At 46.7% G+C, this 287,499-nt stretch overlaps 8 protein-coding genes across 11 annotated transcripts; 2 read left to right on the forward strand and 6 right to left on the reverse strand.

The window, feature by feature from the left end:
• Positions 1-74,186: 74,186 nt before the first annotated feature.
• LOC119457595 (protein hunchback) lies at positions 74,187-130,906 on the forward strand. Its single transcript, XM_037719208.2, has 3 exons — positions 74,187-74,328; positions 125,923-126,891; positions 128,505-130,906. The coding sequence occupies exons 2-3, from the start codon at positions 125,928-125,930 to the stop codon at positions 129,254-129,256; spliced, it is 1,716 nt and encodes a 571-aa protein (XP_037575136.1). The 5' UTR covers positions 74,187-74,328; positions 125,923-125,927; the 3' UTR covers positions 129,257-130,906.
• Positions 130,907-144,936: 14,030 nt separating this feature from the next.
• Positions 144,937-160,800, reverse strand: LOC125946838 (uncharacterized). The gene is made up of 11 exons (XM_049670925.1): positions 160,593-160,800; positions 157,847-158,082; positions 157,151-157,327; positions 154,567-154,679; positions 152,668-152,726; positions 152,532-152,583; positions 150,583-150,650; positions 148,861-148,958; positions 147,377-147,591; positions 146,533-146,609; positions 144,937-145,656 (listed from the first exon to the last, which is right to left on the reverse strand). The coding sequence occupies exons 1-9, from the start codon at positions 160,798-160,800 to the stop codon at positions 147,475-147,477; spliced, it is 1,128 nt and encodes a 375-aa protein (XP_049526882.1). The 3' UTR covers positions 144,937-145,656; positions 146,533-146,609; positions 147,377-147,474.
• LOC119457596 (neprilysin-2) lies at positions 157,947-175,278 on the reverse strand. The gene is made up of 7 exons (XM_037719212.2): positions 174,208-175,278; positions 172,598-172,657; positions 167,785-167,978; positions 166,102-166,284; positions 163,281-163,364; positions 161,338-161,452; positions 157,947-158,082 (listed from the first exon to the last, which is right to left on the reverse strand). Exons 1-6 carry the CDS (start codon positions 174,431-174,433, stop codon positions 161,348-161,350), a joined length of 852 nt encoding a protein of 283 aa, XP_037575140.2. The 5' UTR covers positions 174,434-175,278; the 3' UTR covers positions 157,947-158,082; positions 161,338-161,347.
• A 116-nt stretch (positions 175,279-175,394) lies between these two features.
• Positions 175,395-192,053, reverse strand: LOC119458595 (uncharacterized). 4 transcript variants are annotated; one of them, XM_049670268.1, is made up of 8 exons: positions 190,816-192,053; positions 186,162-190,387; positions 184,272-184,399; positions 183,241-183,270; positions 183,109-183,153; positions 182,512-182,529; positions 182,354-182,431; positions 175,395-177,785 (listed from the first exon to the last, which is right to left on the reverse strand). In XM_049670268.1, exons 2-8 carry the CDS (start codon positions 186,572-186,574, stop codon positions 177,691-177,693), a joined length of 807 nt encoding a protein of 268 aa, XP_049526225.1. In that variant the 5' UTR covers positions 186,575-190,387; positions 190,816-192,053; the 3' UTR covers positions 175,395-177,690. The 4 variants fall into 4 exon arrangements, with proteins under 4 accessions (XP_049526225.1, XP_049526226.1, XP_049526227.1 ...); XM_049670269.1 differs by lacking the exon at positions 182,512-182,529 and having other exon boundaries at positions 177,717-177,785; positions 182,354-182,465; XM_049670270.1 differs by lacking the exons at positions 182,512-182,529; positions 183,109-183,153; positions 183,241-183,270 and having other exon boundaries at positions 177,717-177,785; positions 182,354-182,465.
• A 144-nt stretch (positions 192,054-192,197) lies between these two features.
• LOC119457598 (polyadenylate-binding protein 4-like) lies at positions 192,198-197,918 on the reverse strand. Its single transcript, XM_037719214.2, has 4 exons — positions 197,450-197,918; positions 195,361-196,859; positions 194,853-195,140; positions 192,198-192,630 (listed from the first exon to the last, which is right to left on the reverse strand). The coding sequence occupies exons 1-4, from the start codon at positions 197,640-197,642 to the stop codon at positions 192,562-192,564; spliced, it is 2,049 nt and encodes a 682-aa protein (XP_037575142.1). The 5' UTR covers positions 197,643-197,918; the 3' UTR covers positions 192,198-192,561.
• A 442-nt stretch (positions 197,919-198,360) lies between these two features.
• LOC119457599 (serine palmitoyltransferase 2) lies at positions 198,361-225,249 on the reverse strand. The gene is made up of 10 exons (XM_037719216.2): positions 225,040-225,249; positions 219,136-219,312; positions 216,741-216,895; positions 214,363-214,508; positions 211,168-211,386; positions 209,893-209,998; positions 206,943-207,162; positions 205,031-205,293; positions 203,311-203,440; positions 198,361-199,219 (listed from the first exon to the last, which is right to left on the reverse strand). The coding sequence occupies exons 1-10, from the start codon at positions 225,139-225,141 to the stop codon at positions 199,133-199,135; spliced, it is 1,605 nt and encodes a 534-aa protein (XP_037575144.1). The 5' UTR covers positions 225,142-225,249; the 3' UTR covers positions 198,361-199,132.
• An 11,792-nt stretch (positions 225,250-237,041) lies between these two features.
• On the reverse strand, positions 237,042-246,789 carry LOC119457600 (interferon regulatory factor 2-binding protein-like A). The gene is given in 3 exon segments (XM_037719217.2): positions 237,042-237,885; positions 245,716-246,175; positions 246,177-246,789. Coding segments are annotated over 3 exon segments (1,332 nt in total). The 5' UTR covers positions 246,342-246,789; the 3' UTR covers positions 237,042-237,178.
• Positions 246,790-258,643: 11,854 nt separating this feature from the next.
• Positions 258,644-285,453, forward strand: LOC119458597 (tetratricopeptide repeat protein 8-like). The gene is made up of 8 exons (XM_049670926.1): positions 258,644-258,708; positions 262,371-262,581; positions 267,993-268,175; positions 269,026-269,175; positions 269,678-269,848; positions 274,490-274,600; positions 274,667-274,806; positions 285,228-285,453. The coding sequence occupies exons 1-8, from the start codon at positions 258,680-258,682 to the stop codon at positions 285,451-285,453; spliced, it is 1,221 nt and encodes a 406-aa protein (XP_049526883.1). The 5' UTR covers positions 258,644-258,679.
• Positions 285,454-287,499: the final 2,046 nt, after the last annotated feature.

A 287,499-nucleotide genomic window follows, 5' to 3' on the forward strand; every position in this document is an offset into this window, starting at 1 on the left:
TGTGTGTGTGAGGGGGTCATTGAACGAAATGCTCAATGTTCGCGAAAACTGTACTCTGGTTCACACTGAAACACGTGTGCTTTATGGCATGTTAGTAGGTCTATTCGAACAGGGGGGCATACGCCTTCAACTTGGTGCGGAGAAGAAAAAGAGCAACGTCAACTTAGAACCTTTTCGTTTTCCCTACATTCCCTATAGACTACGCGCAAAACCGTGTACCCGTACAGTACTACCACCGCAAATCTATAGCACTTTGTTTCCCCTAACTACTGTTGCTGCAGGACTGCTTCACCTCTTTTGCTGTTTTGCTAACGGCAAACAATATCCCATGCACTGGACTATCCTTGATCCCAAAACATTAAAGAGAAAAAAAAAATACTTCGACCGTATTATCAAATTACCCTTTGCAAAAAAATAAAAAAGAAAGAAAACAGACACATTTACCGTGACAGGAGTGTACAAATAAGCCAGGAAAAGAACCCACGAACGAAACACGAGCGACGGCGCTGCCTTGAGGCATTATGACGTCATGAACATCGACGGCTCGGACCTTGTTCATTATTTTTGTGGTAAAAGAACCACTGCGTTATATTCTAAAAGGGCAAACTTCACCGACTGACATACGAGTATATACTTCGATATAAAAAAAAAGCCCTTCTAGCGGCTTTTCTTGATCAGGGCCCTCAATACACCGAATGTTGGAATCAAGTTCGATTTGGTTTGATATCCGTGACGGCACGAAATTCAAGAAACGAAACTTGGACCTTCATCACCTCTTCTAATGATCAACCTAGTTGGCGAAATTAACACAAAAAATAGAGTTATGAAACAATGCTTTATCGGTGTACATTAGTTTAACTTCTCTGTAGCTTTCCTTAAAAGGCAACTGAAACACTTTTCAAGAAAAAGTGAACTTTCACCAAATTATTATAGTTTTTCATCCCCTGAATACGAAAATCCTAGTTTAACAGGCCAGGAGTCACCGCTATCCGCTTTAATTTAGCAAAAACAAGCCGCAGGGTCTCCGGGAGACTCCGCGGGTCGGTTAACGGGCTCTGATGGCGTGACGATCGTGACGTCAACTTAGGTATCGGCGAGGTGCGTGATTCGAATAGAGCGATCACGTGACCCCCTGTATTGACGTCATCCTCGCGCCCGCTCTTTCGCCGCTACGCCCGGCGAGCGAGGGGGGCGGAGCTTCAACGAAAATTTAAACGCGGTGATTGCAGCGCTGCTATACGCGCATAATCGAGAAAATGACTGCAGGAGTTGGAACTATACTGTGTCAGCTTTCCAAACCACCCTAAATCTTCCAATTCTAAAACCTTTTCAGCTTCCATTGAAGTCGTGACAGCTGGTCTAAACATTGCTTCAAAGAAGCCATGGCATGCTACAGTAGGATACAACTTTAAAAAAAAAAAAGAAAAAAGAAAACAGCAGTTGGCAACAAAGGCACTCGGACCACGCGTAGTTGTGTTACTCCGCCAGCCAATCACAGAAGCATACAAAAACGTCGTCATGTGACCTTTTCAAAAGGGCGTCGTACTTAATACGACTGTAGTTTTTTTTTTTTTTTCTTTTTTTTTTTTTTAAGCGTACCCTCAGAGCCATTACAGCATTATAGAGGGGAGTGGTTGTGGTCGTACTTGTTTGTACGTTCCACTAAAACGAGTGAAAACATGTAAAATTATCACTGATAATTTTTATTTTGTGGTTACCGCCTCAATTAAGTAACAGGGAAAGTTTGAAGAACGAACTATTCGCAGCCTCGCGGAGGAACAGTGGCTGGCGGTTATGAGGGCGTGGGCGGAGCTTCACTGCACACTTGAGTTGTATCCGGGCGCGCGTTCTAGTGTTTGGTTGCGGTTGTGGGCAGTTTGAAATCATTTGTACGCGTGCAAGAAAAGCGCTCCGCCAGCAAGGCTGTCGTGGTATACACCCGGGCTTCGAGTCGCGACTCCTTTGTGTGCTGTGCGCATGCGAATGTTATACTCGGTTTCATACAGTTAAGTACGCGCGATAATTTATACTTTTCACCGTCCCGGCACACTCGTCGCAGTTGACAAAACTCGGATAACGTGTGACCACCTGAATGCAAGCGTCAAAATAGAACGCAATATAAAGAACGAGTGGGGCGCACCGAAGCTTTCTCATGAAGGTTCGTGCACAAGGGCCGCGGCATTCGACGGTTTACTTCAGGTAATACGATGGCGATAAAAAAAAAAAAAAAAAAAGCTATGCGAGAGCTCAAACGCGTTTAATTTATGACCACTCGTCCCCCCCCCCCCCCTTTTTTTTTTGTTTTTGTTTGTAGCAGTGGCCGAATATTATGTATGCATGTGCCATATGCTCATTTTCGACAGAATGCCGCCACACTATACATGTTCAGTGGGCTCGCTTATATGCGTCATCCTTCGTAAGGTAGCTAGCTGCGCACTCATATTTAATACGCATAAAAAAAAAGCTAAAAAAAAAAACAGCTCCGCACTGGTAATCCTGTGTTGCGTTGCCAGTTTGGCGGAGAGGACGATATTTGTTCTTATTGCATAAGTATTCTTTGCGAAAGTATGAATCTCTTCTCAAACTGGCTGTTTATAGAGGACTACATGATAGCTGGTGCCTCATATTGCATTGTTCTATTCATCGTCCGCTATTGTTAGTTCCTTGTCATTGCATGAGTTCTTAGTCGCCATAGGAAATTACTTTCAAAATATTTAATTTGCTTACCCTGTATTCATTTTCTTTGCTTGTGTTCGCTAGCATAGCTATAAGTTAAGTGCTTCAATCAAACAAACAAACAAACAAACAAACAAACAAACAAACAAACAAACAAATAAATAAATAAATAAATAAATAAATAAATAAATAAATAAATAAATAAATAAATAAATAAATAAATAAATTAATGACGGTCCTGTAGTGAAATATTTCAACCGAATATGCTTCGTTACTACTCACGGCTTGGCCACAAGTTTACATAAAGCAAGTGTGGAATTATCAATGTAATGGAATTATTCTCTGTCAACCTGCAGCGCGTAATTTCATACAAATATAAAGTACGCCAGTACAGCGTATAAAAAGATGCATAAACGACATGGCATCGGCGGGTAGTGCATGCGCTGGAACATGTCGTGTATTATACACTGCGACTTAGGAGCTTTTGAAAGCGCGCCGTTTCGGGCGGTGCGCTCACGACAGGGGAACCGTACACAGTGCACACCGACGCGTACGAATGTAGCTGCAACAGAAAATGGAGCCTGTTCATAAAGCGCGCGCGTAACTTCCGCGCAAAAAGAAAAAAAGAAAAGAAAAATCAAAAGCGCGCGCTGTCACGTGATGGCGCTAGTCCAATAGAAAGGAAGAGGCACGTAGTTTCAGGCGCCGGAAAGAGCGAACAAGAGTACCAGGAGAACCAGACTAGAGTGACCCAGAGTAATAGGTCACTCTAACCAGACGAGACGGTCATTTGGTTTGTCCGGTGAACGAGAGAGAGGGCGGCAAAATTCAAAGGATGGCGCCACTGATGTTCATAGAGAAACTTTTACACGCACGAGACTGGTGCTGCCACCTAGTTTCAATCTTAAAAACCACTTGAAGTAAGTAAATGAAAATGCCAGAAGATGGCGCCACCAACATTGTCGCGCATCTGCAAGAGATGTTGAGAGCATTGGCTGAAAAAAAAATAATAATAAATAAAATCATGGATGACATTGATAGAACCGGACGCGTAGGTAGAGAGAGAAAGGGGAAAAAAAGCGCGAAGGCAGGGAGCTCAATCAGAGGATATCACCGGTTGGCTACCCTGTAACGGGGAAGGGGGAATGCCTGCGAAAGATTAGAGAAAAAGAAGAAAAAAGAACGAGTTGCATTGCGTTACAGTGTAATTGCGTTGCTCTGGCTTTGTTATCCCAACAGTGTTGATATTTGTGATGCACGTCGGAGCCGAGGAGCAGCCGGCAACATCTCCCTTATGAGCATTTAACAATAATAAAGAAAAATGACAGTGCGGAAGTGACAATGTAAGAGCGTCTGCGAAGGCGTTACCTAGTCACACATAGTGTCAACAACGTTCCACTAATGCAACATGCACACACGCATCGCAAACTGCACAATGAAGAGATCGAAGTTTTATTCAGGCAAAAAAAAAAAAAAAATCAAGGCGAGATATGCAATATGTTAGACTGCGATGCATGTATATACTGGATGCCCCACGTAACTTGAGCCAAAATTGAAAAAAAAAATATGTAAGTGCCAAGTAGCTGGACACAACTAAGATAATGTTGTTAGCCGTCGCTTGGAGCAAGTCATGCTATTTTTCTTTTCTATTACGCCTAATTACATAATTAGGTAGTATTATTTATTCAACTGCACAAATATCACATTGAGAGCAATAATTGTGGACCATCCTGAAAAATTCTCCTCCCCTAGATGTAAAAGTGTTGCGAAGTTTCTACAGTGGATAACGTAGCTTAGAGTATCGAAATATTAAAAAATTTAAATGCATCACGATGCATTTAATGCATGATGCGAGCTTGTTGGGACGTGCACCCTTCTCGTTTCAAACGCGATGCTCTCAACATCACCGTCATCATCAGGCATAACGGTGACAAAGCTCGATTCTTCCTGTTTCGCGATACTTGCTGCCAACGCAAAATCAAACGGGACACACATACACACATGGGAGAGGGGTGGAGGGAGAGGGGTGGCGGGTATTTTAATAAAGCTTGCCCTGAGCACATACGTTTTATGGGATGCACACGCACATTTAATAACGATGATTTACCCTTAGAAAGACAAGTCGCACGTAATTTTAGATCGCAGCGATTTTTTAGCGACTTTTATTGTTGCTGATTCCATGAGCTTCAAGAACTTTTCCTAATAATAAGAACCCCCTGTAGTATATGGTAGAATTGGCTAGTGCTGCCACAAAATGGTGGCACAGATGCTACCACAATTTGCTTCCTGTATGTTCTTTCTTTCTTTTTTGTTTGTTTACCTTTTCGCGAACGGAATCTATCTTTCTCGTGAAAATTGACGCAACATTCGTAAGATCGTAAAACAAGCTCAAGTCGTAAATTTTACGAAATAATTCGGAAGAGTTCGCCGGTGTGCACTGCCCTTCGTTCGAAATAAGGGTTCGACAGGAAAATAATTTCCAGTCATTCGATAAGAACGACTCGCTCTTAGACAGCGCAGCCTATGTACGAATTTGCAACATTTTTTTTTTTTTTTGGTGGGGGGGGGGGGGGGGGGGGGGGGGCAGTCTCCCAATGTTTGCATCCCTTGCAAACAATTGTGTGGTGCTGTGATATCACACTTCTCTCCATCGCCGAACACGACAACGTACGTACTATGTGCATCTGTCGACAAGCTGTTTCCCGTGTTCCATTACTGTCATTTCCACGGTGCTCCAGATTCAATGTAGTTGTTTATCATTTACGAGCTCCTCAGTTGTCCGGAAGCCTAATTCTGAATGGTGTTACATGTATTTGTCAGTGTATATTGCCACCTGTAGGTAGTGGGTCGAGAGCAAGAGTGGGTCGAGCCCAAGAGAACAATGAAGACCGCGCGCTCCTTCTCTGCTTGGAGCCAGCCCCGATTCGAAATCAGGCAAGCGCGGCAGGCAACGTGCGGGACCGCCTTCGTTCCAGCAGCGGCGTTCGATTCCTACGTTCCTGCGTTTGATCCCTGTAATAGCATCTCCTGCTTTGGGGGCTTGGGTCAAGTATCGGGTGGTATTTTCTTTGTTCACCTTGATCTTACGTTACTCTTTTTATTTCCGTTTGAAGAATTCTTATGTGTTTTTGAGTTACTCAGCCTTGCTTCATGTCTGTCTCATCACCTGGCCTCGGGGCTTCCCCGTGGTCAGCCTCGGTGGCTCCCCAGGAGCTACCGCTTGAGTTTTTTCTCCGCAGTGGAACCGGCAACGTTCCCGTGGCCATGGTGCCTACCGACGGGGGTATAATTAACATGAAAAACCCGAAGACGATTCAGGTGGAGTTGCAGAAGGCGTCAACTCACTACCGACAGATCACTGAGGTCCGCCAGTTCGGCAAGGGAGGTATTTTATGTTGCTCGCCAGACCACAACTGTGCCAAGGAACTGCTCAATTGCCCAACATTCGCTTCACATCCGGTGAGATGTTTCGTCCCACCACATCTTGCATGCTCTAGAGGCATTGTACGAGGTGTAGACGTCAGTTTAACCCCTGAAGAGATTTTAGAGATGTTTTCGGTGGCTGGTGTCATCTCCGTTTACCGGTGTAGCCGAGTGATTGATAATAAGAAGACTCCAACTGAGTCAGTGATAATCACATGTGCTGGTACATTGCGACCGACAGAAATCAAGGTCTGGCCCCTTATATATAAGGTTGAAGATCTAGCTCCACACATTCTACAATGCGCCAACTGTTGGCGATTCGGTCACAACGTGAGGGGCTGCAGATCTGCGCCACGTTGCCGTAATTGCGGTGACAACCACAATTTCACTGATTGTTCATCCGAAGAAGAGAAATGCTGTCTCTGTAGTGGTGGTCACCCCGCTAACTACTCGAACTGTCCTGCGAGAACACAGGAACTTCAAATCCTGGAAGTAATTGAAAGGAGACGTTGCTCACGCCGTGATGCTGTTGCTGAGGTCCAGGGAAGATCTAAGGGATATGCAGGAGTGACAGCCCGTCAACAAATGGTTGCAGACTCGACCCTTTCCGATGCTATTGCGATAGCTGTCGAAAAAGCGCTCTCAAAGGCTATGGAACGACTAACATCAAACCTATCGGAGACTCTAGCTCATGTGATGACATCACAAATGATTCAGCTTTTCAGTTCTGTAACGAGCCCTAACACTAGCTCGCAGATTCCTACAAATCCCATTACATCGAACGCTGGGCACCTAATAGATCCCTCGCCAGTCATTGCAGAAAGCACTAAAAATGCAAGACCATCAACTTCAACTCAGCAGACCGACAACGGATGCTTCTCTGGATCAGTGTCGGAAAACAACCAGGACGTAGAAATGGATCTTCCGACGCTTAAACGCACAAGATCACCTAATGATAATTCATCCACCTCTGTCCCGCACTCCAAAACCAAAAAAAATTGTTAAAGATAACATTTCTAAATCCGACGCTAACCCCAATTCTTCAAATTCTATCCATAAATCAAAACCCGCAAAACACGGTAAAGACAGTCTTTCGAAGAAAGATTTTTTAAAAGACAGTCTACTAGAGCAAGTGATTTCTACAGTAGGCATTAATTCATCATAGGTGTTTTAAAGGTATTACAGTGGAACTGCCGTTCCATTATTTCTGCAGCCACAGATTTAGTATATTTTTGTTCTCAATTTTCTCCCGACATTATTCTTTTGCAGGAGACTTGGCTATCACATGGCCAAGATTTCCACATAAGAAACTACCGTTTATTTCGATTGGACCGTCCATCCAGAGGTGGAGGACTCGCTTTCCTGATAACAAATAAAATATGCCACAAAGCAACAATATCATATCAGTATATGTCTACGGAGTGCGAGATACTAGCAATAGATGTAACTATTCCTGGTTGTTCTCCGTTTTCTTTAGTTAATACATATTTTCCTGCAGGTGTTCAAGATATTCGATACCTTAATAACGTTGTCAAATCTTGTAGGAAAGAAATTGTGATAGCGGGAGACTTTAATTCACACCATGTGGCTTGGGGTTTCCGAACAGACTCATGTGGAAAAAGATTATCGGACTGGGCAATTAATCAAAATTTGTGTTGCTTAAACACGAAAACAGTTACGTTTATTCAAGGCCGTTATAAATCAGCATTGGATCTAACATTTGCCAGCGCGGGGATGTGCGTGACTTCCTGGTCTACAGTCGACTCTGCCTCAAACAGTGACCATCTACCCATTAGATTTGATATTCTGTGCCCTCTTACTTGTTTAGAGTCTCCGGCGCGAATTTTTGTCAATTACCAGAAATTTCAGAGTGTATTAAAAGCGACCCTCAACTGCCAGATAACGGTGCCGGATGACATCAAAGCCATGAGTCTTTGCGCGGTATTAAAAAGTTCATATAAAAGATCTCAGTTCAATATTAACAAAGATAAACGTACTCACTCTCCTTGGTGGAATTCGGAGTGCACGCGGGATTATAGAAGACGAAAAGCCGCTTGGAAAAAACTACTTTACAATCAGTCTCCGAGTAACTGGAGTGATTATAAGTTTGCAGCTGCCACATTCAAAAGAACTGTATCGAATGCCAAAGACGAATATGATAAAAAACATCATGAATTCCTCTCTAAGCCTAACAACAAAAAGCACTGTTCAGATTCCTTCGGTATAGAAAGTTCATACCGACATCAGCGAATACTACATCGATAATTCTTTCACCACGTGAGACAGCTGCTTCATTAGAATTCATAGGAAAGGGATTAGCTCAACGCTTAACATCACGTTTGCCGAATCGACAATTAAGACCTCCCATCGCGGATGACTTTGTGGAAGTCACAGTGTCGGAGCTTTCCAATATCGTTAGATCTTTGCCTGCCTCAGCACCAGGTCCTGATGGCATTTCCAATGCCATGTTAAAAATTTTGTTTGCAATGACTCCTGAGGAACTTCTAAACACCGTGAATTATTCTCTAAAAAATGCTTGGATTCCTCAAGAATGGAGGACAGCCAAAATAATTCCGCTACTTAAAAAACAAGGAGCTGGCTACAATCTTGACAATATTCGACCTATTTCTCTTACCTCAAATATGGTAAAACTTATTGAAAGAGTTCTATATGATCGCATGATCGATCATATATCTAAAAATTCGTTACTGAGCCCAAGTCAAATAGGTTTCCGTCCTGGTCTCTCTATTTGGTGTGCGCATGTAGACTTGGAAAGCCGTATCCAACTTGCTAGAAATAGAAAAGAATTGAGTGCTTTAGTGACTCTTGACGTGGCGAAAGCTTATGACAGTGTCGAATACCCACTGCTACTGGACAGATTACAGTCCTACAATTTTCCGAGATATATAACGACATGGATTTTTGCATTTTTAAGAAATAGAAAATTTTATTGTTTTCAAAACGGCGTTTCTTCAACAAAATTCGATCAGACAAGAGGGGTGCCCCAGGGGGCTGTTCTGTCTCCTGTCCTATTTAACCTTTTGATGAGTTCAGTTCCACTGAGCCGGGAAGTTCATCTCTATGTCTATGCAGACGACATCGCATTTTTCGCGACAGCAAGAGACATCAATTCCCTTTATCTGTCCTTGCAAACATACCTCAGTATGCTAGAGACGTGGCTTCACACTCTTCACCTGTCTTTAAACGTAAACAAAAGTGCAGTCCTTGTCTTTCCGCTTTCCGGGCCGATACATTTATCTTTAGTATGTGATCAGAGAATAATTCCACAAGTAGAGTCGCTTAAGTACCTGGGTATCACATATGATGAAAAACTTAGCTGGCGTTCTCACATAGAAAATATTGCAACGAAAGGGACACGAGCTGTAGGTTTATTACGTAGAATCAGTAACCGGCGATCTGGTATGCGAAGTGACACATTAATTATGATCTACCGTATGTATGTACGACCGATTATAGAATTTGGATGTGTTTTGTTTTCCGGAGGTGCAAAATATAAAATAAGACCACTTGCTCTTTTAGAGAGAGAAGCTCTTCGAATATGTTTAGGCCTGCCTAAATTCGTTGCTAATAACGTGTTATACCAGGAAGCGCGCTTACCTTCTCTTCACACGAGATTCTGCATGCTTACGGTTCAAACCTACTTAAGGGCTTATGAGTCGCCTCTTAGACGTACAGAATATATATTTATTAGTGAACCAAATTCATTTTTTGAGATCACGTGGCCTCGGTTACATACCCCACAGGTTGTATTTGTGCAGGAACAATTAGCACCTTTAAATGTTCACATTAGGGAAATCATTCCGTTAGATAGCTCCAAATTGTCCTTTAAAATAGAATTTGCGGATATTTTCCCCAATAACGCAAAACTGCTGCCACCAACATATTTGAATGCCCTTTTGCAAGATTATTTGGCCCATTTCCCAATAAATGTAATAGCGACTGATGCTTCCTCGTGTGAAGAGAAGGCAGGCGTGGGAATATACTCACCATCCCTCGATTGGTCTTTTTCACTTCGCCTGCCAGATTACACACCAGTTTTTCAGGCCGAACTTCTGGCAATAATTCTTGCATTGAGAAAGTTACCGCTATATGTTACAAAAGTTATTATTGTCACAGATTCACTTTCTGTATGCAGCGCGCTTAACGCATCTACAAATTTGACAGCTTTAAACACGTTTTATACATTAGCTCCTCCCCACTTAAAGTTAGTTCATTTAGTATGGGTACCAGGCCACCGAGACATCCAACTTAATGAAATAGCTGATTCTTTAGCACGAACTTCTTTAAAGGGTCCGGCGATATCTGTGCTGCCGGCAACTGCGTATATCACTGCAGCCAGATATAGGCAGTTTGCTTTGACTGAAGACAAGAAAAGCCTCGCACTAGCAAAATCAACAGACTTTATACATCTAAATTATTCTTGGAATCGACAGTGGTGTCCCAACCGGCAATTCGAAGTAACACTGACAAGACTGCGTTGCCGTATTCCACAACTAAATTTTTACTTGCACAGATGTGGTCTGGCGGCATCACCATTATGCTACCTCTGCAATGAACCAGAATCTATTGATCACTTTTTACTATCCTGTCGGCGGTTTTCTAATCATCGACAACGATGTTTAGAAATCCCACTTCGTAATCTAGGACTGCCGTTAAGCAGTTCAGTTTTACTCTCACTTGGAGCCACGGTGTTAGGATATGGCCACGGGAATGTTTGCCGAGCCATTTATAACTTTTTATGTGACACAAAAAGATTGCCTTATTAATATTTTCCCATTGTTACGCGATTGCTTTATTTATCCTTCAATAAATTATAGCTTTAGCAAATTCAAAAAGTAAAGTCATAAAACCACAATTATGTTATTATTATTATTATTATTATTCAAAATCTACGTATTTCCTTTGCTGTATTTAATTTATTATTAAATTCATATTACTATTCCTATTCAGGCAAGGCTGACTAACTTAGTAAACACTACTAAATTCTTTTATTATTGCTTTATTTCTCATTTTGAATTACTCATTTATTTTTATTCTTATACTTATGTATTTATAAATTAATTTATTTCAAATTTCTATCATAATACCACCCGGTTCGTGGCCTATCCCCCTCAGTGGGTTGTGCCAAGTATTGAGGCATCATCATCATCATCATCATCAGCCCCGACGGTCGCGTCTTCCAAGAGCAAGCTGCTCTACGTTTATTAAACCTTCAGGACTACTTCTCGAGGCTCGTGTCAAACTGGCGGAGGTGCTGGGTAAGCGTCTTCACGGATGTTGCAGACCCCTCCAAGGATCCACGCTACGAATCCAGTTCCTATCGACACTCCCGTGCATCGGGCCAGCCGCAGGATCTGGGAACTGTCTCCAGAAGTCATCAACGCTACAGTTCCCACCACATCAACCGGTATGACCAGCGCTTCCCTTCAAACCGCCCCAACCGGTACGGGAAGCACGATGTCGAACCGGTACGCACTTGAGTCCCCACGGATCCCGAAGACGTTTCATGGCACGTGTTCGAAGACGTCGAAGACTGGATGGTCGACTTCGAGCGCGTGGCCTCCGTGAACGAATGGAACGAAACGGAAAAACTCAGACACGTCTACTTCTACCTGGAGGATGGCGCGCGTACGTGGTTTCAGAACCGCGAGGAGCAACTGACGTCGTAGCGCGAGTTTTGTCGGCAGCTCTTGGAGACCTACACCAGTGCTGATCGCCACGAACGAGCGGAACGAGCGATTCAGGCCCGCGTCCAGTTGCCAAACGAAACTGTGACCACGTACGTCGAAGACATGACGCGCCTCTTCCGACGAGCGGATCCAAGGATGACGGAGGAGAAGAAGTTACGTCATCTGATGCGCGGGGTCAAGGAGCAACTCTTCGCTGGCCTCGTACGGAGCCCTCCGAAGACGGTCGCGGAGTTCTTGTCCGAGGCCATGACCATGGAAAAGATGCTTCTGCATCGCTCGAACCTATATGAGCGGCAAGCGAACAGCATGTCTACTGCTGACATTTTCGCGGCCATAGGAAGCAACGGTTTCGACAAAGTCGGCATGGACATTCTCGGACCGTTTCCTCTCTCGGCCGACGGCAACAAATGGGTGATCGTCGCGACTGATTATTTAACACGCTATGCTGAGACGCAGGCGATCCCACGAGCCACGGCCTCAGAGGTAGCGCAGTTCTTCATGCGCCACATCATCTTGCGTCACGGTGCTCCCTCCACTGTAATAACAGACAGAGGGACAGCATTCACAGCGCAGCTTATGGACGAAGTTTTTGAATTGAGCAACACCAGGCATCGCAAGACGACCGCGTACCATCCGCAGACCAACGGACTTACAGAGCGACTGAATAAGACGGTCACAGACATGCTCGCAATGTACATCGACGTTCAACACAAAACATGGGATCGGATCTTGCCTTACGTGACCTTCGCGTATAACACCGCCGTGCAAGAGACGACGCGCTTCACGCCTTTTCGCCTTCTCTACAGTCGCGAAGTCCAGACGATGCTGGACGCTATGCTGCCGTGTCAAGACGCTGACCTATTGACAACTGACGCCGAGGAATTTGCAGAGCGTGCTGAGGAAGCTCGGCAGCTCGCGCTGCTGCATATCGGCCAGCAGCAGCAGCAGCAGCAGGCAGACGCACGACGCTACAACATCCGCCACAGGGACGTGTCCTACAACCCCGGGGACCAAGTTTGGGTGTGGACCCCCGTTTGCCGTCGTGGCCTCTGTGAAAAGCTGCTGAGCCGGTATTGCGGTCCGTATAAAGTGCTCCGCCGCGTCAGTGATGTAAACTATACGAAGTTGTTCCGGACACAACATCGCAGACACGGGGTAGGACACAAAGACAACCGACCTCAGACATAGTTCATGTTGTGCGCATGAAGCCGTACATTGCGCGTCCGTAACTTTTGTTTGTTTTCGTGTTTTTTTTTTCTCATTCCCTTCTTTGTTTCTACTTTTCCTTTATCTTTGGGAGCTTGCTTCTTCGTTCATTGACTGTGCCGGCGTGACGGCTACATTTTTTTTTTTTTTTGTACTTTCGCTTTGCCTGCCTTCTTCTTCTTTGTCTTCTACGCCTATTTTTTTTTAGCATCGAGGCGATGCTTTTGTTCGGAAGGGGGGGATATTGCCACCTGTAGGTAGTGGGTCGAGGGCAAGAGTGGGTCGAGCCCAAGACAAAGACCGCGCGCTCCTTCTCTGCTCGGAGCCAGCCCCGACGGTCGCGTCTTCCAAGAGCAAGCTGCTCTAGGTTTATTAAACCTTCAGGACTACTTCTCGAGGCTCGTGACAATATGATTCGTTTTCTACCAAGTGAATGGTGCGCGATCTTCGTATTTCATGTTGCTTCAGAAATGAGAAAATGAATATTCGACTCGATATTAGGGGGTCCTATTCTCGAGTATTCGTATTCAATTCGATTCGATTAAGAAGTTTCACTAATTGGACACCCCTACTTTTCTTGCAATCTAGAAGCGTAACTTGCGCATACAGCTCAGCTTAACTTTTCTCTTTACCGGTGATGTTCATAGCATATCCTCCTAAGACCCCTTGTACAATATGTTGCACATTGCCTTAAAAAAAAATGTTTTTTTTTTTTCGAAATTCACTCAGAAGTGATTACGCAAGATATTCGTTCCGGGTATGAAGTATAGTGCGTGTGTGACTGTAAGGAAGTGGTTTACGCACATTCTTGTCATCCGCTTTCGAGAAATTGGACACTCGATTGATCTAGACCTCTGTGTCGTCCCAGACGGCCGAAAGCAACGGTGAGGTGTGTTTCGAAATCACTGAGATTGCGTGAAAATACTGGACGCGACAGCAGCATGGCATTGTACTTCACGGTAGTTCCATATTCATCTCTGCGTTTAAGCAATGAAATGCAGTTTTTACCATATAGCAAACATGAGGAGATGATTGAGATATCACGTACATGGAGACGCAGCTCGTGGCATCTAAAGGTGGTATTCAAATTTTAAAAAAACGTTTTTCAAATTAATAACGCAACAGTGGACAATAAAAACCGCCTTGAAGGGCGATTACGTCCCATAGCTGTGTTCGGGTCTCACGAGGATTGTTCTCCAACGTGCCTAATTGTTGGACTCTGTGATTCGGGCTCACACGCGATGGACCCCAGGTTCCGAAAAAAAAAAAAAAGAAACAAAGTTCCTCAGAGGCTGTTGACTCGAACACGCGAGCGGATGCACTAATCCGGTCTCGCTGCAGTGCGCATGCGCCCAGGCTGCCAAGCAGATTAGTGAGAGCGCGCACGCATACGCGAGGGGGGGGGGGGGGGGGGGGGGGGGAGGTTTCCCAAATGGGCACTTTTGTGCATGCGCCCACTCTCTCTCCCCGACACAATGGACACTCGAAAATTGTTGACCGGCCGGCAGGCCGGATGCGCAACCCTTTCAGTCCCAGCGTGGCTTGAAGCAGCCGTCCACGACCTACATAGAGCAGCTTGGTCGTTCCCTTTTTGGCATGACGCAGATGGGGACGCAGGGAGCGCGCGTCCGCTGCTGACCAGTCGGCGCCATTTTATCCCGTTAACGCCAAGTTCTTTTGTCTGCTGCAGATTCGTGGGACTGCCACCACCCCCCGAAGCGAGGTTTCGCTTTATCGCTCCACTCGAAATGGATCGAGAGAGGAGGAGCTCAAACGAAAATGTCGACAGGATATCTGAGGGGTATACGTACGTATGTCCCTATTCTACGGCGTCAAATGAGACACCAGGCGTGGAATCGGCAAACCCCGCTGGCCCCGGCAAGGCGGGTGCGAAAAATGCGCGAAACCCGGCGGCCACCCACCCTGCACAGCTGCTTTTCCGATACGTTGGACAATTTGCGCGGACGTATTTTCGAACCGCTTCTGATGAGTATACGATTCTTTCTTAAATCATTAACGGAGAAGCGCATGGCGGGATACAGCGACAGGACCTTATAAGAGGGTGTATGCGAAATTCTGAATATAACCTATTTTTATCTCCCTTTATTTCTCTATGTGTGCTCTTCTTTATCTTTCTGTCTTCCTTACCCTTCCCCCGCGTATAGCGTAGCCAACCGGACTCTTGACTGGTTAACATTCCTGCCTTCCTTATATATATATATATATATATATATATATATATATATATATATATATATATATATCGTTTGACTCATACAAGATGGCGGACTGTCGCCCTTGATGTGGAAATAAAGCGGGAGCGCACGAGATGGTGTCGCTATCCCATCCACAATCTCTTCCTTAATTACCACATCCTCGCTATTTGTAAGCCAACCCTCGCCTCCTTCGCGCAGTGCGCGGGAGGTCGGCCATATTTTGTAGGGAAACCAAATAGTAGGGAAAAGCCTACTTCCACTATTTGGTATATTCCCTATTGCTCACACACAAAGAATGTTTACCGATCTCACCGAAACAGGACACAGGGCTGGGCAAAGATGTGCTTTGAAGTTGTAACAGGATACAGGTACTTGATACTTAGCCCACAAATATTCGAGTTACTAGCTGATTGAGTTCATTAGTTCATTACGTTCAGCTGATTAATTGCATCCGATACTATACACGCCTTCGACAAAGTACTGAAAAGCCATTCCGCAACAGCCTATATGAGGCTAACCAGTAACTTATACGTTACAGCGAGGGAAGATACAAAGGAAAGGGTGCTCAACCTGTAGGCATAAGATCGAGGAACAGTCTGGGGATGCGACTGACAGGAACTTATCCACATTGAAATTAATGTGTAGCGTGTAAAAAATTGCCCAATAACTATAGATATTTAGAATGTCGCGCAGAAGCCACTGTTATGGTTAATTGCATTTGCTAATATTGTTATAACAAGGAACTATTATTGCAGCGCTACTTTTGCTATTCTTACAGCAGAAACAGCACAGAAACAATATAGCTACCATGTCGAAGTACCAATTGAGAGGCAGGAGGAGAAGAGAAAGAGAGAAGGCAGGGATGTTAACCACGAATGCGTCTGGTTGGCTACCCTACTTTGGGGGACGAGAAATTAAGACGGAATAGAAAGACGAGATAGAGATATAGCCGATGGGGTAGGGACGTCGTGGTGAGCTCACGAACGCAGGCAGGGGACCTGAGCAAGTCAAAGGCGTTCACATATATATAGGCTATTCGTAAATGCGAATGGCCAATGATCGAGGTAGTTGTCCTGCCCAAGGCGTTGAGAGTTAAAGATCTCACCACACGGGAAATGTGAATGAACCATGAGGTGGAGAAAAGTTAAAGGCAGCTGTAATCATATAGCCGATACACAGATACCGCGGCCCGCGAGATCACACCTTCGCCGCTGTGACCTCGGAGGCCACGCACAGACGCTATATAGAACGAAAGCGGGCAATAGGTTTTCTTGTACACCTCACGGTGACCGCTAATTGTGGCGGTCGGCAGCCATGTTGTTCTGAATCGATCACGGTATCCAGATCATTTCAGATGCCGGACTGCCGGCCAAATTCGTTGCAGCTCCCGGGAAAAAAAAAAAAAAATCTCGCAATAAACGTCTCTTTAGGACACGTGATTTCATACAGCTCGTCGGCGCGCGGGGAAGTGTGCGACGGGCGGTGATCGCAGTGACCGTCGGTTGGATGGGTATCTCGCCATTATGGGACGCATTGAACTGCCGGCTTATTTAGCACGGAAGTGACCCGCAACTTAGCGCCAGTGAGTGCAATCGTATTTTACGTATATTAGCGCAATAACTCACGGCAAACAACTTGTACATAGAGTGTCGTCTCGTAGTTATATAAAACACACATGCTTGTTAGTGGAACAGCAGGTGATATTCAACGGAATAATTGATATTCCTAAATTCATTATGTTTGGCCTACCCATTCTTTGACCATGCATGCCAATTCGTGTATGCATGCCAATTCCATTGTGTATACGCCTTTGGGCATGTGTTCATTCATGGCCAATACACCTCATTGGGCATCTGTCACGTGTTACAGCGGGTATAAAAGCCTCACGTGTATGTTTCGCTTCACATAGATTCTAACTTGTGCGCTGGGTCTGCATGGTTACACATTGAATTAATCGCGCGTAGCCGAATTTTCAAATGTATTTATTTACTTATTTATTAACTACTGCAGGCCTTGAGAAGGCCCAAGCAGGAGGGGTATAAGTTACATACAACATAAAATACGGAATGCGACAAAAACTAAAGTACAGTACAGAATATTGCAAGTAGAAAGCAGCGTTGCATGTACAAGCAATACGCAATAGATTCAATGCAGAAGCAAATATATATATATATATATATATATATATATATATATATATATATATATATATATAATATAGGGTGTGCCAGCTAATGTTAGCCAAACTGTTACACGAAACAAAGGATTAAAGAACCATGTTGCAAGATACGATTTTAGGACCTACGGTTTCGGTCGCCAGACCTCTGACGATCGAATACAGCAGATGCGTATGCGTATATGTTATAATTGTATCTTGCACCGCAGTTCTTGAGCGCCCATTAGGCGTCACTTGTAACCGAGCGAACGAGCACAGCGAAAGATGCGAGCGAACGCGGCGCGCAGGGGGGGGGGGGGGGGGGGGGGATGAAAAAAGCGACGAGAGCGAGGAGGCGCGACGAGCAAAGCGGAGAGGAGGGTGCAGTGGAGTCATGAGGCGGAAAGGGTGAGAAGAAAAGCGTAGTGCGGCGACGATAACTACGAGATGGCGCCAGGGGCCGTATTCTAGCTGAAACGTTCGCCTAGGCGAAATCAGCGTGCGCGCTGATTGGCTGGTTGAGCAAAAGTGAATGACGTCGGGCTCAACCACCCAATCAGCTCATCCGATTTTGCTAAAACAGCCAATCGGCGCACGCCTGAAAGCGAAAAAAGAAATTTCGCCTAGGGGAACGTTTCAGAATACGGCCCCAGAGTAGCTCGCGTCGTCTGGGAGGTTTGTCGGCGGCGGCTTCTGTGAATCGCGCCCACGCGTCACCCACGCGCTGCCTCTCGCGAATCTCCAGATTATATCGAGGCAGTCGAGTCACACTTAGCTCCGTTTGGACCGTGCCGCACGAGACGGATTGTCCGCGCCTGCCAATTAAACACACGTATTGAGCCGTGCTCAAATTTCGCATCAGGGAGTATTGTAATCGTCGGTGAATTTTTTTTAAATCTTTATTTTCGTCGAACAGTTTGGTTAACGTTAGCTGGGATACACGTAGATTCCAGCACGCTCGTTGGATCTGCCATAACCTTTTCAGAAAAGACAAACCTTTACCGCTGTTTTCAACTATGCAATGTTTTCACCGCGCCCCAGGACGGTATCTGTCTTGTGTCCTGATAACCTTAAGATAAAATTGAGAAGACCGCAATTCTTACACGGTGGATGAACTGGGCAACACGAAAGAGGCCTGAACCGCGAGGAGTGTGAGTTGGCCACTTTGCACGGTGATGGTACACGCTTCTGGCGATGCATCACGGTGGTGGTGAAGTACCAGTTCACGCAGTTTCTCACCCAGTCAACGGGTGACAGTCTACGCTTGCACAGTGATGCGAAGAAATGCCTGTGCGTTTTCTTTGTATATATGCACGAATTATGCGTCGCGACGTCGGCACAAAATATGTTACTTTTGCTATTATAGGACATTCAGCTTGGTACATTTACTTCTCATCTCGCTGAGGGGGGCATAATCCATCAGTAGTTACTGGGTTACAGCGAGCACGCAGACGTGAACAGCCGCGTTGGTGGCGCCGTCTTGTGGCGCAGAATTTGAACAGAGAAGATACAGCATGGCCTCCAAGATTGCGTGCGCTGGTGGCAGCGCACGCAATCCCAAGGCCACGAATACAGAGCTATAACTATTAAAAAAATTTAATTATGGGGTTTTACGTGCCAAAACCAGTTCTGATTATGAGGCACGCCGTAATCGGAGACTCCGGAAATTTGGACCACCTGGGGTTCTTTATCATGCACCTAAGTACACGGGTGTTTTCGCATTTCGCCCCTATCGAAATGCGGCCGCCGTGGCCGGGATTCGATCTTACCCCTAAAGTGTTGGCCACGAGACAAGCCAAGCACCCTTTATATACCTATAAGGGTGTTAAAATGTTTTTCGTGTATGACGTGTACAAGCATTGTTACTGCTGTTCGCCTCTATTGTAACCCGGCATTCCCTGAAGAGTAATACGTAAATGTACAAGCCTCGTCCTATGTGTCCGCGACCTTACGGCGGCGTATAGAACGAGGCAAGTACGGCCGGCATCTGTCGCGTGACAAGAGTCTAGCGGGGTCACCCGAAAGGGGGAGCCACGGGGTCAAGCAGCGGTGCGTGCCACCCCTAGACCAGGGAACGGTGTCGGGTCCAGCTGCCTTCGGCCGAGACGGAAAAGCAAAAACGGAGCCTCCGCCAAGGCAGCCACCTGTCGTTTTCTTTTTCTTTTTTCTTTTTCTTTTTTTTTTTTTTTTTTTTTTTGACGGAACGAAAACGGGGGAACCGTGTTTATAGCGCAGCAAAGCGTGTATTGTACAAGAGTGCAAAGTTGGCCTATAGTTGGTTGAGCGACATTCCGGGCAACAGGACAGCAGAAAGGTGAAAAAAAAAAAAAGTATTTCAGTGGTCCTTTTGCTGCGTTCTTTTTCCCGGAAGCATGTACTACTCTTTTATTGTTTTTGTTGTTGTTTATTAGCTACGAAAATATCGTAAGTTTGGCTACTAATGAGCCCGCTATCCCAAAATCGTAGCTAACAAAATACACGTATTTAAAAGCTATACGAGAGAACAGTCAGGCGCTGAGTTGGCATGCGAGCTTTCTATTACGGCCTTCCTTGATAGTTGTATCAGTATAGGCACATCGTATCAGTGGGCAGGTGTCAGTCATATATCTACTAAATATTACTTTTTGTTTTTACAGTTAAGACGGAACTGTAAAGGGAGCACTTCACGTCAAGTGTCAACAGTATCCCATTGCCAAAGAAATGATGATTAGCAGTTTGCACTTGATTGTATCGAATAATACGTGTGAGGTCAGGTGTACCTCTTTGCATCGAATCATACTTTTCATCATTATGCTGCTAGCCGTCATCACAGTAATCAAATAAAGTAGAGTAGTTTGAAAAAAAAAAACACAAGAAAACGTTGTGCAGAGTTTTTGCCTTGGTCTATATGTCCCTTAATTAAGTGAGGGCAAGCCAGGCCACGAATGTAGACGCCACCTACCGAGCCAAAAAAGAAAGCCAGAAAAACAGGTAGAGTAACATTGCACTTAAAACGTTTCCCTCTCGAAAAAAATAAGCGCACCTGCGAACTGTGCCACCATCAAGTCGCTTCTCATATTTGTTCTGTTGTGCAATTTTTTTTTTTTTTTTTTTTTTTACCAGTTGGATGTTTACCGCGACAGCAGTTAATCGCTTGGAGCTGGGTTGACAATGTCTGACTGACCGTCCATCCGTGCTGATCTGAAGCGAGGGAAGCCCGTCGGAGCTTGCGCCAATCCCCTTTCCATCCCTCTCCCTCCCCGCGACACACCAAACGACACTGATTGGTCGCGCGCATCACGTGATCCGGCGCCGGCGCAGCTTTCCCTGCACCTGCTATTTCTTTCTTGTCCCTGACTCATGCCCGCATATCCAATGCGGGTATGCGCCACACGTGAGTTTTTGCGTGACTACAACGCCACCGAAATTTGCGAGCCAATACAAGCTTCGCTTGAAAAGAGGAAGACTTTGACCGACACTGGCACTTCATATTGCTGACACTTCGGACAACAATCCAAACCATGTGCGCAGCAGACGTGCTCATACAGATGGCACGGCATTTTGACCCACAAGTTGGGGCCAATGAACACGCGTCTTTTCTGCGTGATCAAACAATAAGTCGAGACGTAATACCTACATAACATACGATATAGTCGGTACATAGGTTCACGTAAACCCCCACAGACCCGGCTAAGATATCAGCACGTTACATTCAGCGGTGTCATAATAAAGGTGGCACACACGAACGTCGGGCAAACGAGCGGAGGGTGGCCGATAAAAGCGTTTAAAACGAAAGTTTGCCTAGCTCCGTCACCGAGGTTAGAACCCGTGTCACTGCAGCGATGTGCGCTCGGTCGCCGGGCGCCTCATCCAATGCGATATCGCGCTACGATAACGCTTGGGAATTTTTGCAATAGCATGCGCTCCACACAGACTCCGATAGCGGTGGCATCTGTGCACGTGTTTCGAAAGCCACAGCAGCGACTGCTGTATGAATGCTGTATGTATATATGCTGCGTGAATGACGACGCGTGAATCGCATAGAAGCTGATGTTGAAAAGATGGCGGCGGATTCGTGTGCATGCAGTTTTCCGTCGTTATGGTCGTGAAATGAGCGTCGACGGCGCAAACAAGGCGTACGTGACAGTGACGATGATGAGCTTCGTCACGGCGAAAAACGAGGTCGCAACGACAGCTTCACAGTTACTATTTTTATTTTTTAAACCTAGTAGCTCACACTATTCACAGAAGCCAAATTTCCAATGCTTATAAGCACTGAACATGTACGGCACAAAGTTATTTTTTTCGCGCAAGTCTCGTTGATGGCAATGTGTGATTTTGTATGCGACACTCGTTGTTGAAGTTGGGGCCTCCTAGACAAATAATCTCCCCCTGGCATTTTTTGTCGTTCCAGCAAAATGAGATTGACTGTGTGAAGGTTATGTTCGCAATCCAGATCCTGCCTTGAGGGCGGTAACACTCATTTTATGAGAATACGATGAGCGCATTTAAAACATGTGTATACACCAGACATCCACGGACTTCATTGCAGATGAAAACTTCTAGAAAGAGACATTTAACTTTTAGTGGGATAGACCTTTTTTTTTCCTTCTTTTTTTAAGCATTACCTAATTTTAAGCATTACCTTTTTTAAGCAATCCTACATCATCAAACAAGCGAAAGCCGTTTAGCCGTGGCCAGTAAACGGCGACAATATCTTCTGTTTATTTTTATCTCAACAAAAAAGAAAAAGAAGTACGAATGACAAAAATCGTCTAGCCTCCGTGAAAGGTCAAGGGAAGAGTTAACCGGAAAGGTTTCAACAAAACTGTGTTTCGACGCGTGATCGCGCAACAAAAGAGTGTCGAAGAGTCACGCAAAGATGCACAGGTCGCACGCCGGGGGTTATGCGTAGGTTACATAAGCTGGCTTTCACCGTGCAAAATGTTACGTGGGATTCCGGCATTCACGAGGCTCACACAAGAGACCTACGTGAAATACGTCGACTATTTTTGGGGGTGGCCTCAAAGAGGGCCAGCCGGGCTTACTCATGCGCGATTCCGCGAGTATCGCTATAAAACCCATTCGAAGAAGAAGGACGCGCGCACCCAGAAACTCCGGCGCGCGCACAAAAAATAAAAAAAAATAAATAAGAGCCGGCTTTTTCACTGACCACTGCTTTTCGTCGACGGCAGCTGGAAAGGGGTTCCCCACTGACCATCCGCGCTTTTGTGTTCGCGTGGACAATCGTCTGACACTTCGCCTGCAGCAGCAGCAGCGGCGGCCGTGAAGAAGCGTGCTGCTTGAAATGTCGCATGTTTCGGCATACATCGCGTACGCCGAGGTCGAAGAAGCAGCAGTTTGAGCGACTTTGCGACGATGCATTCGCCAGGACAAAGCTCCGTGATAACTATAGTATAAGAGATCTTGTAAAAAGGTGCGTGGGGGGTCTGGACAAGGACGGGATTAAACATAGCTAATAGATCACGATTTAAACTGTAGCACGAACATGATAGAGCATACAAACTAAGACGTGGTGGAAAACTGTACTGCTAAGCAAGGCTATGGACAAGGACGTGATGAACTGAGACACTAAACGAGCGTACAGCACTTTTTTTTTTCTTCTTCGTTTTTCTTTTCGTTAAATGTATGTAAGGAGACGCTGACACCTCCTATAGAAGCATCGACTACTCCACTACTTCGACGTGTGATAAAAAGAGTAAAACCCGGAGAGTTCCCGCGGACAGTTCAGAACTAGCGATACATATAAGCAGCAAGTTCGCAATTCAAGTTTGCAGGCTATAGGGCACAAGCCCAAACGCAGTCCATCATGTGTGTTTAGTGTCTCAATTCATCGCGTCCTTTTCTTTATGTAGTCCTAAGTCCTGGTTCGCGGCACCGTGTTCCACCGTACCTCAGAATTAACTGACCCGCTTTAAAGTACAACAGATTATTGTAACTTTATCAAACGTCAAGAGTTGGCCAGTTCTTCGTTCTTTTGCAAGAATTCCAGAATCCCGGACAATTTTACCCTGTCTATAAACTCGACATTGCACCCTACGTGTACGTCCACAACTTGCTCGTACAGAATGGGACCATTCAAATGACGAATAATCAAAGACTTATTCTCAAAGGGAAGACGCGTATACATGTAGAATAAGTAGAAGGCGCGGTTTAAGTTATCCAACTCAAACAATGCGAGCTTTTATTTATTTCCATGCCAACGAAAGAAAGTAACTCGCGCGTGCCTGCCCCAGAGGGAGGCCCATGAGCTTGCTTGGTCCAAACTCTGTCACTTATACCCGCAAGCACGGCCCGGAAATGGGGAAAGAATCCCGCTTGTTGTATGAAGCACTATGCGGTACTCCAGCACTGCAAGTTTCTTTTCTTTTCGTTCCGTGTCCCGTGCATCGCTTCTTTTTTTCTCCAACGCACGAAGCCCCGAGTTACATAGAAGAAATTTTCTTCTTTTTTTTTTCTTTTTAAAGCGAGAACTGACCGGTGGAGCGAAGTGGACACTGGCCGGTAAAAAGTCGGGCCCTGCGGGGTGCCCCACGCGCGGACGGGAAACTTTCTCCTTCTAGAAGGAAGGCGAAAGGATTTGACCGTGGGAGCGGCTACAAAACTTTCCCCTTCCTGACCGTTTACTGTCTCTCTCCAAAGGAAGCCGTTTTTTACCCCTAGCAGGCAGCTTTCACTTTCTTCGCACTGAAGCTTTCCTATAGACACGCCTCGAGATTTATACACTTTACTTTTATTATTTCCGCTCTGTTTCTTTTTTGCTCTTACTGCACAGTTCTGTAGGTCAGCAGGACCAACAGACCGGCGACTGGGGAGTGGCCTTCTCCTTTTTTTGCCTCCCTCTATTTTTTTTTTAATTTCTCGTTCCGAATGGTCAAGCTGCCGCGACGTCCTTCTTCTGAATGTCTCCCGCGGAGTGCGATTGTTGACCACTGCTCGAGAGAGCTAGTGGTCCCCGGTGGCTCTCTCTCGGACTTTAACTTTGCAAGCAGTCAGAGTGCACGGACAGTATATACGGAGGAAACGCCAAAATACGACGCCGAAAGAAAATTTCTAAAGCTGTGTATAACAGGCAAAACAGGGGCCTCGAGATATATATACCATCTGTCCTCGGTGTTTGCGAGAAACGCTGTTCTTGTTTAGAGACAATTTGGAAGTACAGCGTTTATACGACGCAGGTGGGCATGTTTTCGCCGGGAAGAACACCCTTGTTCAACCTAAAGGCGTGGCGCTCTAACACGACAGACACGGCCAACCGGAACCAGAATCTATCGCACACGCCATGCGCCGCCGAGCCGAACTCGTCTTGCACGAAGTGTTTCTCAAGGTTGTTGTTTGCGCCTGCATACTATGCACCATTTCAAGCAATCAACACAGCAACCAAGCGTGGTGCTCTGAAGAGAACCTGCACGGTAAAAAATTGTTCCACTCTTAAGGGTGTTTGGTTTGCACATATTCTTACACCGTGGTTTGCACCTTGGATAACACCCTTAACCTTAAGAGAAAGCTTTAGCTTGGGCGAAGAAGAGGGTTTCTCTTGAGTATGAGAAAATTGACGGCGTACACCCGTCTCTGGGTGTAAAGCTATATACTGTAAACTATAGTAAAGTTTAGGAACGCTATACATTAGAGTTATTAAATGCAGCTGTGGACTACAGTCCAGAAACAGATGGTAAGCTAACCGCGTTGCTAGGTGCATTTCCACGTGGCATTGAGGCGTGGCTAAAGCTTGGGGCATACTTATAACCTTTTACGCTATTGGAATGTGATTAATACATGGGCTCTTGTAAAGAACCTACGGGATCGTTTCGCGAAGATCAGCGCTCTCCCCGAAGAAGTCAAAGTAGAAGAACTGAAGCTTTCCTCCGCATTAGATCAGCTGCATATGTTACAATCACCCACTCGCAGGAACCGTAATTGTCGGACACTAGTTTACACGGACGCACTCAGCGCGAGCGGTTATATAAAGGCGCTGCTTGCGCAACAAGTTGTGACCGCGGGACGCTCTGTGTGACGTGATACATGTCCTTCGAGAGTAAGAGGTGTCATGACAGCGTGCGCCGCTCCATCTCTGAGGCCATGCGTGGTATGTTTCCGTACCTGACACACGGTGTGTGACGACGTGGTGCATCGAGAGGCTGTATCATAGTGCCCACACAGTTTTATATTGTTCACCCGTACATTCTTTAGTTCTTTAATTTCCTTTCTCGCATGTTTCATACCCTTGTTCCTCTTCCCCAGTATACAGTGAACCAACCGCAGACATCCTTGCATTTCCATTACGTTCATCTCTCTCGGAGGGCTGGGGAAGGCCGTGTCATCGGGGTGAGAGAGTGTCATATCGCTGGACGAGTGTGTACAAAGGTCACGTGTTGCCCCTTTCCGCAGAGGTTTCGACCAGGCGTTCACATCACGTCACAACAGACCAGATGGCAATGCGGCGATGCCGAGGGGTCTCCGGTTGGAAATGATACTGCTGCTGTTTTCACCTATATAGAATAAGTTTCCTGCGTTAGTTTCTGTGTTGCGCAAGTGTGCGCTTTGAAGGAAAAAAAATAGGACGCTTAAGCTTCACCTTTAAGAGTGGAACACGATGGCTTTATCGGGCCCCGCTCGCATAACAAGCTCTCTTTTTTTTGAGTAGGCTTCACTGCAACACACAACGTGGGAAAGTCAGCTTACAAAGACCAAGTTTACACCGATCCCCTTAAAGACAGCTTCACTTTTAAACAAAAATGTATTACTGGGAAGACAGTTTTCCAGGTGCAATGTAAGCCGTCTTATATCAAAATATGAAGGCCCTAGGACCTTTTTTATTCTTTTATCAATTGTTGCTTTTGCCCCGAGGCGCGCACCTGTCCTAAAACGCATTAGGCAGGCTGTCCCAGTTTGACCTTCAAGCTCAGTTTGGCTGAGCTTGAAGGTCAGATTTACGGAACCAGACGTTTTCTGGGTGTGTACCTGGAGTAGTAGAGCTACCGCTCTAAAATAAAAGCTAACTGCGGGTACGCCTTTCCGCCAGTCGCCACGTAAGGAACAGTCATTGCTGTTGACAAGCGCTAGCTCTGCACGCATGGTTGTTGTTGCTAAAAACCTGTAAATGTGCGAGGAGAATAAAACAAAAGCCTCATAACTGCTGCTGGACGTTGCTCTCATACCTCACACTATACGGAACAGCGGTACAGTAACAGTATAGCAATTATTAACCACGTCATTGACCACACAACGAGAAAATTGACGTTGTGTGGTCAGTGACGAGATTTATACTATACGATTTTTCAGGCTACGCGCTTTTACGTGAAATCCTTCGCTGCATCAGCTGTACAATAATGATCACATTCAAGCGCCTTATACCTCTGTCACATGGACAGCCTTAACCGTGGTTAAGCTAACTAGCCTTAACCGTCGTTAAGCTGTCTTCTAAAGTAGTCGGGTACAACTTTAGAAGACAGGAGAGGCCCCGCCCAGTTGACCAAAGTGCAGCAGCCAATTCCTCCGAAATAGTCCCGCTTAAAAAATTGTGACTGCTTCTAAAACGCGTATTTGTCGGTATAAATAAGATTTGTGTATCGTTACGAGTGGTTTGGTAAAACTATCATGATGGAAATGCTACAGCACATGGCGGATCGCGAAAGAAAAATAACTCCGTGTCTTCTAAAACGCGGTGCGTCGTCTGCTACGGAGCAAGATCGACGGCACCGGGCGTTTAATTATAAAGCAGTCGCTGGCTTAATAGCATAAGATTCATAATGTCAGGAGCCGCGATCCTGTGGTCGGTGCTTGGACGACGACGACGGCGTGGCTTTAAATCCTGACGTTGAGTCCTGAAGCCGCGGCTCTGTTGTGGACGTTTAGCTGGTACGTGGTCTTCTCCGCAGCGTGTTCGATGGAATGCGTGTGTGACGCCTCGCCCTCCCAGTGTAGTCCCTACTCTTCATTTTCGGGCTGGAGCGAACTGCCGCGGACACGTTGTTCTTGCTTCGCGGTCCGGCGACACGCACTGTCTTTGAGTGGTGCTTCTGACTCGGCCGTTCGCCAGCTCTTTCTCGCAAGGATGGAACTCCCTCGGGCGCGGACGGCTCGCCGCTGCCGGTGAAAGAGAAGCCAAAGCCGCTCACCACAGCCGCACTGGCCTCCAGGCTGCCGTTGTCCAGGTCTGCAGAGCCGAAACGGTCCCCGAGCAGCGTAGCGGTGATGTTTGGGGTGTTGGCGATGTCGTCATCGCCAACACCGGCATCGTGCGCTTCTTTCGCTGTGACACTTGCTTCTCTGAGAATGTAAGTGAGAGCTACCAGCGCTGCCACAGCGAATGTGATCACGACGGCTGTCATCTGCACGAACCACAGTGTGGGCCAATGTTGGCTGTTGGCGCCAGTGACCGGGGAGTTCCTCGAGCGCCTGCGGAGCCTCGAGAAAGAGCGGCCCTCGCCCCGCCGCTGCACCATGGACCGCGAGCAACTTCCACGCAGCTGCGTTTTCGATTTCGACCATCCTTGGCGTCGCCCTCCCTGGAACGCGACCTCGGACTGAGAGCCCGACGCCTGGTCGCTCCAGAGGGAGCCGCGGGCTTCGGGCTGGGTGAGGGGGACCTCGTCCTCTTCGTCTCCGCCGAACGTGATGCGTTCACCGCCCGAGAAGTGGATCTTCGACTTGTGCATGATGGTCAAGTTGGCCTTGTCTTCAGAACCAGGGAAAATCCGCACCCGCAGAGCTCGCCGCACGACCGACCGCTCCTCTGGAGGGCCACGAAGTTACGAGGAGATTATATATGCAATGGATATAATAACAAGGTAAGGCGCACAACGCTACAGCAATGGTTCAGAAGAGCGCGTGCACACCAGAAAGCCACGCCGTCGTCGTCGTCATCGTCCAAGCACCGACCACAGGATCGCCGCTCGGGACAATATATATACTTTTTGTGTGTCCGCACAAGCTTATTTTTTTATGTGTTAGGCTTATTTTTTTAATTATTATTATTTTTTTTTCGCGGTTGCGAACCTGCAATCTCGTGAGTTCGCGCACGATCGCGCGCGGTATTCCGTGCCAGTTTTCATTTTCATTTTGAGGGAGAAAATCAAACAGGTAACGGCGGAAGACTAGAGGAAGAGCATTCAGCGTGTGATGGACTTGGAGGCAAAGTTCAGACTTGACACGTCTGGGAGTGAGCACATTCAACCCATCATCATCCAGCTGGGTGAAGATGGCACTGAAGAAAGCGACTCCGACTGCGAGCTGTCTGGCATTGCATGAGCCACTCGACGAAGCATAAAGGCTTCTTATTAACGAAAGAACAGCCCTTATTAGGGCTACCAAAAATTTGCCGGTGGGTTCGCAACAGCCAACCATCCATTCCGTGACCTCTCAGATAAATAAGCAGTTCCATTTATGGCATATTCCTTATAATAGAAGCTCAATTCTGATAAGCAACGTCCTGCACACATCGTGCTCGATTTAAGAAGTGGCATAGAAACACATTTAAATGCTGGCATATCTGAATTGAAACACCATTGTTAACCCTGATTATCGTTGGCGGGCTCAAAATGCTCATTCGGGCAGCCACCGTCGAGTTTGACGCGCCCCATAGTGAAATAGCAGTAGTAAGAGCACGCTTTATGGCTCTGTTAGCAGTCTGCACTGGAAATCACAGTCAGGTCATAGCCAGTGCTGGTGAAATAGCAGTAGACAACACGAAACTGACAGCCATTGTTAGCAGCTTGCACGCCAAAGCACATTCATGTCGTTGCATTGTTTATTTTGTTATCTGGCTCTCACAAGCAATGCAAATAAGAGAACAAATATAAAACATCATTAGCTTAGTGAGGTCCAAAATTCTCATTCAGGCAGCCACCGTCGAGTTTGACGCGCCCAATAGTGAAATAGCAGTAGTCGGAGCACGCTTTATGGCTCCGTTAGCAGTCTGCACTAAAAATTGAAATGTTGTCACAGCCAATTTTTTTATTTATTAATCTGACTAGGGCAAGTAATGCGAATGCAAGCACACTTATTAACGTGATTAACTTTGCTAGCATTTTTTGTGATATTTACGTACCGGAAAATACTCAGCAAAGTTGAACGTTTTTTAGTGAGTCACTTTGTTCATTACAAGCAGTAGGCAAAGTGACGGACAGATTCAGACAGTGATATTGGTGAAGTAATAAATGGTGAAAGTTGCAAAAGCTCTCACAGCACTGCTTTGCAGGACTCCATTCACTAGAAAACTGCGTTTGTAACGATGAAAGCGTCAAGACAGGAAATGATACCCCACTGCACAATGTTATATATGTGTACCACCACATGTGACGGGCAGCAAAACCATCTGTTTTATAAGCCTGAATGCAACAACATAGCAAGGTGCTGTTTCACAATATGGCACCTTTTCATGTGCACTTCTGGCAAGCTGCCGTATGCACTGATGTATAAACACATTAACAGGGGTAATAGACGAAGTAACTGCATGTGCAAGCCACGTGATGCTTTTAACATTTTGTATCTGTCAATGTTTCTGTTGTCACAGCTGATAGAACTTTCTTTGATGCAAGTTGGTTAATCACGTTGCGGCAACAGCACAAGAAGCAAGGTCAGAATAGTAGGAGAAAACAAAGCAAGGTGACAGACTGAGTAGGCAATGTAGACGAGAGAGAAAGGCTTTAATGACATCGAAGAGGCCAGCCCTGCTATTCACAGGACTTGGTGCTTTGAATGAGACGAGTTAATGAAATTGTAAAGAAAGACGTGGCTGCAGCATGCTTACAAGAACAAACGCAAAAATAAAATGACAGAAATAGGAATAAATGCATACACGTACGGAAGAACTTACATATTCACACACATGAACACAAACGCGAGCGCGAAAACTAAGATCTCGAATACAAAAAAGGGGAAAATAACAAATATACACAAACACGCAAGAAAACACGCACACACATATTTAACGCAGACGCGAGTAGAACTATTAGGAGTCAGTTCCCAAGCAGTTGTGCCTACGTTGTCGTACTTTTTTTTTTAATGTACATATTGGCTCTGTTGCCTTCACTGTCATAGGAATTCTTTAGTAGGGACATATCACGACAAAGCGCAAAGCTGTGTTGTGGGAAAGCAAGTCGAGCGCTGGAAGCACAACTTAGCGATTGTGTCACAGCAGGCATTCTACAGCTGGCGCGTGCAGTGAGCGAAGAGTTCTAAGCCACACAGCGATGCGAATTCATGCCATGGCAAGCTCCCTTGTAACGGCACCAGTGTATCAGTCATAATTTTATATTAGCACTGAGGCTGACTTTAAGGAAACAAACACTGCTCCCAAACGCCTGACCGTTAACAATCCAATGACATTCGCTCAAGCAGCGCGTGTTAGTCACTGATTCTTAGCATTGGTGGAAAGCAATCAATCGACGGTGCTCCGCAACACGCGAACGACGCTGCTAGACGCTCGGCTATCTTATCACACTGCTTCCAACGATCGGTCGTTTGCACGCTGAGCTGGCAGCAACGATTATTGGCGTTGGAGGTTGCTTTCACAAATCTTTTCTGTTTAGAAACTCGCAGGTTGGTTTCATCCGCGCACGGTTTCATCGGCGCTCGTAAGTTCACAATAATATTTCCGGCATGACAGACCACCACAAACAACTCGAATTCACTCTGACGAAGGGAGTCGCACAGAGCTGACGCGACTCTGCCCAGTTCGAAGCAAGGGCGGCCATGTTGGGCATGTTCTCCGTCGGCGGGGTCACCGGCCATCCGGCTCATGACGTCACCTAAAGTGCGCGCCTATTGGTGGAGGCTCGTGTGCATCCGCCTTTGAGGGGCAAATGCCGTTGCCTTCTAAAGTTGTATCCGACTACTGGTACGGCTAACCGCGGTTACCGCTAGCTAAATGGCAGACGTAACCATAGTTAGTCGTCTAACCACGGTTATCAGAAACCGAGCTTAATAACATCGGTTTCTCTTCGCAAACCGAGAGCTAGACAATACGGCAGGCGCCAAAGCAGTTGTGAGCGCAGCAGCGTCGTCCGAACTGCCGAGCCGAAAGCACATTAATGGACCAGATGCGACTAAGCGGGCGCTATTTCGCGTTTGAAAAGATCCAGCGGCACAAAAAAAAAAAAAGAAAGAAAAAAAAACTAGAAAATCAGCCTTATAAACAAAAGCAAAACAGTCAATCGACGCAATCACAAACCAATGGATTATCTCGGCTGTTCAACTGACTTTAACAAACCAGGGTTGAAAGACTGACCTACAATTCCACCTAGTGGTGAAGAACAGAGGGTTTATGTAAAATTTCACGCTCTTATTCGTTGAACAAATAATTAATTGTAGGCCAAATTTACAACTTAAAAATGTTATTTTATTATAGGTACGTAAACTTGTACAAAATTTTCCTCGTGTGATTACCATATGATCATGTTCCTTTGCCTAACTGCGAGCCCTCGTAGCAACAGCAAACCGCGCTTAAACGTAAACAAATTCGTACTCCCTTATTACGAACGTTTATATCGTTTTCGAGCCCGCGTCGGACCAACTGAGGCGATGGCCAGCATCCCTTCCTCTCTTCCAGCCGATCAAAGGCCGTCCTCCGTACCGCCTGGGATCGAGCGCTCGCAACCGAAGCCTACCGACAGAGCCCCGCGGGGTTTGGTGACCACGGCCCCGAGAGGACCGCCCCTGCCCTGCCAAGAGGCCGTCGGCCAGGGCTGCGGAGGCACTGAAGACGAACTAACAACTCCTTAGCTCAACGCCATCCACTTGGCAGCAACCTCGGCTTTCATCTTACGACACCCACGCCCGGCCGTTCGATCATACAACGGGCGTCGAAATACGTGGGCCCGACGCCCAGACGCACGAACAGTGTCTGAGCGTATGTGCGGTCACTTCGCACGCACCCTCCAGCCCGGCCGCGCACAAAAGAGCCAGAGACGCTCCGCGTCTCGAGGAACAAACAGCCACGCAAAAAGGGTTGCAGCCCAGATGATCGCACAGTTCGGTGCAGTGCAATTGGTATACCTGCTGAGAGTGGAGCTGGAAATCGGGGCCGGTTCCTCGTCGCTGGACGGCTATATATATGCAATCTGAAACGCGAATCTGGTCCCTGGTGAGCTCACCCATACTTCAGAAAATCAATCAATCAATCAATCAATCAGTCAATCAATCAATCAGTTTGTTCCAGTTCCTACAAAACTAAGGGCAGCGTGAAGCTAGAGTAGCGTATACAGCAACTCTATATGAAGCAGGCTCTCAGCGCCACTTGACGGTACGTATAGGTGGTTCTTTAAAACGAATCGTTGGTGACGGAAATATACTGCTTGTGAAAAACAAAACACGAAAGGATCACCTCGCGACGTCATAGACGAACACATATTTCATTTACTTATATATCTCTAATTTAACTTTATTTTCATGTCTTATTGTTTTCATTATATTTTTTTCGCGCTTGATTTATTGGAACGTCTGAAAGAACGTCTGAAAGCCTTACCTCAGATTCAGCGTTGCAGTTGCACGGCGCCCACTGACCACTTGATGATACGCTAACAACACTGAGTAATCGAAGCCCCTTAAAAAAAAAAAGTTAGGAGGCTTTAATTACGAGCAAGTGCCTCCGGTCATACGAGGAATTAGCCCGTGTATGTAGACATCGCTGCGCGTCGGTTCACGTGCAGCAAAAGTTTGCTCGCTGCGCATGCGTCGTTTCCTTCTCGTCCGCATTGGCGCTCCTGTCAACTCTTTGTGCTACTCCTGTCAACATTGCGCTGCTAGCGGACAATAAAAAAGATTTACAGATACTTGCGAATATTTGTGGCAACGCAGCGACAAATCAAAGCCCTTAAGTTTAGCAGAGAGAAATTAGGGATTATGATCTTTAATGAAGAGACGAGTAACTACGTGGTGTCAATTCAACAGCAACTCATACCTATAGTCGAGCAATATAAGTAGTTCGGCGTACACATAAAAGAAGGAAATAATTACTCAAGCAACCACCAAGATCATCTGAAAATAAATGGGAAGCGGAATGCAGGAATAATGAAACACAGAGCGCTGTGGGACCACAATAAGTATGAGGTGGTGCGTGGAATCTGGAAATGAGTAATGGTGCCAGCGCTAACGTTCGCAAATGCCATTCTATGGCATTTGCGGATATCTTGTCGGGGTTTGAAGTTAACCAAAGATCAGTAGGCCGGTTGGCTTTGGGAGCCCACGGTAATACCACAAATGAGGCAGTGCAGGCCATGGCATGGGTTGGGCCTCTTTTGAAGTCAGAGAAGCACAGAGCAAAATCAGTTTTGAAGAAAGGCTCAGGAACATGGATGGAAATTAATGGGCGGCTAAAGTGCGCAAGTATCTCTACATGAAAAGCGTGGACGCAGAATGGAGGAAGAGGTCAAGGAAGTTGGCAACCAAGTACAGGATAATTCCAACTGGAAATAGACAACCAGGAGTCATCAGAAAGAAAGTGAGAGAAATAGAGACAGTGGATTGGATGCAAAGAATGGAAACAAAAAGGACCATGGATATTTACAAGATCGAAAAGAAAGAAATTAGAAGGGAAAATCTGTACGATAACACAAAGGGCAGTGCCTTGCTATTTGAGGCTCGAGCCGGTAGCCTAAGGACCAAAACATACCGGAGCAAATATTCGGAACTAGATGAGGCATGTGTATGCTGCAGTAAAGATCCCGAGACCAATCAGCAAATCCTAATGAAATGCGACAGCATCCACCTAGCGAGAACCGCAGGTAACGTGCAACTCCCAGAAGCGCTTGGGTTTAAAGTGGAAGGAAACATCAACCGATCAGCCGTAGAGATAAGCAAGAGACGATTAGAGTACTGGTGGAAAAAAAAAAAGCAAGGAAGAGATCGATACGACCTGATCTCTTAAAATCACAGGTAGCAGTACAAGGTAAATTTTGGAAAAAGAAAAGAAAAAGATTAATGGAGAGGTACGTATACAAAAATGCTGGATGAAGAACATGTATAGTATACGTGATTAAATCAGGCAGGCTAGGTGACTATTTGTCGCCGCCCCGTTTCAAAGGGGATGCCATTAAATCATCAAATCATCGTCGTCATCAGCCCGCTCCACAATTCGTCTGCTCGCTTCGTCAGCAACGCAGGCGCGCCCGCTTCTGTATACCGCGCTGCAGCCAACAGACGAAACTCAAGGGTGCGCTGCCGGACTCTCTCGGCGCGCGCTTGAGCGCGCAGAATGGTCCGATTATACGCAACTTCGCAGGGGTCTTCTCCAATGCGCCACCTCTCGGCACGACCCCCCCCCCCCCCCCCTCCCTTTTCCGGTAACTCGCAAACACAGAGGCCCCCTTTTCCGCTCGGATTCTTGGTCGCCGCCGAGAGACAGCGGGGGCGACGTATATAACGCGCACACTTCGAAGAACTCTTTCCGAACGAACGCGCCCCCGAAAGCGCGAACAATCTCTCTATATCGACATCTCTTGCCAGAGGCAAAGGTCTGTCTTTCCGGAAAGCCAATATGCGGGGCGCGCGAGGGGGGGAGGCAACCCTTTCGAGATGGCGAGTGTGAGCCCGTTCTCACATCTCTCCTCAGTGCACCCCCAGGGTGTTTAAGGTTGACTGCGCTGCATAGATTAGGAAGAAGCAAGCGAACAACGGCTCTGCCGGTCGGACGGCGCTATATTGCGGTTGACGAAGGAAGCCGACGAAGGGGGGACACCTATATACCGTTATCGACTCTTCGCAGGACCTGTCCGCTATATGGAGACTCGCTGCGCATTTGATTGCATGCGCGAAACACACAAAGCACAACTCGCCTCCACTCGAGGACGCCGTTTTGATTGTCGTGTCTTTCCGCAGCGGCAAAACCACTCGGCCACAGTAAGGAAGCCGGAACTTTCTAGCTGCGCGTGGTGCACACAAACTGTCGTTGCTGCCCAGTTTGATATATTTCAGTGAATGTTGAAAACTCGATATAACGCGCTCCACGCAGGGTTCGGCAAGACCCTGCATATTTGGTTGCTGCATGTTTCTTGCCGTACAAGGTGGCGCACGACTGCGCGTGTTGCGTTGATAGTTAGCTTTCCACCGGATCAGTATCTTGCGGAGAAAAGATTAACCACTGAGAAGAGATAACATATTCAATACAGGGAGAAGATGTACGCATAAGGGTTTACACTTTCTGAGAAACACTTTGCTCACGAAAGAATGGTAACATCTAGTGAGTCCTGCGCTAATACCACGATTTCACTCTGCTACTGTGGCAGAGTTACCTATAAGCTCCATTGTTCTGTATCGCTGTGGCAGGCACGGTGACACACTTCGCGTGTCTCCGTGCCTGCCAGAGCGCAACACAACGAAGAAGCTGTATGCACCAACTAGGCCCTTTTCCAGCTCTGCTTGCTTTAATTCCCTATAAGCACTGTGTTGCAGTGGTTGCCTTGCCACTGCGGCATGCAATATGGGCAATGTTCATTCTGACAGCCTTGCTGGAACCGCACATGGCAATCAATTCGACGAAGTCAATTGAAGTATAACATTTTCGAGGAAAGGCACTGCAACTGTCGTGTCTACTTTCGCGCGGCGTATACACGGCGTTTGGTGTGGTATACGATGCGAACCTTCGAAACGGGCTCATTTGCAAAACTGATCCATCTTGGGAGTTCAGCGAGCTTTAATAGGCAAGACCAAGCATGTCTTTCCTGAACCGGGCTCAGCGTACGTCTAACCTAACCTAACCTAACCTAGCCTAACCTAACCTAATCTAACCTAACTTATAACCTATGACATACTGTACTTTAAGTGCCAACTTCAATCATTAGACTTGTCAGTGTGTTCAGTGTGCAATGTTGCTGATTACTTGCAGCATGTTTTACGTGACTGCGGTCGTTACTCATCAAAAAATCTTTCATTTTTATTTAATTTATTATTAGAGAAAAAAGCGGAGAGGTTGCCCTTAAGGACGATGTCTGAAAACTGCGCTGCATTTGTACTGCAAATCTAGCTCGAAAGTATCCAGGACATTCTTGGCACGTAGAGTATATTATACTGGTTGTGCACTGCGTCCAACGGAAGCACTTCTGTAATATAATTGCGAACTGCGGGCCCTACTGACACTTTATGAACAGGGTTGAGTGTATGTGCTATGTCTGTGGTTACACGTGCTGTTTGTGCGTATGTCTCATCGCTGCGTATACGTACATCATATCTCTCACACGACGCCCGGAGTAACATTCTATAGGCCAGTCAGCGAGGCAAACATCTCTAGCTTTCATTAATGGGGCCCTGACCAGGTTTGGCCATCGTAAACAGACAAGTACGGTACGCATATATGATGTCTCTGACGAGCGTGTCCGCGAAACGTCCCATCGCTACCCGGTGCGGAAACAGACAACATTTCAAATGAAAGCCCGTGCACGTGCGTACTTCCTCTCGAGGGAGCCGCACTTCCTGTCGGAGAATCAAGGTCACGCGCATAAACGCTGGCGAATCAATCCGACTCGGAGAATCAGGATCGCACGCATAAACGCCGCTAGTCAAGCTCACTGCTTGCAACGCCACCGAATATTGCACGTGACTTGGGTAAATCATCCAATGAGGAACGCGCAAAACCGCCACAGGAAGACCGCCAAAAACAGGAAGAGAAGACGGAAGAAGAAAAATGGGAGGCCTGGCTCGTGACGTAAGCTTTACGCAGTCTCTCAGATCGGCTATGGGAGAAGACAGTCAAGGAATGGCGCTTGCGGACGGTAGTAGAAGCAGAAGGAGAGTGTGTGTACGCTGGCAAAGAAGCTCGCCTCCTGGCAACATGGTAAAGCGAGGTTTCAATTTCTCATGTCTCCTCTAACAATGAACCAATTTGAAGGATTCTTGCTGTATACCATATATAAATGTGTAAGGGCCACACCCGTGTAAGGGTCGCGGCCCCAACTGGTTAGGTTCAGTCCCATGTTATAAGGGCCACACCTCGTCAAAAATTGTGAGAAAGAAAGTGCGGCCCTTACACGAGTCTATACGGTAATGTTCCCTAGGTTGCATCTAAAAGTTCCAAAGTATAAACAAAATTTTCGATGGGGTCTGGCGAGAAGCCCTCTAAACAAAGCGTATCTCTCTGTCTCCCCCGTCTATCTATCTATCTATCTATCTATCTATCTATCTATCTATCTATCTATCTATCTATCGATCGATCGATCGATCGATCGATCGATCTCTGCCACATGCCGAAATACAAACTGCCCGTTTTGTTCCTTATTGTGAGTGCGAATGATTTGTCACGAATCAAACTAAGGGACATTTAAATGTCAGAGAGAACCCTGGGGTCCCTCAGCACGCTGCCCCCTAGCGGGTACACTTTCCTGTGGTATGAAGAGGTTTCAGACGGGTCCTTCATATGCGCACTATTTGATTTTCGATACCACGCGTAAACACACCACACAGCTAGTCATATATACTACATCATCATCATCAGCAGCAGCAGCAGCAGCAGCAGCAGCAGCAGCAGCAGCAGCAGCAGCAGCAGCAGCAGCAGCAGCAGCAGCAGCAGCAGCAGCAGCCTATAGCTATGTCCCCTGCAGGACAAAGGCCTCGCCCAGCGATCTCCAATTACCCCTGTTTTGCGCTAGCTGATTCCAATATATATATATATATATATATATATATATATATATATATATATATATAACAGTCAGGCGAGCAATTTGGTCACTCGCGCTGTGCCGCATTACATACAGACTATAACGTATCCTTTGTGATGGAGACTTCGCTCAGTGATCGTGCACGTATCGCTCGCATGCAGAGAACAAGCAGCCCTGTGCTGGCTGTCACAGAACAGGGACGAGCCGTGTCCGCATTTGCATCTAATGAGCGGCGCGTGTCGCGTGTTTGCCGCTTCCCCGCACAACGCGACAAGGAAGCCAGGCGCGGGCCGGTCGTCATCCGCGGTGGCCAAGTAATAAGGCGCGCCCGCTGACACGAACCGACGTGCAGCATCTTACTAATCAACAGACCGAGTCCCACAAAAAAGAAAAAAAAAGAAAACGGAAAAATGCAGCCAGTTTCACGAAGTGAAATCTGTCGAAACAGTGGAGCTGTGGTCGTTCTGTTTCTGCGATTACCGCGTATGTTGCTTTTCATAGCGATGGACGCCGCGTACACCATGGCCGCGTCCATCGTGCGAAGAGCGCGCGGCGCAAACACCTGCTATTATAACCCGGCGCCTCTCCTCCTTCTCCCCGGCGCGCGCTCCCATTGGTCGGCTCCTCTCCTCCCGGCGACCGGGTCACGTGACCTCTCCGGCTCTGCTCCTGCGTGACGGAGCCGTCATCGACGGCGCACGCTCGACTAAAACAGCTCCGCTGTTTAAAAAAAAAAAAAAGATTGCGTGCATTGCAAGCTTAGCTCCAGTTGGTCGGCAGCTGCTAATACATGGCGGCCTACAGCAAACATGAAGCTCTTATAAAATCGTGCTTCAAACGTGGCTCCTTATACATTAATGAACTTGCGATCTGTGACAACATTGAAAGCAAGTACGAAAGTTAAGTGTACCATCAGCGTGAGCTGAAATGCGATCCAAGAAATAATTGATCAGAATGCCTATTACGCGCAAATACGTGGAAGTGCGACGTGTGCATGCTCTGTCCGTGCTTCTAAGCATGGAGCAGTCCCAAGTGTATACGTTTTGGAGACTGAATTAGGCCGCTCTTACAAATGCAGGTCAAAAGGGAAACGGTACAACGCATTGGAGTATAGTTTCGGAATATAGTTCGCGTTTCAATTCGCGCTGATAGTAGGTAAATGGAGAACGGACGACCTGTCCATATAGTCGTTCAAGATTCGTTTCTTGCGAGCTATGCTGACGTCATAGCACGGGTGAATTTCTTTACCATGGAAGCTATGTACAATGCCGTAACACGTTATTCACAGGGAAATGAAAGTCTTCGTTAAAACGTAACTTTTATTAATTTCTCTTATTCCGCCTTAAGGGGCCCGTGGGGATTACATAAACAACCGGCCAACCAGTTTTCAGCACGGCTTTCGACGCGGCTTCGGTAATGTAAGCCGGCTAACATAATTTAATAACATAAAACGCAAACAAGGCTTCGCTTTGAAAAGGCATCATTTTGGGGAACAGTGAAGATGTTACTATGGTCAGTGTTTTGTTATTTTACGACGTTGAACAATCATTGGAATGAGAAAAATGAAAGTGATTCCTAAATATGTCATCTCTATAGTTCTGTGCAATTCCCTCGTCACCGTCGCAAAGGAAACAAAGAGTAAACCTGTAAAGCAGTGTCAGTTAATTTTATCTCCACTCCTACAATAAGTGCGCGTCTTATGAACAATATTTAAGAATAATAATAATAATTGATAAGGGCGACGGTGACAAAAGTATAACGACGAGAAAAGTAGTAAAATCACAACTTGCCGACTGAGTTCATCAGACATTTCTATGCACAAGCATGGATGCAACTGCAAGTGCGCGCCTGATTCCCCCTCCTCAGATGGGGATGATTCGGCTGTCGGTATTTGTGTATACTGTCTATTCGATCTCCATTAGTGTCCCCAAGGGTAGTATTGCATCCGGGCCAATCATACGCCTGCCGACGAGTTCTTTGTTGGTTCCCAGACAAATGAACGCATGAATGAAAAAAAAGAAGTATGTACCGCTGGGTGGCGGGTGGTACGGGGTGGGGCGGGTGATTATGAATAAAAAATATGCCCCCTTCCGGGGGTACGTCCCTATACTAAGCATTCGTGCAGGTCTAAGAGAGAACGAGAGAGAGAGAAAAAAAAGAAACGGAGTGTAGGCACGAACAGGATAACGTAAGAGGAAGACAGGATGTGGGCACAAAACCGCATCCGCTTTGCAAAGGGTGGCGGTGCTGACGCAGGTGTGACCGTTAAGATAACAACAACAACAAGAAAAGGTTATACTTGTTACACGCCATGAGCAGAAAAGGGGGGCCGAATTCAAACAGAAAAGCTTAACGCCTGTACCTATGCGTAGTCTATGTAGCCCTCACACAATCAGAGTTCCTTTTTTTTCTTTCCCCCACTTTTGGTCGTTGCCTAAGTCGATACAGTATTCGTCGCCGACTGGCCGGTTAATCCTCGAGGGTAGGTGCGGGGCACCCGCCGGAAAGGGAAAGAGAAATGAAGGAAAAAAAAAATACGAAAGGAGGTCCGGCACGATGTAGTGAGTGTGAAGGGAGCGAACAGGGGGAAAAGAAAAGGTTCCCGAACTAAAAATGGCGCCCCGCTCCGAAGCTGCGGCACACCGTTGCCAGCACAGATAGCGCGCCGGTCAGCGTCGCCGCTAGAGCGGCTTGCTGTCGCTACTTGTTTACGTCTGCTGTGCGGCTGCTCAAGTGGGGCCTGTACCGTTCGGAGCGATTTCGCACTTTTTTTTTCTTTTTTTTTTTTATGTGCGTCCGTGCCCGGCACCCTTTTCTTCTGGGCCCGCAGCCCCCGCCTGCATGGCGGTAGGGTACACACTCCGGCTGGGCCGCGTGCCTCATTCATGGCCTATCCATCAAAGCATCGCTCACGCCTCCGCTCTGTGCGCAGACAACAGCGGCGCATTCGCGAGCAGACGCAGGCGCGCGGCCATTAAAGCTGGCCGCTGCGCGCGACCTCTGTACGCTTCTTTTTTTTCTGTATGCTTCTTTGGCCTTTAGACACGACATATTCACCGCGTATAGGTGTTTGGTCACTCGATCGGCGTTGTCTCCGCCAACTGCAACAAAATTTTAGACAACGTAAAAATTGCCAGTTTAAGATAGCGTATATATAGAGGAGCCTTCGTGCAGATTTTGATGTTTGAAATACGAACGGAAACGTCACGATAAGCTCGAAAAATTGCTGTTTTTACTTTCGAAACTGAAAAAAAAAAAAGAAAAGGAACACCCAACCTTGAGTTCCGTTCAATCGATATTGCGAGCACTACATGCAATGTTCGGCCCATTTAGCCACACAGACCCGACGATTCTCCACGTTGACAGCAATTGAGTCATCGCAGGCACATGTGTCAAGGCCTAGATTATGACGCACTAATGAGTAGTTTAGTAGGCATCTATGAGCGCTCCTGCACCGACTGAACAGTCTTGTGTCGCCACCGCATGGTCAGGCGGTGACTGGAGCAACTTGCGAGGAGTCTGCTGTCATAGATCTTCCGAAATCGTCCCTCGCCACTGTGATAGCTGCAAGTTACTTGGCATTAAACCAGATGGCGTATGCAGAGGCATACCGCAAGGCATTTCCATCTGCTCCAGCACTCTTGCACTATTGTCTGTACTGAACGTGTATATGCGAACTATACAGGGTGTTGGCGTTCCAGTTACTTTCTTAATAAAACGTTGTTTCATGCATTGAAGCACAAAAGTACATGAAACGCCAACGCATTTCTTTCCAAAGTTCGGTAATTAATATCTCGAAACTGGCGTCATCCTGAGAATTCGTTCCAAGTGGATCCGCCTTGCGAACTCCACGGCAACAATTAATTTGTAAATTGAAATATGGGCCATACAGAGAATAGTTAACAACTTAATTAGTGAATTTTTGTTAATTACGAATTCATTTTGCAGGTAATGTCCACCTCTTCGAGTAGACCAGTTCATGAACAAGAATTGTGCTATCTGCCACAGGCAACCTCTAAAAGTTTTTGAAAATGTTCGCTGAGACACCCCGTATATATAGCTGTGTACCCGATAACCACGGTATAAAGCCAAAAACGCCCCAGCGTGACGAATATATAACGATAATATCGTCAACTGTGACCACTCCTGACCCTGCTTCAAAACGAGCGCCAAACGGCAGCCATCGTAGCTGATATCCCGTCAACTAACCACTCATCCCGTGGGCTCACAAAGCGAAGACGGGAGGGGGCGCCTAAGTTCAATTGCCGGTTGCGGAATTCGTCGCTTGTCAAGAAAGGAACACTTTTTTTTTTCTTCTAGTGGCCGTTACGTTACTCAAAAGACAGTTTTAGGAGCCGATATTTGAGACTCTGGTGATTGCTAGACGCTGACTTTAATTCCTCCTCCGTTTTCGATTGACGTGACAGGGTGCCATGGAAAGAAATCATAGAACACATTTTGTTATAACATGTCGCAGTAAGTGTCCAGAGGTTAGTGAGGGCGTATGGTTATCCCAGCTGCCCGAGGATGGTCTGGTCTGCTTCGGGTCATTTAAGCTATAGCTCTATATGCCGTTGGGCGAACTTCCGACAATAAGAAAACGCTTTTCATTTTCACCTTGCATCCTATAAACAAGTTTTATTTACGAAGCCGATATAGGCGACGTTCATGGGAGCATCATCGTATGAGTCTATATATGAAACATGAAAGAACGACGTACGAGAGAGAGGCTATTTGAGCACCAATGGTCAGAACACATCCTCAAGCATCGTAAAACGGTTTGTGCGTGCACACCAAAAGCACCGTAAAGCATGACGTACTGTGCACACTGAACACTTGAACATCTTTATGGGTGTATAAAGGGTGCTTGGTTACGAAAACATTTCGTGTCTCTTTCTTTCGCTACCACATCCCCCTCCCCACGTTTAGGGTAGCAAACTGGACAAAGTCTGGTTAACCTCCCTGCCTTTCCTTCCTCCTCTCTCTCTCTTTTGTACAAGCTCGATGACGCTCGTCTGCTGATTCGTCGCCACCTACTCAAGGAGCACCCAGACCAGCGCGTCACAAATGGAACGTTCCCGCCCCGTGTTCGCGGTCGAGGCTTGCCTCGTCGCGCTAGAGCACAACTACTCAAGCTATAAGGGTTGGCTGTGTGAACGTGTGCGAACGTTTATACCGACAAGGACGTGTGGCCAGTCCATCGTGTATACGTCTTGCGGTTGCTGCGAGACACGTCAGCGCCTGATATTGGAGTGTCCCGCTTTCAATGCGCAGCGCCCGTGGCTAGTAAGTGACTAACATATCCTTGGCCTGCGGTGCATATGACACTCGACGTTCACGTTTGTAGCTTATTTCTGTTTTCAAATGACAAGACCTTAGACACTATTTCTTCTGTTTTAACATTCTTTAGTAGCGTGACCTACTACGTGCGACGTGCACTGTGTGTGTTCTGCTTTATTCTTTGAGATTTGTCATCTCGCTCTTTCTTTCCTATTTCCTCCCCTTCTTCCTATCTTCCATTTCTATGTTTCTGTCTCCTCCTTTCTGAAAAGTAGGCAGGCGTTGAGCCCCTTCCGGTGGCAGTTGCCAGCCTGCTCCTCGCTTTCCCTTTCCTGTAAAGTGTATATATGTTTTTTCAAACCAAATAATAATAACTGTCTCATATGGCTAATCCCCTCACGTATAGTGCATAAGATTTAATCGTTGCTGCAAAAATACCGACATTTAGTACCAAGTAAAAATGATTATAGCTGCGACAGAGGACACGAAAACCAGCTGCATTGAATAAACTTCTGTAGCTGTCAAAATGTCATTTTATATGCAATGAGATTTGCACCAGATGGCCAAAATTAATATGCAGTTTTAAAATACGCCTTTTCTCATCCCCGAATTTGAGAACTCACTGTCCTGTGCAATATTTTTTTTATAGCCGCGTTTGTCCAGCGTATAGCCGCGGGACAAACGAACCTCCTTAAGGGTGCAAAATGTTTCAGAGCGAACGAACCTCGTGATTAGGCAACCAAAAATTACCGCGGTATGTATAGGTCCGGTGTTATTACTGGCCCCCGCACTTTGAAGCGCCTTGTCAGCATCAGATATAGTTGTTAGTGGCGGTTACATGTCGTCGAGTTCGGTGGGTGTTAGGTGTCTGCGCTCCGGTCTGATTTCACCCGTGCAGAGGGAGTGGGGAGGCGCAGCAGAGGAGAATAAAAACAAAGTGCTTGTCTGTTCTTGCACCCTGTGGCACTCCGACACCTCGCATCGTAATATATGTGTCGTTTCATGTCGCTTTTTGCTTGACACTGAATGTGTAAAGTTGCATAGGTGTACGTGATCACGATCTTTCAGCGCAAAAAAAAAACTGGACAAAATCGAAAAAGAAGAAATGATCACAGTTTTTCGTTTTAAATGCGTAATCATTTCTATGGTTACCCAACGAGAAAACTGTCCGAGCGTCCGTCCGTACTTCGCGTAAGACGATCGCTTTCAAGATAGAGCCAGCTGTGGAAGAATACGACGACGAACGCGCTAGCAGTGGCACGAGCGCGTATCCGTGACCACGTGACGTGTGCAATCAGGCACGCACTAGGCACACCTTCAGTGCGCCATAACTGTGGAGCAGCCGAGGCTTCGGATCGGAACGTGATCAGCACAGCTGGCGCCGCCATCTGCATGTAATCTGCTTGCCTCATCAGTTCACGTTGCGCCGCCTTCCGCAGCCGTTCGGGTCACCGCAGCGCTGTCGCATTTACCGTAATGGCGCCAACACGACCGCTGAGCAGTGCTATATAGGATTACCAGCAGTGTTGAGTGCGAGTACTCAACACCACGTCGTTATATACGAAATGCTTACGGGTCATTCAGATAACTCCCTGAGGAGATTCTACGCAATTTTTTTCGTCTATAGTTGTTCCGCTGTCAGGTAACGATCGTATTCCAGCTCTCCCTCTTCTCACTACCTGCGTATTGCTGTACTTTCGCAGTGTTTCATAGCACAGCGCTGTGCATAGTTTCGTCGTAGCGTCGTCGTTGCGTACTATATAGTGCCCACCGGCTCCGCCAGAACAAGTGGTTCAGGTGTGTTGCGAAAGCTGACGTGTAGTTCTCGCGTTGCGTGTAGTACACGATATATATAGCCTGACTTCAACTTTCCACGAAGAGTTGCGATAATTGTCTCGCTTCGTAAGGCCGTACGAAGCGTCACTCCGATGACGTCGGTTTCCGGCTCCGTGCTCTGCCACGCGGCCGTCTCTTCGCGTCCTTCGTACAAACTCGCGGTCCTCCCTCGCCTTTGGCCGCTCGCGGGACACTTGTTACGAGACCTTCAGTGGCTTGTTGGGGCCGTCTCCGGATACTTCCAGCGTTATATATATATATATATATATATATATATATATATATATATATATAGAGAGAGAGAGAGAGAGAGAGAGAGAGAGAGAGAGGGAACTCCACTTATTCCCGGCCGGCCATCGGCGATCCCTGGATCCTAAAATCAGGACGGCCGAGGAGGAGGACATTTCGAGTACCCCTTTTTTCCCAGCAGAAGAGGGGGGGGGGGGGGGGGGCATAAAGCCGAGGTCACACGATTATCCCGGGGGCCATCGACGCCGCAAGCAAGAAACGAGCACGGCGGCCCACTGAGTCACGCGCCCCTGTGCTCGCGACGAGGGCCGACAGACGGCCTAGCTCCCCCGACCGTGAGCCCCCCCCCCCCCCCCCCCTCCTCGGTTCCAATCGTGCTGACCGTCGCAAACACGCGAGCGGTCAACCAGTGCAAGCGGTGGCCCACACGCGCCGCGCGTCGCCTTTAAAATGGGACCAGCAGCGATCCCCGCAAGCGATGGCTACTGTCTACGGGGGTGCGGGAGGTGGGGGGGGGGGGACGCCACTGAGCCAAAGGCTGGCTCCGAGTTCACTTAGAGCGGCGTCCCCAGATGTATGGTCCCGGAGATTGGCTCGGATGCCGAGGCGCGACGGGAAAGGGGTCGCCACTGCCGCCGCCGTTGCAAAGGCGGCAAGCTGACCAACGGTCAGCCACAAATCATGTCTTGGCTCTCTCTCTCTCCCTTACTGCCCAACGCGCGCATACGTGGTCGCGGTGACGATGCCAAATATAGAGACTGGCTTTCTCACAGCGGGAAAGCAGCGCCACGCTATCCCCCAGGAACAAAGGGTGTATACTCCTCCGTGGCTGCCGCTGCGGCATGGCTCGTCCGGAACAGCCTCCTCCGCTCCAGACCCTTTTTGCAGGTTTGTGCTGTGCGAGAGGGCATTAAACGGCAACCCCGCATTTCAGATGGATGAACGAACCCCCCGCACGCAAGTTCTCAGTCGGTCGGTTGGTTGGTTCTCCTCTTTGAGTGGCTATAGTTCTCAATCCGTGTCACACGCTCGGCCTCGTCATTCGCGAAGGAAATAGAAACAAAATGTCCCTAACTGCTCCTCGCTTCAACGTTCTTTGTATATACTTTTGATTCAATGTTATCCGAGCAGATTTTAACATCGTGGGAAATGCGCTGTGAAGTAAACGATTTTGGTGAATTTCCCTTAAACGTTACCTTCGTAGCTAAGCAAAACTTACATGAAGGATCCCTATCATCGCGTTTGTGGGGAGATTCTCGTCGGCTGGTGTGAAAATTACAGACCGTAAGGCGCGGGACGGCCCGGACTCTGGTGCACGCTGACTCGGAACGCCCAATTAGGTCCCAGCCCAGTGGTCAGAAAATGGTCTGGCTTCGCCGGAAGATTAAACTTTGACTATTTGTGGTCTCGGGCCACAGCTGAGTCTGAAAGTTCATGTTCCCACAGTGGCGCCCAACGTGAGGCCTGTAGAAAACTAACGATACGCGAAGAAACCAGACAGAGAGCATCAGTCAGCGAAATGAGCCAAAGTGTGTCGCAGTTGATTAGTCAAAGTGTGTCGCAGTTGATTTAGCCATAGTGTGTCGCAGGAGAAGATGGAATAACAGTCGATTTAATCAAAGATGGAGGAGATATGCTTGAAAAGCTTGCGGCCCTTTATACGCATTGCCTCAAGACTTCAAGTGTACCAGAGAGTTGGAAGAACGACAACATTATACTAGTCCACTATAATTAAGCCTGACGTTAAAGAATTGAAGAATTATAAGCCTATTATAGCTTGCTTTCAGTATTGTATAAAACATTCACCAAGATAATTTCCAATAGAATCGGGGCAATCTTGACTTCAATCAACCAAGAGAACAGGCTGGCATTAGGAAGAGCTATTCTACAACAAAACACATCCATGTCATCAATCAGGCAATCGAGAAATCTGCGAAGTACAATCAATCTCTCTATATGGCTTTCATAGATCATGAAAGCATTTGACTCAGTAGGGATACCAGCAGTCATAGAGGCACTGCGTAAACAACGAGTACAGGAGGCATATGTGAATATCTTCAGAAATATCTACAATGATTCCACAGCTACATTTGTTCTGCACAAGAAAAGTAGAAAGTTACCTATGAAGAAAGGGGTCAGGCAAGGAGGCACAATCTCTCCAATGGTATTCACTGCATGCGTAGAAGTATACAAGCTCTTAGACTGCGAAGGATTAGGAGCAAGTATCCGCGGAGAGACATCTCACCAACATACGGTTTGCAGATTACATTGTCCTGTTCAGCAACACTGGGGATTAATTGCAACAAACGATTGAGGACTTTAACCGAGAAAGTGTAAGAGTATATATGGTTGAAGATAATACGCAGAAGACAACGATAATGTTCAATACCCTTGCAAGAGAACAAGAATTCACGATCGCCAGTCAGTCTCTAGATTCTTACAGGATTAAGTTTACCTCGTTCAATTATTCACAGGAGACCCTGATCCTGAGATGGTAATTTACAGAAAAATAAAAATGTGTTATAGAGCGAATACGGCGGGCATTACCAAATCATGCCAGGCAGATTACCGCCTATATCCTTGAAAAGAAAAGCGTACAATCATTGCATTCTACTCGTACTAACATAAAGGTAATAGATTTGGAGGTCAGCAATGAAAATCCGGAAAAGTTAAGGACCGCGCAACGATGGATGGAGCGAAAAAAACGTCGCAGTTTCGCACGGAAGGCGAAGCAACGATTGCGATAGCAAATTAGTAGACAGCTATACGAATGTAAGGATAGTAGTTTTATCGGCCATGTAAACTTGCAAACATTCGCTTACTAACTAAATTAACAAGCACGGTGTCACGTGCGCACAGGTAAACATGAACACATCTCTCTCGATGACCGCGGAAACTTGCTGTCAAAACGCTGGAGCGAGGAAGCGTGGCAGTAGCAGCGAGCGAACTGACCTTCGTGCTGTCTCTCGCTTCAACGCGAACTAAACGTCGAAAGCACTGCACATATACGAAGCTACCGGCACTCGGCGCACTTTGTCCACATCGCAGACACTCTGAAGATGAGGCCCGCGCGGGCGCGCACTTTGTCCACATCGCAGATCGCCTTCAAGATACGGCGACCGCGCGGCCGCGCCGTAAGCAGCAGCCGCCGGTGTATAACGCCCCCCCCCCCTCCCCTCGTGCCTCGCGCGGGACAAAAGACAGCGCGCTTCCGCCCCTTCCGCCCCGCCTTCCTCACTCTTGCGCGCGAGATTGAGCCGCGATCGTCGGCTGAACCTCGCAAGCCTTCGCTCGCACATACAGCGTACGGCGCGCGGCGACGATGCTATTGTGTGTGGACTTTATACGGAACATCACGGCGACGGCGACGGCAGAAATATGCCTGGAGTGTCCATATAATTGCTACCACAATAAAATGTTGGGCGCAACATTAGAAGACATCGGTGCGGATTAGAGAGCAAACGGGGGTACGCGTAGCCGATATCATATAGTTGACATTACGATTGACCTTCGTGCTGTCTTTCGCTGAGCTGAGCAGGGCTGAGCAGGGCATGTAATGCGTAAGGCAGATACCCGGTGGTCTACTACAGATACAGAATGTATGCCAAAGGAATGAAAACGCAGTCGAGGACGGTATAGAGAACTGCGTGGTGTGATGAAATTTGCCAGCGTACATATATAGGACGGAGCTGGCGCAAGACACGCAGGCGTAATTGGAGATTTCTCGCCGGGGCCCTCATCCCGTAGTGGACACGTACAGGTTGATGATGGTGGTTAGGGCGGTAATGATGGTGAGGACGATAATGATGGCATAGAAAAAAAAAGACAGGTCCTCCGCTTGATCAATTATGAACGGGTAAGCGTATACATGAAAGTAACGTTCTTTTTATACGCTTCCTTCGACGATCAAAAGCTCGCTCTTCACGCCGGTTTGAGGCTTTTAAAGAGAGATCAGGGGACGTTGTGTTTTTTGCGATAATAGCAGTACGACTGCGCTGCATGATGAGTCGCGCACTGCTCGCCAGAGGCCCCCCTAATGCTACTGTACAGTCTCAGAGGGCAGAGTAGAAGGGCTCTAAATTAGGCTTGCAAACTGTTTTGAAACAATTCGGGTGGTTTTCAAAAGCATGCATGCCACATAAGCCACCATCCTGTTCTCTATAAGATGTGTAATTTGCTAAATGTTTGAGCAGATCTAGGGCAAAAGTTTTTGCGACAATACTCGGAGTCCTTTTCTCCGTATATAGTCAGAGGTATATACTCACACCAGAGAATAACACTCGATAAGTTTTGGGTTAGTCGTGGACAAAATTACTGATAACGCACTTAGCGGTAAAGTGGACGCATCGAAGTGCTCATGTACGTGTACGATGCATCGGTATCTGATGGGCACAACCAAGCTGAAAATGCTGCTAAGAGCGCGAAGAAAATTCGATAGGCTGACGGCGAAAGCGTTTTTTTTTTCTAATATGGAAATATTAAGTACATTCTTCGCCGATACTCGGCTTCTATATAAAAGACATACGTTTCTAAAACAATGCAACTGCTCCTAAATAAAGTGTAAGCGTAAACTAAATGTAAGTGTAAAAAAATTGGGAGTAGTTCAAACGTTACGTTGGCCGTCAATGTCTACATACTCATAAAAGCATGAAAGTCAGAAATCAAGCAGTTTATACGCCAGTGTACTCCTTTAGGAGTCGCTTTCAGCCTGTCAAACAACGTACTCGTTGATGCCACGGTCAATGCGATTCCAGCAATCCGCTGTTAGCAGACTGTGCCGATCGAAAGAGCCGACTATATCCGCCAAATGTTTCATACGAAAGCTTCGCAAGGACATTGCTGTGGCCAATTTCCAGGCATTGTTCAGCGTAGGAAATACGCGTAATGTAAGTGTATACCACGCAAAAACATGGTAACAAGTTCAGAAGTGAAAAGTCCAGCGCCTTCAAGCTTGTCGATCTCAAGCGAAATTTAGCGCCACGCTTGACGGCACAAATGGCCGAGAGAGCCAGGGTCCCACCGGTGGCGCCCTCTAGAATGTTCCCGAGCAGCCATTCGCCGGTTACGCTTGGGCGATCAAAGTGCTCCTTGCATCAGCCACGCAGACGTAACACAAATGCTGCCGATCTCAGAAGACCTACCACTATATTATTGATGAACCTGCGCGGGGCGTCAAGGACGCAAGGTTATCGCACGACGCCATTTTCTTCATAGCACGCTCGATATATCCTGCACTTAATGCTGTAGCAATCACTCTATGCGAGGCTCAAATGCGAAAGGATGGAAACTTGTGCACAGAAAGGTGAACGCATACAGCCAGTAATTACTGCGCCAAATAGCATGGTATTTACTTATCTTTCTTAAAGTATAACATAACGTCAGAAATAAAAATATTGTGGATATCACGCAATTTGGGAAATTGGGGGCCGCGAAGCTCAGCGCTCGGCTTCCGTGGCAATCTCAATACTGAGGCACGACGTCGGCGTCGCGGTACAATAGAATTGCAAATAACGGCCGTATGTGTTGATCCATGACGTTTGACAGCGCGAAGTTGGACAAAGGACAGCGAAAGAGGCGACGGACGAAGACAAGCGCTGTCGCCTCTTTTGTTGTCCTTCGTCTAAGTTCGCGCTGTCAAACATCATGGATCAACACAAACTAGCCCTGTCGCATACCTTACTACGTATGTGTTGAAACTTCTTCCTGGCGCTCCCGCTGTCATCATCATTTTGTTGTTCCATTATAAACCGCCATGCTTGTTCATTGATTGCTCTTACCGTGTGCTCCCTCGCGGGTCTCCGCGAAATGGAGTCGAAACCCCAGAATACCGACCGGCGAAGAACCCACGCAGGGATTCGTCGCCGGGAAGAGCAGAGCCAACTCAACCCACTGCCCTCATCCGGCCACCGCCAGCCGCCAGCTACAAGGAGGCCAATCTCATCATTATTAGGGTGCACCGAGAAGTTATCAGAGCAACGGCGCCAATCGTTGTGCATTTGAACCCGGATATATCGAAACCACATATAACGAATTACAGTCGAACCCAGATACATGGAATCTGAAGGGGTCACAAGAAAGTTCGATATATAGGTAATTCGATATATCAAATAAAACTATTATAAAAAATTGTGTAGGGGATTTTACTGCTGTTCGTTATACACAATAATTCGTAACATGTGGGCTCGATAGGTTCGACTGTACTGTGTATAACGAACAGCAGTAAAATCCCCTTGAAATTGTTTGTGTAAAATTTTTATTTGATATATCGATTACTTATATGTCGAACTTTTTTGTGATCCCCTTCAGATTCGATATATCCGGGTTCGACTGTACAACAATATCGACGCGACACACAGTGAAGCCGCAAAATTATTCAACTGCACATTGTGAAGCTCGGAAGAGACGCTTCAGGAGAGACTTCGTTTTCTGGACGAAAATATCGAACTTCACAGTTCACAAGGAGAGGCTTTCGTCCTGCAGTGGACATAAATATAGGCCGATAATTATGATGATGATGATGACCTTTCAATCAATTCAGTGTGGCTAATACCCCTCGAGGATACGTGAACTTCAGACAAATATCTTCACCCTCACCATCAACACCTCTCTCCCTCTCTCTCTTTTTACGCTCGTCTCCCTTGCCCAATGCTGAGCACAGCAGGCCAGAACTTCGATTCAGGCCGACCTCTCAGCTTTTCTACCGTAATAAATGTCTCTCTCTCACTCCCTCGTGGGTACGAGCCATGTTCTGAGGCAACAACATCAATGACAACAACAACGCCGCCGACGACGACGACGACGACGACGACGACAACAACAACAACAACAACAACAACAACAACAACAACAACAACAACAACAACAACAACAACAACAACAACTGCGGCTTCCCGCTTACCTTGCTCAGTGGAATCAAGGTCAAATTAACCACGCCTTTGATTGCAATGCTACGTGTTACAAGTCCATTGCAAAAACCTTGCGAGGGCGCGCATCGTGCGCTGGTGTTAGGATCGGCCCACCAAGTGACCACCTTTGATTACACATTCTACGGGATAGGCCCATTTTTTTACTTGACGGGAAACACGACACTCAAATCCCCGGGGATGTGGCTGGCAAAGAAACATTCGCTTTAAAAAGGTTCACAGTGCAGAAAAAAAAAAGTCTCAAACGGATGTGTCTATATTCGTCCCACCGATCACGGTTATGGGTGTCTTTAGAAAGTATATATATTACTGGGAACAGATATTTGTGCCGGTAAGTTGGTACAAATACGTGATGGAAATAAATAAACAGCGGAACTTTTACGCAGACCGTTGGCAAAGAAGACACAGACAAACTCTGAACTCGCGAGTAAATATTCAAAGAAAGAACAACAAAACGCAATACAATTTGCCAATAGACGCAAAATTGCCGCGCGACTGGCCGCTCGTGGCACTTTGCGTGTATTCGCGAGCTTCTTTCACGCTCGGAAAAACTTTTTATGTAGCACGTATTGAGCAACAAAAAGCTGTATCGGGAGTTTCTCATGTTGCCCTGAAATTATCTAATTGACACTTTTCATCTAATTATAATATTTGAGAAGTCGATTAATTAATGAAAACTAATTGTGTAATTAATTATAACGGAATGCAAAAAATAATCTGAGTATCTCCAAGCGACGGCAAACAACATTACCTTGGTTCTGTCCAGCTATACGTGACGTTTGCATATTTTTAAGTCTTGGTGCATGACAGTTGGGACACCCTGTATAGTCCGGTGAGCACCAGCGTGTTCTGGCGCTGAAGAACCTTGCGCTTTCCAGGTGTTTCGTCGGCCGCGACATCGCCTCCAAGAATCGTGAGGACAGTGGGACAGCGGCGGCGCTCCTCTCCTCTGTGCAAAAGGCGGTCTCTATAATCTGGACCATCGATCAGAGCTCCGGGAACGGAAGGGGTTCGGCCGCGCGGTCCATTCAGCAACCACCGCGCCGTTGGCGCGTCACTGCCACGCGAGGGCCACGCGCGCGACCTTTGACCACGTGTCCCGCCATAAAGGCCGCCGCTGTTTCGTGGGTCACGTGGACAAGAAAGGGGGGGAAAATGCAAGAAACGATTGCGCTGAGCTGCGATCCTGTAAGCCTTATCGATCAGCCCATGCACGTGCAAGAATGGAAAAAGAAAAAAAGAAAAAGAAAGAACGAATCGCTCGACGGCCCTCGAGCGGGTTCCTTTTCTCTGTCGCATGAGTCATATTTGCTTGGTTTGTCGTGTATATCATACGCACACGGCGCGAATTGTGTCGCCAGAGCCGTGTGGCGCGCTTTAAAATCTGTAGCGGCGACAGCAAATCAAGGCCTCCGAACTCTCAGTTCTCGTCTCATGCAGCTATCGCGTTCGAAGGCTCGTGCTTATAGCGCTGACCCTTTGCATCATGACCTAAGCCCACGGCATTGTAAGTGCAAATGTTAGAAACTCGGTTATAGTTGGTGGATTGTTCAAAGTGCGACAGCGCGACTTTTTTGAACCAGGACAAAACCGAAGAGCAGAGAGAGAGAAGGGAGGAAGGAAAGGGCAGGGAAGGTTAACCAGACTTTGTCCAGTTTGCTACCCTACACTTGGGGAGGGGGACGGGGGAGTGAAAGAAAGAGAGAGAGAAGACACGAGTCTTGATTGCATTTTCACATGCTTTAAGCCAGGTGCAGCACATCTAAAGTCAGCCACTCAAGTCTTTCGCCTTCAGGTACTGTATAGAAGAGCTCGAACAGCTTTCAGGGCTAATGAGCTGTGAGGTCAGGCTCCCAAGACCTCTGCTTCTGTAAATGGCCTATCGCCCAGTCTATTCAAGGCACACTGGAGAGTCTGGCGTTGTTTCTCGAAGCGAGAACAGTGGCACAGAAGATGTACTATGGTCTCTTCACACTTAAAATTCGCCGAAGTGCTGAGAAGGACAAGCGCTGTAGATATGTTCTTCGGTTCAAGGAGTCGCGATGCTGTACTTTGAATCATGCAGAACCAATTTTTGACGTTACCATGTTGCCCCTGCGCTATATAGCGCAAGTGCCAATTAAAGTGCAGGGAGACCAACAGGAATAAACAAGACTGAACGAGTCAAGTTTTTAGGTTTGCGCTTCACTCATTAAATCATTTTTCTGCGTGTTATATCCCTGTCCTGTTTTCATATATGCTAGCGTAAGAATCATGGCGTTAAGCTTCGCCGTGGCTCAGCCTTTGATGCGACGACGCCAACTTCCATAATGCTGTGCGCTCTTTGCCAGTGGTTGGCCCGTCCTTTGCAAAAATCATTTTATTGCTGAAAAATTCCTATATAAAACTAAACCAATAAATAATAAATATAATACTAAGACTGAAAAACTTGACTCGTTCAGTCTCGTTTATTCGTGTTGGTCTCCCTGTCCTTTAATTGTCCCTTACGCTATATATAGCAAGGATCATGGAACTTTACCAAATGGCAACGTCAAAATTTGGTTCTGCATGATTCAAAGTACAGCATCGCGACTCCTTCAACTGCTGTATTTATACTGACTTATGTTGACTTCAATAAAACGTACGTTGAGGTGCAATTGAACATCATGTATTATTTGTGTAAGGGACCGTCTGGTTCATGCAGTCGCTGCAGTGCAGCTGGCTGCGAGCGCAGTTCGCTTACGTATACTTCAGGGACACTAAAGGGAAAAAAAAATGATTTCTTCTGTATCAGTAGATTTCCACAATACCGAAAACAACACTATTACCGCGAGAAGCCGGTTGGTATACCAGAAAGAAACGGAAAACACAAAGGCGAGTGGCGACGCCACCTTGAAGTTCTCGCACCAGCTCACCGTGACGTCATGGATTTTGACAGCATCTTCTAGGGCTCAGTTAATTCTTTAGTGGTAAAGATTGACTACAATGTGTTCTAAAGGAGCCAAAGACTGAATGTGGCAAGTTTCGCGAACTTTTACTGAGCCAACGTGGCCCAAATACGAAAAGTTACTTTAGAAGTCGTGAGGTCACCCTGAAGTGCTGACGTTGGGGTTTCCGCGCGAAATTAAAAAAAAATTAACTTTGAGCTTCGTTTTCTCTTCTAATAATTGACCTATTGCAGTGTAATTAACGACAGCAGAGTTTTCGAATAATACTTTATCAGTCTAAGTTGATTTATTGTTTTCCTTTAGTGTCACTTTAAAGTTATATGCTAACATAGCTACGCAGCCCGACCACGTGGTTCACTAGCACTTCAAGAACGACTCTATTGGGCAGCATCAATGTGACTCGGTCAAATGGCGTGGCCCGGTGTTATTATATACTGCTACTCTGACGCAATTTTGTGCAAACTCTGTGCATGTTCGGCAACGATTAGGGAAAAAAAGAAAAAAAAAGCGTTCTGTTATGACGCTTTTAAACGCTAGTTCTAGTAACATTAATTAGGTTACCTCTTTATTGCCAGTTCCCTTGGCGATTAGAGGCGTGAAGCATGAACCTGTGTGATGAGACAGAATTATTAATCTAAACGAAAAAAACTTGGTCGCCCGTAACGTTCAAGTATTAAAAAAGAAATCCTTGCTACACAAGGAAGCCAATTAAAAAGTTTATTCACAATCAAATATTCGTTCTTTGTTTATTGAAATAGCGACGTTCGAAAGGCACATACAGTTCATTATATTCTGGACTGTCATCTTGCGGCGCTGACACAGGGTTGCCTGTGCTCTTTTCAACGCCATCGGTCCGGGAGTTCCGCGGCGCGGGCGAGCTTCGATCATCTTCTACAGATGGCGCCACGCAGCGTGACAAAGCTCTTCTGTCGCTTCTGTCTGCCGAGACGAGACTTGCAACGAGGTTCAGTTCAAAACAGATTAATTTCGGCTCAGTAAGCTTTCAGGTCTGCGGCGCGGCACCAATCTGCTTTGCCGGTAGCCATTTCATCCTTGCATCTACTCTCGATTACGGGAGAGCCAGCTTTCCTTTTTCAATATCGTCGCTCTTGCCAAAGCAGCACGACTAAAGTGTTTTGCAGTATTGCAGCCCTCCAACCAGACCACATGGCTTACCCTTCCGCAGCAGCTGTATTGCACGAAGCGACGCATATTCAGCTTTCGCGCGCACCGGAGGCGATTGCCGTTGCACAGCCTGCGAAGTAGGCTTAGTGCACGCTCTGCAGCGCCCCCTATGTAGCGTTCCACCCTTTCCCGCTCCTGCGCGGTGACGCGCAAACACCGCGCGCGCCCGGAACAGTGAATCCATTGTGGTTGCGCAGCTATTAGCGCTTCGCCAGCTCCGCGGAGTCCCGCTAGCGAACGGTGGCCGCCGATGAGGCCATAACTCTTCCGAGAAGCGCCCCGTTTGCGGCCACGTCTCTCTTCACGGCGCCACCCGAAGATTGCGTGCAGCGCGCAGCGAACCGTGCCATGCGAGAGGTGCACAAACGGCGCAGAAAGCTGACGATGAGGCTTCGTGTGGAAGATATAGCACGCACTGTTGACGTATAACCGACGATTCAGTGTCGCGTATATATTACAGCCTAACAGGTTATTGCAATTACAGGAATAGTAAAGCAGTGCTTTGTACAGCGCGCGTGTCTCGAAGGACACCCCCCCCCCCTCTCCTCTCTCTCTCTCTCTTTGTCGCTGGTGGTTATAAATAGCCAACAAATAATGCGGCCATAACGTATGCCCCACGACGCAATGCAAACCAGGAATAATTATGCTGCGCATCTGCCGTTTGAGTACACATGCCGCCGCCACAGTGACGTGGCATCGCGCGCGGAGCACATGACCATCTGGGACTTTCGAATTAATTTCCCGGTATCCCGCCAGACTGACCCAGACGTGAGAGGACTCGTAGTTTGAGTCCTTTTACGGCTGAAGTTCCGCATATGGCGGACCCTAACGGTAAATATTTCAATGAATTTCACTCCTTCTGCAAGACATCGTTGTAGAAAACATTTGATGCAATTTCTTCGCAAGTGCTCAGCGCACTGCGCATGTAGTTTTACGAAGCTCTCGCTACTGTTGAAACCCAAAAGCAGGAATAGATTTGAAACCCACTATTAAACAAGCGATAAATACGAGCGACACGGTATATATGCAGAAAAGCTGTCCGCGCAGTGGCAGCCGGTCTATAGTTCGCGTTCACGTACGCGACTGGAGACGCGTGCATACAACCGAACAAGGAACGGGCACACCACCGCAACTTACGGAACCTTTCTTCTACGTGCCCCCGACGTTGTGAGCTACCCTTTCGTCTCCCCCGCATTACGACGACAGCTGCAGCCTGTGACCCGCTGCACGGAACAGCGTTAACGCTTTGTCGTTTAGGCGGGCATACCCGCCGGTTCCATCGGCGCATATACAGTTCGCCAACCAGTGACGGTGCCTGTGGTCGCTTATTGGGTCACTGCGGCTATACCCTTTCAGCGAACGGCTGATTCAGACGCATCCGCGCCAACGAAAAAAGAAAGGGCGTCCCCCGGGGAAAAACCTCGGGTCCGTCCTCTTGCGTTCGCGCTGCCGATCGGCAAAGCCTGATGGATGACGCCACGGCTGTCAATGAAAGGCAGCTTGCGCGCATTGGCCGTGCAGAGCGTTCATGCTCGCTTGGACAACATGTATACGTTGTACGCTTGCCGCAATCTGGTGTGTGAATAAGCAACCATGTGCGTGTCTGCACGTGTGTGTGCCATGACGCTCATGCTGAGTGTATGTGTACAGGCAGAAATGAAAAAAGGCTTAGGATGACGTTAGGCAGATAATATAGCCTCGACAATTTGTTTAGGTTTATTACCGCGTGTAAACAAAAATATATAAAACAGCCATTTCGTTTATAAGAGTGTTCTTTACGCCGCTGTGTATGATATCCTCCTAAGACTCCTTGTGCACATTGCCCTGATTTTTTTTTTCAGTTTTCACTCGGAAGTTATTAGGCAAGATATTCATTCTGGGTATGGAGTCCGGTGCACCTGGAACTGCAAAGAAGTGGTTTACTCGTATTCTTGTCATCCGATTTCGAGAAATTTCACTATATTGATCTAGAGCTATGGGTTGTCATAGACGGTGGAAAGCAACCTTGAAGTCTGCTTCGAATTCTTTGAGATTGCGTGAAAATCCAGGATGCAGCAGCAATATGGCAATGTGCTACACGCAGCTGCATCTTCATCCTCTGCGTTTAGGCAATGAAATGCAGTGTTTACCATAGCAAACATGAGAAGGTGGTTACTTGTTCCACGTATACACGGATATGCAGCTTTTGACATATAGCCGTAGTATAGAAATTAAAAAAAAAGGTTTTTCACACGCGTAACATACCAGTCGGCAATAAAAACCATCTTGAAGAACGATTATGTCCCATAGCTGTATTTGGGTCTCAGGAGGATATGTGATATTACTGGTTCGCATTTTTCCTTGAGTGTTTCTTTCTAGTGTCATTGTGGTATGCGATGTATTGTTATTGTTCGCAATGTTGCTTTGAGAGTTTCCTTGTATGTTGTGGCGTTGGTTTGACTGTCATGTGAAAACGTCTTTGTGGGTGCATTAAGTGTTCGTCTGCTATTTCTCCTACGAAACTATGTGAAAAAGTAACTGTAACTGTACCATGCACCTTTTCAAGAGCTAAGGAGCAGCCGGCCACGTATTCGAGCGCCAAGATATCTTCTTGCCATGTCAATATTTTTTTTAATCGAACAGAGCTCATCCACAATGACTATCCTAGTATGCGAGAGGTGAAAATGAATTTAATGCACAGTAAATTAGTAGTTATTGTTCTATGCATACTTCATACACTTTGCGCACATTTTTTAGCAATCTATATATCTTATCATCGGCGTGTAATATGGAATGATATGTTTTATATCTTAAGATGAGTGTTATGAAGAGCCGAGCATACCCAGTAACCAGGCCAAGTTGGTTTTCAGTTGGATAGGTACATAACTGGGAAGAAAACTGGTCTGAAAATACCAATGGTGTTTGTTCGCACTATATATAGTTCACTGACTATTACGATACTCCCTAATGCGAAATTTGAGCGCAGCTCTATACGTGTTTTCATTTCGCAATATAGCTGCTGGCGCGGACAATCGAGCAGCAGCCGCCGCCGCAGACAGACCTCCGCTCATGCAGCGCTTTGTTTCCGTATACAGACGACGCGCGCTACTCTCGCGCCATCTCGTAGCCATCGTCGCCACAAAGCCCGTGTTGCGCCGCACTACTCTTTTCCTTCACACGCTCTCGCCATGCCCTCTTCCTCCGCTTTGCGCCTCGTGGTACCGCTGCACTCTCCTCCTCCGTCTTCCTCCTCGCGCTGTCTTCGCTATCGCCATCTTTCATCTCCCGCTGCGCTCCGCGTTCGCTGTGCTCGTTCGCTCGGTTACGCCGACGCGCTCGCCGTAGCAACGGGCGCTTAAGAGCTGCGCTCTAAATGTCCACCTTCTTTGACGCCGCCCCTAGCTACTTGCATTCGGTGGTCTACCTGCGCCTTAACTCTTCAGTTAAGGCATTCATAATTTAAAACATAATTTGCCCGGAACAGCATGGTTTCGTCCCAGGGAAATCCACGTCAACAGCTGTGCTTACTTTATCTCAAATACTGAACTCTGCCCTCAACCATCAAAAGATTGCTATTGGAATTTTTATCGACATAAAAAAGGCATTTGATACCATTTGTCACTCGGCACTACTGAAAAAACTGAAGTGCTATGGTATTATTGGTGGCGCTCATGACTTCGTTTCCAGTTATCTCACATCAGGAAAGCAGAAAGTACTAATTGACGGTTTTCTATCCGAATCTAGGAATGTCACATGTGGTGTACCGCAAGGATCCGTAATTGGGTCCCATTTTATTCGCTCTATACGTTAATGATTTCCCGCGGATTCTACAATCGTCTAAAGCATTAATGTATGCGGACGATACTGTAATTTTATTCACAGGTAGTTCACTTGAAACCTTACAATATACTGTATCCAATGAACTACTAGCTGTTTCAATGTGGTTTCGTGAAAATCAACTTTTACTAAATGCCGATAAAACAAAATACGTTATTTTCCATTCACGAATGAAAACGCTGAACTACATTTCAATTAGCATATCATTAAACAATCGAACCATTGAATAGTGTTCCGACTATTAAATATCTAGGCATTATATTTGACAGTAACCTTAACTGGAGAGACCATGTCAATACCGTTTGAAAAAAGTTGTCATTCAGCTGTTACACTCTCATACGAGCACGTCAATACTTTGATTTGACATTGCTGCGAACATTATATTTTAGCCTATTTCACTGCCACCTTAGCTATTGTTGCGAGTCGTGGGGCCAAACGTACATAACATACCTTACTCCGTTATTCCGATTACAAAAATGAGCTGTTCGTGCGATCACTTTCTCCTCGGTGCGTCATCCCTCTAATCGTCTATTTCAGAGACTGCGTATACTGCCGCTTAGTGACATACGGAACTGCAAGATTTCCTGCTTAGTAAATACAATAATAAACACAAACACACCTCTGTCGCGTACCATTTTCACGTTTCCGTCGTTAAACACACGGCATGCACGCAACGGTAATCTTAATCTTCCTTTATGTTCGAATGTGTACGGCGAAAGATTAATTCAATTCTCTGGTGCTAAGCTATGGAACAATTTGCCTCTTGAAATAAAACTCGCAAGAAATTTTGACATTACATGCAAATGCCACTTCTTATCTTACCAAGCACGTTCTTGAGATTTTTATATTAAAAACAATCATGTGTATGTTAATTTGTTCTTTTTTTGTTCGTTTTTTAGCGCAGTTCTGTGATTATATATAGTATTTACCGCTTATGTATTATACTTTCGCTATTTTGTTTGTATAAGACTGCTAATTATTGCAATACATTTTTTTTGTATTGGACCCATCACTAGCCGCTTTAGGCTATGGGACCAAATATCTTTGTACGCAATTTTCATATTATTGTGTAATACAATTCCCCCCCTTTGATTCAGTTGCCTTTTCGCCATCCCTTCCCGCTGTACCACTGGATAGGTATGTATGCTTGAATTGATGAAATAAACTTCAAATTTCAAACTTCAAGTAGGCCCTAGGGGTTTGCCGGACATTAGTCTTGTTGTCTGATTCGTGGTAGCGCTTAGTAACGCCCTCGTTACGATTTGCCCTCGCCACCCACTCTCCGCTCTAATCTTCCAGATGCTATCCGTGAGGTCGGCGGCTAGAAGTTTCACACAATGTTTTCCCATATATTTTTTTAATGTCTAGGCTTCAAAAGTGACGCGTGACCGCTCCCTCATATAGTATTTTTTTTTTCCTTCCTCAGGTGTAGACATGTCCCCAGCATTGCTGTCGCGCCCCCGCGCCACTGTGGCGTGCACTTCCCCAAGAGGCGCAAGAGCTTTGTGGCGCAACCCACCACCCCGATTCAAAGGGGACGCTCATAGCATACACCCATCCATCCGTCGTTATCCTTGGTGCGGCTTCGTCACTCATCAGGCAGTTAGTTCTACCCACGATCGCCCTGTTCTTTTGGCCGGTCTCAAAAAAAGCAGTATGACGTCCTTCTTGTTCGTGTATGGTAGTGCATGGAGCACAAAGTGTATAGGGGCTTGTGGTTGTGATCTGAAGTTTGATCATGCTGAGATATCAGCGAAGCCTATAAGCTTGGACTCTACTGTTTGTCGAGGCGTATCATATAAGAGGCGATAATTTCATCAGCCACCCTACCCTTCGATCGTCACCATCTAGAACGAAATAGTCACTTCTTTTTCTTTTTTTGGTGTCTTGAGTGCTGGCTACAATTAAGTGTGGCGTCAGAAGGTGGACGATAACAGATTTGCTCCTTCTTTTTCATTTTCCTCAGTGGTCTGGTCGGTTGCTTGCGCTCTCATACATATTGTCAGTGCTGGTTTAAATGAAACCACGCAGAACCAACTCACGATATTTTGATGGGGGCGAAATGCAGAAAACGCCCGTGCGCTTAGATTTAGGTGTACGTCAAAGAACCCCAGGTGGTACAAATTAATACGGAGTCCCCCAGTACGACGTGGCTCATAATCAGATGGTGGTTTTGGCACGTAAAGCCCCATAATTTCATTTCTTAGACTTAGAATGCCACCTGCTATATACCGCGGCACACATTGTACATACTTTTAGAGTGTACTTACTTTTCCGAGTATATGCTAAGGGATACTGACACTTTCTTTCTTTCTTCCTTTCTTCTTCTCCTTCTTCTTCTTATTATTTTTATCTTGTATTTTCGCACCTAAAGCACTAACGATACACGAGCATTACCGCTAAATTTGAACGAAGAAATTCGGCCAACAAGATTTTTGTGTTCGTGCGCGCGTATGGGTTTTGCGCGTGTGAGCGCGTTTCGATGCACGCGTGTGCGCGTGTTTGTGTGCGCGCGAGCGCCTACATTTCTTATACGCAGTCGCGACCGAAATCAGACACGTATAGCTATAGTATAGCTGTCCATTTTTCTTCGAAATAACGAAGCCCCGCCGTCCCACTCCAGCATCGCCATTCAGTCGAGCAACGCGGTGACATAATCCTCGCCACCTCGCCTCCCTCGCATATATAGTATATCGCGACTTGCGGCCGATCCACACAGTATATATTTCGAGCGAGGCGGTTTTCCCGTCGGCTGCGCACTTTGTCGTCTGCTACATACAATGTACACTGGCGACGCATTCGCCACAGCGCCGCGCGGTCACGCTTTTTTTTTTTTCATACACTTTTTCTCGCTTGTTATATCATCCATACTTTCCGCCGCTCTGTTAAATCGACAAGAGGAGGGCGTGATGATGTCAGTGTCAAGGTTGCCAGACTCTCTCTGCCAGCAACCGACTAAGTCCGCTGAGAGAATTTACACGGACTCACGCCGATGAAAGGAAGCCACACGCCCGGGTCCTACCGGGGCACATACGCATTGAAAAGCATAAAAAAGAAAGAAAACAAGAGAAAGAGAAAGAGAATTCGAAATATAAAATGCCGCGTCGTCGGGGTGCGATGACCGTATTTGCATAATTCCGCCAGCGATGTCGGAGAAAAGATCACTGTCACAAGTTCAAAAGAGCAGTGCGTGACAAGAGGCGAAAAAAGCTTTCTTTCCTCGGTTTTGATTTGGACATAATGTAACATGCGCGGCGCGGAGTCGATCGAACTGTATATCCGATCAGAGGCCACAAACACGGGTCTCGCACGAGTGTGCGTGCTTGCAGTGTCGCGGCTCGGTCGCGTTTTCGTGGGGCGAGCTAACATAAGCGAATCGCGGTAATCGAATGCGCGTAGAAAAAAATATAGAAATAAATACAGAGTATTTCGACCCCGAACTTTCTCCGTCGTTGGCGGATAAAAGCGAAAATGGACACGTTCCGTTTGGAACCAGATATATATATTCATGCTCAATGCGACGGGTCGTTGACAGCTGTCAAAATAACACCGCGCGCGCGCGCGCTTTCATCCTGTCACGCATGATGAAAAAAAAAAAAAAAAAGGTGCCCGCGCTTTGACCACCCATACATGCAAGCCATGCCCGCTTTCTCATTTTTACCGCTTCGATTTCTCCGTTGTCCGCATTGCCAGCTTTGGACGAGCGTCATATATTTGTCGAACATGTATACACTCATCGTGCCCGGACATCTTGTAGTCGTCACAATAAGAGCTGCAGCATTTCTTCTCCGCCGTACAATGAGTTATATATACAGGGTGTTTCAGCGAACACTTTCAAAATTTATTTAAGGTTGCCTGTGGCAGATAGCCCAATTCTAGTAATGAGCTGGTCTACTCGAAGAGGCGGACATTACTTGCACAAAAAATTGAAATACATAATCCACTAATCAACAAAAGTTCACTAATTACGTTTTTAGCTAATTACCTGATGGCCCATATTGCAATTTACAAATTGTAGCCGGGGAGTTCGCAAGGCGGATTCACTTGGAACGAATTCTCGGGATGACACCAGTTTCGAGATATTAATTCCCGAACTTTGCGGTGAAATGCAGTGGCGTTCCAGTTAATTTTGTGCTTCAATGCATAAAGCGACGTTTTGTAAAGAAACTAACTGGAACGCCAATGCATTTCTCCGCAAAGGTCGGGAATTAATATCTCGAAACTGGTGTCATCCCGAGAATTCGTTCCAACTGGATCCGCCTTGCGAACTCCAAGGCTATAATTTGTAAATTGCAATATGGGCCATCAGGTAATTAGTTAAAAACTTAATTAGTGCATTTTTGGTAATTATTCGATTACGCATTTCAATTTCTTGTGCAAGTAATGTCCGCCTCTTCGAGTAGACCAGCTAAGAAACTAGAATTGTGCTATCTGCCACGGGCAACCTTTAAGAATTTTTGAAAGTGTTCGCTGAAACACCCTGTATATATATATTGCTAAGAGGTTTGTTAGCAACGGAAGCAGGCGAACGGGTAGTAGTCACAAGCGTTCGGCCAAGGACAGCAACCACGAGCTCATGTCGGTGGAGATGCTGCTGAGGCACAGGTTACTCTTCTTCATTACAATATATATATATATATATATATATATATATATATATCTTTTCGTTAATTCGAACATCAGTAAGTTTGATACCACGCACTTCCTCGATAATGCGGTGCAGTATTTTAGCAGAGTATACTATGTTGGGCGAGTTGGTGCAAAGCTAATTCGACGTATCATCGCCATCATCATCATCAGCAGCAGCATATATTTATGTCCACTGCAGGACGAAGGTGATCTCCAATTACCCTTTTTTTGCCCTGTCTGATTCCACAGCCACCTTGGTTCTCCACAAGTAGAAAGATACCTATCAAGAAAGGGGTCAGGCAAGGAGTCACAATCTCTCCAATGCTATTCACTGCATGCTCGTAATAAGTGTTCAAGCCCTTAGACTGGGAAGGTTTAGGAGTGAGGACCAACGCCGAATTCGACGTATACTTTGACGTAAAGTACCAAACACATGCATACAAGAGGGAAAAAAACGATCTTCTGTGTACCTTTTTGTACTTGTTTTTTACTTTGCGCCACAGTACGTCTGATTATAGGTACAGTTTTAATAAAAATTATTGAAAGATAAATAAGCAGGGACATGCCTTATGGACTCACGGCGATGAAAAGACACCCCACATTACAGGATCCTATCACGCGCATACGCATGAAAAAGCACCGCTGTGTCCGGTCGTTTCTTGCGTCTCGTTTCTCCGTGGCGTTTTAAAAACAAAGTTCGCAAGATGAAGGTAAACCAACTAGCCCGTTTGTCCATCCTGCTGCATGCCTCATCCTTGAGTTGTCCACACATTAATTGCACTCCGTGTACTTCTAATTCGGTGCCGCCACCAAAGATATACTTTTCGTGGTGGCGATATATAAGCGTCGTCGGGCACTTGTGCAGAAGCGGTCGCAACATGCGCGTTTTGTTGTGGCTTTGTGTTGTGAGAGAAATTTCGAGCGTGTGACCACTGACCACCGCGTCACAATTCCTGCGGCACTGTTCCAGAAAGCCACTGGATTTATGCGCGCGCCTTTCAACCGAGCTTGCACGGCGTTAGTGCGAACGAAGACAGCGCGGAACCCGCGTATAAGCTCTGGTTAATGACGTGTCTATAGCAAAAGCCACGTGTGCCATGCAGAAAACGCGCCTCTTGTTGTAAAGCGCAGGGACAGCGGTTTCCAAAACTAAAACGCCCCGAATGTCGGCATAACAGCATATTACTTATATACGTGACGTCACGACACCGTCCCAATGTCTATACAGTCGAACCTGGATATATCGAACCCATATATAACGAATTATTGTGTATAACGAACAGCAGTAAAATCCCCTTGAAAATTTTTGTATGCAATTTTTATTTTATACATGGAATTACCTATTTATGGAACTTTTTAGTGATCCCCTTCAGATTCGATATATCCGGGTTCGACTGTAGACGCAGCCACACTGAAGTCGTTTACCCTGTCCATACGTTATTTCGGAATATCTTTCATTCTCACCGCGATGGATGAACGTGGAAAGCAATGAGGGCTCACTTGGAGCACTGTCAGGCAAACTCTGTCGTTTCATTTGAATTGAACGTGACCGCTCCGGTGTTCCATAATTTGTTGATTAAAACCTCTCATTTAAGTTTTTAATGTAACGCATGCTTTTCTAAAGAGCGAAGACTCTGCCAAAATGACCAAAGAGTTAGCAACTTTCGCTGGCCGAGTGCAGATTTCTTTTGGAGGCAGACGGCGGCGGACAACGTTTGCGAGCAGATATGTGCAACCGCCTAATAAGCGAGTGCAACCGTGCAACTCTCTGTGTACTTGCATGCGACGTGTCTTCGGTGCTGTATGGCTTAAGTGCACGTTCGGAAGCGACGCAGCTCATAAACACAACACAAGTTCAATCCAGTTGACCGGACAATTTCAACCGCCGTTTATTTATGCATGTTTGATCCGTCACTACAGCTGACGATCAACGCACTGCAGATGCGATACTATACACTGAGCGGCTGTACTACTGGGTATAGCATTCACAAATTCGAATTCCTTCTGGTTTGACTCCCCCATACGCGACCAAGCAAGTGTGAGGAGATCACCGAAAACTTCCTCTGCCACTGCACCCGTTACGACGTCCTACGTCAGCCTCTTCGGAGCATACTCAACTGACTCCGCTCGACCCTTTACAGAGGGAAACGATCCTGGGTGCGTAAAGCGCCGTTTATCGCCAACGCAGAAAGTTGCGCACGCTGTTATGACTTTCCTAAAATCAGTGGGCCTGACAAGACGCTTATATAGACACCGTATGTTTATATTGTTACGGGGAGAAAAGACACTTGACAATATATTTACAATATATATACAACGAGCATAAGACATGCATATACAAGATGAAGCCCGTGCGCGTGACTACCGGAGATCGTCATTTTCGTCAGTCCTGTCATCATCGTTCGATATACTGCAGCGCCTCGTAGCATGACCCCCGGCGGCGAAGGCGCTGTCCCGGCGCTTGGTAGGTTCGAGTGATATAGCTTCAGTCGAGCAATGTGAGCGATATCAGAGGAGGATCCCGGTGGGGAGGTATCGAGAGGTTGTATCTCGTAGGTCACGTCTGTCACTTGACGCAAGACACGGAACGGGTCTGACTAGGGCGAAATCAGCTTCTCACAAAGACCAACTCGCCGTGCTGGTTTCCAAAGAAGCACGATGTCACCAGGGTTAAAGTGGGCATCGCGGTGACGAGTGTCATATATGCGTCGTTGCTTTTGCTGGGAACTGGTCAGACGCAGGCGTGCAATCTCACGTGCCTCTGCAGCTCTATAGACATGGCATCACGGGCATATTATGACGTTGTATCGAGAGCGGCTGGGAGGCTCGTGTCAAACGGAAGTATTGGGTCTCATCCATACAAGAGAAAAAATGGCGAGAAACCAGCACAATCATGGTGGGACGTATACATGCGAAAGCGACGACCGGCAGAGCGGCATCCCAGTCAAGGTGGTCAGTATATAGACGTACATATAGCGAGCATTTCTGTGATAGTTCTATTGAGCCGCTCTGTGAGGCCGTTGGTCTGAGGATGATACGCCATTGTAAACTTGTGCTTTGTAGCGCAGGTGTGCAAGATGTCCTATACCTGTGAGAGAAAGGAGCGGCCCCGGTCGGTAAGGAGTTGTCGGGGAGCGCCGTGGTGAAGTATCACAGCTTCGAGAAGAAAGTCAGCGACATGCATCGATTGCACAACTGGTAGAGAGAGCCCGCATGATCGCGAACCGGGTGGTGTAGTCCGTAGCAACTGCTATCCACTTGTTCCCGCTAAGCGACAGGGGAAAAGTGCCAAGGAGACCAAGACCAACCCGAAAGATCGAATGGCTCAGATGGTATTTCAATGGGCTGAAGACGGCCAGCTGGTAGGGCTGCTGGCTTTTGCGGTGCCGACAAGATTTGCAGGAGGCGACGTAACGGCACACGGAGCGGTAAATACCAGGCCAAAAGAAACGACGCTGAGCACGATCATATGTCTTTGAGACTCCCAGATGACCAGCGATAGGAACATCATGCAACTGTGCGAGTACAGTCTTACGCATGTGCTTGGGAGCGACCAGCAGCTGTTCAGGGCCATCAGGGGTGCATGTTATAACGGTAAAATATACCATCTTGCAGCACAAACATACGCACGGAAGGTAACTTGTCAGGTCCGTCAGGCTGAGAATGATGTCTCTCAGGTAAGGGTCACGTCGTTGCTCATCGGTGATGTCACCAAACGCAGTAAGCGTGAGGATGCAAGTTGACTCGCCGGTTTCAGGAAGGTCTGGTGGGTCTACTGGATGACGTGACAAGCAATGAGCGTCCTCATGGAGTCGGCTTGTCTTACACACTCTTATACACCGCTGTGTAAGAGTACTCTTGCAGCCGTAGAGCCCACCGACCGAGACGTCCAGCTGGATCTTTTAAGGACGAAAGCCAGCATAGGGCGTGGTGATCGGTGATAATCGTGAAAGGCCGTCCATACAGGTAGGGGCGAAAAATTTACCCACTGCCCAAACGAGGGCGAGGCATTCACGTTCGATGATTGAGTAATTGCGTTCGGCTGGTGACAGCAGACGGCTAGCGTTTGTAATGGCACGGTCAGAACCGTGCTGTCGTTGTGCCAAAACAGCGCCGCGATACCGTGGCCGCTCGGGTCGGTGGGAACTTCCGTTGGAGCGGACACGTCAAAGTGGCCGAGAATCGGTGGCGATATTACAGCACACGTGAGCTAATATCTCCTTTTGTCCCTGTCTATTATCTTTCAGCTCCTCATCCCTTCTCCCCCGTGCAGGCATAGCAAACCGGACGTCCATCTGGTTAGCCTCCTTGCATTTTCTTGTTTTCCCTCTCTCAGTCCAGTTGAGTTGCTTCTGTGCGCACCCAAGCAGCATTTCCCTTTGCCTGCGCAGTACAGAGCGCTCAGTGAATGCATGCTCCCACCGCAACTGGCAACGATGCCACGACCAGGAGCGCTGCAGCGGAAGACACGCGATCACCCTGACATGACATCTATATGTTTGAATTGTGGGGAATAATATAGTCGTTCGATAAGCCTGTATTGCGACGGCGATTGGCAGCAGGCAAACGTGCGTGTGGCCGAGAGCTAAATACATCCACCATATCTGCAATGGGGTGTTTAAATTTCATTGATATAGATGAATTCCTGGCGCAACCGTCTTGTGAAAAAAATTTGGAGGACGCTTAAGCTTCGCCTTTAAATGTGGAACGCGATAGCATTTAAAGATTCCTGAATGCTTGTCAGGCTTCCCGGCAACTTCAGCCACCTTCGCCTCTGCGCGCCGCTACCGTTTTAGGCTGCCGTAGGGTTCCCTACGGCACCTTACGGCAGCCGAGGCTGCCCTACGCTGCCGAGGAGGCGAGCGCCATCTGGACGGGGTTTTCGCTAGTAACATACCCGGGCGCGCCGCTGTTGTTATGGTAGAAATGCTGCAAAAGGTGTTTGTGTTTGAGTTTCCTAGCAACAGAATTATGTTTTCTCGTACATTCAAATCACAATCCGACGCTATCATGCCTGTAGGTTGTAGTTACTTTACGATTTTTCTGACATATTTTACTTTGATAAATTCAATTTTGCTCACTAACGCCGCTGCGCCACGCCGAGGGCCTGTGTGTTAGGGGTGGTTCGGGATTATTTTCTCCGCCACGGACACCGGCACTTTCGCAGACATCGACACCGACGCCGGATTTTCTGCGACACGGGGCCCTTAACGCTATCGCGTTAAAATGAAGGCTCCTATAAGTTCAGTTCGGGCCGACGCGGCTATGCAAGTGCATGAGAACAAACGGCGCCGGTGGCAGGCGTCCAGCGACTGGTATAAGGATCGGCGGGGAACTTACGAGATTCCTGTTCGGGCCATTAACGCTATAGGGCGAGTGTTGAGTACTACATATAGTTCGTGCATGGTGAGGACGGTGACACCAATGTTGCCCGGTGATTGGCAACGACGCTTTACCATCCTCAAAAGGCAAGTTGAGACGTCAGAGGGCAACATATACGTTTGCTCGAAATCGGGAAGCATCCACACGAAGAAAGAACAAAAGGATGGAACTCTAGCTATCTCGGTATATATACAGCGCCATGCAGAGCGAGAATAACAGGCCTGGCACGTGGCCAGCGCAATAAAGCAATCTTGTATTTACGTGGGATTCCAAACCAGCCACATTGTATGTACCGCCGGCAGCATGCATAGCCCTCTTATCAAAGCGATCGAGGGAGCCTCGCGGCCGCGCTGCTTCTCGGGAAACTTCATGACAGTTGTGCAGCGCGCAGCGCGCGGAGGAGAAAAAAGCAAGCGGCCAAGCTTTTTTAAGCTCGCCCCCTTTGTTTTCTCTCGCGCAGTCTTTTTTCTTTCCCTCTCGGAGCGCGCGCGGCTTCAATCCGCGCGTTTTTGTCGGCGAGCCAGAGCCGCCGCCGACTCGAATACCCTTCTCCCCCTCTCTCTCTCTCTCCCCCAATTATTTTGAGTGTCTCCTTCGATGCTGCGGGCGGCGGCGCGAGGGGGCTTTTTTAGTCCTTAAGTCCCTGGACATGAAAGGCAGGGCACCGACACGGTGGAAATCAAGGCGCGAACAAATATAAAGAAGACATCGTCTACACGGCCGCCGCAGCCAGACGACAAAAATAAGGGACGCTGCGCTAAGAATGGGCGGCGAAGTAGAAAAAAACACTTGGCGTGCCCGGCTTGAAAATAAACGCCACCCGGTACTGCCTGTACTCCTCCGCGACGGCCGGAACTCCGGGGCATGCAGCGCGGTTCTACGGTTCTAGCCTACGCTTGCATCGAACAGTTCACGAACGCCTCTCAGGCAAGACCGAGTTGAAGTCGGGGATTAACCCTGTAATGTCCAACGTATCATCATCATCATTATCAGCCTATATTTATGTCCACTGCAGGACGAAGGCCTCTCCCTGCGATCTCCAATTACCCCTGTCTTGCGCTAGCTGCAAATTTCCTAAATTCATCACCCCACCTAGTTTTCTGCCGTCTTCGACTGCTCTACCCTCCTCTTGGAACCCTGTCTGTAAATCTGACCGTCCACCGGTTATCTACCCTATACGCATTACATGGCCTGCCCAGCTCCTGCCCAGTCCAACGTATTTAGCGCTTTCGCATTAAAAGCAGCGTACATACTACGCTGTTTCTAAAGCGAAAGCACTATATGTCCCATTACGCGATAATCCGTCGGCGTGAGCGAAAGATGGCACTAAAAATGGCCGACCCCGCAGAGAGTAAAAAAAAAGAAAAAAAAACACGTCATACGAATGCTCGGACTGACGTCACATTTCTCAGGGAGTTCCCTGCAAACAAAGTAAATTGATAGTTTTGGTACGTTGCGGTCATTGGTGTATTGCGGTCGCGGAGTGGGAATCGAACGCGGGCCTCCGGGTATGCGTTAGAGACGAGCACACTTCCCCGCTACCACGGCCGCTCCACGGTTCTGGCTTGCTAAAGGTGTGCCTATAGTGCGTGCGTTCACAGCGTTCCGAAGTCTGCAAACGGTATGATGCTTTCGCATTCCCACATGCAAGTAACTTTAAGTGTCTCTGCCAAATATTCATTCCTAAAAATTCTGATTTGAGCACGAGAAACTTAACGTATATATAGTAAGGTGTTTATTGTATACTGTCGTGAATTCCATGGCGACAGCGTAAATATCATTGTGTTGTAAATAGCATCGTATTTGCAAATTGTGTTGCGTTGTAATTGTACGATGCGAACGAAATGAAAAAAAAAAGAAAAAAACGCTTGCCGTGCTCAAAGTTAGGTGCGCGTTACGGGAACGCAGGTGGTCAAAATTTTAAGAAATGTCACAGTTTCGCCGTAAGGGCGAATCAATGAATGCGATAGCAACACAGCAATGTCATACGAAGTAAGGTGAGCGGCTTTGGTAGCAATATGAATTGTAGTAAACATGAGCTGAATAAGTAAGCAGGTGTGCTGCGGCGTAAGTAGACCGACATGAAGAGAGACTCGATGACCACGAGAAGGCGCGTGTGAAACGGTGGTGTTGATGAGAAGCGCTTCCCGTGGGCAGCGCGTGCGAAGGGACACACCTGTAGCGCTGCACTGCCGATCCGGGCAGCATTGCATGTGTAGCGCGCGTTGGAAAATGTGGCTCGACTATTACTAACTGTGGTGTGAGCGCGCACAAACAAACATGGATAGATCACACTGAATGACTGCAGACAACGACTGTCAAAACGCTGGCAGCAAGCGCATATACGCCGCCGCGGGCGAAGGTACGCACGGTCTATCGCTTCAACGGAAACTGAGCGGCGAATGCACAGCGCATAAAGGTCGGAGCCGTGTGGAGATAAGCGACGGTGCGAGCGAGCGACGAGCGCGGTTGTTGGCAGAGTAGAAATGCCCCCCCCCCCCCCCCCCGCTCCCTCCGGCGCTCGCTTCCCGCTTCCTGGCTTGCGCGTGGAAGATTGAGTGCGTTCGCTCTCCGTGACAGCGTGCGTCCCCGCACGCTTCCGCTCGGGCATACGGCGCGCGGCGAAGATTTTATCTATACGGAACCTCACGGCGACGGCGACGCCGACGGCAGAAATCCGGTGGAAGTGTCCATATAATTGCTATCGCAATAAAATGACTGACGGAAAGAATGACGAAAATGAGAAGACGAACGCCAGCCTGTATCGTGTATGACGTTTGCGTTGTCGTTGGTCCGTGCTACAAGCTAACCTTCACGAAAAATCGCAAGCCTCTTACTGATCACGATATCGCTCCAGCTACCGCGTATATAGGAGATACTGAATCTGTTCTTGTTTCTTGATTTTTGTTCTTTGTTTTTAACGTGTTTCACCTTAAAGGGAGAGTCAGGCGGAATAGGAGAAGACGGCCGCTCAGCCGTAAACGTGTGTACAGACACATTTTTTTTTTTTACATATACTGCCGTCTCACTGCGAGATATTGCAGGGTGGATACATAAATTGCTTACATAAGTAAAATCAAACATGACACACTATACATTAGCATGCTTACAAAACACGAAACTGCATTAGTGTGCAATCAACAGGAGAGAATGTTGCATATGTGCAAAGGTTAGACCAAAACAATATTGCGTTAAAAAAAAAAAGCACGTCTTGAAGGGTACAAAATAAAGAAGAATTCACAAGCAGGTCTTAGAACTATAATGACACATATTATGATGGCTTTCTGTCGCAAATTGTTCGTGAGGTTGTCCGCGTCTTCACTGCACCCCGCAAATTCGACGGGAACGAGCGGCTCCGAACGGGGCCGCCGAAAATTGAACGAACAGACGAAGGACAAGACGAGCAGACGACACAAGGGAGCCCTTTTGTGTCGTCTGCTCGTCTTGCCTGTCGCCTGTTGTCGCTGCAGTTAAACGCTTACCACAATCCAGTATACTATAACTAGCCCACCAACGAGCCTTTAACAAACGGCCGAAAAGTGTTCCGTGCTGCCCGCGAGTGCCGGCCGCGCGCCTGTTCTTTTCGCACCGCTTCATGCGTCCTCCTCCTTCCAAAAGTTTATTCTTTCTCCTGCGAGACAGCGCTGGCACTTCTTTATTTTCGCTGTCTCGCTGATCTCCGATGTTCCCCGCTGTTCTCATCGTCCCACGACGGAAGAACAAATCAGAGACAAAGGCTTCTCTCTCTCCTCTCTCTCTCTCACGCATCCTTTCTCGCACACGCCGCGGTTCCCGCTTTTTCTCATATAGTGTTTGCTCCGAAATGAACAGCGCACGAGAATGAGTCGGGAAAGGGGGGAGAGTAGACAAAGAAAAAGAAAAAAAAAGAAAAAAAAGTTTCGAAAGAAAAAGGGGGGCCACAAAACAACTCGCGCTGTCGCAGCCCGCGGTCTGGTTTCGGCACTGGGAGGACCTGTCTATTTGGGTGCTGCGCTCGGGGAGGAAAAGGGCTTCGCCGAGCTCCGAGCCTTGGCCCACGATTGGGACGCCGTGTCTCCGTACGCCGTCCGCGCCGCGATTAAAACGCCGACCCGGGCAGCAGCACCTGTGCACCCGCACCAAGGTAAGTAGTGTAGACGTGGGTGTCAGCTAATGTCGAACCGAGCAGCCAAGCGCTCGCTGTTAATGCGTAATACATAAAGATGGCGAAGGCAGTAATTGTTTAGCCGTTCGGTATTGTCAAACATGGTTACCAAATATACCGACCGGTGCATTCAAACCCTTTTCTGTGTACACTTATATCTATCGCTGTTCATGTACAGCGGTTGCTGAAGTAGTCGTTTAAACCCCCATAAAGCCCGACGTATCATTTTTTTGGTGCGCTGAATTTGATATACCTCGAAATGCTGGTTTAAGCCCTGGATACATGCACGTTAATTACATACTATAGCGTTTACGATGCGCTGGGAAGAGGTTTCGGTTGTGAATAGTTCAGTAAACCAATTACGAGTTAATTAATGACCAAGCGACTTAACTTTCACTCCAGTATTATTTCATTTGTACCGCGGTTTAATTGCCGATTAAGAACGATACGCGGACAGGCCTGTAGTTCGAGGGTCAGGCACCGAGAACGCGAGCTCTGTTCTCTCCAGCGAGGCCTCATTGACGATACGCCCGAAGCACACGCCTGTATTCTTTATACTCTAAACATTTTTACACCTTTACGGGTGTATAAAGGGTGTTCTACTGTCGCATGGCTAACACCCTCACGTTTGAGGGGTAAGATCAAATATTTGGTGGGAACCGGTGATGGCATCTTGTTTGCCGACGTTTTCTTGCGAGTAAAATTGGTGACAGCTGTGAGAGGCGACATAAAAAGTGCATTAAATGAAGTTGCATATCAATCCCTCTGAAATTCTCCTGTGTTTGGACTTTTCGGGTTTAAATTCAAGAATCGAACACGGACCACCGATTGAATTTGTTGTCGCATCATTAATAAGATCGCTATTGATACGCAGAAGCACACACGCCGGCGAACCAAATTTATAGTCAAGCGCTTCAGAGCCAACTTCCTTATTGCGCAGTGCTCCCCATTGTAGCAGTAAGTTAAAATCGCTGAAAAGTTCTTTCATTGCAATTATGTGTGGACGCGGTAACCCGGGCCTCTGCGACGTTTATCGCGTTTGTCGACGTTCATGTCGAATTATAGCGGCTTCTTGTGCCTTCTTAGTCAACTTTTACTCTCTTTTTTTTTCTAATTATTTTTTCTGGTGGTGGTTTGCTTTAGGCGCCATGAAATTTGCAAACATGAAGTAGTTGAGGCACGGATTAACTTGGCCTCTTAGCAACGTGCAATTTATAGTACAATAAAGCAATGGTGTCGAGACGCGTGAAACAGACGAAGCGGAAGAGATTTGTCAATCAGCGCTATAACAACTATATATATATATATATATATATATATATATATATATATATAGAGAGAGAGAGAGAGAGAGAGAGAGAGAGAGAGAGAGAACGTATAGACGAAGAACACACATTAATATAAAGCACCAGGTGACGGTTTATATCGTTCCAGAAGGGTAGTAAATATAACTCACAGTTACGTATTTGGCAAGAGTTTTGAATCCGTGTTATTGAGACTGCGTGCCGATCGCACGCGTGTTACAATTGCGACGATTTTTTTTTCTGCACGTGTGTTTCACTCCTGCATGTAGCCCCAAACGCGGCAGCAGTTTGTTCGCCTGACGTTACACCTCAATTCACCGACGCTAACACGTTGTGTCCGCCCCCACCTATGTGAACAAAGGCTCGTATACCTGAACAATTTGCGAAGCACCCAATGTGCTCTGCCTCCGAGTCTGCAGCGCATGCGCAACGTCGGCTGTGGCTAGGTCCAGGGTCAAATGCGCAAACGAGAAAAAAAAATTTAAGCTTCCTGAAAACGGAAAGACCAGCCCACAGACTATACAGTCGAAACCGGATATATAAAACCTACATATAATGAATTATTGTGTGTATGGAACAGCTGTAAAATCCCCTTGAAAATTTCCGTGTGATATATTTATTTTAAATATCGAATTACCTAGGTATCGAACTTTTTTGTGATCTCCTTCAGATTCGATATATCCGAGTTCGACTGTATGTGAACAAATTAAGTTACATTTGGATAAGTTTCACGGGCCAGGCATAAACGGCAAAACAATTTACACCCTTAAAAGTGAGAAAGGGTGTAAATCTGTGTATAACTCCCGCTCTTACACCTAACAAAGGTGCAAGGGTGTGACTTATAGAAAAATTTACTCCATTTCTCATTTTTGAAGGTGTAAATTATTTTGCGGTGTGTACAGCTTCTACACGAAGAAGGAACGCAAGCATTTTCTGTCTAGCCATAATATGCTGTATACGGCAAACTGCGCGATTAATACATAAATGAAAATTAATCTGGAAGCAGGCCAGAAATGGAACTGCGCCATCTTTGGTTCGAGCGATGAAAGTTATCATATGGACTACGGAGTAAAAAATAAACAAAGGAGTTGCTCACCCATGGGCACACAGTATAACCGGTCCCAATCTGTACCACAAATGTCTTCTGTATAGGTTACAACAATATTTCAACATAACAAGATCACACCACGGAAAGAAAAATAAATGAGCTGCACAGCAAAGCATGAATTGCTATCGTTAACCTCATTAATAACAAATGATTTGCATTTTTAATACGCTGTAGCAGCTTCATCAAAAATTTGCCTGAGCACGTTTAAATACTTTTTTTAACTGTTTAAAATTATTATTTTGTAACATCTTGGTAGTACAGACCATTAAGTTAATTAGCGGAAAGGAAGACTTCTTTTATATTTACACTGCGAACCTTGGCCAATCCCCTCTTCGTGGACACGTGTCATGTACAACAGAAAACAACGACATATCGCTATCGGTGCCTCTCAAACTGAAGTACCGATGTGTCGAGGAGGAATGCATGAGGAAAGCAAACTCAGCGCTCTAGATATCTCTGTTAATTATTGTTATTAATTTTTTTCAAAAAACATATTCGGGCAAATATTCATTCATAGACATCGCGATCGTTCCAGCGTTCTTTCTCTGGTTTCAAGAGAACCGTTTAACCGCGCCTTTATAAGTTTATTTCAGTGATCCCTTCAGGCCACATGCGTATATGCAGGGTGTCTAACTTAACTTGACCCAAACTTTAAAAATATGCAAATACCACGCAGCTGGACATGAACAAGGTATAATGTTGTTTTCCGTCGCTTGGAGACACTCAGATTATTTTTCTCCATTCCGCCTAATTAGATAAGTAGTCTTAATTAATTAATACACTTCTCAAATAATGCCGCGCGACTGGCTGCTCGATGCACATTGCGTGATTTCGCGGGCTTCTTTCACGCTTGAAAAAACACTTTTATGTAGCACGTATTGAGTAACAGAAAGCTGTAGCGGGAGTTTTTCATGTTGCTGTACAATGTAATTAGGCGGAATGCAAAAAAAATTATCTGAGTATCGCCAAGCGACCACAAATAACATTATAGCTTGGTTCCAGCTACGTGGCCATTTGCATGTTTTTAAAGCTTTGCGCAAATTACGTGGGGCAATAGGCAAGGTAGTATATAGGTATACCGTCATTCCGATTCAGCCTCTTTTCTGGTGTTTGAAGAGTCAAGGATTTCGGGTATAACCATTGCGTCCGGTTGCTTTTTGCCGGCGATAACTGAAGCCCGATATCAGTTGATGCCGTGTTGCCTATATATTTTGCGTGTTCAGTGGAGGCGAATATGTGTTACGGGGAGATGTTAAAACGAGACGTTTATTTACACTCTTTACAGCAAGCGGGACGAACGCGTCAAATGAGATGGCACACCGAGGCAGACGTCTCGTGCTTATGTATGTCTCAGTCCTTGTAGCTGGGATAGTTGGTTCATATACTTACAACGATAAGTCAAAACGCGAAACAGAAGTGAAAAAAAAGGAGTAAAAAAGAGAACAGAAAAAAAAAACAACGATAGACAGGAAAGAGCGTCACATCAACCGAGAAGGCACCGGTGTGCAGAGTTTGCAAAAAATGGCTCACATCTTGGGCCGTATTCTGAAACGTTCGCCTAGGCGAATTTTCTTTTTTCGCTTTCAGGCGTGCGCGCTGATTGGCTGTTTTAGCAAAATTGGATGAGCTGATTGGGTGGTTGAGCCCGACGTCATTCAATTTTGCTCAACCAGCCAATCAGCGCGCACGCCTGAAAGCGAAAAAAGAAATTTCGCCTAGGCGAACGTTTCAGAATACGGCCCCTATAATGAGTTCTCAACAGCGAACTGGTGATCTGTACCTTTAGTGCATTAAGATGCCTTACCAGATACAGGCTAACGTTCCGCTCCTAGGAATCACGCTCGCTAACAATGTACATCAAAGGCATTCATGCCTCGCTTATAGGCCTTTATGCACTGAAAAAACGCCGACAAAGGGACATGCGCATGCACTTATACGGACGCTCCCTTTCCTGACTCTCTCGCTTTCATTTTTTTTTTTTTTTCCTTGAGGGCGACTGACCTATGTGAACGCCTTTGACTTGCTCAGGCCCTACGCGTGCGTGCGCGAGCTCATCGCGTCCTCCCCCCCCCCCCCCCCTCTCCTCCTCTCTCTATCTCTTTATATTAGCTCCTTCTGGTCCCCCAGAGCAGGGTAGCCAACCAGACGCATTTCTACAGTTAACATCCCTACCTTCTTTCTTTCTCCCCTCCTCCTCCTTTTTATGGCGCTAGCACCTTAGCGACATTGTGTTTCTCCAGGAGTACACCAGAAGTCGGCCTCAAGCAACCTGAAGTTTAGGTGTCTGCGAAACCGTGAGAATAATAAAAATCCATCACTTTCAAGAGTTGTATAGGATAGATATGACATCGGAGCATACGTTTAGTTAAGGAAAGGACCAATTAACCGTCAGGTCTTTCTCATTGTCATCTTTATGATGAATAACTATCATCATCAGCAATGGCTCGAGCGTCGTCGCCTTCTTTCACAGCTGGCTCGTTGTCGCCCGTCGTCGCAACCGCGCGAACGCGCTCGGGCCACTGCTCCCGCGTCGGTCGTCGTCGTCTTCTTCCACAGCTGGTTCCGTAGCCGCTCATCATTTCAGCGTAAGATTCCGGTTCTCTTCTGTCGTCGTAATGGGAAGGCCGCGTTTACGGGGGTATGAGCCATTGCTTAAGGGGGTATGAGCCATTCACTGTTCCTGTCCTAACGCGCGCTCCGCCGGCGCGTTAGGACACGTCGTCAGTTGCTCCTCTGGGTGTGGTAGGAGAAGGACACGCGTTAACCTAACTTACAGGGAACGTTAATGTCGCTTAACATTTTATCACTTTTCGTTCGCGTCTTGACCCATCGTTACGAGTATATCTGAATTTCGTCGCGTGCAGCGCGACTTCGCGTTTCGGCAAAAGAACGCCCGCCACACCGACAGCGTTCCGGTCAAAGGCAGGGCGCTAAAACCCTGCAAGGCGCACGCGAAGCTCTCGTCCCGTTGGCACTGGGCTATCCCCGCGAGCGGTGGTGACCCTTTTCGTCCTCGACCGTATCGATCGGGTTTCGTCTGGCACCGTCCAGACGGACACGCATCCTGGCATAACGGAGAGTATACATACGTTGTGGGGATGGATGGGGGGGAGGGGAGGGACTTCCCTGCGGGCCTCGCGAGCTGCAGGGGGAAACGGGGTCGGCAGTTTCCCCACCCTTTCTTTTCTCTCTCTTTCTTTAGTCCTCATTTTTATACCTCTTTTCCGAAACGCGCAACACCTACACACACTCGAGAAGGTCGCTGCTGCCGCTTCTTTCGGGGTGAAATTTCTATCCCCCCTCCTTCACTTTCTTTCTTTCTTTCGTTCTTCAGACTCCTGGCTGACCGGATGTGAGGGCACTGTGGCAAAACCTTTTGATGTTTGTTTGTTTGTTTTTGCTTTTTTTTCTCCGGCTCTTTCGGCTCGTCTGTCTGTTTGCGAGGGTGTATACGCTGATGGCTACCAGCGTACGTTCCTCTTGCTGTGCCCTTTCTCTTCTCGGGGCTAAGGCCCCTGACGCAGACGCGGAGTTCGCCACTCCGTTGAAGGCAAGGGTGTGCGTCCTTTGCTGCGTATTTATCCCCTGCGGAGATCATCTGCCGCCCTTCAGGCCTGGCGTGCCGCTGTGTGGCGTCTCGAGGTGTCCATAAGTCAATCTGGCTCATCGGCTTCCCCGCGAGAGTGCCAAAAGCCAGCCGCATATAGGACGGCATCATGCGTGTAGGAAATCCAGAGTAATTTATGAGCCTTACAGGCGAACACGGCGTCGCTAACAGGAGGCGTGCGCTTCCGTCGTGGTTGTATACTTCCTGTATGTAAGCTCGATTGATGTGATATCGAATGAACGTGTTGCTGGGCTATAGTTGGTTTATATACCTGATGATTCAGCGAACACTTTCAAAACATTTGAAAGGTTGCCTGTGGCAGATACCACAATTCTACTTCATGAGCTGGTCTTGCTCGAAGAGGTGGACATTACTTGCACAAAAAACTGAAATGCATAATCGGCTAATTAACAAAAATTCATAAATTAAGTTTTTAACTAATTACCTAATGGGCCATATTGCAATTTACAAGTTCTATAGCCGTGGAGTTCCCAAGGCTATAGAAGTTCCCAAGGCTATAGTTCCCAAGGCGTTCCACTTGGAACGAATTCTCAGGATGACACCATGCAGTTTCAAGATATTAATTCCCGAACTTTGCGGAGAAATGCACTGGCTTCTTAACAAAACGTCGTTTAATGCATTGAAGCACAAAAGTAACTAATAGATGAATAAACAAATAAAAAATTAAAAAGTAAATAAATAAATAAATTTCATCACGCTTTGGCCAATTAAACACCACAATTTAATTCAAAACTACTTAGAGTTTTCTATAAAAATCATACTAGCGGGAACTCTGGTAGTGCAATCGAATTCAACTGCCATGTTGGTTGCATAGTTTACGTAGATTTGTCTGATATTCATTCTTGTGACTTCAGCCGTTCATGCTACGCTGTTTACTATATCTTTTTCAAATTTCGAAGCTCTCATATATTGTGTTCCTGCCTCGCTTGCAAAACGTTTCGCGTGTTTCACACAATTAGTGTTAGCAAAGTCACAAAGCCGTTCGAAGTCAAGAAAGGACCAAGACATTTAGGCAAGTTCGTCTACTGCCCGTCATTCCCACGTTTCCTGAACCACGGCATACACGCAGCTTCCGACACAATACACACACACACACACACGCACACACACACACACACACACACACACACACACACACACACACACACACACACACACACACACACACACACACACACACACACACACACACACACACACACACATACATACATACATACACACACACACACATACATACATACATACATACATACATACATACATACATACATACATACATACATACATACATACATACATACATACATACATACATACATACATACATACATACATACATACATACATACATACATACATACATACATACATACATACATACATACATACATACATACATACATACATACATACATACATACATACATACATAGCTTAAAGAGTTATCTGTAGTAGGTTTAGTAGGAAAAAACTATGATAGAAGAGTCGGCAGCATCAGGCTGTGCCATATACTCGTATATAGACGGTCTGGGAGATGAACAAGTCTGAAGTGAGACTAACAAGAAATTTGGTGCAGAAAATCGCCACTGGTGAATTGTCATTTAGGGGGCAGCATTCTTTGGAATCATAACTTATGACGCTCAACTTATGTGCGCCCACAAGCACATGGCGGTAAGCGCACATATGTTTGTGTGTTCACAAAAGTTCGCCCATTCAAGCCTACATGGCGCTACGAGTTTTTGGGGGACACGACACGGAAGAACCAACGGAACGGAGCAGAAAATGACCCCGGGCACCTAGCCAAAGAATGCTACGGATTAAAATCATGCAAGTCTCACACACAGTGGTCAATCGATGTGATGCTAAGCAGCCTGCAAGTATACACCTGGCTATATTCAGCGTCCTTTTGGGGTTCTGCAAAGCGTCACCAAACGGGTGAACATGTTTGTGTAAGGCGAGCAATTGTGTATATGACGCGAGGGAGAAGGTGGCGCCAGCAGCAAGGTATATAGCACATAGGGCGGCAAGTTCTGTTGCCGTAGAGGTGGTCAGGTGGAACACTTTGAACTTGACTGTGAGCTGTATTAGACCCAGATGACAACACCACCTGTGAAGCTGGCGAGTGAGACAGATTCATCGTTGTAAATGTGCGTTCTTTGTCGATTCGCCTCGTTCATGCAGTCACTGACAATGTCAGCTGTCGTACAACCGTCATATAAATGACGGGTTTTCGTCGTATATTCGTATATAGTTGCCGGAATTGCGAGGCATATTCGCGAATGTGGTATACGAACCACAGTGCATGTGGTGACATTGGTCAATTGCTGCTGGTGTAAAGCCCGACGGAAGGCAGCCTCGATGAGTCGCAAAAAAAGTTCTGAAAAACGTGGCTTGAGGTGCGTCTGCAAAGCAGCAGTCATATAGGGACAACATGGGGACACGACAGAGATTTCGAATTTGTGCTCTGAGGTTGGCCAACTGTGACGTGTACACGATGCAGAATAAGATGGTCTCTGGCAATCATGATTGTCGCATGAATCGAGGCATACCCTTTTAGTCCGAGACACGTACGTATAGAGCCTGGCCTTGCAAAATTTCGAAGGTGCGAATATTCGTTTTGCATGTGTTCACCGAAACCGGCATGCTCTATACAGTAAAAAGCGCAGAAATAGATAAAAATGCAGTCTCCCCAGAACAGCTTAGGGCGTGTTGGAAAGACGCGCTGATCAGCTCGGATCTGCAAGATCAACTATGGACCATCCAGCGAGCTCGAGAGGCGGCCGGGAGACGGGGTCTCTCTATACCACCCCTGGCGCGGCCTATAGGTCCAGGCCTCAATCCGCTGCTCTCAATAGAGTTGTTTCACTCACTCACTCACTCACTCACTCACTCACTCACTCACTCACTCACTCACTCACTCACTCACTCACTCACTCACTCACTCACTCACTCACTCACTCACTCACTCACTCACTCACTCACTCACTCACTCATAGTGATCTGCAAAGCTTAGCATGGACCGCACTGCAAGCTGAAACATTTATTACGTATCTGAACAATCGAAATTATAATATAGTCTCCGCTTCAGGTCGATGCGATGGGGGCTTCATGAAAGGTTCCTGTCATGCAATAATCACACCTATATAGAAGCGATGAGACTTCTGGTATACGAGATAGCCTTGTTGTTGATAGAAACAGGGCCGCGGTCGTAGTCGTTGATTTGTACGCGTATAAGCGCAATTAACGCGCATTCTTCGGTGGAGACACTACGGCTTTGTTTGAGGAGATATAAACAAGTTGGGGGACGGCTGCCCACTGGATCCTATATATATATATATATATATATATATATATATATATATATATATATATATTTGCGCGCGCCTGAAGACGGGTCACCGCAGAAGACCAAAGAATCATACCGTCAGCGTATATATTGACGGTTGAACTGTCTTCAATTAAGGTTAATTCAACCGTATATATACCTCCATCTCGCCTTATTGCCTCATCTTGCGCTGCATTTCGAATGAGGACCACACTGAACGATGAGGACGATGAAGTGAGGATGAAGTGAACGATGAAGTGAGGACCACACAAACGCGGCACATGGCAGCCGGCGCTTTTTGCGCCACTGGTGTGCGGATGGGTTATCGCTGGGGGGAGCGGGGAGGTTGAGGGGGGGGGGGGGGGGGGAGCAAATACAGTCAACATGCGTCACAAAGGCTCTCGCTTTTCGCAAACCGGTGGCGTAAAAAGCGCAGGCAGCCATGCCCTCCGAGCATCGCGTTTGAATGGCTGAACACCTTTAGAGATTTTAGGTTTCTACAACTCCGCTGAAAAGTGGCCGAGGGGCGGGGCAGTTGCCGGCGATTCCAGCAAGGCTAGATAGATGCGCCTGCAACCAACAACACCATCCTCCTCTATAAACACTGAACGTTATACGGTGCGCGGTATACTGTGGAAAAAAAAAAACGCTTGCAGTACGCAGCTATATAGAATTTAAACTGGCCGAAAATTTTGCCGATCTAAGCGTCCAAATTAGAGCGCATAAGAAGCTACCCACTCGGCGCACTTTGTCCACATCGCAGATCGCTTTCAAGATATGGGCGCCCACGCGGCGTATATGCTTCAGCCGCCGGTAGTGGCAGGCTAAGTCCCAGTTTGACCTTGGCTGAGCTTGAAGATCATATTTGCGGAACATGCAGGCGTTATCTGTGTTTGCACCTGGAGTAGTAGAGCTATCGCGCACTAAAAACGCTCGTGAACAGTGCATTGGGTGCACGTTAAAGAACCCCAAATGGACAAAATTAATGCGCCGTGCCCCAAAAGCCTCAGTATTGGCACATAACCCTCCAGAATTTATTTCTTTAGTAATGAAGCAAATGTTACGAGACGCACGTTGATGTGGTGTTCGTTGAAGGAGGGAAGTGTGATAATACGTCGCCGCAATTATTTTGAGGGACGTAATACATGGTGATACCGGGCAAACAATAAAAAATTTTGCCTATATATATCGTGACACCAACTTTGTATACTGGCTGTATAAAACTGAGAGAGAGAGAAAAGGGGAAGGTAAGAGGTTAGCCAGTGTAAGTACCGACTGAGCCTGTGCTGGGGAAAGGCGTAAAAGGCACAAAAGGTGATAGAAAAAACAATTGAAACAAGAAAGTGTAACGCGATGCTGTAACGCGCTACAATTTTCAAAGTCGGTCGCACAACTCACAAGCCTTGAAGAACTTGATCATAGCCCTTAAGGCCTTGAGTCGATCGAAACTCGTCGCAGAACTTTTACCTCTGTCAAGGGGCGATCGTCCAGTTTTTCGAGAGCGGTCGCGAGCCCTTTTCTTGCCCCATTGTAACGGGGACAGTCACGGAGGAGGTGCTTGATCGTCTCCTCGCAGCCACAGTTGTCGCATGCAGGAAATTATTGAGCAGTTGACTACTGCCCCGTGCATGCGCTCAGGAACTGGCAGCTCTGAAAACGTGCCATCATTTCTGATAGTGAATTCCGGAAGGTATATATACTAACCGAATAGAAAAGACTATTCGATTCGCACTCCAAATACCGAATATTCGCACACTCCTATTTATTTCTTTACGACCTTCTCAAAAATCACCTCGGGGTTCCTTCCGTATGTATACACCGGCGGATATTGAAACGTCTATAGGGGATGTGAGCTCATATATCAGCTGTCGCTGTAAACATCTTGGACCTGCTAACAGAGGAGAGTATACATATATGGACGGATATGTAAACGCGGAGGCTAGAAAATACATATTTCATGACGATTCGCCATATAGGCTTGCACAAAGCCATGCGCCCTAGCTATCTGTATTGCCATTGTATCTGTAACCATTGTCCTCTGTAAGGTGTATTGCCTTTTGACCTTGAGGATGCTCCAAAAAAGACAAAATAAAAATAAAGACAGGCGTTTAGAAATTCGAGACCCAAAGCTAAAGAGTATGATAAAGCTAGAGAACTACTAGCTATAGCTAGAGAGTACGCTATAGGCCAGATGCACAAATGACAGCTAAGATGAGTACAAAAGAATGCTAGAGGTGTACAAGGAAGTTTGGGCACGCAAAGCTGTTTTGGAACGCCATTTCTGAAACTCCCCAATAGAGCGAGATAGAGAAGCAAAGGAAAGAAAAGAGAGGTTCAGCCAGATGAATCTCCGGCTGGGTGCACCTGTACCGAAGAAGAGGGAAAGGGACGCGAAAGATGAGTAAATGAACTAGTCAGGAAGCAAAACGCTTCAATGGCTGAAAATAGCGAGACTGCAGGGAGACCATCCGCTTACTCCAACGTCCTGCTCCGAAGAGTTGCTGATTTGTCCAGCATCTTTGAGACTGCGCCACTGCGTTCGCTAATCATTTAAAGAAAGAATAAAAGGAGAAAAAAAAAACACAAGAAACACGAAAACAGGAACCAGCGACCGATCCGAAACCGACCCTCTGCGTCCAATCAAGTCGGCCGAGCGAGCTCTGCTAAACTGGCTGCAGTGTGCATATATGCCCACTCTGAGTTGCTCAGTAAATGCTTTAACGGTGATACTGCGGAAGACGAAGCTGGAACAACTTTGTCATATCCTTGTTAGTTATACGGCAAAGTTTAAGGGAACTGCAGAGGTCACGGCCAAACCTCCTAGCCGTATACAGGCGTTATACGCTAATTATACAGAAACAGCCGCACAGAAAAGCTCTCATCACTCGCCCCTTTTCAGCAGCGCCGCATTTAAAAGGGGCGAGACCCCAGATGGGCGCGCGATATCCTCGCTCATCGTCGGCATAGTGAAGACGTACGCGGAAGCTTTCTAAGAACGAACATTTGGGGAGGCTGCTCAGATTAATGCACCTGCCGCGCACACAAATGCGTTCGACCGACATGTGAGGGGGCCGCACAGAGAAAAGGACATATCTATACGGCGGCGGCAAGCCGCCGGAATCCATCACTGTCTTCGGCGACCGGGTGCATCTCCGTAATCTTCCCTCGCCGCCGATGTAGCATTCCGTTATGAGGAGGCCTCGCTTTCCCCACGTGTGTGTGTGTGTGTTTTGGGCACGCGCCGCTGCTCGAGCGGCATCTGGACGCCCACGCGACCGGCAGCAGCACTCCTTCTTCCCCTCGCGTCCGACGGTCGGCGCGCTCCTCTGAACATTGTCTCCGCCATTCGCCAAGGTCTTTCCGAGCTGCAGCCATTGGTTTCAATGTCTCCCCGCCCGCGCCGGCCCGGGGCTCACCGAAGGTGCACAGACGCGCGCATCTCGGGTGTCTCCGCGTTCACAACACGTGTGGCACGTGCCGGCTTGCTTCCCCTTTTTCCGAGGGCGATCTCTCTATATATTTCGGCCGTGCCTCGCCGTGACCCCTAACTGCCGACGCGGTTTGTCGTCCGGTTATAGACTCTTCTTTCTCCGAGACCGATCGAGACCGACGATACGCACTCGTTCGTCATGGTCGAACCCCCCACCCCCTCTACTGCTCCGGCGGTTCACCGCAAGGTTTTTCCACTCAAACACGTCTCAAAATGCCAAGGGTCACCACCACACGCCCGTACAGCCAAGGGGATCAACGAACTCCGGCCGCACGCGCCGCGACCGGAAGTTCGAACGGTGGGGGCGCGCGGGCTTTTCCCCAAAAGACCGCTTTCGAAAACGAAAAACTCGAAGAACAACCCGTGCTCCCCAAGGTCGTGAGCCCTTCGGTTGTAGCTTGCACGCACATACGCTCGAGTCGCACACACCCGGCCGCGCGGTCATCGTTGGCGCAACCGCCTCACAAAATGCGGGAGAGAGAGGGGAACGCTACCTATACCTCTTAACGGTCTTCTAAATAGAAAGGTCTCGGCCGGAATACGAAGGTCTCCCGAAAAACGCCGCCGAACTGTGCACCCCTCTTGCGCGGAGCGAATGAAGTCAACACAAAGATACAGCGCGCGCCGCCGCGCGTTCAAAAACAAAACGAAAACAAACCCCGGGCGAGTGCCGGTCGCGCGTCGCGGCACGTGCTCCTAGCGCTCTGCCCATTGGTTGGCGGGATCCGGAGCGGTAGCCAATCGAGGAAGCGGGACGCGTTGCCCGGCAACCGCACGGGCCAATGGGGAGCCGCGGGAGATAAGGGGGGGCCTTTCCCCCCTGTGAAAGTTCGCGACACACGAGCGAGGTTCGCTCGGGGAGCGGTGGATTCGACGTCGTCGCCGTGGTGATCGAGAGGCGCTTCTCTCTATAGCAACGCGGCCATGCGGCGCCCGGCATCGCCGATGACGACGGCTCATCATCGGGGCGGAGCGGACGCTTTGCAGCTGGCCGCGTGAGTTCACTTGCTGCTCGAGGTCCCGGCCCCTCACTCTCAGAGCCCGGGGTTTGCAATAGTTCGGGCCGACGTCGCTGCTTGCAAAGACGTTTCGCCACTCGGGCGAAAGCTGTCCTCGGGTGCCGCTGACGCTGATTCCTATACCACGTTCGAGTGGCATTGAAGTTGTTGCTATTGTTCCGTTATAAATGCTGGGCAGAGAACGAGGTAGAATATACCTCGGCAGATTTGTTTTCGTGGAGGTGCGATAAGATTTCTAATCAGGGCCTATATTTCAAGAAAAAAAGAGCTCTTACGCTATAATTGTTTGTAAGAGCAAATTTCAGCCAATCTTGATGCTGGATATGTTATTACCGAATGCGGCTTCGAACAATCGTGGAGAGCACATTCGTACGAGAAGCTTGGTGTATCGGTCCAAGCTTTTTGCCGGCGTCTTCATGTTTGAAACGTAAGCAACGAAGACAACACGGCTGTCGCTTCACTTCACTTTTCGCAGTTTTCGTAAGGAAGCAGTAAAGCGACGATATAGACTACTCAAACTATTCAAGCTCCTCTCTAAGAGCGTGTAGTGACACGGCTTGGATTCCTTCTTCAGTACACATTAAGAAATGCAGGAAGGAGACAAGTGCGCTTCCATCTCTCATTCGTATACGCGTCTCTTCACATGGCACGGCAGTCGCAAGCTGTTCGTGTTGCAATGAAGCCATGGCGTGATGCAAACTACAGTTTCGCGTGACATTCTTTACAGTTAAGCTGTCATGTGTTTCACTGCAAAACATATCAGTCGTGAGAGAGAACAACCGCTTCAGGTGAACTTATTTGTATTCAAGGGCTCATAAAATCAGAATTATTATACATTTCGCTTTCTCCTCCGAAAACAGCACAAATTCATTTGCTAAGCGGGGAATGGAATTTGCCGAAAGCCCTCTATATTTTCTCGCCCTTATTTTTATGGAGTTGGAGTGGCTTTCCTGAGAATACCCATCGTGACGTCACAAGGCAGTTAAGGCACGGCTCGCGTACTGCTCTCAAAATTACGGTGTGCATATTCCACATCTCGTGCGCGTTTGAATAATTAGCTGATCCTATGATCGCTATTATTGCCCGCTTTGCGAATTTTGTGCTATTGATTGCGCCATATACGCAAGCTTGAGAAAGCGAAACTATGCTGCAAGGAATTCTGTTATAAGTTAACTATCGCACATTGCCAATTAGAGGAATATGTTATATTGATTGATTATCCATAGTTCAGGGAAGATGGTGGAGCACATACTTTGGTGTCTGTCGAAAGGAAATGTCTATGCGTTGGTCACCTTCCGCACATTAACTTACGAATATGTGCTCTGAGTTTCAATAGACTCTGTATCAGGTTCCTTTTGAGTCCTATAAAAAGTCAATTCAATGTCAATTTCTAATGGGTACGCTCGGTAGACATCTAATTAGCTTAAGTTAAGAAATCGTCAATTGACTCACGCTCGATACGAATTAACTTGACTGTAGTTAGGGAAGCGTCAACTGACTCACACTCGTTGTACATTTAATTTACTATAGCTAAGATAGTGTTAGCTTAGCCGCAGTACACGCATTTAACTGTCCAGTTGTTGTACACTCTCAAAATATGAAAATCTAAAGGCATTCGATTTGCTAGTAGCTAATAGAAAGGCATTCACTATAGTGAAGTTTTATACTAACCGGATTGGGTAAATATAAAACTGTATTAGACTAGAATACTCTAACATACAAGCAAGCTGTCAAGATTTATTGTTTAATTGCGTGTAACAGAAATGCCCCCACTGGTACTTGATTGTAGGTCGAAGCATCACGGCTATACAAGTCGGTTGAAAGGTCTTGGGTGAAGGCATCGTGATGTCAATGTTCGGTGCTTTAACACACATAAAACGAGTGTGAGCATAAGCATCTATTTAGGCTCGTAGCCAAGATAGAATGAAGAAAAAAAAGCGCGAGCAGTAACGTGCGTATCTGTTTTGTGTAGGGGTTGCTCTGTTGTTTGTGTAAAGTACGTTTGAATTAAAAAAGGCTATTGTGACCCGGGGTTGTAATAGTGACCCGGTACCGACTCAGAATCTGAAAAAAAAAACGCTGCCGAGTTTCTTTTTTCTAGTTTAATTTAGCGACATAAGGAAAATTTGTCAAATGAATGTCGAGCACACGGGACATCGCCGTCTCTCCCTAAATAGAGCAAGTGTCATTATTTCTTTAGAGTGAGGCTGGCCTATAGACGCTTCTGTTGATTGACTGAACAGGCGCTCAATTGACATATACAAAAATAGATTTACATTTAAAAAAACGGTGGCCAATCTGTTTATGAAACTCAGTAAAAAAATCATAAAGAATCTATTTACACACAATACAGTCTTCGGAGGAAAATCAATGGAACTTCAATTAAAACTCTGCAGATTTTTTAAAGTTGCCAATCTGTTTATGAAACTCAGTAAAAAATTCATAAAGAATTAATTTACACACAATACAGTCTTTGGAAAAAATCAATAGAAGTTCAATTGAAGCTCTAGATTTTTTGTGAGTTGCGTCCATCCCTTTGAACGAAGGAATTAGAGAACGACTACCCCACGAGAAAGATTTCAGCGCATCAAAGTGCGTCCTTTTAGGCCACCTTTACAGTATCTATGCCACGTGATGGTGGTGTGGGACACAAAACCTTATAAGCGCAATTCCAAGAACAACACGTGATATGGCGCGGCGCATTCGAATGGCGACGCGACACCCGTACTAATGCCGCGAGGGCAGGCACGCAGTGCGTGTGACAATATCCCACGGTTTCTCGCGCCAAAAATGAATTATAGATTAGTTCTGGAAGTCGTATCAGTCGAACCCGGTTATATCGAATCTGAAGTGTGGATTACAAAAAAAGTTCGATATACAGGCGATTCGATATATAAAATAAAACTTGTATACAAAAGTTTTCAAGGGGATTTTACTGCTGTTCGTTATACACAGTAATTCGTTATATGCGGCTTCGATATATCCGGGTTCGGCTGTTAGTTCTCCTATAGATGCACAGAGGGATGTTATGGACACCGTAAACAGAAGACGAATCCGGATTAAGATTTGGCTTGACTTCTTCGGCGTATACGCCCGAAACAAATACTATACGTGAGCGTTTTCACATTCGTTCCCCCGTACGAATGCGGTCGCCTCTGTATATATGCAGGGAATCGAACCCACGACATCTTGCTGACCAGCGGAGCGTAACATGCATAGCCACTGCGTCGCTGCGGCATGGTGACGTAAATTAATTAGCGCGCAGCATCGTTCAGTACACGGTCACATTGGTTCTGCAGTCATAAACCATACCCGCGGAGACGCACTTGAAATGCCGTAAAAAGAGACACTAAAGACAAGTGGCGACGCCACCTTGAAATTCCCGCACCAGCTCACAGTGATGTCGCGTGTTTTCATGCCGTCTGCTCGGGCCCAGTTGAAGAACGTTTATCGGTAAAAGTCGAGTACATCGCATTCTAAACAACAAAGAGAAAGCCAAGGACCGAACATAGGCAGTTTCAAGAACTTTTACTGAACCGCAACAGCCGAAATGCGAATAAAAAAAAACTTGTAAATTTGTGACGTCACACTGACATACTGACCATGCCGGACTTCGGCGCGAAATGAAAAAAAAACGTAACTTTGACCCTCATTATCTCTTCTAATAATGAATAAATTACATCGAAATTAACGAAAGCATATTTAATAGAGTTTTTTGCGAATACCCTATCGATCTAAATGGTGATAGCGTTTCCCTGAAGTGTTCTTTTATAAAGCCACCTCGTCCACTTTTGCGTCGGGAAGCTGACGCGACGCCGACGAATTACAGTCACCAACGATGCCTCCTTCGCTGCTATATTTAAAGCTGGAGTGGCACCGACGCTCGCTTCTTTCACCAGGGAGCTTTAGTTTGTCCGTAAATGCGTCACCCTTTGAAGTATAGCGGTAATAACCGGGGTTACGGTGATGACGATTTATTGGCACCCCCTTTGAAACGGCACGGTGACCAATAGTCACCTATAGTCTGCATGCTTGAGTTCCTCAGGGATGCTATACATGCTTTTCATTCTAGCGTTTTTATATACATCGCTTTAATCTTTTTTTTCTCTTCCTCAATACTTCTATATCTGCCTTGTACACTGCTATACCTTATGCCTGTAACGGATCCGGTCGTATCAATCTCTTCCCTGGCATTTTTTCTGCATTTTCCCGCCAATATTAAAAACGGCTCTCTTGCTTATCTCGACTGCTGACCGGTTGATTCTTCCGTCCACTTTAAATCCAAGCGCTTCTGGAAGGTGTGCGTTTATACCTACGGGTCTCACTGGGTGAATACGTTCGCATTCTATCAGGATGTGCTGAGTGCTCTCCAGATTCTCCGGGGTGGTATATAGATGACGCTGGAAGCATCACGTCGTGGCGTACAGTTTAAACAGAGAAGAAGACGCACATCTGTTATTGTAGCGAGCGTATCATACGTACCCTGCTAAACTGTTGGCATAAAGAGTCGGCAGCAACGTATCCGTTAATGCACGGCTTTCTTTGTTTATTTATTTGTTTGTTTTCGTTGTTTGAGAACAACCACGCGTAACGCAAAAACGTTCCTAACGCGCTGTAGTCGAAAAAAAAAAATCAGCACAATATATAGATATCTGTCATCATCATCATCATCAGCAGCAGCAGCAGCAGCAGCAGCAGCCTATGTTTATGTCCACTGCAGGATAAAGGCCTCCTCGCGCCCTGCGATCTCCAATTACCCCTGTCTTGCGCTAGCTGATTCCAACTTGCGCCTGCGTATTTCCTGACTTCATCAGTTCACCTACTTTTCTGCCGTCCTCGACTGCGCTTCCCTTCTCTTGGCACCCATTCTGTGTATACCAATACGTCGATATCTACAGCGATGTTATAATGCCGCCCGCACACCTGTGGTATAACCCGATTCGTAAAGGGTATAACACGCCTTATATCCGGACAATCTAAAGCTCTCGGTCGTCTTTCTTTCGCATGTGGTTATAAATTCTATATATAGAACAACGCGAAGGCCCTCAACCTGGATATATCTCGCAATGCTTCAGATGCCAACGCGGCAGTTCATCACCGAATGGGGGGAAAAAAAAGAAGATCAAGCAGGGCATCCCTTTCTGAAGCAGTGCTCCCTGCATTTTTTGCTTCGATTACTCGGCTTTTGTTTCTCTGCAACTCATTCGGCAACCCTACCCCGATCTAATTCCCCGGTCCCCCCTTTATCTGGTCGGCTCGCTCCTTCTGCTTTTTTCTGCGCGTGCGTGCATTCTCCCGAGCCCCCCTGGACCATGAGTCAGCGACCAGGGGAAAGGGTGGTCACCGCGCACTATTTCCCGGCGCGGACGGGCGACAGACCATGCGCAGCTAGCACCTCGAGGCAGTGCAAACGCGCGAGCATGTTTAGCACTCGCCGAATCACTTCGAGCGATCGCATTTCGGCGAGCTATATATGCATCTTTCGGAGTGGACGTATATATGTATAGGAGAAACTGTTGGTACACGACTCGAACGTTGACTTGACAGAGAAAGAACATTATTGTCGAAATACAAATCTTGAAGGAGCATGCGGCGCGCATGCAGCGATAACCGTTACATATAAGCTTGGCTCAAATTGGTGTATACGGCGTTCCATGTAACTGCCGTCAGTCGTCGGAGGCTGAGTATATCATAGAGTCGAAATAATTTCATCCCGCTTTGATCGGCATGGTGCCAGCGAAGTGCGCACATAATAGTCTTCGAGGGGCTGTTAGAAACAACGAATACCTGTAGCGACGGCAGAACTCGAGATGACCCAGCCGGACTCGGTAGCATTTGTGTATACATGCATTTCGCTAAGCGCGCATAGGCGAGTCAACGCACACCTTGCGCAGACGGGTTAATCGAACTCACCTTGACACCCGCTCGCGGCCCGGATACAGCTATATAGCGTTTACGTGAACCAGACGACCCGATTTCGGTCCGACAGGCCAACTCGACCCGACGTTGTCGCGTTCACGTAAATGCATAGCTATAGCCGCCGCCCCTCCCTGACTTCAGTGGCGCCGCTCGACGGAGTCTTCGAATCCCCAGACATTGCGCGTCGTTTCGAGTGCCACATTATGAGTCTATATAGGTAAAGTTGGAACAAAAATCCGGCTTGGGCACTTGAGACGAGCGGCAGGCATATATGTGACCGGTGTATGCTGATCCGTATCATGCGCATCGTCACTGAAGCGCGATTGAGTGTCGTGTCAGTGCAGGTTCGGCCAGTTCGGCTGGTATCGTATCAAGTTTCCAGTGATAGCCAGGAAGGGCTCGTTTCAAACCTATTTATCAGCAACGTGAACGAGCTATTTCAACTGCCCCTTTTCTCGATCGTATACTCGTTGCGTGCGTTTCCCGTTATTTTTTTGTTTTTTTCTCTTTTTAATTTTTTTTATCGTTGAAATGCATTAAAAAAAGTTCGTCGTCCCTTCCACTCCGTGAAGATGGTAACCAGCGAAGCTGAAACGTGCGGCCCCGGTGTTTATCACTGGGTGAATCCCGAGGGTTCATTAAAGTATTTCTCAATTATGAGGTTACACACACGTTCGGCTGCGACGGAGAGAACGACGTCACCGACGGTATGCCCACAGTCCGCCGTTGTCGCTTGCGTTCGATGTCTCGAGTTTGCTCGGCGGCGTGGTTAATTAGCAGCATTCGCCCGCCATTGCCGCTTGCGATTCTTCGAAATTAAATTGCTTCAATCATTAAATCTGTCCGTAACGTAAGAAAATGAATGACTCATACCCCCTTAATGCAATGGCTCATATCCCCGTAAACGCGGCCTCTCCATTACGACGACAGAAGAGAAGTGAAATTCTACGCTGGAATGATGAGCGGCAACGCAGCCAGCTGCGGCAGAAGACGACGACGCTCGAGCCAATGCTGATGATGATAGTTTTCTGTACGCAGGCGATTTCACCTAGCCATATACGATTTCGCCTAGTGATATAAAGCTTCGCTCAAAAAAAAAAAGAATGTTGTCACCCCATTAGTGATGACGACTATTCCTTTGCCTATGACTAGTAATAAGAACGTAATATTGTACTAATAGAAATATTGTAAGATACTAAGAAAAAGTCACAGGTTCGGAATATGTAAAGCAGTGGTAAATAGCTAAAGAGAAGGAACGAAGTGCGAATGTAGTCTATATAGACGCACTGGGACATAGAGAGACAAAAGGCGAAGACAAGTTGCACCACCGTTACACTGCACCGGGTCCCAACATCTATACGCGTATAGTATATACCGTTGTCTTCGGAACGTGCACTTGACCGGGGATTCATGGACAGGTATGGAGGGGGGATGGGCGGGTGACGTCCAGGTACACAGAAACTTCGGTGAGAGGGGGACGGGGGGGGGGGGGGCGTATTGCCTGGCCTGCCCCCTTGGTTACGCTCCTGTCGGCGTCTGTTCTATTTTCTCTTCACGATTGTCCCCGACCGGACGAAATCCCGTCATACTCTTGACTTCGGCTTTAAAGGGGGTAGCACGCGGTTATTAACCTTTGAACTCTAATGAGGTAAACTGAGCGCGCTTTATCGTGGTGGATGCCAGCTTTCCCGTCTGCAAATCCGCCACTATCCTGCAGCCCGTGGCTGGAGTGGCGGCGTTCGGTATGACACGTGGCTCCGATGGTCGGGGCGCGAGTGAACGGATTCTCATCGATTCGTTTCTTCCTGCATGTGTGCGCGCCCTCCTTATCCTGCGACCCCTTTCCATGGCCGCCGTCCGGTTTAGGCGGGGGAAACGACCCGCTTTTTAGGGATGCGTGCAGCCTCCACAACCGGATGCCGCCGCATCCTCCTTTTTTTTTTTTTTTTTCCTTACTCATTCCTCCCGCCTGCAGGCTGGGGCAGCCCGACCTCTAATGAACGCCCCCTGTATCACACCAGCGCAGGCGCATGGAATGCCCGGCACCAACCGCGGCGGAGACTTGTGGGCGTCCGGTTGTGACGGGCACTGACGGGAAGGCGAGAGGACTAACGAAATACAGCCTCGCTCAAAAAGAAACGAAATGACACGTTATAGGAAGAGCGCGAACCCTCGACCAATCTTTTACTATACGACCAGCAAGCAACCGCTCTTACATTGTAGAAGAACATTCTATACTCACAGGCAACCGTCGAATGAACAATGTTCTGTAACAGCATATACCGTTGTCTGGAAAGAACAAGACAGAAAATTAGGGCCAGCCAGTGCCCTCCCCTCCCTCACCGCCCCCCCCCCCAAAAAAAATGCATTCGGCGCATCTAAGAACACTTTTCTCGCAATTATGAGTTTCGCCATTCTTTTTTTTCTGTTTTTTTTATACCCTTATTCAACTGTGGAATGCATTGCCAAGACTCTGTAGTGAATACAAGCGATATTCGTGCATTTGAACAGTCCTTAGACCTGTGCTTGAAAGATTGTGCGGCATCTTGATGTCTCTGTGCACCTGTACGATGTATGTTCTCTTTTCCTTCGTTTACCCTCTCCAGTAAGAACCCTCATTAGAGGGTTAACGGTATACGAAACAAACACCAAGGTAGCAGAAAACCAACAGAAACAGAACGATATAGTATATATACGAAATTCAGGATGACGCGGAGTGGTTTAAATTTAAGTTCTTGCGTTTTACGGGCCAAAACCACGATCTGATTATGAGGCACGCCGTAGTGAGGGAGTCCGGATTATTTTTGACCACCTGACCACCTGGGAATCCCGGCCGCCGCGGACGGGATTCGATCCCGCGATTTCGTGCTTAGCAGTCCAATGCCGTAGCCGCTAAGCCACCACGGCGGGTATCGAGTGGTTTGTGCATGTCTATGAAGACGCAAATATTTATCTTGCAATTTCAACGATCCCAGCTGCTATGTACCAGCAGGCCCAGTTATACGCACCATATTGCAATAGCAAGATTGCTTAGAAGTGTAATTCGGTTTATGCGGAGCGAATTAACTGTGTGAAAGTAATATGTGATTCGTATTGTGTGGGGAGTGAAACTATTTTTTGACCCTTTACATTTTTCCAGTGTAGAGAGAGAGAGAGATAAATGAGATGGGAAATGCAGGGAGGTTAACAGGAAGGTTTAATTGCTACCCTGCATTGGGGCAGGGGTAAGGGGAGACAGATAATATATAGCAGGCGAGAGCATACTATAGCTCAGGCCGACCTCCTTTCCTTTCATCTAATAAAATCTATCTATCTATCTATCTATCTATCTATCTATCTATCTATCTATCTATCTATCTATCTATCTATCTATCTATCTATCTATCTATCTATCTATATTGCAGTACCTTCTGTTTTGTACACTGGGAAAGTGATAAATGAATGCACGTTTCACAAGAGCACAAAATTAACTGGAACGCCAATGCACTTCTCCGCAAAGTTCGGGAATTAATATCTCGAAACTGGTGTCATCCGGAGAATTCGTTTTAAGTGGATCCGCGTTGCGAACTCCACGGCTAGAATTTGTAAATTGCAATATGCGCCATAAGTTAATTAGTGAAAACTTAATCAGTGAATTTTTGTTAATTATTCGATTATGCATTTCAATCTTTTTGCGCAAGTAATGTCCGCCTCTTCGAGTAGACCAGCTCATGAACTAGAATTGTGCTATCTGCCACAGGCAACCTTTAAAAATTTTTCGGAAGTGTTCGCTGAAACGCCCAGTATTTCTCTGCAGCCTTCCTTTTCATGAAGGGAAATGAACATGGCTTGACTTGACTAGTGTCCAGTACGTATCTGAACAGGCAGGCTAACAAGTATATCTGCCTCAAGTTTCAAACCCCGAACATGCGCGTCAGCTACAGCTACGACGCGCTCGATCAGGCGTGCTGCTAAGGAATGAGAAAGGTCACAGCGAGATATAGAACAGAATTTTCTGGAAGAGACGGAGGCGCGCCGCGGTCAAAAGCAAGGTTTCATTAGTGTTCTTTCGTGCGAGAAACACATTTCCTGCTCGTTCTCTTATGGGTGACAAATTCCGATCAGCAAACTCAGTTCAGGCAGCACGTGTGCAAACACTAAAAAAAAAAATGAACAACCTGCAAGCACCGAAATTGCGTGCATGTATGCAAAAAAAAAAAAAAAAAAAACTGCGCTCACTGACGATCCTTGTTTTTCCGAAGAGGTCAATGTTTGGATCCAAGGCCAAACGTACATGGTGACCTTGAGCGACCCTGAGCAACCCCCCGCATTGGCGCTGACGCGTTCGGTCGTCTGCTCGCCTATACCGTTATCGCGGTGCTCGCAACAGGAGTTCCACCACTTCGCTTCATCTCGTGAGAGAACCCCCGCTGCTCAAACTTCGCCACCACGCCCCTTCTTCCGCCCTCCTCCCTCTTTTTTTTTTTTCTTTCTTTCTTTCGATTCTTTTCGACGCGAGTTTGTTTAGCGGTTATCAGCTTGCGACCACAGCGACCAGCCGTCGCATGTTTGCGGCCCTATATGAGTCGGCCGCACAGCAAAGTTCCCAAGTTCAACTCTCCCCCGTTGTATGTGCATATATACTATATCGTGCACTATGCGCGCTGGCGTGAAGAGACTTGTTTTTAGGAAGAGCCGCCCCTCTAGAGATAAAAACAGTACTTTCTTTTTTTTTCTCTTTCTTTCTTTCTTTCCTTTGGGGCTACTTATTTATCGGAGCCTTATCTTTGCACTGGCATACGAGCGAACGGTCGCGAAATGTAGAACCGCTGCGATACGGCACATTCGCCGGCGCGCATACTGCTCGGCTCGCCTCGAAGTTTTTCTCGAAGCTGTTCTCGATAACGCGGTGGTTGTTGTCTTTACAACGACGTGCTTCATATACCGAGCAAACGATATCTGCGACGCTGATTGACTTCACTGGAGATAGTCCTAGCTCCGCATGGACGTGCTTATGTGTCTGCTGTCGAGCGGGAGTTGCTAAACGAAAAAAAAAAATTAACATGCGTGTGCAAGCCCGCGACAAACGCGTGCCGGTTCTCACGTATATCGAACAAGAGTGCGTGACCGTTCCTATATAATACAACGCTGCTGACACAACTGGCGCTGTTGATGAAAGACAGAGGAGGCAACGATGGGGCTTAAGACGACCTCACTTGGCGTTTCGCTTTGCTTATATGGAATGCTTTCGTGACGAGTATTCGCAATTAGCGTACCATTCCACCCATATGCCGCTCGCAGAAGTATTCAACGACAAGGTGAACTCGCTGCATTGGCGGCGTCGCAGGCTTGTCGATGTGAAGCTTTCCCACCCGTCCTTATGTAATTCTTTATTCATGTTACCAGCGCAAAACAAAACGAGACACATAGAGAAGACACAGACGCCACATACATTGTAAAATAATTTACGCCCTTAAATGTCAATGAGGGTGTAATTCTGTCTATAGCTCACACCCTTACACACAAAAATGGGTGCAAGGGTGTGATTTCTAGACAGACCTAAACTCTTATTCATTGTTAAGGGTGAAAATGAGGGTGTAATGGTGTGAGTTATAGACATATTTACACGCTTATTTATTGATAAGGGTGTAGGGGTGTGATTAATAGACAGATTTCTACGCTTAATCATTGTTAATGGTGTAAATTAGGGTGTAATGGTGTGATTTATAGACTGAGTTGTACTCTTATTAATTCTTAAGGGTGTAAATTAGAGTGTAACTGTGTGAGTTATAGACAGATTTACACTCTATTCATTGTTTAAGGTGACAATTAGGGTGTAAGGATGTCATTTGTAGACAGATTTACACTGTTATTCATTGTTAAGGGTGTAAATTAGGGTGTAAGGGTGTGAGTTATAGAGAGATTTACACTCTTATTAATTGTTAAGGGTGTAAGGGTGTGATTTACAGACATATTTACACTCTTATTTACATTTAAGGGTGTGAATTGTGTGGTGTAAGGGTGTGAATTTAAGGGTGTGCACCACGTACGTTCGAATATAACTGAAATTTATTTAACGCAGGAGGCAGCAACGATAACAGAAAGCATTACTGCCGCACTTGCGTGCCATTCATCATTCGATTGAGATTTTCCACTGATTTCTTCCTGATACCCTGACAGAAGCGGAAGTAACGCAGTTATCACTTTTAAATGCGATAGCATTATAGGTGGACTTCACTCGCTTTACAGGTATCCTTCTAACAGAAAAAGTGGGCCGATCCTGGATATAGTGCAATAGTAAGTAAACTGGGCTGCTGTCACACTATGCTAGGCCCATTAATTGTTATGGTGAAAAATGTGGCGCAGGAGATGACCAGCTTTAGAGCACTTAAATGACCGCATCACGATAGCTTCGCTTCGAATATAAATTGAATGAGTGAATGAATTAATTAATTGTGGGGTCTTATGTGCCAAAACACCGATTTGATAATGATCGAGGCACGCCGTAGTGGGGGAGTACGGATTAATTTTGACCACCAGGGGCTCTTTAACGTGCCCCCAATATACGGGCCACAGGCGTTTTTGCATTTCGCCCCCATTAATTGAAATGCGGCCGCCGCCGCCATGGATTTGATCCCGCGACCTCGTACTTATATATCAACACACCACCGCAGCCGCTAGCCACCGCGGCGGGTCGCCTATAAATTGCAACGAATACGTTAGACCTGACGTCATTTTATATAGAAATATATACCTCTCAAACTTATAAGAATGCTATTATATTCTGCGACTAAAGAAGCGCGAACCATTTTGCCACTCGTGAATGCTTCCGTATAATTTGACAATTAACGTAACATAAATTATGCCCCATTTTTTTTTTTTTTGAAGTGATAGATCCCTCGAAGAGAATGCTTTTAGGTTCTGATTTAAACTGGCGTGTGACATGACTTTTACAGAAAAATAAATCTAGCTGTACACTGACATCGTGGGCCGCAACTCATTAGGCGATGCCTTTTTTGATGCTATTCCTTCTCGCGCTTCTTCAGTGGTCGGAGTGACGCTTCGGCCGCGTTATCAGTGGAATCAGCATGCCGTGTACAGTTGATGATAAAAGTGGCGTAAAATCGAGCTGAAGGCATCGATACAAAATCGCGACCGTGGTATTATGAAAAAAAAAATGGAGCATCTCGCTCAGAGAATGAGTGGCACCGTATAGCCGCGGTATCATAACGCTGTTTGTTACGTTTCTCGCCTATGGTGCGTACATCTCTTTGTTAAGTAAATTTCAACCGTATCTTCCAGCCCTTGTGGCCTCTCCTCTGTGTGTTCCGTTTTATTTTGCGCTATGGTAACATGAATCACGAATCCAGCAACCAACTAGCCTTCCAGTACAGCATACGTTCCTTATTAAAACCTGCCTTCATCGGAAACGAGTGGAGCGTTATCTTGTCCACATTTTACTGCCCAATTGGTGCACTATAAGGCAAGCCACTGTCGTTGAAAAGAAACGTGTACAATTATGGCATTCTACCGGTGCTAACAAATCGAGCAGAATAAACTTTGTACAAATCGAGCAGAATAAACTTTTAGATTAACAAAGAAGCTCGAGAACAAGGACCGCGCAAAGAGCGATGGAATTCGAAAAATGTTAGGCGTAACGCTAAGAGACAGGACGAGAGCGGTGTGGATCAGAGAGCAAACGGACATAGCGGATATTCTAGCTGACATTACGAGAAAAAGATGGAGCTGGGCCGGCCATGTAATGCGTATAGGGTAGATAACCGGTGAACCATTAGAGTTACAGAATGTGTGCCAAGGAAAGGGAAGCGCGGTCGAGGGCGGCAGAACAGTGGTTGGGGTGATGAAATTTGCCAGTGCAAGTTGGAATCAGCTAGCGCAAGACAGGGATAATTGGAGATATCGCAGGGAGAGGCCTTCGCCCTGCAGTGGACATAAAGAATAGTCTGTTGCTGATGATGATATATAGTGCAGCTGACGGGGGTCTGCTCCAGACCACCGTCAGTGCACTTCGCTCTTCGAGTAAGCAGGACGTGTGTTGAGTGAGCTTCGGAACACTTTGCAATGCGGTGAACGCGGTTCAAATTATAGACCCGGGACCTAAAAAGTGCGACGTAATGATAACGCATTTATCTCGCTTTTTACCGCTAAAATGCCACTGAATAAATCATTGTTCTTTTCATTCTACTTACTCTCCCTTTCACATAAAGGCATTGTGAGCCTCATCACATATGGACCGTAAGATGTGTCGCAATCGCCTGACTCCTTCAGAGCTAAAAAGAAGAAGAAGAAAAAACGATACCAACATGCCCATACTCGCGGAGACACCGTCACCGCACATTGCGCATCGCTAAGAGGGTGTGCACTGCAATTAACTTGCACCCTTAAAAATGAATAAGGGAGTCAATCGGTTTTTAACTCGCACACCTACACCCTATTGCGTGTAAGGGTGCAAGTTATAGACCAATTTACACCCTCTTTAAGGGTGTTAATGATTTTTTCTGTGTGCCACACATATCCGTTCTTCCAATGAATGATGCTGCACGGACAGCTGGCGTCTACGGATATAATGTCCCTGTATATCTATGATGTATATCCCGCAGTATAGCAGACTTAAAGCCGAGTTGCACGAAGTGGCGTTCCTTCACTTAACTCATCGGGACACTATGCCGCGGAAGTCAGCGATGTCGTGTTCCGAAGCCATGCGGTAAGGGCACTCTTAGTACGCGCCGAGGGTGCCTTCGATGCATTATAACAGCGTGTGCAGTGTTGGTTCTATTTTCCTTTTTTTTTAATTATATTTGTCGCGCTCGACCATCTGTAGACCACTGTTGCTCGTGAGTGAAGGCTAAATTGCAAAAAAAAAAAAAAAAAAGAACGGTGCCAGCCATGCGCGAGAGAGGTTGCTTTCTTACCAAGAACTCTCGACCGTAAACTATAGCAATTGTGATTTATTTTGCACGAGGAACCAGTTTGCGCTCGGTGGCCTGCCACCCTATAGTGCGCAGGTAAAAAAAAGGAAAAAAAAACTCCCTTTCAACAGCTTCACCGTACACACTGTCGAACCCCCGGGCAATCATCGATTATGCAACGGTTCAACGATGGTATATAAGGGTTATCGAATGGAATAGAATGGAAAAACTCTATTGAGGTCCTTCGAAACGTGCACTAGCACCTAGCGGGCCTCTCCCACGTCGGGAAAGAGAGGCCTAGCCTCTCCGCCCCGTCACGGTAATCTAAAGACGTTGGTCGCGGGCCCGTTGGACTGTCCATAGTTGTTATCGCATAGGGCTATAGCCCATGGGGTTATCGAATGACCAACAATAACTTCACTCGCGGTGGAGAGAACATGTGTTGGAGAACACTGACAGCACGAAATCATTAAGATCTTTCGGAGTGATTCTCAGATATATGCTTCGTGCACAAGTGTGTGCGTGGTTCTTACCTTGTCTTCCGTCTTGAAGCGTTGTTGTTTTCTGTGGGCATCTTGAAAGTGGAACCTTCTTGATGCATGCATTTCTACTGAGGTTCACTCAGTATAGTAGCCGCGTGCGGCTCTTTTTATGCTCACTCGGTCTTTCACAAATCTTTTAACAACGGAGCTGTTCTTAGTCGAGCGTGCGCCGTCGATGACGGCGCCGTCACGCAGTAGCAGAGCCGGAGAGGTCACGTGACACGCTCGCCGGGAGCAGAGAAGCCGACCATTCACAGCGCGCACCGGGGAGGAGGAGGAGAGGCGCCGGGATATAACAGCAGGTGTTTGCGCCGCGCGCTCTTCGCTACGATGGACGCCGCTCGGCGTCTATCGCTGTTAAAACAAGCATACTGCGACAATCGCAGGAAACAGAACGACCACAGCTCCGCTGTTTCGACAGATTGCACTTCGTGGAACTGGCTGCATTTTTCTTTCTTTAGTGCGCAAACCAATATCCGTTTACTCGGAATATCCCACACTTACCCCACTTTGAGAAGACACTGATACGCCAGTTGCCCACACCCCCTCTTGCTCTGCACCTGAAAACGCACCAGTCACTCCGTTCCACGAAACGCCCGTCACCGTTCCGCTGATTCACTAACAGCCCGAGTGGCGCCACCACCATTTCCGAAGGTTGCGTATATTTTTTCTACAATTTTTTTAACTGATCTTCACCCAGTATTAATTAAGTGGGGTACACGATACGACACTCTTACAGTCAAATTACCTTCCTCGATACGACGGTTTGCATTGAGCACGGAAAACTGAAAACAATGACTCGCAGAAAGCCGATATACGGATACGTTCAGATTATTATACTAGCCTTTAGAAATTCCTGTTTTCTGAGAGAACTATGCCCACCGAAAATTACACGTGAAGATTATTTTCTGACTTTGTCAACCACCCACCCTCCCCCTCTTTTTTTGTTCCGGAAGAAACTAGCATAATGCTCTCCCTAAAACTGGGGCTCACTGCTCCCCCCCCCCCCTTCCATGCACGGTTTGGGGGAGTTGAGCAGAATGCCAGGGAGATAGGATAGAGTAGATGGAAACAAACTATTCAATCTTGTCTACAATAATGAAATAAAATAGAAAGCGAAGATGTCAGCGTGAAAAAATAGGACAGTTTGCACTAGTGGTGCAAGGCTGAAGAAACGGCGTAGCAGGGGGTCGACCAATGTTTACGAAGTTTTGCTAAGTTTTTTGCTATGTATTGGCTATGTTATGCCAAGATTTTACCGAGTTTTGCACTCGTTCATCGCTGTCGCTTTGACGAAGTTTCACCAGCACGGTATTCCGGGTTTGATCGCAGCCGTTGCATTCGTTCACGAGCAGCGGTGCAACAGGCTTCCCTGTTGGAGGTTACGTACTTCTTTGGCCGACCCATTTTTTTTAGGCGGCGCAAACGATGTTCTCGGCGCAGAGACACTAAGCAATGTGCCGCCGTCGCGGCGTTACGGAGCTTTATTGACCCTTTTCGCGGCGATCCCGTGGGCGCTGCCATGTTTGATCACGTGGTGACGCGCCCATTGCTTGCCTCAACTGCCTCCGTTGCCTCCTTGTTTACAATGGAAGTGTATGACGCCGGAGCGGCTTAGAAAACCTCTGTTTTCGGAGATATCGTAGACGGTGACTAGGTGGACGACACGAAGCTTTGATCACAGCTTCAGAGAACATGCCAAAGTGCTTTCGGAGCTGATTAAGCTATATGTCCAAACGGCGCAAGCAGCGTATATGATGCGTGTTCTAAAAGCGGGGTTAAACATGTATTCCGAGCTATCCAAGCTTTCCGATTATGAATTCAGTCAGGATTAGTGTGTTTTGCTCTTTGTTCTTTATTCGACAAATATTTTGAAGCAGTGGCTTGTCAGTTTCTGACTCAGTGAAGTTCCTCGGTGCGGCCACTGTCTGATTATTTTCTGCCTAATCGCTCGCGGGTGTGCTCAGTTCCGATAGATTTGTTCTTTCTGCGCACAAGGCTTGAAACGTAGCTCTTTTCTACATTGTAATACCTTGTAGCAAATATATATTACAGCTAGTAACTCGCTTACTCTTGTGGACCGTCACGAAACATTCAGCTTCGACCATTCGTGCGCCATAGGTGTAGTACGTCATTTATTGTGCGTATACAGTGCGCATGTATTCAATTGTGCGCCCATTCACTTTTTCTTAATACGTCGGTGATAGAGTGGGCGTAAGTTTTCCTGCCATTTGGGACAGATGTGTATAAATAACGTGCGCGAAACTTACTATGACAGGAAGCGCGCTACTCCCTTTGTCATTGTTTAACGAGTGGTACTCACTCTTGCCGACGTTCTGGGGATGAAGCCCTTTCTTTGAAGGTTAGCGATACAAGGCTGGCGGATGAGCAAATTTATGTATCCTCGAGGAAAGCCGTACATCACGAAGTGCCGGTAACACGTTCGGACAGTTGCAGCAGCGGTCCGCGAACTTGGCCACACAGATTCATTACATTCCTTAACATGCCAGTCACTATTTTTGCAGCCAACTACTGCACACGTCTTGAGTCCACATGATTCAAACCAGTATGAATGGATCACAGTGCGTTAGCGAAAACTCAGTTGCATTTCCGACAGCTGATTGCACAGAAGCAAGGTAGAAGCGGTAACGGTGTATTCGTGCGCGGTCGCTGAGGAGAGGTATGGCGCGCCGCCGTGAGCGCCATCTCGTTTCTCTAAAACAAACTGCTCCGCGAAAAGGGTCAATACGAACGCCGCGAACGAAGCGGCGCGCAGTGACGTCACGACTTTTTTTTTTCTCCGCCTACACGGCTGTGGAAGCTTGACGATGTACGGGAAGCGGTGGTGCAGCGTGGCGCGGCCGGGCGCAGACATACCAGGTGGTTGCTAGGTGACGCATAGTGACGTCAGAGCTAGGTGCAGCGCGGCGCGGCTACGAGAAGCGATGCGGAAGTCGGAGCGGTGACGTCACGACACCTGTGCGAAGCTCCGCGAAGCCTGGCGCAGCTGTGCCAAGTGGTTGCTAGGCAATGCAGTGACGTCATAGCTCGGCGGAGTTTCTGCGAACTATTTGTAGCCGAACCTCGAGCTTATAAACAGCTACGCTGTTAAAACGTAGTTCGCTTGCATTGACAATTTGCCGAAATTATTTGTAACCGGGCCCCACACAACGGGACTGATTAGTTGCAAGCGAGCAAAACACAAAATTGTATGTGGGTAGCTGACAAAAAAGAAGCAGACAGACAGACATAAATAAGGGACAAGTTGGGAGTCTAACCAGACAAACGTTCGGCTGGCTACCCTGCACGACATGTCCAAGGGCAGCATTCGCGAGAGAACGCCACCCAAAAGGCAGGACCGGTGCAAAAATTTTCCTCCGCAGGACACGAGAGTCCACGGTCATCTGCCCGGTGAAGTCAGCTCTTTTATTTATTATTTATGTTTTGAACCCGTCGCGAGAGAGTCGACCGTCCACCACGCCTGCACTCGCACAAACGGTCGCAGTTCGTAAGAAGTCGTGCATCGTCACCCACGCTGGCCTCTCAGTAACTCGCAAACCGAAGATAACCACGAAAAAAAAAAAAAAAGCACAAATTAGAGAACGGGAAGATAAAGTGTTGCGGTCACTTATTTCCTACCGTCGTGTTTTCAGTGAGAGCTCGCGGTATTTCCGTTCGCGCTGAACACTTCCTCACGAGGCTTTGCGATTTGTTTGTTCCGTTTTCTATTTTTTTTTTTTTTTCGGAGATGCGACGAGCCATTACCTCGTCAAAAGTGGGGGAGACTGGACGGACAGCGCCCAGACGCGACAAAAACGCGCCTCGGAAGAGGCACTCGCTGGACAGAGCCCTTCGCGCAAAGGCACCTCGAAACGTTTATTTTTGATTATTTTTTTTCGCGATGGTCTTCAAAGTAACAACAATCCTTGCGTGGTGGGGTCAGAATAGAGTGGGGAGGGGGTTGTAAGGGCCAGTGGGGGTGCCGGACATCGCATGCGGGGAGAAAAACGAGCCTGTTTTTGAGAAAAAAAAAAAAGCGTTTCCTAGGTCCGTCCACATTGTATCGTTTGCTTCTTTCCGTTTTGCCGCCACCCTCTCCCCTCAAGCTGACCAGCGTCCAGTCATTGTACGAACGGGTATCCGAAGCTCGCTTTGTTCGCACTGCCCGAGCTGCCGGCCTCTCGGGAGTACAGTTGTCGTACGCGCGGAGTGAAGGGACGCTCTGACCATCGGGTTTGAGGCGCGCCGCGCGAGTATACGGACGCGTGGGCAGAGAGAGAGATGCCGTCCCTCTGCGATGCGGCGGCCACCGCACACTTTGCCCAGCTCGCGCTGCCCAAGTCCATGGAGTTGTGGTCCGGCGCGGCGCCGCATCTTGCGTCACGTGAGTGTGTTCTTTTTTTTACAGCCGCGCGCGCAGGTGACATAACTAGAGCATGTGCGAATAACAGTATTTTTTTTTAGACCCAATCGAACATGAACTCAATTGGGTCAGAAGCGAATCGAATCAAATTGTTTTTTTTTTTTCGAATAATGAACAGCCGTTGTCATCATTATTACAAAAAACGATGTTTACGTTCTAGTAAACATTGGTTTGTGTTCCTTTTCGAGTTTACCAGATGTGTATAATCCGTGTGAATGATTTTTACCGTGCAAGGTGCATGAAGAAAGTGTGTCGCAAAATGTGCGCAAAATGCATGTAAACATACCAGCTGATGAAGTTAGGAAATTCGCAGGCGCAAGTTGGAATCAGCTAGCGCAAGACAGGGGTAATTGGAGATCGCAGGGAGAGGCCTTCGTCCTGCAGTGGATATAAATAAAGGGTGATGATGATTATTATGATGATGATATCTGTATGAAATGTGAAAATGTACCTGTACGCCGAACGTCAACAGGAGCAAGAGCATCTGTCAAACTGCATGGCCTTTAGCTCTTGCGCCTCTTTCTTGTATAAGAAATAAACTGAATAACTGAATTGAACTGAATTGAATTGAATAGTATGCTGACGTTAGCAAACTTCTGTCGGTGTATTTGCACGCTATTAAGCGTTGTTTATTAAAGCACAAATTGAGAATTACGAACAAATAAGCAGTTTCTTCGCGCCTTGAGGACTTCGATGCATGCCAATGGTAGCGGTTCAACCGGAAAAAAATTTGGCTTCTTGAGTTTACGGGGTGATCCACAACGCAGTATGCAGGGTGGTCCACTACGCAACTTATCGTGCTTTATATCTATACTATGGTCGCTGGGATAAAACTCATCGTACTTTTGCTACAATTTTATCTTTGATCACGAATAGTGACTATTCGATTTGAATATATCGAATCGAATTTTACAGTATTCGAGTCGGTATTCAGAAATTTCGAATATTAGCGTATCATATCCTTTTGAAACAAATGTCATCAAGCTCTTTTCTTTGTTTTTCTTTCTGTGGTTCTTTTTTTTTTTTCTCGTTCTGGTGTTATCGCAATCTTTATTAAGCTGCTAACACATTCAGCGTCGTGTTGTGTCGCCTTCGTCTCTTATAGCACTGGTATCACATAATTTACTGAGCTAAATTATTCGAAACGTGGACGTTTGATCGCTTCGTTGCGTGTTTTGCCACAATTATGGAGAACGCTTACGTGGAGCAGCTTTCTACTTGTCCTTGGCTGACTCTGAATTGGAATTTCCGTAGCAAACGCCGCTTTCTTTAGACGCAACGTTAGGACAGAAGGGAGATCGATAGAAAATAATTCGCGCTCGACAAGATGTCGGGAAAGCTCAGAGTAGTGATGAAAGACTATCGATAGCAGTAGCGATAGCAAGTACTCACGATATTCATAGTGTTACGATAGTTCGGTAATATTGTCAAATGATACGCTACCCACGATTTTGTAATGGTTTGCTAGCGATATTAGAAAAAAAATGTTTTTTTTTTCGATAACTGATTGACAGTAACACTCACTTTATGCGTTTTGATAGCTCGAGTTGTATAGCTGTCAACTGTAAACCACGCAGAATTTTTTTTTTCTTTTTCGTTCTTTGCCGCAAAGCTGCACTCGGCGTTCCGTCTTCGAGGCAAGGAACCATGCTGACGTCAGATGACGCAGCAGCAAATCAACGAGGAAGCGAAAAAAAAAGTGTGCAGATTCCATGCTATGTGGGAATCGATGTTGTATCCGAAGCATTTTGCTGTTAGCTGGCTATATCGAGATTTGTTTTGGGGCTCTGCAAAGCGTTATACCAGATGGACCATCGTGCGTGTGTGTAAAACGACCGATTGTGTGCAGTGACGCAAGAGTGTGTTAAAGGACAGCAGGTATAAGACGGCGGCACGACGGTGACACGACGACGGTGATGGCATGAAACGTGGGCACCTATTCGCAAAGCTCTTTCTGTTCGCAACTGCTCTCTGCCATTGGTCGTCCGCCTTTCCTAATGATGTCCCGCATCCGGATTAGTAATTTTCTCTTACGAACAATTCTAGGGCACAATGTGTTTGTGGTCTTGATCTTGTTGTGTATATACTCCGGCGAAGAAACGTTACAACCTGTTTCCTTGGGACCTGTACGGATCCCGAAGGCAGTACGTTAGATGTTGCTTGATATCGTGTCGAACTTTCATAAACATTAGGGGTGTGCCAATAGTGATTTTTGAGACCGAATCGAGTGCGAATCGTACAGTGCCAGAGCGAATCGAATCGATTATCGAATCGTTTTCGAATAATGAATAGACGCTATCACAATTATTACAAAGCGATGTTCACATCCCAGTATTCTTAATATTAGCAAGGTTCTGTCATTACATATTACATTATGAAACGTTGTTTAATGAAAACACAAAAGAAGGATTAGGCAAACAATTGTAGTCTCTGCGCATGCACAGGGCTCTTCAGAGAGTGCGAATGATCGCTGGACAGCGTGTAAAGTACGGCTAGCTAAATGACGTAGCCTGCTCCACTACGTAAGTTCTCATGTTTTACGTCTATATTATGCCCGCGTGGAGTGAAAACTTACCGCACTTCTGCTCAAATTTCATGTTTATTTGGACGCAGCTGACGTTCTGAAATATTCTAAACGTATTCGAAAAATATTCGCGTTTACGAATAGTGACTATTCGATTCGAAGACCGAATCGAATAGGACGCTATTCGATTCGTTATTCGAAAGTTTCGAATATTCACACACCCTAAATTAAACATGAATGCTTACTAATTCCCCCAACTTTCGGTAATTCTGTGCTCTCCTTTGCATACACCTGCAATCACCATTATTCCCTCAACAAGCATCATACGTCGTCTTCGTCCTTGTTACATCGCCGCGTATGTACGTCTCACACCGTGCACCCACCTGATTTGGAGCTTGCGATTCGCGGCACCACTGATTTGGAGCTTGCGATTCGGCATGGCTCGTAAACGATGCAGCACATAACCATACAAAAAAATTGCATGCCAATAAAGTTGTGACCCTTGTGATGGACAGACATAAACAGTCGACGAGATTACACATTGCAGGGAATGAAAGTAAACAAAACTGCACGAAGCTCCCTAAGTGGTACCTAAGTGGCTCCCTAAGTGGTACAAGGAACCTAACTGTAAAGCATTTCATTAACCGTTTACTTACTTAAGCTTCGCTTCGCATAGATTCCAACATCTGCTTTGGATTTGCATATAATCTTGCGAGATAGTAACTATACATACCTATACTGTCTGGTATTAGCAAAAGAAGGCTTCGCGTAAAAAGAAAAGTGCAGATCCAGCGCAAATATTTGAATAGATGGGAATTAAGCAAAGCTTTCGTCAAGCGATAATATACGCTTTCCAGCTATCTGGCTATCCCACCAAAAATGTGAGCCCACCCCGAAGGTTGTGCAGTCTGAAATGTGTGCTGTTCACGTGGGTATGTTCCACTGCACTGTAAAATAATTTGCACACTTAAAAATGACTAAGGGTGTAAATGTGTCTATAACTCGCACCCTGACAGCCTTTAAGCGCGTAAGAGTGTGAATTATAAACATATTTACACCCAGATTTAAGGGTGTAAATTATTTTACAGTGTGGGTATGTGTCACTGGGTACCTGTGCCGCTCCTCCAACGAACCTCTCTGACGACAACTTGGGTCACTGAGTACGGGCGACTGCGCATGCGCGGACTTCACGGCGACTCCGCCAGAAGGCGCAGTGCGTCCAGAGGGATGCGCGGGAGTGGAGCCCGGCTAGAGTGTGCACACGCCTCGTGTATGACGCGTTTCGGCTATTCGCATACTTTAATATAACTATTGAAACTGCCCTTTGCGGAGCTTTAATAAATTGTGAGGTCTTACGTGCCGAAACCACGATCCGATTATGAGGCACGCCGTAGTCGGGTACTTCGAAATAATTTGTACCACCTGGGGTTCCTTAACGTGCACCTAAATCTAAGGACGCGGGTCTTTACACTGCCAGTGAGCGCAGAACCTAAATTCCCGCTGTCCGTCATAGCGCGCCTTTACGGGTTCCGAACCGGACGTGTCATCATGCACCCTGTACGGAAAAGCGTGGCATCGAGGCACCCTAGGACGAACCGCATCACAGAAGCCTCGTGGTGAAGCTATAGACACTGGATCACACATGCTGCTCAGGCCGGCGCTCACAGTGCAGTTCACACCTCTCGGGCTGTTTATTTGCCCGCGGATTACAACGACCTTCGCAGGTCCTGCGGCTGAACTCACTAGCGTGATGCTGATTGCTGCCGTAGCTGTTTCTATAGTTCGCATGCGTCGACACGCCTCCGCGACACAGGCGAACGCAGCGATATCAAGCTAGCACGAGTGGAATTAAACACACAACTATACGTACCGTAATATGTCAAATGAGAAACGCTCGCAAAGAGGGCTGTGCGTACAACCATTTTTAGGACGGGGTGAGGCTACTATTTCCTGCATGCACATAATCTGTGAATTTCATTCGAAGCCGGAACTTCTGCGATGTTCTCTATCCCTTATACGTGGCTTCGATTTCTCGCCGCTTTTGATTACCGCAGGGAGTGGTTTCTTATAGTGAAAAAAAATTTTTTGCGCAATGTCGAGCACCTTTCTCGTTCGAAGCAATCAAGAATCGCCGAACATCGGCTCCTGCTTCGCCTTCTCCGAACTCAGGCTGGCATTATTGCAACCCTAAATTTTCATCTTTTCCCGGGAAATCACATAGAGCATTTTTTTGCAAGACTTCTGTTCGGTTCTTCGGGCGAAGAGCCGGGAGAACCGAAGGGTAACAAGGGGAACCGAAGGTCGGCCTGATTCGACGCGTCAGGGGGGCGATAAAAACCACAGTTTAGCACCGGCCGTCGCGCAGAGAAACCAGTGTTCAATGACAACAATACTCATTACGAAGACAAAAAGACACAAATACGAGGAAGGGTACGAAGAACAAGCGCTTCGTAAACTCTCCTGCGATTGTTTTTTTTTTTTTTTCGCTATATCTTCTGTTACCAGTATGTCTCAAACACACTATCATAGGCCACAAAAAGTTTTACTGTAGAACAAACAATACTCGCCTAATCACTGTGGCATCCTGTACAAAGATGCGCCTCAACTGATCTGGGAGGCCAAATTGAAAAACGTTCTTCGCACGTGTCGTATAATGTTGTCGGGGAAGCAGGAGGTCGTTTGGCACGAGGTGATGGCCTTAACGACGTTTCCAGCCCTGTCTGTGTGGGCCAATGGGGGACACTGATGCCTCGTGCAGCCCCTGCTGCTGGAGTGTTTTTCTCTCGAACCTAGCGATAAGGGAAGAATAGCTCCAGCAGCTGCGGTGGCATCGGGGCCATCAGTGCTGCCCTGGCTCACAAGTGGGGAAACGCTTCCCAACATAAAGGAGCCCGAGTTTTCTGGGACAGTGCACTGATTGTGCTGATCCTCGTTCCCTCTGGTACACTCCTCAAAAAAGGTCTACATATTCTGAGAAATCGACACAACACACACACCCTGCAGACACTCCAATCCGCCGTCGACAACACTCTCAGACTACTCGGCCGAGTGTCCAACCATCACGGTCGGTCTGCGGGAAAATGATCATCACACGACTTTGTCATCACAAAGGTAACTTACGCACTCCCATACTTACACCTTCTCAGAAAGGAAACTGACCAAGTCAACACCCTCCTTCGTGAAATCTATGAATTCGCCCTAGGCCTCCCACTACGCACATCCACAGAACGGCTCATGCAGACCGGTGTATACCTTCAACACCCTCGACGAGCTCGGGGAAGCCCATCTCACCTCCCAGCACACCCGCCTTTACGGTTCTCAAATCGAAAACCGGACGACAAATTCTTAACTCCTTAGGCGTTTCTCCAACCTCTCACACCCACCCCAAACACACTATTCTACACCACCACACACGCGAATCTACACATACCAACACTCCCTAAAAACATGCACCCTATACATCACATCCCACGCAGGAGGCAAACGGCCAAGACCCTACACAGAAAATTCTCCAATTCAATCGACGTGCTCTATGTCGACGTTGCCTAATATAGCACTGGTTCCAAATATGCCCTCTCGGTAATAAATTCGCAGGGCCAGTTAGCCACGGCCACCTCTGTCCATGCTTATTCTCCGGAGGAAGCGGCCGTAGCCCAGGCTTTCGCTATTCCAAATTCCTCCGTCACTGTCAGCGACTCAAAAACAGCCATCAGCAATTTCGGAGCGGGCAGGGTTTCAAGGCAAGCCCTTTCCCTAACCCTCTCTCACCCTCCCACGCAAAACATAGGCCTGATTTGGACCCCAGCACACGCGGGTCTCGTCGGCAGCGAGGTGGCTCACGCCAGCGCCCGCGAGGACGCGTGCATGCATTAGGTGAGTCGCAAATCGTTGCTTTCGAGAGGCCGTCTTGCGCGCGAGATCGCCTTCTCACGTTCCACGACATCTGTGCACATTATACATTCGATCGTCTGACATATTTCCTCCGCTGGCGCGTAATTCTCCACGCAAACGCGAGATCCTGTGGCGGCAGCTATACAGACTCGCACCTTTGCCTCCCCTCACTTTCTTCACGTCGTTCACCCCTCTCTCTATACCCTTCCCGGCCTGCCGCTTCTGCTCAGCGGCCAAGGCCAATCTCGACCACATTATGTGGGGGTGCCCTGAACATCCATTGCCCCTCCGCTTAATAATTTCATTACTAGTGAGGAGCAGTGGGCCTTGCTCAGCTCCAGGCCCGACGTTCAGGAGGCCATCTTGGGGTGCGCTGAGAGGGTGGCGAAGGACTACCTCGAGTAGACCCCTTCACCCTTTTTACCGCGCTGCCCCTTTTCTCTTAAAAAGGATAAATAAAGTTGTTACTGCTACTGGCGGAGCCACTAATCATAACCGAGCTGACGTCTTTTCTGGCTTCCGTGGTGCTGCACGCTTTCTGTGAAAGTCTCAACACCCAGCGGAAAACGTGCGCCATACAGCTTCTCCTGCGCTACGCTCTTCTACGCGTGCCCCCCCCCCCCCCCCTTTTTTTTTTTTTTCCCCCTTTTTTTCTGACTTTTCTTCGCCCCTAACAGAGAGAGCGGGCAACGTGCAACGATTTACAATGGACCGGTCAGGGACTCGGAAGACGGAAGGCGCGACTCTGGTCAGGCTCGGACGTTTACGTTTTTCTCCGAACGCATTACGGCAGGCAGGCAGGCAGGAAGGCACCACTGGCTCTGACAGGCATCGGTGATTGTTCATTTCCAGTGGAAGCTGCGTTGACTGTAACGATCTTGCTGGTTTTAACCAAAAAAAAGCTTCCCCCGTTTAAAAAGAGAAACATATCTGCGAATCCACAGACACACACACACACACATAAAAAAAAATAATAGCACGGGTCCATAACACTTACGGCCCAGGCTTGTGGGTCCCGCTGAGCTCTGCGCGAGGCGCGGACTCACGAACGATGGGTTTTCTAGTTTCGCGCTATAGGCACGTTGCCGCACTGCTGCCACTATGAAGCAAACCGACGAAAAGGCATACGCTGTAAAGAAGCGTACGTTGTAAAGAACACTTTCTCCTGATGTGTGATGCTGATGAAAAATTACGAGTGCCAATGCATGACGCTCTGTGTAGGGCAGTAACTACTGATGTGTTTAAGCTGGTGGTCCCACTCCGGCGGCACGAGCCCCCGGTTTTCAGTACTGTTGAAGCAACCGTGGCGGTTCTTCTACGTGGGATATAAAGTTGTCGTATATACCCTAAAAAAGCTCAATTCTTGTAGATTCCAACTATATATAGTATAAAGAAATTGATTAATGTGATTTAGAAATAAATATTCAAGAACAAGCATGAGATACATGGTTTTTGCGAACTGTGTCTCAGTTGTGACCATATTAATTTAGAAGAGACTACCGCATATACTACTGCATTGCGGCTTCCTCTGTAGCTTTAGGACATATTTATCTATCTCCTAGACGCAGCAAAGTAATGTTGAATTTTTACTTGTATGTGTGTTGTATGTGCAGGGGAACGGTGAATGCAGTAACAAATCAACACATCTGGACATCTACGGAATAACACTTTGGCGAATCGATACAGTAACACAAGCAATACACAATACAAATGCTATTGTTGCAAGCGTTTCAAAAAAAAAGGGTAGAGAAAAACGCGTTTGTAACGTGAGCAGAAAGACCGCTACATTCACACAGTAACAATACAGTGCAACATAATAAGAATACATTGGCACCATTCAATATATACAAGTCATACACTCGCACTTTGATATACTCATACAATCCAAATGCTACCCTCGCGAGAAATCTGAAACAAGGGTTGAGAGCAAATTACGAGTTTCGCCATTTACAACGTAATATCAGCCGGTTCGCAGTGTTTAGCTTGGGATTCATTTTCTTCAGCTTATAAACTAGAAACAGCGCAGCCATCCTGACACCCCCTTATACCTACACGTTTCAGGCCTACGAACTATCGGAATCACAAGCCGATCTGAAATAACAGCGCTAATTCGCAGTTCAAACATAATTTGCGATTTACGCGGGAATGAAAAAAAAAAGTGACAGCCTGTATACATCATCGTTCGTTGCTTACCAACATTATGTGTCTCATGAATCTGGTCAGATCTGGTGCGAGGCGATGTTTGTTAGCGCATCGGCATGGCCAGACGTCTCGGTCTGGGCCCAGCACAGGTCCGTGCCTGCACCACCGTTTAATTCAGCCGCGCCTTGTTGAATTCCGCCATATTGGCGTTTTGAGTCGATCAAAGAAGGCGTAACCGCCCTTTGAGCTAATCAGAGCTGACAATAAAATGTAGAATTTGACAATACAGTGAACTTTGAATTGAGCCCTTGGTAAAGGTATACGTTCTGTCGCAGCGCACGCCCGTTCTGCCAATTCCCACTACAAAATTTAGTTAGACAGTCTATAGAAAATCCATTGACATTTATCTCTATGATTGGTGAAATGTCTATAAACAATGTCAACGGACTTCTATAGACAAATTCTAGACAATATGTATCGGCTATAGTCTATGGTATAGTCATGGCCTTACAGCTTTTCATCGAGTATTGTCTATAGAATGCCTACAGATAAATTATACAGACGGTCAATTGACTTATTCTCTTACAATTTTTATCGGCTATCGTCTATTGAATATTCATATACCAATGTCTACAGGATATCTTATAGGCATCATCTCACATTTCTTTACAATTATTTATTTACAAAATCTGTATAGACTGCCTAAATCCATTTTTGTATTGGAAGACTCATCGCACATTTAATGAGTATAATTATAGACTTCAGCGCTGCGAGCAATATCTATGTGCACGTGGTCCATATCGGTTCCTACAAAGTTTAACCTCGTTATGCATTCTCGTTTGCCTACAGTGGACGTTGACTATCGCCCGTACACACATGTGCGTGAGACGCATGAAGACCCACAGGAGGGATCCGCGCACATATGCCGGACCCGATCGATCGGACAGGGCTGCAGTGTAACATGGGAAGTTGCTGAGAAATTCTTATCCTCCTCAGACCCGAAGACCGCTCATTCGCTTTTCAAGTAGGTTATTATTATGGACTGGTACTAATTCGAACATAAAACTGCCTATATATATATAGTGTAATGATGTTTAATGAAACCTGCACCAAATGTAATGATTTTTAATTGTCGGTGACAAGCAGCAGATAAACAGCAGCATAGCAGTAGCGAACAGCTCGAGCGCTCTTGCAAATCTCAGCACGGGTCGGCGTCGTCGTCTCCGAACTGCTATCGGAAACACCAGGGCGTCTGCTTCATTACAATATTTACTTATTTATTTTCTTAAAGTTCGCTCGAGCTCGGACTCACCCAAATTTTACATAACCAGGCTCATTCGGACGCAGACTCACACGGGTCGGTCTGAGTGATTCGACTCGTTAGTGAGTTTGCCGACCTATGACTAGAATCAAGCATTAGAAATAGTGGCACACCTTACACAAGTGAAACCAACGATATATTGTTCGTAGTCGTCTCCATTAACTCGGACTGCTTTTTGAAGTGCTATTAGTTTATTCTTCATTCTTCGTAAGGGGTTTATTCTTGAGGAATACGATTGAGAGCGCTGCTATATCCAGACGCGCATGCGCGCAGTGATATATTTTTTTTAATATTTAGTGGGCTTTCTACAGAGCTCAGAAAAATGACTGACAAAAAGATAACGACATGGAAACAACTTCATTTGGGTGTTTCTGAGCACACTCTATATACAACTTCTCAAGTGCGACTTAAGCCCTAAAACGAATATCTATAACTTTACTTATTATAACGTAACTAATTTACCAACTAATAGCACTTAAAAAAAAGCCTGAGTAACTCGAGACACCTACAAGCATTATGCCGCAGACACATTCTTCCACCATTCTAGTTATGTGAAACGCCTGGTGCAACTACCACGGTTATATGCCGAAGCCAGCTCCATGCACGCACATAAAGTGACCTTCTCCTTATGTTTCCAGTCGTACAAGAAGTATTTTTCGATGCTCGAAACGTTTGTCGATGTTCGGACTCGGCAAGGAAAACGTTCGTTCGTTCGCTCACCTCATTCTTCGTTCGTTCTTTCTTTCTGGCTATTCACTTACATCAACAATCATCGTCAGATTGTATATCGTTGATGATACGCTCCGGATTTTCATGTCAACTCGCGCTATGTTGGAAACGCACTCGACGGGCCCATTTCTTCGTCTGCGACGACACAATGGTCTAGATCGAATGAGTGTCATTTTTTTTTTCAAGCTGACGACGATAGGCGGTATGCAAATTCACGCCTCAGCTACGGTTCTCTCTGTGTAACAGAAACTAATCTCCAAGGCTATATTTTTAGGAAATTTCATGCGCCGGAAGTTCTTGCCGAGTCGAAAACACGCCTTGGCTGCCATGTTTTAGACGTTATTCATAATATGGTTAAATCATTTCCATACAATTCCGCTTGCGCGTCCAACCTTATATCCTGGATGGATACTTATCGTAACCACTTCCGAGGTTAATTTTGGGAAGTTTTGAAGGCAATGTGCAATAGTTCAATTCCAATTAAAATTACTAGAGGGAACTTAATTGGCGCTGCAATCATTCGGCCACCATGGAAATTATGGTTAGTACGCAGATTTGTCAGATCTCCGTGGTTGTGTCTCCAGATGTTCTTGTGGCTTTATCTCCTAAAAGTTACCTACCCTGTAATTGGCCTAAATTTCGCAGCATTTATCTGAACGTAGACGGCCGTAAGACACTGCCAGTGCACGTGCATATAATCGTTGGGAATTGTTGCATTTGTATATAACGCAATATTTTGTAGGAAATGACCAGTCGGCAAAGTCACAAAGCCGTTTGAAACCAGAAGGACCAATGCTAGATAAATTCATGCAGCATAATAATCATTCCCACATAGGGTCGGCAGTGCAAGGCGATACTATAGTTCATACTGACTCACCAATATTTTCGCAGGCTGTGTACTCCCTCGCACTCATGTGTACTCTCACCCGTCGGTACTACTCACTCACGTATCTGCTAGCGCCTACTCGTACTCACCAACGTTCACTCGCGTTTGTAGTCACTTCCACTCACACTTGTACTAACATCCACTCACTCACTCACTCACTCACTCACTCACTCACTCACTCACTCACTCACTCACTCACTCACTCACTCACGTCCGCTCAAACTCGCAGACAACAGTCACTCACGTTCATAGTCACATACACTCAAAATTGCCGACACTGACTTTCGATCGCACTCACGCTAACCGGAACACTCCCGTTCATACTCTAACCTTCGTCACTCACTGACACTCTATCTCACGTATCTCAAATCGGTGTGGCGCGAGTATTAATCAGAGTACTCGCGACACAATGCATTCCCATGCTCACTGAACCACCGTGCTTGCAGATCACCCATATACACTAGCGTCATAGTTCCCCCTGGTGGCTTTCGTAGGAAACTATGCATCGTTGGTTTTCCATAGGGCCCGAAGAGGTTATCAACATCACTGACATCATACGGCATTACACCAGCGCCGCTCCCGAGACTGCACCCTGACGGATGGCCCGCGGGCCAAGCGCGAGGCCAACTCATCTGCGGCACGCGCCCCGGAGCCGGGTGAAAGAGGAGCTCGTCTGTCGCGAGCCTCTCTCTACCGGTTATACCGCGCAGTCGCAGCCTCACGTGCCGGGCACATGGAGCGGCATCCGTCCTCGCGGAATCGCGTTTCTTTTCCTTCGACATTCTTTTGCCGCCGCGGCGGCTTCGATGACGCACGTGTGGACACTGGGAGTTCGCTGGCTGCTGCTGGCCGATGTGGAGCACGCCAGCAGCTTCCCTACTTCGACCCCTTTGACCCTCGCCCCGCGCAGCAACCCTCCCGACGACGACCTCCCGGGCGGCAGGCTCCCCCACCGGCGGGTTCGAGTTTCGCGTCACCGGTGCGGCAAACAAACAAGCAGAACCGAAAGAAAGCCCTCCCGCTAAAGATGGACACCACCTGCACACCCCTCTCTCACCCCTTGTCCACTGGGGCTAGAAAGAGAGAGAGAAGGGACATTAGAGAGCGTGAAAGATTGCGGTTACGCGAGGCTCCCCAGGAGCTGACGGGGTTCTTTTTTTAGTGTGCGCTGTATACCACTTTAGGGATGCGCGCACGCGTGTGCGGCAACGGAACAAAGTTTGTCCGTCTGGCGGCGGGCCGGATGTCGTAGTTATGCAACCCGGGCCGTGCCGCCGCCACGAGCGGAACTACAGAGAGGCCAGGTCACTTGGATATGTACAGGTCAACTCAAGAAGGAGTCGTCCAAAGGTGACTTCCGACAGTGCACGCGGCGCTCAGGATGAGTCTCTGCTCTTCGACTGTAATAAGCGTACCGCCGGGCGACACCCATGTAAATATAGCGTGGATGCAAGTATCCAGCCATCTGAATTTGCTTCGTTACTTAAATGAAACACATGCGTGTTCGTCACCGCGATGCGACATGTCGCGCAAATTGACAATGCCTCGACTATTCAACATGGCGATTTTCATAGCGGCACGGAGAGCAACATGCGTGGTTAAAACGCATTCTCTTGCACTCTAAGAAAAGTTCGAACACTTCGGGGCTTATCTCGTCATGACAAAATACCCCCCCCCCCTTCCCCCCGCCCCAAAGGTGTTAACTTTTTTTTTTTTTTTTTAGTGTACACCTCAGAGTAATTAAGGACATACGTCTGCCGCACCGCAAAGCTTTCATCTCATGGAGTAGTTTCTCTCAAAAAATTAAATTGTGGGGTTTTACCTGCCGAAAAGAGTTTATCTGGTCGCTTGCAGCTTTATTGTGCTTCGGGAGTTCAACATGAGCCGGGGAGGGAAGGGGGGGGGGGGGGGGGGGGGTATTCTGTAAGCGTCCACCTAGTGGACATGTCCATTTCGTCTGCTGCTGAAGTTCTCATTGGCTGGGCTGGGGCACGCATCAGGAGGAGACAGGCGCTCCCAGGCAATCAGCACTTCAGCAGCAGACGAAATGGACATGTCCACTAGGTGGAAACTTACAGAATACCCCCCCCCCCCCCCTACCCAGAAAAACGATCTCGTGCACGTTTCCAATTTTCTTATTAGTGCAATTAAAGGACCCTTATCCAGTGTATCAAATGCTCGTATAGTCTCTTTTGTCTCGAGCATAGACCACCATGACGGAAGCTGTAAATGTGACAATATGGCGTACGTGACGTCATGCGAGCGTACTCCTCGAGGCTGCGCTTGTAACGTGAAGTCAAGCTCGTGCATGTAGACAGAGAACTGCGCCCCGATGCTATAGCACACAGCGCCAGAGCAGAGCCGAGCGAGTGTGTACACGTGCCGGCTAGAAAAGTTCGCCGGTAACAACAATATCGTGTTGGGATGCGGACGCCCAGTAGAGCGAGGTGAAATAAAGTCGGTCTCCTTCGGCTGGGCATCTGCAGCGGTAACAGTTGAACGCCCGCTCGAACCGACTGTAAGGCGCGCGCTGACCATTGTGGTCGCGCCATCTGCGCTCGCGATGCGACGAGAAATCCGGTACACACGGGAGCATGCAGCACGCGCCTGCTGTACAGCGATCGCCATTGACGCGGAAAAACCCGTTTTATTGCCCAATAAATCAGGCCCCGGCGCATTTCTTTGCGGACGGGGTGCGCGCGCGGAAGGGGGAAACCGCGAAAAACGACGTTCCGTCCATTGGGGTCCGCGGCTGTTGAGGATTCGTCGGCCGGCGAGGGTTGCCAACGGAGTTCGCGAAAAAGGTCTGGGTTTAGCGCTCGCAATTGGGGGGAAAAGCGAGGGACACGCCGCCGTTTTGTTCACCGCGTGGAGCCATTTGCGCACACAGCAGGGAAATCGTAGCTCGAATTGTGCTTTTGCGGGTGTGATGACCGCTGCTCAAAAGAAACTGGCACGTGAACGTCACGCGCAGCCGCATTGTTGCTCGCACCTTGATTTTTTTTTTTTTTCTTTTTTCACCATGTCTCCAGACTGTCGCACAAGCTCTATTTCTTCTCATGCCAGCGGCAAATAGAGGAGCAGCCGCGAAACGGATAAGCCTTGGCCTTCCGTGGTATGGGAGAACAGAGAGCTTTAGATGAGGGGGCACAAGCGGCTTGAGTACGCAAGAACTAGAGCGAAGAGTGCTTTGCGCTGTGTACGTATTCAGTGGCGCTCTAAGGTAAAGCTATTCCAAGCTGTTTCTATTCCGTTTCTGCAATCAGCCCTCCAAGACTCGTTAACCCCCCCCCCCTCTCCCACTTTGCTGTCTGCCAAGCGTGGTCACGAAAACAGCAAGAACGTCCCATCTGTGAACACACTGAGTATGCACGATTAGACCGAACAAAAGAAAAATAATTATTTCCCATTCTACGCTTTTTTCGCCGTTAGCACACCGCTATTGGTCAACAGTTTTCGCGTTGCACCCACTTCGCCTGTCTATTATAAGATGTCACAAACCTGCGAGAACTCACTACTTCAAAGTGACGCGTACGCATTAAAGATGCATTAATATGTCGAACAAAACGGAACTTTTTACGGTATAGCCGAAGACTGCCCCATTCCGAAAGGAATAGAAGATCGCTGCCCGCCAATCATTCGGCACTGGCTACTACTCGGAGCTACCGGGGAGCGTGTATTTATTTGCTTATAATTAAAAAAAAAATACGTTGTATATAACGTTCTCGATTCCTTCCGACACCTATACATACGAAATCGCTCTGTGAATTCGTCTTCGCTGAGAATCCGTTTTAGTTGCTTAAGCGTTTTTTTTTTAAACCTTCCCTTGCATCATCATCACCATCAACCTATTCATGTCCACTGCAGGACGAAGGCCTCTCCCTGTGATCTCCACTTACCCCTGTCTTGCGCTTGATGATTCCAACTAGCGCCTGCAAACTTCGTAACTCCATCACTCCACCTATTTTTCTGTCGTCCTCGACTGCGCTTCCCTTCTGTTGGTATCCATTCTGTGACTCTAATGGTCCACCGGTTATCCATGCTGCGCATTACATGGCCTGCCCAGCTCCATTTCTTCCGCTTAATGTCAACTAGAATATCGGCTATCCCCGTTTGCTCTCTGATCCACACCGCTCTCTTCCTGTCTCTTAAGGTTAAGCCTAACATTTTCCGTTCCATCGCTCTTTGTGCGGCCCTTAACTTGTTCTCGAGGTTCTTTGTTAATCTCCAAGTTTTTGTCCCATATGCTAGCACCGGTAGAATGCAATGGTTGTACACGTTTCTCTTCAACGACAGCGGTAAGTTACCCGCGATGCCTGTCGTATGCACTCCAACCCAATTTTATTCTTCTGTAAATTTCTTTCTCGTGATCAGGGTCCCCTGTGAGTAATTGACCTAGATAAACGTACTCCTTTACAGAATCTAGAGGCTGACTGGCGATCCTGAATTCTTGTTCCCTTGCGAGGATATTGAACATTATCTTTGTCTTCTGCATGTTAATCTTCAACCCAACTCTTACACTTTATCGGTTAAGGTCCTCAATCATTTGCTGTAATTCGTCCCCGTTATTGCTGAATAGAACAATGTCATCTGCAAATCGGAGGTTGCTGAGGTATTCGTCATTGATCCTCACTCCTAAGTCTTCCCAGTGTAAGAGCTTGAATACTTCTAAGCATGCAGTGAATAGCATGGGAGAGATTGTGTCTCCTTGCCTGACCCCTTTCTTGATAGGTATCTTTCTACTTTTATTGTGGAGAACGAAAGTTGCTGTGTAGTCGTTGTAGATATTTGCCAAGATATTCACGTATGCCTCCTGTACTCCTTAATTACGCAATGCCTCGATGACTGCTGGTATCTCTACTGAATCAAATGCTTTTTCATAATCTATGAAAGCCATGTAGAGAGGTTGATTGTAGTCCGCAGATTTCTCTATTACCTGATTTATGACATGGATATGATCCATCGTAGAATATCCCTTCCTGAAGCCAGCGTGTTCTCTTGGTTGGCTGAAGTCAAGTGTTGCCCTGATTTTATTGGAAATTATCTTGGTGAATTTTTGTACAATACTGAAGCAGGCTAATGGGTCTATAATTATTGAATTCTTTAACGTCTCCCTTCTTATGGATTAGTATAATATTGGCGTTCTTCCAGCTCTCTGGTACACTTGAAGTCGTGAGGCAGTGCGTATAAAAAGCCGCAAGCTTTTCAAGCATGATATCTCCTCCATCTTTTATTAAATCGACTGTTATTCCATCTTCTTCAGCAGCTTTTCCCCTGGTCATGCTTTGCAAGGCCCTTCTAACTTCATCGCTAGTTATATAAAAAGCCTCTGTATCTTGTTCATTACTACTTCGGATGAAAGTAGCTTGATTGCACTGGGTACTGTATAGGTTAGTATAGAATTCTTCCGCTGTTTTTACTATGTCATCGAAATTTCTGATGATATTACCCTGCTTATCTTTCAGAGCATACATTTTGCCTTGTCCTATGCAAAGTTTTCTTTTCAGTGATTTCATGCTGCGTCCATATTTTACTGCTTCCTCAATCTTTTCCACGTTATAATTTCGGATATCCCTTACTTTCTTTTTTATTCATCAGCTTCGACAGTTCAACGAATTCTATCTGATCTCTCGAGTTTGACACTTTCATTTTTTGCCGTTTATTTATTAGGGCCTTTGTTACTTGTTACTTGCACGCTGCCGCAATTTTCCAGTGCCTATACCGCAAGCTAAGCAAGTGCAAGCCAGCCAATCGCAGACACCGGCACCACCCTCCTCAACCGGTCATCCAGTTTCACTGCGCTAGCTCGGCCCTACCGAAACCCTCTCCGCTTCTGGGTGTTCATTGTCTCTTGTCAGCCAATTAGATGAGAAGAACCTGTCAAATTAGGCAATTTCTCTTTGAAATCAAACATCCTATGAACGATTAGAGCGTTTGATAGACTGGGCTGTTCAAACAACGGCTGCAAGGTCACCGCCCGATGCTTGCGTCGGCGGCACATAAGTGTGACGTCAGAAGATTGTAATAAAAGCTAATTGGAATATTTTTACTCCATTGGGCCCAGGGCTGGGATAATGCATAGCGATTCTATTGCAGTATACTTTTCATTTTTGCGTTTTGTCATCGGTCCGAGCGGCGCTCTGCAGGCCTGCGTGATCATCAGAATCGGCTGGTCGTGAGCGGAGTATGATAAGAAAGGTAAAAATCACGCGAAAGGAATCGCTATACATTATACCAGCCCTGCCTTAATCTACTCATTCACAACGGTACCACATGGAACCACGTTTCCAAACTTCCACTGCGATCTATACAACAAAAGCGCTGGTAATTATCAATCTCTCGACTCATGTCGATCAACCATTTGTTACGAAAACTGACGACGCTTCACCTCCTTTTGTACTCCTCCGCAGGTCCGATGCGTGAGACCGACATGGATGACGACCCGCGCGGCGTCATGGCCGAAGAAGGCGGCCGAGAGCGCTCGGACGCGTCGTGCGGCGAAGACAGCGACTGCAGCGACTCGGCGCTCAACCCGCTGGCGCAGCTGCAGAGCGCGCTCCAAAAGACCGGAGCCCTGGGCTCCGCGCTGGAGGGAAGCGCCGAAGGGAGCCCCACGGTGCCCGGCCGGCCTTCGTCCACCGAAGCGGGCGGCGCCGACGCGCCGAGCCCGTACCGCTGCCACATGTGCGCCTTCCAGGGCCGCTCCAAGGCCGAGTACACCAGCCACATGGCGACCCACCTGGACCACAAGTGCCCCATGTGCGACTACCGGTCGCGCACCGAGGGCCGACTGAAGAGACACGTCAAGGACTTCCACTCGGACGACCAGTGGCAGATACTGCCGGGCGCCGACGACTGCAAGGACCGGACGTTCCGGTGCCGCCAGTGCGGTCACGTGGCCGCCAGCAAGACGGACTTCTGGGAGCACAGCAAGCTGCACATCCGCACCGAGAAGCTGCTCAGCTGCCCCAAGTGCCCGTTTGTGACCGAGTACAAGCACCACCTCGAGTACCACTTGCGCAACCACTTCGGCTCGAAGCCGTTCAAGTGCCCCAAGTGCAACTACAGCTGCGTCAACAAGAGCATGCTCAACAGCCACCTCAAGTCTCACTCCAACGTGTACCAGTACCGGTGCGCCGACTGCAACTACGCCACCAAGTATTGCCACAGCCTGAAGCTGCACCTGCGCAAGTACGCCCACCGGCCGGCCGGCGTGCTCAACTCGGACGGCAGCCCCAACGCGTTCCCGATGTTGGACGTTTACGGCACCAGGCGGGGTCCGCGTAGGGGCCCGCGAGGCTATCCACCACCGCCGCCACCGCTGCCACTGCCACCGCCGCCGATGCAGGAGACCGCTGCACCAACCCCGGACCTGAACGGTGAGCTTGCAGGGGTTATAACATGGTATATACAGAGGTATATGCGCATGGCATATGCACTAAAAATGGAAGCGCCCCTAAGTCTGGTTCTCTAACATTTTCCCGCACCTTGACACATTGTAGCTTGACATCCAAGCTGCATTACAACGGCAGGCATCAGGATTTGCACGATGATTGCCGTTACCATTAATTGACAAAACATGACTACGTGACTAATTAATAATTTTGCTAAAGACTTCAGGTGATTGGGGGGAAGGGGAGATGGGGGGGTATTGTAATTTCAGAATTTACGTCAGTCAGTATTCAAAGCATAACCTTTTGCTGGGAATTGCTGTAGCGGTTAACGTGTGTTCTCACTAGAAGAATGCAGCACGGAAAACTTGACTGAAAAAGAATGTGCATTGCAAGGTACATTCATTTTTCGGCCGTAGTTTTCGAAATTAGGCACGAAATTTCTTAGCAAAACGTTATACTTTGAGTGCTGGCCGACTTGAGTTGCGCAATTATGTGATTATGCAATGTAGTTAGCTAAAGGTTCATTATTCGTTAGCGGAATTTCATGAATAGTCGTATATATTAGGGATTATTGAACAAGCTCTCGATATCCACCACTGGTACGAAGCTTGATCATCGAAAAAGAAGTATCTTATCTCGAATTTCCTGCCTTTGGCAACAGATATATATAAAGCTTAATCTTGTCCGTAAACTTACTACTGTGTGCGGATTACCAGATAACCGAGCAGCCGCGTGAACGGCACTATAAAACGCCGGCAGCACATCTTGTAACACTTTGCCCGACTACAATGCATTTGAAACGTTTCTTGTGTCGCGTGAATATTCTCGTCGAAGTAGTAGAACCTTAAGAGGACGGCATGTTAACAATTGTGTCGCCAGCAACGTTTTACGCCGGCAGCGAAGTATAGAATACGGTAGGTCACGGCAGTGTTAACATTATGTGCTGTCTGGTTAGGTGGCTTACACCTTCGCCTTGTGTCCTCGTTTCTTGTGTGCGCGCTGCAGTTTCAAGATGAAGGTTGGCTACTCCGGTTAAACCTTGCGTCGCAAGGTATCGCTACTAGCGTTGCGTGCACATGTAATGCCGTACACTTTTCCAATAACCTGGTATTTCTCCAAACGGTAAACCATTTACGGACAAGTATGAGACTGCCCATCCGAAACGCGCGGCGTTAACATAGCTAGTCGGTTGATATAGAGCAACGAACTATAGTCACTACGTCGGCGATATCACCAGTGTACTTTCTCTCCTTATCTTAGTCTTTTCCTCCCCTTTTCCCTTATCTCAGTGCAGGGTAGCTAACCTAATGCACATGTACATTTTGTCTGCTGCTAATGTGCAGATTGGCTGGGGCGCCTCTCCTTTTTACGCATACTCCAGCCCAGCCAATCATAGCAGCAGTAGGCAAAATGGCCATGTCCACTAGATAGACACTTACAAAATACCCCCCCCCCCCACCCCCCCCTAGTTAACCTCTCTGCCTTTTAATTTATCCCGTTCCTATATATATATATATATATATATATATATATATATATATATATATATAGCTATAGTCGATAATGTCGTGACCGTTCGCGCTCCTCCTTTCCCTCAGTTCAGGGACAGCAGCTGGTGGGCCTGATCCCGACGGTGGCGTGCGCACAGCAGCAGCAGCTGCTCCGCGCCGCGGCACTCGTGGCCCCGGGCACCGTGCCGTGGAAGTGCAGCGTGTGCGACTTCACCACGGCCGACGAGCAGCAGCTGAGCCGGCACGTCCTGGGACACGCGGAGAGTCAAGACCTGTGTCGGCTGTACGGCATACGCAGCCTGCCGGGCGCCGCGCCGCCCATGCCACCGCCGCCACAGCCACCCCCGGCAATCGCCATCCCGCACCAACAGCAGGACGCCCAGCCGGAGCGGCCGGCGGTCGTGTCCTCCACGTCGAGCCACGAGCCCCCTCCGAGGGGGGACGAAAGGAAGGCCTTGGACCTGAGCCGCACGCCGACGGAGACGCCGCGCAGTCGACGCAAGGGCAGGGCCACCAGGATCGACAAGCTGTGCATGCGACTTCAGGACGCCCCCGAAGTCGTCAAGACCGAGACGTCGCCAGTGAGCCCGGTCCAGACGCCGCCCTCGCCCCCGTCGGCGTCGTCCCGCGAAGGCTCCGACCCGGCCGACGGTGTGAACAAGCCCAAGGACTCGTTTCGCTGCGCTTACTGCGACATCGCGTTCGAGCACTGCATCATGTACACGGTCCACATGGGCTACCACGGGTACCACGACCCCTTCACGTGCAACATGTGCGGACAGCGGAGCGAGGACAAGCTGGCCTTCTTCTTGCACATTGCGCGTGCTGCGCACCTTTGAGACTCCTTCCGCGAGCGCTAGGTGTTAAAGCGCAATCCCATGGACTAAGGTCCCTATAGATATATTGCCGCACTGTATATTCGAAAAGAGATACCACACGTCTCAGGGACCTTATACTGTCGACAGTAAGCGCGCAAGGTGTAGATTACGGACAGCCTCTTGTGCAAACGTAGAGAGAAAGAGACAGCAGGTTTAATGATGGGAAAGGTGGAGAGGCCGGCCGGTGAAGCTTGTGTCTGGCATGCTACACCAAAACTGGGATAAAGGGTTAAGAGGAAGCTTTAGCTCTGAGCCAACTCCGGTTCCACCTATACTATATAGGGCGCGTGTTTTTTTGGCTGCACCAAATTTTTAGAAATTACCTGTGGCAGATGGCACAGTTCTAACCACTGAGCTAAATTACTCAAAGAGGCGGCCATCCTTTCTTCGAGAAATCAAAATGCTTATCTCACTATATATATGTCGCCATGCAGCCTCGGCCAGACAATGCCAAATTCTAGCATGCCGTGCCTCCGCTGTCGGCAAGATGAGCGTATAAGATGTATATATTTGCAGACCTATAGGAGTAGGACTGCCCCAATTTCGTTCATTGTCATCCAGTGTCCTTTTAAATCGAAGGGGAACCCGCCGCGGGGACTCTGTGGCGTTGCGCTACTGAGAGCTACCTATAGGTCGCAGGTGCGATTCCCAGTTGCGGTGCGGTGGCCGCATTCCGATTTAGGCGGAATGGCGCAGATGCTCGTGTACCTTGCCTCGGGTACACGTTAAGGGAGTGCTGACGTGGCATTCTCAACCTGTTGTTTGATGTCTAGAACCTTCCGTGTGACGCAAAAAGAAGAAATAACGTCGAATAAGGCAAACCTCATTATAACGAAACGGAATATAACGAAGTAAGTGAAGTTCCCCTTGAAATCCACATAGCGATTCACAGTGCAGTACTTGCAATAACGAATGTAACGAAGTAATGGGTATAACGAAGTGATTCTGCCTCCCCTCTTCAACTTCGTTAAAACGATGTTTTACGCTTGTCACGTCATATATCACTCCTCCAAGTTATAGCCCCAAGTTGTCATCCGGCGCCTTCCCCTCGCCCCTTCACAAGAATCACAACCCACTGTGCATAACCAGATTGTGCAGTTTCGGTACGTTAAACCTAATAATTGAAGCGATGATACTCGGGGGCCGTATTTCGTAATTATTATAATTTTTTGGCCATTCGTAACTGGCATGCACAAAGCGACGCCCCGGCCGCTAACGCCGGAATCGGCCACTCCGCGGCGCTCGCGAAATGCGGCCTCTGCGTATAGCGTTTGCTGGGCGCCTTCAAATGTATAGCCACGTCTTATATATAGCCTTCGCGTACGCGGTTGGGTTGCAACCGGACCGTTTCGCGAAGCACACTCTGCACTGACCGGCGATCAACTAGTCAGGGTGAAATGTGATTTCGACGGCTTCGCGTCCTCACGCCCAAGCCAAAACGGAAACCTCCTCGACGCCGGACACTGCGAGTCGAAATGCAGAATCAAAAGAAGCCGACTGCACCACCACGCGGAGTGCAGTCGTACATATGTAATATAACGATGTCTATGTACGCGCCAGATTTCAGAATGTAGTGCTCAAAAAAGTAAAGATATGTCATCTTGTCCTGGAGCCCGTGTGTTGTTTTCCAGTGTGCACATAAATCGGCGCACTTCTTCACACTGCAGTTCTTCACAGATATATTTTACAGCAAAGCTGTATATGACTAGGATCCCGGGATTTCTTTGTCTCCCCCAAAACTAAACCAATCAGCACAGCGGGAGGCGCGCGCCGCTGGTTTCCTTGCAGCACCACCAGACGGCGCTCGCCTCCGCGCATCCGCTGCGCCGGCCGTGCGGGGGAAAGAAAAAAATGAACCAGAAAGCTCGCCTTCGCGCATAGGGTTCGCCGCAAGCGTTTCCCAGTAAAGATTACGGTTACATAAGCTGCAGTTGCCGGGAAGTGGTAACTGTAGCATACGAAGCAGGGAGTGACGTAACTACACTTTCATATGCAGAAGAAGAACCCGCCTAACAAGTGAGTTTGTGTTGTGATAGCGTTATGGAAAGGCCACGCATAGTTAGGAGTCCCGAAAAGCAGCGTGAAGACAATGAACGGCGATGGGAACAGCAACGTCAATATTAACAACGGCATTGTGCTCAGGCTCGACAGGACCCATTTCAAGGCTACGTCACACTGGTCTATCGGATCAGGTGAAACCACACCTTCACAGCGGGGATTGGAGCCCTTTTTTTTTTGTGCGCATAGTGAACCGATGAGACTTTGTTAGAAGTGAGAGTGAAAAATGTGCAGAAACCACCATGACATGTGAATGTAAGCGAGTGAACGCTTCTAGAAAGCAATATGCTTTACTAAATAGACGGTCGAAGGCGTATAATTGTACAGTGAGGATATTTAGGCAACGATTGTTGTTTCATTGCATAATTCCATAGAGAACAGAGTCGTTAACTAGCACAACTGTAGCAGTAGCATAGATCGACAGCATGCGTGTCTCAAAGAGCTGCAAGTAATAAATAGTTGGCGTTCAGCGACCAACGTGCCCCGCAATGCATTTTGCACCGGTGTCATTGTACTCACTGTAAAATAATTTACACCCTTAAAAGTGAAAAAATGGTGTCCGTAAGTGTCCACCTACTGGACATGTCCATTTCGTCTGCTACTGGAGTTCAGATTCGCTGGGCTGGGGTACGCGTCAGAAGAAGACAGGCACTCCAGCCAATCAGCACTTCAGCCGCAGACGAAATGGACGTGTCCACTATAGGTGGACACTTCTAGAATACCCTCCTAGTATTCGCCGTCGCGCATAGTATCTGTTTACACAAGGCTCGGCAACAACATAGGCAACAGATAGAACAATCGATAACGTTCGAGAAACTTCCGGTACATAAATGCGCGTCTTGTGCTGAGCGATAACCTTGAAAATTTGTTTGCGGAAGAAATACGATCACTGGAAGATATACATAAGTACTCGTGGCAATATCTTGCCTCTCCTTGCGATCCTACTTTTTTCTTCCCCCGAGGAATGCAAGAAAAGGACACCCGGCAAGGGCATGCAATAACGAGGTACGTCTGCGCATGATTTACTACATTCTGGGCTCTTTAGACGTCGGAATAACGCGACGGACATACATGTATATCGAACGCGGATCTTTTGAAATGCGTCCTCTTCTATATGAGGAGCGCAGTTTGCGGTGCATGGAGTGCGCTTAACTGGTCCGGTTGGATACATTTAGAAGGGATTCGAACAGCGCATAAGACGGGACGTATATAGTGTATATACTAAAGACGACAGGCACAGCGCTGGCAATAGCAGCTGTTCTTTGTATAATATCAATTGCAGCATGTATAGGAAATACACTTGCACCGAAAACATAAAAACGCCGAATCATCACTAACCACTACTGTATGCAGACTATGGTACATTCGATAAGTGGTGCAATTCACTGCAATGTAGATACACAAAAAGGGCACGCTAACACATGAATCACCACCGTGTTGGTATAGATGCGTTCGATCCTGGCCGCAGCGGCCGCGTTTCGGTGGGAGCGAAATACAAAAACGCTCGGGTACTTACATTTAGGTGCACGTTAAAGAAGCCCACAAATTTAATGCGGAGTGTATACGGGCGAGCCTCACGAACATATATCGCGGTTTTGTCTTTGGTACGTAAAGCCCCAGAATTTAATTTCACATTTAAATCTTCACAAGGCAGAAATAGGGTGTCCCAGCTAACGTTAGTCAAGCTGTTAAAAAAAAGTAAAAATACGGTGGAAGGTACGATTTTAAGACCTATACGGTGTTCGGTGGTCAGACCTCTGATGAGCGGACACCGAAGGTCTTATATAATCGTTTCATTTATTAAATAATTAAATGAAGGGGTTTTTACATGCCAAAACCACGATCTTATTATGAGGCACGCCATAGTGGTCGACTCCGGAATAATTTGGACCGCCTGGGGTTCTTTAACGTGCACCTAAATCTAAGTACACGGGCGTTTTCGCATTTCGTCCCCATCTAAATGCGGCCGCCGTGGCCGGGATTCGGTCCCGCGACCTCTTGCTCAGCAGCCCAACACCATAGCCACTAAGTAACCACGGCGGGTAGCAACGCAAAAAACCAACCATTCATAAAAAAAAAAAAAAAAAAAAAAAAACTTCACAGCACTCTGCATCGCACTTAATTAGCATTGACTGGTATCCTTAATGACAATTTGTTGGCAAAACAAATAACATTGCGCCTCGTCTATGGTACAGGTGTTCAAAAACGTGCACACACTGAAGCTGCGCATAAAGCAAGGTAACTGAGCAATACAAACACACACTCAAGCCCTTCATTACAAGTATTTCACCGGCAGCAGATGGGCTGCCGTCATGACGAATGCGACGAGCGACACTGCTCTTATGTCAGCCCACTCAGGCTTGCACAGAACTGATTTTACTCATACCTGCTCAGAAAATAGAAATACTTGCGCTTACCTGTTGTCATTAGAAAACCTGAAAAACTTCGTAGAACTGGAAATCCCGGTGTTAGGACACCACAGAGCAATCTTCGTTTAATGCTTGGTTGACCAGGTTTCTGCGCTTTCCGTTCCTTGCACGTCTGATCAAGCTTATCTGTCTTATCTTTCCCATCTTCATACTTGGCACGACAACCGAAGCAGATGACCGAGTGCGATCCAACTTGCGATATCGCTGAGCGAGGGGCAAGGGTGAGCAGAGGCAAGCTCGACGGACGCACGAAGTCAACCACCCTTCTCGGGTGGTTGACTTCACAAAAGGAGAAATTTAAAAAATAACTAAACAGAAAGAAAAGTTCTTTGCCGTTCACTCAAATTTCTTTATTTCTAAAAACTTGTGAATTACAAGAAATGCGAACATCCCCATCTACTTCGTTCCACCAGATCTTAGGATGCCCTAAAGCGCTTGTTTTTGCTTTTTTTTTTCTTTTTTTTTTCTTTACTTTTTGCTTGTGAGAGAAAGTCGACGGAGAATCGAGATTTACCGAGACGTTTTCTTCCATGGAGGAAGAAAATATAGGAGGGAGCATTACGTCACGCAGCCAGCCTTGGCAAGCGAAGGCTTCGTGTAGCCAGCAGTGGTGGCCCAACACGTACGTGACCTCTTGCGTCGACATCACGGAGAATCGAGATTTGCCGAGACGTTTGGTTACCGGTAGTTTTTATTCGGTGCGCGCTCGGCTGGCAGCTGCTCACATGCAGGAAGGAAAAAGATTTTTCCTTGCTTAGCTTTTTTTTTTCCTGGGTTTTGTTTTTGTTTATTTCAAGAGTTTCAAATGGTTTCGAATGGGTATTGAAAAAAAAAATCAACCGGGAGTTCTAAAACCTACCGCGCGCTCTGACGTTTTCATCACGTGTTGGGCCACCACAGTCGGCGACAATCGCGTTGCGGTATGCTCCCTCCTATATTAAATGCGAAGCATTTAAGCATACATAGACATTTTACACAAAGACGTTATCAGGAACATACAAGGCATTCAAATTCACAGAACACTGACAGAATCAACACGATCTCCGCTAAAGCGAACCATGTGTGGATGCGAAGCTTGAGCGGGAGATGGTTTCGCGGCAGTGTCCCGAGCGCTCATCGCGGCGCTGCACAAGAGGCGCGCGCGCTCCGCCATTTTCATACCGCGGAACTACCGTGGCGCCCCCAGCGGAGTATGCAGCTTGAGCGGGAGATGGTTTCGCGGCAGCGGCCCGAGCGCTCATCGCGACGCTGCACAGGAGAAAGAATTAGGGTAGAGTGTACTAGAATGCGCCTCCAGCGAAGTATGCAGATGCGCGCCGCTGAGGAGAGAAAAGCATGGAGCATGGAGGAAGGAAACCCTTTGTTTCCTTCCTCCATGGCATGGAGGAAGGAAAATTTTTTACCTCCGTGGAGAAAAGGGCGGAAAGTAGGAGAGGAGAGGAGAGAGAGGTGGAGGGGACGCGCATGCGCTGTCGGGGCGTGGCACGCGGGCGCGCTCCGCGGGGCTTCGGGGCTCGAGCACCCTACGGAGTTTTCCCGGGGAGGCAGAGCCACCCGCCCCTAAAGTGTCATTACTGGAGTTCTGTTACCCACATCTTTTGAGGATTCTTTTGCGTTGCCTCTACCTCTTCACTTTTGTTGTGGCTAAAAGCTTACGGCATCATTGTTGGCGCGGACGTACGTACATGGCTTTTAATTTATACTTTAGTATAATTTATACTTTAGGCAAATCCTGACAATAGGAGGTCAAGCGCTTTAGAAGCACCAGCGGCAGCTACCTCATCCGCGTTTCCTCACTTCATCATTTTTTTTTTAAATTTCCGCTGAGAACATCAGTCCCAGGCTGATTACTGATTCCTCAGGACCCAAATAAAGTTCTTCCTACCATACCATACGTACCATGCACAGACACAATATATTTAAATACATACACAGGACAACGCTTATAAATAGCCAACCTATAACTAGCCAACTATAGATTGATAGCCTATGCCTAGAGGACGAATATGTTGATGTATGTTACCTCACTTCAAATTACTTAGCGTGCTTTTTTGGCCCTAAAAAAAAAACAAAAAAACTTGCAGACTTCGGCAGTCTTCTATCAACGGCGTGTGGAAAGCACGTGAGTGATGCGTGTCTGAATATTGATTCTCTTTCCAGTAGGCAATGCCAACGACTGGCGACTACCTGACACGACATTCATGATTCATGCCATGACCTATAATTTGTCCAGTGGTTTTTGAGTGTTATTCTTTTTTCGCTGAGTCAATGTCATTTTTGCTGAGTCATGCTTATCACTGACTTCTACCATTATCCTTTAGTGTTTCCTTCACTTAGTACCCACGTCCGAACCCATTCCAGGGTTTTTTGAGTAATAATTTTTTGCTGAGTCATTGTCATTTTTGCCGAGTCATGCTAAAAAATTATGTGGTTTTACGTGCCAAAACCACCATATGATTATGAGGCACGCTGTAGTGAGGGACTCCGGAAAATTTTTACCACCTGGGGTTCTTTAACATGCACCTAAATCTAAGCACACGGGTGTTTTCTGCATTTCGCCCACATCGAAATGCGGCCGCCGCGGCCGGGATTTGGTCCCGCGACCTCGTGCTCAGCGGCCCAACGCCATAAGCACTGAGTAACCACGGCGGGTCTGAGTCATGCTCACGACTATGACTTCTCCCATCATCATTTAGTGTTTCCTTCAATGAATACTCACGTCCGAACCTATTACAATGGTTTTTGAGTGTTAATCTTTTTTTTCTGACTCAGTCATTTTTGCTGAGTCATGCTCATGACTTATTTCTACCATCATCCTTCAGTGTTTCCTTCACTTAGTACCCATGTCCGAACCCATTTTTGCATACCAAGTTAACGAAACGACCATGAGAGCACCAAGACGTAGACGGCTGTTTCATGACCTACATGACACACGTCATGATATTCATGCCATGACCTATCATTTATGTTCGTCATGCACTCTTTTCATACTATGCCAATTTTGGTAACTACCAAGTTAACGAAATGACCGTGAGAGCACCTAGACGTAGGCAGCTAGATAGATACTGTGAAAGTGGCAAATGTTTGCCAAGAAATGCTTCGCATTTAAAAAGACATCCAACCGAGAAAGCAATCGTGTTCCGTAACGCTAATTCTGATCGAGCTCAACAGCGCATCGTCGCGCGCAGCTTACTTTCGCGTGTCACAACTGGATGTCGAGAGGAGGCAATCGCAGAGGTTCATACGCGGATTTCAAACTCGTAGTTGGAAAAACGAGATCAAACGGCCCGGTTCCATGAAATGCCAGTTAAAATCGCGATAGAAAAATGCGGCCCTTACACGAGTCTATACGTTAGTTATAGTAGCCATATATAAATTGTAGTCAACATTCACCTAAAATTAAAATATAGCAAGCATAGTGTAATGCACGGACCATATAAACCTGTAAATACCTCACTGGATGACCTCGAGCACTCGCTTTCACAACGCAAGCATTATGAAGAACGCCGGCAGTGGAGGTTAACGGTTCCTACAGCCGCGCGATTCACCGAAACTCCAAAAATTAGATTCATCATCATTATCTGCCTATTTTTATGTCCACTATATACAGACGGCCTCTGTCAGTGATCTGCAATGACCTCTGTCTCTTAAATCTGCAACACTAGGGGCACGGAAAGACAGCCCAGCAAGGAAGAGTGCGCATGAAGTTAGCAGCCATCCCTGCTCATCCTTTATCATTGCACCCACCAATGATTACCAACAATTAGATATGGCACGCGGGCCGCATAAGCACCAGCCGCGCGCATTCACAGCTAGGGCAGGGCTAGAGGAGAAGACGCGGGCTCTCCTTCCCAGACACTTTAAAATAGTAGACTGGGACTACTTTAGGCAAATTCGAAAACAAGACACCAACCATTACTCTTCCCTCGCTGAACACTTTACGAGACTACAGCGGGACGTAAAACAAGCTACCAAAAACATCTCTACAACACGCAACATCGACCACATGGACAGCCACCTCGCACATCTCCTGGAGGCTCACAAAAGTCTTCAAGAAAGATGGAGAACACAAAAACACAATCGTAGGCTACGAAAAAGAATTGCATTGCTCAACCGACAAATCGAAGAGTACAGCCAGACACTAGCATGCCAACAGTGGAATGAGGTGTGCAATTCGCTCGACGCACGCATGAGAAAAGGTCTAAAATGGGACCTTCTCAAGCACCTGCTCGGCGACAAGCCCACCAAGTCAGAGCAACGACTAACCCTAGATAGACTGTTACACAAAGCGCGAGGGCAGCAGCTTACAGATACGCAGATTTTAGAAGCTACAGCAGCCCGGTATCTATGCACAGAACCTAGCTCGCATGAAGACTACCCACCTTACGCGGGGGACACTCACGACCCATTTGAGGAGGCTATAACCAGCGCTGAAATACGCGCGGTAATAGCAGAGCTCAACACTAAGTCAGCCCCGGGTCCTGACGGAGTCACCAACAAGCTACTCCGCAACCTGGCTGACAATGACATTGAATCACTAGCCACCTACATGAATGAGGTTTGGAAGCGAGGGAACGTCCCGCCAGAATGGAGGGCCGCGACCGTCATTCTCATTCCCAAACCGAACAAACCCCTGGAGCTTGACTCTCTACGACCCATTCCCCTCACATCTTGTGTGGGTAAGGTCATGGAGCACGTCATTCTCCGCCGAGTCACAAAACATGCAGAGCAAGAGCACCTCTTCCCATTCAATCAAGTCGGGTTCAGGCCGGCTATGGCCACGCAGGACGTACTCCTCATGCTACAGGAGACGTTACTTAGAGTAAGGAGTAAAGACCTCAAAGCAATTCTAGCTCTCGACTTAGAGAAAGCTTTCGATACCGTAAGCCACGCTCATATACTACACGAGATTCAGGAGGCAGGCCTAGGTCGACGCTTCTACGAATACGTCCGCTCTTTCCTAAGAGCCCGAACGGCTACACTTAAAGTTGGAGATCTCCACTCACACACCTACAACCTAGGCCCGCGCGGCACCCCGCAAGGGTCGGTGCTCTCACCGTTTCTTTTCAATTTAGCCCTCTGACAACTTTCGCAAAAGCTGAAACATATCGAAGGCGTAGAGCACGCGTTCTACGCCGACGATATTACTCTTTGGCGCAACGCAGGCAGCGACGCACAAATCGAAGCAAGCCTTCAGGAAGCAATTAATACAGTACAAAACTTTTTAAAGCCCACGGGACTCAGACTCTCGGCAGCTAAGTCCGAGTTGCTGCTTCTGCCACCGCAACACGGCCGGAACAACGGCGAACCAACTATACACCTCTCCACAACGGACGGCTCGGATATCCCGATAGTGTCGTCAGTTCGAATTCTGGGCGTTACCCTGCAGGAGAATGGCAAAAACGACTTAACAGTCGCACATCTCATCAAAAAAGCTGATGCAGTCATTCACCTCGCCCGACGCGTCACTAATAGACACGCGGGACTCACAGAAGAGAGCTTACTACGCATCTTTCACGCGTTCTTAATGTGCCACGTTCACTACGTTGCCTGCGCTCACCCGTGGAGCAAAGGCGATGAAACTAAAGTGGACAACCTCATCCGCAAATGCACGAAACGAATACTTGGTCTACCCATGACGGCAAGCACGCAGCGCCTGCTAGGCCTTGGGGTACACAATACGTTCAAAGAAATCACAGAAGCACAAAGAATGTCCCAGCTCATACGCCTGTCCTCGACAGCTGCGGGCCGGGACCTCCTCTCACACATAAGTCTTCCTATCCCAACTCAAGTCAATGACCCAACACCATTACCGCAACACCTTCGTGCTAAAATCACAGTACTACCCTTCCCCAGGAATATGCACCCGGTGCATAATCAGACTCGAAGAAGGGCACGCGCTCAAGCCTTACTAAAAGCGGCCACCCTACACGCGACAGACGTGGCTTTCGTAGATGCCGCTAAATACGCAGACAAACCCTACTTTGCGGCTGCGGCGGTCGCCCCAGACGGGACAGCCCTCAATGCTCTTACCATAAAAACAAAGAAAGCCTGCGAGGCCGAACAAGTGGCTATTGCCCTTGCTCTAGCCCTCCCTCAGCGCGACACAATATTTACTGACTCCAAACCCGCTGCACTGGCATACCGCCGCGGTACACTATGCCAGGCGGCCTTAAGCATTCTAGCTTCCGCTCAAATAAACGAAGACAAGCACATCTACTGGTTCCCGGGGCATGAAGGCCTCAACGTTCAACCAGGGGTTCCCAACGGCAATGAGCTGGCCCATAACCTCGCGCGAGATATTACGCGCCGTGCGGGGACGCGGGCCGGCTCACCGACCGGGAGCCCCAACACGCACCCGGAGCCACTCCTCTCCTATCACGAGATTTGCTCGCACTATAAGTTATCGAGAAAGGAATTCCCTTCACCTCACCCAACACTAAATAAAGCACAACAATTAACGCTTAGATTGCTGCAAACGCACAGTTACCCCAACCCCTATATATGCAGCAAATACCTCCCAGATATAAGGCCAGAATGTCCTAAATGCCAAAATCCTAAGTGCGACTTAGATCACATGCTGTGGCAGTGTCCCGCGCTAAACGCTTGCTTCGGGTCTCCTGCCACCGAGGACGACTGGATCAACCACCTCAGGAGCCCCGACAGGGCCCTTCAACACCAGGCCGTCCAGAAGGCCCAACAGGTGGCTGGCGAGCTCCGACTCCCAGTCCCCACATGGGTGGAGCCACCGGGCCGGCCCCCGTAAGGGGTGCCCAGGCCCCTTCAGGACCATTAATAAAGTTAATTCTCTCTCTCTCTCTCTCTCCTTCCCATTCGCGTTTGATTGCGTGACCCACAACTAACCAGAATATTGAGCGCGTGGGAAGATAATGCCCATCAAGCCACCATCCTTTTCGGCTCACTGTTACATGCTTTTTCCCACACACACAGTGTATGGGTCTCATTTGTGTGGCTTTTGGATTTAATACGGAACATCACGACGACAACAGCGAAAATTTGCCTTGAGTGTTGATATAATTGCTCTTGCCATAAACCGAGAAATAGAAAATTATTAGCAAAGGATATATATATAGAAGGTCGTCCAGGTTTGGGATTGTCACCGACCACAGATGACCACGTCGAGAGAGTTCGAACTGCGATTCGTGGAAATCGTCGTTTGACTGTTCGAGAGGTCGCTGACGAAGTGGGTATCAGCGTAGAATCATGTCATGATATTTTGAGTGACAAACTTGGGTTGCGTCGTGTCAGTGCAAAATTCGTGCCACGTTTGTTGACTGACGAACAGAAGCAGACCCGTGTTGAAATCAGCCACGAACTGCTCGCCGATGCCAATGATGATGAAAACTTTAAGAACATCATATCAGGCGATGAGACATGGGTTTACGGCTATCAACTTCCTAGAAGCTGATTAATTAAGACTAATTAAGTAATTAGGCAAAATGCAAAAATAATCTGAGTATCTCCAAGCGATGACAAACAATATTACCTTGGTTCTGTCCAGCTACGAGGCATTTGCATACTTTTAAATGTTGGTGCATGATCTTTGGGAGACCCTGTATAGTTTTGTATATGTACGTATGCACGTATGTACGTATGCATGTATGTACGTTGTATGTATGTAGTAAGTAAAACATCAGCGTTCCCTGGCAATTGTGTAGACATTTGGGTAAGTTCACGTTACATATAACAGTAAATATTTTTTTACATTCCAGCCGAAAACCGGCATATCAGTATCACATTAATAGAAATCTAGCTTGAAAATGCATCTGTAACATTTATTTTTGTAATTAGCAGAGACAGGCCCGATTATCATTCACACATGGTGAACCATGGGGGACGAGAAAATGATTTGAATTTATTCCTTGAACTTTACATAAAATCTTAAGATGATGCAGGGACGAAGAGCAATGAGTGCCTGACAAATGTGCGACCCCACCCAGTAGCAGCTGTACAATGCACATACAAAAAGTACAGATTTGCTACAAACAATTTTAATAGCTACACAAAGGATAACACTACTTGGTGTTTAAGTATACGTCACAAATTTGGCCCTAGTTAAGGCAATGGTATTGTCAAGGTTATACACAACAAAGTACAATCAACATAAAGGACTTGCAATATTCACAAGAAAAAAAAAAAGAGAGCATATGTGCGCGACCTTGCAGATTTAAAACAATGTCAAGTGATGTAGTTTGTGGGGTCTCACACATGCTCTTGGGACAAAGGAACGACAACACAGTAGTGCAAACAATCAAAGGGGCATTTATTGCACCTTTCATACACTAATGCACACTAGCCGAATTACTACCAATAGAACATTCACATGGGCGCGCCACAAATCAAGGAAGTCCGACTCACCACGACCCGATAGCGAGCGAATATGTTCGCCCCATGCTGTGACACCATTGCCTAGTCGTTCACGTGTACGGTCACGCGAACAGTGGCGCGTTCGAATGATCCGTGTTCATCCATACCGGTGTCCTGCTCTTAGGTTCACGAGACGGTCCCGTGAAGCGGGCCGGCGCACGCGCGAAACGTTCGTGCGTGTTGGTCGCTGATCCTAAGCCAAAGAGGAAGCGCCTTCCACCTTTTGTCCCAAGTCACCCCACCGTTCGGTGGCGTTAGCATCGCGACACTCGCGCCATCTCTCGCAATGCGCCACAACCACTACGACCACCAGTGGCACTTAGCCATGTGGAGAAGCCGTATAACAGGAGACATGCGGGAAAAACAACATCAGGGAACGCGTGAGAGTCACGCATCTCCACAAGTTGTTTTGGAGCAGTCACAATACGAGTTTCAGTACTTGTAAGTATATCACATAATTAATTAAAGCGTTGACTATAAATGACTGTCCCCTTTGAAACTTTGCCCGCATGTAGCGTTGTCGAGCACTTATTGTTAAGGAATTTTTACAATGCCAGTAATTCATCAACACACAGTTTACTTCGCCACAACATTGACCATAGCATCCCCCCACCCCATTTCTGCTAGATTTGATCTCGGTTGCATTAGCAGTTTTCCTATACGCAGCGGCATAAATTATGTTTTGTTCGTAAAACACATTCAAAAAGCTCCGGATTACTTGCCTGCGTAATTTACTACAAAAGTTGTAATTAGTCTCCGCACGCTGAACTTTGCCTAATCATTACCCGTAACGAGCCCTTTAGCTTTGTCATATACATATAAACAAAGTGTTTTATTTAGTTCACTGAGAACATCGGAGAAACCAACTACGAATGCCGTATGGTGCATGACTATATAGAAAACAAAAAAACTAGAAAAAAAAAACTAGTGCTCAGTAATTATTTACAACCCTTCTAATCAGGCCAGGAACGCAAAAATTTTGTCAAGTTACCACGACCCCCCTCCCCTTTCCACGAAACATAACCCTGTTGTAACCTACAGCTAGGTCAGGAAATAGGGAAGCATAGCTTATAGCAGTCGTATCAAACTTTCGAACATTTGATGAATCTTTTTTCATTTTTTTTACAAAAGCTGTGTTTGATCCAACTGCACTTAACTTCGCACAGAGATTTGCCATAGCAGGCCAATCATTTTAGCTAAATTTGATCTCGGTGGCATTTGTAGTTCTGCCAGGGCAACAATTTAAATTCTACCCTGCTCGTAAGACAAACTCGTAACGTTCTAGCGGGCTTGCATTTTTACTGCCAAAGCCCCAATTACGCCCCCACTTATGAACTTTGCCTACACATCAGTCATTACTTGGTCCTTACTGTCACTAAGCATAAAGAAGCTGCCTCGTTCAGCTCACTAGTGTCGACACCAGGCGAACCTTATATATCGCGCATTAAAAAAAATGAGAATTTAATAATTATTTCTAACGCTTATAATCAAGTCCGAAACGCTAAAACATCGCGACAAATCACATTTAAGATGCCGCCCGTTCCTTTTTGTATAAAGTTCTTGAAACACGGATTCCCTGCTGACATTGCAAAACGTAGCTGACAACATCCCAGTGACACTCTCGCTTGCAAGAGCTGTCTTTGATCAACACGCAACCCATTTGAAACGTTGCCTACACAATAGCCACACTTCGCCCTTAATTTTCCCCAGATATAAACAAGGTTCTTGTTTAGTTCACCAAGAACCACAGAGAAACAAACTACAAACCTCGTATGACGCACTACAACAGGAACAAAAAACCGATGGTTTAGAAATTATTTGCCACGCTTCCATTTAAGCAAGAACGTGAACAGTTTCGCAACCCATTAACTTCAATTTCTCCCTGACAGAATTTGAAGTTGGTATCTCGTGCACTTGTTTCAGGAGTCTGGGAAACATCTAGAAAAAAAACTGTAGGTGACCCTAACCTTTGACTTGGGTCTCTCCTAGAGGCACTCGCACCTCGGCGTTGGTGTTCTGTGCTTTGGTGTGCGGTAATCAGTGATTTCCAATTCTAATTATTCAAGACACTTCAGTAACTCAAATTGTAACTAAAATTATGCTCTGATATCATATCTATAATGAAACCAATTAATATTAAACTGTATTACTATTTTTCTATTTTTTTCTGAATTTCGTTCCCAGTAGTCTCAGGAGGTGAACTGGAAGTGCTGCGCAAGAAGCAAGAGTGCCAGCCGATGCTCGTGCCACAAATAATAACATGTATGCTTGAAACGGTAATTTTCTACAACGGCTTAAATGAACCTATACAGAGCAAACAAGGCATACTTGGTAACGAGCTCGTGCTGCTGGCGAAATTTTGTCTGTAAAGTGCGCTCAGCCACTGAACGACTAAGTTTTGTGGGAAAGCCAGCCACTCAGTTGCAAGGGGCAAGGGTTTGCAAACAGTGAGGGTGCACTTAAAGCGAAACGAAGGGGGTGGAGGCAACGGCGCAAGAGAATACAACTGCAATAAGAATGCGCCTTCAGGGAGTACAAGTCCAATGGGCCGATCCTCAGCAGCAATGCTCATCCACGCGGCCTCGCTATGAAAATATGCCAGCTCCCTGCCGAACGCCCATGTCGCGACCTAGACCCTGTGCAGCGTATCGCATACCTGCTACAACATTTCAGGATAGCAATAAATTGCAACACAAATCTCGTATATTGATTTTACTGTACAGCCTTAGCCGTATTCAACTACAAGCAAGCCTCGGGATATTGTCAGCTCGAGTGGACATGGATATCAGTTGTTCAACACAGATATCCCTTGCCAAGCACACAGATGTGTACTACCCTAACAATGCTGTAGTGGCACTACTAGTGCTGCTTCCATAACATAGTTATTGCATGCCATTTAGCACTTTTCGCACCATGTTCCGTATTTCCTTGTTTATCAAGCGGGGGCAAGCTCCTTTAGCGGCGCTAGCAGCGGATGCTTGTGATGGCAGCCAAGGAAGGTGATGAGAGGCCAGGTGTGATCGCGGAACTCCCCAGGCTACATTGCCAGAAAGACGACATGCTGTTCTGTGGTCTAGCTGCCACTGTAAATTGCCACCACTTACAATAAAACATGGATGGCCCACATATACTAGCTGCCTACAATGTAAAATGGTGTCCACAAGTTTCCAGAGCACATCTATAGCTTCCTATACAAATCACAGCAATGTAAACTACTTTTTTCATGGCTGTTAGCTATGAGAAAACATCAACAAACACAAAGATTGAGCAAGCAAACGAGAGAGCATATATGCACTGCTGATTATGCCATCTGTATAGCAGAGCAAGTGCATATTTTATTAAACCTCGCTAGATTTATAAAAATAAATAATGGAGATGACCCTTCAGCTCCAGACTGAGCACTGTGTCGTGGGGTTCATCTCTGTGCCAGAGGCACATTGAAATGCATCGGTGAATTCACGGTTGTTGCTCAGGGCCAGGTTTGTCCTGGAAAGCAAAAACGAGGAGTATGTCAGCAAGGACATGTATACTACTACATTGAGAAGTCGTCCTCCGGTTAGTAAGTGAAGGCTGCACTGATCTTCATTGCAGGACAGAGGCCTCTCTCAGCGAACTCCGGTTACCCCTACCTTGCGTGAGCCAATTGCATCCTGTGCCAGCAAATCTTGCTCAATCTGCCTTCAACTGCATTTCCTCTCCCTTAGCACTTACTCTGTTAACTCTATCGGCCTATCTGCGACGAATGATGGTGCTGCTATTGGCACTTCGGTGACATCCGCAAGGTGACTTGCATTTGTCATCTCCCACTCTATGGGTGAAATACATATTAATTTTTTTTAGAGAAGCTATTTATTTCTGTTTCTTCATAAAATTTGTTTGTACTGGCTCTCTTTTCGTGTGTACAGCATGGTGCTGGCAGAGCACAATCTCTATATATATTTTTTTTCAAGTATCAATTTTATAAAAGTGAGTTCTGTTAGGCCAGCAGACATCATATCCTATATGACAGAAGCAAAGCAGCAGTAAGCGGAAAATCTTTTTTATCAGTTTTTAAAGATAGAGATGGAGGTAATCGCATATGTGCTGAAGAAGAATGCCAGATGGGACCCATTGGTAATCCATAATGCAATGGACACGTTAATAGAATTTTAGTACATGTTAAGCTCTGCTATAAAACGTGGGCACGAGGTGAAGAAAGGACAGGATGGCCCTTTATTCACCTCGCGACCATGTTCTATCGCGCAGTGCAGCTTGTCATGAAGTCATACAATCTCGCCCAAGCTTCTGCGCTTTCAGGATATTAGCACAACATGACATTAATTAAGCTTGCCATTCTTTTTTAGTGAACCAGACATAGCCCACCTGTATCTTCCTTTGCTCTTGTATGAGCAGCGGATGTCTTCAATGCTTCTTTCAACTGAAGGAGCCTCACAGTGACTCTATAAAAACAAAGACGACAGCACAAAGATGTAGACTACATAATCTCCAACAATAGAGCTCACTGTACAACAGGTGCGGTCTATTCAGTTCAGGGTTCAGTGCTTCCAAGAAACGACGTTATACCCCTGTCAGACGAGCAATTTTTGCTGTCGAGAAGTAGGGGTGACAAAAGTTGTGCCAGAAACCATGATTGTCAAAGTCAACGATAGCTTTCTTGTGTAACCGGCTGCATAACCTCATGCCATTCATGAATCACGAAACCTTATGGGCACATCAGCAGACACACAACCTTGCTGCCAACCGCAATACCAAGGGATACCACAACACTGTATATCTTGTAATCACAGCACCCCAGTTGAAACTCTGTAGCAGCCCCTACTATGCCTAGTATTCTAGCTGCAACTTCGTTGCAATGGATATCCATCAAGCAGTCGGACTCAACGCTGGAGGCATCTGTGGCGGGCGCTCGTAGCTGGCCCACGCCCTCCTCACCTTTCCCTCCTCTAGTACCATGTCATCACCCGTGTACGCACCAACCAATCGGGTGTCTTGCTCTCCTCCTGCTCCACAAATGCGCTTTTCCTCTGCACTCTTTATTCTCTCCAAGTTTTTATTGTGCAAGATCGGCCATTGAAAGTGGGCGAGGAAGTTAAATAAAGCTATCGATTCAAAACGGCAAAGAATCTTCATGTGTAAGCAGGAATGAAGCTCTATGGTGAGGCTTTCATTCTTCAACCACCAGTGATGGACTGATTCATTCACTCACCCTGGCAAGGTAGATGAAGAAAAGCTGGCGGGAGGATAAGTGCTCTACTCCAGGAAGCCTGTAGTCCTCGGTTGAGGTACCGGTTTGTAAACAGCCGGTCAGTCAAACACCTTTACCGAGACACGCACAGCTACGTTGTCCTCAATGTCACTCAGACCTTGCAAGTTGAGGCGCCTGCTCACATCGTGCAGATCGATCCCTCTGTGTTGGAAAACCTGCAGCCATCGGTAGAAAGAGAAGAACGAAAAGGTACAGGTTAAATGTGTCCAGTTTTAGACTGGCTTCAACATTTGCAGATTTTTACGCTCCAGCTCACAGGAACAGGCTATGACAGATACTGTGGGAGCCCTTTCCTCACAGGCTGCACCATTCTAGTAAGCTAAACTATCTTTTTTTATATCGGAACACTGTTCCCTATCAGGACTAAATGTGTCGCCTCCTCACAGGCTGTGTGCTACACAAGAAGTTCACAGTGCCAGAAAGCACTACAACCTTTCAAAACTAGTGCTTCGTTTTCAGGTGTCGCACAGTGGCTGTCTATTGGGAAAGGCGGTAAGAAAATGTCGCTGCAACAACGTGCATACCATATCTGCACAAATAAAATGTGAGGCTTCCACTTTCTTTCACTTTTTTTATACCCAGCAAACTCAACCATCAGACTGAGCTGTGCAGCAAAGCCAGCCTCTTGATGCCAAATGCGGACCTGCATGCTTTATCCAAAGGGGCATGTACCGGCTGGAGAAAGGAAGATCAAGGGGGAAGGGCACAACCTTTCAGAGTTCTCGCGCAGCCACATGAGTCAAAATAAATTCTCGCAGTGCATCACGGTCTTGTTGGAACACAAATGGGCAATCCATTATCATTATCGGTAGGTTATTTCGCAGAAAGGCACATCCTACATCACAGGTGTCAGGAGTCAACAAGCTTCTTGAAACAACTACCTTTGTTACGTTGACATTTCAGGTGGCACCAGGCCATTTCAAAGCTAAATTTACAAGATTTCAGTTCATTTTTATACTATTTCTATAAAAAAAAAGGTAGCGATTATAATCGGTAGAGTGAGAGAAATACGCTTATTTATTAAAATTGAATAAATAAAAGGCAACCCTTGTGGTGCTCCTGGCAAGTGCCTAGATTAGCACCAGAACATAAAACTGGGTGAGTTGTGAGCATTCAGTGTTTGGCAGTTGTGCTACTTGGACAAGGACTGTAGTAGGAACAGGACTTGCACAGGACCAGTGCCTGTCTTGCTTCTGTGTTCTTCCATTTTTGTCCCAGTAGCGTTGCCAGCAAACAATGCCTATAGATTAGCTTGATGCTTTCACTCCTCAATTCACGTTAGCAGCAAGTTGTCATGTATGGCTTTCCGGTGGGCTTTCCAGTGGGCACACATGCGCATGTTTCACACACAGAATTCATTTATCATTGAAGTAATAGCTGCCATGCATAGCTCTCAACAATGGTGACTCGGCCATTGCCCTCACCATCTGGTTGCGCCTTTCTTCAAGACAGGCCATGCTCTCCTGGAAAGCGGCCCGCGTCGCCTCTGTCCACCAGAGGCCCTCCGGTTTGTACAGGCCAGCTGCAGCAAACAGGCAATCAAAACTCCAAAGCAATCTATATGCATCACCACATGCAGTAACGCACCAATGCCTAATTAGGCACGTGTATTAAGCAGTGAGTGGATTCTACGTCACTGTCATTTGCGATCATTTATTATCTTATGATGTACTGCTGCTGTGTACAAGTGCACAATGTCAGCTATGGTCAACTATGTCAGCTATGGTCAAACAGAACAATGCTAGAATTTCTAAACAAGTGCAATGTGCATAATTAAACACCATTTAGTGCTGAACATTTTCTGCAACAGCATTTACAAGCTGGGAACTAGGTTTGTGTTGTTTGTTCATTTGTCTGTTCGCACAACCTTTTCATTACACTAATGCCGGCAGCAATGACCATAGTCATTATTGAGTCGTCCTCAGGCCATCCCATCGTCATTAGGTTCACACTCACCGTAAAGCGAAGAAAAAGAAAGGCTGGCCCACCCCCATCACAGCATAGTTCATGCTGCAGGCAATCCAAGCCCCAGCAAACTGGCTTATATGCCCGCAACAGTAGCCCAGCGGCTATGGCATTGCATTGCCGACTTTGGGGTTACAGTACAACCCCAGCCGCAGCGTCCCCATTTCGATGGGGGCGGAATGCAATAAGGCACGCGTATTAAGCAGTGAGTGCACGTTAAAGAAACCCAGGCAATCAAAATTATTGCAGTCCCCCACTACACTCATAATCAGATAATGGTTCTGGCCCATAAAACCCCAGAATTATTTAATTAAGGAACTAGCTTATATAGCATGGGATTTTGACCCACACAGTACTGCCAGAGAGAGCATCTCTGCTTTATGTGATCAATCACTAAATCATGCCATAATACCTGTATACACACACAGTAAAACACTGCTATGATAGCATTGAAGGGGGAGCTGCACTTCGTTATATCCGTTATCCGCTATATGCAAAGGCGTATTTTAAAACAATCCACTTCATTTTCCATTCTTATCATTCATCCTGCCAAGTGACCAATAGCAGCGATAACGATTGCGGGACTTCATCTGAACCAATTACAAAGAAGATGATTAATTAAAAATGAAATGGTTCGTTATAAAATACAGCCCCAGGATGCAGAAAACCACTAGCACTTCATCACGAGGAGACAGCGATAGTGTGTGTACGTGGCTGTCGACTCAGCAGCACAGCCGGTTTGATGACCTGCCTGATAACCAACAGCTCGTGGGAAGTCTTTTACTGCTGAGTGAGACAAGTTATACATCACAAGCTACCACGTTTCAGCCTAATTGGTTTAAAATGATCAAGTCTTCATTTTGAACTAGAGGAGGTCCGTTATATCCATTCAAAGGAAACTTTTGCTTCTTCAAATCAAGGCTTTAACTGCATGGATCTCCGTGGCAATTACAATGGGAATTACGATTACTTGTAATGCAAATTGTGCTAAAAACACAGACTACTTCTAAAAACCACATTATGTCAGAGTATGGAAGGACACTTCTGCCTGTGAGAAAAGTCTCTCACGCATTGACTTTTCACTGACTAGTGTTGGTGAGGGGCATTAGGTGAAATGACAAGTTTTTCGCGGGGGCAAAATGCTACACGGATAAGTTTATGACAGCACCGAGCCAACTCACTGTTCTCCAAAATGACCCTGAAGAAGCAGCCAATGAGCCGTGGCCCAGCACGTGGAACGTGGAACATCCTGCAAAGTTATTTTTGACAAATTAGTCTCAATTCTGTCTTACGGCTGTTGGTCGCATTCTTGATAAAAGTGGCATCATCTTCAGCTCATTGGGGAGTCTCACAAAAGTTTGAAAGGAGCTACTGCCGAAGTATTGAAATGAACACTAAAGAACTTCATAGGGCAAAAAGTTTAGATCTCTCCACTGTATAAAGTTTCTCATTGCACCTATGTTGTCATGTGATGTTCAATTAAGTCAGCCAACCAATCAATCAGTCTCTCATTCGCCACTGACGCATGTCAGCTGAGAGAGCTTACTTTTACATGTTACATCAGTACCCACAATGAAGAAAGCATTAGCATTGCATGGACCTTTTAATGAGAGTCCCAGTTTCAAAGCACAAATCGATTACAGGGTTAAATAGTTAAACTTAGCTGTGCAGCAACAAACATAAAAGCATTATTCTATTACAAGTGGACACAAAATTTACTAACAAGAAAGTAGAAACAATGTACGAGGGTCGTTCAAGTTAATCTGGGACTTTTTTAAAAACAAATAGAAGAACAAATTTCAAAGTGTGGAAGTCAGTCAGTCAAGAACTTTATTGAGGTCCTGAGGAGTTTTAAGCCATCGGAGATCCCATGCGGGGAGGTCGATTTATTTTTCCACATAACCTCCAGCTACAGTTATACACTTATCCCAGCGCTTAACTAACACCTGGAATGCTTCAGCATAGAAAGATTTATTATTACGACGGAACCATTGTAGGACACCGTTCTTCACTTCATCAATGTTCAAATGTTTTCCTCCAAGGAATTCCTTCAAGGGGCCCTAACAGGTGGAAATCACTTGGTGCTAAGTCAGGACTATAGGGGGGGTGTGGTAATATGTCCCAGCAAAGTTCCTGGATTGTTTGAAATGTGCGTTGAGCGGTATGCGGTCGCGCATTGTCTTGTAAAAAGACCACACTCTTTGTGATCAAACCCGAACGTTTCTTCCGTAAACTCTTGTGCACATCACGCAGAACAAGGCAGTAACACTCACTGTTGATAGTGACACCATGGGGTAAAAAAATCAACGTGAATAATTCCCTGTTTATCCCAGAATACACTTGCCATCACTTTACTAGCAGACACAACTGTTCAAAATTTCTTGGGAGGTGGTGATTCCGTATGCTTCCACTGCATCGATGCTCTTTTGGATTCTGGGGTGAAATGGTGAACCCATTTTTCGTCACATGTCATCATGCGATTCAGAAAATCCTAGCCTTACCTTTCATAGCGTTCCTTTAGTTCTCTACAGATTTCAACTCTTCTGTGTCTGTCAAAAGCAGACAGCTGCTTTGGGACCCAGCGTGCACTCACTTTTCGGAACAACAAATGATCATGAATTATTGTGTTCACTGTTCTTAACGACGGATTACACACCCTTGCAATTTCACGACAGGTTATGCGACAATCGTCCAGGATCAGCTAACTCCACGCGCTGAATGTTCTCAGGAATGACTACCGTGGGCTGTGATCCACCACGACCGGGATCATCAGTAATAGAGTTACGGCTAGCTATATTTGAAGCGCTTACACCATTCAAATGTCTTACTGCAACTGAGTGTATCATCACCGTACTGAGCCTGAAGTCTTCTTTAAATTTCAGCCGGTTTTATGCCCTCATTCACTAAAAACTTCATCATAACACGCTGTTCCACGTAGACGTACACTGTTGTCTGCCATCTTGAACAACAGTTTATCCAGAAGCGCAGGAAATGAGCGCCGTCTACCAGTAACAGGACACAAGTGCCAGTTTCTACTGCATACAAAGCCTACAGCCTAGAGATCCATTTAAACCTGGAAAGAAAAAAAAGCCCCGGATTGAGTTGGACGACCCTCATATGAAGTGCGTACCTCTCTCCTGGGCTTGTGGGAACAGTAAGGTTAAAGAAACCCACGGGAACATCTGCAACACAGAACAAAAACAAAGTATGATTCAACATACAAGAAAAAGGAGCAAGATAACTATAACATTTTTTCTATCACTTACACACCACATCTCTCCGTGGGTAGTAAACGCATTCTGGGTCGAAGATGGAGTGCTTCCACCTGCATTAAGGAAGTCACAGTTTCGCCCAAAAGGCGAAGCATCGATTGCGATAGCAAATTAGTGGACAGCTATACAAAATAAGGATAGTAGTTTTATTGGCCATATGAATTGTAAACATAGGCACTCAATGAACAAGCATGGTGTCTCGCGCGCACAAACTAACATGAATACATCTCCCTCGATGACTGCAGAAACTGGCTGTCAAAACGCTGGAGTGCAGAAGCGAGCTAATTGACCTTCATGCTGCATCTCGCATCAACGCGAACTAAGCCGCGAAAACACAGCGCGCGGCGGACTGTGTCCCCGACGCAGGTGACTTTCAAGATACAGCAGCCCGCGTGGGTGCACACGGGCCGCTGTATCTTGAAAGCCATCTGCGTTGGGGGCACAATCCACCGGGCCCTGTGTCTTCGCGGCCGCCCGAAGTAGAGCCCCCCCCCATACCCTCTCCCCGGAGCATTGCACACGACGGATGACGCCGCGCTTCCTTACCACTTCCCTCCCTTGCGTGCGCGAGACTGAGCTGTCACTAGCTCCCCCTCACACGCTTTCACTCGCACATGCAACATTCGGCGCGCGGGGACGATTTTATCGTCGTTGTACTTTATACAGAACCTCACGGCGACTGCATAAATGCACCTGGAGTGCTCATATAATTGCTATCGTAATAAAGAGTGTGTAACACTTAGGCTTGTCGGCGGTTTCATAAGCAGTTTATAATTACAAGTTTAATGTTCCCTTCCTGTCTAATCCCTCATGTGACTTCTTACGAAATCAAAAGTGACTGTAAGGCTGGTGCAAAGCCAAGTTTCTAATTTCAAGCCATAGGCCCATGTTCTTGAATGGAAATTTTATGTACTATTGGTCACTGCAAGAAAAAAACTTGGCCACCGGTGAATCAACAAAAAGCTAAATTTCCTTATGAAATGGTCACGCAACATGGAATCGCTACATGCAGTGCATTGGCCGAACACACCCACTTGCACTGTACCGCTCATTTTCAGGCTACATGTCTAGACCGCGAAACAAATTTTCTATAGCACCTGTGGCCACCAAACTATTGCTTGAAACTGTAGATTCAGTACTGTTCTATAACCAATGGTCAGTAATACATGTGCACACATGAAAAGGCAAGCATGCACATAAAGAAAGACTTGGCAAACATTAGGCCTATATGGCAATTATAACCCGAGTGTTATATATATGCTTATAAGCCAGTAGTTAAACTCAGAAACCTAGAAGAGTTCACAAAGCTGCTGCATATTTAAAAATGAAATTTTTCGACGGCACAAATCAAGCACACAAGGAGAATAAGGCAACAAACTGAGTGTTTGCTTCACACCATTGAAATTAGTGTAAAGACCATACCAATAATATCAACCACACCATACTAACTTGCAACAGAAAACTATACTAACATACTCAGAAACAAGTTCCTTTTTGCAAACATAATTTCGTAGTTGTGAGCAATAATCAATACACGGAATTCAATCATTGTACAATTTGAAAAAAAAAAAAAGTTAAAGTTTTGAGAACTGAATTTACCATGGCACAAATAATGTGTTACAGTGCAATATGCAGGCCTTGCAATATGTGCTGCACAAGAGCTGAACGAGTCCGCAGCAAGAAAGTAAGTCAGACATACATGCTTTACAGTATAACCTCGTTATACCAAAGTCACATACGAAGCCGATATACATTTGTTATATTCAATATTCGTTATAAGCATATATTCATTTACATGCTGATATCGGTGAGAAACATCTAATATTCAATTCGTTATATCCGATAATTCGTTACATCGAGGGGTAAGTCAGGCCCCAGCCTGCACACACTCACCTAGGCAGAAAAAAATTTAGGGTCTCATCCTGCTCCTTCATCTGTGCCAGAAAGCCTCGAAGCCGTATGTAGTACTCGATTATGTCTCCTTCCCAGGTGACACTTCGTTCCAGCTGCAACAGATGTTAACAAACCAAAGAGAGGAGATGCATTCGAGGCTACCCAATGCTGGGTGCATCCAGGCAACCGACCAGGAACAGGTCTCACTCATCCTTCATAGAGACTGCAAAACATACAGCTCGCAATGCTCGACACACAACACAAACCTCGAGGGAATTAAGATGTCAATGCTACTTTACAGAACTTCCTCACCCTAGATAAAAGTACAGAAAAATACACTGCAAGATAATGAAAAAAAAAGACAATGTAGTTTGCTCTTGCTTTGTCTACAACTAAACTTCATGCTGACGAAATGCGTGGCTTTAGCAATGGACACCAACATTTCCAATGCAAGGTCTTTTCAGACTTCAAACATTTGTGTTGCCAACAATGTAGCAAGGTTTCATCTTAGGAAGAGTCAATGTGTTGTGGCATGCTATTATATGCGGCTAGGCGGGCACCTAATGTCGAACATTCATATATGCGCACAGATCCGGCTGCTGGGAGGGTTCCCTCGGAACACGAGGCAACAGGTGGCAACACAAGTCCATGCTAGCACTCCTTTGGCAGCAGCTACAGCTTCCCCATAGATGAAGGCAACTTTGCTTTTTTTTTTTTTGTTTTTGTCTTATAACACCAGGCACGTAACTGTACCAAGTCTTACATTGAACAAACCAGACCATAAAATGTGATCTTTCTGCAAAATTGCAGCAAGATCAGAGTAGCGGTAAGCACAAAATCATTTTTCTACAATTTTAAGAGAAAGAGGCACGTTCCTGTACAGTTGACAGATTCTTTAACAGCACCGCGCGAGCGTCAAATGGCCAATCGGCCAGCGCCTTTCTAACGGTGCGAAGCGACGAGAGCAGCAAGAGTAGCGGATGTGCACGAAGTTCACATGAAACACAAGTTTCGTCTGCCAGGCGGTTCCCACCAGCACGACACAGCCCCTGGCATGATTATTTCGGTGCAAGCTTCCCGGCTTATTGGAGATACTAGCAGGAGTGTGTGCCCCTGGCTCGCGTCCATTTAACAAAATTTTTGCAGCGTGTGCTGCTCTAGTGCGCATGCACAGGAAAATAATGAACAACACGTTCAAAGCTGTAATGCAACTGTATCATATGGGCAAGAAGGAGTAGCGCAATTATCAACTATTCGATCTAGTTTCAAACGTGATGCATCAACTATTTCTCCTTTTTTTGCCTGCTTTGTTCTGTATCTTATGGTGCATGTGGACTACAGCAGCATATGTTATGAAAAAGACGCATCCAGGTTTACGTGCACTTGCTGTCTCCGATAAGCAGGGAAGCTTCCACTGAGTTCATTGTGACAAAGGCGGTGTCATGTCTGTCGGAAGAGCCTAGCAGACGAAATCAGCGCTTCGAGTGAACTTTGTGCATATGCACTATTCTTGCTGATCTTGTCGCTTTGCGCCGTTAGAACACGCTGACTGGCCGGCCAGTCGACACTCGCGCGGTACTGTTAAAGAATCGGTTGACTGTACATGCAAAGTATATCTTCAGACACAATGCATTTTTTTTTTCAGATATTTGCATAATACTAAAATTTTCTCGCAATACTGAGCACGTCAATCGAGAAAACATGGGAGAATATGTTCGGTGTTGCTGAAACAAGCCAACAAATGCACAGCTATGCATGTGCAAACCACAGCAGCGGCAGAGTGTAACAATGCATCAAACAAATTGTGTGCTCCCCCCCCCAGCTGTACAAGCAACGCTTTTTTTAAATGTAGTAGAAACCACACATATGATGAGCATGTGATAAATGGTAAGAACCAATTCCTTAAATGCAGGGTGAATAACGTGAACGACAAGTGAACCCTAATTTGTAGAAGAGAATCATCATATGTGAACTAGATGAACTACAGAGCTAGCCAAATACAAATGTATGACAGAATGCTTTCATTCGTAATAAGAGGAACTTTATGTAACTACAGGTCACATTCGTAATACAAAAAAAAAAAAAATTGGATAAGTTACTGCAAGTTGCGCAGCATCGCCTTGATTGCAACAGATCAGTCAAAGGAAAGAGTCCACACAAATGACAAATACACTTCAGTGCAAGTGCCTGTTGTTGCTTTGCCTGTTTCAATGCATTCCACCATATCAGCCTAAAGTGCACTTTCTGTAGCAGGTGCAGATCATTCTTGTCCCGCTGTTTATTACTCATTAAGAGAGCAACAGTTGAGTGACAATGCTGAATTCATAATTTCACCATTCAAGTCCCTGCTAACTAACATCAACATGTTACAATGCAAACATTTCAATACATGCATGTTCTACATGTTTTAGCATTGAGTAAAATCAAAGATCTAATAAGTTAGACATTACTGCGAGTGCAGTCAGCACCTATAGTAATGTAAAGTGAGGCTTAGGTTGATAAGGCCTTTAGTATGCTTAGCATGCAATCAGAACAGTGGCTCCATACCTTCTTCACACAAATTAAAGCTCTCGCAAGCTCTCACCTTCTTGACATATGCATTCAAGTTCTTGGGGTCAGCCAGAACGATGGGATAGAAGGTGTAGACCTTGGTGTCCCGAACTTTAATCTTGGCAATGATCTTGGACCAGGCATCCAAAATACTCAGACTGTCAATGAACTCTACAAGGCCATTACGCACTTCATCCACCATGATGTCCCCCTGCACATTTTAAAAATAAATGGAGAAAAACACCTGTAAGGACGAAGGCTACCAATCCAAAATATGGTAAGTAAGCAAGAGAGGCCAAGACACTCATTATGAGCCATTGTAATACATTAGTTGGCACGCTGATTGGCTGGTTGAGCAAGTAGTTGAGCACGTAGCCAATCAGCCCACGCTCTGATGGCCAAGGCGCAAGGCCAGGGCGATAGTATCGACGAAGTGGATCGTCACAGAATACGTCCCCAAGTCAATGCTTGTGCACTGAAAGTCAAGGTTGGTAACATCTCTAAAGACTACAATGACGTCCATGGGAAAATAAATGAACTGCGAGATAACTTTTACATCACCACTGAATTGAATGACAGCATAAAAGATGGTGATGCAGACAGCACAAGTGAAGCTCCTAAACAAGTTGCTGCATGATACGCTGTTCACAACTGTAATTTCAGTGTGCCAGTGAATCATACTCAGTGCTTCATACTAATCAATGTTGATAGAGAGCCTTTCTTCACGTACCATGACTTCATCAAAGATGGGGCTTCCCTTGAAGACCTGTTCGTAGGCCACCTGCATCAGGTTGGGCAGGGTGCGCTCCGCCAGGCGCAAGCAGACACGCCACCGCGGCGGTGTCCCCCAAGTCACGGCCTCGCCCGTCAGGGAACCCAGGAAGGCACTGGACGCATCCGGCACGTCCAGGAACTGGAGCCAAGTGCAGCAGTGCCAGTAGGACCATGTACTGGTGCAAGGCTTCTCTGCAGTGACCACACAACAGCGCTACCTTTTGCTGCCCAATAAATAAACCAGCAGGCAGTGGAATGGCCCCAAAGTTCACTTGGCAAAGAGACGCAGGAACTGGCTGTATACGTGATTACACTGTTAAAGAGAATGCATAGTATCCTGATGCCACCTGCCTGACACCATGCCAAGTTGACGCCATGACACATGCTGGTTCAGCTATCAGATGGCACCAATTTACCCAAATGTAAGGTAGGCCCGACTGCAGCCCCTTGCAGCAATGCTGCAGGACATCGCCTTCATATAAGCAGAGGAGAAATATAAGGTGTCCCAGCTAACGTTAGCCAAGCTATACAGTTAGAAAAACGTGGTGCAAGATCCGATCTTAAGACCTATAGTGATCGGTTGTCACACCTCTGACGACTGAACACCGTAAGTTTTGTATGTTTCAACATGTTTTTTTTTTTTATCTCTTGTTTTGTTCAACAGATTGGCTACATTAGCTGGGACACACGGTATATTAGGAAATTCACATCAGCAGACAGGACAAGTACTAAAGCATGAGGGCTGTACAATTTGATAAAATGGTTCAAAGTCCATCCTGACAACTGCAAGGGTGAAAGGAATAGCAACAGACAGGAATACGAAACACACAGGTTGCATCACTAAATGCATGCACACAAACAGCATGTACAAGTAGCCATCCTCCATGCACAATTCATTAAAAGACATTTTACTAAACTACCTCAATTGAGTCTACATCGGGACTTAGTGAAAGATAAGGGACATGCAGACGGTTATTACACCTTGCCCTCTTCACTGTTATTTTTCTTGTGTGTAACTTTTAAACTGCCCTATTGCAAAGGAATAATACTAGTGACTCACTTGTGCTACCTTCTTGTTCATTTCACACAGTCTTTCTCAAGAAAACAAAATGATGCAGGTTACGCGAGTTACATGCTCCCAGCATGTTCGCTATAACTTTCATCAGTTTGTTCTCGAAAATCATCAACAAAACTAATGCAAAAAATATACTACCCCTGAAAACTTTGTGATGATCAACAATGACAAAAGTTTAACAGTTTTGTTACATACCACGGCCTGTCTTGCCACTACTAACATAAAGAAAGAAATATATGTGGTGCTTTATTTTTCCATAGAGGCAGTGATGCTGGAATACACAGGCTCAGAAAGAGAACTTCTTGGAACACACTTTTTTACGCTATCTCCCAATTTTTCTTTTTTATTGTGAATGTCGCACATAATTCCTTCTATAATGCCAGCAACTCCACAGTAGGTCCTCATGCACTTTTTTGATATTACAGTGCAATTAAAATATCTTCCAGCAAGACTTATGCATTTGAGTCACAACAGCCAAGAATGCAGAATATATCAGATCACTTAGGAAAGACATTGATGCTCACAATAAGTAACTGTGTGTGCAAAATTCAACAGATTAGAAGATGTAAAATGTGAGCTTAGTCTAGGACAGTAGCCATGGAGCAAGCACCGAAGCCAAACACAACATGGAGAAAGTTCATTTTCCTTACGCTTTGCTGTGCTCTTAAGTGTATTGTGTAATGTCAAGCCCTTCAATTTCCTCGCCTAAGGTACTGGTTACCGATTTGGTACACAGAAGCTCAAGATTCTACATATAGCCACTTCTAAAGAAAGCAAGTGCAAGCTTAGGTATCAATGGCAAACGGGCGCACTGCCACATGACTTAGCTAAAATGGCAACAATGGCGCACACTTCATCCTCAATTTTAGACTTCTCAAAAATGCACTTTGTGTGTAAATTAAGTCACTGCCTAATAGAATGTTTTGCTGGGCTAGTTGGATCATACTTGCAATTTTAACAAGCACACACCTTAGATGGGACAAACGAAAGCAGGCAGAATAAAGAAATGATAAATTAATGGAACTGAAAACGGATGAAAAAACAACTGTCCGCAGGAGGGGAACGAACCCACGTCTTCGCATTACGCGTGCGATGCTCTCTTATGGCTTCTTTGGCTTCTTATGATATGATTAATAAAAATCGGGCCCCTCGGTTCCCTTTCTTCTCGTTAGAAACAATGTGGTTATTTGGTTGTTCTCATGCATTACAAGATGACTACAATGTTCTTTGCCACTTATGTGTGGTACGGTCTGCACCCCCTTATTTGCTTCTCTTTTTTTTTTTTAATTATGTATTTACCCTGCATTGAGTGGGTCCATGCCCTCCGGCAGGGAACACTGCTGTGGATGTTCTTATACATCCTCCTCCACGACAGCAGCGGATGAAGACCAAGAGGCGAGGCCCTGTTCTTTCGAGGTCCCAGAAGTAGACCAAGAAAGCCTACCAGTGCAGCTGAGCCTTCCCATCCTCAATATCTGGTGGCAGAAAGACCCACTCCTCCAGGGTAGATGGCGTGCTGGCACCCAGTGTCCGAGTGGCTACGTCCTGGGCATTGGCAAAGTAAGGGCAGCTCTACAGCAAGTGGTGCGTTGTCTACAGCATGGATGAACACCGGAGACAGGCCTGCCGTGGAGGAGCAGTGAGGACAGTTCGGGCAGTCTCGCCGGCTCCCCAAACTTGATGAGGGCAGCTTTTGCTTGAGCCAGCAGAGTGCCAGTCTGCACTGATTGGATCAGCACAGCATCGAGCCTCTGTAGCTTCGTGTGGGGGTTGCTGTATTTGCCTGGTTCAGGGTACACCAGGTGCTGAGGTATCTGTCGGCGATTAACCGCCATGCCTCCACAATGTCCAGAGGCGGTTTGGAAGGTTGATTGATCCTTGTTAAGCATCAGGACGGATCAACGACGAAGCCTTGTGTACAGGGCAAATTTGCGGAATATTAGTAAAGCACTCGTTGCCTTGTGAGCTTCTTCGTTGACCAGAATACCCTCATGTGCCTGGAGCCGGTGAATACGTAACTGGTGCCTCATTGCCCACAGTCTTTGAGCAGCCTAGTGAATGTGACATAGTGTGCTGTAGCTCTATTTATGTATGCTGTCTGCTTCAAAATAGTTGTGAGTTAGCGCTTGTCCTGTGTCTTGTCCCATCTAATGTGTGCGTATGTTAAACCTGCAAGTAAGGCACTGCAATTAACTCTCATGATGCGTTAAACATGGAGTGCAGCATAAACATGGAGTGCCGCATGTGAGCCATGCATGCCTTTCAATTTTGGCCAGGTTGCTCATCAGTGGAACTGGACCACGGTGTGCTGAGGTCCTTACCCTCCTGAATTCCCACATGCAATAATAAATCAAGGTGGGATGCCATCGCACCTGTCTGTGGCTAGGAGGTTATAGACGAGGTCCACGAAGCGGGGTGCCTTGACAAGCAGCCGAGAGGAAGGCCGCAGGTCTTGGCTGCTCCCGAAAAGGCCGTTGAGCAGCTGCACTGACACCCCACCCCCACGGCAACTGTTACAACGCACAGTGAAACCTCCATTAAAGGCACACTAAAGACAATGACAACACATGATGTGTTATTCTATTGGAACTTTTAAAGCATTGGCCTTTTCTTAGCTCGTTACTCAGTTTCGTGTCGTCAGCAGGGCAGGCCAGAAGCGCAGACCCGAAGGTGCTTCCATTAATGGACGCGCAACGCACTGCCTCTTGCGCTTCCACAAATGAGAGAGAATAATTCGGTCACAGTTCCCTGCAACACCATCAGATGGGGTTGCCCTCTGCGCATCAAATAACCGATTGTGCCAGCAGTATCATGGAATTTTTGCCACAGCACGTTCACACCTTGTCTTTCCCTTCGTGAGTCAGTGGCGGTGCGAAGGTGACTTGCTACTGCATGTTTGGCTGCATGTTTAGAAAGTCAGTGAGCACTCAAGCATCAGAGAGGAACGTAGTAGTTAAATCTAGAATGCTATAAAACCTTTTTTACACTGATCTGTCATGGAGGAAGAAGGACCTTCAGACACCCCAAGCAATTCAGCAAGCTTGAAATCGGGAGCAAGAACACCTAGCCCGTATCACAGCTAACGCTTAAATGTTTGCATTATACACTCGTAACCATGCTGTTTTTTTTTTTTTCCCCACTGTTCACTCGGCAAAAAGAGATGGTTTGTCATCGAAAAATATCTCTTATGAATGCCACAAGGTGCTTTCCTAACTTCTCTCATGCCCAAACTACAACACCAGCCGCGTTACTGCATGACACAACAAATTTCATCGTCTTTCTGCATATCTGGGTCCTCTTTCCAGCACGAATAGGATGCAGGAGGTTGAATTTTTTTTAGAATTTTGAGTACAATGTTACTCCTTCTTCTATAAATGGCATTATCTGACCTTGGTTTCTTGTTGCCCCAATCTGTGGCATCACAGGAAGTGGGAAAGTGCCGCCACCACCAACATCTCATATATAGGCAGTAGACTCCCACTAAGACGAACTTTGTTGGTCGAATTTTTAGATTTGAGGAACAATATATTTCCCATACACTCAATGCAAAAAAAAAAAAAAAAAGTCTGCTTAACATGAACCACCACTTCGATTAATCTAAACTTCTGCAGCCACTACTGACACCTGCTACTTGGCTCAGCGATAGGCGCAGATCAGCAGAGCTTCACTGCAAGAGCAGGCAGATCGCTTGGATACTACTCAAGAAATCTCATTCGTGACATTCGGGTGAGAAGCAGTTGAGCAGTCTGCATGGTTGCTTATCCTTATCGGAGCAAAATGTACAGAAGTTGGAGATGCGTTACAGTCAGCTATCCTTGTGGCCAAGCCAAGTGCCCTTGCATGGGCTTCTGATAAGATGCAGAAATGCTTATGGCTCCTTCTAGTTCATCTTAATGGTAGTCAGGACTGCCTCCACGGGGGTGAGGGGCCTCATCAAAGTATGAGAGGAGGCAAGGGCTGCATTGGCACAAAGGCAATGAATATTCAGTCTGTTCACAAGATCAGTCTCGGTGACATGACAAGACATCATACTGAATCTCAATGCCGAGAAGCTGCTGATTGGCTGACATATGGAGTTTAACGTCGCAGGGTAACACGGCAGCAGCAAGAGAAGCACACAGTTGAGAAATGTGAGGGTTAATGATAAACAGTGCTCTAGTGAAAGACCTCCGGTGACTCCGTAAAGATTAAATAGGATGGCAGGAGAAGCAAGCATGACTGGGTTGATTGGCTCACATTGTGGCAGTGTTCATTGTGCCTGCACGTTTAGAAGCAGTGCAGCCTCAGCTGAAAAATAGAAGATGGGAATGGTTACCGGGTTCAGCCTGTTCAGTTCCTGGTAGCTGTGCACCTCGTACAGGCCCATTCGGTCTGAGATGTGGCGGTGGGCAACCGAGACCTGCACAGTTGCACAGGGACAGTGAGCAGTAGGGGACGCTTTAATTTTAGTCTTTGAGTTCTACAATCTTGAGGACCGTTTGGTTGTTAATGAGGACAGTTTTTGGCCACTACACATCGTGGTACCAAGTTAGCACACTAGAGCATCATTACACATCGGCACGACTATTCTGCTACTTGAGGACAGGCTCTAAGCACAGTATGTTGGCCATATAATTGTGTTGTACTTACATAATTATCCTAAGATGGCCGTGTCTGTCATGCCTTCACTAAGATCACATATGTGAGAGTGTGAGCACAAGGACTTCAATCAAAATTTATTTAGCAGGCTCTATCTCATTCAATACATATAAATTCTTGAAGGTTAAGAAAAAGCAGTTATGCCGCAATACAGAGACACTGGTCTGAGCTCAGAAGCTCTTTTTCAATCCAGGCCACAAATGACTGTTATGCCACCACTGCATTCTTCAATGCATTTTGACAACACTAGCTTAGGGAGCCTAAATTTGGAGGATGACATAAAAATTTGTAAAAGATAACTCCATGCCTCATGGCCAGCTGTCGCCACTATATACTTTTTTTCAACCTTCGTCACTTTCTTCTTCGACCCCTTGCTGAGTGCTTCCTGGCAAGTCACCTCTTTCTTCGCATGCACACATAGAGGAAAGAAACAAAACAGTAGAGGCCCTGACGTCACGTTTTTGAAGCCGGAAGTGCAGCCATGTTGGTGTGCCATCTCCCTTTGAACCTCCAATCAGCTTGCTGGAGCAGATAGGCGCGAGTGGGGTGCGAGCTTTGAACTTGCATTGTTACCAGCCGCCGGAAGTATGTGCTGCCGACGCGCATCAGAACAAACCCTACGAAACTTGTGTAGCAGTTTTAGCGAAGCAGACGTGCTCTGTGTTTTTCTGTGGCACGTTGAAGAAGACGACGAAGGCCCGCGCCGTGATTGCTTGAGTGTATCTGTTGCTGGCTGACACACTCACACTCACAAACCCAAAACACAACTTTGGAGCTTAAACACCACACTCCAAAGTCAGCTTTTCTCGCGAACAAAATGTGCTGCGAGAAATACACCTGCGGAAAAATCTTATCTCACTTTTCAGAGGCCAAGAGCAGCAGTGAGTTTCAGGAACGCGGTTGCTATGGCAACGTTTACATTTCGGGTACCCGTCCAGTGCTCCTTTCGCAAAAACAGCACGTGACTTCCGCCTCACTTTCTCCAATACGTTCGTGCTGGCCGGGGCCTCTCCTGGGTTTCCTTCCTCCATGCATGCACACATGCACAGTAGTGAGCAGTCTTCCGTCATAAGCAAGAAGTGTGTCATTGCATTTAAAAAAAGAAAAAAAAAAAAAGGTATTTGTGCCAGGCAAACGAATTATCAAGCTCTGCAATACCCTTTAAAAGAACATTTATGGACTAGAGTGCTGTAAGTATTACAGATAAAATCATGCAGGGAAACCACAGAAATTGTTTGGATGGGAAACATCACCTGCCTGATCACCTGCCATCACCTGATTGCTGTTGTAGAAGCAGTACACTTCTAGACTGACAGACAAACAGAAATGCAGTTTTTTTTTTTTTATGTCAACTAGGTAGCCTATCAATATCTCTATAGCATTCTATGTGAGATGGACAAGAAACTGCAAATGGTACCGCCATGATTGAAAGAGATATAACTCCTTTAACTTCATCAATAAATTGAAGGGTCTTAGAAGGAGCATTTATGCTTGAATCTTAATGATCTCAAGAACCTCCTCTACCAGATAAATGCAATCATACACAACCACTAAAATTGTTTCAGGGTCACATTATGAAGAATATGAAAAAAAAAAAAAAACAGTGCTAGCTACGTGACCACAGGCCACAGACGAAACAACACAGGCGCTGACTATCATTTCATCTTCCCATGGTCTTTGCCACCCTAATTATACAATTCTTTTTCTGCAGAATTAGTATGGCCATAATGATCGCCACAGACCTTAGTTAACTCAGACATTTTGATTTTTGCATTAAAATTTATTAACTCTATTTCTGCCCACGTTCAAGTCATGGTTAGGGTGAAGCACTTTGGCAGTTGTATAGCACTCGTATACCATATATATATATATATATATATATATATATATATATATATATATAAACGTAACAAAATACACTAATTTTCGACGTGGTTTTGTTTGACAGAACATAACAACACTCTTCCTGGGAATATATTAAGTGAAACACCAATGCATTTAGCTGCAAGTTTGTGGATGTATTTATCGAAATCGGTGATGTCTCTGGATATCTTCAATAAGTGGACATGCCTTGAGCACCGATTGGCTTCAACTATGCACTTTTGGCTTAGTAAATAAAGAGTGAATCATTGATTGCTGCACAATTTGATTGCCATTAAAATTTCTAATAAGGCATCACACCTCCTTTTCTGTACTATGTACGTTGCTTTTACAAATAAGCAACCCAAATCTTCAATGAAGCATGCCATATATCAATAATATCAGACACATGTTATTGGTGCCATTTACAGTGTTAGGTAATGTGAACAAGATGAGCCAGAGACATGCTATTTCAGACATCAACTTCCTGCTATGACTGATGTGGATCATGTGTCCTTAACGGAGAGCAGTCCTTAATGAATTAGTTAAGCAGAATGGAAAGAAAGAAAGAATACTGATGCAGCAATGGGAGTAAACGAACATTCTTAAACACAGGTCCTGCAGCCATTACCACTCACATTGGTCATGGCCATGGTGATACGTGCAAAGCTGTGGGCTGCAGACTGGATTGCGGTGGCATCCGAAAGCAGTAACGAAGCAAGAGGCTGTGCTGTCCTCATGAGCATGTTCCAGTACATGGTGTGCTCAGTGGTGACTAGCGGAGGCTTCATCCGGCCCCATGCCAGTTCTGGCTCGTCAACCTGCAGTTTTTAATACCAAGTCCATTAGTTTGTTAGTCATGAATACCACCACTACCAGCTCAGTAAGGTACGCCAGTGGCCATTTACCTATCTGGGTGCTTCCCAAGCATCCTTGTCCCAAGTCAAGCCTCCAAATTATCTAACCCCACCACTCATCTTATCTTCACTTTGGATCTGCTATTTTATGTTTAGAGCTTGCTGAAGACCAAGCAGGAGACCAAGTTAAAAAAAAAAAAAAAAGATGAGAGAAAAATGCTGTAGAACCCCAGTGACATGTTCCCGGAAAGTTGCATATTCCTGGCTGCTACATCATGTACATTTCGAGATTACATTGCACAAATCCTAGACTCCATTTCACTTCATTTCCTCCGTAGTTGTCAACATCTCATGATGTTCTCACATTTTATATTGAATTTTGGCCAAGATGGTGATCTATGTTTAGTAGGATGCACTTTGTCTGTAAGGTGAATCGGTTTGCAATAAAACTTGCTGATCAACAGCAAGTTTTATCATTGTTATCGCTGGTGTCTTCAGCTAGTAGCCAAAGCCCCCAATGCATCGTAAAGTGACTTCTCAAAGAGCAATACAGTTGTTAGGACCTACGATGAGCCTACACTTCTCTTTACTCCAGACTTTACTCTCGAGCTCAACGTTAACGCATTGTTCTTTCGTTCACCCTGACACCACACACAACAAACTGAGCAACCGCCAGTCCGAGTGCCACCACCTCATGCTTCGACCAGCAACTACAGTTCACATCTGTCTCCCGCTAGTGTTCTTGCATATGCTCCCAAAGGGAGCAGAGTTGCGCCTACCTTTTCCTTTTGCCACTCGCACTGCTATTCGCAGAGTGTCATCACGTGGTCTAAAATGATGTCAAATGTTCCACCATGCTGCAGAGAAGCCAACTTCACGGACGTGACGCTGTCTTTTTGTTACCTTCAATGGCTCAACATCTCAATCTGCTGTTTCCGTTATGTCATGACTGTCACGTTATGTAATGAATGACATAATGTGACATGGCATCATGAATGACATGCATGCATATGACATGAAATGCAGACATGACATGTATGACAGACATAATATGAATGACATAGCATAAATGACATGCCATTCATGTCCGAGAAGAAAGGTTACCGAGGGGCCTGATTTTTATGAATCATATAAGAAGCCAACAAACAAAGACACCAAGGACAACATAGGGGAAATTACTTGTACTTACTAGTTGCATTAAAGAAATTATAAATCTATCTATAGCAGTCAGACCAAACATCTTTGATGTCTCAACTGCCACTGACGTTTGTGTGTGCAAGATGCCCAAGCAGCTCACAGGCAAGTTGAAGACCTCACAAACCAGTTCAGTGGCTCCACTCGCAATGTTTTCAGCAAATATACAGCCACTGGGTCTGATGCGTAAATTTAACCTATGGACGGACACCTCAGTGCTCAGTACTAATTGCTGCACACTTGCCTGATACAGGTCAAAGCGCTACCCACCGCCAGCACGTGTTGGACCTTGCCCTCTGGATCACTGTCAAGCTCAACCGTAAGCAGTGCAAAGAGGCCAAACTCTTGAGCCAGCGTCACAGCAAGCACCATGAGGCGCTCAGGCGATGTTGGTGCCCGTGAACCTGGCAGCTCCAGGCCAAGTTGTCGCACATGGCTCAGGACACGGTCTTGTGGGACTGGTGCTGAAATGCAATGAGGACTTGAAGGAGTACTCAGAGAAAGATTTGTCTCGTTTTCATTGCTCTATCAGACAGCCGCTGACTCAGTAATTATGCTATGAAGCCTCAATTCCCAAGTGTGCAATAAATAATTGATTTCGTTACCTTTTAATGCGACCAGTTCAAAATGTGTACCAAGTGCAGAGCGGCACTAGACAAGAAAAAGGAGACTCATCACACCATTGAAACCTGTTGTGGTGGTCTCATGGTACTTGATGATACCAGTGATGACACAAGCACACACACTATGGCTATGCTGTCAAAAGCAGAGTCCATGCAGCACTCGATGGGACAAGAAGAGAGGGCATGTCCCCCTGCCTTTCCAAAAGAAGCAAGCAATTGCAAGGGCCGATTTGGCCGCTTTCAGCGATACGATCATTATATGGCATTCAACCACCGCACTGGGCCGACTGGCAAGCTTTTAAGTTGTTTGTGACACAATGTGACTGCCACCTCCGCTTTTGGTGACAGGATGAGTTCTTTTTCACATCCGAAGCCACGCTGCATGTGATGTTGTTTTGAACAACTTGTATAAAAGGTGCTGCAATTAATTATTTGTGCGACTCTCAATGAATTGAAGTTTTGTACTATAATTATGGAGTGGACAGCTACTCAAAAATAAAATGTAAGACACAAAGCTTTTGTGTCAGTACTCCTCTAAGCAAACAGTGGGTGAAAAGCAGCGGAGAACCAACATGTAATTAAGAGGGTTGTCTTCATCAGGGTGACATTTATTTCCTTTGCACAGTTTATAAACATATTTTAGCTTCCTCACCACATGCTTAGGAACCTAAATCTATCACTACTTGTTGCTTGGCTAGTTAGTTCATACTTGGAATGGTGTGAAAGGACGCAATGAAATAAAGGACAGGACAGGAAAGAGTGTCTTTCCTGTCCTGTCCTGTCCTTACTTCATTTCGTTTCACGTCTTTTTACACCATACCGAATACGAATATAAGGAGAAAGTTGAGTGTAGGGGAGAGTAGTTTCATCATGTCTTGTTCAGTGGGCAATAGAACACTTGACTTGGCTTAACTGGGTTTATTTCTTATTTTCATTTCCTGTTGGAATTTTCTGTGTTTAACGCGACGCCTTTTGACACCCTCCAATGGTTTCTGCGATTTCTGAGATTTTTCACTGTGCAATATACCTCCCTCTGCTTATTCAGTTCTATGGCAAATCTTAGCAGGCCGGATTTAAGACTTCTGCTCACACGTGATCGGGCTTGCTTTCTTTTCTTTTTTTACCACCATTTTTGCTCTTATGTTCCAGATAAAGCAAAGGTCCTACGTCCCCTCCCCATCTGCTGTTACTACCACAACTTATATTTCCTTTTAAACATTTTTAACCCCCTTAACCAGCTCTTATCTTACTCTCTCATACACAATTAGATAGCTCGCCCTAAGGGCAGAGGAAGCTATATAAGCCCTGCCAAGAAAAGCAACTGTAACTGTGATAAAGACAACACTCTCTTAACGACATGTTGGGTTTGTGCTGAAACTTTTATTCTTCACCCACTGTTGACCAAGTCAAGTATCCACTTTCCTGTGACTGCTTCTTCTCATTACGCAGAAGGTACACCCAAGGGCTAATTCCAGTTAACTAGTGAATACAGCAATCGTCTCGTTAGGCTGCCACCAACCAACAAAAACAGTTACAAAATTTATTAGCTACAATTATTAAAGCCTTTAGAGCACACATGGATAGAATCACAACTCAGGGACAATAAATTGTATTTTACATATGAACGCTGCACAGGTCAAGTACATTTCATAAGAGTAATTTTGCTAATTAAATCTTTCAGAGCAAACTACAAGATGTCTATGTTAAACTGGTGTAGCCTAAAAGACTGAAAAACCAAATGAAAAACTGTAACAACAGAGGGCGCAAACATAAGGCACTGACACTGTTGTTTGACTCATTCACCGTGCGCCAACAAGGTGAACGTAATTCGTCATTTGTTCTGAATGTGCTAGTTAAAAATTTCACACAACCTTTTTTGACATGATTATGAATGATTGTATTTGACAGTTTAACACGCCCTTTTTTTTTTTCGTTACAATAAAAGCCCCAAGTGAAATTCTGCTTCCTGCATAACTATATTTTAGCAGAGCAAGCGTTATCCAGATCACTTCAGCGGATGCCTGGTGGAAGCATTGCAGCACTTCCCATGTCTGAATGTAAAAATTCAACTTGATCATAAAATAAACCTTCCTCATGGTGGTGCCTGTTGGGCACACAACAGACTGATTTGGTCTGTGTGCCATTGAGATAAAAAAGTAGGTAAGGTGAGAATAAAAAGGTTCTACAATAGGAGTGGCACTGAGGAAGCTCTACCTCCTCGACTGCCCCCTAAAATTCACTAGAAAAATTAACATGGCACAGTTCTCAGCATTTCCCTCAATGATGCCTCGAGTCCAAGTACACTGGCAAAGAGGTAAAGGCTATGGTCATCATGGTGCTGACAGGGCCGCCGCGCACGCACTCTAAGCGTGGTAAGATTCTCGCTAAGCTACCGCCTCCTGCAGAAAAGTCAATTGCATCAATCTTTCTGAGGACAAGTGCACCCAAGCTAAAACTTGTTACAACATACGCTTGTGTCTAATACTTCTTGTACTCAGTGCTGTCTGTTTTTTACATTAGGTTTAACGCAAAGCAAACCACGTTCCACACAGAGATACAGGACACGTACGTAATTCTTTCCTTCACGCTAATGTTATTGTAGAAAGCACATGCCAACAAGCGCAATCAAGCTGTCTGTGTATTATGTCACAAAGCAATGTACAGTATAGACCACTTATAACGTAACCGCTTATAGTGCAGGACCGGATATAGTGCGGCCTTCTCAGACTCCCGTTAATTTTCCCATATAACTCCATGTATACACGTATCGCTTATAGTGCAGCTGCGGGAAACGAAATACCGGTTACAGTGCGGCTGCCTGGGAGTACGGAAGTCAACGGAGACGGCGAACGCTCCCCTCAAACGGGCGCCCCAAGGAGTGCTCGAGGAAGAAAGAGAGACGAAGTGGAGAAGGGCACGTGGTGCGAACAAACAGCCAGTGAGGCTGAAACCAGAATCTTCAGTGCGAGTCGTGAATTATCACGGCGCGCATAGCAAGCGAGGGCCACGAAACTGCCAATGCCGGCCAACGCTCGCTTCACGATAACAGCAGCAAACGAAAAGTTCAGGGAGCGGGCGGCGCCAGCACGGCATGGCGAAGGGGGCGCACGCGGAGACCGTGGAATGTGAGGGAGAAGGGCGGCAGGGAAGCGGATTTCGCCTTGGCAACTCCGCCGCTTCGGTGGCTCCCCTCGCCCTCCCTCGTAGCGCCCTCACTTTCGACTGTCACCATGCGCGCCCTGCGCGCCCGCCGTCGTCCAGGCGCCGCCGCTCCAGACGGCCTGGCGCCAGCTCTCCGAAGTTTCGTTTTCTGCCGTTATCGGGAAGCGGGCATTTGCCGGCGTGGGCAGTTTCGTTGGCCGGCCTGGGAGAGCGCAGCTGCTTCCCTTTTCGCCGCAGCCGCAGCGTGCAAGGTCAACACGTGACTAGAAAGTAGAGGAAACATAAAGGAGAAAGAAGGGTTCACTGCCTTTTTCTACGCGTGGCTATGGTAGCGTGGCTGAGACGTTGGCACGTACACGCATGTTCCGGCGCAACGCAGAATCGGCGACCTTGCCATTTGAGAGAGGGTGAAATTTCCGCCGCGTTTTTTTTTTTCTTTCTTTTTTTTTTGTTTTGTTTTGTTCGCGCGCGACATTGAGGGGTCTCTCCTAAGCGTTTACTCTATGGCGGTGCCGGAGCAATGCCGGTCGGCGACGCTGCTGTGTGATTTGGTTCGAATTAACGAGATTCGACTGTAAATTGAATGCAAACGTTCTAGCCGCACTCCTCGACTTTCGCATACGCGTGGCGACTCGGTGCACATGTTTTGCATATGTGTGGGCGTTGAAAATTGTTGCTTTGGTTATAGTGCGGTACCGCTTATAGTGCGGATATTCGCGACTCCGGCGACTTACGTTATAAGCGGTCTACACTGTATATAGTAAGTGAACCACATAGAAAGTTCTAATAAAAAAATATTTAAATGCCTCCATATTTTGTGTTCCCTGCGCTACCCTTCCATCTCCTGTGGTATACAGGAACATACGCCGTTGCTGTCTAGTTTAGTACAGCCCTTTTCAGGAGCTATTCATGCAACAGTGAAGGGCCCCCCAGGAGCGGTACTCATGGGCTATAACTTTCAAAGGTACTTTCACTTTGGCAAGATTTCGCGAGACTATCGCCGACACGTCAGCATCTATGGGTCCGAGTACTCCTTGCACTGTGCTATGACAGTGTGCTTGGCATTGTGCCAGAAACGCTGTTGCCCGTAGGCACTGACGCGCCCTGGCACTGGTCTCACGAAATCTCACCAAAATGAAGGTGCCTACAAAAGTGATCGCCCATGAAAACCGCCCCAGAATGAGCAGTAATGACAACAGTCTGCATTTTTTAAGTTGAATCAGTCAGGCAACCCGCATTAGTGCTGTTGGCACAACTTGGATGAGTACAGTGATGTCACAAACAAAAACAAGACTCACCCTGATGGTTGCAGTTGGTCCAGAATGTGAATAAGGGCCGGATGCTTGACATTTCCGGACCTGGCAGGAAACAAGCGCATGTTCTTTTACTGTCATATTGATTTCAAACATATGCATGGAGGATAGGTGCAAGATAGGCAACAGCGCTACATCAAATAATGACATACGGAGGTGCAAAACACTGCCATTGAATAACTGCTAAAAAAAAATCACACTGAAAAACCCAAACCGTGAAATGCCAAAAACCGGTTCTTCACGAATGTCATAAATAAATCTTCTTGTGTTGTTAAATTGCTCAATAAACACACAAATAAACCTTACCACCGAGCCACGTTGGGGAGTATGGAGAGAATACGTTTTGGGGAATTTGAGTCGATTACTCGTGTTACTAAAGAGGCAGGCTGTTCAGCATCATCCACCTCCCAGTGGCCAACATATAGGGAAGGCGTATGGATTAAAGGACAGGGAGATAGGATAGTATAGGAGGTTGGGAAAAAGACTATTTACAAAACTACATACTGGATTCGTGGCACAACAGATTGCATTTGTTATAGTCAATGTGATATCGAAACATTGCATTATCTTCCAGTGACTGCTCGGACTACTAAATGTAAATTTTGTCACTGATTCAAGTAATATACTGCACGTCAGAATGATAGCAAAACTCGTTTTCGAAAGTAAATATCAAATACCACACACTAGGGTACACAGTTCGGACCACATTAAGAAGTATCAGGGAAAAACATAGCTTGCCTTAAGTTAACCTTTATGCTGAAGTTCGTTGAAACACAAGAAGAAGGCATGACGATTAGAACATGAAAGAAACAATGGATAAGCACTCCTCTTGCAACTCATAATTAGTTGCTACAAAGTCGTAATATGTCAGCAGAGCACTTATTGCACCGTGACATGGTGACTATGAAGGCGACTGGTCATACTAAAAATAAAATTCATAATTTGTCACGCCTTGAGAAAATGGGGCCTCATACCATCATTACAGAGTTGGGAACTATCCAATAAAACAAATAACTGAGACAAAATTTTTGTGTCGGTACCTCTTTAAATGTGCAACAGATTCATTAGCTAAGGAAAAATTTGACACTCACTTTAGCATATGATAAAGAGGACGAAGGCGAAAGCGTGTGCACTCACGAGACATTCATCAAATTGCTTGACATGCTCATTCGCATGCGTTGTTACTTCCTATTACTTGTTTTCTCCCACCAAAGGTCGTGGGTTCGAATACCTTAATTAACTGCACCCTAATTAACACCAAAGGTCGTGGGTTCGACTCTCACCAAAGGTTGTGGGTTCAAGGTCCTTAATTAACTGTATCTGAATTAACTGTGTCTTAATTAAATTTGCCTTAATTAACACCAAAGGTCGTGGGTTTGACAATCAATGGTGGCACCATCAATTTTGGTGCCATTGAATTTTCCGGACGGTCAAATTTTTTACCCATGAGCCATCTAAGGCTTTCGTCTTAATAAGAGGGAAAGTTTCCCATTCTTATTATTACTACCTGCACGCTGGCTTCTTATAGCTATTAAACATGCCTATATGGTAGCAAAGCAGACCACCAGCACACATTGAACAGGCATTGAAGCTACCATTGAGGAACGAGTCCATCCTGGCCTCAATCTCTGCTGCCAAGGCTCCATCAGCATCCACATGGGAGGTACCAGGGGGTTGCTGCGATGCCCACTGGCTGCACACGTACTCGTAGAAGTCCTTGCACGGGTCCGTGTCTGAACTCCGCAAGTAGCGCAGCATCTGTCCTGGGCGGGCACAATACAAACATGCATCACCTGCACAACTGTTCCACCTATCCCACATCGACCACTCTCATCATCCACTACAAACTCGTCACTTGCCTCTCTGATCACTACAGAACTCCACTTTCACAAACAAGAAAAGAATGAGCAAAGAAACGTTCAGTAGACAAAGCAGACTTGCCTTATGATGCACCAAATGGAAGCAGTTAAATGAACCAAGTCTGCTCAAGGAAGGGTAACCCCTGAATCTGAGTAAACGGGCTCCGCAGAAATACGTGAAATGGAGGAAGTGTACACGAAACTGAACTTCTACTTTCTCCCCTGAATCTTTCACTTTTACCTCCTGAGTCAACTTTGCACTGAGAAGAGACACCCAGATGCAGTATATCTTAGGAAACCACCAAATTAGGCATGACATGGACACAGTTGAAATACAATGTGGTCAACTATGTGCAAGTTTGAAGAAAGCATAGTTTATGGGCAGTTTCCAAACATGAGAACATGAGCTTCCTGAGGAGCTGCAGATGAGTCAGCAAGGCATGTGATCCTCAAGTGCATTGGCACCACTCTGCATGCCTGTGTACCTGCATTGGCAACAACACAGGTTTTCAGAGTAGATGCAGGCAATTCAGCACTAACTGAAGTCCTCTAGAGGACACCTGAAGACTTTCAATCTCATGGAGTCAATGCATTGCATCTACAGACCATGATCGCAGCTCTACTGTGAGGAATGTATGACTCTTTTTTGCCAATTTCAGCTTTAAGAAGCAACAGCCTATCCCAAGGGGAGCTGCTGGCATTACCAGCCTGCAGCAAGTGTCAACTAGATATAAGTACATCACAATGGAGATAAGCCCTTATGATACTGCATGATGACAAGGAGATAATGTCCCCGCGGCACAACTTCAGAACCTTTTAAAACTTAAGTCACACGCACAATTTATAACAAGGAGAAGATTTTCCACTCTTTAGCATGTGAGAACTGGCAAGAGCTGTATTCTGCAGGATCAACCTGATGATAAATATAATGCATTTATAAACATTATGCGACGTCACATGATGGTTGGAGAGACCACTATCACAGTTATTACAATTACAAACACAAACAATGGATAACTACTGGCCTTTTGCGCTCCATTAATCATAAGAATAACATGTATAAAATGTTAAAGTGACAACCGCATAACGTTAACCTCGAAGCTTTACAGCGTTACAACAACCACCTTATTAAACTTTTGGAAATTTCAAAACATAACTACTTCAATTCAAAATTAACGCAAGCAAATAATGACAGTAAGGCAACATGGAAAGTTATTGATGAAGCTCTCAATAAAAGAAAGACAAATAGCAATGCACCAGGAATTATTGATGAAGTTACCTTTATAACTAGTAATACCGCTATAAGCAATGCTTTTAATGATCACTTTGCTAATCTAGGTACTACCAACAACACAATTTTTTGCAACAACACATGTACTTGCCTTCCTAGCGCGAAGAATTTAAATTAATTTTTCCTGCACCCTACAACTGATGATGAAATTCTAAAAATTATTCTTGGACTGAAAAACACGAAGTCAATAGGTGACGACGGCATCTCAGTTGAACTTATAAAGAACTTATCTACACTTTTAGCTCAACCCTTAACACATGTTATCAATGATATCTTTGAAACTGGATGGTTTCCTTCGAAATTAATGGTCGCTAAAATAATTCCGGTCTTTAAAAAAGATAGCAAGATGAAACTCTCGAATTACCGACCAATCGCCATTCTTTCAGCATTTGCCAAAATTGTTGAAAAGGGCACTGTATCAGAGACTAAATAATTTTTTCAAGAAACATAGTTTATACACACCTGAGCAATACGGCTACAGGACGGGAAAATCAATAGAGCATGCCCTACTTAATATAGTTGAAAAAACAAAATTAAATATAGAAAATAAATTACTTACAATAGGTATTTTCGTTGACCTCATGAAAGCGTTCGACATGCTTAATTATGAGATATTGCTAACCAAATTAAAACACTACGGTGTACGCGGGAGGGTGCTGACGCTCTTGTCTAACTATATAACTAACAGAGAGCAATACGTACATGTAAACGGTGTGTCATCATCACGATGTACAATGAATAGCGGTGTTCCGCAAGGATCAATTCTAGGGCCACTTTTGTTTTTACCTTACATAAATGATCTACCATCGGTTATACGTGAAGAATGTATCCTTTACGCAGACGATACTAACATGCTTATAACCGCGAGAAACGAAAATGAACTATATGACAAAGCCAGAACAGCCCTAAAAAGAGTTATCAATCCGGCTTCATGCTAATAAACTTCGCGCTAACACTGCTAAAAGTAACTACGTTATCTTTGCCCCTAAAAACACTCATTTTAGGTCTAATAACTCGCTTGTAATGAATGACACACCATTAGAAAGAGTCCGTAATACAAAATTTCTCGGCGTCCACTTGGATGCACAGCTTTCAAGACACACACACGTTCACGAAACAACGCTTAAGATTTACAGGAAAACACCTATACTCTACAGGTTACGTTACATTTTCCCATTGAAGATATTGTTAACATTAATTATTCTTTCATACATTCACACATTACATACGCTATAGCAATTTACAAATTAACCTACGAGACAACACTGAAACCCCTTAAAGTAGCACACAGAACACAGCACTACGTGCTCTACTTTTTATACAAAAAACAGATTGTTTCATATGCATATGGATTACTAAACATACAACCCATAACAGTTCGCATCAATTATCGTGTTTTACTACTTGCTTACAAAATTTTACACAACGCTGATCTATCCCCATCAATAATGTTAACCTATCAAAAGCCCACATATTCACTACGTTCTACCTCAACTGTGTCATTAGGCATACCCTACATAAGGACTAACTATGGATTATACTATTCACTTTCTTATATTGCTGCCAAACTGTGGAATACTTTACCGTATAGCATCACATCATCCACATCATTTTATTTCTATAAGCAACTTGTTCACGATCATCTACCTATACTTGCAATATTAACGATATTAACAAAAAAAGTTTTGAATGTATTTGTAACAAAGCTATTGTAATGTTTGTATTTTTTGCCTTGTAATTCACTAGTATTCACTGATGTTAAAAAAAACGGACCCTTGCCACAACCTTTGAAAGTTGTTCTGGGGTCCTGCCTATATAAAGATAACATGTCATTAATTGATTGATTGATTTATTATTCTTTGGACACATCTACAGCAGTGCTTTGACAAGGACATTTAACAAACAAGGACATTACAATGCACTTGCATTCAGAAAAAAAAAAGTAACTTGCCTTCTTTTGTGCAAAACTCAGTGGTGCAGAGTTCATAGGAACCTGGGCCAGGTATTGTTGAACCAGTATATGCTAGAAGGGCAATACATGTTATCATTCAGCAAATCAACATATCCACACAAGCATAGAATGAAAACGCACTTTTTACTAAAGAGAGATATCCAGATGAAACAGATTTTACTTAAAAAGTGCCACATTGGAAGGCTGCAGTTTGTACTGGAATAGATTCTTAAAAGAAGCCACTATTTTTTTCGCGAGAACCTGTGCACATTCTTTACACAAGTATATCTCAAAAAATTGATCCGTCTCAGAGTCCCTCCATGAAAAAGTCAAAAAGCAGCAACTACAGGTGGGAAAGGAAAACAAACAGCAAGGCCACTTCAAAGGATTAACTTTTTCTCAGGAGAGATTTATATGCATTATATGTGTAAGTTATAAGCTAGTTGTGTCTTAAGAAGTACAGGTGCACCAGCAATGCAATGATATTCAGCTACCATGGTATGCCCACTACAGCTTGATTATACAGATTCCTGTATTAAAAGCCCTGATAAAATTTATTGGTGATAGACAAGTAAGGAATCATTGTCACTTTCAATGAAGTTTCAAGTACCAAAAATCAACTTATCAGCTTCAACAGCATAACATGCAAGCAAGGACACGTAATATACTACTGCACCAGGACCGTCACCAGAAATTAAAGCTAATAAGTAATGAACCGCAGAACAAACAAAAATGTCTATATCCACACACACACACACACACACACACACACACACACACTGCTTTATAACAAAAAATGCAGGATAGTTACGATCCATACGTTCAATGCATTATACTTTCCATCACTAAGAAACTATCGAACAGAACCATAATTATATATACTAGTAAAAGAATTAAAAGCTAGGACAAATAATTCCATATACGGATATAGGCACATGTCAGTCCACAAAGTGCCCTTGACAGGTACGTTATTCCAAAGTGAAATATAAAGATTTGCAGTAATGCTATAGACCCAGGTTTGACTTCGACCCAATAAGTTAAACTGTATAAATTTAGGCTTTAAGCAGGGTTTGATGATTCCAGAGGTGGCCTCAGATGCAGGCAATAACCTGCCAATGGATGTGCATCAAGCACAAGAGCCTTTCAAAGACACTGTGTGAAGGCACAGAATCCATAGAGGCTAAGAGAAATTAGGTACCCCAAGAAAAACAAACATTCATAAAATAAATTGCCCTTCAGCTAATTAAAATTGGCAAAGTCATGTACAACATTTAAACTGAGGTTTCTACTTCTAGCGAGGAAAGGAAGCACGCTGATCTGTTAATCGGAAAGAGCAATGGTTTCTCTAATCTTCAGCATGGCATTATTTTAAAAGCAAAATTAATCTTTCTGTTTCCACAATGAACAAACAATAACACCTGGTTTCTTTCTTGTGTTTAGAAGTGCTGTTGCTACCCTGGCAACCTTGCATGACACTTGTCACAAATTTTTTACAGAGTTTTTTTAGTTAGAACCTAAAGTCTGAAATTCTGGTACTAAGACTTGAATCCCACAGAGCCCAAAGTACCATATTCAGTATACTTAGTAGCAAAACTGCTGCTTTAATTGCCGGAAACTGAACACAGAAGCTACAGTAGCTTTTTTTACAAGCTGGAGTGAAGATTAATTTGTGACTAGTTCAGAAAACTAGTTGCTAATTATTTACTGCAATAATTAATTTATGACTCAAATAAGATATTGTTTTTTGGTTTAAATGTGCTCTACAATGCCAGAGATAAAGGTGATCAAGTTGTTCTACCTTTCCTTCATGTAAAATGGTGTTCGGGCTTTCTAGTTTAATAAGGGCACAGAATCAAAAGCTGCTCTCCCACTAGCAACTCGAGATGTTATGCTGGACACTTGTTCTTTAAGAAATAAAAAACTACTCAGACCTGAGAAGAAAGATATCTAAAGCATATTTGACATACAATATCTTTACCATTTCAAGATGTAAAGCAAAAGCTAAAATCTTTATATCAGTGTAAAGCTTAAAAAAAGAAGTGTTTCAAGCTACTTCCAATGACACAGTCTAAACAGTCTGTTGGATACTCTTATCTCGAATAGGAAACCCTTATCCCGAAATTTCAGATAGTTTGAAGCAACAACTGAAGAGCAATTCCCTCCACCTTGTCTGCTGGCACGAGGTCGGACAATAAATCAATCTCCACTTTTAGCAAATGTGCATCATGTTTTGCAGCCATGTCATTGCAAAACGGCTACTAAGCTATAAGCTTGTCAGACCTGAAGCCCCTGTTCAGGGGTATAACTTTTCAAGCCGGTTCTTACTACCGACTGATATATTATGAACGTTAAAACACCATTTTTCATTTAAATACCCCGGTTAGATGCTGGAGGCGGCACCTCCATCTAAACGGAGAAAGTAATTGTCTCCTTATGACTCTTGCCATAAAAACCATTTTTTATTGGCCAAAAGGTATCGATGAAGATCTAACATTGTGTGGTACATTGGCTTGTTGATATTGCATCCTCTATTTTTATGTCAATTCACAGTAATCGAGAGGTACTTGATCGTTGCCTTTGGTCGTCTGTGACAACACAATGGCCTAGGCAGAATTGGTGGCAATTTTCAAAAAAGCTTACAGCAGTAAAGTGCCTAAACAACTTTCACATAGTTCTGCATGCTCCAGACTTTAAATCAGGATTGGATAATTTACGTAATTGCAGCTAAGCTAATCCAAAAAATGAATAAAAGCAATGTACTTAATTCAGTACTATGGCACTGAAGAGGATAAGCACATGAAATCTGCAGCAATTTATAAGTATGAACTTAAAAGCTTATTGTCTCGTGGTAGCACACCAAATACTGCTTCAGGTTTGTACTAAAATTATGTTTTAACAGTTTTGACAGAGTACTTGCCACAGCCATGCACAGTCTGTCATGACAGCCATTTCAACCAAGGATTCAGTGCTTCTGCACATCCATGCTCTGTGAATTAGCAACACAGAAACTGGTCTAAGGAAAGTACTGTGCCGAACTCTGTTAAGAAAAAAGTAACTGCAAGGTTTACACATACGCTTTAGTCCATTTTTTACCCCTGTCATGCTGAATCTGATAGCACAAGACATAAAACAAACAAAAATAATTAGGGCAACAACAAACATATACTTGTTGCAAGTTTCACTCCTTCACTATGCCACAGCCCTCAGCAATGTATGAAACAACATTTCAAATCGCACAGTGGGATGAATAGCAGCTGAGGAACATTGCACAATATTTTGCTGCTGCTCAGTATAGCTGGTGTTGTACAGAAATTCCCGTTAACACGCCTTCTGCCAAACTGTTCAAAACATAAGCAATGTCACATTTCCACATTTTTTTCAGACATGCTTGCGTGAAATAAGTGTACCCTGTTGTCAACTATTGGAGAATCAGTAATCGGCAACATAGACACTTCAGCACCTTGTTTTGACATACGTGTATCATTCATAAGCAGCAATTACATATTAAAACTGATATACTGTTGACTGATGAAATATTAGACATGTAAACCTGCATATGCAATACCATATTATGCAGCACTGCCCCCTGTAAAGGCTAAACAAAAGCGTAATGCCATACGATAATTTGCACTCTGTCTAACGCTGTGCTCCGGCCAAGCTCGGGCCGGAGCTATCATAAAAGCCCTTGCTCATGTACCTGGCGTCACATTTGTTGATGCAGCCCAATATTCCCATGGCACACGATTTGTGGCCGTCGCCACACGCGATGGTGTCCTACACCACGCCTCCAGCATCACTTACCCCACTGCCGAGGCGGCTGAAGAAGTCGCCATCGCCCTGGCCACTCTAGATCCCACCTGTCACACCATCGTGTGTGACTCTCGCTCAGCCGTCACTAACTTCAGCAAAGGCCATATTTCTCCTCAAGCTCTTCTTATCCTCCGCTAGGCACCACACTCTAAAGACAGCATGATCTCCCTGACATGGATCCCGGCCCATGCGGGCCCCTGTCTACCCACACCTCCCCAATCTCAACGAGGTCACCCACTCCATTGCGCGAGGCCCAGTCAACCGCACCGAAGACACTGGAGACGAGTTGGACACCAGGGACAATCTGACCACTTATAACGATTTCGTCAAGGCATTTTACCTCAGTTGCCGAACCTTCCCCCCACCTCACCTCAAGTTCAGCCGGGCGCAAGCGACCACCCTGCGTCTGCTACAAACAAATACGTACCCTTCACCCGCCCGCCTCCACCTTATATTTCCTGAAGTTTGCAGTACCCCCAACTGCCGGTGCTGTGGCACTCACCCGGCTACGCTTCCGCATATGCTGTGGGAGTGCCCAGCACAGTACACACACATTAACACCACGACCCTTTCATGGAGGTTGCGTGAGGCTCTGCGGAGCTCCGCCCTCAACGACCAAACCTGGGTGACCCAGCACTCCCGTGAGGCGGCGGCGAGGCAAGCCCTCGACGTCCCCTCATGGGAGGCTTAGGCCCGGACATCATAAAGTGCTGGTTCTACAATAAAAGGTTATTCCTCCTCCTCTAACGCTGTGGAAATGCAGTAGTAGCACCAGAGCTGCAGTGTGGACTATCCTTAATAACCTAGTTTCGCCCAGTAGGCAGACTTACGAGGTCCATGTGAGGTGTGATTCCCAGTGCCGGTCGTAATCGTCACATGCAGACTCGAGTCGATGGTTTGCAGAGGACCTGAGTGGCCCACAAGAGAAACATTTTGTGTCCGCTAGGAAGAAGAAATTTACAAGTGATCTGAGAGAAGGTCAGCTTACGATCGTGTGGAAGAATGCCTGCCACGGAAGACAGAGAGAAAACATTCAGTGTAATGAAATTCACTCAAGGCAAGTTCATCAAGACAGCGATTTACTTATTCAAGTGCACAGTAGTATAGAAGTACTTAGATTTTTCTTAGCAATAATGGGGGTATATTTCCTACTTTTCATCTTCACAAGAGACAATGTGCAGTATCTTGCAAAGCGCCATAACGGGACTTCTCCTTTTAGACTAAAGCAATATATCTTACACTAATCAGTACTTTGGAAAAAGAAAATCATCATCCTCCGAAATATAAGTAGTCATGTGGTCATACACAAAGGCACGTTGAGTGCTCCAAAGCTATTCAAGAAGAAAGAGTAGAAAAGTCAGCAATTTGCTGTATCGATCCCTTTACCATCACGAAATTAAGTAGCGCAGTTAACAGGGATCAATGCAATGGCAGAATAAGCATCAGCTTTAAAGCACGCTCAGTTCGAAGGATGAAAATGCACACAGTAAATGTAGGCCCACTTTGCAGGACAAGCCTAATAGTGGCCCCAGATGGCAAGAAATTCTTTTCCCAAGAAATTCTTTTCCCAAGGTTTGTAGCTTACTGAATGGTGGTATGATGTATGTCGCATTGCTGGGATGTAGAGCCTCTGAAAAACAGCACCAAGAAGCACATCAGGACCACATGGCCTCTTTGCAAAGATGAGTATTATGCAGACTTTCCTAAAACGACTTACTTTTGGTAGTTTGTCCTGCAAGAGCAATACCTAAAAAAAGGAATGCCTGTTTATGAGACATTTGAAGACTTCTCACTCACACACACAATTTACTAATTTACCTGTAAAAATCATCATACAGCTTAAACTTCTTGCTAATAAAATAACTGCAAACAGTGAATAATTTTTGTAATTTCTTTCTTCATTCCTTTGTAATACCCTAGCCATGCTCATGAAATAAAGACCTTAAGGTGTGCTTTAGGCCATGAAGTTGGAGCACTTCACGAAAAGAAACTGCTGCTAGACAGTTTCTCAAAATTGTGCGTGCGCCTGTCTGAGGACAGTTTCTATATTAAAGCAAACCGCCTTCTATAACAGCATGCTATCGATTCACACATAGCCATTGTTTCGTATCAACCTACTCGGGGATTGTAATGACAGAATTGCAAGTCTGAAAAGCTTCTGTGCATATGTTACTGTGCCTAGTAGCCAGGCAGCATCTGACAGCACTTTTGCTTTCTCAGAACAGATAACGAACTGGCATACCTTACACATGCAATGGTTTCACATTTACCCAGACGCACAAGAGAAAAAAGCAGAAAAATAAGTCGGATTTAACACTCAGCAGTGTGTTTTGTCTTATTTTGGTTTTGTAAATAAGTTGTTTATGTTTTCTCTTCCCAAACTTATCCTAACACGAATGAAAATGGGGGGGCATTCTTTTTCCAGAAGTACTTTTGTGTGCACTTTGCCTCTGTCGCTTTCCCTTCATTTTCACAGAAAGTTGTCCGTGAGTACAGCCATTAAGTAGTGACACAGTGCGACAGTGTTGATAAAAACTGTACATACATCAGTTATTGAATTAACTGAACACCAATATCAACATGGTACCATTGAAAACACCCGCTGCACTTCTTTGTAGACCCTGCTTCCTCTGGGTGAACAGAATTCCAAGAAGCACTCCTGATAAACACACAGCTACTTTAAAGGAAACAAAATGTAAGCTACATTATTTGAAAATAATGCCAATGAACTAACACGCTTCAACTCACGGGCATGTCGACGTGTTGTCCAAGAAAGAAGAGCAGCTGATGCAACCAGTACCAATAGTAAGGCCAGAAGAAAACAGGCCACGGTAACCTCAGGCAGTATGGCAGCCACTTTTGTCGATCTTGTCACACTGCAACATTTCTTTTATTATTACAATGGTAAATAAAAAAAAACTAAAAAGAGAACAAAACAAAAAACAAAAACTGAGAAACATGTGAAAAATTGGAAACATGCGTCAAGCTTGTTTGTGTGAATGTTACGCGAGTGCAAGGTAGACGTAACTAATAGCGCTCTCTCTCGCTAAAAGCATACTACAAAATTGTAAGTTATGAGCTAGAATGCTGTGGCAATCTGACAATGTAGCACTATAAATTCTGGCAAATACTTATACATTTTATGCTTGTCACTATTCAAAACAGGCAATAATAGGAGCCTTGGCTCTCATACTACACATTTTGCTGCACCTACCAGGACACAAAACATACACAAATGCAATAGCATAGGAGAATGCAGAGCAGATGGCAGCCCTATCTTACACCAGGCTTTTTTTTTTCCAACTATACAGAATTTTTTTATTTAAATTGCCTGTGGCAGATAGCAATATAATTCTAATCCTTGAACTGGATTGCTCGAAGAGGCCAACATTACTTGCACAATAAATTGAAGTGCATCATTGACTAATTAACAACATTTCACTGTTTTAAATAATTACTTTAGGGCACATATTGCATATGAATTGTAGCCAGTGAGATTACAAGGCATATCTATTCGGAACAAATTCCAAGGATGGCACCAGTTTCGATATATGCTCCATCAATGTGTAGTAAAAATGCACAGGCTCCGTGTACCTTTCTAACAAAACGTCTCTTTATGCATCGAAGCACAAAAATAACTGGAACACCAATGTATTTCGGCGCACACTTTGGGAACGAATATCTCAAAACTGGAGTCACCCTGAGAATTCATTCTAAGTGCCTTGTGAACTCGCCAGCGACTATAATTCGTAAATTGTAATATATGCCTTAAAGTTATACTTAAAACTAATTTAGTGAAAATTTGTTCTTTGGGCAATTACGCATATTGATTTCTTATGTGAGTAATGCCCACCACTCCGATTAATCCAGCTCAAGGACTGGAATTGTGCTATCTGCCTGCCACTGGCAATTTTTAAAAATTCTGTATGGTCTAAAAAAAAGACACCCGGTATAATGCTGCTGTTTTTTTTTCATACAGAATGGAGACCAAGTGCATTGGCATGCTGCTCGAAACAGCCATTCAACAATTGCACACCGCTTTTCCAAAAAGAACAATGAACAGTGGCTGTATGATCTCAAGTTAGCTGTACTTCCCTGCAAGACTTACACCGGTATTCAGAAATGCATCTTTAGTTCTTGAAGCCCATGCTTGACTTGATCTAAGTGACGCCTGGCGTGAACGTGCCCTGGACGCTCATCGCGTTTCCTCCGGAGCGTTCACGCAGGTGTCATTTAAATCAAGTAAAGCATGGGATTCAACTTAAGATGCATGTCTGAATACAGGGGTTAAAGTGTGAAATCTATGCTGGAATATGGGCAAGTGAGCTATTAAATTTCACATGTATTGGAAGCATCACTTAATCTAACAGAGGACATTAACCACAGGAAACAATAGTGTGGTTTTTTTGTGTGTGTGTGTGTGTGTGTGTGGTTTTTGTCTTTCTCCTAGTGCTGGTAGTGTTGTTCATAAGAGCAAATTAAGCCTTGTTTTGAATACCAAACTTCACCATGAATCATCTTTTCCAGATAAAAAGTTTGTTCATTAGGTTACTTGCTCATTACAAGCTAGTTAGACAACTGTACAAAATACTCAACATAGCTTCTCATTCCTCCATGAAAGAAAATGCTTTTACTCACTTGCTAGTTGTTTCAATAGATGATCTCCTGACCGTGCCTGGGACACCCGAGGCATCTGGCACAAGACCGGCAGCCCCAAGGACTGCACCAGTTGCCGAGTACTCGCCTACTCCCGAAGACTGTTCAACCGGCGAACTGCCCTGGTCCCCATACTCTTGCTCGCCATCAGCTGAGCCCCACACCGGCCCTGCAAAGGGCCCCTCGGAAGTGCCCTTTTCGTCCAGATCAGGCTGCCCGGGAGTCAGGCCTTGCTGCTTCCTCAGCGCCAGGTGCGGTGCCACCAAGTTTCCACCAATGCCAATTTTGTGTTCCACCACAACTGGGGCCCAACCATGGCCTGCTAAACAGGGGCATGGAGGTGGCGAGTGAGGCGGTGGTGAAAGCGGGGGAGGGCTTGGAGGTGTCTCTCGCATCTGCAACACTTGGGGCAAATGGCCACACGGGTACACTTCTGTCACAGTTGCTGCCGCTGCTGCCTGCACTGGTGTACTGAGCTTTTGAGGGACCCCAGGCACGACCAGCAGCTGGCACCCGAGAACCCGCCTGGATCATTATGTCATGTCCGAGACTTCCAGTAGCTTGCGCCAGTTGCCCAACAAGCTCATCATGTTGGAAAGGCCCTCCAGCTAGACTTTTACGCACATCAGCAAATCCCTCAGTTTGGAGACCTGCATCTCGAGCAGGTGAGGTGCATCGTGAAGAGCTCAACGGGGACATTCCAAATGGGCCCGGATGGTACGAAGGTGACGAGGGTGGCGATGTGGTACGTGGTGCTGGAGGCTCCGCAAAAGTTTGCACAGCTGCCTCTCTAAGTGGTGTTCTTATAGCAGGTTCCCTAGAGAGCGACCGGGATCTTGCATCTACGGTAGGAGCCCTGACTGCAACTGGTTCCTCTGTCTGAAAGATTGCGTCCCTTGTCTGAGCAGTTTGAGAAAGGCGCCCTGGATAGCTGCTTATGTTCAGGGTGCAGGAATGATTCACAGTGTTCCTTGAGCAGACAGCAATGCATGGGTACGAAGCTGTCTCCGCTCTTGGAGCTGAGACAGCAAATGTTGGTGACAGACGGTGGCGACCCATCTCGCCAGCTTGGGTGCCAGCATTTGTCATGCAAGGAAGCTCTAAATTGCCAAACATAAAAACAGACGATGCACAGCTGCTCATTGACGGCCTTGAGCGGACGCGGGACACAGGTCTCTGAGGAAATCTGCGATGGCTTTCAACAACACTCTGTGGCCTACTGTCGCCGACACCCATGCCTACCATTCCATATAAGACTTGCGCTGCTGTGGGTGGTGGGGACATAGTGACGGGAACATCATGCTGCACTCCAAAGTCTTGCATTGCCTGTGCTTTGGACAGCATAGGTGCCTTTTGCGCTCCAGTTTTTCTGATCATAAACATGTTGCTGCTCAATGTCTTGCACTGGCCTCTCCTGAGCTGTGTAAACATCTCTTGCAGGCCAGTCCACCTGACCATAATTATGCTGCTGCTCAAAATCGTGCATAGGCCGTCTTTCAGCTCTGAAAACGGTCCTTGTCATCACTCTGTCAGGTTCGTATACACATTGTGTGCCAAAGTCATGTACTGGCCGCTCAGAATGAGATTGAATGTCCTTTGTGAAGTCTTTAACAGGGTCATGCCCAAATTGCACTTCAATATCATGCAAAGGTCTTGGAGGAGTTGAAATAATACCTTTAGCTACTCCATCAAAGGGTTCATAATTGCACTGAACAAAGGCTTCTTGACATCCATCAAAAGGCTCATACTTCTGCTCTACCTTCACTGCGGCAATGCTTGTTGTAGTGTTGACAAAGGGCTCATAGTTGCACTGTACCTCAATATCACAACGTGGTCTTTCAGGCACCACTAGCGAATCTTGAGAAGGCAGGAAAACACCCCCATGCTGTGCACTGAAATCTCGTTGCTGCTGAGGATTCAAGCCAACAATTAGTGGAGGAACAGAAGTTGAATGGGTGAGCATGTCAGTCTGAATCCCTTCAGTGTGTTGCCCGACTGAAATTGTCTGCATGGCATGGCCAGATACTGCAGTCACAGATTCAAAGGACAATGTTTGAACTGCTTGATTTCCTGTCTGTTGGTATGGCACCCCAGAAACAAACACCTGCAGTGGGCTTGTTGAAATCTGCGTCATTCCATCTGCACAGGAAGTTCCAGCAGCACTAATTACAGAGGTTACCTGAGCTCCCCGAGACACACGATGTGGTTCAAGCCTTTGCCCTCTACACTCCTCTTGTGAGGAAATGTTTGTAGTTTGCACTGCCAGAGTAGCATGGGGTTCTGAAACGATCTTTTTGAGAGCTGTTAATTTATTTACTGTAGAAGTCTCAGAGTGCTTAGTTGTCTGCACTGCAAAGGCCACAGAAGGTGCCAGTTCCTCTGGTTTCAGCATAGTGTGCATTCTAGACACTACATGACTTGGCTCAACTGCTCCTCCACCGGCTTGCACTTCAACTGCTACATGCGGTGGCATATTCGGCTGCTGAACAACTTGTATACCAACAGCTGGCGGCCGTGCTTCTGCATGTCCTTGGATAACTCTTGCTCTAGCCATCGCACATGGTGGTTGGTCACATACTTGAGTTGCTTGTACTCCACGTGCTTTACTATCAACTTCAGAGGCTTCTTCCACAACTTGTACTTCTACTCTAGCATGTGAGGCATCAAGAGGCATTTGACCAATATGATACTGACGTGTCACACTGCGTGTTTCACCTGCAAACTTCAGTTGGTGGTGCACTGGAAAACTGGCAAGGCTGCTCAGAAGTTTGCTGGCCAAATGCAACATCAGCTGGTCCCATAGACTTTTGAACAGTTTGTGTTCCATATGTCACACAGGGAGCGTCCGCATGCACATCAGCTGCATGATGTCCAAGCAGTACCTTTTTACTTTGAAGCTCTTGTATTGTCGGACAGGTCTCTGTTCTCAATGTTGCCTGTGTAATATGTGTAGTGTCTGTAGTCAGCTGGCCAGATGACACATGTATCACTTGGGAGACCTCAACTCTGCCCTCCTTTCCAGGCAGCTTTTCAGTAGTATCCACATACGTCACTGATTCTGTGCTTACACATCTAGATCCTCGTTGAATATGTTGCAGCGAGGTCTGTGTCGACAGAACTCGGTGAACTGTGCAAGGGAGTGGACCAAGATGCGCTTGTACCTCTACTTCTGTCAGAGATGTTGTCTGTGAAGGGAGCACCTGCTCAGATATTCGGCCAGGTAATGACATACTGCGAACCCTCCCTGAGAAATGTATCGGTGATTGACCTCTCTTGCGTGACAAAAGAATATCTTGCTGCAGCTGGTCTGTAATAAGCTCCTGTTGGGGCTCCCGCGGGGGCTGCTGTTGCTGCTGCTGCTGAACCATTTGGGAACCCTCTTGCATGTATTGGCTCTGCAACCACTGCGACTGCCCCAACTGCCACGGCATTCCTGGCCAAAATGGCTGATATGCTGGCCACTGTGGCGCCATGCCAAACGACTGCCCATAAGCCTGAGCTAAGTCTTGACTCTGCATCATCTGTGCTTGCCATCCAAAGGGTGGAAGCATGCCGTACTGCTGCGGTATGTAGCTCTGAGCTGCTTGCATACTGGCATACATTGGTGGCGGCCCTGTTTGTGGCGCAGGTGGTGACATCGGTGGGGACATTGGCGGTGGCATCAGTAGGGATGGAAAGGTCAGCGGTGGTGCCAGTTGTGGCCAACCTATTGTGCCTGCTGTCTCTCCCTGCAGCGGCCCCTGCATTTGAACAAACATTTCTCGCTCGTGAACAGTAGCCTCGACAATGCCAACTGGTGGTCCTTCTTCTTCGGGCACCTCATCATATTCTTCCGTTGGCTTCTCGTCCTCATCACACTCTTTTTCTTCATCTTCTAGCTGTTCCATGTTTACAAACGTAGGCAAGTAGGACCCAGCAGGAAGTAACTGGAAAATGCCAGCTACAGGAGCACCTTGCGCTTGTTGCTGCTGCTGCTCTGTAGTGGTTGTGGAAGTGGTTACCTCCTCTTCAGTTTCCACTGCAGCCACGGGAGCATTGTAGCCAGGAATACAAATTCCCTGGTCAGTGAACATAACTGGCACAGAACGCCCCATGGGCAAAAACACATTGAATGCCGATGGTCCTGGAAGTGACTGGGAGGTGACACCCATAGCCGCAGGGTCCTGCTGCACGTTCACCTGAATTTCAGAGCTGGATCCTTGGACAACCTGCAATGTGCAATGCACTTGCTCAAGTTCTCAAGGAAAAAAAAAAAAAAAAAGTGTGTCATAAAGAGGAAGAGGCAACCACTGCACCAGTTCTGATGGATTTTCTTTTTTTTTTTTTTGCATTTAAATGGAAACGTGAAAGGAGGTGACCAGAAAAATGGACCCACCTTCAAGAATGCCTTCAAATAAATGGGGAGTTAAAATGAAAGGCAGCGGGGGCACCGCATAACAGCCAACCGTACTAAGGGTTGCATAAACCTGGGCAGACGTCCCTTCGCGAGTCCCCCGATTTTTGTGCTAACACAAAGGTACAACCGCGCCCGAAAGAAAACCTTCAGCAGCAGGCTTGCCGCGACCCAAAGAGCAAATGCAGCAGTGCCATTTCTATAATACGTATGTACTACATCACGTGTTTTCTAAGCTCCTACCTGACGGCTGCTTTCGTCCTCTTCCGAAGTCGTTGTCATCGTGAATGCAGCCTTGGTCACGTCGAACATGGTCGTAGACGTGCTGTCCGAAGTGCTGCTGCTGCTGGACGGTGTCGACGAAGAGTCGCCGTCGCGCCTCTTGCGCGTCTGCGCCGTCGATGCCATCGCCGGCAAGCGCGAGGTAGGCGACGAGTTATCGCACCGGTTATGCAGAATCAAGGGGGCTCATCGCGACCACAACAGCCGCAGCATGTGCGTGACGGGCCCTCCAAATGTTTATAGGTATTATGTGGGCCCTCTTAGTATGTCATTGAGCGAGCTGACTAACCGGCCCAGATGCGCCTGGGAACCATACCTCTTCCTGCCTCCTTCTTCTTCGTCCACATTTTCCCCAACTATATGATGCCACATACCCACGGCAGCGGACTGGCTACTCGGAAGGAAACCGAAGTTTATGTACCGAAATGCAGAAAATAATGCTTCAGACGGCACTTCTATCGCCGTAGAAATAATGAGGAGCAGAGCGAGTTCCAACCTTCACTTCAGCCGAAACCAATGATGTGCACTGCACCGGATTGCGCGACGGCCAGCACAGCCCGCAAGAGGTTTCAATAATTCTGAATGTTGTCTTGTCCATTCTTGTTTACGTAGTCGATTATTATTCACCAATCACAGCGCAGTGTGGGAAGTGGAAGAGGACAGTTTCGGATGCAACATTCGGTGCATTTTAATTTGCGTTTCTCATTTTCAAAAAAAGTTTCTTTAGCTACCGACTACCGCCCGATTCTAGCCACGATAGAGGTTCATCATCAACGCGTGGCCGCCGCCGAATGCGCTATTTAACCGTTCATTTCTTGCCATCAGAAGAACGCGAACACGCAACCATAGCAGTTCCGGTATTCCACGCACGCGCAGTCGTGATCGTACTTTAGGTATGCTGCAGACCGAGGTGTTCACCACTGTTCACACACTCATATCACATACCATGTTGCACATGCACCTGGTAGAGGTTGCTGTGCACACGCAGATGCGAGCACAGCAACCCTACTTGCACCACATTTACGAGACCAAAAGCCAAGGTCTTAGTGGTAGGCACAAGCACAGCTTAGGGCACTGGGTGTTGCACTCGGCATTGCAGTCTCAAGTGTTGCAATGCATTACAAGTTGCACGGAAATGCTGAAGTTATGATTGCTCCACCATGGCAATTTGGAATGATGGATCTTTTTTGTGCATACAGCATGCTTTACTACTCTGGTACTCAATGCTTATGTGACAGCAGCTATAACAAGTTTGTATGGGTATTCTGTGCTACAACATGCACGGCTTGCGAGTTCACTCGCAAACTCACACTGGTAAGACCAAAGAGCCAGTCAATTCAAGGGAAAGAAAAAAAAAATTTTTTTTATTTGCAATGCACAATGTCACAAAGGCAGAGAAGAGGGGAAAAAAAAAGTGCGCGAGTTTTACGATTTTTTTCAGTATCGATGTTTTGCTCTTTTTTTTTTTCTTTTTTCTGGTCTACTCCCTTCCCTCTGATTCCTGGTGGGCCAGTTCACGTGGGTGACGATAAACCAAGAGCCCCACAAGCACGTTGGCTGGGTCCACAACAAACACAAAGGGCAACGCAACAGGCGCCCTGTGTGGGCTCAGCCAAGACGCCCTCGTAGGGACTTGGGCTACCCGTCACCCATAGACTGTTCAAACCCCCGGGCGTCTGCGATGGAGTCGGGAGCTAGGCGGGCACTCTACTCTTTCTTCATGGTCACATTCTCCTTGGCCTGATGGGCGTGCAGCACTGCAACGGCTTCTTCCACCTGCACACAAGCATTGCAACACCAGATCAGCAGCAAGCAACAGCACATCCCTTCAAAAGATTTCTCCCTTCCTCCTTTCCAGTCAGCAAATGCATAAACTCTTGGTGTTCGCGATCACATGATAGTCACACTGTTCATTTCAATCACTCAGTCACAAAAAACCAGCGTTCTCAATGATCCTTCCTGCATTGTGTATGCTGCCGAGACCATGAGTGCTAGCTTGGAACCACCTATGTGGCAGGGCAGGCCTGCATTGCAGTACTATACTGGAAATAAAGCAGTCAGTGTTTGGGTTCTGCAAAGACTGCTTAGGTCATTCCCTCAGAGCACAAATCGCATTCCACATGCATACCCAGAGCTAGTGAATATTCAAGGTAATACCGAAATGGCAACTACCAGCTGAGCTCATAACCTAGAAAAGACTAGTGATCACACCAGAATAAAGCACTTGGCTTGAGATCCCCACCTTTGACACTCGAAAGCTTCACTAACTGGTTTACTAGCCATGCAAGTGGTGCCCTTCAAGTGTCCCTGAAACAATCTTTCTGAGAAACGTTAAAAATATTAAATAAGCCTTTCTCGGAAAGGTTGTTATCACTGCCGCTGCAAGCCAGGCTTAAAATGCAGCCAATAATAAAAAATCCTAAATCCCCTGTGTGCCCTTCGTTGTTGATAGCCTTTCATTTTCACCCCTCTTCCTCCAGGCAGCACCACAGATTATTCATACAAACCACCGAGATACATTCAATTCAGTAAGCTGTGCTTCTGAATTAAATGTATCTACTCTTTCTGCAAGAGGAGGCTTGGTCAGCCAAAAAACTTGGAGAGGTGGCAATGTCACATTGAAGTTCCTGCATCAGTTTGCTGTGACATTAATTGCGACAGGGTTCAGTTGTCTATCGACAAAGGACTACATCATGCTCTAAGCAACTGCAAACTACACCCAGACAGTTTAAAGAACTGCCTGTTCAAAAACAGCCCAAACAAGTATTATTTAAGCTAACAATTTAGCATAATTAATGACTGTGTGCAACATCTTTTATTCACTGTAAAGAGATGAAGTAACACTGATGCAATCATTGGCTGTGCATACACTTCCTAAGCATGAACAGACTAGCCAACCAAGAAGCTTGTTTTAGCATCATGAAACACCACCTTTGGATAACGTCAATAAAGTTGGACACATTCGTAGACAAATTTCACCTGATCATATACATAATACAGTTTACCCCAGGTTGGACACATTCGTAGACCATCTGATCATATACGCATACAAACGTCTAAAAAGGCCCCAATCAGCATTAACATTACCGACAACACAGTTTTGAAATAGAGGTTAAGACTATGAGGGACGTGGTCAGCTGTTGTCACAAGATCCTGCCTAAAACATGTTGACAGCCTCTCCAGCGGTGGAACTTGAGACCAAACTCTGCTAGTCTAAAACAATGCACTCAACATCAATGGCAGAGACATGCAAAACCCTACCATCTCATTTGCAATGAAGCCACGAGCTTAGCTGTCCCATTGGCAATCAAATGTGACACCATGAAATTGTATAGGACAAGTGACACTTCCCAAACTCTAAACAATTATTTAAGAGATATTGCTTGCCGAGAGAGAAAATGTTGGCAAGTATGGTAATTTTAGACTGAAACAGAAGCACAGATTATGTCACTGTCATGGTCCTTTTCGTACATTTATGCATATGTATTTGTTCCTCCTGCACTGGCGAACCGGGTCGCTTCCTTTCAAATATGGCTAGCATTGGCAGATTGGCGTCCCATTCATGCGAAGCAGTAAGTTTAAGGAGGCATTATCACCAGCCTCATCTAGAATTAAAGCATCCACTTTCAGTAAATGCAAGCTACCTTAACTAATGACGTGTTATCTTCCATTTTGACATTGCTGCTATGGAAGGAAAGCAAGATGGCAGCTACTTGGGTCCAAAATTAGTGCCAAAATGATTGTAAATGGTTCCAGCATGACATATGACTTCATGCATGATCAGATGCGGGAGTGAATCGTGTCTCGCACATTTTAAGCACGTGACCAGCCCTAGTGCTTTTGGAAGCTCGTCACACAGCACGAAAAATTCCTTGGGAAGTTTTTGCTTGTGTTTTGTCCCTCCGATGGACATGGCATAAATACTCCAACTGATGTGAGAACAATCTCTGCTGCTTCAGCCGATTAGTGCACGCAGCCATGATCAAAATGAGACCCACCTTGGCCTTGAGCGACTCGTGGTGCTCGAGCATGTGAAGGAGTTCAGAATTGTCAATCTCGAGCAACATGCCAGTGATCTTGCCAGCGAGGTCCGGATACATGCGATGGATCAGTGGGAACAGGCGTTCGCCCAGCATCTGCTTCTGGTCATGTGGTGTGGCCTCAGCCAGCATGGAAGCGGTCAGGGGTTCCTGGCCTTGAATGTGCACTGCTGCCTGCTGCGTCTGAGACACCTGCTGGGCTGCCGCTGCAGCCGCGGCCACCTGTTGCTGCTGCTGAGCAGACACCTGCGTTTGCATCATGCAAGGTGCAATGTAGTCACATCCCCACACTGGTTGTACCGCTTACAAAAGCAAACTGACAGTGCACTTTACTTCTCCTAAACAGGCAGTACCCAAGTTTAGATGCATCTCTTTAGCAGTCAGTGTCGCGTATGTATTTCCCACATTACGTGGCTTGTAACTAACAACCACACAGCATACTCTGCACAACAATAACTTTGCCCACCTGGAATGGAGCCGTCACGGGTGCCGAGACAGGCTGGACCTGGGGTGGGTTGCGCATAGACTGGGTGTACTTGTAGGTTGGGCGTGGACCACCAGCAGTCTGAGGGGCAAGACCCGCAGGGCGTGGGCCCATCACCCGGGGTGCCGACGGGGCCTGCTGTGGTGGGGCCTGCTGCGGAGGTGGAGCCTGCTGACCACCCGTGATTGGCCGTGCGCTGCCGAGGGCTCCCCGCTGTGGTTGTGTTGCCAGTGAAGGGCGTGGCTGCCGCTGGTATGGCAGTCCAGTGGGGAAGCCTCCCTGAGGCTGGCCCCCCTGTGGTCCACCGGCCCCCGCCTGGGGTCCTCCGGGTCCACGCAGCTGCTGCTGCTGGCCTGTCCATCGAGGTGTGGCACGCATCTGGGCTGGGCCCAGGGTGGCTGGGAAGTAGCTGCGCTGGGCAGTTTGGTGGGGCATGGTTGGCACAAAGTAGCCTGCTGCACCTGCACCACCTGGTGGGAACATCTGTCCCATTTGCATGCGCATGCCTGCAATGCGGTGCATGTACTGTGAGGCAAGATGTGCCTTGCGGTCTTCCTTGCGCTGGGCCAGAGCAACATAAAGTGGTTTGGAGACCACAATACGGCCATTCATTTCCGTCACAGCCTTTGTTGCCTCTTCTGGTGAACTGAAGCAGACAAATCCAAAGCCCTTGGAGCGTCCGTTGCCATCTGTCATAACCTTGGCACTTGTAATGTTGCCAAAAGGAGCGAACTCCTTCCGGAGGCGCTCATCATCCAGGGCATCGTCCAGGTTCTTGACGTACAGGTTGACGCCCTGGTAGCGATTCAGACGCTCTTGCTTCAGTTGTTCAAAGTGACGCTTCAGCTCCGACTGGCGCTCTGCCTTCTTCTGGGCACGCCCAACGTACAGCACTCGACCGCCCATTTCCTTGCCATTAAGCTCATCCACAGCGCGCTCAGCGCACTCGGGGTCCTCGAACGAGACAAAGCCAAAGCCCCGGTTTTTGCCGTTCTCATCTGTCATCACCTTGGCACTGGTGATCTTGCCAAACTTCTCAAAAATGACCATGAGTTTCTCATCGTCGAGCTCATCACCAAAATTCTTTATGTACACATTGGTGAAGCATCGAGCCTTGTCGCCAAGCATCTTCTCGCGCTCCTTGCGGGGGATGAACTTGCCCACATAGACCTTCTTGTTGTTGAGCAGCATGCCATTTACTTTGCTGATAGCCTTGTTGGCTGCTTCTTCGGTCTCGAAATGGACAAAACCATATCCCTTTGAGGAAGCTTCTTCGTCTGTGGCCACTCGACAAGACAGGATGTTCCCGAAAGCAGAGAATGTGTCGTACATGGCCTTGTTGTCAATGGTCTTATCCAGGTTCTTTATGAACACATTTCCAACCCCAGACTTCCGCAGCGATGGGTCTCGCTGTGACCACATGATACGGATCGGCTTGCTTTTGATAGGGTCGAAGTTCATCGTGTCCAGGGCGCGCTCCGCTGCAAACGCACACGAGAAACTAAGTCAGAATGCCACTGCTGGGTAATCGCTAAAATTTCACAATATACACACATTATAAAGTGGGGGGCAACGCAACATCACAGAACCGCACGTTTTTCGTGCCCAGTGCCGACTGCGGCAGCAAAATGCCACATAAGCTGGCCAATGTGCTCTTTTTGACAATTTCGGCACACAATTTGTATGCCACACACTCGGTCGTCTTCATATACATCACGACCGCGTCACAGCTGGCTGCGCACCCCGGAATACGGCTCAGTACCAGATGCCGTAAAAACCCACGCGCCAGCGCGCGATCGAACGCGTTGTCGACCCGTAGGCCCATCTCAACGGTTACTCCAAAGACAGGTTACGCGACTTTCAAAATTCCCTTTAGGGCACCTGTGCTATCAAGTGCTGCCTACGTGTCAGTGCACTGAATTAAACTCGACCATGCAGTTTGACAGCATCCGCAAGCGAGATGTGGGTCACTGATCCAAAGTGTTAAGCCTTCCTCTAAAGTTAATCAGTTCGCGAGAGCTTACGCAAGTACCAAGAATGCTTACGAGTCAGAAACGGCATGCGTACTCACCATCAGCGGGCTGCTGGAAGTTGACATATGCGTAGCCGAGGGATCGTCGAGTGATCATGTCTCTGCAGACCCTAATCGAAAGCACGGGACCCGCTGTGGAAAATTTCTCGAACAGCATCGCCTCTGTAACATCCGGGTGCAGGTCGCCAACGTAGAGAGAAGCCATCGGGTAGTTTGGGCCACTGGGGTTCATCTTGCCAGGTTGGAGACGACTTCGGTGATGAGCTCGCCGTACTTCAAGGGGATCCGCCTAACCCTAACTCCACCGCGACAGTTACAACTTTTTCGACTGAACTTGGGTACAAGTTCAGGGTTTTGCCAAAGTTTTGCAATTTTTTTTTACGTTTTTCTGTTTTATATATTTTTTTTGTATTTTTTAGTACTTACGCGTAGCGTACACAGAATTTAACTATTTCCCCCACGTGAACGGCCTACCATTGAGTCATATGGGAAAAGAAATGGCGGAGCAGCTGCGCTCGTACTATATTACTGCAGTGTTGTATCACTCCGCTGCACGCCTTTGCTTTGCACTTTCATTACATTAGCAACAATTATACGACTTAACGTGCACCAGCACTGCGCCAATTTTTGGGTAATCATTGATCGCTATTCTCACTAAAGGTCTTTGTATTAGCCAGTTACTCTACGTACTACATCATGCGCGGAAGGACCAACCGTGCGCGATGACGTCAACGGAGAAAGGGGTCGCCAAAGCAACGACACGGGTCCCGTTTCTGCGTTTAGTGGCGCTGTGATCGACAGTGATACTAATTGCCGGCCCTTTCTTTTTATTTTTTTTATTACCTTCGATTTTTCCCGGCCGGTCTGATTATCGCTTGACGAAGGCGCAAGCAGCATACCAAAAATGGAATGCAGTCCCGCTTACCGGAAAGTACGCACAAGGAATACATAAAATACTACGATTGTTTTATTATGCCTCAGGAACAGTTTCCATGTCACTTTTGGTTTGCTGCAACGATTTTTATACTGCAACGTAGCTTATCCCAACTACTGTCGTGCATTTATTTAAACAAAATAGTAACAACGGTAGCAAGATATGTGCAGCTAGTTTTTTTCCTTTTGCACCTGTTTTCATACATGGCCTCTACGTTGCAACTACACTGAACATGTTGAAATATCAGCGAGTGATGACTCTGCACCCACACAATTCCGTTCACCATCTCACTCAGTGAGAGAAAAAAAAAAAACGCACACACGCAACATTGCTTAAAAAAAAAAAAAAAAACTAGTTTTCTGTACAACTACATCAGAATGAATTTGAGAGTACATTTGAGAGAAACAATCCCTAAATGCACCCAAAACCGAGATGACGGGCAACAGACAGTTGACACAAACATGAAGCCACAAGGTGAACACACAGTACGAAAGCATGAGGCTGAGGCACGTGTTCATTTTCTTTTTTCTGTTTCTTTCTTTTTTTTTTTTTTTTTTTCTTTTTTGATGTCTTGAGTTCAACTTGGAAAAGCAGGCCAGAGGTTGATGACCAGTTCCCAAAATCACACTGGACCCAGTTTTTGCACAGCACCTTGATGCGCCACTTGCAGCACGATCTTCAGGCTTTGGATATGCACAGCAGAAAAGCAGCGCACCTCCTGGCACCATGCCCACTGCTGCTGCAGGCATTGAAGGCAGCCACCTAGCTACACATCAGTAGTTCAATGATCAGTAGACTATTTCTTCGGTGCTTCTCTTCTTTCTGGACAGCTTCAGGTAGAGGTAATCACCTGCCTTGTCAATAACACTCAGGGCCTGAAAAAATAAATACAATGCAGTACTTAGAGCCTTATCCACTACCAATGCCAGTCGCTTCATAAACACGTGAACCACTCACTACCCAACCACGCTCTGAAATTATATGCACGTGCTGCCACACACAGCATCTTTCAGATGTGTAGTTCCTCCACCACGTTGTCTTCCTTCTTCTGTGATTGCGACATCACTTGGAGCTCGCTGCCTGGCCCTGATTCGACGAGCAAGAGCGGTGGCGGCAGCCACTGGGGCCCTGGACTAAGGGTCCCTACCACATCAATCCTTTCACGTTATATTAAAGTTTATTTCTTCTTCTTGCCATCAAGAGTGGGCCTTTTGATAAGGTCCCAATACAGCTGCTCTGCACAGAAAAAGCTGCTTCAACTTAGCAGCACAGCTTGTCTACAAGGTGAAAATTACGTGCAGTGTGCCATTTATTGTGCGTGGTTAACTCCCTGCAGACACACTCTAGCTTACCACTACCCCTGAGGAGATAAAAATGACTACACACAGCAGTAGTATGCCCACTGCATGGAAGCACAATCAAGAATTGTGAGTCCATCTGCTTTTCGCTTGAAGAGGCCAGTGCTACAAAATGTCCTTGCCTCAATAAGCCTTTCTCATGAGTGCCAACATTGACCGCACGATAATGTGGGCGAGGCACATGCTGGAGGCCTCAGAAAGACAGCAAGCACAGCATAAGATGATATGCATATGCATGCTTGAACATGCCTTATTACATTATTCTCTGGCCTACACTCTTACTAATAGTGATCCTTATTCACTGCTCGAGCCAACCGTACTTCCACAGATGCAACAAATACATTAAAAAAAAAAAAAAGAAAGAGAGACAGCGCTAGTTACAGGACCACACGAAGATGAAACAACACAGGTGCCAGCTATCAACTGGTGATGGCAGCGTACAGCCCAAATTTACAGACAGGAAAAAGAAGGTGCAATACCACACATGGCTGACTAGCAACTAAAATGTTTATTTGAGGCACAGAAAATATACTGGGTGACCCAGCTAATGCTAGTTAATCTGATGAATGGAAAAAAAATATATATATATTTCAGAAACACGGTGCAATATACGATTTTAAGACCTATGGTGTTCAAAACATACCTCTCCCGACTGAACACCTTAGGTCTTGTAACTGGATCGTACACCAGTGCTTTATTAATTTTTTTTTTCTCCGTTGAACAGCTTGGCTAACGTTAGCTGGGACACATGGTATATATGAAAGGCACATGTAGGGATACAGCTAGAAATGCACATGTAAAGCTTCCACGTAGATCTCACTGCCACCTCAGATGTACAGCCAGCTGCACTGGTTCCACAAAAATATTCTTATTTGCAAACAGTTCGTGCCTGAGGCTAGTGGAACTGCACAACACCATGTTGGCCTACTGACACAGGCTAGAAATCCTAATACCAGGCAGTGGACACATTCAGCCTTCCTTTATATCCAGCTTCCATTGAAATTTCCGATGCCGATAGTATGCGACAGCATCGGTTAGCAACTAGGCAGGTGTATTTATAATGTTCTATAACTCTCATGTTAGAAGACCGCACTGCTCAGCTCGAACCTGACAGTACAACTGTGGGCCGTTCAGCGAGCCGAGGAAGCCGCTTCGAGACAAGGTCTAGGAATTGCGTCCGCGTCGGGTGCCCAGACCCACAAAAAAGACGCCGGACTCAAATCTGATTGATTTCCTAATAAAGTTTACGTTCTTCTTGCAGGGCCTCCTTGAAGTGCAAATGAATTGTTGTGGACAAGCACAAGAAACTGCAGTTTCATTACAGATCTTACATATAAAGGCGTACCATGTTTTCCCATGTAACACATGGCATGCCGAAGTTGCACTCATCCAAACTAGGGTATTTCATTCCTTAAGCAAAGGTAAGTTTCATGATGCAATAGACGAGCCAAGTGGAAAGCGGAAACGGAAGACCATCGCATTGGAACAGAAGGCGCTATGAAGGCATTTGCGTTAGGTGCTAAGAAATCATTTTTTGCGCACGCTGAAGATTCTTTTGCTGTTTTATCAAAATTTCATTGCATACGTGGCCATGCAGCGGTTCTGTGGGTTGCAAAGTCATCTTCTTCAATAAATGTTTAACGTTGTGCATCCAATTGAGCATATATATTGCATTAAAGGGCAATAATGGATATAACGATGTAATGGATATAAAAAAGCAATTTTGGTTCCCCCTTCAACATCGATATAACGAAGTTTGACTGTATTCATGATAGTAAAAATTGCAACCCTCACCGGCTACATACATATCAATCAACGTAATTGTCATTCCACAGAGATTAGCACATCTAATAAGTTCATGTACACTAAAGTTGCTTCTACATAGATTAATAAACAATTTTAGCAAGTGCAGCAGCTTTTATTTTAGTTTTCAGTCATAGTGTAAAGGAAAGAAATCATTGCTTATAGAGTGCACCCATATTGTTGCAAAATCCATGCGTTTGCGCTTGCCAGCAGTCCTTGAAGTAGCCAACCCAGAAGCTCAACACTTGAGTAGATTTGTAGGTATGCAAGTTAGCCCATCATTTATATTACATGGCCCTAGGCAGTCAACTTTTGAACCTCCTCGCTCAATTTCGATGCAAATTAGGCAGCTTGTTTATGACAATAATATGTATAAAGTTCAGCACTAAATATCACTGCTTTAGCTTAGGACAAGGAGAAGCTTAATTTTCAAAAGCATTATGACTGTTACAGGGGTTAAACACTATGGTTATCCCGTGCTTTATATTGAATGGCGATTTGGGTTTCATTCAGGTTATATTTCCTACGAAGGGCCCAGGCTGTGCAAATGTGGAGGTATTTTTATATTCCCGAGTTTATTATTTAAAAGCACATACTATATAGATATATGATCGCAACATTTGCACTTACACCTTAAAAAGTAAAGAAAGTTTTATTTTTCAGTATGAAGAAAAGCAAAATACAGCTTCAAAGTAGCATTTTGCACAAAATTTAACCGCAAAAAACTTTCTAAAACCAAGTTTATCCAGTCTAATGTAGAAGCAACCTGATAAATTTCGCACACTGATTAAAAAAAAAAAATGCAATATGAGAGAAATGACTTTAAAAATTCAGGAGTGTGCTTTTTTATTTGCTCTTCATGTGTCACCCTTATCACACCCACGTAATGTACGTGGGGCCTTCTTGCATCCTGTGCTGTTCTTTTACAATGGCTTGAAGCTTCCATTAATTTCGGGAAACTTTTTAGTTCTCTTCCACGTCTGCTCTCACCCTGGACTCTTTGAAGATCTTTTCCAAATGGTATTCTGCGCGCACATGCCACAAATATGGTGTGCCCAACTTCTCAAACACCCTCTCAATCCTTTTCAGTCCAGCACTGAATTCTATTACTGCCACTGCTGCCTCTGTTCCGACAGTCTTGAGTGACGAGAACGTGGTCTTGAGGCACCTTTTCCACCACAGGCGCTTACACCAGCGCGATTACTTTATAGCGTTTCATACCAAAGTTACCAGAGGGAACCTCTGGCACTGCAATCGTTCGGCTAACATGGGAATGACGGCTAGTACATGGATTTCTCCGATCTTTGTGCTCGTGGCTTCAGACGTTCTCACGACTTTGTTTACTGCGCTTTATCCCCCTTTATCAAGCTAAATTTCTAAGCGATCCTGTATTTCTAAATGCAGAAGGCAATAAGATTCTGCGCACATGAAGAATCGTTGCGTTTCTAATGCAATATTTTGTCGAAAATGAACAATCTGCAAGTCACAGAGCCGTTTCAAGCCAGAAGGACAAAGCTTAGGCAAATCCAAGTACTAACCACTATTACCATGCTAACTGAATCACCCTGCTTGCAGCTCCCGTAGAAACTAGCACCACAGTTGCCTCTGGTAATTTTTGCCGGAAACTCCATGGGTCACTTTTGTGACATCCATACGTTTGTTACAATCTGTTTCATTATAACGAGATTTGACTGTAGATGGTGAGTAGGCTCTTCACAACTTTCTGCCTGCCCTTTTAGCCGTTTGCAGCTACGACACTGCAGTTAACTTCACCCCTTTGAGTAGCGCGGGGAGAGCAGCCTCACCTGGTCCAACATTTCCTTTGTGTGAGAAGCTGACATGCAAAAGCGAGCTCGTGCTTCCAGAAGTGGTGTTGCAGGGAAGCCGACTCCAACCGTGGCAACGCCCCTCTTCATGAGGTAACGCACAAGGCCCCTGTAAAATAAAAAGAAAGCGGGGAAAGGGCACAAAAGCGTAAAGAAAAGCAAATCTCACAATATCAAAACTGACAAATGCGAGAAAGGTTCAGCCTGAACTGTTTGTATGCCCTATGCTACACAACCAACATGTGCCCTGTAAACATTGCAACTGGTACAACCAACTCCCGATGACGAGACCAACATATGTAGTGAGTGGCCTATCATGACCATAACTGTCCAGACATGTTGAGCTCAATTTTACTGCCTAACCTAGACTCTAATCATAGAAACAATCCATCACACGTGAATGGCACACATGGGCAATTATAGCTACAGTTGATCACCAAAGCTGTGTCTGAAATGGATGTGATAGGGGACCCTGGCCAAACTCAGAAATCTGCTGGATCCCAGCTTTCTAAAGCATTTCGTTCTATTCTGTGCACTTTTCCTGTTGACTGTCGCAAAGCAAATACTGTATTCATTCGCATAATGAACGCACCCTGAACTTCCTGCCGTGAGGTAGAGGTGAGACATGGTACGACTCGGTATCTGATATGGCGTCTGGCGGGTACAATTGTATCGGACACCGTATAGGACGCCAAATCGTACCAGTGTGTTTTCTACTTTTATTGCGATAATGGACCACTCCAGGCGCATTTCTGCCGTCGGCACCGACAATAGCGCCTCCCCGCGTTCCTCCCTCGAACGCGGCGAGGAAACGTGACGTATTCCGTCGCACGCATGGCAACAGGGGGAGGGGAGGGAGGGGGGGACGGCGCAGCAACTACGCATTGCGCGGCCGCACGCGCCTTATCTTGAAAGCGATCTACCTCGGGGGCCGAGTCTAGCAGTGCGACGGCAGCTTATACCTTTGTGCGTGCTCTGTTCTCGCCACTCAGTTTGTGTTGATGCGATACACAGCACGAAGGGCACTTCGCTCGCTGTTGCTGCCATGCTTCCTCGTGCCAACATTTTGACAGTGAGCGTCCGCAGGTGATCGAGTGTGATGATGTTCATGTTTGCCTGTAGCGCGCTGACACCATGCTTGTTAATTGACACTAGTTAGCGAATGTTTGCAAGTTTATACGGACGATAAAACTATTATCCTTACTTCGTGTAGCTGCCTAAAGCATTTGCTATCGCAATCGATGGTTCGCCTTTCGGGTGAAACTGCGACTTTTTTAGGAGGTGGCTGCATAAAAGAAATCACTCAAAAATTTACCCCGCATAATGAACGGGGTAAATACCCCCCAATATTTTTATTTTTCTTGCCTACGGCACCCAATGGTGGGCATTAGAGTAGAAAGAGGGGGTGGGGTTACAACTAATACTGATGGTTGATAATATAAAATGAAATGCAACTGATACATTATTATGTCGAAGATACATCTTAAAAAAAAGACGACAATGGAATTAGGATACAAAATACACCAAACAATAACTAATCCAATAATTAATAACCTATCTCTTGTTTTGAAGCTCTGCACAGTGCACCTCTCAATTATAGGTTGGTCACACACACATGCTGAGAATAAAGTTTGTCACATCTGTATTCTGGAAATTTCGGCGAGCTGCTAGACAAACGGCCCACGCACAAGAGACTCACGCAATCTTGGAAGGGAGGTATAGCATGAGTGGCACAACGGGCGAGTCCTCATTGCCATAGATGATGAAGCCCATCTGTTGCAGACGGCGCCTGAAGTAGTGCGTGTTGCGTGCCAACCGCTCAATGCGCCGCTGTCCCTCGCCGTCCCCAGTTTCACCCATGATGACACGGCAGGTAGAAATGATCTGCTGGGCTACTGGAGCCGTCATGCTGGCCGCATAGCAAAAGCTGTGCGACTGCGCCCGAATGTGATCGATGACTGCCTGCAATGACACACGCAACATTCTACTCCCACTCGAAAAAATAGACATATGCACACCTTTATTTCAGCTAACACAGGAGCTCACACTAATTTTGCCAAATTTATTATATACAGAGTGTTTCAGCGAACACTTTCAAAATTTATTAAAGGTTGCCTGTGGCAAGATAGCCCAATTCTAGTTAATGAGCTGGTCTACTCGAAGAGGCGGACATTACATGCACAAAAAATTGAAATGCATAATCGACTAATTAAGAAAATTCACGAATTAAGTTTTTAACTAATTACCTGATGGCCCATATTGCAATTTACAAATTGCAGCCGTGGAGTTCGCAAGGCGGATCCACTTGAATTTAATTCTCGGGATGACACCAGTTTCAAGATATTATTTCCCGAACTTTGCGGAAAAATGCATTGGCTCTCGAAACATGCACACCCTTGCCCCCAACTCACGGGAAAAGGAAAGGTATCCGCCACGCAAGGGGGACATTCCTCTCGCAAAGGTAAAAAGTATAAAAGAGCGTCACCGGGAGAGACTCTCTCAGGTTCCCCGACCTCGAACCTGACCAATGACTTAACGGATACCTGCCACAAGCCGTGAATGACCTCATCGCCTGACTATCACGCACAACGAGGCAAGCCTATTTAGGTATTACCTATTACTAAGTGAACTTTCCTTCTGCAAGTGTTACTTATTGCTCACAGCAAGAAGCATTGCTAGACCTGACACTGCTGGTTGCCTTATCTGTCCGAGGCCAATGTAGCTACGATTGTGTAATTTTTGTCATAAAGACGTTTACACCACCGCTGAAAGTTGACATTGTCTAAGCCTTGGTCCTATCCTTCGCACTGTTTTTATTCTCTTCGTCATGAACCAACCTGCCCAATTCAGCACACACCTCTCTACCACTCTACCTCCTCTCTGGACTGTTGCACGGTAGTAGAAAGGTAAGCGCTGCAGTTTCTGCAAAGCTTTTCCGGGGATTCACTGATGTTTACAGCCGTCAAGAGGCTATTGTGGTGAAACCCAGGGAGCTCTAGAGGGCATTGTGGCACACGAGATGGAAAGGTACGATTGAGTTTTCTCGCCTTGCCTTTCCTCTCTGACACGCTCCTGTCAGTGTATATGCACACGGTGAACTACCTCCCGACGCAACGTGCATAACAGCAGCAGCAGCAGTGGAAAAGTTGAAGGAAGAGGCAAAGAAATCTTTGCTTTAAAATTAAGGATAAGATTTCATTTTCTGAATTTCGCAATGTAATATGGCATGTCACTGTGGCATCATGAATTTCAATGTATTTTCTCGCACTTGGGCAGTTGCAACATGGTAAACGTTTGTGAAACTTGCTAAGTCATTGGCTGCTTGAACACAGTCTGGTCCATCATTACCAATAAAAAAAATTTGTGGGCCCGAGCACTTGCCGCCGAGATCCATGATGTCACGGCACACTGGTACAAAAACTTGAAGGCAGCGGCAGCGCCATCTGTCTCATTTTTCTACCTATTCTTGCTTTTCAAGCCTCCTCTCGCAGCAAGAATGACCTCTTTGGTAAACTTGCTAACTCTATAGCATAACTTGCTAATAACTTATTTTTTCTCTTAAGTGTGTCCTTAGGGCCTCTTACAGTTCATAATACTGCCTTGCAACTTACCTTTGACCCAGCGATGTAGCCTCCCGCAGCACCGAAGCTTTTCGTGAAGGTGCCCATGAGAAGGTCAACGTCCCGCGGGTCGAGGCCGAAGTAGTCAACCACCCCACGCCCCTTTGGTCCCAAGGCACCCACACTGTGTGCTTCGTCTAGGTACACATACGCTCGGTACTTTTTCTTCAGGGCTACAATCTCGGGCAACATCACTATGGAGCCTTCCATGCTGCAATGAAATGAGGATAACAGCATGAGGGTGAACATGGTCAGTGTACTACTCACAATTATGCAAACTTGGATTATTTGATCCTACAAGAACAGAAAGTCTAGCGAGTTTGTACGACTTCATAGTTGACTAAAGAGCGCAAAAGGACAAAACACGATGCAAGAAAATGGCTGACATACCTGCCAGCCTGTCAACTTGATGAAATTCATAAGCCTAATATCAGTTCAAACACTGTTCAAGTTTGACCGATGTTCTGGTCATCAAATGTCCAGATTTGTTCTACATGATTGTGGTGTGGTCTATAGCATTGCATTTTTTCATGTGTGCATGCAATTACATTGGGAAAGGAGGTCGTTGTTTGAACACATGGATTGCATTATCACAAACAGCATTTAGTTATCCCTCAAGAACATCGTACAAATCTGAGAAAGAAAAAAAAAATTTAATTCTGTCCAAGTACCGTATTTATTCGAATCTAGGCCGATAGTTTTTTTCAAATAATCACATACGAAACTCTAGGGTCGGCTTAGATTCGAGGATTTTAAAAAACGCGCCAGTTTTTTAACTGAAACTGATAAATATGGTGCATAGTTAGCGCAATCTAGAAATGTCAGTACCGCAGCCGCTACTAGCCGCGCCAGTAGCCAGCTGAAGTACACGAGCGACGTCGCCATTTTGACCTGCGTCGTATCGGTAGTATCGGTATGGTGCAGCATCGGCGCGCGTTGTGGCGTTATCGTAATGGCACCAAATGGGCGATGCCACTATAGTGCCGCTTTCTAAACGAATACTGTATTTACTCGAATCTAACGCGCACTTTCAACACGACCCTAATTCTGCGTCGGCATTTCAAAATGGCCGCCTCGCACGCGCGTCGTGCCTAGCTACCGTAGCATGCGGAAGCTTCCTCCGTGTGCTGCAGTACACGTGCTTAGGCAATAGTCTACCGTCTGTCTTCACGTTCTCAGCGTCTGCTCTATCTATCAGCATGAAGTACCGAGTTCATCATGATGCCGCATTTAAAAGGAAAGTGATCATCTGTGCGGAGACGGACGGAAATCGGGCCGCATCACGGGCGTTCGGGGAATCCGAAACTTGCGAGCGGGACTGACGCAAACAGAAGGAGAGGGTTTTCGCCAGCAAAGCAATGCGGAACGGTTTCAGTGGACCGAAACAGGACGTAATCTGCGACGATCCACTCCGGCGATACGATCAGGCTTGGCCCTATCTTGAAAGCAATCTGCGACTGGTAAAGTCCGCCGCGCGCCGTGTTTTCGCCGCGTTGAAGGAGAGGCATGCTAGCACGAAGGCGCGCTTCGTCTCCAGCGTTTTGACAGTTCGTTTCCGCGGTCAACGAGCGAGGTGTGTTCATGTTTGCTTGAGCGCGCGTGACACCGTGCTTGTTAATAGCGGTCTACTAATTTGCTACCGCATTCGATGCATCGCCTTTCGGGCGAAACTGCGACTTTTTTTATTCATCGCAACATCAGTGCATCGAGAGGAAATCTATTTTTCCAAATTTTTCCTCACGGAAAACGGGTGCGCGTTACAATCGAGGAAGCGTGAGAATCGAGTAAATACGGTAGTTGAGCTAGCCGTAGAGGCATCGTCAAACGTTCAAACCGGGCGGAACTTCGGCATCGGTCTGTCGTTGGAGGGATGGTTTTTGCGTGCGCTGGATGGTACTGAATATAGCGCACTGTTTGAAGATGTCAGCAGTAAGGAAGATAGCGACGACGACGGCGAATGCTGTCCTCGCTTTTTCGTTCGGCCTACATTCGAGGTAAGTTTTTTTTTTTTTTTTTTCGGACTTCGAACTTTTGGGGGGTCGGCTTAGAATCGGAGTCGGCCTAGATTCGAGTAAATACGGTAGTTCTCCAGTTTAGAGTTCTGTTCGTGAGCCTTTTATATTTTTCCCCCTTAATTTTTCATGTCACGAAAAGCAGCAGGGCACCGTAGGTGTTGGTTCAAGTTTGAAATGCATCTTAGCATCACTTCTGCCCTCATCACACTTGTGCTGCTCTGCATTGTAATATTTTTCAAATAAGGCAGGTGGATGGCCAAATGCATTTAAATTAAACATTTGATTCCACAGAATCGTGTGCATGATTCCCAAAACTAGACAGCCAGTATGAATATTCGATATTTAAAAAGTAATGTGGATCGTAAGAAATAATAGATGCAAGAACAAAAGATCGGCGGCAATGCTACCTTGAAGGTCCCACACCAGCTTGCTGTGACATTATATTGATGCTGTCTGCTTGGGCTTAGTTAATTCTTTATAGATAAAGATGGATTACATTGTAATCTAAAATAGCCAAAGACGGAACTTGGCATCTTTCAATATCTGTTACTACACCACAATGGCCCAAATACAAGAAAATATTTTGAAGTCCATGACGTTACACTGACATACCGTTGCTCCAACTTTAGTGGTAAATTAAACAAACCGAAGTTCGGCCTTCAGTTTTTCTTTGTACTAATCAACCTGTTACAGTCAACGTCCTGATATTTTGGGCACCCTAGGGGCCGCAAAAACGTCTGAAAAATTGGTCATTGACTGTATTACAAAAATAAAATAAAAGTTCTGAAAGAATACTTTACCAGTCTAAACTGATTTAGTGATGCTCTTTGGTGTCCCCTTGAACTCAGTTAACTGACTTGTTAACTAACTGCTGCATCAGCTAAGAGAGCAGCTTAGCAGCAGTAAGCTCAATTCACTGCACGTACCTGTACACTCCCTCCACAATGATGATGATCTTCTTCCATGGCCTGTGTGTTCGTGGTTGACCCTCAACTATTGCATCTCGCAATTTCCGTTCAAGATCTTTCATGTCTGCATTAAAGAAGTCCAAGAGACCAATAAGGTTCACTGTTCAGCCTTCCAGCATGTACAGACACGAGTTCCATACTGAGTGCCGAGCCATCTTCACAATGACCTTCTGGGAATTCACTCCTCACTAAATTGCATGCACACAGCCCAAAGCAAGCTAGAAGTAGCTACATTATACTGAGATTCTCTACAAACTTACTTAGGCACACAAACCAGGGTGTTGAACCGAAGCAAACCCAAACTGATAACAGTGCTGAGCTGTTATTTTCCCCTAAATTGAAACGGAACCCAAAGCTAATATGTCGGCTGTAAGGAACTGTGCCAAAAAAAAAAAAAAACCTGTCCAGTTTTGCCAGCATCACTGCTTTGCTTTAACTTATGAAAATCTAAGCACGTACCCATGTTTCAACCATCAAATTGAAGCACCAAAGTCGTAGCTTGACAAATGGACAGCTAATATAACCACAAAGGTGCAAGCTGACACCCCAATGTGCTGCAGCTATGCACAGCAAACAAAACATAATGTGTTGGCACTTGTCCTCCAATTAGCATCAATAAGCCACTATATGGACACTTTTTCTGCCTCCAAATGTTTAGTGTGCGTGTTACTGAGGCATGCACAAGACAGTCACACAACTGTAAATGGTACAGGCACCACACAGCAATGCAATATGCAACTAGGGTTACCTACTGTCACAGTTTCTGAGCAAATGTCCCAGGTCTCAACTAGACATAGTTGGGACGGCCCAAACGTCCAGACTTTTGCTTCGTTTTCTACTCAATAGCAATCAATAGACCAAATTTCCTGTTTGTAATGCCTGACAGATCGGTTGCACACGCCTCACTTTCGTCTTTCTTTGGATTGTCATAAACATTTGTGCAGTTTTGTATTTGTCCTAGTTCTGTTGCAGGACCTTAATCGTTCCCAGCTCCTCTAAGCCGTGTTAGCCAGGTAACTCTACACCTTGTCGTAAATCGAGACAGGGTAGGAAAACAAAAAATAAGAAATATTTGGGAAACATTGTTGCACGCACAGAGTGGCAGCTCCTGGCCATTAAAAGGGTCGACCATAGGCAGCAGCTACCCCCTCTCGTGTCCCGACTTCGACCACTCAAGGGTTGGCAGCCCTATGTGAAACACGGCGAATTTCACACAGTGACTGAGAAACGTACTGTTGTGCTTGAAGACTCGGATGGTGGCACCGGACAAACGGCAGCCCAGAATGAGCGAGGCATGGTTGAGCTCGTCGCTAAGCAGCAGACAGCCCTTCTGAGCCAAGCCAGGAATGTTGGTTGAGTTGGTGGCAAAGCCCATGCCCACTGTCAGGCATGCTTCAACACCCAGGAATCGTGCCATCAGTTCTTCCAGCTCCTGGTGGATGGCCAAGGTGCCTGCAGCGCCGACAGATGCTATCATCAGCGCAAATGCACACCAGATCAACAGCACATCTCTCCTTTCTTTTTTTTGTGAACACTTACGGAAGCCCAAGGTGGCGTTACTGTGTCAAAGAAACAGACACACACTTACTGTTAATCATTGCTCACCTACGTATGTACACTGCAATGGGAATAGAGTTATGAAGTCAATGGTATAAATACCTTCATGTCAGCTAACAATGTTGTGTCATCAATTCTTTACACTTATTGCAATGTCATTCATGTTCTGTGCTGAAGTTAAGCATGAAAAACAAGGGTCACTATCGCATGATTGCTTGCTGCTTAATGCACCACCATAATTACTAGCAATCAGTACATTAGTATCTGTTTCACCATCATAGGTGGTGCAATTTTTCTACCATGTGACCACCTTTACTTGGTAAGTGTACTACATCGTTTTCACTGGCAAAAAACAAAATGACAAGAGGTCGAGACTGATTAACACCAATGCCCGGTACAGTCAATGACTGATTATTTGGACACCGATAATTCAAACAGCCCTGCAACTTTGGGGCTGGCGGAAGTAGTGGCGGTGCCATCCACTAGCCCCACAGACTTAATGTATAAGGAACACCGAAATTTCGGATACCTTACAGCACGTCATGTGGTAATTCAGACTCAGCCTGCACAATCGTCCTAATTTGAACACCACAGTCAAGCTGAAATAGCAATATCTTCGTTTTGAGATGTTGCCAGCATGGTCCACACCATGTAACCGGCACTCCACGAAACCGGAACTAGAGAAGCTTAGTTGATCTAGTAGTCACCGATGAGAACTCGGTGCATGCATTGACTGTACTTTCATCTATACATAGCGACAGCAAGACAATGGTAGAGATATGGGCCACAATTTTGTAACGACACCTTCAGCTTGATTCTATGCCACTCTCATCATCCACTGTTCATAGCCGGCTGATCTCATTGATAATGTGTGTGGAGCGTCGCTCTGACCACTGACGAAGCATGAAGATGATTAGCATAAAGGGCATTGTGAAAAAATCACAGCCACGGAATGTCTAGGCCAAGGGCAAGTGTATGTGTGCGAAGCAACACATGTTGACAAACTTGAGCTCTTGAGTATTCATGAACAATCACTTTCAATAGATACTTTAATTTTCGTGTGACTAGCACAGGATTTGTCGACAGGCACAGTGATAAGATAGGGTGCTTGTCACTGCGCCAAGAATTACGTCGCTCACAGGCACCAATGTGTATTGCACTATAGTCATGCGAAATTGAAATCTCCGAAAGTGATGATCCATGAATACGGCACACCTTTATGGCCACTTGTGGAATAAATTTATTTATTTTTGGAGGAACCCGGTATTTCGGAGTCCCGATTATTCGGACGTTATGGTGGTCTTCGTTGAGTTAGAATTATCGGTCAGCGACTGTATACACTGAAAAGACAAAGACACTAAACCTTTACTTAATGCATATGGTTGCTTCTGGAATCTGTCTTATTATCAGATTGTAATGTGCATGCCAATGTCGGCAATTCTTCACTTAATAATAATAATAATAATAATAATAATAATAATAATAATAATAATAATAATAATAATAATAATAGTGACAGAAACAACTGCAGTTTAATGTTTGCACAGATTTATGTTTAACTTGTTAGTGCGAACTGCAACACTATTCTTGCTCAGTCAAACTTCTGACAGGATTCTGCCAGATGTTTACATTTTGTGTCTGTCATTGGTTCGGACGCAGCGTGCTCACTTATAGCCATGTGATTAAGGTTCTTCTTTCTCTTGCATCTTGCAATCATGTTGCATGTTCCTATACTCAGCTGTTTGTCTCTCTTTCTTGTTCCGTTCAACAATGTTTTTGTTCTAAAACATTTTTGTTCCAAAACTAGCCCTGCAGCAAACTCACAATGACAAACATTGGCTGACAGCCAATACTGCATCTGTCCACTAGCTCTCTCTTGTTTAGCAATGTTTTCACCATCCAGCACAGCTACATCACGCAACTCTCAACCCAACTCTTCTTGTAGTATGCTTTAAAAGCGTGCAGATATATCATATATCTGTTAGCATTCATCACATAACACCTTTAAAGGAAAAAGCTAGGCAGACTCAATCTCTCCAGCTGTGAAATCATTTACAGCAACAGCAGCAGACTTTCACAGTGGAAACTGCTATCGTTGTTGCAGCTTCAAAAACATTTCTCACATTCGCGAGGGGGATTGGCCACACAGGGGATCAAAACTACACGCAGAAAGACAGAATGAAAGAAACAATCAAAAAGAAACACAAGTGACACAATCGTAGCAGTATCACCTCTAGTGGTCTCCGGAATACATGCAGACGCCACGCCTCCCTTGGAGCAGTGGTGTGGGACACAAAACCCCGCACAAATTACTAAGCACCAAAACTGTGTGATAACACAGCAATTAGAGTTTTCAGGTCTGAACAACATGCCACCAAAGACGCAAGAGCTCGAATGCCAGTGGCGGTGCGCAAAATTTTGTCGTTCTTCACTCTAAGGCGAGGACGATGGTAACAACGAGGAGGTTACCTGACAATGACACAACAACGCTGACGACGACACCAGTCACCAGCGTTACTGTGATCACAACCCTCATCGTCATCAGCATGAAGGAAAAAAACTGACAGTTGGACATTGCATTCAAACCGTCACCTGCTGTCGCAGTAAAAAAAGTTCTCACAGTCAGAACAAGTCGTTTATCAACCGCCCACTTCACGAAGGACAGTCTTTCAGTGTTCAGCCTGCTAAAAAGAGCCATGCAGTCCCAAACTTAATAACCACCCTGCCACACAATGTTGCACACAAATATGAACCCCACGAAAGTAAATACTTCCAGAAATGCTCTAGCCATCCCACAATGACTGTAATAATAGTATGCCATAAGTGAAGAAGAATAAGCAGAAGAAAGGGCGCAAGAAATGCTTTGCCTACCGAGTTCATGACGACTGCTGCAAGTTCCACTGCCGTAATGCTCGATAGACCTCTGTACCTCATCAACGACGGGTCCTGAATTTTCGGCGAATCCTAAGTAGTTGTAGGAACCCATGTTGATGGCTTTTGTCACTGTACCAGGCATCCTACACAACAAATGACACAAGGGCCACACACTATGATCACGCTGGTGTTCAGAGTCTTCAGGGTGCCACTGTAGCAAAGGCGAGCTGCAACATAGTCTCACCATATGGTTAAAAACCCGAAGGGCGCTTACATTCAACTTTACTGCACTAGGAAGTTATGAGCTAGGAATTAGGCTATCTCGGTAACGTCAGACCTAATGCCTCGGCAATGTAAATAAAATATTTTTAAAATTATCGTTAGATGAATTCGAACGAAGATCCCCACAGCTGCGATTCAGGCGCTCTGCTTCTGCTAAACAACTGCATCACAATGCCCGGAAGAAAGATTTGTGTTAATATAACCTTACTCTTAATTCACAAAACAGTTTTAATGGGTCACATTAGAGATAACACCAAAAAACCCTTCTTTTGTGATTGAAATCTAACCTAAAGAGTGGCCATGGGCAGACCAAGCAGGGACTACTGTGCCTTGTCTTCTCTTTCCCAGTTAGCACTCACCCAAAGTTATGTGGCTGCCAGGTCAGTGAGGCAAATGAAAGATGCCCCCCCCCTCCCCCTCACACACCTCAATAGGGCAACATCCAGCAAAGGAACAGTGAGGTCAATCATTGTGAAGTCACAGCGTTCATTGGAAGGTTAGGTGCATTCGTATTCCATTAAGCATTCTCGTATCTGCAAAGAATAATTGAAAGTTCACTAACAATTCTCTATGGTCATTTTATTGAGCTAAGCAGTGATGAGCTAGGAATTGTGGGTATGCTCGACTCTCACGTGTCCCCTGGTGTTGTTTTCCCCACATGGCTCTCGCGTGTCCTGTAATCCGGCTCCTTCGTGCAGCTAAACGCTGGCAGCGGTCGGTGTGGTTGCAGCATGTTACGAGAGATCGTGTGAGTGTTGCACTGCTAATACCACCTAACGGAGGGATTACTGGGGTGCAAAAGGCAGTAGGCTCTTCCTCTTTGGCTTGGGGTCGGACAACTGCGTGGACGTTTCGTGCGCTCGCCAGCCGTTCACGGGACCATCCTAACGAAAGGCTTAGGAGCAGGACACCAGAATGGACAAACACGACCATTCGAACATGCCACGTTCACATCGTTCGAATGCGCCACCGTTCACATGACCATACATGCGAACGATTATGCCTTGGTGTCCAGCATGGGGGCGAACATATTCGCTTGCTATCCGGTCACGGCAAGTCGGACTTCCTCGATTTGTTGCGATGGGCGCGCAACATATTGGTGTATAAAAGGCGCAATAAATGCCCTTGCGAGTGTCTGCACTACTGTGTTGTCGTTCCTTGGTGCCAAGAGCACGTTCGAGACCCTACAGAATCAGGCTGTCTTGTTAACCTCACGTAACATCCCATTCAAATGGTTTGGCGACATGCATAAAATTAGGAAGAAATTTTCGATGTTCGAGTTCGAACCAAGAATTTTATAATTGTGATATGGACATTCCACTACTACTCCCCGAACACAATTCACTGCCCAAAACATAACCTACTACTAAGTTGCATTATAACCTCACTTCACATGTTCACGAAATGGTCTAATGGGTCACATTAGAGGTAGCATCAGAAAATATAAACTCCCTTCTTTTGTGCATGAAATTAAGCTGGAAAAGTACTGTTAAATGAACAAAATGTCTTACATTTGTGGTTTGTCAGCACAATAAGCAGAGCATTTAGAAGAGTAACTATCATGGCTTCCAAGATTTACGATGCCACTCTAGGCTTCCTCGATGCCCGTGCCCCTGACTTGCTGCATACAGGAAGCGTGCGTACACAGGGTGCCTCCGTTTAAGCCAAATTCCCAGAAAGAACAGCCAGGGCCATCACAATCCCTGCTCTATGTTTTGTTGTCAAGGTGCACATCTTTGGAAGGCTTGTTCCTGACCATGCATCTCACAGGGCGGAGAACTGCAACTTCCCCCATGGCGCCGATAATCCGAACTGCCAATCGGTCGATGAATTTTCTCACTTGCAAAGGCACAAAGTGACAAAGATTATAAAGGAATGGACAGTGGCGTTCAAGCAAAGAACAACCTTGAGCATTCGTTCTGCAAACATTTGACCGGTCGTGTGATTGGAATTACTGGGTCACGTGAAAGGCTGCATGCTATTGGAGCTGCTTAGCATAGTCACTGACCAGGCGCAGTGAAACCTGTATGACAATTTTTTTTTTTTTTAATGAGAAACTCAGTTCTCACTTAAGATCACAGGACATGACTTACACAAAAGTCCAGTTGTTATCATAACTGACACGGTCCACCAAATCGATGACAGCACCAGGCACACTGCATATGGGTTGATTGAGGCAGTCACGAATGCGTCTATACACGTTGCGCGTGTAGAAGCTCTCGAAGCTCTGGTACAGAGGAACATATCCCTGTCAGGAGAGAGCAAACACTGGTGAGTATAGGCACAAAATACAGCTGCTATTCAGCTAGCTGAGATGAGACATACCACGCAATATGCATAGAACTAGTGAAGTCTGGGTCCAGCAATGTAGTCAAATAAAAGGACTTGCCTACCCCCAAATACACAACTAATTCTATAAAGCTAAACTAAGACCCCCGAAACATGGGCGAACTACAGTCCTCTGAAGTGAATGCCTTAACTTAGCGCTGAAGGACCCCTTGCGAAAAGGAATTTCGCTGCTGACACAGGGTACGGCGTGGTATCCTTTATATATATTTTTTTTCAGAAAGCACCGCAGCAAAACAGAAGGTGCTGCTTCTTTAAACTGAAACGGACGAAACGCTAAAACATTGTGCATCTGGTCAATGCCAAACAAGAAAGCAAAGCACAAAAATGAAAAAGCATGATTCATAAAAGATCTCCTGCAGCATTACCATTCCTATATTCGTTATTATCAGTGTAGTTTTTTTGTTATTAGGGAAATTAAAATTTCATTCGACAGAAAGGAGATACTCCTTTGTCATGCGTCACCTCGTGTGAATGCCTTTCCAGTAGATTTCCCTTAGTTAGACTTTAGAGTGCCCATGTATCACGGCTATGAGTAGGTAAAATCGAAATTTTGGGCAGTCAAGCCAAATATATAAAGCATCAGCTTTCTCACAAACAGCCTCCAGGGTAGCTTAAAAGACCGCTCGACTGGCTGGTGCTTTCTTTTTTCAGAACCGAGATGTAACTTTTGGTGCTAATTAACAACTACATCTCAGCCTATAAGTAAGAGGAAATGACTACAAAATAGAATTAATGACCCAGATTAGCACGGGATCTCTACAGATATGTCCCATCAGATAAGGCAAAACAGGAGAGGCCAAGCTGTTTATTAAATCTTTCCTCACTACACCTCATGGGCACTAATTAGCAGTGATTACATGTTGTGCATTTGTAGTGCCCATTTACAAACGTGATTGCAAAATTAAGCGCATTACATTACATAATGGGGTTTTATATGCCAAAACCACGATCTGATTATGGGGCACGCCGTAGTGGGGGACTCCAGAATAATTTCGACAATCTGGGGTTCTTTAACGTGCACCTAAATCTAAGTACACGGGTGTTGTCGCATTTCGCCCCCATCGAAATGCGGCCACCGTGGCCGGGATTCGATCCCGCGACCTCGTGCTCATCAGCCCAACAACATAGCCACTGAGCAACCACGGCGGGTAAAAAAAAAATTCAGCGCACTTTCACTCAATGTAGTATTTGTTTTAGCCGAGTTTCAGAAAGACAAATACATTTGTCTTCCACAAGCTTCCTGCTGTCAGCAAGTACAGCCTAAGAGGATCAGGTCATAAGCATGCCTAATGTTGTCATTCTTCCTCACAGCTGACATTTATGCTTTCTTTCTTGAAGTTCTGTACAAATTCTAATACACTATCTGCGACAAAACACTTCCATTCACTACATGATATTGTAATTTAGCACCTTTTGTTGTTTTCAAGTTTAAATTCCAGGTATTTTCTGTGAACCTATATGCTAGTATAGTGTCCCACTTCTTGCTACAGCCTGTGATAAAGGCTGGTGCAGTGTGAATGAATGAATGAATGAATGAATGAATGAATGAATGAATGAATGAATGAAATGCCAAAACCAGACATGCCTGTGAGACTACAAAAGCCAATTACTGCATGGAAGGCAGCTCTCTTTCCATCCCCATAGTAGCACCTCAAATAGCATAGCATATTCAGACCCCAAAAACTAATTACTACAGGGGAGGCAGCCATATTACTGTCACCACAGTTGCAGCCCAAACAGCACAGTGTATTCTGGTCTACTAAACCTTGACAGAATATACAGCAACCTTGAATACTACAAGCACAAAAATACAGCGCGGCCAACTGTGTATTATCCCTCATACACACACTTTTTTTCTTTCTCCGAATCACTTGCCTTAATTGGTTCCCATGTTCCTAGGTAGGTAACGTATATATATTTAAAAATATAGACTCCAAGATGATGCCTGCAATGTTTACATCCATGGAAGAGACAATGAGAAGCAAGGGTTGAAGTAGTCCTGTCAAGAACCTGGTGCATAAGTGAGACAAAGCTGACGGAAGTAATCAATATTCGTGTAACTCATGAGACAGCAGGAGTTGAAGTCAGTTCTTAATCAGCAATCAAAGGCGAACTGCTTCATCATGAGCCAACACTTGCCTTCCGGTCATGCTCAGTAGACATGTGTGTTTCTTCTAGCCCCGTAGAACGCATGAAGTCCCGGATGTGCCCAAAGATGCCCAAGATGACATAGCTCAGGTATGTGCTCAATGCCATGAGCAGGGGCGTCTCCTCGAAGTAGTCTTTGCCCCGGACACGCGGCTTCTTCTCTTCATGCTGCACGTGAAAAAAAAAAAGTCTTACCTACAAGTGCATCTAGTTAGAGCGTTCTAGTAGGCAGCAACTGTGCTGACTGCTACATTGTATTAACATTCAAATTATCCCTTTTATTTTGAAGATTCGTCTAATGAGCCCTTTCAGTTCTTCAAAGACAGTCGCGCAGCATGACATCACATGCCAGCAGTGGGAGGTGTCGATTTGAATTGAATTCTGGAGTTTTCAGTGCCAAAACCCCAATTTGATTATGAGGCACACCGTAGTGAGGGACTCCGGATTCATTTTGACCACCAGGGGATCTTTAACATGGCCCCTATGCACGGGACACGGGCGTTTTTGCATTTTGCCCCCATCGAAATGTGGCCGCGGCAGACAGGATTTGATCCCACGACCTCGTGCATAGCACCACAACACCATAGCTGCTAAGCCACTACAGTGGGTAAGGAGGTCTCGATGGCAATTTCAACAGAGACATCTTGAGGTACATTTCTCACTGCTTTTGCAAGCCAGCAAACGGTCTTACATCAAGGAAAATATATATATATATATATAAAATAAAACAGTACAGCAACCATAGTTATAACTGCAGTGACACCCAGACATGGAGCCAAGTGACGTCACACAATGTGTTTTTCAGTCTTTATTGCCTCGCACATCTGTTGCTTGGAACCAGCTTCCCACAAATATTAACACTACATTTTAATGATAACCTGCATTTTCACGTTTCATTAGCTAATATTGTATAACATGCAGCTCCTGTATCTCACTTGTCTTCCTTTTATTGCATTGATATTTATCTTGCAACAACTTCCCTTTTTAAGTAATGCGGACATGACTGTAGGATAATTAAGTCAATAAATGTGGTCTTATTTCTGAGCAGCTGATTTCTGGTGCACTGCACGCTACTTAACACAGTGTCAGTCAATGCTGACATTCCTGCAACTGTTTAACTGCGGCAACGCGGTGAAATAGGGCATGTTGTCCGACATTCACTGTGAAAACTGTAGTAACAGAGGATGCGGACAAAGTTAAATCTTAACACTCAAGCCACGATGACACGTAGACTGGCCGCACATTCGACGGAATTCAGGGATCACCGAATGTTTCACTTTTTTTTTTTGTCAAATTATTTGATCGCAGAAAGAACTGAGAATGTGCATTAGCTACACTCTGACAAAGTTGAAAATAAATACAGCACCCAGTGCTGCGAAACCTGTCTTAGTTAAATTTGACTTCTGTTAATTCGCCGGACTTCTGTTAAGGCACCCATACTTTTTAACCCCATTTCTCCAACACAAAATTTCAGACAACACAAGCTGGCTTTATGGTCCAACTAGGACCAAGTGCTGCTTTTTGTCTTCGTTAACAATTCGGGCCACAAACACTTTAGCACAGCAATAGTGTAATCTCAGCAACAATAGACTCATTTCTTTAGCATATATAATCGTTTTATTTGCCACATAAATCCCATGCTCTTTGTGCCAAGCTATTGCTAAAGTGAGTTTGTGCCGCGATTCTGCACATGTGTTTTATTCAAGAGATACCACAGCTTTGATTTTTTGAGTCCGTTCACTTTTATGTATGCTTTGGAAAAATATTAACAAGAAATTCCGAAAATAGAAAAGGTCAGAAGGCTTTCCTACACAATAAACGATTCACATCAAGGTCAATGACGGTCACGTCGTCGACACACCAAGTGATGCCTCTCCACTGCGTCCACTTCCAAATGCCCTCCCTGCCAATTTATGGGAGTCTCCTGGGAATGCACAACTGCTTAGACAAGTTTCTGACTACCAGGTGCAAGTTTCAATACAGACCTTTGCAGCAACGTGATAGAGAGAGAAAGCAAGTGAGATAAGCTAGTTTCTGGTGCACAGCGCTTTTCTTCGAAACTGCAAAGCAACCATTTTTGTACCACAGGCAACAACACAATTTTTTGAAATCATTTTATTTCCATTGTTCCCCCTCCCCTTATTAAAAGAAACACCGAAGCTAAGATTGCTAGCGCTCACTTTTGGAATTGCAAAACGATTCACTCTTGCAGTTAGAAGGGATTTCTTATGCCATAAAGGGTGCAAAAACGAAAAGAGAGGTAGTGATGAATATCCTACATCGCGAGCATTGTGACTACATTGTAAGCAAAGTCTGATAGAGGCTGCTCAATCATTTACAAAAATAAGGATAATGCGCACATGACCCTCCCTGAACTGGCTATGGCAATCTGCTGCTGATCATGAGGTCGCGGGTTTGAATCCCGGCGTCGCGTCCTGGGGTGCACGTCGGGACACTCCACAGAAACACTAGATCAGTTTTGGCTGCTAAAGTATTTCTTCAAAAAGCGCAATTTAGTTAACTTCATGGTAAGATGTTGATTACTAGAAGAGGAAATGAAGGCCAAACATCTATTTTCTCAAATTCGCATCAAAGCCCCAGCGCTGGTACGTCAGCGTCACATCATGGACTTCAAAGTATTTTCTCGTATTTGGGCCACTGTGGCGCAGTAACAGCTACCTAAACTTACCAAAATCTGTCGTTAACTATATTAGATTACAATGTAGTCCATCTTTAACAGATTTAACAAGGCCCAAGCAGACACCATCAAAATCTGTTAAGTCACAGCAAGCTGATGCGGTAACTTAAAAGCAGTGGCACTACCTGTCTCTTGCTTTTGCAGCGTTTCTGGCTCATCAAGCTACATTCTGTTAACTGCACTATAGAAAGGGCAAAGAAAGAGACTGACACACATGCACGAAATGTGTATCAGCCTCTTTTTTTTTTTTGTCTTGTTAACGGTATAGCGCAGTAAACAGAACGATGTCATACAAACTAGCCCCAGTCGAAGTCTTATTTCACCTCAATCCACCTCATTATAAGGCGTTTCATGGCACTGTAGAATCGTAATTAGCTATTAGAGCTATACAGTCGAACCCGGATATATCGAATCTGAAGGGGATCACAAAAATTTTCGATATATAGTTAATTCGATACAGAAAATAAAAATTTCATACAGAAATTTTTAAGGGGATTTTACAGCTGTTCCATAAACACAATAATTCGTTATATGTGGGTTCGGTATATCCGGGTTTGACTATTTGTTTTTCTCCTCAGCGCCCCTTTAAGATTGTAAAACCCGCCAATCAATTCACTGCACTTGAAAAAAAAACATCGCAACTTTTGTGATGGTTCTCTAGTATGCAAAAATATTACTGCTTTGAAAGCACAGAGATGTCATTGCTTCCATTGTTGCAAAAATAAAAGGAAGTTCGGCCCTTTCATTTCTTTCACTAAAAAAACACTCGGGAGTCTCTTTATCTATGCCTAAGAAACATTTTAGTCATGCTCATGACTATGACTTCGACCATCAACCTTTAGTCTTTTCCTTCACTTAGTACCACATTCATTGGTTTTCGAGTGCTATCTTTTTTCACTGAGTTTATGGCATTTTTGCTGAGTCATAGTCATAACTATGACTTCTACCACCATCTTTTAGTGTTTCCTTCACTTAGTACCTACGTCCGAACCTTTGATGTCTTTCAGAAAGCCAAGTGCGAAATGTGTATTAGTCCATTAAACATCCTCCAACCACTGGTATTGATCGTATAAGAAAGAGTAATGCCACGATTAATCACAAGTGCTTTTATCACATTCTGTAAGCATTTAATTCGCACAACAGTAAAATATACAGCAGTATACCAGGTGTGTTAGCGAACACTTTCAAAAATTTTTAAAGGCTGCCTGTGGCAGATAGCACAATTCTAGTTCATGAGCTAGTCTACTCGAAGAGGCGGACATTACTTGCACACAAAAAAATGAAATGCACAATCGTCTAACAAAAATGCACTAATTAGGTTTTTAACTAATTACCTTATGACCCACATTGGAATTTACAAATTCTACCCGTGGAGTTCGCAAGGCAGATCCACTTGGAACAAATTCTCAGGATGACATCAAGTTTCGAGATATTGACTCCCGAACTTTGCAGAGAAATGCATTGGCGTTCCAGTTACTTTTGCGCTTCACTGCATAAAACGACGTTTCGTTACGAAAGCAACTGGAACGCCTTCCATTTAAATACGCATCAAGTTGTTTCTATAAAACATTCTGGCAGAAACCATCTCAGGATGACCGTTGACGCTAATGCGATTAGCATTTAAGAAATGCAGCGACACACTGTATTGCCACCTCTGAAATGTGTCGTGTATGAGGCGTGTACTGCAGCCGTTCAATCTAGCAAGGCCGTCACTAAGTCTGTGCGTGGCTGAATATATACTCAGACATCTTGTCTGAATATATATGACGCGGGTTTGGTTCCACCTACCACCAGAGAAATTCTGAACGTTTCCTAAGCACAGCAGCCCAATGATTTACCTATTAGACCCAGAGAACCATGCTGGAGTGAAAGCGGTTGTGGACAAACAGACGGCGAGGCATACTGCAAACTGGGTGAAATTACCAAAGAATGCTAATCACATTAAAAAAACACATCCAATACTCATAACAATTGAACATTAATAAATTGTAGCACATTTTTTTATAAGTTCCTACATTTGTTATTTTTTTAGAGTGATAGAAACATCAAATAAGTGTAACGGCTGAAAAAGTTTGGCAAGTAGCTACTGGGAAAACTTCGCGACCACACACGACATAAGCTACCACAAGAGCCACAGGATTGTATAAGTGGCACACATCCAATTTTTGACACAAGCTTAAACGTAAAACCAAAGCGTATTCATTTATCCTGCCCAGACGGTATCACATTACCCGTTAAACTTGAGAGATACTTTCTTTCAGGCTGCGGCATGCAAGGCAAGGCCAATGACGAGAAACTCTTCTTTGGCTAGACTTACGCAAAGGCGGTGAAAGATGACGCCCGCTTTCAACGCTATCAGTAGCGCGCCGATAGTACAGCGTCGCCCGTTTCCTAGCAGCTGTGCGGCGCAGTACAGCACCAAGACTGTGTCAGAAACGGTAGCATTCACTGAATACTCGGAACAAAACAACGACAACGAACAATGCGATATAAACATCGAATTACAGCAAAATAAATGCGAGAAATACACGCGTACCTGTTCCTTCATGGATGGTATGCTCTTGCGGTGAGCAGACAGCAGCGAGCTACCGGAGCTGATCGTCAATGATCCTTGTTGGTCGGACGGCGCGCCGAGGCACAAAAGCTCACGTTGAATGAAAACTTATTGGAAAGAGTCTAATGCGCGCTGTGGAGCAGAATTAGAACGAATCTCCGCTACATGAGCTGCGCGATCATGCCTGTCGTTTGTACGGAGGGAGCTCAGCAGCGTTAAAAAAGTCAAGGCTAGAGGAGCATTACGTGCCGGTCGTGTGTACACTAGAGAGGCTTTCGAAAGGCCGAACGGGGGCAGCAATAAAACAAGCATACACGCACAAGGCTGGCGATCGCCGATGCGCTCACCTCGCACCAAGGTTTCGGTAAGCCGCGGAGACCTCGTTCTGTCAATGGTCCGGAGATGAACGGCACAATTTCGTTCGGAGCGACTCCACACAGCGCGTCAGTCAAAGGCTGCGCCAATGCCTGGCTAGGGGCTAATGCAAGTGTAGCGTGACCCGTAAACAGCGCGCTTACGCCACTATCACAGGATCGGACACGCAAGAAGAGGAAAAAATAACAAAAATGAAAGCGTGCGCTACCTGGGTTACGTTTCCGGAGCACCTCTGCCGAGGCACAGCCTACACGGCGCTAGCACGTACCTTTGCATTAGCTTCACTTTTTGGCGTTTCACTGTGGACCACACCATTGCAACAGTGTGAAGTTTTGTCCAGTATTGTTGTGTCTTCTTCTCTGAGACCCATGACTTCGGTTCTGATTCTTCGTGGACGTCCGATTACTTTTCACCGACTGGGAGGTGCCGGGTCCGGGAGACGGCTCAGCCGCACAACTCCACCTGGCGCGCTGGCGCGTGATGCTTGATGCTTACCTCAATAGCGCTGCCGATCAGACAACCACACATACTACGCCCTTAAACATGAATTATACATATCGCTACGTCCACTGATGAAAAAAAGGGCATACAAAATTTGTATTTAGCATAAGGCTTTCCGATAAGCACCAGTGTGGCCTAGATAATTTACAATAATAGCTTTTCTACAAACTCATGTCGAAACCAGTTTCTGTTTCGTTAATGGCATGACGCAGAAGGTGGTGACGTTAAAGCAAGATATCGTGACGCTTCAGAACTCGCTTTGTCGTCTGCTACTCGCGGCGCTACTCGTGCGAACATGGAGGATTCCTCCATGCGTGCGAAGACCAAAACGTCACCATTCTGTATCCACGCGACCACCTTTTTCGTCATGACGTCATAACAAATGACCTCCTAAGAATATAAACCGAAACTGGTCTTTTAAAAATCATTCTTTAAACGATTTCGCACTTACATCTGACATTGCTCAAACTTCGCAGCAGTATTGTATTTTATAATCCGGATTGTTCATGACAAATGCTCTCACGATCGAGACCGATCGAGACAACTGCTGGACCAATTTAATTTATTTTTTTTTTTCATTTGAATCCTTGCAACAGTAGGAAGCAGAATATTGATTTAGAGCCTCAGATTTTTACAGCAATTGTCAGTTTCAAAAAGATTGAAGCACAATGCTTACAGATATGTAAATATGCATCAAAAACAAAGGTGCAAATGTCGCAGTTCTGTAAACAGCATCTGTTAGAGCTTCTAATGCGTACACATTTGATTTATGAGTTTACAGCTGCCTACGAGGGTTTTAAAAAGTCCTAATCAAATTAAGTCTCTTTTTTATTTTATTTTTTCTAAAGAGTGGATCGAGTATAACAAACCAATTTGTTCTGCTTTAAAGGCCTTAATGTGCGTGCATTTTGCGGAATCGTTATTTATTACTGGGCTACAGAGTTGAAGACCTCATACTTGAGATTTCTTCCAATTTTGCAATTGCCGGCAATTTTTGTGAAAAGCGATTTGAAGGTCTAAATAACAAAAAAAAACTACAATCACTGAATTTTATTCATTCATTTATTTATTTTCATGCAACCAAATAATCAAAATCGGTGCCGTTGACGCCGATCAAGACAATTGTTCTGCCCCCATCAGAGTTGCGGAGTCGGGCCTTCCATTCCATTCCAACTCTACTCCGGAGAGTGGAAATCCCCGTAATTCCACTCCTTTTAACTCATATATATATATATATATATATATATATATATATATATATATATATATATATATATATATATATATATATATATATATATATATTTGTTACTACTTGCATTTGCGTGCCTCGTAACAAAAAAAAATTTTGAAGGCTTAACAGCATTAGAAATATATTGCTACGTACTATTATTTCCCACAAGTACACATATGCTTTGGGACCTGTTATCTCTGCAGTGGCCATAAATATAGGCTGCTGCTGCTGATGATGATCTCTGCAACACGTTCTTGCCTGTGCATAATATCCAGCTGTTTTAACACCAGATGCGTACGCTGGTTAGAAGTCTCGAATATATGACGTGATTAAATCCTGCGATCAAAATGCACGTATCTCCAATTAAAGACGCCAGTTTCCGAAGAGCGGACCGCATGTGAGCTTGTCATGCAATCCCCCTCTTTCAGAACTCCTCCCTATAGTCTCTACCTCAAAAAAAAAAAAAAAAAAAAAAAAAAAAATATCCGAGACAGCAAAAGCTGAGGCAATGTCTATGCTGCTTCAAAACGACAATGAAAAAAAAAAAAAAAAAAAAAAAGTTATGCGTTTCCCACATACTGTAGGAGTCGAAGTTATGCGAAGCATTTTGGAGGTAGCTGGTTAAGGCATTATTGACCCTGCGGCGGCGCGCTTCGACCGACTTTTTGACTGTCTCGATGACTTCCAGCAGGCGCTCATCGTGGAGTCCGGACATGCTGCTGAGAGGTCATGTTTCTGGGGGTCAGAGAGAACGTGGGCTTGCCTAGCTGTTCGATCATTGCGAGCACGTTCTCTTCCCTCTGTGCCAATTAAGTATAGTACGCCATTCTCGAGCTGCTCAAGTAAACCTCTGAGGAACGCAATGTCCGAGTTGGCGCATGTCTCGACGAAGCTGCGGTCTTCCAAGAGCTTCTTTGTGAGCGCCAGAAGCCGGTTGGTGCACACGGGGTGGGAAACTTGCTCTTGAATCGCAGTTCGTGCGCAGGCAACCACCATCCGGTGCTCTTCAGCCGACGTACCAGGATCTTCTTACGCGCGCCAACTGGCTCGGCGCCGGTAGTACGCGAGAATCAGAGGCGAGATGCGGATGACGGGGCTCGAATGACAACGGTACCGCGAACATGAACCCGAAAGCTCAAGTTGGTAGGCACCGCCAGCCCCGTCGGCGTAGGAGGATAGATAGATAGATAGATAGATAGATAGATAGATAGATAGATAGATAGATAGATAGATAGATAGATAGATAGATAGATAGATAGATAGATAGATAGATAGATAGATAGATAGATAGATAGATAGATAGATAGATAGATAGATAGATAGATAGATAGTGAACGAGAAGGATGGAAACCGAGTGGCCCGACTTGTTATTAGTCATTTAAGAAGCCAACAATCAAAGACACCAAGGACAGCATAGGGAAAATTACTTCTACTTATGAACTGAATTAAAGGAATGATAAATTCATGGAAGTGGATGAAAAAAAACAGCACGCTGCAGGTTGGGCTCGAACCCACGCAACTTTGCATTGCGCGCGCGATGCTCTTACCGAGAGAGCTACCGCGGCATCGTTTTTCCGTCCACTTTCTGTGGTATTTCTGTTTATCTACTATAGAACTAACCCTGGAAGTGTTTTTTGATCCCCTTTCATTACCATTAATTTATAATTTCTTTAATTCAATTATTAAGTACACGTAATTTCCCTTGTGCTGTCCTTGGTGTCCTTGGTCCTTATGTTGTATTTGGTATAGGTATATATACAGGGTTGTTTAAAATTAAGCTTTATGGTTTTCTTAAAATTGGGCACTGGGAGGCACGCGAAGACCACCTGTGCGATAAGTTATGTGGCCAGGGGGGCACAAAGTTAGATTATAATTATCGCTGTCAGCTGCCAAATTAACTAAAATTGAATAATTAACTTTTTGTTGACTGCAGTAAGTGCGTGCGTTTGTATTGAAAAGTTAGATGCAGTCGTGTTTCTACACACTATCAGTTTTAAGAATTCTTCTAGCGTGTCTGTGCTCCGAGATATCCGACTCCAAAATTCAATTGCCGTTCGCATGATTACGCATGCAAGAGAGTTAGGATCGGCGCAAATTGTGACGCGGCTGTTGCGTGCGGCGTTTAGTCTGACAACGGGGCGGGGGCATTGGCAAATATGATAACTATCCCTCTTCCCCTCTCGGCTGGCGAAATAAAAAAATCGAAGAACCCGGAACCGCTGTCGTAACACGCGACCGCGCAGCGTGTAACTTCGATGGCGGCAGCTGCCATGCATGCCGAGATAATGGCGCGAGCGGAGAAACCGGAGGGCAGTGCACGTGCGTAATGGTGACTAGACGAACGGGCACGGTCCTTGCCTGGGCTACGCAAATAAAGTGACTGCTGATTTCTAAAGTTTTATTGAAATCAATAGCAACAACTGCCCCATTAACAGCAGAAACAGTTTTAGCTAGGCTAACGAATATTCCATACTGCCGCTTTAAGTTTGGCGCGGTCATGCACAAATCTCATGAAAACACTTCACCCATCAAGATGTCAATGCCCTAAAAATTGTTCAAAATGCTTTCCTTCCACAGCAACGCAAATCATAAATCGCTCTCGCGTCGACTCGATAACTCTGCGCAGTACTTCTGGACGAATGCTCGAACCGGCAGATGTTATCCTGTGCTTCATATCATGGACATCACTGGGCTCTGTAGCATAAACTCGATCTTTAACGTAGCCCCAAAGCGCCCGTGTATTGGGTGCACGTTAAGGAATCCCAGGTGGTCAAAATTAATCCGTAGTCCCCCACTACGGCGTGCCTCATAATCAAAACGGGGTTTTGGCCCGTACGTAGAGCTCCAGAATATAATTTTATTTTTTTAAAGATTATAGGGATAATTCATTGTGTATGTATACAGATAAGTGTATGCGTGTCTGACGCTTCTACAAGCGTTGCCGTTCACTTCGTCATTCGCTTCACCAGCTCCTCATCGCATACATTTAAACAACAATTCGCGTAAATGCTTACATAACTTAAAAGGACCGATGCTTACATAACTTAAAAGGACCGCGGCCCATCAGCACGAGAAAGTCGAACTTTTTCGCAGCAAAACTGGAACAAAGCGCTTGAGGTGCCTGAGGAGCGCAAGAAACCAGGTCTTTAGGAAACGGCTGCCGACGTTGATGTCTGCCGGTCTGCGCCGCGCAAGCCGAACCATCTTCCCTATTTCGACGCCTTGATTGCGGCTCGCGGCGTGCGTCCTGGTACACTCCTTTGCAAACTCCTCGTACTACCACATATTTATTCTAGCCCCGAAATGCTCTATGTTTTAAAGCGAAGCTTTCTTTTCTTTTCTTTTTTCTTTTTTTTTCCTTTTTTTTTTTTTTGCGAACCTTCCCACGTAGACTTTCCTGATCGTGTCTATCGTCTCGGCGATTATTTTTGTGGAGATATACACAAATATTATCATTATATGAAGGTGCCCACGAAGTGGCTTATACTGTATAAACCTTGAATGCTGACCACGTGTTTTCAGCCCTGTTCTGCGTAACAAAAAAAAAAAAAAAAAAGCTTCCTACATAAAACCTGCACATATAATGTCGGCTCACAGGCATCCCTAATACACACCGATCTGTTAACAGAATGGTGAACTACATTTAACGGATTATTTTATTTGCTTTATTTTCTTCGATTTCGCCACTCAGCATGTGCCGCTGGCTTCTTGACCAATCCTCCGGGAGGGTCATGTCCTACTATGTGCGATTGCTACATAAAACGGGAATATATAATGTCGGCTCACAGATATCTCTATAAAGCCCATTGTTGTATTCCCATTGTGACACATGTGGTACAGAATCCTAAACGTTGCTTGATACGTGTCGTATTTTTCTGCGCATATCACCTGTCATCACCAAATTGTACGCGTCGCCGTTAGCTGTAAACCATTATAGTTAACCACTTTACTTAAGCTTCAATCGCTTAATTCGCATAGACTCTAACATCTATGGGCGTTATAGATCTGCACGAGTCTTTCTGCTTTCCCATCGCCCTTAGATTTTTTTTTTTTTTTTTTTTTGGTGGGTGTTTGAGTAGGTATTTTCTTCGTTTATGTATACATCCAGGTATTTATATCACTTGACTAGGAGTACGAGTCCCGTTGAATTGATGCTAACGCATTACTCGTTCCTTCGTTAAATATCTCATTCGCAATTTCTAAAATGTCAAAATTGAGGCCGCGATATACTGTTTCGTTGCGATTCGTATTCGGCAGCCTCAGTAAATGTCATCCGATGTCAACTACATCGTCCGCATACATTAGCCCAGGCACCCTCGAGCCTCCCTTGACCCCAGCAAGGACAATCAATAAAGTTTTGGCTCCGTCTCTCTCTCTCTCTCTCTCTCTCTCTCTCTCGGTTGCAACAGCTGTCAGCTTATACAGGTGTAAGATAAATTAAAACCCAATTTAGTATTTTCCAGTCGGCTGTATTTTCTTCTTCTTCTTCTTCTTTAACATAAAGCGTGCACAAAAAATGGAGAGAGTGGGAATGCTTGTTTCTGTCATCCGTGAACTTTTTCGGCCTTCCCAGGCGATTTGTACTCGGGTGACAGACGAAGTAGGCGTCTCGTGCTTGAGAATATCATATAGCGACTGCATATTATATAATAGCATAGCACAGCGTCTGCAGCGGATTCCAGCCATAGGACAAAGACGTTCCGCGAAAGCCTACTTATTAATTAGGGGAACTACACTTTTACACACAAGTGCAGTTGCGAAGTGATAAACCTGAAGACTACACGAACGATGGCCTTAAAGGTTAATACGTTTTAAAGTCGCTTTTGCCATATCTTCACGCAACGGGCCTCCATGCTTAGATTTAATTTGATTCGGACGTTATATTCTGCGTGGCAAACCAGGCGAAAGAAAAATAGAGAGAGAGAAACCTCTCAGCCTCTAATATCTAGAAACGCCAGCAAAAATGCTTTATACATTCTGGGCTATTGAAATTTCTGTGCACTAAGTTTGGAGAAATCGTGCAAAGATATTGTTCTCTAAGCGTCGGCCTGACCTGAATCCATTCTGTAGTTCTCTGGACATTCCATTTTTATCCACCCACTTTGACAGCTCGATTTGAATGGCTTGCATTTTTATTATAAATACGTATCACCGACTTTACTGTGAGTGGCCTGTGCAAGCTCGTCTTATCCTTATCTCATGTGCCGTTATAGATACGGTTCATCTCGCTTTCACGCCATCCAATTTGAATCTTCATTGTTTTACTTACTTGATCAACTGCGCTATTCAGCTGTGGCTTGCTCTTTCGGCCCAGCTGTTTGACCAACTGTATCGGGATTACATGTGGTCCTACTGCCATGCCATTTTCATCCGATTTCTGGAAGGGTAATTTTTTTTCCTCTCCTGTTTTTCCGTTGCCGGATCTGTCCACTCTGTAAATATATCCTTTCCTTTTCACCGAATGTGGCACTAATGAGCAATCCAAGCAACTCGTACATCAAAAGCTACGTTTACACGAACCTAGTCAAATCGGTTCGAGTCGGCTTGTCGGGCCGAAATACGGTTCGTACATAAAAGTTAGCGGTTCGGAACGACCGCTCGAGACGAGATCGATCGACCCATCAGCAGCGATTGGGGTGATTGGCTCAATCCGCTAGGCAAGATGCAAGCGCGGTCACGACGGGCGGGGTCAACTGGACCAAACAAAGCCTCGGTGGCTTCGGCTGGACTCCTGAGTCGAGTTCGTGGAAACTAAGCCAAAGACAGCGAACTCGTATAAAGGAGCACATCACATCCACCCAAGTTTTTGGAGGCGATTCACTGTGTACGTGGAATTCCTTCGCATACCGACGCGTTCTGTGCAACGTTGCTGTAAACCTAGTGATTCAGCGGCGTAGCCTGGACCCAATTTCAAGAGTGTTATTACTATTACTGTTACTAACAACTTGGAGGCTTAGGGGCTGTGTACGTTGTTGCTGGCTGTTTGTGATTGATGGTTCATCACCGACGCTCCTGTCGTATACGGCCACTTCGGGGCTCCGACGCAGGCTGCCTTGCTGGGTGACATTTGACACGGAACACGCCGTGTTACGGTTTGGCGTCTTCGCCGAAGAGCGGAGGCCCGGGTCATTGTGATACCGCCGTCAAACAGCATTCCACCGAGTCAACGTGGACACTGAAATGCTGAAAGATTCGGCACACCTGCCAGAAGGTGCGTCTTTCAGTGACGGTAAATTGGTAGACTTTTTGGCGGGGGAACGAGACGGCGGAGGGTTTCCCAGAACCATAGCGAAAGACGCCAGGACCTGGAGAAGCTTTGCCTTCAGGCAAGCTTGTGCCATTGACATTTCCCCGGCCGTTAATAAAACGCTAGGTTTGGTATTCCTGCTTCCCCCTTTCCAGGATCAGCTTGGGGTTGGCGCGTGTGCTTTGTGTCCTCTTTCTCCTCCTCGGAGGCGGTGTGCTGCGCCGATACGGACCACCGGATCGGTTGATTGATTTGGACATTATCCGTTTCCCTTGCGAGCCACCTGGTGAAGACGGAGTGTTTTTAAGAGACATCCTCAGTGTGTGGAGTGTGCTCTCAGAACGATGTAGTCGGCTCTGACCTTTTTTTTTTTTTTTTTTTCGTTTCGCTTGGGTTGCCACGCAGCATAACGTCATAATGGATTTAAATATAAGCATGCAGACCCGTTTCACAAAGGTAATACAACGGTGACCTATAAAATGCGTTGTCCATAATCTATCTTCCATAGTCTTCTACTTGATTACTGTTCAATTCCACGCCTTTAAGAACACTTTCCCGAATTGTCTTTGTCCCAGGACACGTCCAAAGTAGATGTAGCCTGTGGCTGGGTACTGCGCTCGATGCTCCTGTCAGTACGAGTATCGTATGCCTATTCCTGTACATAAGTTTGCCTTTTTTTCTCCCATATGAATAAACCCCGTTCCAATCCTCCAGCCTGCCGAACTCGTACTCAATCATCATCATCATCAGCCTATATTTTATGTCCACTGCAGGACGAAGGCCTCTCCCTGCGATCTCCAATTACCCCTGTCTTGCGCTAGCGTATTCCAACTTGCGCCTGCAAATTTCCCAACTTCATCATCCCATCTGGTTTTCTGTCGACCTCGACTGCGCTTCCTTCTCTTGGTATCCATTCTTGGTGCTCAATCAAAAAGTTGTCAACTCTCGTCATGATTCGTAAAAGTTCGGACGACGGCGTGGGCCCTCATAGCGCAGGCCAGCTATCCGTTTCGAGATGCACCGGTGGCGTAGGTAGAGTTACTGTATATGCTCCCTACGGTATATGCTCCATACTGTATATGCTCCCTTTGGTAGCATATACAGTAACTCTAGGCGTAGGCTAGAGAGAGCGATCCTCAGTGTGACGCCAGACTCCGTCACCACGACCCCCGAATCCTACAGCCGCCGCACGCCGCCCCACAAGAAGCGTCGGTGCGCGCTCCAGACCGGCCGTGCTTAGGGGCACGTCATTAATGCGACACACATTTGCCACAGGAGCAAGGATTCCTCCACCTTTATCTATGTGGCTTTTCGCATCAAATATTTCCACGTATTTCTCAATGTCTCTAGTCTGCTCTGCAATGGGTGGTTGGCGGGTTTGAACGTCCCAAAATCTGCCCTGCCTTGCCACCGCACCACGAGGCAGTCGTCAACGAGCAACGCTGGGCCGGTATTATCGAGAGATATTACCAGGGCCCCTCGATATTTTCTATGACCTGATATTATTTTCGCCGTGTCGATGCACGCGGCTGACAGCGCGTTCCTGTCACTGTGCGAATATAGCGAGTTTGGCACTTTGCCAGGAACGCTGTCGGCCGTCTACCCCAGCAAGTGCGGTCGTCGAGTCAGGCAAAATCTCGTGCGAATCACAGTAACCCCGAAAGTGATCGCTCCACAATAAGGCCCAGGGCACTGGCAAATGCCGACATGTTGGCGTTTTGAGCCAATCAGAGAGAGATAGAGAGAGGGATACAAGGAAGGCAGGGATGTTAACCAGTCAAAAGTCCGGTTGGCTACCCTACGTTGGGTTGGGGGAAGGGAGAGAGGGTGGGGGTATGGAGACATGCACGGACCGTACTACAGAGTTACCGCGGGAAGGCCTCACGGCCTCCCACCCCACCCCGGGCCTGACCGGCCCGGCACAACACCCCTGCAGACTCTGCAGCACACCAAGGCCTTCCATCTCGGCCTGATACGTGCCGCCTATGCCTGCCGGTTTTGCTTCGCCCAGCCATGGTGACTCCACTCTATCCCTTCTTTCGCTCCCACTTACCCCTCCCCGTTGGCGCTGAGCCGTGCTCCCTCAAGGGCTGCAGAAGATTGCGCAACTTTTCCCCTTTCCCTCAAGAACCACTTATCATCATCATCAGAGTTACCCTAACAGAGTCAAAGGCGATCGTGCAAACCAGACGCTCCCAGAAAGCACGAGCCAATCAGAGAGCCCGTAGGCAGCCCTGTGGGCCAATCTGAACTGACAATATGGCGTAATTAGACCATGTCCGGAGTAGCAGTTTGCTACGACGTGTACAGGTGCCGGACGCTTCTTTTCCCAGCTCGATGATGATCGAGGTGTGCAATCATGAGTTGCGGAAGAATAGGATGTGTGATGTCCCAGGTAAGAGCCGCCGCTGCCGCCTCACACCTGCACCCAAGACGCGCGCCAAGAAACATCCGTGTGTCTAGGTTGCATAGGAGAACTGTGAGGGGGAGGTTGTACTAACTCTACTGGCAACCATCGAATCACAAGTATGGCAACTTGCGTCGTGCCGTATTAAAGCGAATATATAAAAGCTGTCCTTCACCACGGTCCGGTCTGGAACACGCGCGAACGTATTCCAGACCCGCTCGGGAGGAAACGGCGATTCCAATTTTGCTGTTTGCCAGGCGCTCCTTGACGTCATTTTCCGTGAAGCGCGAAATTGGTCATTCCACATCAACAGACTTCGTACATATATTTCACGGTCCACTGGTATAATTTGAAAAAAAAAAAAAAATCGGCTGCTTGTTGCCACTTTGGGTAGCAAAGCAGCTCTATTATACGTTAGTGTACTCACGTATCCATTACGGCTTGTTAATTTGGGACACGACGGCCAAAAAATGCACAGACTGCAAACGAATGGGACGCGCATAATCGAAGACGTTCCGTCCCACTCTTTCACAAGCACAACATCCTCGTTTGAAACTATTTTCTGCAACAAGATAGCGACGACAGCGAATTATTTAATTACGACTAATTGAGATCAAACGCGGATGCATTCCGCGAAGCTTATTTTTCGGAAACATACCAATAGCTTTTGACACACTACTTGTTCAGTAAGAGAATCCGGACAAATTACGGCGGGCACGAACATGCCTCAGCTCTGAACACGTTATTACCAGCACGGCAGAAGATTGCCGCTCATAGCGGTTTTTTATTAATTTGGTGGTTAGGGGGGTAGTGGCGCATTGTCAGACATTTAGTTGCCTTTTTGTCACCCTCTTCCCACAGAACCAACGTGTAAAAGCAATTTACAAGTCTTCATGAATGAACTGAAAAAAAGGGGGAGGAAAATAAAAATTCGCCTTCCAGCGCGTGACGTGGAGCGCGCAAGGTCACGTGGTTTAGCGCCGAGTGAGGAGGAGGAACGATTTCGCGATTTCTCACATCCGGAAATCCACGAAACTGCGACACGCGCCATCGCGATGTAGCCGGTTTCGTCCCAAGCTTCAGAGTCTGAAGACAAATGCGGGTCTACCTGGAAACGCAACAACGCATTGCAGTAGTTTCGGAATTGTTCGCGTTTGAATTTACGCCGACAGTACGCCCTAGCTCACATGAGCCGGTTAACGAGGGACTGCGTGTGAGGGACGCGTGTGTGGGATTGCGTGTGTGCAGTCCCTCACTTATGCCAAAATACTCTGGTCACGTTTCGTAGCTATACCGATCTATAGGGAAAAGAACGGGGAATGCAGGAGATGGAAATTCAAGACGATGAGCAAAACGAGATCCAGTAGATCTCATAGATTAACATATCTAGTACCTCACACACGCTAAATTCCGCACAACTAACATTCCTACGAGTTAGCGCTGAATCCGAAAGTCGCGTGGCGTTAGCGGCAACGGCGGATAACTGCCGGCGACGCAAGCACTCGTGCCCCTGCAGGTTGTCAAGCGCCACGTTATCAAGTGCTCGCTTCTCTGCAGCGCAAGCACGGACACACTGCGGCGTCTTTTCACAGCTGGTGAACTCCGCAACATGTATAGGTGCGAATGAGGCAACCAGTGCCCAGAGTCGGGGCCAGTCGATGCGTACCCCTCGGAGTAACACGAGATCGACACGGCGGCTTCGGCTGTACACAATTTTCGGCTTTTATTATTTACAAGGCAGGCAGGGGGGGAGCAGCACACACACACACACGCGCCATTGCGGTCCCGCGGTGCAATGAGGGAGCACGAGGTCGACACAGGCGGGCCGTCGACGCGGGCCCAAGAAGCAGCAGCGCTCGGGGGGTAGGTGCGGCGCAGTTCATCCCTCGCAAACAGGCCGGGGCCGGCGAGCAGAGACGACAACGGCTGCCAACCGCCGTCCGGGCAGGGCGGCGGCCATTTTCCCAACGGTCGGTGAAAAAAACAAACACGGGACGGCGCCCCGTGCGAGTAGGCCTTTAGGTGTCCGCAGCCACTGCTGCTGCGGCGGCGGCGCCCTTGCTGGTTAGCTTGTACTCGTCGCCCAAGATGGTGGCGATCTCGCCCTGCATGAAGGCCCAGGGCACCGACGAGCCGACCAGCGGACACTTCTCGCCGCTGGGGCAGTACACCTCGCTGCCGGAGGCCGCACCCTGGCTCTTGATGCTGTCCCGGGAGCACGGAAAGCAGAACTTGTGCTGGCCCACCGACGGGCACTGCACGAAATGCGTGTCCTCCAGCCGCTCCTGGCACAGCGTGCACTTGAGCGTCGCTGCCGCAGCGGCGGCCGCCGCCGCCGCGGACTCGGACGATGTCGCCGCCGCAGCCGCCGAAGACGACGACGACGTGGGAGCCGAGATGGCGCCGCAGTCGGCGTCTCCCGCCGTCGCGGCGGCGTGCCGCGACGACTTCTTGTGCGCCGTCGACGGAGGCGCGGCGGCGGGCGGCGACTGCCGAGGAGGGCGCGCCGACGTCGAGCTGCTCGTGGCCGAGTCCGCGGGCGCCACACCGTTGCGCGGAGACGTCGGGGGCACCGCCTCGGCGACGGTCAGCAGCGCGGCCATGGGGCCGCCCGGCGCGCCGTTCTGCTGGGCGCCGCCGCTGTCCGGCGACTGGGCCGCGCGGCTGCTCAGCGGCGACAGCGAGCTCGCCGTCGAGCTTGGAGTACTGCACACGCTCGGGTAACCTGCGAACACACACATCGACGGAACCCGTCGCTCAACGCTTCGTGGCCATTGCATATACCAAGAGTATCGAGACACAACGTGCGGGAGAATGCACAGCTTCCGAAGCACCGGCCGTCCTCGCGTCGTTATACGATACCACATATAATTACATCACCACACGATTAATTTCAACCACCTCGTTTCGTTTCATTACCTTAAGTACCCCTTATAAACGGGGTATTACATAAGGGCGAGTACATAAGTTACACAGGTATGTTAAAAAAGTATACACAAGCGATACAGGTATAGTGAAGTCGTATCGTAATATGAAGTGGCAAACAAGTCACGCTTGTATATGCAGTTTTAATAGTGTTCTTTAATCGAGCACCAATAAAAATCCGGTGCACGAGAGTTTCAAAATGCGGTCGCCGCGGCCAACAAACGAACCCACGACCACGCGCTCAATAGGTCTTGGTTCAACTTCCTTCTATTATAGAATAGACGCGCCGCTTTTAGTATTTTTTTTCTTTAAAGCACAACTAACGAAGATGAAATGTGGAAACATCATTGATATATTTTGAAGTGGAACAACTACCTCTCTCCCTGGGTCATGAGCTTGCGCAGTAGTTGTACAGCCAACGCCTACTCGAATACAGAGTGGATTTGTGACCACAAGGTATACCGATATATCATAGCACAGTTCCTTGACGTCATGAGCTATTTCCCGGCAAATAAAATTGTTTGGGCAACTGGCGAAACGTCTTTTTGAAAAGGCGCGTTGCATTGTTCTTAACGTTTCCAAATTGGTGACCCTCACTGGAAATCATTTTCTCGCGGCTAATGAAACCTGCGAAGTTAGAAAGCACGTGGTTCGTTCTCGGCACGCGAGGCCGCCTGCCGTGTGACGCCAAGCCCAAACACACTTGTCTACCGACGCAAAACACACACAATACATGGCCGGTAAAGGCTGCCACACATACAAGCACTACGGGGGATATTCCATTGGTTGGTTGGTAATAACTTTATTGAATTATCCTGCAGTTTTGGCGACCCGGGCTCAGGTCTCCCACGGACGGGACGTCGAGATTAGAGTTACTGTATATGCTACCAAAGGTAGGGAGCATATACAGTAACTCTAGTCGAGATCTTGTCTCAGCGCCGGCCCGCCCTGAGTTGGTCGCCGAGGTCGGAGCTGCGCAGAGCGGCGGCCCACCTCAGCGATAGGGTCTCGGAGTTTAATTCGTTTTTGTGTAGGGCGTTACATTCCCATAGCATGTGTTTGAGTGTAGCTGTTTCCTGTTTGCATATCTTGCATGTGTCTTCTTTGTGTACTGCGGGGAATACCCGTTTGAGGTGAAACGGGTTCGGGACGGTTTTTGTTTGCAGTTGACGTATGGTCACTGCTTGTGCCCTGTTTAGGTCTTTGTGTGGTGGTGGGAATGCTCTTCTGGCTTGTTGGTACATCTTTGTAATGTCGTTGTATCTGGTCAGTGTGTCTCGTTCGGTTCGGGGGTCTTCCCGAGAGGCCGGCCGTGCGCTCCGGATTAATTTTCACCACCTGGGGTTATTTAACGTGCACCTAAATCTAAGTAAACGATCGCACTTGCATTTCATCCCCATCGAAATGCGGTCACCGCAGACGAATGAAGGGGTTCGAGGGGCAAATGTTACGTGTTAGCGTCATTTTCTAACTAGAAAATGTAACCGCTACTAATAAGGCTCAGCTACTTACTGCGAAACGCAGTAAAATACGTTACTAATCCAGTTGCACTAGCACTAGAGAGCTTAAGAATTAGGCGACACCCGAAAAATGCCGTGCTTCGACTGAGCCCGATGCAACTTTTGGATTTCGGTAGAACCAAGACCCCGCAAATCTCAAGCCGCTTTGGATTCTCCTTGCGGTGGACGAGACCCGGGGAGGTACTCTGTAAGAGTCCACCTAGTGTACATGTTCATTTCGTCTGCTGCTGAAGTTATGATCGGCTGGGCTGCGGTGCGCTTCAACAGGAGTCACGCGCCGCAGCAAATCAGCACTTCAGCAACAGATGAAATGGGCATGTCCACTAGGTGGACTCTAACAGAATACCTCCCCTGGCCAAGTTACCCGAACGAGCCGAAGTCGGCCAGAGCCAAAGCTTCCATTGTGTGCGTGGAATTGACAAACATGGCATATCAGCTCTTTTTCTTATTTTTCCACCACGGCGGCGCACCAAACGCACAAACTCCATAGTGCCACTCCGGCCCAATTCCAAAACTCGCCTTCCGTACCCAACAGCGGCCAACCCAAACTCACTACTATCACTAGATGCATAAGCGTCGCTTCCGTTCCAAAAGAGAAGAGCTGAATAAAGCAAATTGAGAATTATACCTTTTCGATCAATAGGCTAGTGAGTCATACCGAGACGATATCGGAAAACAATGCTAGCACGCAATACAACGAACGCGTTACTAAGGGGCATGTCTGTAACGATAAGCTCATGTACACCCGTGAGCAAAAGTATACGGATCACAGGGTCGCCGAAAAAAAACTGAATTTCTTCGTAATTAACATGCTTAAACTGAAATTTACGAGTACACTGGAAAGTTCGCAATGCCAATTTTGAACTGCAGTCCTCAATTTCAAGTTGCATTCGCAGGCAGTTGAAAAAATCTGCTTTATCGCGCAATCCCTGGTCCGTATACTTTTGCTCAGGGGCGTACATAAGTATGCGAAGAGGATGGAAAACAGGGCGAGTTGGTATTGATCCATGGCAAATAAGCAACACCTATAGCGCACTGAAAACGGAAGACGAAGGAAGACGTGGACACAAAACAGCGCTTGTGTTGAGCCCATGTGCACGTCTTCCTTCGTCTTCCGTTTTCAGTGCGCTATAGGTGTTGCTTATTTGCCATGAATAAGTGCATACGCATTCTGGTTCATGATTGCGACAGCGCAACTAAAGACAAGGTTATAAGGAAGAGACCAGTTCATCGCTGATGTAGTTTAGCATTACATTTCGGGGGTATTAAGAACGTATGTGCTCGAACATATATAGAACTAAACTTCTATAGCCAACTGCGCAGCTTTCGGAGTGCATCACTAGCGGGAAAAGGTCTGCGAAGTGCTTTGACGGCCACAGTCTGGCAGAGAGAACTATTTTATAAGACCGGTGACATGCGGGCGGCCGGGCGGGGGGGGGGGTAGACTGCGCCAAGGCTCCTCCCGCGTCGCGCCTCCGCTTGTGTGAAGTGTTTGTCGACACGGGTGGGCTTCTGTTTAGCGGGCGTTACGGTTTCGCCCCAGGGTGCCTCGATGCGCGCACATCGACTGTTCGGGACCAGATGGAATTGATCAATGCTAATGCTAAGTGCTCCCGTCGCCCAAGCGTTTTAAGGAGGTGCTCTCTGCATGCAGCAGCAAAACGCTGCGTCCCCGCCCAAGACTTTGTCGCACGCGCGTTCCGTAACATACCGCGTCGATCACGAGACTGCGTGTTGGCTGTACACTGGGAAGCGATTAATTGGGGACACTACCGCACTCCAAGCCGTCGTCGTCCTGTCTACATGTGGCAAGAGGAGCTTCCTTCGCATTACCGGTGCATAGTTTAGCACGCTGCGGAAGGACCCGAAAGTAACACGCCATCATAGTTACCTCACACCAGGGGGTATTCTGCAAAAGTCCACCTAGTGGACTGTCCCATTTTGGCTGTCGCTGATTGGTTGCAGCTGCACTAGCGCGGAGGAGACTGGGTGGGGGTACCTGTCTCATCGCTCGTGCAGCTGCAGCCAATCAGCGACAGCCGAAATGGACAGTCCACTAGGTGGACTCTTACATCTAGAATAGCCCCCCTGCTTAGCCAGAGGGAATGTATCGTTCCAACTCAACAGCATTTGCTACTGCCTAATCCGCGAAGAGTAGAATGTAGAGCGATTCGGCGGGGGTAAAAGCGAAGCTGGTTAATGGTAACGAGGCTTTGTTTACTATACTCGCAGACAACTTTCTGCGGCAATGAAGGAAAAGCTACAGAGGCAAAGCGCGCGCAAGCGAGAGCGCTTCTGAAGATAGTCTCACATTTTCGTCCGCGTTTGAGCTGGGGATGAGAAGACAAACAGCTTGTTTACAACAGCAAAATTGGACAAAACACACAACTAAGTGTTAAATTTGACTTTCTTTATTGCTTTTTTTTTTTTCCGCGTCATGGTCAAATGCGAAACCGCCGCGAGCGAAGGTACGCCGATTCAGTATGTACTCCGAGAAACCAAAAGCACTGTTTCGGCGGCTAGCGCTGTCAAATGCTGCCGGACTACTTGGCGCAGTAAGGCACGAGCAGAAGCTCTGCCCTCGTACATTTACCTTCATCGCCATAGAAAGTTGTCCGTGAATGTAGTCTGTGGTCCAGAGCATTTCTGGCTGGAAGATTTATTTCTCATGCACGCGCAGGATATCTTTTGAAAGTGGTCCATTGACTCAGTGCGTGAACAGAGAAAACGCAAAAAAGAGAGAAAAGGAAGAAATGCTTGCTTCTGGAAGGCTCATCGTTAGGAAACATAGCTGCAGTCTTCAGAACAGCCGCGACATATCGGACAGGAGCGGGTGCCAGGAGAATAAACGCTTTCAAATATGTCGTGGCTGCTTGCGAACAACGGATGCGAGCATGACGGCGACTTCCGGTGGCATTATTGTGACGACGACTTCTAACACAGAACGTAGCCTTGATTGGGATTGCCTGCCACATCTATTCTCGAGCGTAACCATATAAACGACAGGCGTCGCATGATGAGAACTACAAAGAGTATTGACCGACCACAAAGCAACAACCTCGAGGTGCATACAAATATTATTCGGAGCGAAGGCGATTGTCAAATCGGGCAGCGAAAGTTAATGAAACTAGCATCGTATGACACTACCGAAGTCCTGGCACATAAACTACATAAGCGTGCGGCGCTCGAACATGTGGATCCTACGCATGGCGACGATTGAAGAATGAAGATGACGGCGTATTTGTATTGGAACTCAAGTCCACGCTTACACTGTGCCATTTCGCTAAGGAACAACGACAACTTACGTACGTATATCACCTGCCGCCACCGGTATGCCGTGTACCGGTGAATCGTGCAAGAAAGCAACGAACACTCGCAATGTGGGGACCAGCCAACAAGCAGCACCCGCCATACCTTGACATATCTCGGCAAAATGGCGACGGTACAGGGTGCAAAAGACGAGCTTTTTACCTTTCACGTCAATGGCTCGCTTTATCACTAGATGCAGTACCTGCAGCACGCAATGAACAGCTTGAGTCCGAATACCTGAACTGACGATTTACAAATTCCGCGTCTCAGCTTGCATTTCTGAGGCGCTCGTCGTGGCTGTCCACCATAGCCTCTGAGATCCGGCGTGCTCGGAGGCCATGCTGTCCACAGAGCCCCGTAACACATGGCAATCCAACTGACAGTCGTGTTCGATTTCGAGCACGCTTTTCGCCGAAGGATGAAACGAAATGCCACACTTATGGTAAACGGAAATAAATTATTATTGTTGGTATGCACACGCATACACACAAGGACACGAAGGAAATAGGGAGGGGGCAAGCTGACAACTTACACCGAGAGGGGCACAACGCCTGCCAACTTTTTTTAGGATGAGACGGAAAGAAAAGCAAATCGAGTGAATCAGCCGTGCAGCCCACAGTAATCAAAAACCCCTGCCCCTTAACCTACAGCGTTTTTACTGACGTGTAAGATGGTTTGTTTCCCAAAGAGCACGTGTAACACTCGCAAACGTGGTATTAAACTACGCTGGTTGTTGCAATGCTCAACAATACTGCTGTACGCTGGCACAACGCAAGAACAACGGTGACGAGAAGCAGTCTGTCGGCATACCGTGCGGCCTCAAAGACCACAGCTGCGCCAGTCTTGGAGGCCACACATTTTCCAATGCTCGCTCTTGCCGGACGCCGCGCTGCTCCGGCTCAGCTGGTTTGGTTCAGCAACGCAGTGCTGCCGCGACTCCTTCCGCTTTCCGTATACAACTCGATGAGAGGTGCAACGTGCAACTCTTGGAGTAAACGCAATGCGTAAATAAACCAGCTCATTTCTAGCGAAATGCGAATTTGCACCGTAATAAGAATGAACCAACTAGACCAGGAACACGTATATTAACAATAAGTGTCGTGTATGTGATAAGCACACATATGTAGTGATAACCTATGGTAAGCTATCTAAATATCAACAAAAACTATTCTTCGAGATATTTATAAAAAATTTGGATATTCGTGATATGTGTATTTTCATTTCCATATATTTGGGTAAAAAGGCGTGTGCTATGCTATTATTGACACTGCAAAAGGAGCAACGCTCAGTACATGCTGCGGAATACGTTTTTTTTTTTTTTTTCTGAAATTTTTTTCCCAACAACCTTGGCTGGGAAGCGCCAACACCGACGATCGTGCACCGCAGACGTCAAGAATGCACGGCACCGTTGGCGTTCGAGGTGGCGCAGTCCACTTATCTCTACTAGAGTTACTGTAATCTCTACTAGTGTCCCTGAGCCATCGAGCGCGACGTTTTCGCCACAAGATACTGCGAGACGTGCCCCTGGGGATACAGTTCGGAAACGGTCCCGAGCGCAGACGACCTGGGCGTGTTTTTTTTCCCCCCTAATACTAGCCGCGAGACAAGCTACACCTTCATTGCCAACCTACTCACGCGCACGCCGCCGAGACGTGTACACGAGGCAGGAAACGGCAGCAGCGAACGAGGAATGTCCATTCGGAATAACAATCTCGGCGGCGAAAACTAGCGGCGACAAAAGCGAAGCGGTCGAGCCACGGCGGCACGGAGCAACCGGCTGCCGTCCTTGCACAACACCGGAATCTTTATTAATTTTTTTTTTTTTTTTTTCGTGCGCGAGAGATTGAGAGAAATGCCACAAGGCAGCCGGGCCGTTCAGCCAAGCGCGACCGCTGCTGGCGTGACGGTGGGGATGCGCGCTCAACGTCACCCCCGAGGTCTGCACTGACTGCAGAACTCGAGGAGGAGGGCGGCGTTCACTCAATCGACGCCAAACGGACGAGAGAAGGAAAAAAAAAAAAAAAAAAAAAAACCGAGAGGGAGTGAGTCGAGCCGGCGTGATGTCGAGCAGTGACGTAAGTGCGGCGGAAAACAAAAAAAGAGAGACAACGCGGTCGGTAACTTGCCGTCGGCGCGCTCCTCTCCCAAACCGGCGCTCTCTCGCGCCACTCGTCAGGCAGGCAAGCTAGCTATGATCGCTTATGTTTATCTCCCGCCGCGTCGACGTTATTTTGCGTCGTCCGACCGAGCACTGTGTAGCTAGTGTGATCTTATCTAGCGCTCTCAGCGGCAACGGGCGAGCGCTGGATAATCGCGCCGTATCGGTGCAAAAATAAACCCCGTGCCGGAGTACCCATCACGGGCCTATCGTACACACACGGCAAACAAGCTCCTCCCTGCAGCGCTGCTGGTTCCTCAAACGGACAGCAGCAGACGACAGCCGGGGCGCGCAAGACTCGAAGCACGTCACGTTCGCCCCGTCCCCTCACGGGTACCCTGCCCCATCGCACGCTTCTACGGTCGCTGCGTGCCCGATCGATACGCGCACCACCCTTCGTTGCGGCCAGCTGCCGTCTCCCCCTACGCGTCTCCGGCGGCTTGGGACCGGTCCCCCGCCGCTCGCGCGCTACGCCGGAACGGCTACGTCACCAGCGCGCTGTCGCCCATGACGTAAGCGAGCCCGGCGACCTGCCACCTAGGACTTCGTAGGCCGAGGGTGGGGGGGAAGGGGGGCGGAAAAAGAAATGCACGCGCCGCTCTGTAGGGGAGAGCGATGGCGCCAGCGCTTTTCAAACACTCACCTGGCGCATTCTTGAGCGACGTAGCCGTGTCGAACGAGTACACTCGTCCCACCATTTCTTTCTTGTAGCGCACGTCGAAGGGCACCCCCATGACGGCGGTGGGCAGCGACTCGCCGCGCGTGAGCGGCGGACGCGGCGGCACCGCTTCGTCGAGCGCTTGCAGCGCGGCGGCGCGCTTGGACGGCTCGGGCGGCTCGTCGTCGTCCCGCTCGCGCTTGCACGGCACGCCGGAAGCCTGGGCAGCCCGGGGGTCGGCGCGCATTCGCTGGCTGTATTCGAGCATGGCGTTGCGTCGCTCGAAGCGGTCCATCACGGGTGCCATGGGCGCCGGCGCGCCCGGCGCTGCAGCGCGGTGCTGCTGCGGCGGCGGCACCACTTCGGGCGGCGCTCCGTTCAGTCCTTTGTAGAGGGGCCGCGCTACGGCCTCGGGAAATCCGTGTGCCCGCTTCATCTGGCGCGCAGGTCTCCAGTACGACCTCGATCCGGTCAGCGCCTTCGTAGTTGACGCAGCCGCGGCACACGGGCTCCGAGAAGTCGTGCAGCATGGCCCACGGCATGCGAGGCAGGTCGCACAGGTAGCAGTGCTGGCGGTGACCCCGAGACATGAGCGCCGACATCTTGACCATGGGCTTGTCCACGTTTCTCGGGGGCACGGCAGACGACCAGTGGTCGCCCCCAAACACAGCCTCTGTTGAACAGCGGTCAAGCGGCGGCGGACGCCCCGAGCAGCAAAACAAACCGGCGCAGCAAAATGGTGCCCGCTCGCAAAGCTCTAGGGGCGCGATCTGCGCATGCGCTGACCCGGTCGCGAGCACAACGAGGAAAGGCGGCACGCACGCTGACTGCCGCTCACGTCATCGCTTCAGCTGAGACGACGTCACCCGCGTACCGACCGGCGCATCGTCGAGCAACTCCTCCCAAACGCTCGCCAACGTGGACTCTCCCTACCGGGTCTCCACGTGCCTGACCTAGGCCGCGGGCTGCGCGCATTCCGGCATCTCGAGGGGAGGTCGGCAGACCCCGTGCGGCGGCGCGCAGCCCGATATAGCTAGCGTCTGCCATGTCTGAAATCGTGCGCCCGCGTGCGCGCGGTTTTTCGCTTTATCCTTATCGTTAGAAAGAGTGGACGCGACTGTTGTCGCGCTCCACTAGCAAACGACTGCTCTGTTGTGCCGAGACAAGTAGCATTTGCACAGCACTGGGTAGTCGTCGCGCGCTGGTGCTTCTTCCTGTTCCCTAAGGTCGCCGCTTATGCGCTTGCTTTGTTTTGCTTTGTGCGCGATGTGCCGCTGTTCTGGCTGGGCACCTTGCCAAGTCCTGACGTACGCCGTGTGCTTCCGCGGGCGTATCCCGCTCGTAGGAGCGACGGCGGCCGCTTTTAGTTTACGTCCTTTTCGGAACCCTTTCCCGGTCGTGGCCTTTGATCCCGGCTCGTACGAGAGTCGGCGCAGCAGCAGTCGCTCGTGTGGGCGCGCTGCAGCGGCGCTCGGGAACCTCGGCGCGGCGCGACTGCTAGTTGATACGCGCTTGGAGTCGATACCCGTTTGCCTCGCTCCACTCGCCTCACGTGCTTTCTTTCTCTTTTAAATCTCTTATCCTCTTCTTCGCCTTGCAGCTGGCGCAAGCGTTTCATACGTTACAGTTCTCTCGACCTCGAAAGTTCTGGCGGGGCCTAGCCGAGTACCCTCCCTGGCAAGTGACCAATACGGGCCTTGTGGGACAACATTGGTGACCCAGAGCCACGCGTTTGTCTACGCAGGATGTGTACGTGCGTGGAAAATCACAAGGGGGGGGGGGGGGGGGGGGTCGGGTCGCTTGGCTGCCAGCCGTGGCCATATTGGTGCACGAGTACCATACGTTTAATATGAAGAGAATGAACGCTCGTTCTTTGTTCTACTCCAACAATCGCTTCTGCACCTTCACAGTCACATATATCTGCCCTTTCCTTAAAAGCGTCCCGCCGTAGTATCGTCAGGTATCGCCACTAGGTTGATGCATATCGGTGACAGCACCTATCTCATGCATAGAAAAAAATCAACCGCGGATAACTTACAGGCTTCGCTATATCGACCAAGTAAATCAGTTCATGGACTATTCAGTTGCTTCTTCCTTCATTTTAAAGAGAAACTGAAACATCCACCCAAATGTAGCAATTCGCTACTATGGAAATCCAACCGGGTTCCTCGAAAGAAAGCCTCGCAGTTGAAGAAAAATTCGTCCTGGTCCGGGACTCGAACCCGGGACCACCGCCTTTCCGGGGCAGCCGCTCTACCATCTGAGCTAACCAGGCGGCTAGCAGATGGCAGGGCGAAGTCGAATTTGTCGACAACTCGAATGTTTCAGTTTCTCTTTAATTACTTATCTCCACCTAGCGGATTTCCGCTGAACTATACACCATTCCTTCATTTTGTATCGATGTGGTGTCATTTGCTATGGCCCCAACATGGCCAATATCACGCAGTGTTGGTTAGTTGGGTTAGCTTCTACAGTAAGGCCCCGAAGAGTAACGGTGCTGCTATACCGAAACTCCACAGAGAAAACATCCTGGCATCAATCCCTGAATTAGGTTAATGTCCATGTAGATGCACCTGCGGAGAGCATATACAGACACACTATTTAGACCACCCTCTTTCCAAAAGGGCTTTCCCGAGAGTCGCAAGTCATTTTACACAAGGCCAGAGCAGGGTACGCCACGACAGAAGACATAATCGTATTATTGCAGTGGTGAAGACATCGCAACGACCCCGACCGACCGCACTGACCTCCTAAAGTTAAATGATATGACTGTGCGATATAGTACTATCGATATCGACATACTGGACAAACAGCACGGGCAACAGGACTACCAGAAGATAACACGCGTGCGCTGATTATCAACTGGTGATTTTCTTCAGCTAGCTTAAATTAGTGCTTTCGTACTGTCGATAGTGTTGCGATAGTTTGCTATCGACCGTGCAATCGATAGTTTTTCAGTTATTAGCTAGTAATATATACTACCAAAAGTTTCGCAATAAATGACCACTAAATATAGGGAACAGGAATAATGTCACCAAGTTTATGCTTTGCAGTGTTTACGCGGGGTAAGTCGCGTGATCTTAAATAATTGATAGTGCCTATATTGATAGTGATCAAACTATCGATAGTTAGACTGATAGTACTCTCGATAGTTTTGAATCAATACTATACGCCGTTCGCTCCTCTCGAAAATGGGTAGCTGGGCTATGCTGCTACGCTACGTCACAATCTACGTCACACGGAGGCTAAGCGGGCCCACGCCGTCGTCCCTACTATCACGACGAGAGCTGATTGCTTGGTGATGAGAATTGCTAGGACGAATAGTTAGAGGGAATAGAACGACGGTTTATCTACATCGGTAGAGGGGAGATTAGTTTAAACCTATTTACAGGTCAAGGCATGCTCATTTGCAGGATTAGCGAGCACATACATGTTGCATCGTAGCACGTACGCCATATCCAGGCTCTATCACATGATATTGATATAATCGAAATTCGAATTGTAATTCGCCCACACACACACACACACACACACACACACACACACACACACACACACACACACACACACACACACACACACACACACACACACACACACAACATATATATATATATATATATATATATATATATATATATATATATACAGGGTGTTTCAGCGAACACTTTCAAAATTTATTTAAGGTTGCCTGTGGCAGATAGCCCAATTCTACTTATTGAGCTGGTCTACTCGAAGCGGCGGACATTACTTGCGCAAAAAATTGAAATGCATACTCGACTAATTAATAAAAATTCACTAAGTAAGTTTCTAACTAATTACCTGATGGCCCATATTGTAATCTACAAAGTGTAGCCGTGGAGTTCGCAAGGCGGATCCACTTGGAATACAAAGTGCAGCCGTGGAGTTCGCAAGGCGGATCCACTTGGAACGAATTCCCCGGATGACAGCGCTTTCGAGATATTAATTCCCGAACTTTGCGAAGAAATGCATTGGCGTCCCATTTAGTTTCTTAACAAAACGTCGCTTTATGCATTGAAGGACAAAATTAAGTGGAACGCCAATGCATTTCTCCGCAAAGTTCTGCAATTAATATCCTGAAAACTGGTGTCATCACGAGAATTCGTTCCAAGTGGATCCGCCTTGCGAACTCCACGGCTACAATTTGCAGATTACAATATGGGCCATCAGGTAATTCGTTAAAAACGTAATTTGTGACTTTTTATATGGCCTATTTATCAATCACACATGGCGAACTATGAGGGGCCGAAAAATTATTTTCGGAGAGAGGGAGGGTCAGGTAGTTTGCGGTTTGCCCCCCCTCCCCCCTCCCCCACTCGAGAAATAGTTGGTACGCCACTGGCAGACGGCGTTCGCGAAACGACTGCACTTCGTCTGCTCACAGAGGCGAGACAATGAGCACTCCTGCACTGACAAATAGCGGTCGGTGATTACACCTAGAAACACTTGTGGTCTAAAAAAAAAAAAAAAAGTATATGTAAGGCGCCCATGCCTCGATCTTCAAATTCATTAATTGCGAGTGAAAAAAAAAAAGAAAAAAAAAAAACGAGATCGCGCTCTTTGTAGCAGAACAGAGGAGGCTGCAGGTCACACTGCCGCATGGGCACTGACCGACGCCTCTTATACGTTGTGTTCGGCGAGCAGCAGCTCCATGCACGTTTTTTTTTTTTATCTTCGGCGCGCGCGCAGACGCCTCGCGTGAATCGAAACACCTGCGGCTGCGCGCACGGTGAGTCACCGCCCGGCTCTCGCTCGAGACAGTGGCTGCGGGCCCAAGCTCGAGTCTCTCGGCGAAAACAAATGCGTGCGAGTACGCCGGGACCGTTTAACCAGTTGCCACGCCACGCGACAATCGGGCTGGAATGCGAGATATATTTACATGGGGAGCATTCTTTGCCTCATTATTTGCACTTTTCGGTAGGCACTGGTATAGGTAGGTTCCTGTCTCGCATCGCAAAAAAGAAAGAAAGAAAAAAAAAAAAAAACGCCCGGCAGATCTCACGCCCTGTATAGGCATCGATGTTATGCGAAGCAGTGCATGTGCCTACCAAGTTCACGGAACGACCACGAGAGTGCCAAGACGTAGGCGGCTGTTTCATATGACCTATACATGACACGTATGTCATGACCTATCATTTATGTTCGTCATATACGCTTGTCATGTACTTGCCAATTTTGATACATACTAAGTTAACGAAGTTAATTAAGGAACGCACAAAGTGCGTTGGAACGAAAAATGTTAGGCCTAACGTTAAGAGACAGGAAGATAGCGCTGTGGATCAGAGAACAAACGGGGGTAGCCGATATTATGGTTGACATTAAGCGGAAAAAATAGAGCTGGGCAGGCCATGTAATGCGTAGGAATATGCATAACCGGTGGACCATTAGAGTTACAGAATGGATACCAAGAGCAGGGACACGCAGTCGAAGACGGCAGAAAACTAGGTGGGGTGATGAAGTTAGGAAATTTGCAGGCGTAAGTTGGAATCAGCTATAGCGCAAGGCAGGGGTAAGTGGAGATCACAGGGAGTGGCCTTCGTCCCAGTGGCGCACCGAAGGGGGGGGGGGGGGGGAGTTCGGGGGTTGTAACCTCCCCCCCCCCCCCCCCCTTAGGCCGACCTTTTGTTTAACCCCTTTTCTTTCCTTGCGCATTTGAGTGCTGAAACTAAGATGTAAGACGCGCAATCGTCTGCACACTCGCAAAAAGCGCATTTTTTTTTTGACAATTTCCCGTGACAAAATTGAAATTAGTGCTGTTTAGATGGTATTGGCAAACTGTCAACCCCCCCCCCCCCCACCCCTGGCAGAGATCCTGGGTGCACTACTGCTTCGTCCTGCAGTGGACATGAATAGGCTGCTGCTGCTGATGATAATAATTACATAATTAGCTATTAATAATTACTTAACTTTTCAAATATTATAATCAGAGAAAAACTGTCACTCAGAGAATTGCAGGCTATCACAGAAAATTCCCGATCCATCTTTCTGTTGCTCTACACGTGCTACGTAAATGTTTTTTTTTTTTTTCCAAGCCTGAAACAAGCCCGCAACAGTACGCGAAAAGTGGTTTTTCGTGTTTTTCGGGCTTTGTTCCAGGCGACGAACAAACAACACTTAGTTCTGTCCTGCTACGTGGCACTCTGATAATTTCAAATTTTGGCGCAAGTTACGGGGAAAAAAAAACCCTGCATGCATATATAAACAAAAGAGAAGTAAATGAAAGGACGGAGAAAGCGATGGTAGAAAAAAAAAAAGTCGCAGTTTCGCCCGAAAGGGGAAGCGTCGATTGCGATAGTAAATTGTTAGACAGCTATACGAAGTATTGATAGTATAATTTTTTCGGCCGTATACACTCGTAAACATTCGCTTACTAGCAAAATTAGCGAGCATGGGTGTCACGCGCGCAGGAGCAAACATCAACACATCTCGCTCGATGACCGCGGACACTATAGCTGTCAAAACGCTGGCGTGAGGAAGCGCGGTGGCAGCAGCGAGCGAATTTACCTTCGTGCTTCCTTTCGCTTCAACGCGAACTAAGAGGCGTGAACAAGGCGCACACGACGCTATCAACACTCGGCGCACTCTATCCCCATCGCAGATCGATTTCAAGTTTTCGTCCCTGTGCGCATGGCGCGGCTGTGCCATACGCAGCCGGAGTGGAAGGCGATCACTTTCGGCAAGGCGAGCACTTTCGGAGATAATTTCACTTTCGCGAGGGGCGAGTTTAAGTACACGGCCGACAGCGCTCTTGGCGTAAGTGCGTAAGTGGCGTAAGTGCGTAAGTGTTGCCTCAATATCTCTGCCACGCAAAGAACTACTTTACCTGAACGCGAATGCGCACTGAGAAACTGTGATTGTGCTCCCTGTATAAATTAGTGGCGGTCCTTTCTGATTAAACATTGTTGGAAGTGGCGCCCTGTGTGTGTGTGTGCTCTCTCTTCGTCCGTCGTCGTTTTCGCGCCTTCACTTCAGATCGCTCTTGGCACTATGCGATAGGTAGCGAACTTGGTAACGCTGTCCGGTTCCGGCGCCGAGTCACGCGGAATCTCGCGGAAGTGAAACTCTCTCCGAAAGTGATCGACCATGCAGGTGTCATCATCTCCTAAATATACCGCCTCTGAAATGCAAATGCGGGCAACACCACCCGAACGCCTGGTTCAGTGACTGGCCTCGACATCTAAGCAACTTCGTTTTACAGCGTAAGCTGTTATGGGCTCTTTCCAAGAGCCGTTTCGGGTCGCGATGATGCCACCGCCGGCGGCTTCCGCCGCGTAACCGCTATCGCCGGAGCCGCGAAGAAAGTACCCGATACCCGCCGGGATCGAACCCGCGCCCGTTGCGTGGAAGCCGGATACTCTACCACTGAGCCACGCAAGCGCTTGCTACCGGGCCGCGGAAAATAGACTTAATGCAAGCACGCAGGGGGAGACGACTCGAGCCTCCGCCAGTATGGTGGCGCCATCTTGGTAAGATGCCTGCAAACGCAGCGTCCGCAGGCGCAGACGACGATATGCGATTCAGACGAGGCACGCAATCAACGTGCTCCCGACCTGCCGAGCCTCCGCCAGTGTGGTGGCGCCATGTAATTAAGGTGCCTGCAAACGCGGCGCACCCGACACGTAAGTTGCAGTTGTAAGGCTTGATCGGGCTCAGCAGACTGCTGTGCAGAGAGTATTGCAAGCCTCAGCTCGCCGTCGACGCCGGGCGGACAGTTCAGATCGTTCTCGTCAAAACAAGGCGAACAGACTGCCGCGAAGACCCTGTTGTGCGTGGTGCCCAAATTGGAGCTACTCTTGAGCCGCTCCACCAGCTTACGCTGTGACTGTGCTGCGTGTGCCGCGCAGGCCTGTGACTTTTTTGTATATAGGCCCCTGATACGGTGTAGATTCCTTGTGATCATAAATAAAGGGCCAAATTTAAGTGTTCTGCATAAATCGATTAATTTAGGCTTTACACATCTGCATCGCTACAGATCGCACCGGCGCCGTTACCCGAGTTTTCAGTTGCCTCCGCCTATTCTACGTATATAATACAGTCGAACCCGGATATATCGAATCTGAAGGGGATCACAATAATGTTCGATATATTGGTAATTCGATATATAAAAGAAAAATTTTATACAGAAATTTTCAAGGGCATTTTACAGCTGTTCCATATAGATAATAATTCGTTATATGTGGGTTCGATATATCCAGGTTCGACTGTATATGGGCGAGAGACGTGACTCAGGCGAGCGATCTGATTGGCTTCCCATGTGACGGCATAAGGAATACTTTAAGCACGCCGTTCAATTGAGCTCGTTTTTAATATTATATGCGTACGTAGCAATTTGCGTGTCTCTAAAAATAGCTACACAAATTCAATAAATGTAGACGTTTATTCAAACCAATGACGCATTTCCGTCTGAGATCACGGATCATCGGCTGTCTGTACTGTACTGGTCTGTACAAGTGCGAGGGAAGAAGTGGAATAAAGAAGTTCTTCGGAAAAGCTGGGCTCTGAAGCAGAAGTGTGACTCTGCACGGAGGAATGTGAGGAGAAATAAAGGACGCAAGAAATGTTAACAATCGTAGAGCGGAGATGACAGCCGGTGGGAGGCGGGGGTTACATGTAGCGGCATAAAACATGAATGATACCTATTGTGCTCGTCTTCGGTCAAACTGCAGCGACTGCACGCTGGCACAAGACGCGAAAGATTCGCGCAAACTTCGTTTTGAGGCCCCATCTGCCCTTATTAATAACGCGATAGCGTTAAGGGCCCCGTGTCGCTGAAAATCCGGCGTCGGTCTTTGCCCACTGACTTAATGGTGAATTTCATCAGTGGGTACCGGGCCATTGCGGTATCTACGGAAATGACCGTGAAGATGAGGCCGCCGGCTCTGCTCATTATGGTCTCCACTGTGTAGCTATACCGTTATCCAGAACAGACGCAGCCGCAGGGCTTCGTTCGCTAACACGTGAACTTACATTTGCGCAGTGGAACTCGACGAAATTTACCAACGCTCGTCTCCACAACTTGGATCCGAATCGAATATCTAGAGCTGAGTAGACGCTTCTGTGCCGCTTGTGGCTTGGCGTGGCCTTCACGAACGCCTACTCATTTCAGATCGGAATGGCCAACAGCCCTACATGCGATAACTGTATATAGCGGCGAGGACACAATCGCACACCTGTGGTGGTCACATTGTGAACTTCCATCATGTGTGTCTCTGCGCACGTGACACGACGGGTGTTTAATTAGTAAGCGAACATTTACTGCAGCGTATTACTGGCCACATAACTACACACGAGTCTTAGTAGTCCAGTACGTCGTTATCGTTGTCAATCTTTCGCCCGTCAGGGGCGAAACTGCAGCTTTTAGCAGCGGAGCTTTTTAAGCTTTTCGTTTCCCCGCGTAGCATTCGCAAAAACTCGCCTAGCGATGACGTCACTGCGCACAGCTGCGCCTCGCTTCACCTTGCGATAGCCAATCAATAGCTAATCTATAATCGATCAATAATCAATGAATTCCGGGAAATGCTGGGGATAACATGGTAGTGCTTAGCTTAGCCCAAATACGTGGTCAATACCTTGCGATAGCCAATCGATAGCCAATCAATAGCTAATCAATAATTAATACACGAATTCCGGGAAATGCTGGGGATTACATGGTAGTGCTTAGCCTAGCCCAAATACGTGGCCAATACCTTGCGATAGCCAATCAATAGGTAATCGATAATCTATCAATAATCAATAAATTGCGGAAAAGCATAACACGCGTAAGGCCAGGACCAGCTATAGGTGCCGATCAGCTCCGCTGTTTCTTTAGCCTTGCGCCACTAGTGGAAGCTGAGCTAATTTTTTCATTGACTGATTGAAAGTCCATTATTATTAAAAGAGAGGGGAGGTAACGGAGGCACAAGGTCACTGTGGGAACGAGGTATCGTTGACACATCACGAACGCAGTTCACAGTCAAGGGCCGAGTAAGTCGACATGTGGTCCCGTTCTGTTGAGGCAGGATCCATTCAGACGAGGGGTTACCTCTTGCGACGCTCTGAGCTAGGCAAATGACAGCTGTGCGCCAGAATCCGTCGTCCGGCTAATCTGTCTTTTGAAGCTATTGCGTGGCTACTGAACCGGTTTCGAATGCGCCCCACTGCACGGCTAAATTTCCGAGGTCCGCGCTGCTGCGGATTCTGCAGTGCGTGCAAGTCGCTGCCGTGTAATTGTTGGGCCTTCGCCATTTCGTTACAGATTAAGTATGCATACTTAAATGCAACCATTTAAATATGCATACTTTGATCGCGATGATTAGGACGTCTCGATAGCTGCGCGAGCGTGCGTCGGGGGCGACCTTGCACACACTCATTTATCGAAGTGCCGTTTCTGTACCTCGCATCTCTTACAAACTAGCGATTTCGTACACACTGTGACGCCGGTCGCGTATACCTCAACATGCATCGAGTTTTCTGTTATACGGTATACCTCTAAAGTGGGCGAAGTCCGCCTGTAATGCTATCGCATCAAAATGAATGTCAGGTCGTATATATGATAATGTACTGAGGCACAGTCAAGTATACGCATGCTCACAAAAAGAAGTGTACACTGTATCACTGGGAGAGGGGAGGAGGGAGAGACAAGCAGGGAAAGGCAGGGAAGGTAAACCAGACGCACGTCTCGTTTGCTACCCTGCACTGGGGGAGAGGGGGGTGAAAAGAGAGAAATAATGAAATGGAGAGACAGAGCACTATAGTTGCGCGTGCACCCTTGAAGGGATCTGTTGACTGCAGTTTCTGTACAGCAACGCCGCCGTTGACATGTAAAACAAGTGTGTGGGGGTGGGGTGAGCTAGGGGCTGGCATTCATTTGGTAGCTTCGAAAATTGCAGGCTCTGGAGCTTGAAAAGGCATTTTCGTTATACTGTAATGAACAGATGATAGCTTCACACGTTTGTCGAACATATCGGCTTATTAGGCCCAACGTATCGGCATATATTAGGCCCACTTGTGGTTAGAAACTTGGCATTGACATATCTCTTAATTATATGAAACCACCCCGCGTCCGACCAGGACAGTGGCCGACATAGCCGCTGCCGCATGCACGTGCGCTCCTCCTTATCACTCATTCCTCTATCAGCTAGCGCGACCGAACCTAGCGCTTTCAAGCCTCATGTAAAACCTGATGGATGGATGCATAGTTGGATGAATGGATGGATGGATGGATCGAAGGATGGATGGATATTATGAGCGTCCTATTGGAAACGGGGTAGTGGCGTCACTCGTCACTTTTACCTTTCTTCTGCGCCTATTTTCGGTCAATATAGGGCCCAGGGTTCGTGTTAACAATCAATTAATCCTGAAATGAATCCATTGCTCTAAAGCCTATTTTTTATGTTCCACCACGGATTCCCTAACCCTTCCTTCCCTATCCCTAAATGCCATTGCCTCGTGCAGGGTCACTACGTCCTGATTGACATATATGGATAGATACTGCGACACACTAACAAAATGTGTCCTATATGGTTTTCGCGCTACTTTCCACACGCTATACGAAAGTATTGTCCTCACCTGGCGCGTCGAAGTTTCACTCCGCCGAACAACAAGTTGATGATGATGATGATGATTTATTGGCATCCCCTTTGAAACGGGGCGGCGACAAATAGTCACCTAGCCTGCTTGATTTAATCAGGTATACTATACATGTTCTTATCTAGCATTTTTGTATACCTATCATTATTTTTCTCGTGTCGTGGAGTGGTGCGCCGAAAACCGTATTGTCTATAAATCGTGAATATTTTGAAGTTCGTGCACTGTCTATTGAACTACATGCAAAGCAGCACTTTGTGTCTCTTCTTGAGAAAATTGTGTGAAATTTAAAATGTGGAGTGTGAAGACACATGGAACTCATGTGCAAGCCATAGGTGAACGATACACATTAAACGCGCAAGTCATTGATGGACGGCCACATGTTCTTGGTCAATAGTACCTATAGTTCCAACCGTTCCAAGGAGATTACGAACTTAAGTGAAGCGATATGTAGCTCAAACTGGGCACGCTAAGTGACAGATAAGTTCGCCTTCTCATGTCATCTTGCGTGCCCCGTATCGCTCGCTACACGTATGTACGTACACCGCGTAATGTCTCATCCCGTAATCGGGCAACTTTCTTTTTGCAGTCGCATGGTTGCAAGTACACACAGCGTTAGACTCTCCCCGCATAGCATAAACAAAATGCAAAGTCTCTTGCATTGCCACACCTGCGTTTCGAGATATAACCTCGTCTCAGTATCCTATCTCGTCAAGCGAGCTGCCGTGGTACAGTGGTTAGGGTAACCGACTTGAGAGCGAGAGGACTTCAGTTCGAATCCTGCTGCGGAAGCATTTTTTTTTCTTATCTGCGTGTAAATGGCTAATTTCGTCAATTGCTGCCACCTGGTGGCAGCTTACACAGTGACACTTATCCAAACCAGCTAGCGTATACCATAGATACTACCCGGCCTGATATCTATCACGACAGCACCTGCAAGGTCTGCGGTATAGAACCTGCTACACTAAAACACATGCTCTGGGAATGTGAGGCAAAGACTAAAGATCCCGATGTTCTCTCGGCGAGGTGGGCCAATGACAGCCGACCAATTGTGGGCCATCCAGGAGGCCCGCGAAGCGGCGACTAGGCAAGGCCTGGACGTCTCGACGTGGGAGACCTGAGCTCGGGTCATCAATCTGCAGGACACTCAATAAAAGTTTTACCAACCAACTAACTAATCGGCAAAGTCGCTTCCTCCAACACCGCGTTCTCAGACATCCCGATTTGCTTCGAACAGTTGCGCGCTGATGATCGCGCGCGCCACCTGCCGGCATTTCCAAGAAAGAGGAGCGCGAACGATCGTTGCCGTAGCAACGCGTCGCACACACATCCGAACACCTCCTGCAGCGTGTCGTGCCTGAAGATGGGCGACGCAGGCCTACTGACAGAAAAGTGAGTGATTCTGCGCGCATTCCGCACGTTTAAAAAGCACGTGCCCTTCCGCGGCGCAAATCACATATGGGTGTCCTATATATACTTCTCGCTGCTGTTGCGACCGGTTCACTTTGCGTGGACGGTGAAGTATAGCTGCGAATCGCCGTAGATGTATAACCGCAGCTGCAACAGAAACGCTTCGAATAGGAATAAAAAACATACGTGCACAAAGCAATAAACTGAAACAAACGAAATAAGGATCAGTCTAGCAGGGCAATCGATTGGATTCAGAAGGACCGTCTGTTGGGCTAGTTGGTCTATTACTTTCAGATATAGCGCAAATAAGTACACATGTACACACGAAGAAGTCCGCATCTGTCGTGTCTTCTTCGTGCGGATGTGTACTCATTTGCGATATATCTGAAAATAACTAGATTGGACTCAGTAAGATCATTTCGGACTGCTAAGCAAATATTTCTGTTGCCGAACCCAAAAATGGAGGCCCCGAAAGACAGAATTCCGGGTAAGACTACGGAGCGGGATTTGTAATATATTTTTTTTTCTCTTATTGCTAGAGAAAGGTCTACAGGACAAAAAAGGGATGATTTATTGTCTCTGCCTCGCCACAGCATGAGCATACAGTGGCGAGGTAACCTGTCCTGCAGCCTGTGTTCATAGAAATTTAGCGTCGGTATGCGACAGCGCAGAATGGGCGTCATGAAATTGATGTTTACTAACCATGTTTACTAAGCACTTCCGTGAGGTTCATACAAACGGCACTAAACTAAACCAAGGGGGAAAAAAAACGCAAAATTTTAATTTTTACTTTCACTACGTCATCCGCACCGCTTAATTTTTCTTCCTTCAGAGTTCTCATTATCGACACTCAATTTCTTCGAAATAAAACGTGCCGAGCATAGCACAAACAGTGGTTTTATATTATGGGGTTTGAGTCCCATCTCGTGGCTGAAGTGGTGGTGATAACGATGCCGACTCCTTGAACAATGACACAAACCCACCGTGGGGGGTAGGCCACGAACCGAGTGGTAATAGGATAAACGAAAAAAAAAATGTATACCTGTTAACGAAGACAAGGCCACTCATCTTCGGGCATCAACAGATTAGTCTCTGAAATTTTACTCACTCACTCACTCACTCACTCACTCACTCACTCACTCACTCACTCACTCACTCACTCACTCACTCACTCACTCACTCACTCACTCACTCACTCACTCACTCACTCACTCACTCACTCACTCACTCACTCACTCACTCACTCACTCACTCACTCACTCACTCACTCACTCACTCACTCACTCACTCACTCACTCACTCACTCACTCACTCACTCACTCACTCACTCACTCACTCACAAAGATATGGAAGAAACAAAATGCAAGCGTTGTCGAAAAGACGACAAACAGCTTTAAAGGACACAGTTTTTTAAACTTTACATTTGTTCTTTTTTCTTGGCTGAATAAAGGTTGTGGAGCTCGAAACCCTAGAAATAACACCTGGCAACACTCAGAGCACCCTAAATAATTTACTATCATAGCTTTTCCACGAACCATTTCCGCTTTTGTTTTCCAGGAGAAGCGTGCGCTGTTCGGTGATCGTTATCTCGCTCGGTGGTCTGTTATCTGTTACGGACTGCCGAGTGACGTGCCAAAACATCGCGATGTCCTGCAGCTCCCAAGTGACCACCGGGCCTTCTACGTCATGATGTCACGTACGTCGTGACGTCGTGTACGCGCGCGAGGTGCATTTGTGTCGCGACCACATCTTACATGGTCGCGACACAAAACGCACCTCCTGGGAAATGAAACACAAACTGGCTCGTCTGTGAGGCCAGTCAGTATTTTCGCTAGGCTTTCAAGGTGCTGCAGGACCTTCATGACAACCGGCCAGAACGTGTTGTCAGATGGTGGAAATGAAAAGACCGTGATACATAGTGATAGAATTGAGCGCGCTGTTCGTGATTTAAGTAGAAATTGTAATTGCAACTTGGCACAGAATGCCGCAATAAACCGGTAAGTGGCGCGAACTGGCGGTGAAGCCGTTAGTATTTCGGATGTATATAGCATACGAGATTGCAGTACGTAAGTGGGTTGTTATTAAGTGCCGCATAGCCATTGTTTAAAATTGCAGCACTCATCTTATTAGGCTTCAGCGCTTTATTCTATGCGTAATACGAAGTAAAAAGAAAGTGTACGCTAACGAACCGCGCGCTGCCTTTGTGGTAACGAGTGGAGCAGCAGAGCCATTCAATGCATGGCTGCGCCCGAATGATGTACGCGGGCGAGTTTGCGAGTTAGTAGCCCGAGTTCTGTGGTCTCTGTGAGATAGAAAATGCCATCGACGAATTGTGCCGTGAATGGGTGCCATATCACTAATGCCATATCCTAGCACGTAGCTTGGCTCGGCTAAAAGAAGCCTGGCGCATGCAGCCAGCAAAAGCATGGCCTTCGGGATTGGTTTTTGTTACTTTGGAGGGAGTCGTCGATGGGGCGTAAATTTGGACACCACCAATTATTGCAAAACGTGATTCATCAATGCAGGAAATATGAACCGCCGGAACATCGCCTTGATAAACAAAATATTACTTTCTAACAGCTAGAGCTGCCATTGTCGTATCACTATCGCACTCACCTATCACTGTTTCCAGCATGTTTCTTAAATACAACATCCTCAATGCAGATCGGAAGATTTTGACACCAAATATTCCACGGCGTTTTCCGCGTTACCACTAGTATGATTGGCCTCAGACCGCTAAGCTTTCCGTCACACTAAAATAACTGATACCATAAAAATTGGTTGTCGATACCTTTAAAGCAAAAAGAAAAAAAAATAAAGAAAGAAAAGTCGGAAAATGTCACGCAAGTACTCGATTATGAATTTTAATCTCTTGCACGGGATCACGTACTGTAACTGACTATTTTTAAACCTTATTTGTTTTGTTGAGCTCGTCGAGCCGAAGCACCTCTTCGTCGTTTGTGGGAGTTCATTTTGCGGTTACAGTATACTGCGAGCGTTTCGACTAGCCAACAATTTTCTTTCTTTAATTCATTTTTTTTTTTTTTTGAAATGGGAACACTGGTTTTGGCTTAGAAAGTAGCTCGCGTCCTTCCTAGGGTACTATTCCGGACACTAGCGCACTCAGGATCTCTGCCAGGGGTGGGGGGGCTGACAGTTTTCCAATACCATCTAGACAGCACTAATTTCGATTTCTTCACGGGAAATTGTCAAAAAATGCGCTTTTTGCGAGTGTGCAGACGATTGCGCGTCTTACATCTTAGTTGCAGTACCAAATGCGCAAGGAAAGAAAAGGGGTTAAACAAAAGGGGGGGTTTGTCGGCCTCAGGGGGGGGGGGGGGTTACAACCCCCGACCCCCCCGCCCCCCGTCGGTGCGCCACTGATTCCGGACAATGTCGAATTCCGCCATAATGTCAAATGCTGTAATGGCGCATTTTGAGCCAGTCAGAGAAAGATGCAGCAGGCCTCTTCGCCAATCAGAGCTGATCAGATCGCAAATTCGACAGCATGGCAGTGTCCAGATATCACTCTAGGTCGTTTTCATAGTTAAAACATAGCCTCCAAGATTCGTCGGCGCGCCACCAGATCTTGGAGGCCATGGTTATAGCGAGTTCAAAACACAAACCTCGCCACGTGCGCGCAGGTCGGCGACAGCAGTAGACATGGAACCCGTGCAGCAGGCGCTCAGCTTGTATCGACGCCGCCACTTCACCGAGTGCGCCGAGCTGTGCGAACGCCACTCGTCCAAGCAGCTCCAGTGGCTCGGCATGCTGGCCCTGACGCAGCACGCATGGCTCGACGAGCTCGAGCTCGAGGGGCTGCAGTCTCTCGCCGAGGAGTTGCTCGACGACCAGGTCAGACACTCCACCCCTCCGCTTTTTTTAATGCGTTAACTTCACGCGTGTCAAAGTGGGTAAAAGTGTACGTTTGTGAAGTGTAGGAAGCCGGTCACGTGGTAGAAGGAGAGAGGGGATAGGAGAGCTTAGAAAAGCGTATATATATATATACGCTTGAAAAAGGTCGGTCCACCGACCGAAACTGTTGGGTAAATAATAAATTCTAAGATAACCGCGAAGTTGTGCTTCTGATTTTCCTAAATACGCTTGGCTCATTGAAAAATCCAGTTACTACTATATATATATATATATATATATATATATATATATATATATATATATATATATATATATATATATATATAATGAACGAGAAGAAAGGGAACCGAGGAGCCCGATTTTATTAATCATATGATAAGAAGCCAACAAAGACACCCAGGACAAAATAAGGGAAATTGCTTGTACTTACTAATTGAATAAGAAATAATAGATTAATAGAAATGAAAGTGGATGAAAGAAAGTTGCTGTTTCGCCCGAAAGGCGAAGCACCAATTGCGATAGCAAATTAGTAGAGAGGTATACGGAGTAAGGATAGTAATTTTATCGGCTGCATAAACTTAGACACATTCGCTTACTAACTGAATTAACAAGCATGGTGTCAGCGCGCACAAGCAAACATGAATAGATCACGCTCGATGACCGCAGACAACCCCTGTCAGAACGCTGGCGTGAGCAAGCGTTCTGACAGGGGTTGTCAGAACCAAAATCTCATTATGAGGTACGCCATACTGGGGTCATCATCATCATCAGCCTATATTTATGTCCACTGCAGGACGAAGACCTCTCCCTGCGATCTCCAATTAACCCTGTCTTGCGCTAGCTGATTCCAATTTGCGCCTACAAATTCTCTAACTTCATCACCCCACCTTGTTTTCTGCCGTCCTCGACTACGCTTCCCTTCTCTTGGTATCCATTCTAATGGTTCACCGGTTATCCATCCTACGCATTACATGGCCTGCCCAGCTCCATTTCTTCCGCTTAATGTCAACTAGAATATCGGCTACCCCTGTTTGTTCTCTGATCCACACCGCTCTCTTCCTGTCTCTTAACGTTAGGCCTAACATTTTTCGTTCCATCGCTCTTTGTGCGGTCCTTAACTTGTTCTCGAGATTATTTGTTAACCTCCAAGTTTCTGCCCCATATGTTAGCACCGGTAGAGTACACTGATTGTACACGTTTCTTTTCAACGGCAGTGGTAAGCTCCCAGTCAGGATTTGGTAATGCCTACCGTATGCACTCCAACCCAATTGTATTCTTCTGTAACTTTCCTTCTCATGATCAGGGTCCCCTGTGAGTAATTAACCTAGATAAACGTACTCCTTTACAGACTCTAGAGGCTGACTGACGATCTTGAATTCTTGTTCCCTTGCGAGGCTATTGAACATTATCTTTGTCTTCTGCATATTAATCTTCAACCCCCCTCTTACACTTTCTCGGTTAAGGTCCTCAATCATTTGTTGTAATTCGTCACCATTGTTGCTGAATAGGACAATGTCAATTGCAAACCGAAGGTTGCCGAGATATTCACCGTTGATCCCCACTCCTAAGCCTTCCCAGTCTAAGAGCTTAAATACTTCTAAGCATGCAGTGGATAGCATTGGAGAGATTGTGTCTCCTTGCCTGACACCTTTCTTGATAGGTAACTTTCTACTTTTCTTGTGGAGAACCGAAGGTAGCTGTGGAATCCTTGTAGATATTTGCCAAGATATTCACGTATGCCTCCTGTACTCCTTGATTACGAATGCCTCTATGACTGTTGGTATCTCCACTGAATCAAATGCTTTTTCATAATCTATGAAAGCCATATGGAGAGGTTGATTGTCTCCGCAGATTTCTCGATTACATGATTGATGACATGGATATGATCCATCGTAGAATATCTCTTCCTGAATCCAGCCTGTTGGTTGACTGAAGTCAAGTGTTGCCCTGATTCTATGGGAAATTATCTTGGTGAATATTTTATACAATATACTGAACGCAAGCTAATGGGTCTATAATTATTCAATTCTTGAACGTCTCCCTTATGGATTAGTATAATATTGGCGTTCTTCCAGCTTTTTGGTACACTTGAAGTCGTGAGGTATTGCGGATAAAGGGCCGCAAGCTTTTGAAGCATGGTATCTCCTGCGTGTTTGATTAAATAGACTGTTATTCCATCTTCTCCAGCAGCTTTTCCCCTGGTCACGTCTTGTAAGGCCCTTCTAACTTCATCGCTAGTTATAAAAGGAGCCTCTGTGTCCTGTTCATCACTACTTCGGATGAAAGTAGCTTGGCTGTTTTGGGCGCTGTACAGGTCAGTATAGAATTCTTCTGCTGCTTTTACTATGTCATTGAAATTGCTGATGATATTACCCTGCTTATCTTTCAGTGCATACATCTTGCCTTGTCTTATGCCAAGTTTTCTTCTCACTGATTTCATGCTGCGTCCATATTTTACTGCTTCCTCAATCTTTCCCACGTTATAATTTAGAATGTCCTTTACTCTCTTCTTGTTGATCAGTTTTGACAATTCAGCGAATTCTATCTGATCTCTCGAGTTTGCCACTTTCATGTTTTGTTGTTTCTTCATCAGGTCCTTTGTTACTTGGGAGAGCTTACCTACTGGTTGCCTTGGTGCCTTACCTCCCACTCCAATTGCTGCTTCTGAGATCAGCCTAGTTACTGGAGTACTCCGGACTAATTTAGACCGCCTGGGGGTTCTTTAACGTGCACTCAATGCATGGTACACGGGCGTTATGCATTGCGCCCCCATCGATGATCACGCACACGCACACGCAAACGCAAACGCAAACGCGCGCGCGCACACACACACACACACACACACACACACACACACACACGCACACGCACACGCACACACACACACACACACACACACACACACACACACACACACACACACACATACAATGTGGTCCATTTCCCTACGCAAAGATAAGCCGATAACGTCGCTGTTTTCGGCGCACACTTTGCCGCAACAAACGTGGCACACTTCCATGGAAAAGCCGCTATTCTTCATTGCACAATCCATCACAGGCCTCCACCACGTGGTTGACGTTCGCAAGTAAAAAAGGCCATGGAGCGTCGCCACATTTGCATCACGCAGTTTACCACACGCCGATGTTCTCTGACACACATTACTGCTAATCTGGCTGGCAAGAGAATTGTGGATGTTCACGTAAAAAAAAAAAAGAACAAATAAAAGCACGCGTCCACGAGGCGCCCGCCTACACCAACTAATGCGCGACGGCACCACGCAGAAAGCCGGCGGCCAGGGTCATGCACCGCACGTGCGCCGGTGACGTCATGCTGTGACGTCGCCCGTGCGGTGTGACGTACCCCAGGAGAGGTCTATTAAGCAAGAGGATGACGCTAATAAGCAAGATGATGACGTTAATAGCAAGAGGATGACGCTAATAAGCAAAAAGTATTAGGGTTGGGAAACACTTGCAAGATATATTTCAACTAGATAGTAAAGTTCGTCTCGAAATGCCGGGCTCATGGCGTCATAGATATTACGGTGATGTCATCACACCGAGCAAAATAATGCTGACGTCGATCGGGCTGCAAGGTATGATGACGTTATGTAGGAATTAACAAGATATAGTGTTGAGCGCGCTTCTGCTATAGTCACAGCAATCGCGGGAACGGAGCGAGCCTGCTATAGCGTACCCCTTACAAGAATTGTTATGGTAGTGCTGATGCGTTTCTATTGACTTTCTGTTGTATTCAATATACTTTCTGTTGAAGTACAGTTAAATGATGACATTTACACAGGGTTTCGTAACATCGCGACCCATCCGCCTCTATATGGCTATACTGAAATCGAAACTGGTTCGTATAGAAAGAAAAGCACAGCAGTTAATTACTTACACTGTAAAATAAATTACACCCTTAGAGGTGCATAAGGGTGGAAAGCGGTGTAAAACGCTCACCCAAAAAGGGTGTAAGTGTGTTAGTTATAAGTCGATTTACACCATTATTTACTTTTGAGGATGTAAATTATTTTACAGTGTATACGGCGTTCTTGACGCTTGTCGTCAGTACGGCTTCTAATAAGGGTTAGAGCGCTCGGACCTTCATTACACGCAAAAATGAAAAACAAAGAAAAACAATACATCTCGAGAATTATTGCTGTAATTAAGGATAGCGAACTTGCGGACACACACGGACGGAAATAAAAGCGGACAAACACGAGCGGCGAGAAACAGGGCGGACAAACTCGGCTTACAAACACCACTCTGTTTTGTCTGCATCTGTATTCGCCCATGTGCCCGCAAGTGCGCTGCCTTTACAACAATAATAATTAATGACTAACCTTCTAGCCAACCGGCCGCTATGTCCTCAGCATGTCGAGAACGCGTCATGTTAGTACTCCTTAATTACTTCTCTTTATAATCTGGGACATGTTAGGCGTGACGTTAGGAGACAGGAAGACGGCGGTGTAGATTCTTAGAGAGCAATCGGGTGTAGCCGACATTCTAGTTGACGTTAATAGCGAGAAATGGAGCTGGGCAGGCTATTTAATGCGCATTGAAACGTTCCGTACGCAATTCCAATAATTCCGTATGTTTACCATAATTCTTACGGAATCCCCATATGGATTCAGTATAAATTCCGTAAAATTTGCATAACAATTTACGGAATTACTGGAACGCATACGGATCGTTTCAATAGGGTATAGCTAGGGCAGATAGGCCGGTGGTCTATTATAGAGTTATAGAATGGTTGACGAGGGAAGGGAAGCGCAATCAATGACGGTAGAGAACTATAGGTGGCACGATAAAATGAGGAAATTTGCGGGAATAAGATGGGGTAAGCTGGCGCAAGACAGCGGTAATTGGAGATCGCCGAGAGAAGTCTTCATCCTGCAGTAGACATAAATTAGGCTCATGATCAAAGCGTTGGTTAGGGCTAGTTGGTGATCCATACTTATTATTGTTCTATCGCAGAATGTATGAAAAAGCACACAGAGACACGAACGGAACAGGCGCTAATTTCCGACTAACGTCTGATGCCAGATGTTCTGCATATATATACCGAAAAACAGACAAAAATAAAATAAAAAGAAAAGAAAGAACACAACGAATCACTTAATCGTGCCAACACGTGTGCGTTACTAAGAGCTTGTTACCAGCTGCGTGCCCTGAAGAAAATTAATTTCTTTGGCAGATAACAAAGGAGACGGTGAGCTGACGCACTCACAATCGTCACCTTTCATTAACTGCAGCGTTCACAATCTCGCGCGTGCAACGATCTTCGTCGCTTGACAATACTTACGATGTTGATATAAAACGTAAAGGTGGGTATAATTATATAAGGTGGCTGCTTATTTCGCAGTCGGTAATTGACTCACACATCTCTCCCAGGCGACGGCGCAGACGGGCCGTCCGGGCACCTCCCTGCGGGCCCCTCCTCCGCCGACCGGCGGCGGCCGACCAGTGACGCGCGAGGGTCGTCCCTTGACAGGACTGCGGCGACGACCCCGGTCGCGTACCGCGGCCACGCGCCACGGCGTCGAGAGGGCGCTCACCACCGCCGCAGGAAGAACGGTACGTACACGTATATATATATATATATATATATATATATATATATATATATATATATATATATATATATATATATATATATATATATATATATATACAACCGAACTTCGATATAACGAAGTTGTAGTTGCTGCGAGAAACTTCGTTATATCGCGAATTTCGTTAATTCAGTGCAACTAAGATCGGGAAATACAAACAATTCGTTACATCGCGAATTTCGTTAAATCGAGGTTCGTTATATATACAACCGAACCTCGATATAACGAAGTTGTAGTTGCAGCGAGAAACTTCGTTATATCGCGAATTTCGTTAATTCAGTGCAACTAAGATCGGGAAATACAAACAATTCGTTACATCGCGAATTTCGTTAAATCGAGGTTCGTTATATCGAAGCTTGACTGTATATACAGAAAATGAAGAAAACGAAAGCAGGGAAGTTACTGCTGACCGCACTCTATATCTGTCTATAGCTATATATATACGGGGTGTTTCAGCGAACACTTTCAAAACATTTTAAAGGTGTTTTCTGTGGCAGATAGCACAATTCTAGTTCAGGAGCTGGTCTACTCGGAGAGGCGGACATTACTGGCACAAAAAAAATGAAATGCATAATCTACAAATTAACAGAAATTCACTAATTATGTTTTTTAACTAATTACCTTATGGCCCATGTTGCAATTTACAAATTCTAGCCATGTGGTTCGCAAGGCGGATCCACTTGGAACGAATTCTCAGGATGACGCCAGTTTCGGGTATTAATTCCCGAACCAGCAGTGAAGAATATAATTGGCTCTGTTTGTTTGCTTGAGCAGGAACACCGGAAATGCTAAACTCTATCGCGTGCGTGCAGGCCCGGCCGACGACTGCGGCACCCGCAATGGTGCAAGAATTAGCAGAGTTCGGTCGACTGGGCGCGGCCTCTTCGGGCTGGCCGGAGAAGCCGTGGCTCTCCAAGCCGCTCTTCCGCTTCCTGTATCACCAGCGAGGTGACGTCAGACAGGTAAGTATGCGCGCCTAGATGAACGACAAAACAGCGCCGTGTGGTCGGCGCCCCCTGACCGAAGATGCCGTGTCCGTGCCGAAGATGATCTCTGGTGTCGCGCACTTCAACAGGGCACAGCCAAAACGTGCAGGGGCTGCGATTCTGGGTAGCGTCAAATTCCGCCATGTTGGCTTTTTGAACCAATCACGGAGGCCGTAGCAGTCCTGTGGGCCAATCAGAGCTGAGAATAGGTCGAAGTGGCTTTTCAGGCCGAAATCCGGTCGTTGGGTTCACGTGAACGCTTGCCGGTCGGGATGAACGAGCGTCGAGGCGAGTTCGGTGAACCCGCCATAGCAAGGACCGTGGAACCGACTCGCCCGACTCGCTTGGAAAGATTCATGTAAAACGCGGTCTGATCTCGCTGCGTCGGCTCAGCTTCGGGCTCGACCTGCTCGTATCGAGTTCACGAAGACAAAGCCCACTGCTCGCGGTGACTGACGAGCCACACATTAATACGCAGGCGCTGGAGCTGGCCGGCCAGGAGCGGGCGACCGACTGCTGTGGCTGGTGGTCGCTGCAGCGCGGCCGCTGCCTGCTCAGGCTGGGAATGCTGCGCGAGGCGGAGCACCAGTTCAGGAAGGCGGCGGAGGCCGGCGACCCCCAGCCCAGGGCCTTCCTGTGGCTCGCCAGGGTAAAATACGTCCGGCGATGCCTTACTGCTTTTCGCGGTGCTATGCCAAATTCCCTGCACAAAGATCACTCTGCACAAATTCTCGGAGGTTTAGGGTTGCCACATTTGCCGTGAGAAAAAAAAAAAAAATTCGGGCAGGACTCATCTACGATAAATACGTCATGTACGAGGCGTCTACGCGTCAGCCGGGTTCCTCGATCTCCCCGGCTTCGATGATGATGATGATGATGATGATGATGATTCATTGACATCCCTTTTGAAATGGGGCGACGACAAACAGTCGTACCTTGTACAGTTACCTGTCTGTAAGAGATCCGGTTCGATCAAATCTCTTCCCTGCCTTTTCTTACGCTAAGCCTCTTGCCTATCTCGACCACGACCTCGACTGCTTCCCTCCGGACACGCGGCGCCATCAAGCGGCGCCGCCGTAAAGTCCTTTGCGTAGCCTCCGAGACTATCGCTGTCGCTGTCGAATACACGCAAAATTGCCGCGCGAGGCATTTTGCATGTATTTGCGGGCCTATTTCACGCTCGGAAAAACACGTTTATGCAGTACGTATATTGAGCACCAGAAAGCTTTATCGGGAGTTTTTCATGTTGCCCTACAATTTTCTCATTTACATTTATAATCTAATTATGGTATTTGAGAAGTTTATTAATTATTGATGACTAATTATGTAATTAGGCGGAATGCAAAACTAATCTGAGTGTCTCCAAGCGACGGCAAACAATGCATTACCTTGGTTCTGTCCAGCTACGTGGCATTTGCATATTTTTAAATCTTGGTGCGTGATAGTTGGGACACCCTGTATATGAATTGTTATTTGGATCCGGTGGCTGGTAAGTCGTAAGTGCCAGGCGCAAGTGCAAGAACAAACATTTCATTCGACGCGTCGGCTAGGGACCGGCCTTTCGACCGAAACGTCGAATTAAATGTTTTTGTACGTGCGGCTGGCACTTAGACTTATCTATACGTATACTTATACGACCTTTCTATTTCGCTTAATTGCTTAATTAGTCAAGGTTAATTGACACGAACAGACACGAACACAACTATGAGATCTAATCGGCCTTCAAGGTGGTTTTTATTGCGTACTGTTACGTTATGAACTTGCGAAACATTTAAAAAAATTTAATACCACGGTTAAATGTCAAAAACTGCTTTTCCATGTACATCAAAAAAAAAAAAGAACTTTCTCCATCATCCTCTCATGTTTGCTATGGTAAAAACTGCATTTCATTGCTAAAACGCAGAGATGAAGATGGAACTACGTGTGATACATTGCCATGTTGTTGCCGCGTCCGGTATTGTCACGCAATCTCAACGGTTTCGAAACACACCTCAAGGTTGAATTCGGCCATCTGGGACGCCACAGAGGTCTAGATCAATTGAGTCTCAAATTCCTCGAAAGCGGATGACAAGAGTACGAGTAAACCATTTCTTTACAGTTACACATGCACCGTACTTCATACCTCAGAATGAATAATTTGCGTAATCACTTACGAGTGAATGTAGAAAAAAAAAAGTTGAAGGCAATGTGCAATGTACAAGGGGTCTTATAGGAGGTTAGACTACTTCGGAAGTGTTAAATTTAGGGCAATACTACTTCAAATAGTTAAAGCTGTAGAATATGCAATGAAACTTCTCATTCAGCAACTTCGAGCGGGGATGACGAGTTTAGGGGGGGGGGGGGGGGGTGTCTTCGTCGCTGTGTCGAGATGCGGTTAGTCGCACGTTCTCCAGCCGAAAGACAAAGCAGCATCTGAGGAACGACGTAGACGGCGTTCCTCCCCGTGCTGCCGCCGAGGAGTATCCCCAGTTCTGAGAATGAGGAAGGATGGGCAGAGTCGCTCGAAAGAAAGAAGAGATAGAGAGAAAGATTTGATGGGAAAGGGCATTATTTCCCGCTTCCTTGCAGGGAGCACGGTTTCCTCCATGATCGCACGAGGCTCTTGCTGCTTCTCCTTTTGTTCCCTTCCTCTCAACATCTTTCTCTCCTTGTTCCCCTTCCCCTGACGCTGCGCCGTGCTCCCTATTGGGCAGCAGAAATAAGCGTCATTTTCCTCTTCAATAAAAGCACTAATACTACCACAACTACTACTACTTCTACTACTACTACTTCTACTACTACTACTACTACTTCAACGCCCGAGCGAGGCGCGACCTTTCAGCCATCGCGCGCGTAATCCGTCACGTGATAACCATGCGAGGGCGCTCCTGAGATATCGGTATTAAAGTCCCTATATAAGAAAAGTACCGCCATCTACTATTTCCTCCGCCTCCTCCTCTCCTAAAGCGCTTGCTTTTTCTTTACTTTTTGCTTGCGAAAGCCAAGTCGACGGTGTCGCACCTAGAAAGTCCACGTTGAAGCTTTCAGGCCGGGCGCGCGCCGCCGCCGCCACCGGCGACTGCGGCTGCGCAGAGGACTTTCAACATGGCTCTGAGGCGGAAAAAAAGAAAATATAAAGAAGTGAAAAGCGCGCGCTATCATCGTCCAATAGGACATACAGGATAACACAGGAGAGAGCGAAGCGGCATTTGTCAAAGGATGGCGGTACTTTTCTTATATAGGGACTTTAATCGGTATGCTCGCGCATCCCCGTAGACATCGCAAATAAACGAACAAAAGCCCCGGCGCTCTTCGAAGGAGGTATATTCCGGTAGGGAGCGAGGTGACTTCAGTGATATTAAAGCGCATGCCGCCTGCAGCGCACACGCAGCTGCAGCTGCTGCGGGTACAGGTCGGGGATTCCCACGAAACACTACAGATCGTGTCGATTAAATCTAAACGACGCGAAGCCTTTTTGAGTTAGCGGGGTACACCGCTGTACAGCAGCTGTTGCAAATGACACGAACCCAGCCTCGTCGCGGTAGCTGTCTGCGTCACGAAGTCGAAAACGATGTGTGACGCTTGTCGAGGGAAGAACATTGCGGAGAAGTCTAACGGCACAGGGAAGCGCGACAGATATCTAAATAGGTTTAAGGCTTCATACTCTTCGTGTCACAGGGGTACATCGATTCTGGGGGGGGGATTGACCAAGAATGGGCAACTGTCCAGTGGCTCATAGCCATTTTTTTAAAGACGATAGTCTTTCTTGGGCTACCTAAACGCGAAAAACTTTGTCTGTCTGTCACTCGATTCCACCACTCGGTCAAAACCGATTCAACTGCCCGGCCAAAACGAACCAAGCTACTAGCACTGGTGTCACGGGGTCACACATGTCAACATTATACAGCGCGAAGGAAACCTCAGGCCTATTTGAGGCAAAATATATGTACATAACCGTGATCCGCGGCGTTCATTTTATTAAAAATACACATTGGACTGGTTTTTACGTCCGTAAATGAAAACTCAACTGGTGTCGAATCAAATGGTGTCGAATGGTGTCGAAGAGACGCTACGCGTTAAAAACAAGCCGACTGAAGCCGCGGCTCTGTAGCCGGCTTTAAGCCAACAGTAATAAAAGGTCCCAACAGATGACGCGAGAGCAGGGCGAACGCGGGAAAATTTGAATTGAATTCAGCAAAACCTCCATTGTATCCATCATAGGAGGAGTGAGAGGGGAGGGGAAGAGCGAGAGGGGTGGGAGGGAGGAGAATAGAGGGTGTTACGTATCAGGGGCTGCAGAAGACTATCGTCTTTCGACGTCAATTGCAGCGAAGCAAGCGGATATGGGGCCAATTTTTTTTTTTGCACGTACCGAATGGGCGAAGTTGTCTACAAGGTCAGACAGCAGCCAGCAGCAAGTTGTCTATTCAACCACGCACCCGGTGTACCCGAGTTGTCTGGTCGCCAGCGCGCATACCCCAGAGCCCTGTCAGACGGGAAAAGGTTTGGATTCCATCAGGGGCTCGTCCCGGCGAGCAAACGACGACGAACGCGAAACCACGGGGCAGAAGCAGAGAAAGCTTCGCTTTGAAAAATACATAGGAGGCGGAGATGGCAGGACGATGGCAGTCTTCTCGAAAAGAAAAGTGTACAATCATTGCATTCTACCGGTGCTAACATATCGAGCAGAAACTTGGAAGTTAGCAAAGAAGCTCGAGAACAAGTTAAGGGCCGCACGATGAGCGATGGAACGAAAAATGTTAGGCCTAACGTTAAGAGACAGAAAGAGAGCGGTGTTGATCAGAGAGCAAACGGGGCTAGCCGATATTCTAGTTGACATTAAGCGGAAACAATGGAGCTGGGCAGGCCATGTAATGCGTAGGATGGATAACCGATGGATCATTAAAGTTACAGAATGGGTACCAAAAGAAGGGAAGCGCAGTCGAGGACAGCAGAAAACTAGGTGGGGTGATGAAGTTAGGAAATTTGCAGGTGCAAGTTAGAATCAGCTATAGCACAAGACAGAGGTAATTGGAGAACGCAGGGAGAGGCCTTCGTCCTGCAGTGACATAAATACAGGTTGATGATGATGATTCACAACTCATACGAAGTGCTCCGGGTGTCCTCGGATTTTTTTTTCTTTCCCTTCTCCCGCGTGAAGAGTGGCACGCTAGAACACACGAACTCAGGTCGACCTCTCCGCCTTCTCTTGAGTAATATATATATATATATATATATATATATATATATATATATATATATATATATCGTGCTACAGGCTTGCAAACGCTCAGCTTCTTGTGTGTCGCAGGTGCAGCTACAGATGGATCAGCCGCTGGCCGCTGTGGAGGCATACAGGCGCGGATTGGACAAGTTCCCCAACGAGGCCGCCCTTGTGGCGCCTATGGCACGCGTCTACGAGGTATATCGATCGTTGCCGCCACTGCGTTGCAGGGCGCGCGCATATGTCGCTGTCCGCGGCTCGCAGGGCCTGCACGACCTGCAGCGCTCGGCCAAGCTGTACCGGGAGCTGCTGTCGCTGGACGCGGTGCACGTCGAGGCCATCGCCTGCGTCGCCACGCACCATTTCTACGCCGACCAGCCAGAGATGGCTCTCAGGTTCTACAGGTGTGTGCGCCGGGGATGTGCTAAGTAAGACCCGGACGCATTGCCGACGCCACGTATAGCAACGGACAGGAAGACGGAGGGTAGGCAAAGGAAGGATACGTTTTGTGAAGAAGTATATGTAAAAAGTTACGAAAGTAGGAGTCCTGTGAAAAAAAAAAAGAAGGAGGTCGACACGGCCTTAGCTACATCTTTACACGCCGCGGCCGAACCAACAGCACTTTCGCAACTTTTCGCCATCGCACAGCAAATTCAAAACGGAGACTGCTGTTATACGGGCTGGCTTAATTCGTTACCCTCAGTATGAGCAGAGTCCTTTGATATTCTGGTATGAGGGAGGGGCCCGGGGTGTGAGTGATCATCTGGGACGCCGCAGAAAACAGTGCATGTGGCACCCGTGGGTCGTGCCTGGAAGACAAACTTAAAGCACTCTTAAAGATAGGTCCCCCGGTCCGGACCAGGGAGTATGAATCTTTCTCCGTGGTCCGGTCCACTCAGCGAAGGTGAGACATAACCAAAAAAAAAAAAAAAAAAAAAAAGACCGGCATAACCAAAGATCGTCGTGGGACGCGAGCATGATGGTCCATGGCGCAAACATCCAATCGGAGCATTCCTTACCATGGACATGCCTCGGTTGTGCGCTTGTCACGTGACACCCTTGCTGCGTAGCCTGGATCCCACTCGGTGTCTCAGCCGAGAAAGTGCGCGAAGAGCTGTAATTTTGTCCGAAGAAAGTTGTAGGCCAGAAAGAGGAACAGAACACGATCTTCGTTCATGCTCAACGGCGGACACCGAAAGATCGTTAAAGAACTATAGCATTCGCGTGCGAATTTGGCCGAGTCCGGCTTGATCATGTTTACATGCACTTTGGTAAGCGTATTGAGTGCGTTAAACCACTTGTGCGCTCCTATCCATGACGTCATGCTAACTGGCCCGACTGCCATATAGAATCTAGTGGATATGCTCCCAAGCAAGCCGCGGTGATTTATTGCGATAGCAATTATATGAACACTCAAAAGCAGATTTCTGCCGTCGGCGTCGCCGTCGCCGTCGCCGTGAGGTTCCGTATGACGTCATTTGGAGAAGAAATCGTCGCCGCGCGCCGAACGCTGTATGTGCGAGTGAAAGGGCGCGAGGGGCGCGTCTTTCACGGGGAGTGAACGCACGGCGGAGAACAAACGCGCGTTCTGCGCCGTCCTCGCTTAAGGGCTGCAGAAGTAGGCGTCTCTTTTCTCCTTTACAATCACCATATATGTAGAGCAAACGCGCCTTCTTCCGACGCGCGAGAAGCCGTGGGGGAGGGGGAGGGAAGGGAGGCGACGTTTAGCTGCGGCACCAAGTGCCTATTTATATCAGAGGCTCCGGCAACAGTCACCAACGCCGCAGGCATTTTGAGCGAACGCGGGCAAAACGCCGACGGCGTCGACAACAGTTCTGCGTGTTGCCGGTGCTGCTGCATGTCCAAGTTTATACAGCTGATAAAGCTAATATCATTACTCCGTATAGCTCTCTACCAATTTGCTATCGCAATTGATGCTTCGCCTTTCAGGTGAAACTGCGACAACTTTTTATCATCATCATCAGCCTATATTTATGTCGACTGCAGGACGAAGGCCTCTCCCTGATATCTCCAAATACCCCTAGCTGATTCCAACTTGCACCTGCAAATTTCCTAACTTCATCACCCCACCTAGTCAGTTAAGACGTTGCGCTGCTGAGCACGAGGTCGCGGGATTGAATACCGGCCGCGGCGGCCGCATTTCGATGGAGGCGAAATGCAAAAACGCCCGTGTGCTTGCGCTGTAGTGCACGGTAAAGAACCCCAGGTGGTCAAAGTTAATCCGGAGCCCTCCACTACGGTGTGCCTCATAATCAGAACTGGTTTTGGTACGTAAAACCCCTGAAAGAAGAAGAACAGCGAAAGCTGTATATGGCTAGGCGAAACGAAAAAAAAACCCGCATTTCCCCGAAGGGGAGTATGAGGAAGTGCGAAGCACGGGGTGATGCTATGAGGGGGCGCGCGCGACTTAACTGCAGAGCCGAGCGAAGGAGACGGCAGCGAGAGAGCACGACTGACGCGCCGGCGCCACACACACAACACGTGACGGCGGAGCGAAACACGCCAGGCGGTTGGAGAGGGGGTGAGCGGTGGGGAGAGTACGCACACGAGGGGCTGTTACCGGGCGAGGAGGGAGCTGTCAGCGCGAGGGGAGAGGCGGCGGCCGAGGGTGAGTGCAAACCTAACGGGGGGAGAGGCACACCAGCTGCATGGCGCCATGACGTCACGGCGCGGGAAGGGTGCGAGGAGCCGGCGCGGCGCGCGCAGCCACGGCGCGGAGGCGCCAGCTGCACAACGCGCCGTGACGTCACGGCGCGGAGAGCGGTGCGGAGCCGGCGCGGGGCGCGCGCAGCCACGGAGCGGAGGGCGGAGCGCGCGCAGTCACGTGGGGCATGGCGTCGCTGCGCCGTTGCTACAGACGCTCCTCTCCGCTCCTCGCGCCGTTGCTAGGGGAGAGGAGGAGGAGCGCGGACGCCGGCGGAGTTTTCGGGGTCGCTTAATACCCGTGCCACACGGGCACGGAAAATGGCATTTAGCAGTTAAGGCCTTAAGTTCCTGAATGACATTTTTTTCGGCCGAGCTGCTACACGTACAAACTTAATGACATTTGACCCGATGATGTCGATAGCAGCGTCTTCTGAAGGGAGCAATTTTAGAGCAATAATAAAAAAGATAAACATGGACTTACAATTTTAATCTACCTTCAAATTTAGTGAAACGTAGAAATAAGCATACTACGGTGCCGACGTGTAGTTTGGTGCTGTCTTCTTCTAATGCACCAGCACTTCTTCTAATGTTGTTGTTTTTATTGCATTACATAAGACCCAATGCGCTGGTTTAGGTGTCCTGTATGGCTTAAACACCTGGAAAATTTGTTTCCAGCTGAATAGGATGCCGTTTCAAATAATTTAAGTAAACCGCACTGAGCAAGCTATGGCGTCGAGAGTACGCATTTCTCAGTCGAATGAGTTCTGGCGAAGGCCTTCAGGTACGAATGACATTAACGCGAATGCCATTTGAACTGCGCGTGTGGCACCGCGCGAATGACATTAAATCTTAAGGCCTTAGCTACTAAATGCCATTTTCCGTGCCCGTGTGGCACGGGTATAAGAAGTGCATTCGCACTTAAAACCATTCGTCCCATGTTTCGATAAACATCTCCATTGGCTGCGCCGCCAGTTACGTCGCTCTCTACGTCGCAACCAAGCGCGCGCGCGCCATTGGCAGCGCCGTTAGTGACGTCGTTCTCTGCGTCGTACCTGCTCTGCCCGCAACGCCGGCTCCTCGGCTCGCCGTTGTCGCATGCATTCGATATCTTGAGTTAGCTCAGCGCCGTGGTTAGCAGCATCCGCCCGCCATTGGCGCTTGCGTTCCACTGGAAACACAAACATGTAACCAATAATTGAGAAACGCTTCAATACAGCGTCGGGATTAACCCACTGCTAAACACCGGGACCGCACGTTTCAGCTTCGCTGGTTAACCATCTGTACGGAGTGCTTGGGCGGTCTTTTTTTTTCTCTTTTTTTTTTGTCTAAGCGTTGTTCTTCCAGAATGTGAACTACGCCCAACCAACCTAAATGAAGCTGAATCAACTCGTACAGTTTCCTCAGAAATAAAACTTCGCAACGGAAGAAAAGTTAATCTCGGTCCGGGCTTCGAACCCTGCCAAGCCGCCATTCCATGGCAGTCGCTCGATCTACATATGCATTGAGTTAACAAAGAGGCTAGCAAATGGCAGGGCAAAGGCGAATGAACCAGTAACTCGAATCGCATTATTAGGGCGAACGCCTTTAATATGTCTCATCAGTCAGTCGACCTTGAGAGAAAACGCGTCGACGACACGAAATGTACGAAAAGGCTACGAACCCTCGACCTTTGGTGGAAGTCGAATCCACGAACTTTGGTGTTAATGAAGGCGAAGTTAATTAAGGCACAGTTAATTAAGATGGAGTTAATTAAGGCACTCGAACGCAGGACCTTGGCTGGGAGTGAAACCTTCGACCCTTGGAATTAACTTTAGAGGGACGAATAATCGACGTACACTAAGCGAATTGATGGGGATGACTAAGCGATTTAGGAGGCTAAGCGACTTAAGAGGCATGAGAGAATGTGAAAACAGAGATTGTGAAACAAAGTACGTCATGTGTCCGTCTTTAATGCATCGGCACTCGGGCTTTCGCCTTCAAGTCGTCTTAGGGATGACATAAAAGACCCTGTGAATTATTGAACTCTGTTATTTCGCCGTTCACAGGCACCGCTAGCGTTGTGCTGCGCAGCTGCACGGTGAGGCAGATGTGACGTCAATCCTAGGATCGCACGTGGTGCTTGAAGCTGTCCTTCTCTTCTTTCTTTCTTTTTTGATGTTGAAGTACATGAAATCGTCTCGATTTGCAGCGTACGCTATGCGTAACATGTGCTCGTATATGAAACGATCAGGAACCTCGGTCCGAGTCAGGAATAGGAGGAGTTTAGGTTGCGGGTCACTGCGGCGAGCCGTACTGGTGGTACCTTTTATAGTTTCGGAGTCAAAAACGTGGATTCTTGCGAGTTGTTTGAGAAACCACTTCGCATTTTACGCCGACGATTTTAGACTGAGCCTTCTGTGTTATAGCTATATGGTATCGCTAGAAATATTTTTACGGGATGCAACATTTCGCTGCTGCTTACCTTTAACCAAACGGATATAAACTGTTGCTATCCAGACGAGCCAGAACGCCGTTACGTTTTTATTTTTAAATAGTTCGCGGGCATTCTTCAGAGCCCGGAAAATAGAACCACGTAAAATATAACGTCAAGGAATTAAACAACTTCATTTGGTGTTTCTAAGCACGCTCTACAACTTTTAAAGTACGACTCATGCTTCAGAACGAACATTTACCTAAAGTTTTGCATAATTAAACAAAACTAATTAGCTCACTAATTGCGCTTCAGAAATAGCCAGAGCAGTCTCAAGACAACTATGAACGATATACTTTTGGTCTTTTCAGTCTAAGCTGTACCATTCTACAGGGTGTTTCATTTTAGCTGCACCAAATTTTTAAAAATTGCCTGTGGCAGATAGCACAAATATAACCATTGATCTAAACTACCTGATGATGCGGCCATTACTTCCACGAGAAATGAAAACGTCTAATTGAGTAATTGACATAATTACGCTAATTAACTTTTTGATTAATTATTTTACGGCACATCTTTCAATCTACGAATTTATAGCCGCTGAGTTCGCAAGGCGTATCGTATCCACTTGGAACGAATTCTGAGGACTGAACCAGTTTCGAGATGTTAATTTTCAAAGTGTCCGACGAAATGCATGACCCCCCCCCCCCCCCCCCCCCGCATACTTCGTGGCAAGATACATACACAGGCGGAGGGGCAATATATCTAAACGTGCAGTTTTACTTGTTCCTAAAGTCGAGCGAATATGCTAAAACGGATGACCGCGTGGTTCTCAAGATACCACTAAAAAGTTAATTAAAAAGGAAACAGAAAAACGCGTAAACGCTTGGGTAGACATTCATAACGCCCTTAGTCAAAGTGAGAGAAAACACTGGGCAACACGAACATTTCCTCAACAAGCTAACAATTAAAATATTACAAAATGATTACAAATCCTTCGTTTGTAAGAACCATTGGACAATGCAAACACTTCCACAATAAGCTAATTCATTCAAATCCGCTGTGCTGAGTACGGTGAACGCCACCTAAGTGGCGTTGGTAGTGCTTCTTGATGCCAGCGTCCCTTCGAATGCTGGCATCGAGGCGTCGTAGTGCTGAGACCACCGAAGCGTTCACTGTCGGTGCGCGTTAGTGTCATAATGCAGTACTTCTCTTTTCTGCTCGTAGGCGGCGGCACCGCCCCGAGCAAGAGCGCGGGTACACGGAGGAGTGTTAGATATATAAGGCGCGTCTGTGTAGCTCTCTGCAAATGCGTTTGTGGCGCAATGGGTTAAACGCTCGGCGATCTATCGTCGCGGACCGAGAGGTCGTGGGTTCGATTTCCAAATTTTGCATGTTTGTGGAACTTTTTCTTCTGGTTTCTTTCTTTGTATTATGTTCTATGACGTATTTCCGTGACGGAAATACGTCAGTGAAGTCTTGGTGGACCCCGGCATAAAACACTTTCGTGTTAAAATTAAAAAGAGATTTTAAACTCTTCGTGTCGTAACACTGGGCAGTACAACGTTTACACAATAAGCTAACAATATAAAATCTAAAGACATATCATTAACACCTCGCCTTTCATAAATGTAAACGAACTACCAAACTTGATACAAAAAAAAAGAGAGAAAAAATGGCAGAGGTTGTAATAACGAAGCGGCAAAATGCAGATTTTATGGGAGGGGATACATTAAGGTCAGGGAAGGTGACAGCTTGGATACAGCTGGCTCATTATACTGTGATGAAGTTCACTGTCCTTTTAACAAACGTCAATCCACTCTGTGAAGGTGGAAGGCCAGCGAAGCTGTCGTTGTGCTCCCAAACTCGCCTCCGACCCATGGTGTGAACGTGGTTGGACAGCGGAGCCAAATGAGTGCACGAAGCAAAACAGGTTTGTTTGTAATTTGCAGTTGGGCATACTTCTTCGTTAATTAGCTTAATGAAACTTGGAAGGACTAAAGTTTTATCCTAGCAGACAAACACGAGGCTCTCCGTTTCCCTCCCGTAAAAGCCCATGTATTGACAGCAAACGGGAATTCCACAACTTTTACAACTTCAGTGTGAACTACCTAATTATGAAAAGTAAATGAAACTCCGCGTAATGATAGAGCCGTCTTAGCGGCCAATTTTCATATAATTTTGGGGGTAGTTTTGATAAAACAAGAGTTACGGCCGCTTTTTGCAGAGCATTCGCGATAAAGTTGGCTTGCCACAGGGCGTTTTTGTTCACTACGCGGACGTTAGCCAATACTCCCCCCCCCCCCCCCCCCCCCCCTACGGAGCACACATGCGGCTCATTCATACGGGGGCTAGACGTAAACAGCTTCGCTGGAAAAAAAAAAAAAAAAAGACGTGGGCAGGTTGCACCAGTGGTGCAAGGCTGGAGTACACAGCGGAGATGATGATCGCCCTAGCTCCTTCCAGGTTTTTCTGGGCTTGGCTAAGTTTTGCTTGGAAATGCCAAGTGCTGCTAGGCACAGTATTCCGAATCGGCTCGCCGCCGACGCGCAGATTCTCGCTTGGCCGCGCGACGCGCTTCAAGATGAGCGGCTTCTTCTCAGGGTGTCTGGATCTTCTTTGGTCGTCCCATGTCAAGGCTACATGTACTCGCCACAGAGTCAACGAGAGTTCTGCCGCCGTCGCGGCGGCTCTGAGCTTTAGCTCCCCGGTGACGTCACGGCCAAGGTGCGTCTCCACACTTGCCGCGGCGTGGCTGGTCGATTGTATTCGAGCAAACTTTATTTGTGCCTGGCAGTTTGGCACTCGCACCCACCGACGAGGGCCTACGTTGTCTACAAGGTTGCCGTTATATACTCGGCGCGGGTCTCCGCTCGCCGTTGCCGGCTCGCTGGGTCCCTGCCTTTCGAGCGCCCCGAGGACCTGCTGGACGGCCCAGAGCTGTTGGTCTTGGTCGTAGCTCTTCGCGGCTGCCTCGAGCCGCTGCGGGATCGTTCTTGATCTTGCTGCAGTCACGGACACCGCGCGCGTTCGGCGCGAACGTGGGGAAGCAGGGAAACGCGGGCGGTGTCGGCAGCAGCTCTGCGCGTTGCCTCGTTGATGCTGCTACAATTTCTTTCTCTCTCTCTCTCTCGCTCTCATTTTCTCTTTCTCTCTCCCGAGCATAGCGCGCGCTGCGCGTATGCTCTCCTTCCCTCTCCTTAAGATCCCATGTCAAGGCGACATGTGCACGGCACGGAGAGGAGGCGAAGCACACGCCCTTCCGCGAGGTGGTTGCTAGGCAATGCAGTGACGTCATAGCTCGGCGAGGTTTTGCGGCAGGCGGCACTTTTTACGGTTAGCTAGAACAGCTTCGCCGTTAAAATTTGGAGGTTAAGCTTCGCCTTTAAGAGTGGAACGCAATAGCTTTGAAAGATCCCTGAATGTTTGTCAGGCTTCCCGGCAACTGCAGCTTCCTTTTTTTCCCCACCTTCACCTCTGCGCGCCGCTGCCGTTTTGCGCTGCCGGCTTTAACGCTGCCGAGGAGCTGAGCGCCATCTGGATGATATAAAAGCGCGCCAATCGTTTGTTCGTGCTAACATTGTTGCAGTCTGTACATACAAAGAACAAATAGGCCAAGTAAAGCTCAACGTTCTTTTTTCACTGCGGTACCTACCTCGAGGTGCACTGATATGGCGTGAGTTGTGTTGCAGACAGACTTGTAGACAATGGACGGACACATTTTTTTTATTCGCAAGGACGATGTGTAGTTTCTGCCGGGATTATTTTTAAAGTTCATAGCTGAGAAAGGGGGGTATAGTTGTTTTGGGTGTTCGGGAAGGGTTCGAAGACTTAGGAGAGAATGTGCACGAAAGAAACACCCGCATTTATCAAGTGGTCGTTAATTTGATTTCGCACAGTAGACGTTCGGAAAGCTACCGTTGCCTGTCGGAATCCCTGATGGTGAACTGGACCTAATGCTCTTGGTGTTGTCATCCGTCTCCTTTGTTGGTGCGAGACAAATGTATGTAACATTTAGGCAACTGTAGTTCTTCCGTCGATTTGTCCAAAACCGTACAAACGAAGCCATGATGCCCCCTGACCCCATCACTAATCTCCGAGCCGAGGGGGGGAGTAGCTCGCGTCCTCCAGCGCCCCCCCACCGTAGTCGGCGCCTATGACCCGCGCTCTCGGGTTTAGCTGAGCAGCGCCAAAGCGACTACGCCACCACGATGGGTAGAACCACACGTACCACCAGCGATAAAGGACAGTAGGGGCGAAGCCAGGATGGGGAGGAGGGAGGGGATGAGATCACGGGGAATGTGCACCTTCCCTACCGGAATTTCCGTGTACCAGCATGACACCCGCCCAACCCTTCTACCCCTTCCCTTCCCTTCCCCGGCCAAGTGAGTGCACCCCCCCCCCCCCCCCCCCCCGCCAGAAAAAGAAAAAGCTTGTATTGCCTGACTCGTGTCGTCGGTGTGGCTGTCGTCGTACGCGAAAAACCTCCTCACCCGCAGCTGGCGGACGGAAACCCTCCTCAACCACAGCTGGCGCGCCGGAAACCTTGCGCTCCCGCTAGTGGCGCGCCGGATCAAGCCACTCTCCCAGCCAAACACAAGCACTCCCTCCCTCCGGCGAAGGGAAAGGAGGGTTCGCTCGCTCCGCGCCAACGCCACCTAGGAGGAGGAGGAATAAACATTTTATTGAAATAGCAGACTGAGGTTTTTGCGGGTGAAGCCCCTATTCCAGGGCCCCACTGGCTCTAGCCACCTAGGTGGTATTGTCTGCGCGCGCAGTTTCGCGCCAGTTCAAGGCCAGCTGCGCTATGGTTAGGCCGCGCTTGGTCCGCTCCGCCGAAGAGGAGGCAGCCTTCAAAGAACGGGAGCGGGCCCGTGAACGTGCGCGAGCTCGCCGGGCGAATCCACCGTTTATCATCCACCAACAGCGATGCCCCTTTAATCTGTCTCAAACGCTTAAAAACTAAACACCTCCCCTAGGGTTGGACAAGCTTCACCTGCACCCCCGTTCCCGGTATAGGGGAGGTGTTTTAAGCTTTTTTCGCCATTTAGATAAATTAGTTATTAATTATTCAACTTCTCAAACATATTTAGAACAAGGCCGGTGTCAATGAGACAATTGTAGACCAACCTGAAAAATTCCCGACCCAGCTTTTTTTTATCGCTTGGGTTGCCACGCGGCATAACATCATAATGGAGTTAAATATAAGCATGCAGGCCCGTTTCATAAAGATACTACAACAGTGAATTATAGAATGCATTGTCCATAATACATCTTTCATTGTCTTCTACGTGATTACTGCGCAATTTCACACCTTCAAGAACACTTTCGAGAAGTGCCTTTGTCCTTTTCGTTCGCTCAATACGTGCTACATAAAAACTTTTTTCCAAGCCTCAAAGCCCACGAAACACGAAAAAGGGTAGTCGCGCTGGGCTTTTTTTTTTTCCAGAATCATCACAATAATCACCATAACAATCCGAGCATAACCATATAAAGCATACCATCACCAATTACACACCAATCATAAGAAATAGATGCTAATCGTATTAACGTCGCCAATCACCTCGAACGGATCCATGGATGTGCCGCCAATATTTTGCTAAGTAGCATTACACAGCCGGTGCCTGCGACGCAGTACACGACTATATGCTGTCGCGGTGCTGCAGCGACTGCATTGTGCCAAGACGCACAGTGCAGTCTTGGCTCTGCGCAGTCTTGCCATTATGGCGCCCTTTCTGAAACATGCAGACGCCTGCTGCAGCTGGGCATGCCGACGGCCGAGCTGTACAACAACCTGGCTCTATGCTGCTTCTACGCGCAGCAATACGACATGGCGCTCACTTGCTTCGACCGGGCGCTGGCGCTGGCTGAGGACCAGCTGCTCGCTGACGTCTGGTACAACCTGGGTCTCGTTGCACTGGTCAGTACGTCGCGAGCACAGCTTCCCTCCCAATATCAATACCGAACACCATAGGTTTTAAAGTCGTATCTTCACCATGTTTGTTAAATCTTTTTTTTTCTTTCAACAACTTGGTTAACGTCAGCTATATATATTTGAATTATATAGGTGGCACCGCCTTATATAATTCAAGAATAGCTTCGAATGTGTAAAGGTAACTTGGAACAAAAAAAAAAAAAAAAGGAGGGGGGATGGAAAACCACCGACATCGATTCCTTTGTGCAAACTATTTTCCTCTTTTTTTAACGGCAGCTTTAGGTTAACTGTAAACCGATCTGTTTCTGCAACTCACACTCGCACCATTACACCATACGGGTGTTGATTTATAGATAAGTTTGCACCCTTAAGAGCCCCTTAAGGATATAAATAGATTTAGTGTGTTGAAAATGGAGAAAAATAGTAACTAGACGGTTTGAAACATTAGCAACAACGTACTCGAGCAGTCGCTTACGGAGGTACTTTCACTCTTTCATGAAACAGACTCTGAAGGGACAGCCCTACTATATATCAATGCAATCGAGATCTGTGCAAACTGAAAACTCAGTACTCGAATCGGAGGCGCGCCGTTCCGTTCGTCACGTGGTCTTCCATTGGTTTTACCTAGGCAACGCACTGAACTCGGTCTATCGATAATGCGGCCTCAGATATGCGTATCAGCGCCACAACGAAATCTTACCCGCCGCGATAGTTCAGTAGATGACGTTGCGCGGCTGAGCTCGAAATCGCAGTTTCGACCCCGGCCGCATTCCTATGGGGGCAGAATGCAGAAACGTTCGTCTTCTTAGATTTAGGTGCACGTTAAGGAACCCCGGCTGGTCAAAATTAATCCCGGAGTCCCCCGGGGTCACTGTGCGCGCCTCATATTCAGATTGTTGTTTTGGAACGTAATACATCAGAATTATAGTAACGTGAGCTACACTGGCAGAGGTTGAGCAGTTCCGCGTGGCTCCTGGAGAGCCGTGCTGCGCATGCGCGAGGAGCAGTGACGTCACACAGCTGGCGCGCCTCGCCGATCTGCGCATTCCAGAGGAGTGACGTCATAGCCGCGGCAGACGCACTGGCGTGTGCCCAGCTGTGCGCCTCCGTTGCGCAGTAGCCAAGTCTGACGCTGCGGCGGAGCCGCTTGATGGGGCTCTTGCCTTGCCCAGGGGGCGCTGCAAAAATGGTGCTAAAAAGCGCCCTCAATCCGAAACTGGGTAGTACCAAGCTCGGTCGTCTGCTTCGGGAAGCACGTTTACAATATGGACCCGCCACTTTCGGTTGTGTTGTACCACGGGTTGCAGCGAATATCGGGCGCCGAAGATTTTTCCATGGGTGGCATGCTGCGTAAAGGCAAGAAATTATGCAACGCCGAATACGTGTACGCCGTTCAAGAAATAAGCGGCGAAGTTTTAGCGCGGTGTCAATCGCAAGTGAAGCGAGTCACGCACGTGTGAAGTTGAACTTAGGTAAGGTTTGCACGCTGCTAGATTCAGGCGCACAAACGCGAGGAAATGCTTTCTATAAATGAATTCACAGCAGCGATAAGCAGACATGTGTACGGAACTGCTCGAGCGCACGACGGTACGCGCCGCGACGGCAGCGGTCTTTCAGCATGCCGCGGTGTACGAACTGCTCGAGCGCACGATCGTACGCGCCGCGACGGCAGCGGTCTTTCGACATGCCGCGAAACGGCGGGCCTCCTGCAATCTTTCTTGACTGCATGCCGCTAGACAAGTAATTATGCCTGCGCTGTAGTAGCGGCCATGTGTCCCTCTAGCAATTGATAATTATATATAACTGATGCAATGCATATAATTTCGCAGTAACGTACGTACGTGCGAATCACGCTGCAGCGCGAGCTCGTGCGCTGCTCGCTTGATGTAGCTTTTAATGACAGCGCTCGAACAACGATGTGCTGTAATCAATACTACCTTGCTGTGCTGCCTCAGCGTGTTGGCTTGAGGTCAAGGATGAGCACATTCAACTCTCTAACCTGTGCTGCTCGTAGTGGGGTAGTGAATTGTCACCGAATCAGCCCGACCATTTGTGGTCATTTGCACACACCTGGTGCACTTCACC

This window comes from Dermacentor silvarum, chromosome 7 (genome assembly GCF_013339745.2).
Source record: "Dermacentor silvarum isolate Dsil-2018 chromosome 7, BIME_Dsil_1.4, whole genome shotgun sequence".
In the NCBI taxonomy this organism is placed as follows: domain Eukaryota; kingdom Metazoa; phylum Arthropoda; class Arachnida; order Ixodida; family Ixodidae; genus Dermacentor; species Dermacentor silvarum.

Coding starts and splice junctions, on each gene's coding strand:
- LOC125946838 (XM_049670925.1), bottom strand. CDS start 160,800: ATGGCGGTTAATCGCCGACAGATACCTCAGCACCTGGTGTACCCTGAA. Junction 154,680..157,150: donor TGAATGCATATGTCAAGAAG/GTGAGAGCTTGC, acceptor CATCTGTTGCAG/CTGGAACGAAGTGTCACCTG. Junction 148,959..150,582: donor CAGGGTCATTTTGGAGAACA/GTGAGTTGGCTC, acceptor TGTTTGCTGCAG/CTGGCCTGTACAAACCGGAG.
- LOC119458597 (XM_049670926.1), top strand. CDS start 258,680: ATGGGCGACGCAGGCCTACTGACAGAAAA. Junction 269,849..274,489: donor CCTTCCTGTGGCTCGCCAGG/GTAAAATACGTC, acceptor TGTGTGTCGCAG/GTGCAGCTACAGATGGATCA. Junction 274,601..274,666: donor CTATGGCACGCGTCTACGAG/GTATATCGATCG, acceptor CGCGGCTCGCAG/GGCCTGCACGACCTGCAGCG.
- LOC119458595 (XM_049670267.1), bottom strand. CDS start 190,980: ATGGCATCGACGGCGCAGACGCGCAAGAGGCGCGACGGCGACTCTTCG. Junction 190,388..190,815: donor AGGACGAAAGCAGCCGTCAG/GTAGGAGCTTAG, acceptor TGCACATTGCAG/GTTGTCCAAGGATCCAGCTC.
- LOC119457598 (XM_037719214.2), bottom strand. CDS start 197,642: ATGAACCCCAGTGGCCCAAACTACCCGATGGCTTCTCTCTACGTTGGC. Junction 195,141..195,360: donor CCGTGACGGCTCCATTCCAG/GTGGGCAAAGTT, acceptor ATGCAAACGCAG/GTGTCTGCTCAGCAGCAGCA. Junction 192,631..194,852: donor ACGAGTCGCTCAAGGCCAAG/GTGGGTCTCATT, acceptor GCTTGTGTGCAG/GTGGAAGAAGCCGTTGCAGT.
- LOC119457596 (XM_037719212.2), bottom strand. CDS start 174,433: ATGTGGGATAGGTGGAACAGTTGTGCAGGTGATGCATGTTTGTATTGT. Junction 163,365..166,101: donor TCACCATGGCCATGACCAAT/GTGAGTGGTAAT, acceptor GCAACTGTGCAG/GTCTCGGTTGCCCACCGCCA. Junction 161,453..163,280: donor AACTGAACAGGCTGAACCCG/GTAACCATTCCC, acceptor GTGGGGTGTCAG/TGCAGCTGCTCAACGGCCTT.
- LOC119457599 (XM_037719216.2), bottom strand. CDS start 225,141: ATGGGTCTCAGAGAAGAAGACACAACAATACTGGACAAAACTTCACAC. Junction 207,163..209,892: donor ATTGTGGAGGGAGTGTACAG/GTACGTGCAGTG, acceptor ATTTCATTGCAG/CATGGAAGGCTCCATAGTGA. Junction 199,220..203,310: donor CAAAGGAAATGTTGGACCAG/GTGAGGCTGCTC, acceptor TTATTTTTTCAG/GCCCTGAGTGTTATTGACAA.
- LOC119457595 (XM_037719208.2), top strand. CDS start 125,928: ATGCGTGAGACCGACATGGATGACGACCCGCGCGGCGTCATGGCCGAA. Junction 126,892..128,504: donor ACCAACCCCGGACCTGAACG/GTGAGCTTGCAG, acceptor CCTTTCCCTCAG/TTCAGGGACAGCAGCTGGTG.